General features: G+C 39.4%; 29 protein-coding genes, 1 long non-coding RNA gene and 2 other non-coding genes across 43 annotated transcripts in view; 11 read left to right on the top strand and 21 right to left on the bottom strand.

The window, feature by feature from the left end:
• The window catches only part of LOC116262786 (pyruvate decarboxylase 2-like), a 3,684-nt gene extending 2,725 nt beyond the window's left edge, over positions 1–959 (top strand). The window contains exons 5-7 of the mRNA XM_031642280.2: positions 1–45; positions 173–361; positions 589–959. The exon at positions 1–45 is cut by the window's left edge and continues 73 nt beyond it. Coding sequence (XP_031498140.1) covers positions 1–45; positions 173–361; positions 589–759 — 405 coding nt within the window. The 3' untranslated portion in view covers positions 760–959. The remainder of the gene's footprint in view (positions 46–172; positions 362–588) is intronic.
• Positions 960–5,134: 4,175 nt separating this feature from the next.
• On the top strand, positions 5,135–8,672 carry LOC116261998 (protein CHUP1, chloroplastic). Its single transcript, XM_031640978.2, has 5 exons — positions 5,135–6,582; positions 7,413–7,732; positions 7,835–7,946; positions 8,101–8,232; positions 8,326–8,672. Exons 1-5 carry the CDS (start codon positions 5,950–5,952, stop codon positions 8,437–8,439), a joined length of 1,311 nt encoding a protein of 436 aa, XP_031496838.1. The 5' UTR covers positions 5,135–5,949; the 3' UTR covers positions 8,440–8,672.
• Positions 8,673–13,230: 4,558 nt separating this feature from the next.
• LOC116263325 (ammonium transporter 2-like) lies at positions 13,231–15,830 on the top strand. The gene is made up of 3 exons (XM_031643016.2): positions 13,231–14,081; positions 14,452–14,737; positions 15,118–15,830. Exons 1-3 carry the CDS (start codon positions 13,434–13,436, stop codon positions 15,657–15,659), a joined length of 1,476 nt encoding a protein of 491 aa, XP_031498876.1. The 5' UTR covers positions 13,231–13,433; the 3' UTR covers positions 15,660–15,830.
• A 3,563-nt stretch (positions 15,831–19,393) lies between these two features.
• LOC116262449 (BAG family molecular chaperone regulator 4) lies at positions 19,394–25,360 on the bottom strand. Of its 3 annotated transcripts, none has more exons than XR_004174475.2 (5): positions 24,754–25,067; positions 23,983–24,239; positions 23,668–23,814; positions 20,033–20,280; positions 19,394–19,780 (listed from the first exon to the last, which is right to left on the bottom strand). XR_004174475.2 is itself a non-coding variant. In XM_050080123.1 (5 exons), exons 2-5 carry the CDS (start codon positions 24,866–24,868, stop codon positions 20,083–20,085), a joined length of 717 nt encoding a protein of 238 aa, XP_049936080.1. In that variant the 5' UTR covers positions 24,869–24,935; positions 25,120–25,360; the 3' UTR covers positions 19,803–20,082. The 3 variants fall into 3 exon arrangements, 2 of the variants coding, with proteins under 2 accessions (XP_049936080.1, XP_031497710.1); XM_050080123.1 differs by lacking the exon at positions 19,394–19,780 and adding an exon at positions 25,120–25,360 and having other exon boundaries at positions 19,803–20,280; positions 24,754–24,935; XM_031641850.2 differs by lacking the exon at positions 19,394–19,780 and having other exon boundaries at positions 19,803–20,280.
• Positions 25,361–33,879: 8,519 nt separating this feature from the next.
• Positions 33,880–35,523, bottom strand: LOC116261996 (probable N-acetyltransferase HLS1). The gene is made up of 2 exons (XM_031640976.2): positions 35,185–35,523; positions 33,880–35,021 (listed from the first exon to the last, which is right to left on the bottom strand). The coding sequence occupies exons 1-2, from the start codon at positions 35,353–35,355 to the stop codon at positions 34,035–34,037; spliced, it is 1,158 nt and encodes a 385-aa protein (XP_031496836.1). The 5' UTR covers positions 35,356–35,523; the 3' UTR covers positions 33,880–34,034.
• Positions 35,524–45,131: 9,608 nt separating this feature from the next.
• On the bottom strand, positions 45,132–46,197 carry LOC116263376 (uncharacterized). The gene is made up of 3 exons (XR_004174644.2): positions 45,899–46,197; positions 45,514–45,601; positions 45,132–45,320 (listed from the first exon to the last, which is right to left on the bottom strand). It is a non-coding gene; the product is annotated as an uncharacterized LOC116263376 (long non-coding RNA).
• An 86-nt stretch (positions 46,198–46,283) lies between these two features.
• Positions 46,284–46,357, top strand: TRNAI-UAU (transfer RNA isoleucine (anticodon UAU)). The gene has a single exon. It is a non-coding gene; the product is annotated as a tRNA-Ile (tRNA).
• Positions 46,358–50,805: 4,448 nt separating this feature from the next.
• On the top strand, positions 50,806–51,608 carry LOC116262942 (RING-H2 finger protein ATL66). The gene has a single exon (XM_031642486.2). It carries the CDS (start codon positions 50,877–50,879, stop codon positions 51,396–51,398), a length of 522 nt encoding a protein of 173 aa, XP_031498346.1. The 5' UTR covers positions 50,806–50,876; the 3' UTR covers positions 51,399–51,608.
• Positions 51,609–58,510: 6,902 nt separating this feature from the next.
• Positions 58,511–59,641, bottom strand: LOC116262900 (RING-H2 finger protein ATL2-like). Its single transcript, XM_031642438.2, has one exon. It carries the CDS (start codon positions 59,404–59,406, stop codon positions 58,588–58,590), a length of 819 nt encoding a protein of 272 aa, XP_031498298.1. The 5' UTR covers positions 59,407–59,641; the 3' UTR covers positions 58,511–58,587.
• Positions 59,642–65,637: 5,996 nt separating this feature from the next.
• On the top strand, positions 65,638–80,141 carry LOC116262493 (probable histone-arginine methyltransferase CARM1). 3 transcript variants are annotated; one of them, XM_031641928.2, is made up of 15 exons: positions 65,638–66,106; positions 68,101–68,163; positions 70,735–70,843; positions 71,178–71,321; positions 71,498–71,601; positions 72,171–72,269; positions 72,349–72,418; positions 73,218–73,314; positions 75,168–75,222; positions 76,774–76,857; positions 77,801–77,878; positions 78,546–78,649; positions 79,280–79,452; positions 79,531–79,682; positions 79,791–80,141. In XM_031641928.2, the coding sequence occupies exons 1-15, from the start codon at positions 65,813–65,815 to the stop codon at positions 79,857–79,859; spliced, it is 1,695 nt and encodes a 564-aa protein (XP_031497788.1). In that variant the 5' UTR covers positions 65,638–65,812; the 3' UTR covers positions 79,860–80,141. The 3 variants fall into 3 exon arrangements, with proteins under 3 accessions (XP_031497788.1, XP_031497789.1, XP_031497787.1); XM_031641927.2 differs by having other exon boundaries at positions 65,639–66,106; positions 79,782–80,141; XM_031641929.2 differs by lacking the exon at positions 71,178–71,321 and having other exon boundaries at positions 79,782–80,141.
• A 2,198-nt stretch (positions 80,142–82,339) lies between these two features.
• On the top strand, positions 82,340–85,044 carry LOC116263094 (phosphoserine phosphatase, chloroplastic-like). Its single transcript, XM_031642685.2, has 7 exons — positions 82,340–82,688; positions 82,803–82,935; positions 83,029–83,136; positions 83,369–83,462; positions 84,244–84,393; positions 84,478–84,531; positions 84,627–85,044. The coding sequence occupies exons 1-7, from the start codon at positions 82,409–82,411 to the stop codon at positions 84,759–84,761; spliced, it is 954 nt and encodes a 317-aa protein (XP_031498545.1). The 5' UTR covers positions 82,340–82,408; the 3' UTR covers positions 84,762–85,044.
• A 1,965-nt stretch (positions 85,045–87,009) lies between these two features.
• Positions 87,010–88,572, bottom strand: LOC116261745 (zinc transporter 6, chloroplastic). Its single transcript, XM_031640590.2, has 2 exons — positions 87,747–88,572; positions 87,010–87,664 (listed from the first exon to the last, which is right to left on the bottom strand). Exons 1-2 carry the CDS (start codon positions 88,536–88,538, stop codon positions 87,350–87,352), a joined length of 1,107 nt encoding a protein of 368 aa, XP_031496450.1. The 5' UTR covers positions 88,539–88,572; the 3' UTR covers positions 87,010–87,349.
• A 6,948-nt stretch (positions 88,573–95,520) lies between these two features.
• Positions 95,521–96,630, bottom strand: LOC116262684 (ethylene-responsive transcription factor ABI4). Its single transcript, XM_031642166.1, has one exon. It carries the CDS (start codon positions 96,628–96,630, stop codon positions 95,521–95,523), a length of 1,110 nt encoding a protein of 369 aa, XP_031498026.1.
• An 8,423-nt stretch (positions 96,631–105,053) lies between these two features.
• On the top strand, positions 105,054–110,398 carry LOC116262156 (receptor-like protein 7). 4 transcript variants are annotated; one of them, XM_031641284.2, is made up of 4 exons: positions 105,054–109,066; positions 109,157–109,246; positions 109,544–109,662; positions 109,768–110,398. In XM_031641284.2, exon 1 carries the CDS (start codon positions 105,281–105,283, stop codon positions 108,638–108,640), a length of 3,360 nt encoding a protein of 1,119 aa, XP_031497144.1. In that variant the 5' UTR covers positions 105,054–105,280; the 3' UTR covers positions 108,641–109,066; positions 109,157–109,246; positions 109,544–109,662; positions 109,768–110,398. The 4 variants fall into 4 exon arrangements, with proteins under 4 accessions (XP_031497144.1, XP_031497143.1, XP_031497142.1 ...); XM_031641283.2 differs by having other exon boundaries at positions 109,537–109,662; XM_031641282.2 differs by having other exon boundaries at positions 105,054–109,246.
• Positions 110,399–114,234: 3,836 nt separating this feature from the next.
• On the bottom strand, positions 114,235–117,206 carry LOC116261796 (uncharacterized). Its single transcript, XM_031640658.2, has 3 exons — positions 117,047–117,206; positions 114,661–114,774; positions 114,235–114,532 (listed from the first exon to the last, which is right to left on the bottom strand). Exons 1-3 carry the CDS (start codon positions 117,059–117,061, stop codon positions 114,398–114,400), a joined length of 264 nt encoding a protein of 87 aa, XP_031496518.1. The 5' UTR covers positions 117,062–117,206; the 3' UTR covers positions 114,235–114,397.
• A 59-nt stretch (positions 117,207–117,265) lies between these two features.
• On the bottom strand, positions 117,266–117,338 carry TRNAE-CUC (transfer RNA glutamic acid (anticodon CUC)). Its single transcript has one exon. It is a non-coding gene; the product is annotated as a tRNA-Glu (tRNA).
• A 736-nt stretch (positions 117,339–118,074) lies between these two features.
• LOC116263171 (uncharacterized) lies at positions 118,075–125,359 on the bottom strand. The gene is made up of 8 exons (XM_031642793.2): positions 125,199–125,359; positions 124,904–125,069; positions 124,678–124,768; positions 124,519–124,577; positions 123,922–123,982; positions 119,444–119,534; positions 119,252–119,328; positions 118,075–118,476 (listed from the first exon to the last, which is right to left on the bottom strand). The coding sequence occupies exons 1-8, from the start codon at positions 125,224–125,226 to the stop codon at positions 118,360–118,362; spliced, it is 690 nt and encodes a 229-aa protein (XP_031498653.1). The 5' UTR covers positions 125,227–125,359; the 3' UTR covers positions 118,075–118,359.
• A 1,292-nt stretch (positions 125,360–126,651) lies between these two features.
• Positions 126,652–133,850, bottom strand: LOC116263074 (transcription factor TFIIIB component B''). The gene is made up of 14 exons (XM_031642658.2): positions 133,614–133,850; positions 133,200–133,268; positions 132,933–133,115; positions 132,379–132,585; positions 132,124–132,240; positions 131,850–132,038; positions 131,504–131,700; positions 130,970–131,381; positions 130,751–130,851; positions 130,494–130,534; positions 129,566–129,755; positions 129,255–129,399; positions 128,554–128,654; positions 126,652–128,432 (listed from the first exon to the last, which is right to left on the bottom strand). The coding sequence occupies exons 2-14, from the start codon at positions 133,246–133,248 to the stop codon at positions 128,292–128,294; spliced, it is 2,073 nt and encodes a 690-aa protein (XP_031498518.1). The 5' UTR covers positions 133,249–133,268; positions 133,614–133,850; the 3' UTR covers positions 126,652–128,291.
• A 724-nt stretch (positions 133,851–134,574) lies between these two features.
• LOC116262372 (UTP--glucose-1-phosphate uridylyltransferase 3, chloroplastic) lies at positions 134,575–145,730 on the bottom strand. Its single transcript, XM_031641677.2, has 17 exons — positions 144,820–145,730; positions 143,171–143,345; positions 142,918–143,067; positions 142,440–142,601; positions 142,157–142,329; positions 141,962–142,028; positions 141,268–141,434; positions 140,294–140,452; positions 139,691–139,782; positions 139,487–139,581; positions 138,281–138,358; positions 137,890–137,985; positions 136,698–136,772; positions 136,502–136,593; positions 136,259–136,421; positions 136,060–136,120; positions 134,575–135,043 (listed from the first exon to the last, which is right to left on the bottom strand). The coding sequence occupies exons 1-17, from the start codon at positions 145,512–145,514 to the stop codon at positions 134,931–134,933; spliced, it is 2,613 nt and encodes an 870-aa protein (XP_031497537.1). The 5' UTR covers positions 145,515–145,730; the 3' UTR covers positions 134,575–134,930.
• A 3,389-nt stretch (positions 145,731–149,119) lies between these two features.
• On the bottom strand, positions 149,120–154,159 carry LOC116262083 (probable phytol kinase 2, chloroplastic). Of its 5 annotated transcripts, none has more exons than XM_031641146.2 (6): positions 152,644–154,159; positions 151,049–151,116; positions 150,834–150,965; positions 150,544–150,659; positions 149,647–149,812; positions 149,120–149,573 (listed from the first exon to the last, which is right to left on the bottom strand). In XM_031641146.2, exons 1-6 carry the CDS (start codon positions 152,770–152,772, stop codon positions 149,396–149,398), a joined length of 789 nt encoding a protein of 262 aa, XP_031497006.1. In that variant the 5' UTR covers positions 152,773–154,159; the 3' UTR covers positions 149,120–149,395. The 5 variants fall into 5 exon arrangements, with proteins under 5 accessions (XP_031497006.1, XP_031497008.1, XP_031497010.1 ...); XM_031641148.2 differs by having other exon boundaries at positions 149,698–149,812; XM_031641150.2 differs by having other exon boundaries at positions 151,049–151,112; positions 152,644–152,784.
• A 1,826-nt stretch (positions 154,160–155,985) lies between these two features.
• On the bottom strand, positions 155,986–160,380 carry LOC116262082 (probable phytol kinase 2, chloroplastic). The gene is made up of 6 exons (XM_031641145.2): positions 159,990–160,380; positions 157,752–157,819; positions 157,540–157,671; positions 157,257–157,372; positions 156,565–156,679; positions 155,986–156,443 (listed from the first exon to the last, which is right to left on the bottom strand). Exons 1-6 carry the CDS (start codon positions 160,359–160,361, stop codon positions 156,266–156,268), a joined length of 981 nt encoding a protein of 326 aa, XP_031497005.1. The 5' UTR covers positions 160,362–160,380; the 3' UTR covers positions 155,986–156,265.
• Positions 160,381–162,971: 2,591 nt separating this feature from the next.
• LOC116263364 (uncharacterized protein At5g01610-like) lies at positions 162,972–167,251 on the top strand. The gene is made up of 3 exons (XM_031643073.2): positions 162,972–163,216; positions 165,247–165,301; positions 166,517–167,251. Exons 1-3 carry the CDS (start codon positions 163,130–163,132, stop codon positions 166,885–166,887), a joined length of 513 nt encoding a protein of 170 aa, XP_031498933.1. The 5' UTR covers positions 162,972–163,129; the 3' UTR covers positions 166,888–167,251.
• Positions 167,252–169,677: 2,426 nt separating this feature from the next.
• LOC116262852 (uncharacterized) lies at positions 169,678–170,653 on the bottom strand. Its single transcript, XM_031642373.2, has 2 exons — positions 170,483–170,653; positions 169,678–170,364 (listed from the first exon to the last, which is right to left on the bottom strand). Exons 1-2 carry the CDS (start codon positions 170,511–170,513, stop codon positions 169,829–169,831), a joined length of 567 nt encoding a protein of 188 aa, XP_031498233.1. The 5' UTR covers positions 170,514–170,653; the 3' UTR covers positions 169,678–169,828.
• A 4,033-nt stretch (positions 170,654–174,686) lies between these two features.
• LOC116261848 (probably inactive leucine-rich repeat receptor-like protein kinase IMK2) lies at positions 174,687–177,830 on the top strand. Its single transcript, XM_031640742.2, has 2 exons — positions 174,687–176,811; positions 176,952–177,830. The coding sequence occupies exons 1-2, from the start codon at positions 174,858–174,860 to the stop codon at positions 177,581–177,583; spliced, it is 2,586 nt and encodes an 861-aa protein (XP_031496602.1). The 5' UTR covers positions 174,687–174,857; the 3' UTR covers positions 177,584–177,830.
• A 3,419-nt stretch (positions 177,831–181,249) lies between these two features.
• LOC116261744 (PRA1 family protein B4) lies at positions 181,250–182,581 on the top strand. The gene has a single exon (XM_031640589.2). It carries the CDS (start codon positions 181,474–181,476, stop codon positions 182,086–182,088), a length of 615 nt encoding a protein of 204 aa, XP_031496449.1. The 5' UTR covers positions 181,250–181,473; the 3' UTR covers positions 182,089–182,581.
• Positions 182,582–187,557: 4,976 nt separating this feature from the next.
• Positions 187,558–190,295, bottom strand: LOC116263091 (receptor-like protein 20). The gene has a single exon (XM_031642682.2). It carries the CDS (start codon positions 190,271–190,273, stop codon positions 187,616–187,618), a length of 2,658 nt encoding a protein of 885 aa, XP_031498542.1. The 5' UTR covers positions 190,274–190,295; the 3' UTR covers positions 187,558–187,615.
• Positions 190,296–193,374: 3,079 nt separating this feature from the next.
• Positions 193,375–196,093, bottom strand: LOC116262053 (receptor like protein 22-like). Its single transcript, XM_050080171.1, has 2 exons — positions 194,443–196,093; positions 193,375–194,289 (listed from the first exon to the last, which is right to left on the bottom strand). Exons 1-2 carry the CDS (start codon positions 196,091–196,093, stop codon positions 193,490–193,492), a joined length of 2,451 nt encoding a protein of 816 aa, XP_049936128.1. The 3' UTR covers positions 193,375–193,489.
• A 3,998-nt stretch (positions 196,094–200,091) lies between these two features.
• Positions 200,092–205,178, bottom strand: LOC116263117 (uncharacterized). Its single transcript, XM_031642721.2, has 3 exons — positions 204,871–205,178; positions 201,160–201,329; positions 200,092–201,038 (listed from the first exon to the last, which is right to left on the bottom strand). Exons 1-3 carry the CDS (start codon positions 204,964–204,966, stop codon positions 200,930–200,932), a joined length of 375 nt encoding a protein of 124 aa, XP_031498581.1. The 5' UTR covers positions 204,967–205,178; the 3' UTR covers positions 200,092–200,929.
• A 4,781-nt stretch (positions 205,179–209,959) lies between these two features.
• LOC116262683 (receptor-like protein 19) lies at positions 209,960–212,353 on the bottom strand. Its single transcript, XM_031642165.1, has one exon. The coding sequence runs from the start codon at positions 212,351–212,353 to the stop codon at positions 209,960–209,962; it is 2,394 nt and encodes a 797-aa protein (XP_031498025.1).
• Positions 212,354–223,657: 11,304 nt separating this feature from the next.
• Positions 223,658–226,114, bottom strand: LOC116262682 (receptor-like protein 9DC3). The gene has a single exon (XM_031642164.1). It carries the CDS (start codon positions 226,112–226,114, stop codon positions 223,658–223,660), a length of 2,457 nt encoding a protein of 818 aa, XP_031498024.1.
• Positions 226,115–234,272: 8,158 nt separating this feature from the next.
• On the bottom strand, positions 234,273–236,281 carry LOC116262681 (receptor-like protein 9DC3). Its single transcript, XM_031642163.2, has one exon. The coding sequence runs from the start codon at positions 236,271–236,273 to the stop codon at positions 234,273–234,275; it is 2,001 nt and encodes a 666-aa protein (XP_031498023.1). The 5' UTR covers positions 236,274–236,281.
• Positions 236,282–243,758: 7,477 nt separating this feature from the next.
• On the bottom strand, positions 243,759–246,674 carry LOC116262042 (receptor-like protein 19). The gene has a single exon (XM_031641054.2). The coding sequence runs from the start codon at positions 246,413–246,415 to the stop codon at positions 243,914–243,916; it is 2,502 nt and encodes an 833-aa protein (XP_031496914.1). The 5' UTR covers positions 246,416–246,674; the 3' UTR covers positions 243,759–243,913.
• Between the last annotated feature and the right edge of the window lie 1,601 nt (positions 246,675–248,275).

The raw sequence follows: 248,275 nt of genomic DNA, 5'->3' as shown, positions 1-248,275 counted from the left end.
ACTAATAAACGTGTGATTGCTTGCATTGGTGATGGAAGCTTTCAGGTAATACTTTGGTCCATTGGAGCACAGAATCCGTTTGGAGGAATATTCACAAATGGGGAGAGATTTGTGCTAAACGGGATTTTTATACCACATCCTAACATTTAACTGTTTGTTTTCTGCAATGCAGGTGACAGCACAAGACGTGTCAACCATGCTGCGGTGCGGGCAGAAGTCCATCATATTCCTCATCAACAATGGGGGTTACACCATTGAAGTTGAGATCCATGATGGACCATACAATGTCATCAAGAACTGGAACTACACAGCTTTTATTGATGCCATTCATAATGGTGAAGGGGATTGCTGGACATCTAAGGTTCTTTTCTTCTTCATCTGTTGGCTTTCATTTTGCAAAATTTTGGTACTTTTTCAATAACCATATTGACAAAATGTTCTTTATTATAAAATGAGAAAACTCAGAATTTTCATAGTCTCATCCAACTTTTACTGTCGTTGATTCGTTGTCACATCGTTTTTCTTTTCATGTTTTCTTGCTACATGCGCGTGGAGTCTTCCCCTGATCTTTTTCGGCATTGTGAGCAGGTTCTAACCGAGGAACAACTGATAGAGGCAATAGCGACTGCTACAGGGGAGAAGAAAGATTGCTTCTGTTTCATTGAGGTGATATGTCACAAAGATGACACCAGCAAGGAGCTCTTGGAGTGGGGATCTCGAGTTTGTTCTGCAAACAGCCGACCACCGAACCCTCAATAAATTTTGGGACCTTAGCGTCTCCAGTGGTCTTCTTCCACTTCTTTTCAGTCAATAGGCGTTATGCCAGGAAATAGAGAAGAGTCTTGAATTTTGATTCTTGAATTTTGATTTCTGTTTTGTGCTTTCATCTGTCCAATCAGAGACAGTTACCTTGTTCCTTAATCTTTCTAATCAAATACTTGGTGACATTTTGAGACGAAGTAGTGGTGTGTTTTTTTCTCTATCTAGTGCACGGAGGTGGCGCGCGTTCACGTGCCCTGCACTGCTTTGCCTTAAACCATTTACTTTCGTGCTGGCCTTGGAACCCTATCGACTGCATCAAAGGACATTTGTGGTGACACGTACTGCCGCTTCTGCATATTTTGTGGGAACGGTTCCCTCTTCACGTGCTTCACAATTGATTGCCTTTTATTTTAGAAAAGTAGTTCTTCCTTCTCCTTATGCTTGGATTCTTACTTCTGCTCGCCCCCACCGTTACCTTAGTTTTTCCATTGACTGAAGAAAGGAGATGTTGATTTCTGATCTGCATTCATGGACAAGGTGAAGCTGGTTACAGGGCGTGCAAGGTTTCAACAAGGCCCATCTAGATGCAAATAACCGGCAACCTTGATGATTTCCTAGTTTAATTCTTTTGTTTTTAATTTGTTCCCCCATTTTCAGTAGTGCCATCAAGATCAACTGTTCCAGTATCCACATATTCCTAACTGATTGCAGAGTTCAAAGTTTGGCTGGCCAAGTGACAATTAAAGCTGCAGTAGTAGCAAAATAGTGATTGTCAAGTATTATTGCATGCCGTAGTGGATTAGCACCCAGGCTGCCCCATGTGTGGGGTATATCATCCAAGTTAAGTGGCTAGTGTGTGTTTACCTGTGAAAGATCAAATTTGGTTCTACGTTTCTTCGTCGACTCTACCTACTGTCTTCGCATCTTGCTGGTATAGTATATACATTTATGACAGGATGAACCCATTTGAGAAATTGTTAGGGACGTGCAAGACCAATAAAGAATATAGGCAGGTATGTCGTTGTCTTTGACTTCTGCTGTTAGTCTGTTAGTGAAGATTTTACTATGATGGTATGTCACATTGTGTATTATGTTATATAATACAAGCTTATGGAATCTGGAGTGTCCTAAATATACCGACAAACTTCTGCTTGGAAATGGTTAATTGCAATAAAATAGTCATACAGTTCCAGTGCGCGGCACAGCTGGGAGATGGGGGCCATTGTTGGTAGCATGCTGGCAGAGTTTTAGGAAGAAAGCCACCGAAGTTAGATCTGTGGATTGGTTAAAAAATCAAACCGCCTTACGCTTTTCAAGGCATAAAACTCCGGTAACTCTTCTGGCCAGAATTTTGGGTGAGCAGCGAAACGGCGATCCATCATCCTCCCACTTTTGAAGATGTCGCCTTCGTCTCTATATCAACAAATGCTGAGATGAACTGCACTTCCCTACCGCAAATGACCACTGTTCATGGCTTCCAGTTTCATAGATGATTTGAAAAGAAACATTCAAGAGATTCCCCATCATAGATCTAACTATTTAGCAGTAGTGTAGCAAATGGACCCAATCTAGTATGAGACAAAGCTAGTAGGAAGATTTTTGTCATTCTTCTGTAGTACTGAGTCGTCATAAGGATTTCTATCATATCCTTAGTTCTGTGTGGACAAGAATGCTGAAAATAAAATATTTTGTGACGGCCCAAGTAAACGACTACTATATATAACTTTTCATAACCGCACTCGAGTTGAGAGGCGTCGCTGCTCACTGCCTTCATGCAACTTGGAGGCTGGTACCTCCAATTTTTGTCGCTTGAATTTGTGCAAGAGATTGACGCTTACTTGAATTGAATAAATAAATAGCTTCCCACCATACCAACTGCTAGCCGGACCCAACAATATAGCATACTTGGTCAAACTAATTGACATGTAAACAGCAGATTGGGCCTAGTGAACGGGGTGCCGGCAAGGGCCTTGGCTTCTCCAACATCGCATGCTTTCCGAGCTTGCCGGCTGGCTAGATCCCGCGTCTCCGTCATTCTTGCGGCGATCACGTTTCTCTTTCTTCACTCCTCCTGTAATATTAGCGTTTGTCCTTTGTTAGATCTTCTTCTTTTGAGTAGAATGATTATAGCTGTTTCTATTATTAATTACATTATTGGTGGCAGCAGCGGCGGCTGCAAGTATATATCATTGATAAGCTAAAAGTAAATACGTTTATGGTTTTTGTAGTTTCTTCCGCTATTTTTTCTATTAAGATGTCATTATTGTGGTAATACTATTGTTACTACGTTATCATTTTGACCACCTTAATTTGTGTAAAATGCCCGCGCCTTTTACTTATTTTTCAGATTTTGAAAAAAAAAATTGAAAACAAATTTTTTAATCAATCCAGTTCACAAAATATTCCTATTCCAATTCGATTCAGCTGACTGGGCCATAGCTTTACGACCTACGGCTTGTTTCTTTTTTTTTTAAAAAAAAAAGCAAAAGAAAAAGAAAACGAAACGGTTGGGGTACCGTTTTACAATTCAGTTTTCTAGGTAGTACCGGACCGGATTCCACAGAATCGGACTCAAAGTGTACGATCAGGTACCTTTTTCGACAACCTAACAGTATCACTTGTAGATATGATGATAAAGGTGACTTCGGTGAGAAACATATAATAAATTAGTTTCTTTTCTTAATTTTAATAAAGTTTTTTAATAATAAAAAAATAAATGGCTCTTATAACAACAAAATTTTGATAATAAAAAAGATTATTTTTTATTAAATAACTTACATTAAATCATAATTTATATAAAATTAGTGTTTACAAATACATTAAGAGGTTCACATTTTGTTTAAACCATTTTCTAATAAAAATTTAAACAGTTTGATTTTTATTCGTTACCCAAGTGATCCAGTATACGAAAATTAAATGATAACTATGGCTTTTCAAAGTCATCTAACTATCTAACTATGAAGAATGGTAAGAAAAAAACAAAAAGAAAGTGTGATGCATATTTTTGTTATCTAATATTTGTTATTTAATATTAGTTCATACATTTTTGCACATCCATTTTCTTGACATCAACGACCATACTTAAATGGGCCAGAATGATCATTCCTCTTATATATATCTATAATGTCAAATCAGATTTTTTGACCAATCGTGACCAAACGATGCTTGCTGTAGGAGGTAAGAAGAAAGGAGGTAAGAAGATTTCTTCTGGACCAATAAGTACATAAATCCTTTATATAAGGGGAAGAGAGATATAGGGCATTTCCATGCAAGTAGGTGTGTATGAATTAATAACTTGGGAGGAGCTTTCAATGTGGATGTGGGGCTGAGGTTCAGGGAATTGGATGGGACTCTCTGTTGTCCATGTTGATGCCACAGTCCCCCAGCTCCCCAAGTCTTCTTCTTGCTCTTCTCCTTCGATGGGCAAGACTGAAAAGACAGATTTGGCACATCATGGGTTCCCTGGCCGCAAGGTAATAGGGCGATGACTTATTATAAACGCATTAAATGGGAGGCCCTGCCGAAAGCCGTCGGTGAGCAGCCATGCCAGGACGAGCAATTTCTTCCCTTCCTCGTCATCGATCCGTTTCGATCTTCCATGGAGTAAAACCATGGTTTACCAATCATTTACCAAATGAAACCAGAGGCTAAACAGAAAGAGTTTTGGAAACGATGACAACAGAGAAGGTGAATCAGAAAGTAAAGAATCAAACAAGGACTGGACCTCTGTTAACTGCATACATTTAAGTGTTCAGTACGAGAGCGAGAGAGGGAGAACAATCAATTATTTGCTTTACCAGTTGCTGCCACCTGCCATGATAGGGAAATAAAGACATTTTATTTCTTTAAAGAACCAGTCGGTGGAATTTGGGCCGCTTTTCATCTTTCTCATAAGAGAAAAAGTCGGAGTTTTAACGTAGATCTGGGGAAACAGTGGGATAACAAAACTGACAATTTGGCTTACTTGATTATCAACCCCACCAAACTTCTGCTTTCTACCGTAACTAGGAGCAGAAAGGAATGCATTAACAAATTATGGTTCTTTAGAGTATAGATTTACCAAAGTAAAAATAAAACCAATTCTAAACCGATAGGTATAAAAGGGAAAGAACTTGTACTGTCTTTGATTTAAAGGCACAGATACACTTGTCGCTAAGCCCACTACTAAGTGACAAGCTTGCTAGCCACACAAACATAAAGGGCAAAAAGCAAATGCTTACTTTCTGTGCAAGCTGGAAGTGTTGGACTTGCACAGGAAGAAAAGAATAACACAAAAAAAGATGACCAATTCTGGATCTTGCCCTACTTTACCAAGCAGCATGAGCCAGACGGTGAGCTAGACCCAGTCTCAGCACATCAGTTACAAATTTATGATGCACTGTCATTCTTTGCGCATGTCTTTGGTGGAACCTTTTCTGACTGACAGGAGTTTCTGTGGGTTCTTCTTTCCTCCTTTAATATTAAGCTACTCACATGAATGGCAAAGTTTCTACAAACTAGTAGATGAAGAATGAAATCTTCTCGGCTGCTTGGACGCACCTTGGATGTAAAAACATGGAGAGTCAAACTCTTGGCGAGATTGCAGGACGTTGCAGATTGGCCAAATAGACCACTGACGGCATGTGCAAAGAAAAAGGTACCTGCTGGTCTTCCTTTAGATAAGTCCGGCCACCTTGCAAGCCATTAAGATGGCTCATAATGACCCGAGCTACCAACCATCCGACTATTTCTTTAACCAACCTCATGTCACTGTCTTCTCATGCTTAAGACAAAAGGTTTAAGTTCCTCACTCACAAATCTCTGATTGATCCACATGAAAGCAGCAACACTGGATCGACTTTATAAATAGGAGACCAGTTTCAGAACAGACTTTACGAAGCGAGACATGAAGTTCAGAAGTTCAGTCAGCCTTTTCCGCATTTGCTGCTAAGTTGGCTCCGCTTTTCCTTTTGTCCACTTTAGAGGAAGGATTCGAGTTCTCGGATCGCAGTAAAGAATTCGCAATTAGCTGTACCATCTGCTTTCTTCAACTTCTGCTGTAAACATTTTCATATTTCCTCTTGTTCACTGGGAAAGTCCTGAGTTTGCAATGGGAAACCAGCCACAATTGAGTTGGCTCCTCTGTTAGCCCACCTGCATGCTGTAAATTGCAGGTTCGAGTGCTTGGTAGAGGGTGATTGTCTCAGAATGAGTTCAGTGAAGTCGCCATGGCACGCTTCTCTGAATGGATACCCTTGCAGGGAGCCGTCCAACACTGAGCTGACAGAACGGTGCCAGATGTTGGAAAAGCAGAATGAGCACCTGCGGCAGGAGGTGGTCCGCCTGAAATCACAGATCTCCGGCCTCCTTAAGGACAGGAAAGGCAATCTCCTAGCTACCAAACAGGATATTCCGGCGGAGTTTCCAACCGCAAGCCGTAACGGTTTGCGTCAAAAGGGAGACTGCAATTTAGTCACAGGACACGCGTCAGTGTTAATGCCGGTGCCCGCGCCCGTGCCCCCACCGCCACCAACCAAGCCAAGGACGCCGGAGTCTTCCATTCCAACGCTTGGCTCACTAATGGCAGCGGCTGTGGCCTCGGCCAAGAGCAGCAAGGTAGAACAACCATCACCATCACCCTCGCCCCCACCGCCACCGCCTCCGCCGTCAATGAAATCATCAGCGGCCGGAGACGCTGAAATACGGCGGCTGCCGGAGGTGGTACAGCTGTACCACTGGATGACTAAGAAGGAGGCAAGGAGGGGCGTCGGAGGCGCCGGCAATGTGAACGCGCGAGACATGATTGGAGAAATTGAGAACCGTTCTGCTCACTTGTTAGCCGTGAGTAGATCTCACCTAACCTTCGCCCTGTCCTTATCTCTCTCTCTCTCCGTTACTTCTTCCCTCTCGTAGAAATGCTTAAGAACGCATACTTCCAATTGAGAAAACTGAATCGACATTCATGGTGGCAATTCTAGTCCTCCGTCACCACGGCCGCCGGAGCATTTTTTTCAAGGGTCAAATAGCAATTAAATTGTTTAAAAATGCAAACAAATGTGTTTAACAGATTTTATTGAAATTTTACGCCTACCTGTCCCTTCATTGATATAAGAGTAAGATTTTTACTCTAAACTCATCTAAATTTCGAAAACACACTTAAAACTATTCGAAACGATAGACAACACCACCTATGGCTTTTATATTCTAATCCATATGCTTAACTCACCATGGTAACACAGGCTAATCAGGCAGAAAGGCTGATCTGATTAACAGTAGAAATTCTGATGATGATTTCAATCGTCATAGATCACAGACATTGCTAAGAAGCAATAGCAATTGCAGCATATATATTATAGTTGGGCTATGTGTATCAAGTCCTCTAATGCTGAAAAAGCTGTGTAGATGGCAAGCTTCATGTTACTTGATGAGACTGGTGTATGCAGACGTACTGCTGTTGATGGAGAGGCTAGAGATCGAGTTTTCTCATTCTTATTAGCGTAACATTTGTTATTATTTACTTAAATTAGAGTTAGAGACTAATGCACCCTTGCGCGCACGACAGAAAAGCTACATACAGGATATATATCGCTCCCAAAATTATTGCACTATACCAACACAAAAACTGGCTTTCCATGGCTATTGCACGATACCAACATCGAAACTATTTGCAGATAAAAACAGATGTTGAAACGAAGGGAGACTTTGTCAATTCACTCATAAGGAAAGTGGAGAAAGCAAGGTTCAGTAGAATAGAGGAGGTGGAAGATTTTATCAGATGGCTTGACAAAGAGCTTTCCCAACTCGTTGACGAGAGGGCCGTGCTCAAACATTTTCAGTGGCCAGAGAACAAAACCGATGCAATGAGAGAAGTTGCCTTCAACTACCGAGAACTTATAAACATTGCTGAGTCCCAGTCTTGCTCTACTTATAACCAGGAGGCCCGCCAGCCGATTGCTACATTCCTGAAGCAAATGCAAGCTTCTCAAGAGAAGTATGATCATTAGCACACATTTCTTCTGCTTCCTGATTCTGAATTTGGTTTTGAATAGAAATGGTTCTCATTAGTAACCTTCTTGGGATCTTTGGCTTGTAGAGTCGAGCAAGGTGTCTACAACATTCAAAAGGTGCGGGATGGTGCAATTAAGAGATGCAAGGAATTTGGGATCCCGTGGGAGTGGATGCTTGATACTGGAATTGTTTCCCAGGTATATAAGGTCCAACCTTCATTTACACAGAGAGCAATTGGTGGAAAATTTTCTTGTTATTCCCCAATCAGTAAAGGCTTGGTTGTCTAGCAGACTGGCTCTTCCTTAATAAGCATTTCTTTCTGAGAAAAGTAACAACAATTTCATTCGACAGTTGAAGATGAGTTCAGTAAAGATTGCCAAGGGATGTATGAAGCGGGTGACGGCTGAACTGAAGTCAATGTCCTGTACAGAGGGAGAAGACCTCATGCTCCAAGCTGTTCGCTTTGCTTTTCGTGTGCATCAGGTCCTTTCTCATTCTCTTTTAACTCTGCCTCCATTGCGTTGTGCCTCTCTCTCTGTCTCTTCTAACTCTGCCTCAATTCCATTGTATCTGCAGTTTGTGGGAGGTTTTGATGGGGAGTGTGCGTGCGCGTTCCAGGAGATGAGGAATATGGCCTTGAATGAATGCCAACTACACCAACATTCTCTTCCCCAATCAAGAAGTTCCTGAGACCAGATCTCATCTCTTGTAACATCAACATCCTCTTCTCAATCAAGAAGCTGCCAAGACATGATCTCTCTCTCTCTCTCTCTCTCTCTCTCTCTCTCTCTCTCTCAATTCATACATATATAGATAGTATAAAAACTTGTATGAGTAGTAAATTTTACAGGAGTTGCTTGAGCCAATACAAAATGTAACCGGATTTTGAACCAACTAACAACGATTTTCATGCATTCACGGTAGGCCCTTTTTCTCTCTCCCTCTTCCGCTCTTTCTCATTTGGATCGATGGGAAAATGTGCCTGACATCACAGAGCGCAGTTTGCCTTTTTTTTCACAAGTTGGGGATCAAATAGTACATCCGCCTAAACATCAGAAGGTTCAGACCCAACCGTGGCAAACTGAACCTAAAGAACTGTTTGCAGCAGAGGACATCATGAATATGTGTCAAAATTGAGGCAGATCAACAAAACAATAGAATTATTGTTCCAAGAACTTGCCTTAATCTTTAGGCAAATACATGAGACATTCACAAAATGTCTCTCCTGCCAAAACATTTTGTAACGAGGGGTCGTTTGGCAGTACAAATAGAAACACTTCGTGAGTATTCCATAAATTTGACCTAAAGATCAGGGCAGATTTATGGAACACATGTTTTAGTGATCTTTGAATATGCGAGTCTTTGAGGTAAATTTATGGAATATTCACATACTACTTCTCAGCGATACAGTAAGATCAACCTCAGCATAAACTCAGTCATAAATTCTGGTGAAGACTGCCAATAGAGTTGGTTGCAGAGGCATGTCAAGGGTGTCTATAAGTTGAAGATGCTGTGTTTAAAGTCTCTATCCTGCAATATGGCATTAATTAAGTCTCTATCCTATCATTATATTTCACGGTGGTGTCGTTATAGGGCTTGGCTGTTGAGGCCCACTCTAAAATCAAAAGCTTAAAGAAGAAGAAGAAGAAGGTCAACTGGATTGCAAGCACTTCATGGTTCATGCTGTTCTCATAGCATCGAAGTTCGGGTTCAAAAAAAAAAAAAAAGATATTGACATGCAGTGTAGTGTACTGTGTGTTGGGAATTACTCTTTGTCCCTAAGTTGGGGAACAAGAGACTCATGTAAGCGTTCATTATTATAATTAGTGGTAGAAGCTAGAGAGAGTCATGCGCACTTAGGGGAAGCAAATCAATGGCCGAATGATTGGCTGACGAGCAGCAGAAGGCGGAGCGAGAAGGCTTGGAAACCCCAACAGGAAGCACCGGAGGGCCGGGCTGTCGCTGCCCTTTTCCGCTTCCATACGTCCTCATCCAAACGAGGCATCTTCCCTTCCCCTTCCAAGCAATCGACATCTTGGAAGTCTGCCGCCGGTGCATATTCGACCCGCTTTCCCATAACTCACCCTTTCTTAATTTTCATTGTGAAGTTTTGAGACCTTCTCCCTTCTTTTCTCTCTCTCAGTGCAACCTTTTTTCCTATAAAATAAGGAGTTGCCACCTTTTACACTCCAATCATATAATATATTGGCCGTCCACATACTCCAATCAAAACCATTGCACCAACCTTCCTCAGGAAGATCACCTTTCTCTTGATTTACTTACTTCAGGTTGTGTATGTGACCCTAAAGATTGCACATTACTATCCTTTCACACACACACAATATATATATATATATATATATATATATATATATATATATATATATATATGCAGGTTATGCACCAAAAACTATTTTGTGTATGAAAATATGGTTGGCATTCTTCCTATAACCAATTGCGGATGCAATTTCATTGGACAATCCCAGCTGTTTCAGCCCAATCTGATGATGTGAACGTGCTCTCTCAGTCACAGCCACAATAAACCTCTTTTTTCCCCTTTTATTAGAAAAATTCTGTTCAGCTTACAATTTTTTCTGCACATAGAACATGCGGTTGTGAACACAAAGGAGAAGAGATTTTGCAACCACATTTTCATGTTTGCCTTCATGTTCGTAACTTCAGGACTTAGGTGAAAACCACTACACCTATCACGACGAAAAGCAAAATTAGAGAATGGGCGATTACTTCTAAGGAGACGAGAGGTTATGGAGTATGGACACGACGCCCAGTTCCAAGCACATGGGACGTCTATCGGTGAACCTTTAATTTCTTGGGCCAAGGCCAAGCGGCCAGCATCTCCTCTTATGTATCACTCCTAACCATTGTCACATATATGTGTATGGGTATTGTAGGGTGAAAAATTTCTTGAGTATAATACAGGAAAGTTGCATATCTCAGGAAAATCTTGGTAATTTTTTTTAATTTAAAACATTTAATAAATCCTAAAAATTAATAAAAACCTATACAATACGTGTTTTTTTTTACTTTTTTTATTATTATTTAAAAAAAAAGACACGTCTAATTGCTGTTTTATATAGCTGACTTATTTCTCGAGTATTATACACATTTTTTTTGAATATTAATAATATGCGTTTTATGTGACAATACTTTAACAAGTTACTAATTAAGTGAAAAGAAAAAGGGCAAAAAAAGTTGGACTAAAGTAATTCGCTGTCAATTTTAAAATGACATTAGAAATTTCTACCAATTGTTGTTAATTAACAATATCATGCTCATGTACAACGTGCAGGTGGTATAGGGAAATGCGAAGGATGTAAGTTAAATGGGCACTAGGTCAACGTCTAATTCTCCTATTTTGTGAGGAAAAAATATTAAAAAAAAGGTAACTAGCATTTGAGCAAATAATAAATTACCATTCTATTTTTTAAAATTAACAAATAGTTAGTCAACTTCGAGCAGAATTCAAAAAAAAGTACCTAGCATTTGAGCAAATAATAAAGTACCGTTCCATTTTTTAAAATTAACAGATAGTTAGTCAACTTGGAGGTGCAGATTGTTGAGGAATATGTTGTCCATCTCAATACAGATAGTTACTGACAATGGCCGACATGCACAACGCTACAATTGAAAAGTGTATCATAAAACGCTACAATTGAAAAGTGTATCATAATACCACCCACCTAAGTCCCAACAAAACTCTAAACTAAGCGGCCCCCTCACTCAAACAGTAGGATTAAATGTCACTCATAGACATCATTTCACCATGGTTTTTTTTTTTTATTTTTTTAATTCAAGCAGCTGAATTTAAAATATTTATAGGGTGCCCAAAAGTAAAAAAGAGATTTTATTTAAGAAAAAAAAATAAAAAGGTTTTTTGTTTTTTAATTGAAGGCGCCATTGCTTACAAAGGAAGTGGAAGCAGTGGCTTTAGCCCTCAATCCGCAGCAAACCAACGTGCCTCCTCATGTGAAGCAGGATCGCATGCTTCGAGAAGGAAGGACAAAGGGGTGTGGATCGGGAACCACACTCTTACGGGATTCGAACCATAAAATGCCATGGATGAGAGTCAACGGGTTTGATATTGGCACATCAGATCCAAATCCCTAGGCAATCGTATTGCCTTTGGGAAGATCTTTATCTTATTACATGTGGCTTGCCCGAGACTTGAGTTCCACGGCATATACGGGTCGGGTTTGGTTTGGTTGCATGGGCGTTATTGAACGTGGCGACACTAAAAGTCACAAAGCCATACGTTCAACTATTTAATGCTATATAAAAACTGAACCTGTTGTCGAGAACTGAATTATGATATGTTGATTACTGACTTTGAAAATGCATGGGCTAATTGGACATACAACATGTATTTCAATTGAATCTGAGATACTTGTTTAGAAGATGTCATTTTTTGAATCCAATATGATTTCCCAATAATAGATAAGGTGATGACCTTAAAGAAGCCAACTTCAACTCCTTAACCAAGTGGTCGGCTCGTTGCAAGTTTTCGAAAACCTATTGTTGAGTCAGCGGAATTCTAACGCATTAAAGATCCAATTTCCTAACCTCACATGCTTTGAATTATATGGAAAAGTATGCCGAATAGAAAATAATAGCAAAAAATCAAGCAGTAAAAAGTTAATTGGATAACGGCCCTGGATCGGTGAAACAACCGATGGGTAAGTTCGATTTTCACAGCTCTTGATAGAATACCTTTTTTTTTTGGAAAGAAATCTCAGGTGCAAAAATCACCCAGTAAAAAGTTAATTTTCACATCTCAAACTCTTGTTTTGAATTTTCATGCACCCCCCACTACATTCCTTTATTTTCTCCCTTACGATAGAAGAATAAAAGAAAATTTAATTTTTCAACCCAAGACTATAAAAAAAAAAAAAAAAAATTGAGATCATACGATATCATCTGGCAAGGTATTGTTTTCAAAGTCAATCAACTTCTTCAATTGAATATGGAATCTGACAGGAGATTCATTGTCCAACCCTACAAACTGAATCAAAGTGTCAATAATGTTTCAAACTCCTGCCCCAACGTTGTCTATTAAAATTTGATGCTATCAACTTACATCTTCCTTAGTTTAAAAATTTTGTCCAGCCATTAAAGATTCTCTCATGGATGAATTAAATTCAAATAGGAAAATTTTCTTGTTTTCCCGGTTAACACTTTCATTTTTCTCTTTCTCAAATAGAGGTGAATCGGTGCCGTGGCTATTTTGGCGACCCGTCTGATCACTTGAGCCCTTCGTCGCAACGAGAAGATCGGAGGAGGAAACCATGCCGTCGGCGCTCACTTGCCGACGACTTCGTTCGCTTCGTTTCTCGGTTCCCAAAGTGAATCGAAGCTTCGACCTCTCTCTCTCTCTTTCCCCCGAATGGTGGGGCCACCTAAATGCGGAATCTTCTATCTCTCCCTGCCCTTTCAACACTCGTTCAAACTCCCCCATCTTCCTCTTGCTTTCCTTCGATTCTTTCTTCCCCGGCTCGTCTCATTGACCTCAAAACGACCACCATGTGAACCGACCAATCATGGCCGCCCTATTTCCTCCGTTATATACGCTACCACCAAACTCCAACTCAACTCCTCTTTCTCTTCGACAAGAGGCAGAGAGAGGTGAGAGGAAGATAGACACAGGAAAAAGAGAGAGGTAGAGAGCCATGGCGTCCACCGTGCCGCTTGGATACATGGAGAACACGCCGGCGGTGCCCTCCTGGCTCAACAAGGGGGACAACGCCTGGCAGATGACGGCGGCCACGCTGGTAGGTCTGCAGAGCGTGCCCGGCCTGGTGATTCTATATGCCAGCATCGTCAAGAAGAAGTGGGCCGTGAACGCCGCCTTCATGGCGCTCTACGCCTTCGCGGCTGCGCTCATCTGCTGGGTGGTGCTTTGCTACCGCATGGCGTTCGGAGAAAAGCTCTTTCCTTTCTGGGGAAAGGCCGGCCCGGCGCTCGGGCAGAAGTACCTCATCGGCCGGGCCAAGCTGCCGGAGAGCGGACGCGTCCACAAGGATGGCACGGTGGAAGCCCCAATGGTCGAACCTTTCTTTCCCATGGTCTCGCTGGTGTGGTTTCAATTCATGTTTGCCGCCATAACCATCATTCTGCTGGCGGGGTCGGTGCTCGGGAGGATGAACATCAGGGCGTGGATGGCGTTCGTGCCCCTCTGGTTGATCTTCTCCTACACTGTTGGAGCGTTCAGCCTCTGGGGTGGCGGCTTCCTCTTCCAGTGGGGAGTCGTAGATTACTCGGGGGGTTATGTGATTCATCTGTCTTCTGGCACTGCTGGATTTGTAGCAGCCTATTGGGTAAAGACTCTCTCTCTCTCTTTTGCGTCTCGGTAGTTGGATGAGTTGGGATTTTCAATTATGTTCCATGACGCAAATTCTCTAGTTACCTCTGTATTCAGGACAAGTGAATGAAATTTACACAGGAAAAAATGTCTTTAACATTTTAAGTTTCAGTTTGATGAAATTTTTGGCTTTTGATTATAATTGAACTCTTGAATGATAGAGAGACAATTGCCAGCGTCGTTTCAGACGCCTGTGTGCTTGTGAGTTGCGTCAAATATGAATAGGATCTGGGAAGTGACCCTGCCAAAATTGTTGTTATTATATTGCAAATGATGGTTTGTACTGATCTGCAAAACTTTTGGTTGTTCGGTCTTTTCCGGTGAAGGTTGGACCAAGATTGAGAGGCGACAAAGAGAGGTTTCCACCCAACAACGTGTTGCTTATGCTTGCTGGAGCAGGACTGCTATGGCTGGGCTGGTCTGGGTTTAATGGCGGAGCACCTTATGCGGCTAATCTTGTTTCCTCCATGGCTGTGCTGAACACAAATATATGTGCTGCTACAAGTCTTCTAGTTTGGACGACTCTTGATGTCCTCTTCTTTGGAAAACCTTCGGTCATTGGTGCTGTACAAGGAATGATGACAGGCTTGGTGTGCATCACCCCTGGTGCAGGTAAGCGAAGAAAAAAACAACCATCAAAATTTGGTCATGGATTCTTTTTGCATTAGTGTAAAGCAATACCCAATCTAGTCCGGTGGGCTGCCTTGCTGAGTAGACTCAGAAGAGAGCCTGAGTTTTCAATGGATGCCATGGACGCCTTTGACTTTCAAAGATTAACAAAACCTCGTTGGGCATCTACGTGTTCCATCATTCGCAGTTCAAACAGTTGTTTTGCTTGGCGGTAGAATCTAAATTCTCTGTTCCTTGATCTCTCCACCTCTATTATGGTTGCAAACCTTGTGAACTTCTTTGTTTAAACGCATGTTCATGTCTCATGAGAATTTGACATTGCAGTCCTGCTTATGTTTGTTTCACTGGCAATATTGATGCAGGAGTAGTCCAAGCTTGGGCAGCCATTCTTATGGGGATATTAGCAGGAAGTGTGCCTTGGGTCACCATGATGATTCTGCACAAGAGGTCTGCTTTGCTGCAGAACGTGGACGATACGTTGGGCGTGTTCCACACCCATGCTGTTGCAGGTCTGTTGGGAGGTGTTTTAACCGGGCTGTTCGCTGAACCGGTGCTTTGCCGGATGCTCTTGCCTTTCACCAACACAAGGGGTGCCTTCTATGGGGGCGAAGGCGGAATCCAATTATTGAAGCAATTGGCTGCTGCTGCTTTTGTCATCGTTTGGAACATTGTATCCACTACTCTGATCCTCCTCTTTATAAGACTTTTCATGCCATTGCGCATGCCAGAGGAGCAGCTAATTATTGGAGACGATGCAGTTCATGGTGAAGAAGCTTATGCTCTCTGGGGAGATGGAGATAGGTATGATGTAACCAGGCCGGAAGTCTACCCAGATGGAGAAATGCGGTCAGGGACTCGTTTTAGTCCAGTTAATGGTGCTAGAGGTGTAACCATCCAATTGTAAGCTATGTTCATAGTGATGAAAGGTGATGGAGTCGTTTCCGCGTCCAGTTCTTGTATTAAGTTGTACGCTTCTCTTTGAAAGGCATGCGGTGTCCATATGGTGCCTTAAAGAGAACGCACAGTATGTACACAGACCCAGAGCTTTCGAGTTTTTGCGAAATTTGATTTCTTAGCTCTTGTTTTCTGTGGTAATTTGATGCCCTTTTAGGATTAAGACACAAACGTGCAGTTACTGCAATTCACTTCCTAAACTGATTTCTTCCGGCTGAAAGAACAAAGGTAAAAGAAAACACTGTTTCCGATGCAGGGTCTCATTTCTGATAAGTCCATGGAATAGCTCTCATCAAAGAGACCCTGCTCTTTTATGTTGGTACTCAAACGCATTCCCAAACCCCTGCAACTCTTCAGAAAATCAATTTGCAAAAGCAGATTCCGTCATCCATCAAATCACATTTTCAAAGGGATCTCATATCCTCACCCTCAATCAGTTTCGTCCAACTGATCTCAATGCCTGCGAGATTCAACAAAAAAACACACGACTGATGCTTGTAAATTTAACCATCGATCATGAAAATGGTTGGTGAAGATCGTAAATTTCTCTCCAGAATAGGGCTTTGTAAATCACATACCCCCCACTAAGTTTTTATTCCAGCGAAAGAATATTCAATACTTTGCAGATTCTCTGAAGCTCCAAACCTAGCCCGATGTGAGGCATTTTTTAAACCCCTTGTACGTTTACAGATAGATATAAAAAATTGTTACTTGCAGAATACAAAAATGTTATGAAAGATTCACAGTAAGGGGCGGATTTTTAAAGCATCCAAGATGCGGATTGAATCATGAATTGCCTGCCATATTGCTTCTAGATGTTCAATAAGAACATACTCTTTCGGAAACCAGTGTTGCGCAATCTGAAACATCCGTAAAAGTCAAAAGAGGATGCTACCTGCTCCTGGAAGCAATAGATGGCTGCTCATCATTTAATCACCAATACATTCTTATCAGGCCATAAACAAATCCAGGTTGTGCCTCTTAACGTCAACTTCTCAGCTATTTTATTCACCGGAATATATAACTGGATCTATATGGCTTTCAGTTTCATTTTTTTAATCTATTTTGGGTGTTGAAGACTTGAATCTGATACGCCAATCTTCTGATCAATGATGTGGATTGACATAGAAAGACTGACCGTCGGAGTTGAAATATGTATAGTATCCTATTTTCTTATTTCAGTTCCCTCATATAATTTCTTTGTCAGATGCATGTTCTCTCTCTGGCATTGTTCTTCCCTTTCTCGTGCCGACCACACATGTAAGGTGCATTCTCTTCTTCCTTCCCTTCTCATATGTGGAAGGTCGTCAACATATTTTATAAGCAACTCCATCTCCAAAATCGATTTCCGAATTCAATAGAAAGTTGGAGTTAGGCAGATTCCCATCCGTTCGCTCTTGTCAGGAAAAGTTGCGTAACATCAAAAGAGGCCTCCGATATCCGGAGAATGTTTTTTCTGATCGTGCGCTTCTGTACAGGATTGCAAAATTGACCAAGTTTCGGCTTAATTTGTTGTCCAGAAACTACTAAATTGAATTGAATCGAGGAGGAGGAGGAACTTGGTGAGGGTTGATGCTTCTGGAAATCTAACAAGAGACTAGCTCTCTACCAACTATGCCAAACCCTCATTGAATCCAGAGACTTCGTGGTTTGTTCATCTCTAAGAAGAACCGGTTGGCCTCTTGTCTCCATTCAATTTGCCTTCTTCTTTGGGGAAGGAAACCGCTCCTCCTGATGGGCCTGAGCCATTGTTTCTCAATGTCAGCATTCTAAGAAGTGGGTGCTACTTTTCCCCGCAAGCCAGCCAGGCCAGGCCAGGTCCTGTTGATGTGGACCCAAACTAACGGTAGGTCAAAGTCAAGTTGGGGTCGTGGGGGCGTCGATCCAGCCGTCTCCAAAGTCCGCATGCCTTGGGCGCAGCCATAGCTGACCGACTTGAGGTATTATATCCAGGAAATTACAAAAAGGACCCTAACTTCTGGTTAAATAACAAGCTACTGCTTAACTATGGTCAAAATTCTGTGCCGACCAAAAATTCTCTCTCTCTCTCTCTCTCCAAAATAGCCAAACTCATTTATAAGAGATATGAGATCCATTGCCATGAACAATTATCAGAAAAATAGAGAAAAAATGAGATGTATTACTATTAAATGACAAAACACATCACTTTTTTTCTTGGTTTTTTCTCAATTGTTTGATTTTTCAACCTTAATATATATATATATATATATATATATATATATAGTGAGTAAAGTATTGAAAAAAGAAAAAAAAAAATATGTAAAGTAATACTAGATGATAAATACTTTGTTTTTTTTTTTGTCCGTCCATCAAATAGCCTTGGACGATTCTAAATAAGTAATTATATACATATATATATTGGACTATTCATATGAAGGGTAGGAGGGACCAATATTACGTGCTAGACGCGTCAAGTCAGGTGGTGCTGTTTCAAATTAGATAACATTTTCATTGCCTATTAAATGGAAGGACCCTCCCGTCCCGCTAATGAAGGCCGTCCATCTCGCAGATGGCGAGAGCCCGAGTCTTGCTCAGCGCCAGTCGATGAGCTTTTCCAAAACAAATTATCGGACCTTGAACCGACGTGGACCCGAATGAGTGACGCCATAAAAGACTTCGAAGTGGACCCGTTATCCACGATTCATGCATATTCAAGGGCCATCTTCGTGTTTGAGTTCGTTGAATTTCCACAGATGATGGACTCGTACTCAACACGTCTCCATTATCCAATCCATCCCCAGATCATGCTTTTGTCGAATTGCTCTATTATTATTGTTATCAATTCTCCTAACTCTGTTTGTTTGTAAAATAGCTAAGAGAAGATCTAGTAGGAGTGGCATGCACCTGCTCAAGGGGATCCGACACAAATATAAAATGGAGGTTAACTGCAGCTGGTAGCTACAAATGAAGAAAAAGAGAAAAATACTGTTTCGTAAATCTGTTTGAAAGATTGGCTGGTTCACGAAATACTATAACAAAGTGTTTTAAGAATATGCGCTAATATTTCATGTGACAGTAGCAAACTATTTCCATTATAACAGTCCTAAAGGGGTGTTTGGCATTAGGAATACCATGTAACCATGAATGTATCCAAAAGATTGGTGCAGATTTAGAAGAATCTGCTTAATCTTTGAAATAAATTCGTCAAACACTCACAAGTTGTTCATAACACCAAACGTCCTTGGAATATTTGGTAACATGAAAACTGCATTGAATGTCATGAATTTACGAAAGTTCATGAAAAAGGCAGATGCAGTGTTCCTATTTTCGAGTGCCCCAAAAGAACAATTTAATTGGTCTCACATGGGCGGCTGCAGAAGCATGGTACCAATTAAGGGTTTCCTTACGCAGAACTGGAGACAACCGCCCGTCCTTGACAAGCAGCAAGGAGATGGCACACGAAATAGAAAACTGCCAAAATATTTTGTGACGGTCACTCGAAAATCATTGTCGCAAAAATAAGAAGTCAAGTTTGGCTTACTGTAACAGTGGAAATTAAACATCTTATCATGTTTATTTTCTCTCTCTATTTTTTTTTTTTCTTGAAGGGCAAGATGGTAGTAGACATTTCTTGTAGGACAAGTAAGAAAAACTTCTCATCTCAGAATTTCGAAAACTGGGCAATACCTACAAAAAAAAAAAAAAAACTTCAAAAGCAAGAAATAACTGCAATATATCTACAAGATTTTGAATTTTCCTAGTCAAATGGGGTTCTGGGTGGTTCCAATTCCAATTCATGACTTCAAATTTGAATCAAATGTCTACTTGAAACCGACCGATTACATATAAACAGATACTTAGTCAAATCTGAATTCTGTTTTTAAAAAAATAAAATTTAAATCAGAATGCGACTAGAACCAGATGTTCATTCCGACTGTGCATCCACAGTCCACGGCATCTTCATTGTCCGTAATTCTGTCCTGAGGGCCTGCATCCCTTTCTTGGATTCTCTTACTGGCTATTGGCACTCAGAAATGTAAAGAGGAAGAAATCATGTGGAGATGATGTAGCCCATGAAGACATGCAGAAGAGACGCGGCGCCAACAAATTCTGATCAGGGAACAACCATGCATTAAAGATTGAAGAAAGGATTCATTGACAAATTAACTGTAAACACTTTCTGAACATGAGTATAATGCATTTCAGAATATTGATATATTCTCAAAGCTAGAACAACGGGCTCAAAAGTATGGAAGTCCACATATGAACAAGAGTTATGTTTCTTGAACACAGACTAATGCAGGGCACGGCCACAGAGTCAATGGCATCAATTAGCAACAGTGTTCAAATTGAGTGCCTCACCGAAATGGTATAATGCTGAATAAACAGGATTTATATAAGTCCAAGGATTTCTATTCAAACTGTTCCCAGTCTTGGGTTATCTTTGTTGAGGATGACATTGGACGTGGAGCACTCAAGCTTCCAACACCAGAGCCAAATGTCTCCCACTTGGTTGTGACGGAGACAGTGTTGCTACTGCAGCTGAATGGGTTAGCATTTCTTGCCTTGAGCATATCGAGTGTGTCCACAAAGTTCTGGACTCTGCGCACCTGAGTGAACATAACAAGTGAAGATTCAGGAATTAGGAAGTAAATTAGCTAATACAGATCATACCTCTCAAGCAGAGCCCCATACTATGAATCATTCATCATAAATAACAACTGAGTAACTGTTCCAGTCATAACTGACCCAATGAAATCACTCTCATTTACTGATGTTTTGCAGGTTAAGCTTCTATCAGTAAATTACATATCGTGAATGCTCCTGCCTCAAGAAATGCTCCTCACCAACATTAATTCAGGTTACCAACATAAGGTTCTTAGATTAAGCGTAGTAGTTAAAAGAATTTTGCTTTTGATGAGCAAGGCAACAGGGTAATCCAGAAAGAACTGCTCTTACAAATGCTTAATAGAATAAATCTTACATTTGAGTTTAAAATTTAAACTTTCTATTGAATTTTAAAGTTTATAATTTTGAACTCATCCTATAGATTAGGTACAAAATATACCATGCCACATGGACACCCCTGGAAGGGCACAAAACATGTGTTGGCCCGGCTGGACATGACTGCCACTATGGTTAGGGCTTGGACATGGCACACTCACATTTTTATATAAAGAATGAACATATGTATTTGTTTGGTGAAAATTTTATTGTTATTATATACATACATACATACATATACATATATATATATATATATATATATATATATATATTGTAAATGCTTCGCACACATGTTTGGCACCCACGCCCATACCTGCACTGTACTCACACCCATGTGAAATGGGGTAAGGGTATATAAGAGATAAAAACTTCAAGTATATACATACATGATAAGCACAGTCAATAAGAATAACGCCACATAAGGACAGAGAAGGCACAGGGTCGACAACGAACACTTGCTCAGGGACAAGACCAAACCAAACAATTTACAAGACAGGAACTGGAACTCATTTCAAAAACCGTTGAATTGAATGCATTGATGTAGGCAAGTCATTTTCCACAAATGAAAGTCTTCATTCACGGATTTTTATCACATCATATATCTCCAGAAAAACTAATATCTACATTAGTAAGAAGAACATTTAAATATATGGCTTATTCATCGTAACACCAAGAGTTCTCCATCTCTCTCTCCACAGGAGAAAAACACAGAAATATCACGAAAACATATATTATTTCATACATCAAGAGTTTTTTCCATTTCTGAAAAGGTCGAAGCCCAACAAAATATCTCTACGGTAATATCATGAACGCATATTAAATTATTAATACATGCTCATTTATCATAACACCTGAAGTCCCTTCCTATCTCTGAAAAGGTCTAAAGCACAAACTAAGAGAACACCAGAATAGCTTCATTTTGTAAGCAAGGAGATAACTTCGCTGTAACTCTTTCGTTAACAATTAAAAACTTTAGTATACTTGCATGAACATCAGGAACACCTTGAAAACTATGGCATTTATCATAAAATCTGAAGTCTTTTCCTTTTCTTAAAAAAATGCTGAAAGCATAAACAAAGGGAATATCATTAGCAGTTATAATGTCCTTGCGTGCGACTCTACTTTGTCTATCCAAATGGATACTACTAGGGCTATGAAGAAACCGAAACATAAGAAGCCTACGGGGGGAATATTTGATATCAATTGTTAGGACTATCAGACATTTCTTGGTTCTGATAGGCTGCTTGACAAAAATTACGAGATAATGCATGCAGAAGCACATGTATGTGTTTAATTGTTTATGCACGTGCCATACATGCATACATGCATGCAGTGGCGTAGCCACCAGTCTCTTAAAAGTTTTTATTTTTAAATGGAAATCTTAAATATTTATTCTTATATATATATAAGTGCCGCACCATATTTGAGTAGTTTTAAATCCTGCGAATTTTTCTGGCTCCGCTACTGCATGCATGTATGTGCACAGCAACAGGCCAAAGGGAACCATGGGTATCATTTCCAAGGAAGGACAAATCGAAGACAAATTGGTGCCTCTAGGGCAAATAATGCACAGGAACAATTTTGTATTTTATTAGCTTATAAAGTTAGTCAATTTTTAACTTACAGATCAACAGGAGGGAACATGACAATTTTCCGTGCAATTATAGGAAACAGCATGAATTTTTTTTGCCAACCATGGCATGCAGGGACTGTGAACTATTATAGAAAAGTAATAGTAGTTTTTCCAGAATTTCCAATCATATGCATTAACTGCAAGAAATGACAACAACCATCATTTCTCTTATCACCAACTTTAGAAATCTCAAAGAAGCAAAATCATTCAAGTGCATTCTCCAACTACAGTCACCGAAGAAAGAACAAATAAGGAAAGTTCATCTGCTACAAATCCATTACAAAAACACTTCTAATTTTCTCCACATACGCCTACTATGCTGTCTTACCATCAGTGAGTCTCGGTAGCTTCTACAAAATTGATGATACTGATGGACTTTGAAGACACCATATGCAAGCAATTGCAGTGGTGCTACTATAGCACATTCTTAGACCTTCATATGATAATATGGCTAGACATATTGCAGGACAGACAAATCATATCTCACAAAATAGACATTTGCAAAAAACAAAGCAAAGATAGAAATAGAAATAACAGTTACATTACACAGCGTGTCAGTTTCAGAAACAAAGTCATAAAAATCCAATTAATTCAATTAATTATAACTACACCAAGAGAACTAGAAAGAATGCAGGTAAAACGCAGGATCCAGAGAAAATGTGAGCTTAAATCGTATAAAATTCCTTATTCATCGTATCATAAATTAAATAAATAATGGGAGAGAATACCAATCTTCCTGCTTTCAGTAATTATAATAAAAACATCAAGTAGCAAGTTTGACCATCTAGCACAAAGAGTTCTGTTTTTCAAAATTCAAAGTCCCCAAAATGTGATCTAGGAAGCAACCTGGTAAAAATACACACACCTTGGCTGATTCATCTCACAGAAAGGGAAAATTGTGCTGCATGTGATGCCAAGTAATAAGTCGAACCTTTCCCAAAAAAGGCCTAACCAAAGTCGTAATTTTCAACCTTATAATGATCTTCCTCAGAAAAGGCCACATAAAATGCGAATGATGATTATAGGATGCATCCCAAGTAGATTTATGAGGTCAAGATATCGTTTATAAAGCTGATCTAGGCAAGAGTCAAAAGCCAGATGCCTCATTCCAGCAACTTTTTGAAGCTATAGACCATGTCCAGCTTGTCAGGCCTTCTACGGTGAACAAAAACAAGCATAGAAAAGCTCAATATCAAGGACACAAAAGAGGAAAAAATAAGCAGTGAGAATATCAATTGTTGTTGTTGTTATTATTTCTACTACCACCTGACAGAAAGAAGCCCAACTTATCATCCAAGGTGTTGTTAGTAACAGAGTAGCAAAGAACTAAATATTGCTACAATTTTCAGAAAATTACCTCTATTCTTCTTTGCACTTTGGCTTCTCCTTCAGCCTCAATGCTGTCCAACTTCAGTAGCTGGACCATGAACATTTCCGTCAACACCACAAATTCCTTATCGGCCACCTTCGAGCCACCGCGCACTGCCCCCTCCAAGGCTGCGACCTGGAACGAACGATTTTAACAGTTTTTTGAGAAAATATTCACCAGTAGAAGCTGTCAAGCACACCTTGGCGCTATATGCAACAAAAAAAACACCAACCGCAGCAGTAGCCCTCTCTTAACCTCAGAAACAGGGAGGAAATTCCAGGACTAGAGATAAACAATGGCTACCTTTTCCGAGAGCTTATCAACCTGTCCTCTAACTTGTCCAACAGCCTCACAGGCACTGGAAATCCCCTGATCCTTCCTCATTTGCTCCAATTTCCTTTCTTTGCTTGCAGGGTCCTCCAAAAGAATCACCTTCGACATGTCCTTGACCCCAACCATGTGCAAACACTCATGATTATCCTTTTCTTTGCCTCTGAATAAAAGCCTCTGTTCTTGAGGTTCTAATCCCGTCTCCTGGGCAACCACCTTCTTCAGATCCCCTGACATTTAATTAAAAATAAAATGATACAGTAAATAACCAAAAAACATCCCAGAAATTGAAAACCAACAAAAATGATTTATTCAGCATATACGCATCTATCTTCCAGATAATAAAACAAAAGAAACAATAGGGCCAAATTTGCCTTCCTCTGCAATTCAGATGGGGAAAATGACAAAACACCAAGATGCTATAACTTCAAACACAAACAAGAAAAGCGTACTCACCGACTGACGCAAATTGAAAAGGAAAATGAAAGTAAAATAACAACACCCTCACTTGGTTGGAAAGAAAAGCCCCAAAAAGGGAAAACTTCATCCATCACTCCAAAAGAGAAACCTCACAACGCCAGACAGGAAGAAGAAAAAGGAAGAAAACAGAAATGAATTAACTAAAAACTACCCACAGATTGAATATATATACCACTCCCTATCACCTATCAAAAAAAAAAAACTACGCCCATTAATCAGCTTACAGAGAAAAGAAAACAAAAAAAAACAAGTGGAAAATAATACCAAAAGTAGCCTGAGCAGGTATACTAATCTCATGTTGGTAATTGCCATGAGAGACCTTGATCCTTATCAGAGGCCCAGAGGACAGCACCCCATCATCCCTCTTCTGAACAAGCATTCCTCCTGGCCTCAATTCCCAGTCTATGTCTTCACCAGCTTTCTGAGAAACCCTTATGGCGTTCGACCTGTGCATACTGAGTAGTTGTTCAGAATCACCAAAGACAACTTCCCCAACTAAAAACTTGGTGGACAGAGAAAACGAACACTACTGAAGGCGTCTGATGATCAGGTAGATTTGTGGGTATTGAGCGCCTGATCACATATATGGTGTGAAAAAAAGATACTGGAGAAAAACCAAGGGAACATTACCTTTTCTTTTCCTTTTAATGGTGGCCCCACTCTAGAACAGGAAAACCTTGCAAAGAGATGTTTTTTCACTGCCGCTGCAGATGCTATATAGGGGTGGACGGCTGAATATTTATAGCAGGGCCATTAGTCTCTTCTCGTTGGTTCTGCTGAAAAAACTATTCAAAAGAAGAAGGTGGTAAGAAGGCGGACCCGTGAATAAAGTATAGGGAAGGCAGAAGCATCAATGTGGGGGTTGGATATACGTGTTGAGCTGTTGGAGATGTCTAAATAAACTATTCACCTTTCTCACTCTCTCACCCCCTCTCTCTCTCTCACAAAGATGCAAGCAAAGTTTACAGGGCACTGGATTGTGACACGGATTCGCAACATATCACATGAACTATTGGCTTCTTTATTCGACATACTTATGGAGATGTAAAGTATGATGTGAACCGCCTGTTTTCCCCCAGAGGTGTATCATACAAACATGTTAAGCAGTATCTATACTTTACCAAATGATTCCTGATATAGAAAATTGACGGGTATCCCTTCTCATTGTGATTGACGAATCCATCCTTGACATTTAAGCCGACGTTCTTCGTTATTTTAACCATAACTAGTAGTTTGCGTTGACAGAAAAATGAGCTCATTCTTTAATCAAATTACTGTATGCCTTTTTTGCAAGTACTCGCCCCTTTTCTTGCCATGGATAATAATATCATTTTATCCGAACAAACAGTTTGCATTGGCAAAATTAACTCCAATGGTATCTGAGACCACTAATGTAAACATAGAAATAGATTCGTTGAGTCTGGAACGAGTAATGCCAATTCTCATAAAATAGGGACTAATTTGAAAATAGCATGTGGCCGAAAATTACAGAAGGCTATCCACTTTCAAGTGTCATGTCATTTCCAATGACAGCTATAAGAGAATTTCACGTTTAATTCATGTCGAGAAAACAAATATACTAACTACAGTTACTGGTGAGGAAAATTTATTTGGCGCAGGTAACATGGGACTTGTCCAAGCAGATTCTTGCTTCTGTATTGAGTTTTGGCAAAAAAATATAGATGCAATCGTATTGGATAACTAAAAATCGACTGAAATATCTTTCAATGAATGTAGAGACTGAATTCAATAAGCAAATGGTTAGCAAAATCCAATATCTACATGTTCCAAAGAGTCACCTTTCATGAACTAAGACATATATCACAATTGAACATCTCCAGTACCAGTCTGGATCTACTGTCCGATCTGTAGGTTAAAAACAGCACAATTTTCGTCCTGCATCTTGATCAACTGAAAGGTTAAACATCTGATCTATAGGTCAGATAGAGCAAAACTTCCGTCCTGCATCCTGCCCATTTGCTTTCTCCTGTATTTTCCAATGTTCACAAGTCCATCCTCTGTATATATAGCACCAGCATGTGTTGACTGGTAACCTACTCTCTCAACTTCACTTGTTCTTGAGTTTTTGTGGTCAAATTCCTTGGGCAAGATTATAAATGAATATATTGATGAGTGTAATGACATCCTCTATTGAACAAAGTTACAGGAAACTCAAGTCTTAATGGTTAAGACTTTTGAGGTTCACCTTCTTTTTTCAAAATCGAATTGAGTATTGGGTACACCTTGCTTCAGTTTTCCAAACGTCGACATCCATAATAGTCGAACCCGTGACAGACTGATCATCTTGGTCCATTACGAGCACTTGTCGTCTGTACAGTGAAATTTGAGATAAAACGTTATTATGTGCGTATACTTTTCTTTGTTCTTTTTTCCAATTTTTCAGGTAAGACTAGATATTCCATCATGTGGTCAAATATTGAGAGATCTCCAGTTGGTATGCACATATTCAAGCCATGAATTCAGCTGGCACCAGATTGGACCTCAACTGAGATCTAGTGGACAAATAACTTTGGCATGGGCCAAATCCTTGGTTGAATTTCTTCCATCAGGCATGCAAGAGTGTGAATGAAATCTATAAATGATCTGGATCCAGAAGAAGGCCCACATGTTTATAAGAATAATTTCTTATGCACATGGGGACATAAGCCAAATTTACACATTATTGATGCTCACAATGGCACCTCTATCACAAAAGATATCTTCAAATTAATAGACATCTTTCCAAGAGTTATTTCGGAGATTATGTGATCTCTTCTTGGTTGGTTTTTGGGGATGGTATGTGGTCTCTTCTTTGTTGGTTTTTGGGGATGGAATCGAGACTCTTCAACATGGCAGGTTTGAAGATTTCTAAAATGATATGATACATTCGAATTGATACACAAAGTGTTTCCACTTAGAATACTTCAATTAAGGTTCCACTTAAGAAAGTCAAACAAGTTTCACTTGCTTAATTGTTGGCTTGGGCTCCATCTCGGTTTGACCTACCTTACGCTCGGACCAGACCATCTGCTTCAAGATTTTAGTTTTTAAAGGACCAACAAGAATCTAACTTATAAGCTTACAGTCATTTCGTCAATTGCATACTTTGTATGGGCAAGTTCCCTAAATTAGTTCAAGTTCTTTAGCAGAATTTTAATGAGTCCATGTCCTTTCTACTCCAAATGTGTTGAGAATTAGGTTGTCCAAAAGATGTACGTTTACCATGCCCTATGCCAGTTGTCTATATTTATAACATCTGCAAGTCTGCTTTTTCTTGCTTCTACTGCGAGTAGTTTTGTTGTAATTCTCTTCAATCTCAACTTACTTTTGGAGTCAGTAAGAGCAGGTCGAGTTCAATACTCAGGGAGTACCCATGGTGTGCCTTTTGTCATAATCTGATCTGGTTTTGCCTTCTGCTTACCTCCCTAAGAGTAAAATAATGAATTGAATCATGTCATCTTTAAGTCTGCAGCTGGAAGGAGCCCCACTAATTTAATATCTCTTTCTGGCTAAAATACTAAGCTTCAATTATGAAACCATATACTGGTACCGATGCATTCACCTTACCCAGTCAAGCCTGACATAAAGTCCAGTTTGAGAACCAGGCAGACATGCCATTCTGCCCATACCACAAAGCAGTGAAGCAATATTATTAACTGCAGAATCCCCACAAAGGTCATGCATTTAAAGTGAAATTAAAGATCCCAGCCATATAGACTTTTCAAGATCCCAAGGATTCTTTAGATGCTGGACATTTGCACTGTTGTAAGTTTGTAACAGTGAGGAGAAGATAAACGACTTCAGAAAAGTCGGTCCTTCCAGTCAGGGGCGGAGATACATGAGGTCTCATATGGCCCATGGAGCCCTATCTGAAACCTTAAATTCACAGGTTGAACTTAGATGAACCTGGGTCCAGTTATATGGGGCAGCCCCACTAAACCCAGCTTATTAACCAAGGCCAATTGAAAATATGAAAAATTGAAAATTCGTTAACTACCTTCTTCCAGTTGTTGGAAGCTAAGAAGTAAGTTCATAAATACTAAAATATGTTGATTAAACTCCAGTTTCTCCATTATTTTTCTTGAGAAAACTGATCATTGGCTAGTCAGAGGGCCTTGAATCATCTAGCGAGGTAACTTCGATTTCAAGTATTCAATTCTTAGAAATGAATGTCGCGTAATTTTCGCCTTTGTTGACATGGGTATGCATGGTTCCCGAAGAACGCGGAACATATGATTCGATTTTGTCAATTAAGAGGCATACCAACATGAGATCTTGGTGGGGGGCTTCTCCTGTTGGCTTTTGTTCAATTAAATAAATAATTTGCTTAATTAATTAGAAACATATTCAAATAACTGATCATGTTCCCGTATACACGACAATCACCCATCTCAAGTCAAGATCCAATTATATCCCATAGCTTTCAACGAACAAAAGCCTAATCTTTGGTAGCTAAATCTTATCGTCTAAATCATGGCAGCAAGTGATGATGGTCGAGTTAGGACTGTTAATGAGTTTAATACTGTAAGATCTCCAGTTCTAATGAAAGATCTACTGTTCCCCACATTTATTTATGCGATCTCCAGGTCAAATTTTACAAAAATGATTGGAAACCGAATCTGGATTCTGTTATGAATCTTATATCAAATTTCGTTAGTTATCTAAATAAGGTTGTGTTCACAAACGAATTTGATTTTCTATTTGTGCATTCAACTTGGAACCAGACTATTAAGCAAAACCGGTCTGATTGCACTAAAATGACAACCCAGTCGTGCCTCAAGGCCGGATTTGGTGTGGCCTATGCGCGTAAAATCTACGAGAAAATTGGACGAGAATACGTGCTGAAGGTTGCCAAAATGAAACCCAATTGCCACACCTTTATCCCGTGTATTTAGCGTTTCAATTATCCAATATTTTTCCAACTAGCCACTTGGTTTTTCTACTTCCATGTTTTACAAAAATGCAGTTTTCATTTTCCTAGTCTTCTGAAAACCCAGTTTATTTCTAAATATTTGGTCTAACCAAACAAAGTCCAATTAGGGTGTTTCGAAAAGCATTAGCCTACTTTCTTAGAGAGATTCAAACTCTTGCGGAATTTGTCGTGGCTTCTCAGCTTATACAATTGCTGTAAGTGCTGCTTTTAACAAATCGTTTGACGGTCTAACAAAACCACTGAGCTTTTGGTTGCATTAAGAAACCAAAAGGTTAACTACTTCTGAGCTTCTATTTCCAGAAGCTGCTAATTGCATGCAATTTAGGTTATCCTGCATATTTTCAAGAGTTAAGAATGTAACCACTGGTATATATGTTGATATGTTTTCTTCTTGAAGCATACTGAATATGCAAATTAGGGTATTAAAGATGACAAGAAACTTCTGGGGGAGCTCTGTAATATCTAGCTATATAGGTGATACAACTTAGAAAGCTTTAGGCCAAGTTGGTAGAAAAAATAGATTGCTACAATGTAAAGATTGAGGGCGACTGGAACATAACTATTTGTGCCACTTCCACATCATCCTGCGAGTACTTCAGTCATCATCAAGATAAGACTGGACTGTGGATTATCATGTACGATCTGCTGAGAGTGTTCTCAAGTCAGATTGGATTTGGATCGGTATGCTTAGTTGGGCCAGATCTGGAAGATAGAAATGTAAATGTTTCCAAGACCTTGTGGACTCATTATTGGCAGATATTTGGCGTGAGTATCACAAATGCCATGTGAACAACAGTGATAGGTGAGCCTTGCCACCTAATAAACACATGGAACTGTCAGCTTAGAGTAGTACTGCAAAAAATCACAAGCCACGGGAGCATGTAAAGGATAACTTGGAGCTCTTTACTGGCACTCACAGTTAGGGTTGTACTTGAGCCGAGTTGAGTTGATAGGACAGCAAGGTCGACGCGCTCAACTAAGTGAATTCGGGGACTCACAGTCTATACTAAATTTTGCCATTCACACTGTACAAGCGAGGATGTAGATCCCGAATAATCACAATCTTGGCGTCCTTCAGTTCACGCTCCTAACTACGTCAACTTGTCTAGTCGAACATCCTGGAACCATCTGCTAACCATTTACATTTTAGCATTTGTGCAGCTATATGGTACATGGCCTACAGATTGGATAGGAGAGTTAATAATCAAGCGGTGCTATAACAGTATCGAATGACAATAATATGATAATGACTATGATTGTGATACGATCATAATGACCAAAACATTAATTGAGCGCGGACAAGCCAAAAGTGTCTTTCGAACTGTGCCATGGTCATGCCTAGTTGTAAAGCAGAAGGGGATTGAGCGGAGAAATTCAGTAAATAACAGACCCTTCAAAATTTTTCTGTTAAACAGGCCCTCATTGCTTTCTGCAATATTACTGGTGCATTGATTTGATTTCATCAGCCATTGATGAGAATAACAATGTTTTTCTTTTCCTCCTTTATGAAAGCTCAGTTTGGTTGTGACAATCAAACCTCACGTATTCAGACCTTGATTTGCTGATTAGCACTTACAATGAATGGATTAGTATTCGGTTGAACATATCCCTGACGCCTACTACAACATTATCTTGGAGAAGCCCAATCAATGGAAGTTTATATGCTCTTCCATTTTTTCCTTGCCTTTTATGATGTTGAGAGAAACCCACTAAATATCTAAACCATTGGGTAGAATACATGCTCATGGCCCCTCTCTTCCACAGCCAGGTCATGAGCTTGGCCTGTAGTAGTGGCCGTATCACTATGTTTGCAACAGTATTCTGTGGTTCTCCTCCCGAAGTTTCATCAACTTGATGTCGTTCACAACTCTCTGCCACCAAATTTGAGCAGAGCACTTATTGGCATGGTAATAACAAGAAGGCCAGATTTTTTTAGTTTGCTTGTTAAAGTATAGTGTCAAATCAAGCCTGCACCACCTTCTTGATTGATGATATATCCTACATCAGACCATCGTCAATGCTTTTGGCCCATTCCTTTCGATGGCAAACACAGAAAGCACCAAATTTAGCCTATGTTGAAGCCTGGTTTCTGAGTTGGACAAATTTTAGGAAACTGAAAATGTTTCCAGGAAGAAAAATTCGGTAAGATGTGAAATGAACAAAGAAAAAACAAAGCTACAAAGAGTGCTAGGTTTTACCCTTCTAAAATCACAGTGCAGTCCATTCTTTTGTATGTTTTTGAAGGTGGAATCTTTTCGATTCGGCAAAAAATGGATTGAAAGGAATTTGGTCAGTGCTACTCTATAGCATAAAGTTTACAATCAAATTTCATCACGGTATTGTATGACGTAAGAACCAAAGGTTGCTCGTAGGATTTCAATAATTTCCATGCACTTTGACTGAGCTCCATTATTACAATTCAATTTGCTTGAGCACCTTGTTTCATGAGCAACAGATCTTCCAACAAACCTAAAAAGAACGGTCTGCGCTTTATGTTTCTGTTTTCTTGCATAAATGTGTCGCTATGTCATCAGATGGTTTTGTTCAAGGGCTTCCTATCTGCACTGGCAGGATATTTTAATTGGCACCGTTAATTCTTCTGCCGATTGTAGATGATTGTCCTGTCCTCTCCTTCAAAGAGAACATAATTCAGGTTGCACTGAACTGTTAAATAATAATGAGCAGTGCCACTTCTCTTACACCAATCAATATGAACCTTGGAGGAATCATCCATACCAGCACCCATTTTTGCTCAAGTGGTCCACTTTGTATGTCTCCACTCTTTGTCCGAGCTGCCTATTAGTAGTAATAATATTGGTTGAGCTGAGTCACCCTATTAGACAACGGTGACCTGATAATCTCTGAGCTCACATTGGCCGCATGTTGCACAAGAAAGAAAGTGTACCAAAAGGCGGAATTTTATTTATAGAAGCCACACATGGTGGAAAAAAGAATCTCCAATTATTAAATGGGAGACATAATGGACTATGCTTGTGGGGAACGTTTATTGTATTTTCTGCTGATTACATTAATAGTTCATGATGTATCGAGTAGGCAGGTGCTAGTTTCTTCTTTCTCTTTTCTTTTATTTTTCTGTTTTTGTCTTTGTTAAGGCTGTAGTAGGTCGCAGCTATCAGTGTCAAAATCTCTCTCACCAGACATGAGCCTCACTGATCTTCACTAACAGACACAGGTGTAAGCATCTTTCAGAAATCTCATGCAAGCACTTTTAATCTACATTGTGCCTAATTTCTGTGAGATAGAATGTAGTGCCTGCCCCTGTCAACTTTTTGGTTTTTTTTTTTTTTTTGCGTAATGAAATGGACACTTTTTCTTTTCATCATCATCATCAAGTTCCTTGATATGAACGGCTCTTTTATATGCACCGCATGTTGGTTTTTGGAATGAAATGCAGTACATTGGAGAGTCTGTGATATTAACAAAGGGAAATGGATTCCCTCTTTGGTGAATTGAGATTTGATGCTCGGCCGTTGCCAGCCTTACAAAAATCGGCAAGTGGAGGAAACAACCAAGACAGAGTGGGGAGAGAGCCATGGGTGAGAGCCAAAAGCATCAGCCATTGCTAAAAGCAGTGCCTGCACAAGAAACCAAATCACACTCCAGTGAGCTTTCACTCTCAAACAGACCCACTTAGACTCTTGGATCGGGCCCTTCTCTGCTGGGGGTCAGACGAAACTGCCATTGAAGTTGACAACTCTCTGTATGTGAGAAAACAGAAGTGGCTGCAGTTGCAGAGCATATAAGATAAACTTGTCTGCGTCCGGGCCCAGTGGTTGGGTCTGCGGCGAGCCCTTCCAATTTGCCAACATTCAAGGACTTCCAGCTATGTGCTACTTATATTGCCAGCCTTTTGAAACTCCAACTTTGAATACATTATGTGTTTCAGATGTTCGAAGATCTTATCATCACGCTGCGTTTTCTTTTTCCTTTTCTTTTTCTTTTAGCCTGTTGCTGTATTTTTTAGAATATTCTTAACGTACTTAATTCCCTGATATTTTAAAGATAAATATAAAAAGGTGCCCCCAAAGAACCTCCAGTTTATCTCTAAAATTTGCTTAGTTGATTGTTCTTTTAACGTACGTTCTAAACTTTTGCCACTGACCCTTCTCACAACTGGTTTAGCAGCTTCCAGTAATGTGCCCAACCAGTAATGAACAATCTAGTCATCAGCACTAAAAAAAATGGCAGCACGAAGATTGGATTGTGGACTAATCCGTGCATGTCCTTTCCTGTTCTGTTAACATCTGGGACTGCTTAGCTGCCCAGGATTGAACCAAATCTAGTCCTATCCAGCTTCCATATCATGCATGTTGGTGGATCCAACATGAGTCCACTCCACGCCATCATCAATTACAATGATTCATATCAATCATCATTTGATTTGCTCTGATTCTACTAGTTTCACCAAGTGCAGAGGTAAAAGATGGAGAGAGTACTTAGGCAGGCACAAAAATTAGCAATAACAGAGGCAAGATTTAAGAAGAACAGGAGAGAGGGAAAAAAAATGCAAAAACAAACGGAAGAAAGTGAAGAACAAGATGATAGTGAAGGATTGTGTTTTCAGTGGGACAAAGTGGTCGCCACTTGCAGTTCAAACTTCTCGTGGATCTACGAAAAGGGAGCGAGGTGGCGGGCTCTTGGTCCAGTCCTTCCCCTCCTTTGCACAGCAGGAGCTCTCACCACCCAACCTCTTGATGCACCATAAATCCTCTGAACAAGAGAGCTTCTTCCAGTGTGGGATGTGATGCCTCAGCTCATCCTGCCCACCCACCTCAGTCACAATTACTCTGCAATCTTCACTCTTTCTAGCAGCCATGTTATGTACAAATTTGCAGAGTGCCCTGATAAGGGACCCTGACTTGGGCCCCTGGCCATGCAAACCATACAAGAAGTAGAACCCAAATGGGCTGAATAGATCAGGAAATGCAGGGAGCCTGAAACAAGGGAACGCTCGGTCTATGGCCCCACAGCTCCTAGCATACAGAGCACAGGCCATTGATGCACCTTCCACCCTCAGCTTGAACAGCTCACTGCTGTTCCACACACTCAAGACTGCCCAACTCTGCGGCGGCTTCCCCATGTTATCCCAAGTCTCGCCTCTCGGGAAGGCCACCCAGGTCCCCAAGCTCAGTGGGTTCGCAAGAACACGGTTGATGTCAGCGGGGAAGAATTCGGTCGAGCCCATCTGCTTCCTGTAAAGGAACTCTGCCTGGTCTGTGCTGAGCTTCACGATCCTGAAGCTGGAAGGGATTCTCTTAGTGTGGTAGCTCACTGGGTTCACTAGGATCGAGGGTGTCCTGAACTTGGAGTAGTGGCACTTCTCGGTGAAGAGCTTAACCGAGGCAAGGTTGTCTTTCTCCGTGGCCATGTAGACGTACTCTGCGCCATTGGAGACGAACCACTTCTCCAAGCTGATGACCAGCTGGTGGGCTATGCCCTTCCGGCGGTGCTGCGGCGAGACTCGCAGGCCGAGGACGTAGCCCACCTTGGCCAGGTGAGTCGGGGAGTGAGCGCAGGTCACCACTGTCTTTATGGAGCCCCGGACCACGCCAACCAACTCGTCATTCAAGTCAGCAACCTGTGCAGAGTCGAGATGGATCAGTAAAATCAGCAGCAGATACAGATACGATTGAGTAGTAACTAGTAAGTAGAATTAAGAGAAAGAAGACTCCTTCTCTCTCTCTCTCTCTCTCTCTCTCTTTCTGTGTGTTTGTAGGAGTGAGGTAGAGGAGGACTTGTACCAGCATGGTGTACAAAGGGCAGTAGCGGATCCTGGCGATGGGGTCGCCCATCAAGTCAGAGAGAAGGAACGAGCTGCCACTCGGGCCTACTTCACATCTACTCTCTAACTCCTCTACCATAAGGGCATCTCTTTGGCTGTCGAAGGCTCGAATACTTGCCTTCTCTGCCATTCTGAAGGTAGTTTTTGGAAAAGAAAAATGTACAAAAGAACGCGCTCTCCACTGCCATGGGGTGAACGCCGGAAGTGCGATACATATATATACTGCTGATAACGAGGCTAATGTGCGTATAAAGACAAGAGGAACAAAAATCCAGACGCCCCACCATGCTTCATATCATAGCTTATTTTATGGTAAGTTCCTTTTCTTGTTGTCTTTGTTGTCGAGAAAAAGAGAGAGCTATCTGTGTGATTGCAATTAATGCTGGCTAAGACGTTAAATAACAAAATTGAGGATGACCCGCTCTCTCTCTCTCTTTCTCAAAAGCCATCTAACGCACACAGGAAGCACAAAAACAGAGCGTCACTCTAGCCACCTTCCTTCATTAAAGTTAAGTGAAAAACAAAAGGCTAATGGTCTGTAGATTGTCACCTGATTTTAGAGGATTGGATTGAAAGGTGGGCCGGGCCTTCTTCTTCACTATCAGAGAGAGGAAGGAGGGTAGTAAAATGTGAATGCGATTAGCTTGCTTCAGAAGGGTCAATGATTCAATTACCATGGGATATATAAGCTGCCAGTATGAGAAGAAAAAGAAAAGGATCAATTTTTTGCGGTGGGTTTTGATGGCGCGATTGGGATGTTTGTTTTGAGATTAAAGAAAGTCAGCCCAAGAGAGCGTCCGGCCCCTCATCCGACCCCTTTCGACATGGAGTTGTTTCTGGAATGCGTAAAGTGGGGAGTGAGGTAGCTATCCAACGCAGACAGAAAGGGCCCTCCTCTTCCTTTCTTCCTTGCTTTTTTCCCTTCCTTCTGCTCCGTTATATATATGAATATACTCCTTCGCTGTGTGAGCTTCGTCCATGTGGTCCTCCCCCAAACGGTGCCCTCTGATCACCGTGCCCACCACCATCAGGATCCGCTTGTCTTGTTTGGATCCCCTGTGTCTAAAATATTTGCTGATTTTAGCTGCAAGTTTTTTCCTGTTACTGTTTGTGAGGTAAAAAATGAATGGTGCGCATATATAGTAGATATTATTTAAGTAACCACTGTTTAATTTCCGAACACGCGAGTTCAGTGGTTAAAATGTCTAAAACTATAAAATTAAGAAACGTGAAAAATCGATGGTCTAGCTCGATCCGATTTAATCTGTGCGAATTCTAAAACTGATTGTCTTAAATTTCTTAGCTCATGTTGAATTAGCCTTTCTTGATTTTCACATTCATTTTGCGTGGTTAAACATATACTTAATCAAGCTACTTATATATAAGAAAACTAGATTGCCTTAATTCATTAGAATCTTTATAATGCAAGCGACTCTATGTTATTTCTCTCCTCTCCTCATTGAGTGAGCAGAGAGTCAAGGAGTATAAAGGGAATATTTCGGATCTTGTGCATCTGTGTGCGTGTGTTTGTATGTCTGTGTCTAGATCCTTTAGCTAGATATCATCTTTCTATTGACATGTTTCTTGAAAATTATGTACATAATTGTTTAAATTTTGGGTAAGTGGGAGCCGTCTTAAGAAAGAGTGGTAGCCAGATTAAGGACTGCTTTAGAACTTAGTGAATAACGCTATACCCATCAGTTTAAGGGTCAATCTTTTATGAGAGTTAATCAATGCCTAAGAACTAACTATGTTTTAGGTTTTCTTCTTCTGGGCGATCTTATTTAAATTCATTCTGTTAAAATGTATTCGAAGTTCTCATTGGGATTTGAACAAAAATGTGTTAGTTTGTACATCAAATTTATGATTGATCATCCAACTGTTCGATTGTTAAAAAGGAAAAGAAAAAAATAAAGTTGACGAAGCCATGGCCGCACTACGCCGCCAGCTTCCGGTGGGGAGCTGCACGCCCGCAATCAAAAGCGGCCCACTCCCTTTGTCCAGAATCTCTGCCCCGTCCCTTTCACCTTTCCTTCCTCTTTTTCCCTTGCCCTTTCCGTCGTCTATACCTTTCTCACCCACCCATCTGCAGGATATACCTTACCCATCAGGCCATCTTCTTATCGTCTTCATCCCCATCTTCTTCATCATCGCCCGCCATTCTCGCTCTCTCTTGCATCTCTCGTTTGTGTTATTTTCCTCATAATGGAGAAGGAAAAGAGGAACTGCTGATGAACAAGTTTCACGAACCCCTTAGCTACGGATCCTGTAATTAGCATTTGATGCAGGGGAAGCGATGGCAATGGCCAAATCTTCCTGAACAGTGGCCATTAAACAAGCAACAGAACTATGCCGCCCCTCTCAGGTATGTTCTGAGAATGGTGGGGACGCCATAATAAGTTGAATATATATATTTAAGAGTATATAAGTAGTTGCAAAGGACATGATCGGATCAGGCCCTTCTTTGTCATGACTCGTGATCATATAAAATAAGGAATATTTGCTGGACCATTGATCTCAGAAAATGAATCGACCGAGCAAGAGAACATCGCCAATCGTTTTCATCTTCCGCTCCCGTATCTTCTTCTATATTGTTTTCTGATCTCCTTGGGTCCTGTTAATGCCACGAGAGGAAAACGAAAGAAAAGAAAAGAAAATCGTCTGCAGAAAGAAGAAAAAGAACAAGAGAGAAACAACAAAACACGAACGGATCGGAACACTAAAAATGGTGATGCTTCCGTTTCTTGCTCAAATTAAAGTAATGTGAAAAAAAAAACAGTGAAAAATGAATTAAATGAAACTCATCTTAGTAAACTTAAATGGTTTAGAATATATAAAGAATTATTATTTTAATTGTTTAATTCTGCCTAAACACAAATTTTTATAAACGTGGGTTTACATATGTACCAAGAATATTTATGTATATCATCGATGCGGACTGCGTTGTCTTATCAGCCTATATTTCGCAATTACTATTTTTGAAGCTTAATGAAATAATATTTTAATTAAAATAGAAGAACTTATTCTCCCAACCCATGTGTTCGTAATTTTCTTTTGAATCCAATCTGAATCAATGAAAGAGTCGAGATTGAGCTTGCCTTGATAAACCAGTCCGAGTAGATTCGTTTAAGCTCTGTGACTTGATTCATATAATTTTTTTAAAATGAAAATGGAAAGCACAAAAAAATATTAAAATTCATAAAAAAAAAACTGACATACCCTAAAGATTAACAAACATGGAAGACAAGAGCAAAGCCTGAGTTTCAAAAAGTCCAGTTTATGTAAGTTGAGTGTTAATTGAAGCTCGAGTTGAACTCATTTATTAAACAAATAAATGAGTCGAGCTTACAGGAGCGAGTTCGAGGCAAGTCTGAATTGATTCGACTCATTATAAATCCCTAAGTAGGATGGATTTTGTGACTGCTAAGCTTCGGATTGTGATAACAAATGCTAGAAGAACATACATTTTTTTAAATGAATAAATTTTTACAATGCAATTTCAAAAAGAGAACATACTAAAGGAAAATTTTATCGTGCTTGGCTTCTCATCTTTGATGCTTGGCTTCTCACCTTTGATGACAAATGACAAAAAGGTCCTCCACTTTGACCGTGCATGACATGCTCCAAAACGTATGAAGGCTTGCAGTTTCGGACAGAGTCTTTTCAATTAGAAAAATAGTCATTATATTTCAGTAAAAAGAAAAGCACATGAAAGATACTTTTTAATCCTAAATCATATTTTAACAAATGTTAAAAAAGCAATAGTAAAGGTGAACCATCATTTGACAATTGTTACTGAAACTCAAACCCAGTTTAACCAAAGGAAAAGGTGAGGCTCATATTTGAAAATTACAGCAAAAAATCATCTGCTAAATGAAAATTTTCTTAGTTTCCATGCACATTAAGATGATCAAATGACTCACTATCAATCTACATGGCCTTTTATATTTAATTTGTTCACATAAAAAGCTCAATATAGGAGTAATATCACTAACAATTAAACTTTATGATATGATCACTAACCATATATTTAACTCATGAACATGCTGCATTTCATTTAATTAGTTCCTACAAAAAGTTCAATGATTGAGCGATATCACTAACACTCAAACTTTATGTCCACTAACTATATGTCTAACTCTTCGATCCTAATAAATTAGTTTAATATGTAATTCGAGAGTATAAATCATCCATTTCTTTGTACACATGCAGTAAGAGCTCTTAGTTTGACACAACTATATCAAGATCAACTGTGTGCAGTCAAGTTTCTAAGCAGAAACAAGTAATAACTCGAACTCAACTCATATATTGCACATGCCCCAGGCATCTCATTACTTCAATTATCCATACGATTTGCAAGTTGCGACATAAACAATTATATATTTAACTCAATTCCTAACTTGCCATTTGCTTTCCTGAGAAAAACAATTTACATACGATGATCTATGAGTCAGCCACAGTGATAGTGTGCTTATATTCTCCATATTTTATGGCCAGCATATTTCATAAGCTCACCAACCGATACACGCGGATCATGAATAACAAATATATATATATATATATATATATATATATATATATATATATATATATATATATATATATATATATATATATATATATATATATATATATATGTGAGAGCTTTAGAGGCATAGGGTCCCGCAATCCGGCAGAACCAAAACCGACCACTAAAGGGAGGGTCGTCTAGAGGGTGATACGGACAGGAACTCGTTTTTGTCGTCTTTTTCTCATGGGATGCTCTTTCATATTGATGGATGGATACACGGATTGTGGACAAGATTGGGAAAGGAAGGGCGGTTTTGGGGCCCTCTTGATCCCAACCTGTTCCTTCCTTTACCTTTTGGTTTTTCCTCATTCCTATGATTTCATTGGATAGATATGCCATTGTTAGTGACCCTTCATAATCATACTTTTCCTTTTTCTCTTTAATATATATGTGTGTGCATGTGTGTATATTATACTCATCAACAATGATCCTGTCATTTAATTTTGAAAGAAGGAGAAAAAGTTAATCAGATTATGAAAATGGCCTATCTACTTTTAAATCTGGCATCTCTCTTTCTCTCTCTCTCTCTCTTCATATATTTATATACATGCAAGTTGAAATTCTGATCTTTTAGTTAAATATGGAGCAATACGTCTAATTAAGTGCAAAATCAAGTCATCTCGCGTTTACATTGATTTGTTTTTGGTCAATGCACCATAATTTGTGAAGAATCGAGGTGGTTTCGGGAGTAAAATGTAATAGACAACATGTAGTGACCTTATTTTAAGGAAGGCCACTTGTGTGTTAAGGCATTCTCATCCTCCATGATTTCAAGTCCTAGATATCAAATTTTAATACTTTCAGCTGTGACTTAAACAAACTATATTTTCCTTCTTCAACTAACTTTTTTGTAGTTGGAAATCTTCTAAAGATGCTTAAGGTTTGGCAATAATAAAAGAACACATAGCTTTTTGCTATTGTTAAATATACACGGCCTGATCAGTTTGGCAATTGTTAATCAAAACATAACTTTATGTCGGTTAGACTTTAGGATATCACTGATTTAAGTTGGCTAAATGACCAAAATGTCTTTAATGTTGATTAGTTTGTGTGGAATGATGCTATAAGGGTCATGTTCGATTATATATGAAGTAATTGTTTGATACTTATAGCAAAATTAGTAAAGTATCGGATGTTTTTTACTATCAGCGATACAAAGTCGTGCAAGAAAAAGTTGGTGTATTTGCAAAAGTCGATATATTTCTTATGACTTTTAGAAGGTAAAATACTAATTTTTACTTAATAGTTGGCCTCACAGAAATAAATTTCTATCCATGTTTCATTAGCAATATTAAAAAGTTTAACGTGCCCTTTTAACATTAACGTTGAAAAACTTAGGCGTGGTTTTTAAGTATTGCATGTTGTTAGACTGTCAAGGAAACCGAATTTTTCCTTTGACCGTATATAACAGCAGGAGGTGTGAACGAAATGGGTTTCCATGTTATATGAAAAACCTGTGGGTTCTGTAAATCAAAAAAGAGATTTTTTTAAAGAAAAAGACATATTTTTTTTTTTTTGGGAAAACACCAAAAGATACAAAGTTGAGTTATATCTAAAAGAAAATGGTATGTGTTAAGAGACTTAGATGTTACACGAATAACAAACACTTTCAGTCCATGATCTTTTTCAGATCAGCAGTTGAGAGAAAAAACAATGAGAAAATGGTTTTTATCCATATTTTTCTCTCAACTACCTTTTAAAAGATCAAAGGTTGATCTTGTTTTTTATCCATTTAGCATCTAAATGTCTAGCAGCTACCAATTTCTCCAAGATATAAATACAAGTTAATATAACTCGGCCAATATTCAAAAGGCCCTACTTCGTTGCGTAGAGGAGCCGACATAAAGCATACTTGGTGGTACCAGCTGTTACGCAATGATATAGAATGTGGACATAGCTGGCTGGTTCTAGCGCAGAAACTCCATGAGTGCAACAGCCGTGCTGCTCTTTATTCCTGCCATCGTAATTTCAAACTACTCGAATGGAAGAACACATAAACTGCACTTTCCCCAACTCCATGAGATAAAGATCTTGCTTTGGCTTTCGTGAGAGTCATTCGCACTACTGCACCTCTTTTATTTCTTCAACCCTTCTCTTCTCGACGCTATGTTCTTCTTCTTTCTGATTTGGCAACAAGAAGAACTTAGATGGGCAACAGCTAGTTTGATGAAGTAGAATTGAGAACACCATCCTGCTGCTCTGTCTCTCTGGTCTGCCTTATGAGGACCGTGCTGTAATTGTCGTCCTGCTGCATTGCCTTCATTCTAATCCTTCTCTGTTAGCCTTACTCTTTGTTTATTTATCTCTTTGAGACGCAATTATAGTGGCCCTAATGCATCGAATCACATCTAAGCTTCGAAGTTAAGCTCATTTGAACAAGAGTGGTACTAAGGAAGCCCTTGTATTGCATTCTTTCATTCAAGCACAAGTATTAGGTGACCTGCAGCTCTGCAATTTTTGTTGAACTCTTAGCAGCATGAACTTGCCTTATTTGGAAAGAAATTGATAATTTATGATTTTTTGGAAATGTTGTTTATGCATTTATCTAAAAGTAAAATTTAAAGCGCCAAGAAATAAGAAAACGTTTAGCGATTGACAATGCTGGCCGACACGATCTGTCATTCAGAACTACGATATGATATAGTGTCTCTCACAGCATAATTGATTTCTTTGTTGAGACTGAAATTTCCAGTTACTCTATGTTGACAACTCTCGTTACACAGTTTGATAGCACAGTTGACATCATGTCTCTCCTCAATGAATACTCAACTATTGTGTTTATTTTTCTTATTGAATGTTCGACTTTTGAAAATATATTGGATGATGAAGAGAGAAATAAATTTAATCGTTTGAATGAAAAGATGGAAAACTTATTTACCATTTTGGAGGTTACTTATTTATACCCGGGGTAGAAGGCAATGGGTGTTGATTTTTCTACTAAAGGCATGTTTGAAAACTAAAGATTTACTTTTCTGTTACGGCATGCCTTTACTGATGTGACGGATATTCACAATCAAAGTTTATGGATCAACATATTAAGTCAAAGCTCAGATCTACACTTTTCATCGTTGACAAAGGGGAAACTCAATGGGACTCAAAATCTCAAGGCCTTTTTAGTAAGGCTTGAATGGTAGAGAAGAAGGTTTGACTTGGACATCCCCATTCAAACACGAGACCATGGCACCTACATGCTCAAGTATGCAGCAAGACAAGAAGACAAGGTCCGGTAATGGTGCGTCGCCTCACCTCCAACAAGGGTCGAATGAAAAAAAGTAAACAGTGGCGTGGGACATCTATGTTCATAGATGTAAGTCAGCACTTTAAAGATGTAAAAGTATAGCATTGAAAGTTTTATATCGAAAGCAGTTTCTCTTAAATAAACATTAAGAAGCAAATCTAATGGAACTAGACATCGCTAAATATGCATATGTTAGCTAAATTGACGTCGAATCTTTATTATGAAGCAGAGATTAGAAGCTTGGTTGAATTTTTCATCAGGATATTACCGAAGAAGAAGATTCATCTTTCAAAGTCTTGAAGAATGCCGCCTAACTTTTAGTCATTGGACCAATGTAAAACTTGCTTTTAACCACCTCTTTTTTAATGTTTGCTAAGATGCCAAATATAAAATATTCAAACGCCTCAGACGTTAATAATGTTTTCATGAACTTTTTGTTGGAGAGTCAAGCCTTCTAACAAAGGCCTAAGGACTAAAACTCTCTCTCTCTCCCCCCCCCCCCCCCCAAAAAAAAAAAAAAAAAAAAAACAGAGTATTTACATTTGAAAACCAGAAGTGAAACAAAAAGAAAAAAGAAGTGCTCCTCCAATTTACAAAGTAGATTCTGTAAGTTCGTAAAACTTGAGCTATTGAAATTCATAGAATTATGTATATGTATAATCCACAGATTATGCATTTTCTAGATACGTTTCTTATGCAGTTGTTTTTCGTAAATTTAACTAGGTAGATAAATACATGGATAGAAACAAAATGTATGAATAGAAACAAAAAAAATCATAAAAAATAATTTCTAGATATTAGGTTTTACGAACCCATGGAAGCTAAGATCATCATATATGCCAATAGACACATACAACATATATATATATATATACGCTAAATTTTTCTCAAACCTCTAGAGTTCTGCTATAAATTCTCTGGTTGGACTCCTATTTGTAAGCGTCCCCATATATTTTGGAGGTTTGCACCACTTGATTTCTAAACAGATCCAATATACCAGAACCGAAGCAGACTTCGTATATTCGTAACCCTAGCTGATCGCAATTCCACTTTAGGGCTGCAGTGAACTCACAGTCATGCAATCAATCATGCATCTTTCACCAGCTTCACAGAGCAGTCGCCTTCCAACTTTTATCTTTCTAGCTCTCAAGCATAAAAGAAAAGGAAATCATTATCCCGTGATTATTGTCAAAAGATACTGTTTGACTCTAAACTGCCACAAGCATGTGGATTTTTTCTTGATTCTTGTGAAAAGACACCCGTGTTTGATGGAGAAACCATTACTCAGGCATCCTGTTGATAGGAGACATGGGCTTGATGGTGCAAGGTTATCAGTCACTTCACTTGTGGATCAAAACAAGCTTGTTCAAGAAGTTTGTACATAAAGGCGATCATCCAACTTAGTACCACTGAATTATCCCCAAATGGGTAAAAGTGAACCAGTTCCGTGCCGAAAATATGAATATTAAATATGACCGATGTATTTAGATTATTGTATTTGGTTACCAACTTGATTCCAACACCGCGAGAACTTGCCCGCACCTGTGATTAATTCCAATCCAGATTCTTCTGCATCTAATTTCAATCTTTTTAAAGAAAATGCACTATCTGGATCCAATAGCGAGTCAGATCTTACATAGAATATGAGAATTTATAATATTCTTGAAGAAAGATGTATTTGCTATGAGTTTGCCTACGAAAAAAAAAAATCTGTGAATTCCTTAGACGGTTAGATTAACATAATGGCAAAGTTCTTCGCATTCGCTTGTTTGATGAGTACTGAGTGTAGATCCGACTATTACAATGTTCATATTTGGATCAACTGGCTTACATTTGGATTTAGATACCCAAGTTTAATGTCAATCGGATGCTTACTGATGCCCCTCCAATATGGTGAACTGAATCCACACCCGACAGAACGTCCTACCAATATCATAGTTCTGATCTTTTTTTCTCAAGAGAGTTAATTAGAATCAGATTAACATTTCATGCTTTTAGAGTTCGGGAAGGAACATCAGTCAATAATGGTCGTCCTTACAACTTAATCAGTAGTTCAAAGAAAGAGCGTAGCAGCAACACAAAAGAATTGTGAAGGATCCTGTTTGGAATTGCTGCTTCTGATTCACAAAGAATACATTACAGGAGTGTTATGGTTCTCTTTTGACTATGTTCATCATGAGCTATTCTGTAGTGATAAACTCTATCGTGCAATTAAATTTTGCAGTTGATTGCTGCTCCCCAAACGCGATCCCTTCCCCATCTACTTCACATTCTTAAGTTCGTCATGCTGATGCAAAAATAAACAAATAAATCTAAAAAATATTAGCACAAAATTGACAGGCTTTGGATGATTCTGGAGCACTTTCTAACATTGTGTCAGATTGGTACATGCTGCTTTCAACATCATTCTCATGAACCCAAGGGGAAAAAGGAAAAGGAGGAAAAGAGAACACAATGATGGCAAGCATTACTGAAAATACCTTTCGAACTTTAGAGATAAGTTTCGATAGATGACAAGATCAAGAGGATGGGTGATTAGGTATGGCAACATAGATACTCAGCAGCAACCTGTGGAGATTAAATCACTTCCATCACTTTATGAGGTATGAAAAACTGCATAGAATGATAAGATGAGCAAGCAGACAACTATGAACAGTACTGTATGGACTGACTAGACTCTAGTGCAATCAAATTCATGGAAACAAACTTGAGCAATATAGAGAGGAAAAAACCAATGAGAAGTATATCCGGCTGTAGAACCAGGGACAACGTTAAGATCAAATAGCTGCAGAGAGTAGACTGTATAAACTAACGATTAACAGTTCAATGAGCTGAAGTTTCAAGAACCTCAGGGATCCCTCGCACCTGCTAGGAGAGGATGAGCACCTTGTGTCATCAGCAGTCAGTGGAAAAGAAGGGCATGGTCTCAGCATCATGTACTGCATCCTGTCATGAGCGATCAGTGGAAAAAATGGCGTGCTCCCAACATCATCTACTGCGTCCTGCTATGAGCAATTGATGTGACCCCTGCCAAAAAGGAGACGGTAAACAAAAAGCTTTACACCAAATTGGTCGAAAGAAAGAAGCTTGAAGGAGAAGTTCTGAAAAGAGATTCAATCTATCGATTGTCTGGCGTTTCTTTTGGAGAAGTGGAGAGATGGAAAACAGAAGGGACAGCTTTTTGAGTGGGAGGCGAGGTTTCTATGAATTTAACGAACGAGTAAAACGTTAACGAGTGCATTAACAGATCGGTCCCGTAGCTCAGTTGGTTAGAGCGTTGGTCTTATGAGCCGAAGGTCGCGGGTTCGAGCCCCGCCGGGACCACCTTTTTGCTTGATTACGGCCTCAAGCAAGTTAAATCTAAAAACTCAAGTTAGCCAGCAAAAGTTGGTAGCCCACATTTTTCTCAGGGATGGTAACCAAAATACTGAGAGCATCAGAACAAAGAACCCCAAGAAAAAGCCTTATACCATCATTTATTAGCATATGATTCACCAAAGAGAAAATATTGAAACTGACTGGACTATGTAAGTTTGATCAGTGTTTAGCCTTATAAAAAGTCTTTTAGATATTGTTTTGGATGAACTATGAGATCGATCGCTCTCACGTCTTTTTAGGTATAGGGTCGGTTTTCAGGGTCTCATGGTCATTCTTCAACTTATACACTTGTCTTCCTTTTGCAACATAAATAGTTGACATTTAAGGATTCGAAAAGAAAAGTGGCATAAAAAATTCTTAGGAAACATTGTAATGGAGAATTTTGGAAAACCTTTCAACATGTTAGCTCCAAAGGGTTCGGCATAGTTTTTTAATTTTTTTTGGGTTTTCAATTAACACATAGGAAATAAATATTGAAAGCAAACGAATTTGCCCTCAGAGAAAATCTATAAAGTCCGTGAGGAAGAAAATGGCGTTCGAACGTATAAAGAGTTTAAAGCGTAATTGAAGTACTTTCTGAATGATATTTGCAACAGTCATTGTAGTTGGGATATGCATATTGGCAAAACAAGAGTTGTCATGTCAACTGTGTAGAAAGGATTTTTTATCTCCTGTATGTTCATCAAACGGTGGGTACCGAGTCAATTTTTGTCGCCATCTGTTAAATAAATCGATCAATGTTGACTGCTTTCTCATTAGGTGGGGTACTAATTACCACGGTCAACGGATCCGTTGTCCGTGGACGGAAAGACTTTGACAAATAAATCTTGGCATTTCCCTTTCAAACAGGAAACGGGAAAACCTTTAATCAATAATGCATCTTGGGCAACACGGGCCAAACAAAATTTTACGAGCAGCAATGAAAAAGCCGGCGAGAAAATGATCCCTGAAATTTGATAAGCAGAAAAGGACCGCTTCACTTTTCTCAGCAGTAAGTGGTGCGGAGTCTTGCGTTTGTCCTGTGTGAGAAAATTTGATTTTTCAGGCTAAAGCCGGCAACTGTTGCTCAATCCAGGCCACTTCTTCTTACATGTACGCCCTATGTGCTGACCTTTGCAGATACGTTTCTTACACTTCCCAACCTTCTGTTTGTGCAATTACTGTGACATGGAAAATTAAACACCAGAATCAAGACTGGGATCCCATCGAAGTCAGGTCATGTTATGCAACTATCTTTGTGCAGATTAGAAGAAAGTGTTCATCGAAGTATGAGCTTTTTTTTTTTTCTTTTTCTTTCAGAACCAAAGAAAAAACCAAGAAGTTTATTGAATACTTTAAATTTGCTAGGATCTGAATTACATGGGGTCGTGTGATCTACGCGCGCGAGTACCATGCAGGTATGGCGACACGGGTTTGTTGGTATGGCTGTATTTTAAAACTTAATAGTTTGTAGTTTTAAACTTAATTTTTTTCTTTAATTTTGATTTTTTTTCTTCCTTTTTCTATCTCTTCATCCAAGATTCTATATTTTCCTCCCATTTTGAAAATTTTCGTGGGTTATCGTTTATATATAATGTACACATTTGCATAAACTGTAATTGCTACTAAAATGGGTTAAGAAGATCATTATAAGCCCGACATTGAAATTGGTAATTCACGTATCTTAAAGACAAATATGAGGTAAAACCTACTTGAGCAAAATGAAAGAGAATAAGTAATTCAACCAAGTACATCCTTCCGGTGGCATAGCCACAGATAATTTTTTTTTGGTTGAGTAGCAGAATACATAATAACTCAAATTTCAGAGCCTTCGAAAAATCTTACACCCTTCAAACACATAATAAACAAATGTGTGGGCAGAAAAATCTTGGACACCTCACTCGGATAATGCTTCCCTGGTCCCTTTATAAAATGTCCGGTCTCTGCTGTATTTGATGGAAACCATCTACATCTTATTATATTCTTAAGAGAGAATATAACTAGTACTATATTTAGTCCGATTAGTGTAATATCCCTAAAGTTAAGACAGGAGGATGGAGAAGGTTCGATAGTTAATGAGTTTATCAATTCAAATTAAACAGTCATATACAACTTAGGGTGAGCAACTGCATCCAAAAGTTCTAACATTATTATTCTTCAAAAGAAGTTGCGGGTCCAGCCAAGGATCCTTCGGTCTAGTTTGGAAAAAGGCAAACACGCGAGATTTTTCTTGTAAAACAAGGCCTAGATCTACGGCTGGAATGAACCGAAAGGACCAGATGAATCACTAGGAGCCGCTCATCGAGTCGCGATGAACGCGATAGTATTGTCTGGGGGAATGTTTGAGCAAATAAATTGGAGATAAGGACGAAGATGAGTAGGAAACCATGAAAGGTGCTAGTGAAGTTGAACCACAGAGAAAGAACCTAGAGAAAACTGCTTCAAGTGAAAAGGAAACCTACCATTCACCAACCTTTCATTAAAAAACCCTTGAGTTCGTGTTTGGTAGAAGAACGCGGGCCCATTTCATTGCCCTTGTTTTGATGGCATTGCAAATGGGAGCACCAACCCTAGGATTTGGGTTAGATCTACCGTTTATCATATACAATTTAACTGGATCTTCCATAATGGGAGTTGGTCTTGGGTTCAGATTGGTCAGCCATAAAATTTTGAAGCTAAATTCAGATCCTTATCCAAATCTTACTTAAATTCAGTTTTGGAAACTGAAACATATCTTAACAGTCTGATTATAATTCAAATCCTTTTCATCTTTTTGGATTTGACTAAAGACATCTGGTATTTGAGATTGGTGGTCGGACCTCACCAACCTATTCGTGTTCGTACCTATCCAAGCCAATAAAGTAGCTCTCCTTTTTCTTTTTTTCTTCGTTCAATCATTTTTTCCCTACTTTCAAGCCTAGTTGAGGGACGCTGCTGTGAGATTGAACACTTTGGTCATGATTGACGCTAGTCCCGAATCTCACGCCGACCCACATGAACAGCTCTTCCCTGCTGGATTATATACTAGTGAGGAATTCAAAGATATTCCTTTCCGCTGCAACCCAAAATTTCAAAGATATTCCTTTCGTATCAAAGAATTCAAAGATGTTCTCCAGAGAGATTGGGCAATAAGTTCATTTTGCACTTTTCTGACTTATGTTACATATTTCTCTTACAGTTTGATTTTTATCATAACTGTAGTTTTCCCGTGTTTTGCAGCTTCTAGTGAACTTTCGTTTACAAGATCGATTTTGGAATCCGATCGTCGGTTCCTCTTTCAATCAGTGTTAAAATCCTAGAATCAAGCTGACAGACCAAGATCTGACTCAAAAACCTGCAAAAAATTATAAAAAAAGAACAGCAACTCTTAGCATGACAGATCAAACGGACGCTCAATCTGGAGCTAATTCTGGTGAACAAAAACGTGTTAACGAAAAGAAAAAGAAAATTAAGGAAAGTATAATCAAAGATCCCTTGATTACAGCAATAAGAAAAGAAAAACGGTCAAACCGGCAAAGGAAATTTAATCCCAACGCAGCGATCAAACAATTTGTAAACCAAAAGAAAGATATCTTTCCAAGAGTAGCTTATGTAACATTTCCTATATATATTAGTGAAACCTCATCTAACGAAATTAAGGTAAGAGAGGATGGTCGTTGATGTAGGAGAACAATACTCGAACCACGTTAAATCGTGTGACTTATAATTTTGAGTATGCTTGAATTTTAACAGCAACAACAACAAAAAGATGGTTTTTATGCAATAAGCATCTACAAAGCGTCCAAGACCAAAAAGTAAGATAAAATCCAACCCAATTGAACATAATCTAAATGTGATCCGGAAAGAAACCACAGAGTGGGTTTATCTTACATCATTTTCAACTAATTGTGATTGGGCTTCCATGTCTCACAATTATGCAGATCACAAGATATTAAAGTCGTGGTTTCCTGTCCCATTCACTTATATGACAGCGAAGTTCACCACAGAAAGTTAAACAAGATGTCTATCAACTAGAATTCTTAAAGTGAAGTAGATCTTTTTTGTTTGCTTTTATATTAGGAAACCAAACGAAGTGAATCATTGGTGGTCCTCTTGACTCCCCTCAAAATATCTTCTCCTCCACGTTCCCTCAAATTCCATTTGAACAATTTTTTTCCAGCTTTCTAAGTCTGCAACTCGCCCACAGGTCAACTTCACTGCCAACAAAGACTAACTAGACATTTCGGTAACTAAGATTTAGAGAGAAAGAGAGAATGGTAGGCAGCGTGGCCAACTGAACATGCATTAAATATATAAATTTGTAGAGAGAGAAAGCCATGGCCATGACCAGTTAAACGCGAATTAAATAAAGGTTTAAACTGAGGGAAAAGAGTGGCTAGGTTCGTTCTTATCTATTTGATTGGTGGTGGTACGGGGCGAAGACCATATAGACACTTGCCCACCATTATCCGGATTGTTCATTCACACACCCTTAAAAAGATCTAGAATGGCCTCCCGAACAGCTACTTCCATGGCTGCCAACAACGCCGAGAGCTCTCACCCCTTCCATTGGCACTACGGGGATCTCGAAGACAAGAACTTCCAGGTCCATGGTAGAAGCCTCCTCCTTGTCCTGATCATCTTCTCCGTCATTCTCATCTGCACTCTTCTCTGCCTGTACGCCCGCTGGGCCTGGCGCTACCGGCAATTGGCAGAGAGCAGCCGCCAGCAATTCAGCATCTCATCGGATGCATTAGCGGTCCAGCACGGTAAACTGGGGCTAGACTCGGTGGCGCTCAGCCTCCTACCGGTCTTCCTCTACAAGTCGCCGGCGTCCATCCGGCCGGGATGCGAAGATCCTCAATGTGCCATATGCTTGAGCGTGTTTCGTGAAGATCAAAAGGTGAAGGTCTTGCCAGGATGCGACCACTCTTTCCATCCAGACTGCATCGATAAATGGCTAAGCGAACAGCCCAGTTGCCCGTTGTGTAGATCATCTCTTGCTACGATCCTGGCCACCGCGGTATGAATTCGACTTCAACCCCGTCGAGATTCATTTACTTGCTCGGCTTCTGATTCCTGTTCAAGTTTTGGTTTTAGGAGACCAACTAGTTTGTTTTTTGTGTATACAAAGCAGAGGCCCCGAATGCTCCCGGCTCTAGGGACTCTTCGCCAAAATCAAAGTTGTAAATCTGTATTCACACTTATCAAACTAATTAGCAGACAACCATCTTTTTCATTTGTCAGAATCCTTACGCGACCCATGGGGTTAATTAACTTGATTAAGATCTAAGCAAGCCAGCACATAAATTTTCGTGTTTTTTTGTTTTCCTCAATCAGAGCAATTCGAGTTGCTCTCTTTATCCTAGGGAATATGAGTCAATGCCGCCAATCTCCCGGGCTTTGCCTGATCTTGAAACGCTTTACAAACAATGAAATTCCGAGAAGTTCTAGATTTTCTTTGACATGATGCAAGAGTTTGATGTTCTGTACATACATCGAGTGCTTCTGCAGTAATATACATTCTGCTATAATCGTTACGAGGGATCGTGTTGGTCAGCATATAGTATTAGTATCATAGAAGGGAACATCACTTTCCCTTTCTGGTGATTAAGCATTGGAAACAAAGGGTACTGCCTTTTTTCTGTTAATACCATTGTGGACTGGCTCCCCACAACATGCTTTTGCATATGATCGAGAGCTACCATACAAGTAAAGACGAAGGAACCGTCCCTTTTTCGGAGGAAGCAGGACCAATTAGTGGGTGGGAAGGAATCCGCTGCACTCCAATTGGCTGCATTGTCTTGTTCTATTGTTGAAGTTGGATGAAGTACACTGTCCCTTTGGTTCTCACCGTCCAAATATAAAATTTTAAAGGAAAAAGTTGTGCCATTTGTTTACTCAAGTAGGGAAATTTCCTTGTTTATATATCACCAAGTGTCACGGACGCCGGCGGGACCTACCACGTGCTTCGGCTGTACACGGCTGTGTTCTGTGAACGGGAGGCCATTGTTGGTTCCTGCTCTGATCGGTGGAACTCTTCTTCTCTATTGGGGTTGTGTTTGAAGGACTCCCCATGAAGCAGCTGCCCGGAACCAACCTAAGCTTCTTCGTTTCTTCTTTCCAAAGCAGTCAAGTCCAGAGATCAGGACGGTCTGCTGGCGGCAATGCAGGCGTTTCAGTTGTTGAAGCAAGTCCTACTTGGGGATGTGAGGAGGGTGTTTGCTACGCGTTCGGAACGCATGGAAAGAACACGCCTGCACCAGTGCACCCTCACAACGGCTTTCTTTTGGCCTTGAGGAAAGAACTTTGGTATTCCGGCCGAGGCGTTTTAAAACCACATATGCTGAAGATTTGGAAATAGGGTGTTGTTGCTCTGGTCCTTCCAAATTCCACCGAATCATATTCCCAGTCTTTGGATCTCTGGATCAAATGCCATTCCCTGCAGTAGATCATATTGTTTTTTTTTTTTTTTGACATTGTTCTGAATTTTCCTCCTGAAGCATCCCGAATGTGGTCGAAGAGTAGATCGTGATCAAAATTTGTTCATAACAAATTAATTGAGTGGAACTCCATATTTCCTACCAACTGAAAAGTTAAAGGCTTGGTAAGACCTGGAAAGATTCGGCAAGGTACTGAGAACCAAGTCATGACTGTTGGAATTCCCTTTTAATAATTTCAAATCGTTTTCATTCCTTTTTGAGGCAAGGTTGCTGGGGCTCATAAAGAAAACTTAAAATAGAAGACAAGCAATGAAACGCTTGGCTTCTCAATTAAAAGATCAAATCTAGAGATATGTTAGTAAATTCTCAGTCTTATCTTGTCTTACTTTTGGTTTAAATATCGTCCTCGTCTTGGCTAATCTTATCTTATCTTAAGTAACCTTTTCTCAAAGTAGATGAAGCTGATGCCAACAGCTTAGCGTCTAGTGTCTCGGTCATGCTTCTAGGAGCTTTCTCTACCGGAAAAGGGGAGAAAAGCTTGCTTCTATGGAAGCCTACTGGCTTGCACATTTCAGGAAAAAGGAAGAAAGAAAACGACCGATATCATCTTGTAGCTATCTTGTCAGGGTGATCGGCCTCGATAACTTCCGTGGCCGAGCCATTGTTGTTAATTAGTCTGAGCTTTGAGAATTGCAGGAAGAGATTAATTAGAAGCGCCGCAGGTGAAAGTGGCATGAATCAAGTAAGAGGACGACGTTAGCTCTGGAGTCGATGCCATCGTTCTGTTGGTGAGAAATGAGAATCTTCTTGGTGTCCATATAAGAATGAAGCTGTGCCTTGAAATTAACAATTTTCGGTGGGCTCGTTAACAACGGATCATAAACAATGTGCTTTCGTTCGCCAAATGTATATAATAGGAGTGATAAGGATCTGCGCGCCTTGGTTGCATGGTCATTTCCTTACTTTATAATTGCGTTTCTGGTTCCTTGTATCTTGCTTTTGACCAAATAATCTAACTTCTGCGCTAGGTTTTCTTCTAAATGTTTAAAGTGATGTATATATGGTTGGTTCATATATAAATATATAAAAGATTCATCAGGCAAAGTGCAACCAATAAAAATAAAGCCACAAAACCTTGTACCGCAAATCGGATTTAATATATTACTTTGCTTCATCGCTCATTAGTTTGATTTAAGATATGATATAGCTTGAATTCTTTTCATTCAAATATTTAAAGGTGATCATCGAAGAGGATGAATAAATATTGTCAAGGATTGCACCTATTCAATGAATCCATTCCTCTCGTAAAAGGGGGAGATATCTGGTACCCTCATCTCCACCACCAGTTCCATGGCAAAGCCATTATTTGGAGGGAAGGCTTTTCAGGCTCCTTTCACATTCCTCGTCACCCGGTGCATAACTCTCAAACTATATACTATATGAATGTGCCTAAGTACATATACACATAAAATATACACATATAAAAAGAGAGAATAACTCTCATACTGTATGAATGTGCCTAAGTACATATACACATATAATATACACATATAAAAAGAGAGAATAACTCTCATACTATATGAATGTGCCTAAGTACATATGCACATATAATATACACATATAAAAAGAGAGAGACCCTCCCCCCCTCCCCTGTCCTGAGAGGGAGTTACGAGTATGTTGTGCATGGTGCACATCCTTGTATAGCATACGCCAATTGTACTCCTGACACTTGTATTGGGTCTTAGTTACTAACTTTTATGAATGCATAACATGCACAAGAACGTGCACAGTAAAAATATGTACAGGTTTGTACATATAACCAAGTTTGCTATTTTACCTAGACCCTCCAACCCTAACCTCCCTTAGAAAAAAAACTCAAACAAACCCAATTCAACAAACCTCTTTTCTTTCCCTTTTTTTTTTGTTTTTTTATAAATGTGTGACCTTTGTACATATACACGCATGCACAGAGAAAGAAACAAAGATATAAAGAGAGAACCCTTCCTCCCACCAAAACCTATTTCTCCCTTTTCTTTTTCTGTTTCTCTTTTTTTCTTTGTACAAAATTGATAGAAAAAAATCTAATTCAATATTTAAAAAACTGATGTTGTTCAAGGAAAACAGCTCAGGCCACCGTCTTTTGTGAGGGATTATAATATATTAAGAGTGTTCGGCTGTAGATCAACTAGAGTGTTCCGACTATAGATCAACTAGGGTGTTCCGACTATAGATCAACTAGACTCGCGATAGCAAGTGAGAACTGGCGTGTTCCACGGTCAACTAGAAAGGGAGAGCATCTATTTGGAGAAACATGACGAGACAGAACGGCATCAATTTGTCGCCTTACACTCACAGTTTGTCAAATAAAAAAGTCTGTGTTGATACATTAAAATATTGTTTTCCAAGAAACTACTAGCCAAATGGGAACGCCTGTGCCATCAACATTTCATAATAAGCACAATTAGTGAGATATGATTAGTACATTGATCACATCCCTCCTAAACTTCAGAAAAGAAACCCTACACTCCATCCCCATACTCCAAAGTTAGACCTCCTTCTGAAATACTTGTATCCATCGATCCAAGCAATTTTTGCATTGCGCCGATAAATTCATGATCGTCAATTTTCCTATCATCATACTTTTTTTTTTTTTGAATGACCTTCTTAATCTTAAAAAAATGTCTGCAGCTACCACTTTTTTTTTTTCTCTCTTTTTTGTAGGTCTCGGCCGACGATCTGTATGCACAGATCGGATTTCGTTGGCCTGAGCACCGACGTTCACCAAACTACTTAAAACAAAATAAGTTACAGGTTAAAGTAATATATGCTATGCATGTAACAATATAAGTCTCAAAGTGGGTGGGAATCGGGGAGAATTGAGGGATGAGGAATAAGGAAATCCTTCTCTCCCTGAACTTCTGCTGGTTGGTCTACCAGAATCGGACCTTCTAATCAAAAGCAACAACGCGCCTTGAGAGCCGAGAGCTTTGCACTCTCCGGCCCGCCTGTTAAGTTGCCAATTTTTTTTTGCACAGATTGTTTATTCGAAAAAGGGGGGATGCGCATTAATGCATTGCCGACATGATTCAGGCAGCGATGCTGATTTTCCGGCGGAGCAATCGAGTCAATGGGGGGCTGGTGGGAGGCGAGAGGTGGGACCTTAAAGATAAAAGAGCTTCTGCCCATGTCACTTTGTGGTGTGCCGGACGTGGGCGCTGACACTGCTCCTCCAAGTAGACAGGTTCCATTATTAGAGTCAGTGCCCACTTTCACCAGCTTCCTTGGTCGCTCACTTCTTCAAGTTTGGCCATATGCGCTCCTATTCAGGGTTGACATACAGAGACACCAAAGTACTTATCTTCCCCTCTCTCTCCCCTTTAATTTTTTTAAAAACTGATCATGAATTTACATATTGATGTTCTTTCCATTAAAAAAATTTATTTTAATGCTCCTCTCACTGAAATCTTTTAGGCTTCAGTACCGTCTTAATTTATGTATCTCTTATTAAGTTTAGTCGTGTGTTGGCGATCAGGCCCACCAAGTCGAAGCAAGACTTGCTCCACCTGATGTGTTCGGGACGCTAATGAGGTCATGGACAAGAGAAGTGTGTGCCGTGTCGGAGAAGTCTTCTCCAACGCTTTCGCAATAAAGAGGGAGAAAGTGAAACCAATTGTGCCGGCGCATGGTGGTGCTACTAAATGATGGTACAGTAACGCTTCCATTGTTTGAGAACTGGTCTGGCACAGAGAGAGAGAGAGGGGGTAAGAACACGAGCCAGGCTTAGATATCAAGCCGACGATTCCTACTGCCAAAGTATCAAAACTAGCCATCAAGAATCAATATTTTACTTTGCATCTTTCTTTGCTCAATAGTTTGAGGAAAAGCTCTCTCTCTCTCTCTCTCTCTCTCTCTCTCTCTCTATATATATATATATATATATATATAAAAGTTTTGATATAGGTTGAATTTTTTGGTTTAAATATTTAAAGGTGATCATGGAAGACGATGACTACTGTGAAGGATCGTACCCATTCAAAAAGTCTGTATTGATACATTAAAGTATTTAACCAAATGCGGACGCCTGTGCCACAAACATTTCATAATAATAAGCACGATTAGTGAGATCAGTATCAGTACATTGAGCACATGCCTCCTAAACTTCAGGGTTGCCCCTCCTCGCCCATCCCCATACTCCAAAGTCCCCCCTCATTCAGAAACACTTGTTATGCATCGATCCAAGCAAATTTTGTATTGCGCCGATAAATTCATCATAGTCAATTTTCCTATAAACTTAAATCATGCTTTTTTTTTTAAATAAGTTTTTAAAAATTTCTGCAGCCACCTTTTCTTTTTTTCTCGAGTGTCGCGGCCCATAATTTATATGCACAGATAGATTTCATTGGCGTGAGCACCGACCTTCACCAAACTATGGACAACAAAAAAAAGTTACCGATGATTAAAATAATGTATGCATGTAACATTATGAATCTCAAAGTGGGTGGGAAGTGGGGAGTCTTGAGGGATAAGGAATAAGGAAATCCTTCCCTTCCTGAACTTCTGCTCGCCGGTCTACCAGAATCGGACCTTCTAATTAAACGCAACATGCGCCTTGAGAGCAGAGTGCTTTGCACTCTCCGGCCCGCCTGCTGAGTTCCCATTTTTTTTTTCACAGATTGTTTATTTGAGAAAAGGAGGATGCGCATTAATGCATCGCCGACCTGATTCAGGCAGCGGTGCTGATTTTCCGGCAGACCAATCCAGTCAATGGCGATCAGGTGGGATCTTAAAAAGATAAAAGGGCTTATGCAATGTTCTTTGTGGACCGTGGTGTACTGAAAGTGGGCTGACATAGCTCCTTCAAGGTCCATTATTAAAGTCAGTGCCCATTTTCACCAGCTTCTTTAGTTGCTCACTTCTTCGAGTTTGGCCATATGCTTCCTTGGAGTGCTCGCTCCTCTTTAGAGTTGATAGTATACTCTCATCGGACAATGGGGCACATCTCCCCTCCACTTTAGTTTTTTAAAAACTTAATAATAAATTTACATATTTATATATTGATGTTCGTTCAATAAAAAAATTATATTAATGCTCATCTCACTAAAATCTTTTAGGCTCCAGTACTGTCTTAATCTATGCATCTCTTGTTATGGTTAGTCGTGCTGAAAATTAGGCCCACCAAGTGGAAGTAAGACCTGCTCCCCCTGATGTGTTTGGTGCATTAATGAGGTCATGGAATAGAGAAGTCCATGGCAGAAGTCTCCTCCAACGCTTTCGCAATAATGAGGGAGAAAGTGAAACAGGGACCCGTCCAGTGTTTGAGAACTAGTCTGGCGGAAAGAGGGGTAAGAACACGAGCCAGGCTTAGCCCCTAGCTGCCCTTCGTCGAGGCCAATGGTCCTTGGATCCTCATGAGTTTAGCCTGGAGGCAGGTTCGAAGAAAGGGAAGAGGTTGCTGCTGTCCCGCATGCAGCACGTCGATATGTCAAACAATTAAATAATTGCAAGAATCCTGTTAGGCCACTGCCCGAATAATGAACTTCGGCATGCCCCGGGATCTGGGCTGCCAAATCCTGAAAATACGACGCTCATTTCTCAAACTTTGTCGCTCGCCACAACAATCCATAGAAAGAAGAAGAAGAGGTGTGGTTTATCTTGAATCAAGCCAATTTTTAAATATTCCTTGATAAAATTTCGCATGTACAAAGAAAGAACCATAATCTCATGTTTGTATGAAAACTTCTATACAGAGGAGAAAATAATCATACCCTGCCCAATTCAAACCTTCTCTACTTCTTCCACACAACTGGCTCGATTCGAACTCAAGACCTTCTTCTCCACTCTGTTCTTACTAAGCATCCTCTTCAACGACCCAAATGAGCAACCGGTGCCAGCCTGCACCACAGAGGACCCCTCTTCCGGCCGCGAACCGGTTTCAATATCCACCCTTACTTCCGACGGTCCGGCGAGACCTGAAACCTCGCCGGACTCACCCACCTCCGCCCGCACTTCCCCTGCTTCGCCGCTTCTCGACCCCGCGCCGGCCTCGGTCTCCGCCGTCCGCGCTTCCTCCTCCCCGACATTCCCGGAGCCAATCTGCGACTCTAGTCCAATCTTCACCTCATCAGCAACATCGACAATGGCTCTGCAGACCGGGCAGTTGGAGTGCAAATGCAGCCAAGAATCGATGCACTGGACGTGGAAACAGTGCCGACATGGTGGCAGCTCCCTTCCTTTCTCTTCGTCCTCAAACGGACTGAGACAAACCGCACACTCCAACCCTTCTTGGTGGTCGTCGGATTTGTACGAGAACACGGGAATCAAATCCAGGACTGCGGAATCCAGACCAGCTTTGGCCATGTTGGTACCGGCGAAGGCGCCATGGACGACGTCCGGCGGACCCAGCGTGTGCCAGAGTGCAAGAATATCGCGCTCTCTTCTCCTCCTCCTCCTCACGAGCCACTTCGCGTAGAGATGCAAAAAGATGAGCAGGAAGATGACGGTGAAGAGGCACACCACTGCTGCGAGCATCATCTTGCTGGTGTAGCCATAGTCGGCAGCGTCGGGTTCGTGGAGGCCTGAGGCTGAGGTCGCCATGATGGGGAGGCGAGCTAATGCTGAAGCTCCGGCCTGCGAGCGGTGAGTGGCTGGGCTTCTTTAAGAGCGATTGTGTTTGCGGAAACGTCCAAGAGAAAACGAGTAAAAGTCGCGTCGGGATTCATTCCGGGGTCCTCGTCGTGACTTCTGTAACAAGAAAGGGGTGCCCATTTCGTGAGCTTCGTAGTCGGATCTGTGTTTGACTTCTTGGACCCCGGAGACGTCCCGTGAAGGACACGGCAAGGCGGCCATTTTTATTCCCTCGCCCTTTTCTCACTTGGGGAGCTTGTCGTCTCCCCCATCCATATGTATTTGCTGCTAAATTACAGGGCAGCAGGAACTCTTGCCTCATTAGTTTTACATCTTTCATACTTCCTAAATCGCTATTCGGAACTCTTGCTCGTCTCTCTTTATCTGAAATCAAAATTTTGTTTAAAAGTGAAAAGAGCAACTACTTTTACTGTGAAACTTATCTGTATAAAAGCAACTTTCTTTAAAATATTTCTAAGATGCACTCGAATAAAGTATAAGATTTCCTTTGCATTGAGATCAGTTCTAAAAGCACTAATTTGCTAATGTTAGATTTCTTACATGATTGTATCCTTTACCTAGAAAATCAAGGTGCTTTAGTCGTATTTTAATCGGACCCCTTTCTAGATTTTTTTTTTTTTCCTTTTTATTCATAGCTGGGTAAGGTTTAGCCGGGTAACGTTAAAAACAAAGGAAAATATCATGTGACGAAGTTGGTGCACTTTTTTTTAAAAAAAATTATTTTCCACCAAGAAGCTTCGCGTATTTTAATATTGCAATTTACAGGAGTACGACGCACGGAAAAGGTGATCCGGGCAGCGCATTTAGTGAAGCGACAGCAGATCTCGATATCATCGAATGGTCCACGGTAGTCCCGTGATTCGCTCGCGGGTGCACGTCTCTCCCGTGGTACTATTTACCACCGTCCATCTTTGCCGATAGACGGTGATCAATAAGCACTTTTACGTGGATCGGAATTACCGATCGGTCGAACACCGTCCATCTGTGCAGATATACGGTGTTCAACAAACCTTCTTTCACGGCGGGGGCTTTACGACAGTTCAGAAGCAACATTTTTCGTTTAAGTCAATTGGGATTTTTAAATAATATTATTTTAGGGCGTATTAGTTTGAACGCACTGAGTGTCTCTGACAAAGTTTTGTAGATACTTTGTCTCATTTTTTGTTTGAACATGGTGTATGAAACTATGTAGATCGGCTCAAATGTCCTGATTTTTAAGTTGAGCATGTTGACTCCCGCCAATGGATATATATATATATAAATATATAAATATATATATATATATATATATATATATATATAGAGAGAGAGAGAGAGAGAGAGATGGAGGGGGAGAGAGAGAGAGAACCAACAAGTTCAGCTTCCTCCTCACTTGTTAAGTTATTTCATATTGATTGAAGGAAAAAAAGGGATCAAAATCAGTTTTTATGGGTAAAATTTAGTTTATTCTGCACTGAGTCATGGTGTGTATCGCTTGCGAACTAACCCATGACCTAGTAACTATAAACGATCCCGATCTAACTTGGTGATTTCCGAGTCGGATCACCAAGTGATTTATGGACATTGGGGATTTTTAAGAAATAATGTTTCTTAAGCTGTGTTTGCTCAGAATGTCTGTTAATGTCTCTAAAGACACTTTGTCTCGCCTTTTCATTTCCATACTCATGCGCAAGCAACGAAAAATACGAGCTACCAGTCCACGTCTTCATTTTTTTCACTATTCCTCTTCAAAGGTGACAGGAACAAGATAAGACTCGTTCACATGCCTCTTAGACATGTGCATGTGTGTGTGTCCTCATCTATATACAAAAACTTGATCATGTTAAATGAGATTCTAGATAAGGGTTTAAAATGCAGGGTTTCCTGCTTTACTTTTATTAGTTTTTCAATAAACATGAGTTTATGGAACATATAAAAATATCTGCAGGCCTAAGTTGTTCAGCTCATAAGTTGATATAATTCGCCAAAGAGAAAACATGATTGAAGAGTTTATTTCTTTATTTTCAAGTGAGGGAATCACATCTCAGTGACAAGCTACCTTTCCAAACAAATCAGTATGAAACTGAATTAGCCAGTTTAGAAGAATGTGGATACGGAAAGAACTTATAGAAGACATAGCTGAAAAATGCAAACGAGACATTGATTAATGATGGCTCTTTAGGAAAAGGAGCCTTCTCAGAATCTTGGTGAACACTAGAACATGTGAGAGCAGGAACTAACGCTGGGTCCACTGGATTCCAGACTTTCTTCCATTTCCATCACCTTTCAACATCATGTACCAAACTCTATCCGTCCCTTTCCTCCTTATTGTTCCATTTTGGTTGGTCAGCCACTCACTAAATGGCGAGAAGACAATGAGCACGGCGAATCCACGAAGCCTCCTAATTGACTTCGATCAGCATCTATATGAATGCTTCATATTTCTTCTTCTTTAGGAGAATTACACAGTTTAAGTACTATTTTTTTCTTTAAAATTCTATAGATAGACCAATTCTTCCTGAGTCTTAATGATCGACTATGCATTTGGCTGGCGCCGGTGAACCAGTGATCCCACACCAATTTGAATGAAAGAAAGAGAGCACCATCTTATTGCAGAAGCCTTGACTTGAGAAAATGCTTCTTCTTACCCAGAGTGTTCTCTCTCTCTCTTTAAACCGTCGATTATAAGGAGATCATATGGTAGAGATTAAGTCGACTATAAAGAGGCCAGATGGTGGAAATTAGATTGCAAATATGAATGTCTAAGTTGTTTTTTCAAGAGTTTGAAGTATGGTTTTCTTAAATGAAACGCTTTGGCTCCTTTGAAAAGGTATTCAAAATCTTTAATAAAACAATTTGGCCTCTGCCTTTGCAGCTTAATTTCATACATCTAATTTCAAAACATAAACCGGAATTTTATGACTGCAAGAAAGGTGGCACTCTCTAACTTGTTATATATTAGTGGTAGCGTATGCTTTTCTTGCGTCTTTCCATTTGGTGGGACATATTAACTGAAATAATTCAACAATAGCATACATGTTACGAGGAATAAAATCATAACGAAGATGCAATACATTGTCCTTGATGTATAGCCAAAGGGCAATGATTTTTAACGAGACAACTTTATCAGAAGCCGCTCGTATTCTTGCTTCAAAAGATGATCTCTTGAAGTATACATGCCGAATATTATGGTGGAAGATACACACGAAACCTGCTCGGTAAACTAGGCAAAGCATCAGCGGCCAGCAAAATAAAATATTTAAAATGAAATGTTTTGGATTTGATTGGAAGTCGGGTCGGATCTCAAATTGGAATATATTCCCCAAATCCTGACGGCCTGCCAAGCTTGCTATTTATCAATTGAATCTGTTCATGCTTTCGTGTATTTTGGGTATTGGATCTAGAGCAGCAAACTGATTCGATCCGGGAGAGGAAAAATGCATTAGAGGCTGGATGAGAATCGAATTCCCACCAGTTTCAGCCCGAATCGGGTCACATTATGTACAGCCATGGCCCATGCATGGAAGTGGACAACGAAATCGCTTCCTTTTTTACTACTTGGGATTGGGGTGAAGACCATCGTATTCAGACAATATTTTTCTATATCCAAATCTGAATCCAGAAAATACTACAAACCTGATTCCACTTCCCATGGGTGAAATCGATGAGTTACGAAGGAATCCAATCGGAAAAGCCCGAACCATCATCATCTTCATGATCAGGCTTCAACCCAGATAACCGTATGGTCATGCATGGAAAATTTTAGTTCAACCTATCAATTGGGGAATGAGAGGGATTGCCAAGAATATTTATCATAGTCTGGAGTAAACAAATCAATTAGGGGATGTTTGATTACTTCATATTTAAGATCCATGGATCTGACGTGACATACTTTTGATATACCAAAAGATCTACATCAAAAGCCATATAGTTCATCAAACCAAGGAAAAATGTCGTATTGAAAATTAAAAGGGATAAGGTATGATCCTAAATCCCTGCAACTCAAATCCTAAGGATTTAAAATCAAGGGTAATCAAATGCCCTCTTTAATTCACATATGAACAAGAATGAAGATGCACCAGGGTAAGTTAATTCTCTATCTTTTTGGTGTCAAACTAAAAATACATTAAGAGTGAAAACATATGAAGTACAAAAAGCATTTCTCTTGCCTAAGGTGTCCGGGAAACCATGGTGCACATCCCCAATTGCAGCTTTTGTTGAATCCCGGTTTCTATGTGAGCAGAACGGGCTGCTAATCTTTCTTAATTTCTTTTTTAAGCATAAGAAAAGGTTGCAAGAATGTGGCCTTACATGTAACATGGATATATGGAGTATGAGGGGATAAGCATTGATAACTGCACAAAAAGTCAGAGACATTGCATGTAGTTGGTAGGTTTGCAAGATGAACTTGCGCTTCGACTTAATAAAACTTATCGTGGATGATAAACTTTTTATTAATAAAACCTTTAGAGGATAACAACTCTTAAACTATGCAACATGAATAAGTATGGGTGCCTTTGTATATTTTAAACCAGACACCATAACGAGCTAAAGATTTAAGACTTGAAAAATCGTTGTTTCATATCCAAATCGCATTGTGACTCTGATACGCTGCATGCACCACTTGAATTGAATGCCTATCTAAGGTGCAATGCTAGTGCCTCTATATATATAGTTGGCACATATGCCTGTAACAAAAGATATAAATTTTTATTTCATTTTAGAAGGCAATGATACAGGCTGTACGGGACCTACATATCAAGCTCTTCCTATTGTACATATTAGTTGACCACTTCTTGGGTGTGCATATCAGACTCAACTCAGTCAGTGAAAAATTGATTGGAGAAGCAATTGTTTAAAAATACTTAAATTTGGTGCACACACACACACACATATATATATATATGATTTCCATTTAAAAACAAAAAACTTTTAAGAGACTTGTATACTGGACCCAGTGTTAAACCAAATAAATGCTTCCTGCTCCCTCCCCTAATGGCCAATTGCTCACTGATGTCCAATTTGGCTGCACTCATAAAGAGGGCAGGTTGAAGCAATTAACTATCTCAAATGGCAAAACGACTTTTCCTTATTGCACCATTTTCAAAGTCTGTTTAACCTGCTAATAAGATCTCTGTCCACATCCTCCTAGAGATTTGAACTTAAGATCTCCAAATTTAAAGAAGTCAAGAGTTCAGCACGCGAAATGAAAAATTTAATGTGTGTTAGAACTTCATTCCCAGAAACTGGTAGGGGTTTGCCTAATCCCACCTACTTGTAAAAATAATCAGATAACTGCGTAAATAAACAAACTTCGGACAATGGACCGGTTTAAAAAGTTAATTTACTTTTTACGTTGCAACATTAAATCAATAAAAATAATATTCTTTTGGTCAATATGGTTCAAAATTATCATGTTATTTGAGCATAAAATGCATGTATAAGTTACAAACTCATTCCAATTTTGTATACGTCGCTAGCGTGTGGATCATGCGAGTCTGATCCGAATCTTGATGGGAAAAACTACATCCAGATCTTAAACATTAAATATCGTTATCGTTACTTCCGATCGCGACGCAGATTTAATATATAAAAGCAGTAGGCATTTATTAATTGACAGGTAGCCTCTTTTTGTCCAGAACAAATCTAGATGAAGTTAGAAAACGGTAGCGGCACATATTCGATCCATTAATGCTCGCATGACCGCCCAATTCAATAACATGCGTATTTCGGATCAAGGACCCGACTCGTTTTATAGTCCTATTCTTCGGGTTGGATATGTGGAGTTCCATTATTAACTGGATCCCATATGATTTAGGAAAGTTTGTATAAGATTCTATTTTGCTTGGATCGTGCTGTTGCTTTTGGTAGGAGGAAAACACATATAAATGTTATGTAGCTTTTGCTTTGAACACTACTTAAGGATAATCCAATACCCAATTCGAATTCGGTTAATTATCTGATTTAAATAGTCTTTCAATCTGATAATTTTCGGTTTGGATTCCAATCGAATATTGAATTCTTATCCAAATCGTTGTCATCCCTAACTACATGAACATCCAAGCTGTTCGAATTCGGATAAAGCCGTTGCATCCCGGGTGGGTCGGGTAGAGGCCAGCCAGGATCCAAGCAAAATAGAATCTGATCCACTTGCAGCCGCAAAAGTAAAACTAGAGTTCAGAAGGGGAAGAGTGGGGAGGGAGAGCCGAGAGGGAGTGGCGGAGAGCGAGAGTGTGTATATATATATATATATATATACACACTCAGACTTCAGAGGGTTGAGAAAAGGGCGCCGTTTGCCTTTCCCCTCCCCCTGCGGGCGCGCGAGAGAGTGATACGGAGAGCGAAAAACCCTAGCCTTGGGAGAGAGAGAAGGATGGCCTCCGTCGTCGACGCCGAGAGGAGGTTCGAGTTTCCCAATATATTAATCTCCGTGCATTCTCCTTCATCTTCCGCTTCTTGCCCGCCTCCTCCACCGTCTTCTTCTTCGTCGTCTTCGCCGCCGTCTTTTTCACCATCAACTGCTTCGGCTTCGTCTTCGTCTTCTTCGTCGCCGTCTGGGAAGTCCGAGGTGGTTGCCCGTTTTAGTGCGGATGGAGACGCCATCCGGCTACGGTTCCATCAGGGGAATGATGACGTGGTCGTGGAGTTTGACCTTGGGAGTTCTCAGGTGAGCGCGGACTTTCTTTTTTTTTTTTTTTCATTTCTGTGATCATTCGATTGGGTGGAGAGGGATATCGTGCTTGCTTTCTTCCAAGGCAAGTCGGGTGCTTGATTTCGTTGATGTTGAACACTGAAATGGCCCCCATGGCTTTTTTAGTATCTTGTTTATTTTCGATTTGGGTTTTCGTTTGGTGCTATTAGTTGTTGGTAGAAAGTCGACAATGCCTTTTTCTTTGCTTTTAAATATTATTTTTTTGGCATTTATTTCGGATGGAGCAAACACAAAAATGAGAATCTTGATTAGTTCGCCTGTATGACTTGGGAGGATAACAATCCTTTTCGCTAATCTTAGAAGCTAATAGGGCATCGAGCTCGATTGGGAGCTTTAAGTGGTTATTTCTTTTATTGCACGCATGAATGGCGGGATGAATTTGTCATATACGGTGTTTCTATGGTCTAAGGGATGAATTTGACATATACGGTGTATCTATGGGCTAAGACTCTGCTTCAGAGGGCTGACCATGCGCATTGTGCTCCGTAACTTGTAAAAGTGGTGGAACTATCTATCTATAGCAGAAAATGGAGTGCGTCCAATACTGTCACCTACCTAAATATGGATGCTATAACTAGGTTGCTGCAGTTATGTGCACCCCCACACGTATGGACTTGATAAGGCTATCATTCCATGCGAATATTCCCTCATTGAAGAAGAGTAAACCCATTAATTGTCAATTTTCTGACTGCTCTTATATTTGCTATAAATGGATATAAAACCTGGGCATGTAATCTAGTCTGTGACTGCAGCATTTTTTAAGAAAATATGACGTGCGAGGGCATGGCTCAGAGTTTCAGCACTAGCTGTCTATTTGGTATTAGTTCCTAATGGAAAGAATATGCTCAGGTTCCTAATGGAAAGAATATGCTCACTTTTCTTTGAAACGTAGAATAGTGCATGTACATGCCAGACGTATGTCACCTTGAGAATGTAATATGTCCGTAACCAAGTTATTTGACAAATGGTATGTCTAATTAAAACGTGATTTCACCCACATGTTTCAGAAAAGAAATAAGAAAATGGGTGCAAGACCTTAGACCAATCAGCATGTAGGTCGATTTCGTTCAAAACCTGATTTTGACATAGAGAACAACTAACTGCACCTTAACTAATGTTCCCGTTGAAGAACAAAGTACATAATTGCCTTGATGATAAATTATAAATTAGTTGGTGTTGTATCCTAAAGATAATATCAGAAGCTTTAAGTTTTTTTCCACTGGCCGGGCATATCCCATTTTTGTCATATTCTCTTACCAGATTGCATGGTTGCTTCATGTCTAGTAGGTTATCTCTGGCACCAAGTCACTGAGAGCCTGGAAGGTAATAATAAAGCTGCCGGTGTCTTTTCTTACCTTTATTTATTCACACCAAGCCACTGGTGCAGTCTTTGTTATCACTTAAATCTATGTTATTGCTGCTTGTTGCTTCAAGCCTGTCTAGATTGATTTTCCTATATCTAGAACACTGAAAATTAAATGTGAAGGCAAAATATTTATGTGCAATGCCTAAATAGAATTATGGGACTGCGTCAATGAACTGAGAGTCCTTCTATGAAGTTGATGCATAGCTTCATGATAATACTGGTAGGATTGCGTTCTTTATGAGGCTGTCTTTCTCTTTCTCCCTCTTTTTTTAATAATGCTATGGAAATTATGAGTGCTTTCTCCAGTGATCTCCAATCCATTGTATGATGTATATATATATATATATATATATATATATATATATATATATATATATATATATATATATATATATATATATATATATATATATATATATATATATATATATATATATATATATATATATATATATACTATTGGAAGGAGTTGCTTTTGCAGGTTCAGGTAAATACCGTTAGTATGAAACTGGAATGTTACTTATAGTGCTGTGAATATAGGAAATAATTTAACTTGAACCTTTTTCTCTGTCTCCTCTTTCAGATTCTCGCCCTAAGTCCTACAGAATCAATATGCATTGACAATTTTCACTCAAATAAGTTGAAGGTATGTATTTTGCATTACTAAATCTTTTATTTCATTTTTCTCGTTTGTAGTGTTCAATTCACCGCAAAAAAAAAAGCATTCCATGATTTATCAAATTATGTGCTATCTAGATATTGTTATAGTCATCAAATACCATGGTAAACGGCATGGTCGTAAAGAAGAAAAATTTGCAGTGAAAGACTATTCATGTTGTCTGTTATACTGAAGTTTAACAGGAGTACTGGACCAGATGTGCATGTTTGCCTGTGTGTCTGTGTGGCCTCATTTCCATAAATAGAGTTTCCAGAATATCTGTAGCATTTCCCTCTGTTCTTGCATCTGTCTTCATGTAACCTGGTCTGCAAGTCAGAATTTGTAAGAATGCAATTTGAGTTGTAGAGGAAAAATGTCAAGCATGGTCAGATCAAGAATGATTATCTGTAAGGTCATCTTGCCAAAACAAGGTGGTTTTAGGCACAAGAATGAAGTTGTAGCTACCTTATTCTTTCTTCTTCTATCTTATGGCTTCATTTCCCAAGTAGCTACCACTTTAGCAGCAGTTTATACAAATGTTGAACCAAAATACTTGCTCCAAGTACCTGCTTGCAAGTGGAACCTTTAGCTATGTTGTGAAGACATTTGCTCTTTTACAAGGCTATTGTGTCAAAATTGAGAAGACAATATGGCTTTTTAATTTTGTGGTGTCTGAAAGATGATCCAGAATCCTTTTACCATGCCATAAGGATGGGCAGTATGTTCCCAACTTCCCATATCTGCAAGAATGTGACCACAAGACGCAATGGGACAGGATATCAGAGTTCTACGAAATTGTCAGCTACCTTAAGTGGATCCGTTAGAAAAGTGAGAAGTTTGATCTCCAGAGAGCAGTGTAAGACTTAAACTGAAGAATCAGTTCAGTTTTGTTTGTTTCACCGTAGATTTGAGATCCTCGGTGATTGGAAATCCCTAGGATCTTAGATCCATGGATTTAAGGTCGGAACCATAGTCACAGAAAACATGTTTTTCTTAAAAAAAAAAACGCGAAAAAAACATGATAAATTAAATTGCCTTTTAAAACTAAAAAAAAGTGTTTTTTTGAAAAAAAAAACGTTAAAAACTAAAAAACTCGTTTTCACTTTTTTTTTTTTCACTTTTTTCATTTTTTCCCTTTTTTTAATGCCAAACAGTTTTTTTTTTCATTTTCTATTTTTTATTTGTTGCAAATCTACTTATCTTTTGGTGTTTGCGTTATTAGTTTCTCACTTAATTTATGTTCCTCCCATTTTTAGCTTTTTTTTTTTTAATTTTTAAAAATTTACCATATTTTTCCCATTTATTTCGAGCTCACTGTATTATACTCGAGAAAAACCTTACCATTTAAAACTCCGAAACGTTATTTGTGACTATGGTCGGAACCTCCCTCCCCCCGCCAATCCAACTTTAAATTCATGGTTTTTAACATATAACATGGATTTAAAATCCATGTTATTGAGATCCTTAACTTGTTTAAAGTTTAAACTGAGGATCTCCCAAAATTCACCTTTTAATGCTTCTCAGATTTAAGACTCGAGGCTATCAAATGCCATCTACATATGTGTGTGCATCTATATATGTCATTGTTAAGTGACTGTCCATAATGTGCAATCCACAAGTTCCCTTTATTTTTGTTTCTATTTCATGGCTTTTGTGCACTTCTCTGCCATTCTATTTGTGAAGAAGACATCTGCCACATTTATTAGATACAGTGATATATGATCAGACTTGCCTTCCATTGTTGATGAATGCCTCATAGAACTGATCCCTTCTTTGGGGGTTTTCATATATGTTGTAGAAAGAAGAATCATGCATCTGCTTTTTTATGTGGTGCATTGTTGTTCTCAGTGGTGTTTGCTGTTTTGGTATCCAGAACTATGTGCTTTTATGTGCATGTGGATGTCCGGGATATATTTATTTTGCACCAAGCTTATATGTTGGACTCCTTACCATCATGCCTATTATGGTACTGTAGCCTATGTTTACCAGCACAACTCTATTTAATGATTGTTGCAGCAATTGTTCAAATCTGGGTTGTGACTTTGATTCGGTGATTCGGTGATTCGGTCTACTTCCCTACTTTGTTTCTGTTGCCTGCATATGGCATTATGAAATTTGCTTGATTCTTCTTTGTCCCTGTTCATGTAGACTGTGTTATAGCTGCTCCCACGGCTTTCAAGAAAAAAGACGTTGCTAGCATATCACAAACTATTTGTGGTGAATGTTCATTTTTTGCAATTTCTGAGGGGTGTGTCACAGAGTAATTTTTGTAAACGACCATTTTTGCTACCATTTTCTCTGCTAAAATGCTCTGAGCGCATTGCATAACTGTTCATGCATGTGAAGACTCAGTAACAGTCATTGATACTTTGGCTGAAACTGCCTGAGTATTCTAGTGCTTAATGCAATAAGGATGTTTCTCCTCTTGTATTTCATTGTTCTGTGTTGTCACTTTGTAGGTGGTTTTAGAATGACTTGGTTTTTTGGTTTTCATTTGATCTTGTATCAGAATTATCTTTTAAGTTTGATTATTATTCTAATATTCTCTAAAATTTGCAGAGATCTTATTCTAGGGCAGTTACTATGACATTTAGAACAGAAGAAGAAAGCCAATCCTTCCACCAAGCATTTGAACAGTGGAAATGTGCAGGTGGTGAATCAGGGGCTGGTAAGCTAATCTGTTGGAATTTTGAATTGTTTTAGTCTATCAAGGATGCACTTTTAGAAGTGCATGAAATATGGACATTTGAAATTTTGGAATGTGGTAGACTGCTAGTCATGCCATGGTATGGTCTTTTGTCATATCATATAAAAGATTTCATATATTTTTGCCTAGTATGACTGAATAAAAATATATTCCTGTAAAATGATTTGCGTTTTGTGGTTCTTGAGGCATTTCAGTTTTATTTTTTTGTGCAAGATAAAATTGAATTTTAATTTTTGCTTTTTAATTTGACCTTGAATGAGCCACATCGGTCGTGCTTACATGCTTCCTGGTTCAGTATCACAGCTGGAGAAGGGATTTGTATCTACTAATAGAAGCAAGTTTGATGAAAAAATCGAGTCAGCATCTGCTAAAATGTACTTTCATTACTATGGACAGCTGCTGCACCAGCAAAACATGTTGCAAGATTATGTGAGGACAGGTTGTTACAATTTAATGCACATTGCTTTACAACTTCTTGCATAGCAGATGTCAATTTTCCATTTTATGCCACTATATTTTATAAAATACTGATAGTTCTTTTTATGTCTGTCATGTCTCTATCTCTTGCGTTTATGGCTGTTTTTTATTTTCCTTACCTTCTCCCCCCCGTTTTAGGTACATATTATGCTGCAGTGATTGAGAACCGTGTAGATTTTCAGGATCGTATAGTGGTTGATGTTGGTGCTGGCAGTGGTATCCTTTCCTTGTTTGCAGCTCAGGCATGTCGCTTGCTTTGTTGTCCAAATGTAGATACTTTTCTGTTTGTGTGGAATATGTATATGTGTGTGCGTGTGTACGTGTATGTGCATGTAATATAACATAGACCATATTCACAAAAAACACATTTCAAAAAAAACATGGAAAAAACACGATAAATTAATCAGCCGTTTAAAACTTAAAATAATGCCTTTTCTTTTAAAAAACATGATAAATTAATCAGCCGTTTAAAACTTTAAAAATGCCTTTTTTTTTAAATGCCAAAATGAAAAAATGTGTTTTTCCCTTTTTTTCTTTTCATTTTTTCCCACGTTTTTCATGCCAGACTGTTTGTTTTTATTTTCTACTTTTTATTTGTTGTAAGTCTACTTATTTTTTGATGTTTTTTTGTTAGTTTCTCAGTTGTTTTATTTTCCACTCTTTTTTAGTTTTTTAAAATAAAAGTTTACCATATTCTCCCCCCTCCTCTTTTTTTAAAGCTTGCCATGTTATACCCGAGAAAAATCTCGCCGTTTAAAACTGAAGAAAGTTTTATGTGATTATGATATAAACTAATTGCCATTTGCTTTAGGCTGGAGCAAAGCATGTTTACGCCATTGAGGCATCTGATATGGTAGACTATGCACGCCAACTGATTTCAGGCAACCCACTGCTGGAGCAGCGAATAACGGTACTTTAAGTGTTTTATTCTATGCTGATTTGTTCAATGAGTAACTGGCTGCTTAAGCTTTCGGTTATTTTAACCACAGGTTGTCAAGGGAAAAGTTGAAGAGGTGGAGTTGCCTGAGAAAGCTGATATCCTAATCTCTGAACCCATGGGTATGCTTCACTTAGCCTGATTTTGATGGATCTTCTGAAAGTGGTTGCAGTTTCAACTTTTCTGAAATTGATGCAGCATTGTTTTGGTTTGTGCTACATAAAATAGACAAAATACATGCAAAAATAAGTGTGGTAGGTCAAAACCCTAAGGGGATTTTCACAGCTGAGTTGGGATTTGATTGTTATGTGGACAGCCTTGTTCAAACTCTACACGTGTCAACCTTTGGCCAAGACTAGCATGTATAGCTTCCTGGAGTGGGAGGTACTAGCCACAGGGTTTATGAACTTAGGGAGGCAACTAACTCTCTCAATCCAGGTGCAGTTTCCCATGTAATCAGTGGACAGAAAATGCAGCCCACATTTTATAGATTTAAATTGTGAGATATAAATGTAACATATATTTATCTTGCAATTTTATATCTCGGTGTCACGTAGCCTAAGGAATTTGTTGGTTTTAGGATAAACCTCTGGAAACTGTTGACATTGAACTTCAGAAGATATGTAAGGAAGAGAATGCAGTAGACGTACTTCTGATGTGAATAAAATTATGAACATTGCTAAACTATTGCGTAATGCTTATTTCTTCTGGCAATGTAGAAGTAAAACCCAATCCTGAACCGTCTTATGGCATTGATGAATCAATGCTTCTTTAATTCCAGCATGTAGGACATCATATTTTGTTCCTTGTTTTTGAGTTTGTTAGGTGCTATTATTTTAGTAGAGTGGTGTTTTTTTATTATGGGTTAATTACTTTTTTGGACTTCAGATTTGTTTGGATAACTGAAAGAATGTAAAACAGGCACCTTGTTAGTCAATGAAAGGATGTTGGAGTCATATGTGATAGCGAGAGATCGTTTTCTTACATCAGACGGCAAAATGTTTCCAACACTTGGCAGGTGAGTGTTTGTTATATATAGAAAATGTCTTCAAAATAGTTGCAATTAATTGAAAACAATTCATATTATGGTTTGAAAACTGGGGACTTGGTATTCTATGAAGTTTGAACAATAGTCCACTTGACTGATCTTAGATGGTTAACTTTGTTGACTTATTTGAGCCGTAGTTTTTCATCTATTTTAATAAAAATGTCAGTGCATATTTAAAAATCAGCATATAAATGCTTCCTTCTGCAATAATACTTAAACTGCATATGTGTTTGTATATATGTATAAGAACATTGAAGCTACCCAATATATATATATATATATATATATATATATATATATATATATATATATATATATATATATATCAGCATATAAATGACTTGGTTGACTTGGCTGAGCCACTGGTAAAGCTCAGTGGACTTGACCTGGTCTTTTGCTCACTAATCAGTTTTGTCTTTTTATGTTGCTTCATTTTGTCTATTGACGAGTTTTTGTATATTATGCTGTTCATGATTTTCTGTCTTACATTATGCAAGTGTGGAAACTGCAGCGATTCTGTCGAGGAGCACAATCATAGTTTCTTTCTTCTGTTTTCAAGATTTATGTTAGTCATTTTTATTTTTCGGACAGCAATTACTATTTGGAGCTTGCTGGTGGAGGAGAGATATGGATAATGCAGGATAAATAGTTTGGATCTTTATTTTTTCCTTTCTGATGCCTACTGTAAAGTAAGCATTGACTGGACATGGAATGCCACCTACTTATAATTTACTTTTGTTCATGTTAAACTTTCAGCTTTATAAGTGGTCATAATTCTTTAACCCTTTTTCATAATCTGTAGCTGATAGAGTTGGGTGTGCAATTTGGTAATTCTCGTATATTTATTGCATATGGCAGAAATTATTGCTGATGCAACAATTTTGGTGTTTTATCTGGTAAATGTATATTGAGCCATTGCTTTCTTTACTTTCTTTTTATTAGGGGAATAATAGCTTTGGGAGGCAACATAGGAGAATTTCTTAAGTTAATAATGATAATATGCCACATGGAAGAGGTGCTCTGTGGATCTTGGCTATATATCAATAAAAAGTATACCGTACATGAAAGCAATGACAGGAAAAGGGATTTAAGAGAAAAAAATTACAACACCATCTATCAAATTGAAAATATTAAAAAAACTTTTAAAAGCTTTGAAAATGATTGGAGTTCATCAAAATTGACGAAGTCCAAAAATTTAATAGTAAAATTATATAGGCTGTGCTGGCAACAAGAGAATGACGTTGCCCCGTGTCTGAGTGTCTGAGGTATGTCGTGGGTCTGAACTGGCATCCTGAAATGTTGACATGGATGCGGCTGTCTCTTAGCCATGTCTATGTGACAGTTATTTTTGGATTTGAAACAAGTCCAAACTCAATATGACACTTCTTGAACATCTAGACTGCACTACTTTATTTTGAAAAGAAAATAAGAAGCAGGAAAAATGTGACCGATAGGTCTTTGCAGTACGGCTTCCGAAGAGTATGGGGAAGAGGTTCAAACTGGTCCAGTGATGCATTCTCTCGTGAAAGTTGGTTTCCATTCTTCAATTTTATAACATGGATGGACGGATTTGGCTTTTTGTCTCTTGCAAGTTGCATCTATCTCCCTCTCAAGAAAATGTTTGATATCTATTACATTTTTCATCTATATTGATGATAGTTCTAAATTTTCTTTGCGCTCTGACATGGATGAGTCTGTGCTGAACAACATGGTTTTGTATGTTTCATTTAATTGTTGGAATTGTTAAAAGCGTTGAATAAATTCAGCTTAACTTCACCTGCATGTGGTCATCACGTGATGCATTATGTTGCTTCATCTTGTAGGATACACATGGCACCATTTAGCGATGAATATCTTTATGTTGAAATTGCAAATAAGGTATGCTTGAAGCAGTGGCTTAAGTGTCTGAGCTTGATATATAAACTGATTCTCTTGCAGTAGTGTGTATGCGATACTTCAGAGGGCTTTCTGTTGAAGTCTTTATCTTTAGCAGAAGGTGCTACTGTAGCTTGTAAAATTGAAGGTTGTTCATATGAAAGTTTTGTGGTTTTCATTTGTTTTAACTGATGCATTGGGTTGCTCGCATATATGCGATCCAGGTCAAACATGAATCCAATAAAACAACATTCTTTCACATATTACATACTTACCTTTTGAAGTGTGTAGTGGCGTTGTTCTTGGATTCATGCATTTTTATAGTGTAGGATCCACACTATTTTTCTTTGGTTCCTTGCTTATATATCATGTAAATTCTACATTTCTGTTATGATATGGTGTGACCGACATATTTAATTACAATTCCCTTCATTATGTTAAGTATATATATTTTTTTTCACTTTTATGCTCAAGTCTTTGCAATTGGGATGGTAGTAATCTTTTACTGGATTAGTTTAAGACAGAACAAACACACATGCATACATGCAGAATGGGAGAAAGCAATTGTTTTGAACTGGTGATACGCTCGAGAAATACTCAGTCAGTATGAATGCCAAATTATGTGTAGTGTAGATAAAAAATGATGTCTTTTGGTCGTCTAATTGTAGCTTTTAACATCATTTTGGTCCTTATTGGGAAAAAAAGGAAAAAAGCAGCAAACATTGTGTAAATTGCTATAGAGACTGTTCAAATCATCTCAACTGCTTCTTATTCGCTGTGCATATCATCCTCTTTGCCGTCATAATTTCTTGTTCCTTCTTCTATTTGAATAATTCTATTTACATCTTTTAATTTTATTTACACTGATTTCTTGTGTTAAAGACGCTGATTTTGATGGTTTGACAAGCCCGCGTAATGACCAACCTGATATGTTTTAGAGGACAGATTAGATCAGCTGAATCCTTGGTGGCCTGAAGAAGGAACGCCTGCCTATTCAACCAAAACTTTTAGATGGGGTAGGCACAGGCAAGTCGTAAGTCTGCTTCCACTGAAATTTATCAGTAAACTGCAAACCAGCTCGAAGTTTGTTCATGGACCCATGCCCCAGAACTTCAGTGTCCAGTAATCCTGTCATCAGGCGTCTGCCTGTGGCAAAAGAAACAAAACTAGGTGTAGTAATGTTGTACATGTGGTGGGACATTATTAATCAGTTGATAAGGTCTATTTCTAAGTTCTATTGCTGAAAATTCTTTTTATCGTGTTATTCTTTCTGTTTACTGAGTGTTGTTGTTATCAAGCTTCCACATTCCAGGAGAAGGTTAAATATTTGTAAATTGTAACTGTTGAAATGTCCAGATGCACGTGGATTAGTTTGGATCTATTGTTGTTGCTGCTTTCTCATATGGTCATATTCTTTGGTTAGGAAACACTAATGTTATACAGTTTCTTTTCTTCAAGGGCAGTGTTTTTATGAGGCTAAATGATTTATATGCAAGTCGCATACTTTTCTCCTTGGTCTTTATTAATGTTCATGCTATGTTTTCTTTTTGTCAGGCTCTTTTTTGGCAGCAGAATAATTACTACGGTGTTGACCTTACTCCCTTGTATGGTTCTGCATTCAAGGGATATTTTGCTCAGGTTGCTACTATTGCTTGCTTTAATTATTCTTTTCTAACACGTGGATAAGTTTTTGTATTCATTTGACAATGTAAAACAGTGAAGCAAGTTCAAACTTTTATGCTGTTTGAATTAGCTGATGCAATTTTTTCTTTTGATGATGATGTCTGAAAAATTGCATTCTTCAATAATTAAATTCATCAGCAGTGTTTCTGCCACCATTTGCATGATTTTCCATATGCTGCTACTTGAAATGAGAACATAGGCAACAGAGAGGTGGGTGAGACAGCATCAGACACACCATATGTAACTACCATAATGTTCCATGTAGTAAACTGTTGATTTTGTCATTTAAGAACAGTAGATGATTAAACATTATCCGTTTTTTTGCAGACATGCAATTTCCATGGAGATACTGCCTAAGGCTAGTCTCTGTGTTACCAGCTTTCTCAGAATGATAATGAAAAGTAACTTTAAAATACAAAGTAGGTACAACAATCATGTGCGTTAGTGTGAACCAGTGCACACTTGCACACACACACACACTCACATATTTTCTGCTTGTGTAAGGTTCCAAATGGACTGGACATTTGATGGAGAGTTTGCAACTGTGCTTGTTCTGTATCTGATCTGAATCTGATCCTTGATTTGCTTAGCTGATCTGTGTCTATATGGCAGTTCAGGACCTGTGTCCTGAGTTGTTTTGTTGTTTCTGCTTCTTGACATACCCATGGCAATCTGGATGTCAATGATGCAAGAAATTTTAAACTTTGCATATGCATATTGCAGTTATTAAACTTTGCATATGCATAATACAGTTATTCTTTCTCTGTCTGTTAACCTGCTGTTCCTTTATTTTCCTGACCTTCATTCATGCTAAGTTTTGGTGCTATCGTTACTGCTGCATTTCAGCTTTCCAATAATTCATATTGACATGGGGACCATTCCGTTTCTTGTTTCTCAGCCTGTGGTTGACGCATTTGATCCAAGATTATTGGTTGCTCCAGCTGTATTTCATACTCTGGATTTCTCTAGGATGAAGGTATGCAATTTGTATGGTCAAATTTGTCTGCATGTAACTGCCTCTTTTGTACGTGAGTGTTTTTTTTCCAGTTGTGCTGCATGCTGATCATCCTGCTCCTTCTTTACATCTGTCTGGACGCTTCTTCCTCGAAATGCTTTATTTCAACTGGCTCATCTGGTTGCTTCTTTATGTCGAGAAGAAAATCTATGCAATGATAAAAGAAAATTTAACTAAGGGGTCAGCCTTTCTTAATCCAATTTTGAGCAGCTGTCTTTCTGTATGTCCTAGAGATTGCTAATGGTAGATGAGAAGACACACATTGAGCGGTAAATATGCGTAACACATTAAGTTGGATGAATCCCTAGTTTAGAATTACAAAAAATGAACGTTATAAGCTGCATAAGAAATGAAAAGCCTTGCTTTGGGCCTCCCTCAAGCCAATGTAGCAACTCAAGAACTCTCGAAGGAAAAAAAAAAAGCTACATGTACGTGAACCTTGGATATCATTTGCACACAATGCTACCTGGTGTATATGAGTGTGTTAGAGAAAGATAAATAGATAGATGGATGGATAGAGAGCATATCTTTTTCTAGACGTAGTTTAAGTGATTTGGAATTCTTAGTTTTGTAAGGGTGCTTAGAAATTGTTCTATCTTAACTTTGTGACATTTCTGCCTTTGTTTAGGAGGAGGATCTCTACGAAATTGACATCCCACTTCATTTTGTAGCTTCTGTTGGCACTAGAGTCCATGGTCTCGCATGCTGGTTTGATGTGCTATTTGATGGAAGGTAAGTTTCAACCTTTCAGTTTTAAGTTGTCTTTAACAATTCTTTTGCAATTTTTCCGATGAACTATTTTAAGTTTGCTTATGGCTTCTATATTTGTTTTCTTTTTTCTTGTGACCTGTTTTGGCTCAAGTACAAGTCCCTTGTTGATTAGATTGTCGTTTGGAATGCTTTTGTTTAGCAGGTGATGAGCTTGAAATGATGTTTTCCAGCATGCAAGCTTGCATGTGGTTTCTGATGTATAATTCGAAATCTTTTATCTGCCAAAATTTCAATAATGTTAATTTTTTAGGAAAACTATATTTCAAAAACATTCAGATCAGAATCATCACATGTGGTGGTGCTGTTATATCTAAAACTAAGGTCGTTGATTCTTTTTGAATTTGTGGGGAAGCCTTCATGATTCTGTTTTGTGATTCTGTCCTCGTTTTCTTGTCAACTGCTTATTACAATCATTATCCATTCTAATAGTATTTGCATTGCAGTCTTTTCTGAACTCTCATGTATATTCTCATGCTTGCATAATTTTACTCGTCAAGTTTGGGCCACTTGTTAGTCAATTGTAAATTATCTAGTAACGCTCAATCTTATGTTATATGTTTTTGTGTGTGTTTTTCTTTTTCTGTCTACTAGTTCGGTGCAGCGGTGGCTGACCACGGCTCCTGGTGCTCCAACAACCCATTGGTATCAATTGCGATGTGTGCTTTCCCAGCCTCTCTATGTCATGGCTGGGCAAGAGATTACAGGGCAGCTTCATTTGGTTGCTCACAATGCACAGAGCTACACGATGCACCTTACCATGACAAGTATGCCTCTTATGATGTTTCTGTTTTCTCATTGCTAAAAATTTCCGTATCCTTATCTGTTGTGCATTGTTCGTGAAGCAAAAATGTGGGGTGCTGGTGCTGAACAAGGAGGGGTAATCCAAATGTCAAGTGGGAAAATGGACTTGAAGGAACCCTATTATCGGATGTCACAACCACAGCCCTATGCATGGGTTCAAGATCAACAGCCTCATCAACTCATGCAGTCGCAGGTGAGCTTGATGTGCATTAAAATTGTTTGCTGGTGCTTTTCCAAAACATCCTTTTGTATCCACACTTAGTCATTTGTTTTTCCTTGATCATCTTTTTAGTGTGAACAGGAAACGGCTCTTCTGTCTCAGGATGTTAGCAGCTCTGGTGTAATATCAACCCAGGGTTCAGGTCCTTGACTTCTAATGTAATAGAAAATGACCTAGTTGATCAACTTTTCCTTCGGGAAAAATTCATACCACAAGCTTGTTGCAGGTCTGCTCCCTTCACCTTGTTTGGGGTCCTGAAATTTATTGTAAGCCTATAACTAATCATTGATTAGGCAGAAAGGTTGGTTGTTGTAACCTAGTGTTATGTGGTACTGCCAAATTTCTATGTTTTTCTGAATGGGGATTTGGCTCATGGATGGTATGTGTTTCTGAAATGGTCAAATAAATGTGAAATTATATTCTGACAAATAAGACCCACTTCTCTATGCCACCGTGATTTTTTTCATAATTCTATTTTCTATGAAAGCCATGGAATGTTGTGTAGGTCACAGGCCCATTAGCTTTGCACTTCTAGGGAAAGACTGAAAAAATAATTGACCTGCTAATTTTGTCATCTGGGCCGTGTTGATGACGTCTTAAACATATTCAGAAACTTGCACGGAGAGCTCTCCGATTAAGGTTGCAGTCTGGAGGTGGGTGGGTAGTACTAGTCTTAGCCTTCCGAGTCACTTTGCGGGCCTGATCCAGGTCAAGCGAACATGATGCTGGATACGAAGCAATTTAAATGCCTTGGGCACATGCTTATGGTTTTAATGTGAGAATTCAAGAAGGGAACAAGAGGAACTTGAAAAAAAAAAAAAGTCTCTTTTCCGTGGGTTTGCCTTAAAATATTGTTTGCGTTCGGTGGTAATGCCGGTTATACCTACGACCCTAGAACAAAACATGGGTGGTGTAGCTATTGTTGATGAGGCGGCCTAGCAATTTCCTACGAACGACCACTCTTGAGCAGCCGTTATTGTAGGCTGAGATGGAGAATTTGGGCAAGCTCTGTTCTTTTTTGGTGTCAAGCCCACTCCTTTTCTGCTACATATTGGGTGTGATTTTTTATTAGTAATTTTTTAGTGGATTTACCTCTGATCCCAGGTTATATTGTTGAGGTGGCTTACTTCTAGTCCTACGTTGAGGTTGTTGGGCACATTTACTTCTGCATGGTCGACATTAGATGCATAAACTCTTCCTCAGGTGGCTTTGAGGCGGTCTTTTGTTTTGTCTGGGTCCTGTTTCTTCGTTAAATCTGTTTTTGGGATCTCCTATCTCCTAGTCTTCTGATTTTAATGCATTTATTTCAGTGTGCGTTATGTTTTACTTATCGAAATTTTCTGGAAGGTCGGGGGCCCACCCCCGGCCGCCGTTTAGCGGAACTGCTTTATGCTGATTTCTTTCGTCGATACATCTGCCAATCTTTTTGTTTGTCGTCATTATTGCGTTATTAGGAAGCGCCACAATAGCTTCTGCCCACAGTTGTCATCAAGGATCAGCAATTTGCTACCGTGGCCTCATTTTTGGGTTAAGGTCGCTTTGAAACAAATTGCACTTCAGTAAAACAATAAGTTTTACTTTAAAACAAACGCAACTCTAGCTCGAAGTTTTAAGGTTTCCAAACTCCAGGTTGATCGACTCAGGTTAGTTCGCAATCTGTCCTATTCTTTGAAACGCCAAAACATTTTTAAACTTCAAAAGTAGCGTATCTTCCTCATGAGTGAACCGGTTAGTAAGGCCGGCCCACCAGCTTATCATACTACAAAAAGTGCGCGTTTGTGATGCTTAATTTAACACATTAAGATACCAAGCATCCGAATGGTTCATGCCATACCATCTTCTGCCAAGTCCCCACTACTCTGTGGACTGCACAAAACAGGCCTCTTTCTGGAGGAATAGCAATAGTTTATTTGTTGATGGTGGAACCAATATACAGTGGTGGAATAGGCCCATTAGTATAAAATTGAAAAGCGCGACGTGAAATAGACTAATGACGCTCTACGTGACAATTAACAAAGCTCCTTTTGTTGCTTGTGGATTCTGGAGAGAATATCCTTCCTCAAGATACAAGAGCAGACGCTGGTTTTCTCAAGTGACAACAGTGTCACGGTGATGAAAATTTGTAATTAAGTGGTAGTGGGCCTTTCGGCGATCTGTGGGGAGCCCCCGGTTATTTCGGGTCGATAGCTTACTGATGGACATGGTTGGGAAGCCACCTCCTGGATCCGTTCGACGTAATCAATGACATAATGGGAGCATTTGGTAGAAGAGAAACTCGATCATGAAGCGTACATATACTGTGTATTATGTTTCTGTGTACCAAATTTTACACGATTTGGCCACGGCTGAAAAGCGTTTCCCCGGTTCTCAGCTCTTATTAAAAACTGTAGTGTGCTTACAACTATGATTTTCCCTGTTCAAACATCTATCAGTTTATGCCAAAAAAGAATGCTTTTTCAGTTTTCAAGTTTAGTTACATAGAGTCGGAGCTCCTTTTGGCCTTTAGAGCTAATTCTTAAAATTAGAAAATCAACATGCTTTCATGGGGCCGAGCCACAGGTTCCTCTGGAAGGCTTCCTTTCAAGCCAAGCCAAGCCCAGCCCCTCCCTCCCTCCCTCCCTCAACCGCCTTTCCACTATAAATTGGAGGAGCGCCTTCCCCTATGCACGCGTTCTTTCTGTGTCTGTTCTCGATCTGTCATGGCTGAATTACGGGTGCAATGCTCTCGTCTCCCATCGCGACTCTCTCCTCTCTTCCTCTCCCCATCTTTTTCCTCCACCTCCCCGTCTCTCCCCCTCCATCGGCGGAGTTCCTCCGACCCTTTACTTCCGCCGGAATCCTCCATCTCTTTGTCCTTCACAACCGAGCTTGGCGTTGGTAGCCCCATAAGTCGTCCTCATGTCGTAACAGAGGCGATCGCCCACGATTCCCGTCGGCTCTGCGTTCCTTACATCTCCGACAATACTCTCCCTTATCAAGGTATCCTTCTTTTTATTGTATAACTCGTTTTCGTTCCACTTTTGTCGTCATCGTCTTCCCCGCATTAGCGCTTTGACTGCAGATTCGGGAATTTCTGTTGCCCTGGTTTTGCAGAGGTGTTAAAAATTGTGCGGAGCGCGGATGCTGTGTGCTTCGACGTCGACAGCACCGTTTGCATCGACGAAGGAATCGATGAGTTGGCGAACTTCTGTGGGGCGGGAGAAGCCGTTGCCGAGTTGACGAAGAGGTGGTTTGATCTTATTGTATAGTTAGAAGTTTTATAAAGTTCACATTATTTAACCTTCCTCTCCCCTTCTCTTTGCTTCTGTCACAAATGCAGGGCAATGGGTGGATCTGTTTCGCTCCAGGAGGCTTTGTCTGCAAGGCTTAACATCTTCAAACCTTCCCTGGCACAGTTGAATGATTTCCTCAGCAAGAGGCCACCAAGGTGAGCAATGCCTCACTGTCTCAATCCCTCGCTGTCACAATTTCTTTAAGCTGATCTAGACGATTCAATTTGTTCAATGAGTGTCACAGTTGGTGATCTTTTTTAATCTAATGTTCTTATGGATTATTATGTGTAGTATTCGACTTGTTAAACTTCCCTTATACTGCATACAGTTCTTCTTATAGTAGTGAAGTATCTACATGCTAAATACAGCTCTGCGTTTATTTTCCAGGCTCTCCCCCGGCATACCTGAGGTGGTGAAAAAGCTAAAGGATATGAAAGTCGACGTCTATTTAGTTTCCGGAGGGTTCCGTCAAATGATCAAAGTATGCTCATCTTGTGACTCAAAGGGTTGACCTTTTTTCGCTTCAATTATCATACATTGGGAAACTTGTATTTACTATATTTACTGTTTCACGTGGATATGAACACTTTTTGCAAGTCATCAGTCACTGTCGTATTTCGTGGTGCTCCACTTGCTCGTGGCCGGTGGCTCTTCTGCGCGTATTATCAAGGAGAAACTTCTTTTAACTCAACCATTAGAGTGCCAATTTTCTTCATATGAATGTTTTAAAAGAATATTAACCTCGGAGGATGCATCGCGAAGTGCTAGTGCACATACCTTGAAAAGGGAAACGTTCGCTAACTCCATGGGTTCTCGACTTCTTGCGGGGGACATTCGTGTGTAGAATTATGAAATCCTCCCTTGTTGAATGTGAAGGAGGAATATTTCATCTTGTCACTCATCAAGAGGATCTGTCACTCATCAAGAGGATCGAAACCCCTCATCCTTTAAGACATAGGTTTGCTTTGGGTGAAAGCGCCATGCTTCAACTTGCACATCGTCACTTCTCTTTTTTAGCTTAGGAGGTTGATGTTTTAAGAATTTGAAATGAAAACTAACCACTTACCAGCTCCCACCCCACCTATTGCACCAACCTCCTCGGAGACATAAAACCGTCCTTTAGATCACATAACATATAAATAACATATAAAAGGGAAAAAGCTTCAAAATTTTAATTCTAAATCCTTATATATTCAATACATGCATTGCAAAAAACATGAAAATCGACTCTAATCTAGTGGCTGGAAAAAAATTTCTTGTAGCCCGTCGCAGCATTTCTTGGCATTCCACCGGAGAACATATATGCTAATCAACTATTATTTGGAAGCGCCGGTGAGTTTGCCGGGTTTGACCCAGAAGAGCCAACATCTAAAACTGGAGGAAAAGCTGTTGCTGTGGAGATGATAAAGAAGGTACTCCATCTTTCTTTCTTTGTTAAAGGCTATAAAATTGAGACAGTCTAGTTGTTTTACCATGTTTATGAATTTTGGATACAGATACAGGGATATAAAGTGGTGGTCATGGTCGGAGATGGGGCAACGGACTTGGAGGTACACGTTGGCGGTTCCATCAGCACCATTGTTAAAGCTTTGGCTGCCATTAACCTGTTTCAATTTTTTCCTTTTTTTCATATCCATTTGTTCAGGCCCGAAGAGAAGGCTCAGCTGACCTGTTCATCTGTTATGGAGGAGCTCAACTGCGTCAGAACGTCGCCGGTAGAGCTGATTGGCTGATCTTCAATTTCGATGACTTGTTGGAAGCATTGCGCTTCTCCAATTAGGGGTAATTCTTTGACACATCGCAGCTTATTGGTCTTTTATGGTCGTGTTGCGCGGTGGGCTTCGCCTTGAGCCACCTCGTCAGGGCTGTTGGTCCCATGTGCGGCAGATCACTTAGCCGATACGCTGAACAAGTGAAATATTCATCGTCTGGCTATCCAGGTGTTTTGGTTGTTGAGTTGTTGTTCCCTTGCTTTATTGAAAGGCTTTCACCCTCCGATTGTGCTGAAAGCTCATGCTGTTAACACTTGTCGAATTAAAGAAAACATATGCTTTTGCGTTGTCTACGATTTCTAGAAAATTATTGAATCATCTCCATACTTGATTTTCACTGATGCTGCATATATTCAAGCGTATGCCAAACTTGGGTTCTGAACACCACCAATTCGATCTTCCCCTTTTTACTCTCTTTTGGGCCTCTGGCGGCGAGTGTATGTGGCCACCGTAGAGCCAGTCAAGCCACGAAAATCTAGTAGAAAGCATTGTTCAGCTGGGGCCCAGATCTGTCTTTCTGTTCCCTCACCAGACACGGAGGTTTTGGACCAGGAAGTTCGATGGGGACATTTTCCCAAGGAAGCTTCAGAGAAGCAACTCATGAGATAGGTTGGAATGTTGACTCGTGTCCAGGTTAAATAGATCATCAGCACTCAGCTTCTGTTTTAAGGATACCTGGTTTTCTACAAACTCGTCCAATTAAAATTTTTCCTTGGGGTTGTTTAATGAGATAATTTTCAATCTAAAATCTTATGAGCATATTGTTGTTTCAACGTTAGTTGCGCACAGCGTTAATTGATAACCTTTTCATAGTTTTGCTCTAGCAGTAATGCAACAAATACGGATAAAATAAACCTAAAAGTTACATAAATACAGGCGAAAAAGATGTGCAAGTTACATACAAACGGTTTTGATAACGGACAGGACCACCTTTTAGTTCATCATGTCAAAATTTGAGTTCCTAAAATTTTCCTGCATGTTCCTCAATTATTTCTTATTAAGTTGCGCCATGCTTCAGATTCAAATTTCGTTCTCGAGGTGGGCATGATGCAAATGCAGCATGCCAATATAGGCAGATTACAACGTGGAACATCCATAACCACATTGATCACGCAAAAGGGCACTAAATAAAGAAACAATGGGCAGTTATAAATGGCCTAGGTTCGGAAACCACAAAAAGAAGGAACCTCGCCAGTAAACTTACATGGAAATGACAGAAAGAAAATGCAAAGACGAAGCACTCAGGTTGCAAAACGTATAAAAGCTTTAATTCCTTTTAGCGAAGTTCCTGCGTCACATGTGATGAAGCTCCGTTCTGATAATTGAACAAAGAAACTGTGCAGCAATGTGTCACAGACCCCAGGATCCATAGAACAAGAATAAATCAAATGTAGTTGCGCCGATCTTCAATTATTTGCCACTAACAATTAACGCAAGCATGCTTGTGATCATGCCAACGAGTTGCTCTGCTCATCTGATCATAGGGATAGGTTTAAGTCCTTAAAGTTCAAGAAGGTCGAGTTCAATGTTATGATACGTGATGTCAGCATAATCTGGCAAGATTCTGCCTCATCTTAGTCTTAAAGAGATCCTAACCACCTATTGAAATTAGCTACTGATCATATTCATGTCCTGCTGCGATCTTACGCTCTTATGATTAAGATGGCCACCAAATACTAATACAGGGAAAGGTGGAAGAACTTAACCATAGATATCCAAAGCAACAAAGCAAAACAAAATATCTGTATGTGAAGACTAATCAAGCAGGCTCCTCTTTTCATAAATAAAACATCGAAAATTCAACCCCTAAAAAATGAGCATTAGAAAATCATAGCCATTTTTCGAGGACAGAACAATGAAACTAAAATCTCTGCTCATTTTGTTGTCAAGTAGATGTGATTAGACCATGCCACAGGAAAGAACACGGCTATAAAACTGGCTGCTTTGTTTGATTGCTAATGAAGAAAATCATCAGATATATGACTGATCATGGCATGGTAGGAAATTGTGAATTTCCTCAGCTTAACAGAAGCCATCCACCACTAAATTGATGTTCATTCCATTAAATAGAAATATTTCCTGCTTGGTGTCCGATTAAGGTCCAGAAAACTAATTAGGAGATTCACTCTCCGGTAAGGTAGAGATGTCCAGAGGGGAAGGCGAGTATTTACTCTTCTCCTTCACCGTTCTATCATCAACAAACTTTAGATACATGAAAATGCGTTACCAATAGCAACAAACAGATCACAAAACACAGAAAAAAGGAGAAAACATCATTTCTCTGGTACTACCGACATTGTCCAATAACATATCCATGACTACTACTACTTATCTTACAAACGATTTAATGCAGGTAAAGTGAGAACCTTCGGCGTTGGAAAGAACTCAGTTTGTGGATTCTTTAGCTTGTGGAACAATCTCTATACTCGCCTTTGCTCTTCAATACTTCCAACCGACTCTCCGAACATACGAATTCATCAAAAGGGAGCCACTAGAGCAAGAGTAGGAATACAGAAAAAGGAACACTTAGAGGAGAAAGAATATGCCCTATCAAGGGTCGACAATGGTAGAATACCGATCTATGCTACTTTCTTGTTCATGCCCACAGAGCCAAGAGAGACATAGTGGCAGAGCCAAGCACCAAAGCAACGTAAGCTGCCTTGCTCATCCAAGGAGTAGATGACATGCTCTTGTTATGAAAGAAATCAACAGCTACCAGATCAACCAACGCCATATAGATGAGAATCCCGGATGAAAAGGACCCCAAGAGCCCTTCCATAATCAAAGCTTTGGGGCTACTATCATCGTATCCTGTCAACCAGAATATGATCATCCCCACCACTATTCCCATTGGAGTCGTGACAGAGAACAACATAGACATGTAAGTAGTTGTCCCAACTCCAAAGCCAGCCTGCCATCGAATCAAAGCAAATAAAGTTCTTGCCATTGATCACTAGTCATACTATGTGTTATTTGTTTATTGATCTTATTACCTGCGCGATGCAGCCGCCGAGACCCATTCCTTCAAAAATTTGATGAAAAGCCAAAGCGGCCACCAGAGGCTTGATCGTGCACCGGTTTTGGGACATCCCCATGGTCACACCAATAATAACAGAATGAAAAATTATACCAATTTCCAACACCTGAGATACCAACCTCTGTTTCAGCTGGGTGAACTCATCGGCCTGCTGATGCTGCTGATGCTGCTGCTGTTCATGGCAGCAGGGACCAACAGAACCGCCCAATTCCAACTCGGGAAGCTTCTGCGGCGGCGACCGCGTCTCCTCCTTGAGCGGTATATACTGATTGCTTGGCCTGTGAGAATGCGCAGTGGCCATGATATCCACCAGCAAGGTGATGAGGGCACCAATCACGGTGACCAAACCTGCAAAGGGGAAATCCTTCCATGGATGATGGGTCGAGACGCTGCAGTCAGCAAGCGCGTCGAAAGCGTCGGGGAGCACGTGGACCAGAGAAGTGGAAAGGATCACGCCTGCGGCGAAGCACTTGATGAGGAGGAGGATCTTGGAGTAGGTGGGCTTGCCATTGAAGCGGCGGGCGAGGAGAACAGGGGAGGAGATGCCGATGACACTGGTGATGAAGATGACCGTGATGGCTGCCAACTTCAGGTCGAAGACGCCATGGCTGTCCCTGCACTGCTCCCTTGGAGAGGTCTCCCCAGGGCAGCTCATGTCTCCGGCCGCCGCTCCGATCGATTTGGAGACCAAAAGAAAATGAAAGAGCCCTCCGGCAAAGATAAGACAGACGGGTAGGCCACGCCTCATGAGTCATGACAAAGAGCTGTGGACTCCGAGTCCGCATGTCACTCGGAAAAGTCTCCTCATTAAAACAAAACGGGACTATAATTGGTCACTTAGATCCAGTACATTTCTAAGGCCCGCATATTCTTTTATGAATGTAAATTGAACGGAACAAAAAAGTCTTGTTCTCTGTGAAAGAATGAACGACATTTACGTGTGAAGCCGGCTCAAAGTTTTGATCTCTAAAGTCTTAAAAGTAGGTTTTAAACATAAAGACAAAGCGTGATTATATAGATTTTCAAACACGAAGATCATAGTCCTGCGCTTATTTTTGTCAAAAACGCATTTTGAATCGAGTTATTTAGGTAGAGTCTGGAACATGACATCTCACATCTCAGTTAAGCAGGCGGAACTTCTTTTGATAGTCGATTACAGGAAAATGCTTCGTAAAGAACTCTCCCATTACGGGGGGAAGAAATTTGTCGCCTTATATCATTAAAGAATTTGAACGATCCACCATCCATGTTATTGTTGCAGTGAAGAGTCGTCTTTATGTGCATTAAAGAAAAGGAAAAAAACCGCACCACCATTTCACAAACCGTACAAAAGTGCTCTTCCTGGGAGCGGTGCATCCGAATGGCGAGTGGATTTCCTTGTTCTATTTGTATATTCGTGGGATCTGACATTCCCCCCACTCAAGGGCCGGTGGATTATTTTTTTATTTATCATAAGACTTTTAAGATTTGGAATCATCCCTGTGAAAACTTAACGGTAAACCATAATAAGTTGCTTGATGTCCTTAATAATATTTTTAAAATATATTTAAGTGGCAGTTGAAACTGGTTTGTGGAAAAAACAAAACTATATTTCAAAATAGCGTAACTGTGGATGGTTATTGGTTTTTCACAAAAAAAAAAAAAAAACATCATTTTAGTCTTTGCCATTTTCAAAAACTGGTTAAAAAAACTTCGTTTCTGTAAAACCCGATTTTCACAAGACAACATATTATGAGGATGTCGTCCACACAAAACCTCAAATTTAACAAATAACTTTGAATTTACCTTATTTTTTCCTTAATGAACTATAAATTTGTAGTGGATCTTTTGTTACATCAACAAAAACTCACAAACCATAATTTAAATTGGAAGCCACTTATGGTGGAATGCTCTAACAATTTTTAGGTAAACTTTCAGCGACGACGTTGGTTAAAAAATAAAAAATAAAAAGGAGATTCATAATGGAGTTGTTGACACCATGACGACATAAATGTTCCAGGTTCAAGTTGAGGAAGATATAGCAACTTGGGTTAAGGGTGGGAGTACTTTTTGTGTCCTTTTATGAAATATAACAATGTGTCCCAAAAACCCATTTTTTTGTTTTTAACTTTTGATATTGGTTCAAGAAATTTCGATAATTTTTATGTACAATTTCTGAAGAAACTAAAAACAAAGAAGGGCTGAACCCCAAAACTATATATATATATACCTCAATTGTTGATTTATTTATATATGGTGTCACTCAATTATTTTACTTAATAAGTGAGGGGTCCCATTTTTTTTTTTTTCAATTAGCACATTCAATAAAAATTTTCTAGCTGGTCCACTGATTTCGCCTTCTTCACGGACGGAACTCAAATGGCTTGTCCGTTGTAACTTGAGATCGGACCATCGAATCAGAGATCCGAAGCCTGCGAAACCCCCTTGAGGTTTTGTGATGTTGACACACTAACCATAGGTGGGATTGAGAATGGCAGAAAAAAGAAGATGGCGAGTTGTTTTATTGGCCCTTTTAAACGTCAGGAAAGTTGTTTTTGGTTTCTCAAAAGAATTGTTAATTATATTTGAACAAATGCTTAATCCTTTTCGACTATGGTGAGCAGCGTGTTGAAAGGCCCTTTATGAAGCCATGGTTATGGAAGATCGAATCTCTTGCTTGGATAGATTAACTACAAGCGCTCGACTAGATGAATGGTGACCAAGATTCCACCATCTTACTTAAATATCAGTTGCTTCCTTTCCCCCAAATCCTCCGAACATGGGAACGTTGGGCATGCAGAATATCCAATCAGATTATGCCAACACACTCTCAAAATGTCGTTTTATTAATTCTTCTTAATTTAAAATTTTCTAATCCAACACCCCCACTCAGGCGAATGGAGGTCAATTTAACAAACATCAATAATCATCAGAATATTTTGAATCGTGTAGCCGGAATCTGCTGATTCCGATCGGTGGCAGCGGGTTCATTTTCAATATATTTGTAAATCTTTTCAAATTCCTTTGTACCTTTTGATATATGCTTTCAGAAAATAAAACTTTAATATATTGACGATTCACAATTGATTCTTGTGAATCAGACAATTCGCGGAATCCCTGTGGCAGCTAGAAATAGCTCTCTCTCTCTCTCTCTCTCTCTTTATATATATATATATATATATATATATATATATATATATATATATATATATGGTTGACCCAGCCTAAAAACCTAGGTAGACTTATAGAGGGAGGGCAGGGTCAGGACCGCACCACCATGAATGGCCAATGTGAAGTCTGAGAGGCAAGCAAGCTTTAATTAACTCGATAGATAAACTCAGACCAGACCAAGCAGGCCTAAGCATGAGGCTGGGGCCTAGCACCTTCCCCCACAGTACTCTTATAAACTCATGGACTGGGCTTCTGTCAGCCCATAGCATGACACCATGTCCACTGACCAACAAGTGGCTGCATCCTCCTCCATATCCTCAACTGCAAAACAGAAGTTGGGGCAGACAGTATATGATAGAGCTGTCACTTTCATCTTGGCACCCAATCAGTTCATTAACTAAAGAACAGAAAAGATTGACGAAGGAAGTCAATCAATCACAAATACTCATAAAGATTCCATGCACCAAAACTTAAGTACTAATAGTAAAGGATTAACGTTAGCCTATCCTTTAAAAAAAACTATTCAAATATAATGCTACCCGATTTTTCTCTCAGAAGTTTAAGCCAATATTTTAACACTGTTTTAGATCTTCTAAAAAAAAAACGATTCTTGAATTCTTAGGAGCCAAACTAAACAAACTGGAAGGTAGCCAGGATCAAGAGTTCGTAGCACCGTTGCAGATGTCCCTGAATAGATGGAAACTCGGTGGAGGACATCAAATTAATCTGTTCATGGGATGGAGATTAATAAAACGGACAATTTTTTGAATATATATTACTTATTATACATACAGCATTGTTGTATGTACACCCTTCTCATCTCCTGTTCTGATGGCTCAATAGATTATGGCACTTATGATACAAAATTGTTGCATATGCACCCGTCTCTCTTGTATTGATGTCATTACCATTTGAACACTGTGTTGAGATGGATGCATGGGCAGACGCTGCATAATTGAATGGACGCTGCTTAACTTGTTTATCATGCAATAATAGATGCATACGTAGATTCACAAAAACGTATAATTTCAAATTGTTTGCTGTTCTTATTCTGTCCACTTTGTTCCAGTATCGGACCCAAAAGTAAGGACCTGGTTATGTGTGTCAAGAAAATGGTTCCTTAGTCAGAAATCAAATTTAAATCGTTGGATCTTACAATCTGAGTTATTACAGAGAACATGAAATTGGAAAAAAGTGGGGGAAACAAAAATGGGAAAACCAGACCGCAGCCACCTGTAATCTAATGAACATATTCTTCATGTATGAACAATTTTTTTTCCCTCCTTAATGTGAATACTCTATTTGATAATTCTTTGTTTGGAAGAAAGGAATTCGGCAATTATTTTCCTCCATCTCTCTTTTGCTTTCTCATGTTTTATCCACTTGAATCCCTCCTGGATGACAATTATTCCCATCTAGCCATATTCTGACCTTTCAAGATTCTTGTCCCCGAACAGAATTAAAATAATAAATGATGTTTAAAGGACATGAAATTCTTGACATGCATCTCGCGACTTGAACTCCCATTCACAGCAAAATCTCGATTGGAGCTCTCCATTTATTACCGTTTTCTTCGATTTCAGTGAAGGTCATCAAAGCGTGGAGACATTGGTACCTGCAGATTGTGCTTTAGCGGGCGGCTGGTGATGGATGTTCTTTCTGGAGACCGAGCGTTTGTTTTGCATGCACAAACTAGTTATATTCATCTACTGCCAAGAAACATTGAGCACTACCTTTTGATTATATACCATCCTGTGGAAACGAAGCCCATATATAGCATGAAGGCGGCCGCAAAGAACAACGTCGTCAATTAATTTTTTCTCAGCAGAGCAAACACAATGCGGAAAAGGCGCCTTGATATGGTAATTAAATGGTATGAAAAATTGTCACTTGATCCAAGAAGATCTAAGGTTGAAGAATATATCGGAGTTCAATAATCAGAGAGAGAGACATGCGACATCAATTATGCATTATTTTAAATGGGGATCGATCCACTTGTGGTTTTTCTTTCCTCAAGTGCTATGACATCTCGGCCATCTCCAAGGAGCTAGCCCATGTTCCTTGGAAAACAAATCATGCAGCCAAATACCTCCGAAAATTTTCTTCCCCTTCAATGCACGTGCATTTCCTCTCGAAAAAAAAAACAATATTACAGACTAATGTTCTCCTGAAATGCAGAATCCCAAATTAGTTGCCTAGGCATTGCATCAATGATAATGGAATTCAGATTTTGCGAAGAAACTCGTCTTCTTAGCATAAATCAGGTGAAGAAACTTCTGACAAGTAGATTTTTTCTACGTCCTGTGGGATTTGGAAAAAGTACAAGATTTATAAGAACACAGAGCAGCAAAAGTAGGCCACAGAAATTTAACTGTTCAGTGGAAAGTACGAGGATTTTCGAGAAAAATGAAGAAGGTCCATATTCCTATGATATAGGAAGAAGAAAGAAACAGGCCATGCATGCCCAAAATACAGCGAAGGGACAATAAATACGATCAGATCAAGAAGCCAATATATGCAGTTCAAGAATCTCCAACTTCAGCATCAAAATTTCCACAAACTTGGTGGTTTCTGTTTGACGATGATTAAATCAACAAGATCTTTTTGGTAAAATAAAAGACCGTCACATGTACATAAATGAACATCTTTTCCTCAAGTAAACGCAAGTAAAGCGAATGCTGGCCGTTGTAAGCTGGAGAGGAGTGCTCGGCTCTTCACCAAGAATGCATCTCAAAGAAACAACCAGATGCTAGTGGTGAAGCAGAATCGAACTACCAGAATATTTCCATTCTATTTCTTGACGTCCGGGAGAAACTCGGGAGGTGATCTCTATAAAGCTAGGTCGTCTCTGGTTGCCTAGATGAATTTGAACCATCCTCTTGGATGGTGTATCATTACTGGCAGGTCTTTCTCTGAATTTCAGAAATCTACAAACCATGACGATTCTGACCCCTTTGCAGATGTCAGTGGGTTCTAACTTGCTCAGAGATACTAATAGCATAGAGAAGAAAATACGACAGAACATTGGGATAAGTTGTACTTGAGACATTTTGTTATGATGCGGGCTGTAGCAGATGTTGTTTGCCTGGACGTTGAAGATTGAGACAGCATTGTGTGTTCAAACTTGATAAAAGCAAGTTTGGAGACCTCTGGACATAATTTCACAACTGATGAATCCCATAACATGGGAAATTGGGAATGATACGTTAATTAACTTCACCAAATAGGTATCATGAACTGAGGAAGCATGTTTTAGTCTGTCCACAGTAGTAATAACTGTCCAATTGTTGGAAAAGAAGAAAAAAGCACATGAAGACAAAGAAGAAAGTCATCAAAAGAATCGGTTCATACTCTAATAATGTTAAATTGGGAAGGCACAAAGTATTGTTCGACCAACGTTTCATGAAGATAATCTTACGAGTCGCAAATTTGATAAGATGATTTTCCAATGAGATAAAATTACCAAATCCAACACTTGGCATTTGCTACCCTCCATTATGTGAACTCGTTCTTCCTTCCGCAACCACTGTTAGTTTATGCAAACTAGCCAATCGATCCTTCAGCATAGCCAGATAAATTGGTCTAATCACAGAAACCATATAAAAGTGAAGTTTCGAGAAAGCAAAAGAAGAAAGAAAATAGTAGGATAAATATTAAAAGAAGTCACAACGACCACTTTCGGGGAGGAATCCATGTAATCTTCAGAAGCAGTGCCAGGTTTTGATGCTTCACACAGATAGGACAGTGCAATAACTATATATTACATGGTTTTTGAAAAAAAAAACTACGATAACAGAACAATAAGCCAATGGGAACATGAAAAAACGCCATTTCATGGAAAATGATAATCTACTCAAACACCTGAAATCCCAATGTTGCTTGTCAATGAAACCTGCTTTGGCGCTTTCCCAACACTCTCCCTAGGTGGAGAAAAGAGAGAGAGAGAGAGAGAGAGAGAGAGAGAGGAGAATGAACGGTTCGTAGAACAACTTTAAAGCTAGTCTCCTCTTCGTTTCAAAATTGCGATAAGCATCTTCGAGGCCTATTTTGAGAACCGGGCCATTCAATAACCTTGAAGGGAAATCGAACAATCCCTTCTGTTTATAAAGTCCTACAGAAGCAATGTACGTCGGGGGCGTCTTGATTAGATTACTCGTCCCGAATGGATGCCACAATCACTGTCATACCCAACAAAGCAATCCAAACGGAAAAAAAAAACATGACCTTACTTGTCTTGTTAACCCTAAAAACGAAATGCCACAACATAAATGCTCTAGGAACAAAAAAGTTGCTGAGAATTATCTGCTGGAAAAGAAAAGGATACTAAAGACTAACGAGTCCCATCTCTCCATTTCTTTTATTCAAATTTCTTTTCAATCAGTCAGAGAATTAGATGTGACATCATGTTGGGTTAGGGTTTCCAAAGTTCTTAAACGCACTACACCAGAAACTTAGAAAGATAACGAAGAAAGAGAAAAGAAAAATAAAAAGGCAAGGGACAATGAGAAGAATGGCAAAGTACCTCCTCAAGGCGCTCACAGCAAAGGCAAGCACATTGCTGTTGCACCAACCAACTCAATTCACAGATCGAACATAAAATTTCCACTGTCATCCCACAGTGAATAGAGGTTGCTGTCCATCGGAGGTAATGCGTTCAGCACGCTGGCGTTATCATAGTCATGCCACAACAGGCTCGATGTTGGTGAATGAGGAATTGCACCTGCAGGAGAAGCAGGAGTGTTGGGCAGATCTGAAGCAAGACCACCACCTTCGATCTTTGGACTGTTGTCAGTAATGGCAGGGCTGGAAGAAGAAGAAAGAGATAGTCTTGAGTCAACCGATCCGGCAAGGGAGCCAATGATCTCCTCGTACATACTTGTAATCGAAGAAAAAGACGAATGAGGCAAGGGAATATGATGTTGAGACACATTAGCAGTGGCAGCAGCAGCAGCAGCAGCAGTATGAGTAGTAGTAGTAAGAGGAGGTGCAGGAGGCGGAGGAGGAGCAGGAAAAGGAGAGGAAAAGTTGGTACAAGAAGCTGTAGCCAAATTTGAGGGAGGAGGAATTGTATGAAGCAAAGGAATGTAAGGCTCAGTTGTGGAGGAAGCCATTGGATAATACTGGTTAACAGTACACTGCAAATGTGGCAACATGCAAGGAGAAGGGGAAGCATTGTGGTGGAAGTTGAAGGGATGGTGGTAAGGAGAAGGCTTAGGGAGGATGGGTCTGAGAGTGGTGGTGGTGGTGGAAGTGGAGGTGGACTCTGCGGCGGACCTCTGGCAAGGAGAAGGGCCGAGGTTGAGCTGAGCCCTAGGTCCGTACAGCACGGTGGCGGCTCGGTCGTAGGCTCGAGCGGCGTCCTCTGCGGTGGAGAAGGTCCCCAACCACTTCCTCGTCCTCTTCCTTGGCTCTCTTATCTCGGCGACCCATTTGCCCCAGCTGCGCTGCCTTACACCTCTGTATCTGAATTTGTTGTTGTCTGGGCCACCCTTGCCCTTGCACTTCCGAGTCCGGCCCTCGCTGCTGCTTTTGCTACTGTGGGCAGCGGCGGCGTTGGTCGGAGGGGTGGTGCAGCCGCCGCTTGAGTGGGAAGAGGAAGAAGGAGAGGGAACTTGGCTTTGGTATGGTGGTGGTTGTGGCGGTGCTGGTGTTATTATTGGATGTTTCTCCTTCTCTTGTCTGCCGTCCATGGCCAGGCAGAGGACAGCTCCTTTTGTGGGGTTGTTGTTGCTTTTGGAGGGGTCAAGCAAGCCACCTTTGTTCCTCCTTCTCTATGGATGAGGAAGGCGGTGGTCTTATTTATATACGCAGTATTTTAATGCTAGGAAGAAGGGGACGAGATGGGTGGTGGCCATGGCCTTGGATTGTGGCTGTGGATTTGTCAGCAGGGCGAGTTCCTTTCTCATCTACTCGTGGGGTATTTCTCTCTCTAGAATTTTATGATGGGTAGTAGAACAAAGGAAAAAAAAAGTTAAGGAAAGAGATATTGCTTCGTCGTAAAGGAAGCAGAGATCTCTCTGGTTATAATTTTTTTTTTTAACTTTCTTCTTTTTACTGCATTGCATTCAAAATGCCATAAGGGAAGAGAGAGGGCGGTGCATGGAAAGGGCAGGACGTGGACAGAGAGGACTAGAGGAAGAAAGAGATGAGGAGTGAAGGGGAGGTTCTTAAATTATTCGTTACACCCTGTCTTGGGAATACGCGATTGTTTTTCCTTTTTTTTTATCTGTTTCCATCTTTTTTGTTTGCTTTCTCCTCTTCTTTTTTTTTTTCACTTTCCAGTCTCCTTCGGCCTGCCCTGCAATTGCACCAGCTTTAATTTTCTCGGCGGGAAGGCAACAAACCAAAACATCATTCTCATGAGCTCATCCTGCCATCCATGCATAAGAGAGAGAGAGAGAGAGAGGGAGGGAGGTAATAAGCCAATTGGTAGGGGCGTCGGAAATAGGAGAGGATGAAGAGATGGATCGAACGGCCCCACGCGGTTCGGTTTTCCGACGACCAAATTCACCTGCAAATTCTTGCCCTTTTCCCACGACGACGGCGCGCCTTTCCGATGCATGCCTATGCTTCAGTACCCCGCTGATCTTATTTGACAACGTAGGCGAGAGAAAAATGGAGGCACTCCCACTAGCTGCTCCTCCCGTGAGGAAGAAGCGAATGTATTTATCTGATTGATGAAATTGAGGGGAGCATGCACCGTCTTCTCGCTTGCTATGCCATCAGATAAAGTAGACAGGCCACGCGCCATGGCACCTGTGAACTACCAATTATCATTGCAAACTTAAAGAGAAGCCAATACAGCGGCCATCTCTCTCTCTCTCTCTCTATATATATATATATATATACCTTGAAAATGGATCTGTTCTTATTTGTTCATCAGGCACGATGTGTTGAAGTCACCAAATAAGTAAGTAAGATGAAGCAAACCCATTGCAGCTACGAGTACTTACGAGGTGGGTGCATTGCCGCTTCCTATGATGGGAAAGCCGCCGAGATCAAGTCTCGTCTTGTAGCAGTTCCATTTAAGTATATGGGACTTGAACCTATGTTTTCAAACTAAACAGGTGCGGGTGCAACAAATGCACCCTGGCGTCACTAATGTACTAGAAGACATAAGTTGTGTCAACTTGATTTGACTACTTAGATATGTTTAGTGCACTTTGTTTCCTTATCTTACTTGATTCATATCTTAGAACCAGAAAGCAAGAATATAAATTTTTTTACAAAATTGTGGGTCCTCAATCTTTTTCTTTATCATTCACAAAACGACCTATGCATACCCTTAAGGAAGACCAAACCAATCACTTAGTTAATATATATATATTTCTTTAGAGATTGGTACTTCCTGAATCATCTTAGCCACCTTAAAGTGAATTTGGACTCTGGTTCATGTAACTTAGAAGCCAAAGTCAAACCATCCATAAGTTTTAACATGGCCATCGGCCGAATGATATTTCTTATCAACTTAAAATCATCTTCATGAATTTTAAGCTGTTGATCTTTAAAATCGCATAATCTGCTGTGCTAAAGATTATTAAATCTACAGACGTAACCAATTGTTCTCTAAGGACATTATATAGTTATTTCCAAAATTGGGTAGCCATATTCTAGCAGGCAAATATTAAATCTATTCACATGGCACCTAGTTCTGAACTATATATATATATATATATCAGAAAAACAATAGTTGTCATAGGCAGCTGACTGGCTGGGACCAGGTGGGGTATTGAATCGAAGTGAATGAGGCCAATTGAAGAAGAAACTGGACGGATTCATTCACTCATTCACGAGCTGTACTGTTCTTGCTGCTGCATGATTGAGGAGCTGTCTGCAAGTGCAAGTCCAGAGAGTCAACAACAGCCCCGCCTTCTGCTACTGCCCCACTTTCCTCCTATCACTTGTACGCCTTTCGTTTTCCTTTTAAATTATTATACGCTATGAACAGCAGAGGGAAAGTTGTGCGGTTCAAGGGCTTTGTCCCCATGACGTCTGTAAGGATAAATCTGATGGCCTCTCGGCTACTGCATTAATAATCTCAGCATCGTTCATAAACAAAGATGTTCTTCCCTTTCTCTGATCTTCCTTTCAGTGTCGAATAATGATCTCTTCCATGCATTGTTTCTGCCACTTTGCCAGACTTGGGTCATCATGCGCTCTGCATAAATATCTGTGCGCCATCTTCTTAAACACTTTAGCTTAATTCTGTCAGGTGATCAATGTAGTTAACCTAAAGAATTATCAACCAAAATTAGTCCCGAGGTGAGTGGTTGCGATTCAAGTTGGATGTCTGATGAACCATAATCTAATTAGTCAGGTTTGATAGAAGACTTGGGAACGGATTCCATTTTATGATCTGCTCATTTTGACTCATCAAAGGCATTACTTTGTAATCTGGATTAGAATTGTGGACCAAATTTGATTAGGAGAGCAGGTTGAATTTCCAGCCCAAACACTGTTTATCAGGGGCCTAACAACATCTCCATTTTCTATGTGGGTCTCACCCGTTGGGCACATGAAGGATGTCAATGGAGTGGATTTGGATCGTATACTCAACCGAGCTGTACAATAGGTCTGACATGAAAAAGATTAAGAGATCGGATCAAATTTGAATTTAACAAGATTGAATTAGGGTTTGGTTTTAAATAAATACGCAAACAGATATCCAACATCTCATATCCATGCATTTTAAAACTCAGTTTAACCTAACATAATGCAGTGGTGATTTGAAATATCGGATTCAGATTGTGAACTTAAAAATCAGATTTGGACATGCTAGAAAGTTTTTTCATTCATATTCAAATCAGAATATTTGAAAAAGGACATTCAATTCGAATCTAATCCCTTGGTCATGAGCCCAAACAGTACATGTAGCAAATACAGGGGTGTGCTCAAAAACGGCTATTCGTGTTTGGAACCGAAACATTTGATCAGCTTATGGTGCATGTAGACGGACTTGTACATTAGGCCGCGGTCCGATCAAATTATGTGAAAGCAGACTAGGTCGGATCTGGTAGCAGACTCGGTTGGCTGGAAAATCTTCTATCTGAACCCTCGGTCAGGTGCAAATAATTATATGAAGCCGTGGCAGAGCCACATATAGGCAGGTGTGGTCATCCCCACAAAATTCCTTTAGTTTCATATTGTTGCCTTAAACGATTTAGTTATTTATATATATATATAATGGTGCCCCTAAAACCATGAAAGTTTTTGAATTAGCTGCCTCAGCCCAAAATTCTTGGTTGCGCCACTGATATGAACGCAAACTAGGATCTGATACCGTTTTGATCGTCCATGAATTTTACCCATCTCTCTAGCCGCAAGCAGAGCTTTTCTCGCGAAGTTGCGAATCACTGAAATTCAAGGCAATGCCAAAAGATTAACCATAAGTTGTCCCCATATACAATTCAAATTATATTGGTAATAAGTCAGAGATGGAAACATATAGTTTTCCTTCTCTCTAAGGATTCTGATCTTAGATTTGAGGTGATACTTGTATCTCCCATGTTTTGTTCTTGTTTGCTTTTGTAAATGTCTCTGTTGATCAATAAGAAGGGATCTCCATCACCCGCAGTGTTGCATCGGAAAATAGACTTGCGTATGTTGATCACTGATAATTTTGAAACTAAAGCAGATAACCTTGTTATCAGCATGTATAGTTCGAACGATTGCCTAACGTTTTTTCTCTAGCTTTAAATATTTGCATTAAAAAAAAAAAAACACTTGCGTTTTATTTGCAGCAGCAAAATTTAATTTTCTGACAAGTTTCGAACATGCATGATATGCATTTAAAGTAAATATGACGCATACGAAAAAATATTTACAAAACTCGAAAAACTACACAACTTTGTGATGTTAAAGCTCTATTAATATTCAATAAGCTGCCATCGTTCTAATTTCGTTATTCAAAACTTAGAATAAAGCTGCCTAACTATGAGGACCACCTATTTGATTAAGTTGTATACGAATGCCATTCCCGTGAGACGTTTTACTTGAACTTAAATTTTGCATTCTCATGTTTGAACAGTGCATTTCGTTTCTCAACTTGCATAAGTTTTTCTTGAAGCTCGTTTACATTGCAACTATTTCGAACCTCAGACCGAAATACTGTAACACCCTCTTATGAGAAAGTTTATTCATGTATTGAAGATTCTTAGAAATTTTCAAGGGTTTATAAGGGAGTTGGCTAAAATGATATGTTGTTTTGGTTCTTAGCTTTTGTGATGTGAAAATTAAAGCTGTTGGGAGCAGGTTGGAGTATTCTGTCAAACTTGAAGCCTTAGCTCAATATGGGAGTGGACCAAGTCGATATAACGTAAACCGTAACTGGACCAACCATATATTCAATTTAAAACATGCTTCAATCACCAAAGAAATCAAGCATGTCATCAGCAACGGAGCTGTCATAAATCATTAATTTTTTGTGTACTGCAGACAATCAACAAAATCCAACTGTTGATGATGGCAAATGCTCGCTCAAGAAAAACTGGGTACCAACTCCTCACCGCCTTCATTCTGTTGTCCATTGCAAGCATGTAACTATGAAAGGGTAGATTTCACTCCAAACATGGCAAAGATGAATCTGGGTATTAGAAACTATTCTGATTCATATATGCACAAAGAATCTGGTTGCAGGATCTTGTATGACCCTTTATGAGCCGTTTGGCATTAGAAACAACATGTTGCTCTTTTATGAATCTGTCTCAAAATTGAGGCAGATTCATACGGTATTCTTATTGTCAAAAGGTCTCTTGTTTTAGAATTGTCCCAGTTCATCCAGGAGATAAGATCTGAAACATCAACAGAAGCTCATTCAGAGGGCCACAAGTGTCAAGTCTCTTATAAATTCACAGACACACATGCATGGACATATAACTAGTTAAGGTTGCATGCACTGTTATATATACGCACGCAGCTTACTTACTCAGTAAAAGAAGTGAGATGTTTTTGTAATAAAAAAAAAAGTCCTTCATAGTCATTTCAGTTTGTTTGATTTCAATTTTTATCCTACCAAAAACTTAGCTTTTTTTTTTTTTTATGTGAACGAGGGGTACTTATGTCGTGCTGCTGTAGCAGTATGACACATATAACCAGCTTTGCATATTAACGGGCTCGGAACGTTCTGAAACCGACCAACCACAAGGTCACAAACTTGCTTCAATGACATGCTGACCTGCGTTCGTAATAGTAGACAGTCTATGTTCCTCTCCTTGACCGATGCTGGTTTCCTGGTTAAGTATTCTGGTTGGTGGCTTGAAGTCTCGTTCCAAAGCACGAGGAGTTGCAATGGTCAAACTGGTCTGCCTAATCTGTTGCCTGTTTGAAATGAAATGAGAAAGGAATAGGAGACGTGCCCTTTCCAGAGAATGACACGTGCTGCTCAAATTGGGTTTGGAGACTATGAAATTGGAAATCTTCAGTCAAAACTGGTGTGAGACAGACGAAATTGAAGCTTGGTCCTCAATCAATTGCTAATCTTTGTGTTCGGTTTTGTCAAAGTTTGATAACTCAATCAAAAGCGAAAGGAATCCAAGCAGCGATTTCATCAACTATGTCCTTCCCATGGGCAGATTTTCTTGGCTGAGTGTGACGAACAACATGTGCAAATGCAACAAACGGGGACCAACATTAATGAAAGGCAACTCCTCCCCATATGAAACCTTTTTCTTATGAAAAATCAATCGCACGAATCTTTTTCCACATGCATGCTTTTAATTGAATGAAATACTGGGGCCAAAGCAACCTTTGATTATTATGTTACGTTTTTTTACTGCTTCGTTGAGAAGGTTTAACTGCATGACACGCTTCAATGGCGAACAGGTAATCGGGAGGAACCTTTCAAGGTAGAAGGAAAAGAGAAAGAAAAATAGAGGAAAGGTTTGAAAGGAATCACTGTTTTCCATCTGTCACCGAGTTCGTCGAAAGATCATGATTCTGTGCATTAATGTAGAGCACTTATGAAGTCCATACAAAACGATAAATATCGATATGCATTAACAATTTTAATTAGATATTGAAGAAGAAAAAATCATCCTCATACCGTGATCATCGTCTCTGTCCTAACATTCTAATGGACTTTCATATGCCTCAATAAAACCTCAGACCTCCATTTCTATCGTGGCGTTGATGCTTAAATGCTTGACCCAGCCAACGGTTGTTGGTTCCACTCAAACCTTTCCTCTTCATAAATATATTGAGATCGAAGTTGCTTCGTCAGATGGATGATAAGATCCGTTCCATTAAAAACGTCTCGATTGTAATTGCAGAAGTGTAATGAAGATAGAAATAAAACTAAATCAAGTTCTTGTGTTCTGATGGCAAGTTAGATTAGGAAAACTGGTAGAAGAAATTACAGCCGGAGGTGAACAAGAACTTCAGGTCCCGATTCAACTCTTAATTTTATTCTCAACTTGGAGCTGTCGACTCTCAATGACATAAGAATGAGAGCGAGGGTTGTTCAATCAATCAGCCCCAAGGGGTGTCACATATTCGGCGGTAAGATTGTCCATCTTAATGTGAAACATGCACTGTGAAACATGATGAAGGTTTTTTTTTCTTTGTTAGTTCGTTTTAGTTATAGAGAGAGCTGGGAATCCGTCCTACTTAATTATGATATTCACTTTCACCTTTCAGACAAATAGTTTTAAGAGTAAATTGAAGCGCAAAAATTCAAATCCAAAAGCCTTTTTTTTTTCAAATTAAAAATTGAAAAGATGGTTGGGTGTTTTGAATCTTATCCAAAGTTTTTTCTTTTTTTTTTTGGAAGGCAAAAACACGTTATCTTTATTGAAATTTAATATTATCACATCATGGAGCATGCCACGATTGTAAAGTTTTATGTTCAACTAAAATTATTGAGTTTGGGGAGTCAACGAAAGTTGCTTAATGGATCACACCAATACAGCTGAACTCTCAGGCAATTTGGCAGCATGGGTCACACTCAACTGGTCTATTAAAGAAGGACAGCTTTATATATATATATATATATTATTTGGCATATTAACTTAGACCGTTAACCTGTAGCTCCACTTTCTTATTAATATCTTTACTAATTAGGTCTCTTTTTTGTTGATGCCTGAAAGCTAACCAATAGAAAGTATGGGGAAGTTACATATTCTTTTCATGTAGTTTTCAAATGGTAGTCCTTTGCTTGAAATAATTTTATGAACTTTTTCATTAAGTATCATTGTAATTTTTATTATTCTCAATTTATGTATATTATTGAATATACGGAAATTAACATAGACCAGAAGAATTCGTGCTTGTTCTATACAACACGCGTCCGCAGTATTTATAGTTGAGGGATCATGGTTACAGCTGCGTCTTCGTGCCTTTCGGCGGCATGATGTGAACCGAAGAGTTGCGTATGATAGTTTCTGTTACCTTTGGAGGCTGGGTCAAAAAGAAAAGAATAATAAAAAAAAGAAGAAGTTGTCGCAAAAATATCGGATGCCGTTATTTTGCCGTAGCTATATTCTTCTACAACTAGGGGTCAATCGATGAACGTTTAAATTGAAAGAGATCGGCGATAAATTTGTCAACCGGTCGAATTATTCGTCTCATTAGACTTTATTGAACGAAGAAACCGACACCGCCCGACGACTGCAACGGAGCAATTGGTTCCATTTTGGTCCCACGTTGACTCGCTCGGCGGCGATGACTCTACCGTTTACAGATCTTGACCCATTTGTCCTTAGTCTTACCTAATTTTCCAAACCACCAAACTGGACAAAACCACAATCGGATCAGACCTCGCGGTTGCAAACCCTAACCAAAAACCATGGGCTCAGTTAAGTTGAGTTCTGATCAAAACCCGACGGACGGAAACATTGGAAGCTGGGTTGGCTTTTATTCTTAATTTTTATGGTATCGCATCTGCCATCAATCAGTTCAGAGAAGTAGGGACTTGGATCTAGTAAACAAATTTAGATCTAACTAATTCTAGTCTAGATCCGATTTGTTAAGCACTTTCAGTTTCGGGCATCGATCGAAAGCTTTGCTGGTCTCTGTTCCCAGGATCGGACCCATTGGGTGTAGATAAAGGGTAAAATGGTCATTGTGGATAAACGCCGGCAGCGGCGAGTGCGGCCCAGACCCCACCGGGGGAGAAAGAAGAAGCGATGGCCGCGAAGGTGCTCTCTTGGCTCCCGTAGCAGCAAAGCAACGGTCACCTGGGTCAGCCTTCTTCTCTCCCGTTGATTAGTAGGATGAATATCATTACGGCGAGGAGAGAGATCGAGAACAGAGAAGGAAGGAACGCGAGAGGTCGTGGCGTTGTGATTTCGGGAAGTCTTCCGTCGATTTGGCGTGAATATTGAGAAGGGGACTCTTGGAGATTCGATGCCACCATCGCTGTTATGGGCGCGCCGCTTACTTTCGGTGCTGGTCATCGTCTTCTTCCTTGCGCAAGCCGCCCAAGTCGCTGCACTGTGCCTCCCGAACCAGAGCTCGGCGTTGCTCGAGTTCAAGCAGGGCCTTGCGCTCCCTCAGTCCGATGCCCTCGGCTCTTGGAGAAACGGCACCGATTGCTGCTTCTGGTCTGGCGTCACCTGCAATTCATCCACCGGCTTCGTCATCTTTCTCCAGCTTAGCGGCGTTACGGCCTCCTCACCGTCTGCCCGGACTCGGCCGAACCCCAACAATTTCAGCGGTTCCCTGTTTGACCTTCGACACCTGCGCCTCCTAGACCTCAGCTATAACCAGTTCGATGGGTTGATTCCTTTCAGGTTGGTGGAGCTCAGGGAGCTCGCCCATCTCAACCTCTCCAACACCGGCTTCTCCGGCCAGGTCCCCTCACAGATTTCTCAGATGACGTGGTTGGTGTCCCTCGATCTCTCTGACTCCTACCTCAGTTCCCAATCGCTGAAGCTTGGGAAGGCTGGTTTCGTTGATCTCGTGACGAATCTCAGCCATTTGACAGATCTCAGACTGGATGGCATCAACATCTCCATGAGCGGCGACGAATGCATCTCTGTCCTTGCGTCTTCGCTGCCGAACCTCCGGAACCTCAGTCTCTCCAGTTGCTCGATCTCCGGACCTATGAACAGGTCGGTTCTGGGGATCAAGTCGCTCGCGCACCTCGATCTGAGTCGCAACAATATGTCGGAAGTCCCGGACTTCTTCATCAATCTCACGTCATTGCGCTATCTGGGGTTGAGTTCGTGCTCTCTGCGGGGGACCTTGCCTGACGGCATTTTCAAGCTGCCTTATTTGCAGCATCTTGACATCAGCAACAACCCGAATCTGCACGGCTCTTTTCCGCAAAAGCTTCCCGCGAATAGCGGCTTTCTGACTCTTAGTCTTTCATCCACGAATCTGAGCGGGACGATCCCAGAGTCGATAGAAAACCTCAGGGAGCTGAGGATATTGACGATGAGCAGCTGCAATTTCACGGGAGCGATTCCTTCGTCATTCTCCAAGCTCACCCGGTTGCGGATCATGGACATGTCGTTCAACGGTTTTACCGGCCCGCTTCCGTCACTCAATGCGAGCACAATCACGGAGATAGATCTCTCTATGAATCGTTTGTCAGAACCTATACCTGAGTCCTTTAGTGAGCTGCACGGCCTGACGACACTGAAGCTCGACAACAACCTCCTGACCGGTTCGATCCCCTCAGCCCTTCTTAATCTTCCTTCTCTGAAGACGGTGGACCTCAGCAACAATAACTTGACAGGTTCTATCTCTCAATTCACCAATGCGTCCTCTTTGTTGGAGACTCTTGACCTCAGCAACAATTCCCTGATTGGCGTGATACCATCTAGTATCAAATCCTTGTCTCAACTCAAGGTCATCGTGCTATCCTTCAACAAATTTAGTGGTACCGTCGACATCTCTCTGTTCATGGGAATGAAGAACCTTTCGAAGTTGGGTCTTTCTGAAAACAGGCTAACTTTAGCAGACGTTCCACGTAGTCCTTCGGATGCAGTGCCGCGACTCACTACTCTGCAGTTGAGTTCATGCAACATTCAGATATTTCCGGAATGGCTCCGTTACCAAGCCAATCTGACCATCCTTGACCTCGGCAACAACAAGATAACTGGCTCGATACCATCATGGCTCTGGAGCGTGCGGAATCTCCAACATCTGAATCTATCTCACAACATGCTAACCGGTTTGGAGAAGCCGATGGATATTGGTAACAGGAACTCCTTAGTCATGTTGGATCTACATTCCAACTTCTTAGGCCCGGATCTTCCTCCATTTCCCCCCAACGCAATCTTCCTGGATTTTTCATCCAACAAGTTCACATCATCTATCCCTTCGAGCATCAATTCTCCCTTCCTTTTATACCTGTCCATCTCCAACAATAGTATGGAAGGCACGATTCCGGAATCTCTGTGCAAGTCAGCCATACTCAATGTGCTTGACCTTTCCAATAATGGTCTGGTGGGTTCAATACCTTACTGTCTTACTAATTCGAGCGAGTTGTCCATACTGAACCTGCGCGAAAACCAACTGACGGGCACAATCCCTGATGGTTTCGTCGTTAATTGCAGCTTAAGGACCCTCAACTTGAGAGGCAACCGGCTAACAGGGGGATTGCCGGCAACACTATGCAACTGCAGCTCCTTGGAGGTTTGGGATTTAAGCAATAACAATTTGACTGGTGGATTTCCAACTCAACTAGGTTGCTTGAACAACTTGCGGGTGCTTGCCTTGCGTTCAAACAAATTAAATGGTCCAGTTGTCGCACCGGTATCTAACAAGAAGCCATTTCCCCAGCTGCAAATCATCGACATCTCTTGTAACAACTTCTCTGGGACTCTTGACCCTCGATTTTTTGAGCTTCTGACGGGTATGATGAAGAAAAGTCGAAATGGCACAGCAAAGCTTCTGGGTTTCCGATTTCTAATTAACATCTATTATCAAGACACAGTGGCGGCTACAATCAAAGGGGTGGATTTTCAGATGATAAAGATTATGAACATCCTGACCTCCATTGATCTGTCAAATAACCACTTCTCCGGTGAAATTCCAGAAGCGATAGGGAAATTTTCTGGCCTTGTTATTCTAAACATGTCTAGAAACTCTATAAATGGTTCCATTCCGAATTCCATGGGGAATTTGCTTCAACTAGAATCTTTAGATCTTTCTACTAACAGTTTATCAGGTAACATACCACAGGAGCTAGCAAAACTCACATTTCTTTCAGTGTTAAACCTGTCATTCAATGATCTTCAAGGAAAAATACCTGAAACTCATCAGTTTACTACGTTTGGTGCTGACTCATTCATGGGAAACCCTGGGCTTTGTGGGTTACAAATTAATAGGAGCTGCACAAATGGTAATAGAACTGGCGGACCTGTGGGCATTGCTAGCAAAGGAGTGAAAGTGGAATATATAGCTCCAGGGTTGGCTTTTGGAGCAGGAATGGGTATGTTTGCTATTCCTGTCTTATTTATGAAGGAACAGAGGAAATGGTACTTTGATCATGTGGACAGAGTGATTGTAGCATTGCTCTTCGTACCTGTCCACTGGTTTTGCAGAAAGTTCAAGGACGTGGGAGCGGTGGAGGATAATGACTTTGATGACAATGATGAAGATGACAATGGACGTGGAGAAATGGTGGAAAACATAAGTGATTTTAACCGCCATTTTTGTGTGTTCTGCACAAAATTGGAACGTGGTGCAACAACAGCAGTTCACAAAGAATGTTCTTGCCTTCCCAACGATAGCATTCTTCTCCACCCTCCTTGATGTACAAGCTGCTCTCTCATGGTTTGGACTCTGGATATGTCTGAAGGTATCCATGGGCCCCAAAGACAGTTTGGGAACACATAAGACTAGACGTGCCCCCAAGTTCTGGTGGACTCCATTTATTGAATATTAAGTGCCTGCAATTTTGGTGGGATTCCTTGTATTGAACAGCAAGTTATACGGAAGAAGTGGGAGTTTCGCTTCATGTGTTGAGCTGCATCATCATGACCTGAAAGATGGATTCTAATCTCAAAATCAGTTATGGTCTGGTTGTGGCAATGCTGAGTGATCCCATGCGTCTGGTCTTACTCCATCCCATGTCCACTTCACCTGTGCAAATCTTGCTTTGGACGTGCAATTACATCTGTCGTATATGGTGGATAGCCAACATCAGATCTGTGCATTAAGTCCTTGCAGGCCTGTCAGGTATCAAATTGCCACGAGCCATCTTCAGTTCATGAATTTTGTCCATACTTGCTTCTCCTGTCTAGGAGACGCTGCTATCATGTGATGCAGGTGTGCCTCTCTCTAAGAGATCCAAACGTAGCTGCTTTTGTATTGCACTGGTCCTTTTCAGCTTTAGCTTTGGGTGGTTGGCTGATGCAGGTGTGCACTCTCTCTTTGCATTGAATCTTTTAACGCTCTACTAAATCCATATAAACCACCAAAAGAAGAAAAGAAGCACATAACCCCTTGACTGACCTACAACATGCACCTGCATGTTATGCTTACATGTGTGTGTGTGTGTGTGTGTGTGAGAGAGAGAGAGAGAGAGGACACTTGTACACCGAGGAAAAAGTCAAGTGAACACTCCATTTTTCTGATTAGTTGGAGTAACTCAGATATCAGCTATTAAGAGATTCAGAGTATATGCTAATTCAAATTATGCATGTCAGCTTTCAGGTCCTTTGCTGCTGTGATGATCATAAAGCCTTTCCAAGAATAAGAGACTTGCTTCATGCATGTCAACTTCACCTAATGTTGTTCATTTTGATTTTTTTTTCCCCATATTTATCGCACAGGTTAGCATCTTTTATTGTTTTAGTATGTTAACCTAATGTCCCTCTGCAACTGATTGAAAATTCAATCAACACTAGGATTTCTGATGTTCTCAAATATTTGTGCAGGTCAGAAGCTGGTTTAGTATAATGCCAAATTTGCAGTTTTTAAAGCATCAGTTCTTTGAATGCTTTTATATATAAAGAAGATATGAAGTCAAATGTCACACCATAGTCCATTCTCTGGCAGTAATCCAATCTCTTTACTTTTATATCAAGCTAGGGTTGCTGGCTTTATTGAGCTATGGTCAGCTTGTGTTCTTCTCATGCAAATTAATAATGTCCAAGCGCATGACAAAACAGGTTTAGCAGATTACCAGCACAAGAAGCAATTGTTTGGCGTACATGGTCTTCTTTGGGGTCATTGGCTAAGAAAGGAAACATGTCATGCTTGAGCATTTTTGTTACAAGTGATAGACTTGGAATGGAAACCGTGAGGTGTAGTTTTGAAACATTGAAACTGTGCTCTAGATACTGCTCTCTGGGCCATGTCAAAATCTGTTTTAACACTGGAATAATGTATTTTTAGTGAATGGGCTACCTTGAGTTTCGCTGTTGCAGCTTGGGCTTTGATGAGCTTGATTTTTGTTAGTGTGCCGTTCTTCTTGGTTTGTTTAGTTCATCTACCTGCCTGCCTTTATGTGTATTCTGAATCTCTGATGCAAAGGTTCCGTACATTATTTATAGAAGTTTTAAAGAAGGTGGCCCGTGTCAATATAGGATCGCTGCTCGAAGCAGAAATCTGATAAATAATGCTTATGTGAATTAGATAACTCCAATCTGTTGCAAAGGGGAGCAGGGTGTGGAATGATGTTGATTTTCAGCTGCTTGTGAAAGCTTTTAAAGAAGGTTTGAGCCAGCCTGGGCGCGCAAGTCAAGATCCTTGCAGAAGGACTATGTCATTCGTGATTGCAATTAGTGGAGTTTCCTATTATCACCATATATGGTCGAATTAAGTGCCGACCAAATTCTCCAAACTATGGTGCTAAACGCAATTTCCATCGTTAGTTGATCCACCTGTGTATTGGACACCTGTTTATTCCGACGAAGATGAGAACCACCAAGTGATGAACCTTGGGATGCATCTGCAAATTGCAAGGAGATCCACATCCACCAAACTTGCATATGATAAAGAACCTTGCCGCTTTAGAGCAAGAGAGCAAGAGGAGAAGATGCTCCCTTTTTTCAGAGTTCCTTGCAGAAAATGGACAATTACTAGCAATGGCTATATCTCTTTTCTGCATTAGATTGCTTTTGGTCCTATACAGGGAAATGGCTAGTCCTACATAAAAAGCTTGTTAGTGCTTACATTTCTGCGTATTATTATTATTATCATCACTGTTAATATTGTTATTATTATTATTATAAATCTAAACGGATTTTGAATAGGTTAAGCAAAACATTGAAACACCGGTGCAGATGCATGCATACACTGATAGCAAATTCGCTAGCAGCACACCAGTTAATGTATATAAGAACTTAAACGACTAGTTGCACTGTTAATTGGGACAATGATAACTTTCTTCCCATTTGTCCAAGCGTTGCAATGACCTGGTAACTTGGTGGTATGGAACCATCCATCGAAACTGATGCATCACTATAATATTTCGGTGTCCAGATCAAAGGCCAGCCTTTTATTGGCCTTATTCCTTTTATTGGCCTTACTTAATACCGCAGGAAAACTGGTATCAAATCGGAAACACTGGAACATGTGATCAATCTTTGGAGAAGTATCACCATTACCGTATGGTTTTGGATTTGGTCCCTTAAGCTGTATCCGATTGGACCGAATCTGATCCCCATCATAGTCAGATTATCTGAATCCGAACCAATTACTTTCCTGCTAATATGTTGGACCGTCCTTCCTGAACCAATCTGGTTGTCTTTCATGCACCAATTCTCAGAGGATCCTAGTGATATATCATAACAGAAGGACCTTAGTTACAGCATTCATGTCCCAAGAAACCTTGAGTAGGACTTCAAGATGATGTCATATTATTGAGACTCAAACTCTATAAATAGGCAGGCAAAAGAGGACGCTTTTGTATACGTCCCTACCTATATCCGATCTAACTCCAAAGAAGTCTCCTCAGCCTCACAACCATCTCTCTCTCTCTCTCTCTCTCTCTCTCTCTCTCTCTCTCTTGTCTTCCTTCATCGCTCCTATTGCGGCCGTGGGTCTGGAAGAAGGGCCATATTTTGCCATTTCTGGCAGGACCATGATGATCGTCCTGGTTTCTCTCTTTGCCGTTTTCCTCTTTGTAGCCCTGCTTCTCTTCTGCGTTCGATCGGCAATAGCAGCAGATACATCAGAAGTCTCTCAGCATACACAACATCAGGCTACTTATTTGAGTCCAGTCGCCCAAGCAACTGATGTTAAGAGGCACCGTCTGTCTACACATACGCAATAGTAAAAGCGGCGTGGCTGCCACCGGACCAGTTCGATTTGGTTGTACAAGCTTGTAACCAACTAACCAAGAGAGGACTTGATTGAATGTTTGTGAGAATATTCCGACCACTAGAAAATTCGGATTGAACTCCCAGCCTCTGTCGGCAGGTTTGGTTAGTCAGTTAGTCTATGAGATCATGCAACTTAGAACAGATCTTGGTATAGTTCTTGTTGTGTAGACCTTGGTCTGGAAATTCAAATGACTTTCTTTTGGAAGAGCGCAGCGTTGAGCTCGTAGAACTCTTTTTTCTGTATCCTTATGGTCCAGGTGAGTCAAGCAGGTCGGTCAGGGCTCTGTTGGTGGCTAAGGCTTGCATCAAGGCTGAATTAGACACCAATAAAAGACCCATCTAGAGGATTGGCGATTATTGGTTTTTAATAGCCGAAGCACCATAAAACAATCCGAGCGAGGTTTCTACAATGGAACCGCAGATTGCGTTCAGTTGATGTGATACTGCTGGCTCAACATGATCTCGAGTTGCAATGATCACGAAACGAATAATTTTTAATGGAGAAAGAACCCCTTATGGGCCAAGGTACAGCTGAAGTTGTAACGCTTAATCAGAATGCTGTCTTTGGCGACACTGTGACTGAATGTAGTTGGTAACTAGCCTGCATTCCTGTAAAATGTGTAAATCTTTTGGAATATGATGAGAACATGATTGATTTGTTGTTGTACTGGTACGTCATGCATCATGAAGAGTACACAGCCAAAAATTAAGATACGAGATAGAGTATTCTGGATACTGTTCGCTTTTGTTTGCTTCACTGGCTAATGCGGAAAAACTGGCACCTCGATACTGAAATGTTGGACACATTTGACAGAATTTTCAAGCTTAATGGGAGTGGGGCCCTTTACAGACCATGCCAGAATCTAACGTGGTACCATAAGATCTTGGATGATTGAAGCAATTGGACCATCTTCCTTTGTACGTATTCTGATGAGTGGCATGTGACTCCACCGGATTCCAAGTGCCGCCTCCTCTCTCACCGGAAGGAACCTAGATCCTTTACACGCCTCTCTTCAACTGATGTAATCAAGTTAACCTCAATATGCAGATCAGTCACCAGGTTCTAGGTTGATATATAAAGCAATCAAATGACCATCTATCAAAAAGAGACCGTAAAATCAATGCTATGCCATATGATGCTGCTGAAGGTATATAACCAACAGAAATTTCTGACAGTCATGTAGCTTGTAAAACTAAGAGCTCAAAATGATGGCGATGAACGGATAATATTCACTAATACCTTCGTTCTTACTAGAGAATCAACGCTAAAAGACCAAGGCAAAGCAGATTCCTGCAAGCTGCTAAATCGTGCATTCATCCACTACTGCCTTTCCACTTCTACGTGGCTAGACAATTTTCTTAACAACTGGAAGATTTTGGACGCTTCTTGGACTAGCTCCCCATGATTCAGCACTTCAGAATTTAAAACATTAATTTGAACATCTAGGAAACTTCCTAACCAGGTTCATAGTCCAGGAACTACACAAGGCGCTCTTAGAGCTGCTTGTTTGCATGACAAACGTTACAACAGCACCAGGACCAGCGAAGGCCAGGAGAATCATGTCTATAAGCAGAGGTTATTACCGCCGGCACATCAGTACTGATTAAGGTTAGAATTTTAATACAAATTTCTCCATATCTGCCTCTAACAAAAAAAGAAGAAGAAGCTTCCAGCATGGTGCGATAGTTCGGGTTCATGCAGGAGTCTGACACGTGCCTGAAAGAAAGTGGTACAAGAACACTTCGGAACACTGGGAACATGGTAATCTTTCTTCACTAGACAAATCATCGGAAACCAAGCAGGTCCGTTCTATGTCAGCAAATATTACTCGGGCACTTAAGATGAATCCATCAGATGCCTGTTCGGATCAGCCCATCCTTGGGCAGTCCTCGTATACTCGTCAAGTTTTTCATACCTATGCTGCAAAAGCATATTTGGCTTCCGGTAGAAAAAGTCCACGAAATTCAACCCGCCCTGTTCATTGTGCCATTTGAACGATCAAGCGAATGCGTTGCAGACTACTAAAAAAGTCTTGAGTTAGAACGGAGAAAAAACATATTAACAACTAATCAATAGGTGGAGGAAAATCCAGGGCTGACATATACTGTGCACTGTTCAAGTGTCAGATTTTTATGTAAATATAAAGAAGATTACAACCTCAAGCAGCAGAAGCTGAGCTTGGTCAAAATGATTGTCTACGCAGTGTGACATTCACGTGTCCAAGAACAGCTAGTTACATTATATAGCATTGGAGCTTAAGCTGTCGGTTTTATCTCCTTCCACCCTCCCAGAAGAAGATGGTTCACCTGCTTTAACTTGCGATGTAGACTGAGGTGAGTCCTTCTTCAGACAAGATGGGATGCCTGAAACCTCCTAAAAAGTACAAAAGAGCAAACAAAAAAAAGGACATGGGTACAATCTTATTGCAATTTCACATGATGCACCACCATCTAACTCATGACTGGTAACAAAACTGAGCAGCTTTAATCACTGACGTTTACCTTCATCAGATGAAGCCTTAATTTACTAGGTCTTACACCCTCTCCAATGCATGCCATCACAAACTGTGAATACAGATATAATGCATCAGCCGCAGCCTGCTTTCTTTCCTCTGTCTACATTTTGATCGACCTTTGTTAAAAAGAGAAATTTCATATACTAACAGGACGGAAAAGGAACATCAGCAGGAAAGAGAGTAAGTCTTAAATCGAACAGAACAAGAAGAATCCACAGAAGTCCTCCTCCAAAGGACAGCATACTGCATTGTTAGAGCCTCATAATATCATTACATTTCAGAATGTCAATATTTACATAAAAATCTCGCGGATTAACTAAGATGTCTAAATTATCACCATGCATGGATTCATCAAATTGCAGTTTGGTCCATCATGAAAGCATGGATTGCTTCAAACGCTGTCACATGGGTGAGTCACATAGGCTGCTAGGTCCAAGTCTAGGGTGCAGCAGCTAAGGACGCAGCTGTCATGTTTGATGATCATTGTACTTCACACTCTAATATAAATGCATTTTCTTTTAAATTTGTAGACACAGGGCACACTTGTTATCTTCAAAAACAGTGCATCCGCATCTGCAGCTTCTTCAAAAATATACTCATTCTGCACTGAAAAATAAACATGATGAAAGGTCATCCTCCAAGTTCTGGATACGAGCAACCTATCCACCTTCAAGGCAAGATACTTTTAAGACAAGACATCTTTCAAATATATACTGTTCCACCTTCGACGATACACAGTACTGATGAAAAGGAACCACAATTGACAGACTCTGAAGCTTCAAGAAGGCACAGTCATCCACCAGTAGTTTGTTAGGTTATCCAGTGAAAATAGTCCCCAATATAAAGTTCAAGTCAAATCCAAGTTCGACATCCACCCATCAACCATCGTTATAACATAAAGTCATTACCCAAATTCACACGAAAACACTCCTCAACAGTTAATTGCAACATGGGTTGCTTTTGACTGCTGCTAGCCCCTGCTTATCGTGTCCAGTGAATGCTCAGGGTTCTCTAAGTCTAAAATAAGCTCTTTCTTGTACAATCATCATTGTTCCGTCCTGGAAGCCGTAGAAATTAGAGTTGGTTGCAGACTAACCTTCTTATCTATGACTGAGGCCCGATACCAAGAAATTCATCTTCCGTGCTTTCAAGACATGTTTCCTGTACTCATCAGGTTTCTACTTTCCATCATTTAAGGGTAATTTTTTATTGAAATCTCATTCCTACATCGTTAATCCTCCAACCACAATGAGCAGATCATAACTCAATATATAAACTTGCTCTACCCTGTGCTTGATGTGCTGTACTCAACTAAGACGGACCCCTACCCATGTCAACTGATCTTTTTCTTCATGTTAGGGATAACACAATATAATGGAGAAAGTACTGCAAGAAATATTCTTTCACCTCCGATATAAAATAAAAATTTAGAATCTGCAAATGAACGAGGTCCTTGTCTCCCGTTTGTGTGCTTTATCTATATGAGGGTCTCAGATAACTAGTTGTTCAATAAGATGCAAACTACGCTGAATATTTGCACTTGTGAAGACAATTACCAAGAATATGGTTACTTCTTTGACATTCATTGGAGAAACACAATTTTTGCCAAGTTTCGGTTCCATGTCAACCTTGGCCTTCATGCTAACCAACAGTGCTGCCCTTAAACATGGTCACGGAATTTGTTTATAACTTCGATACACAGACATCAAAGCAGGTAAAAGAGTTACAGCTCGCTAGGCAAAAAGGGAAGAAAAGAAAAGAAAGGATAAGAAAATAAAAACCTGCCATGGACAATGGACGAAAGGAATACATGGAGAAAGATAAATCAATGCGACCTCCCCCCATCCTAATTTCTGGATAATCGACTTGTCTGGATAAATAAGGCCACAAAATACAACCTAAGGTATCTAGTCAAATTCCTTCACCCAAAATTTCGTAGGTTACTTATTCCTCAACCACGTCTGTCCTGAACGCCTGGAAAACGTGATTGTTAGAAAATACACCAAACTTATCTGTGAACTAACTAAACCATTATCGTCCACGACAGACTTCAAAGTCTACATTTCATTCATTAATAAAGAAAAAAAACGAAACAACCTTGAGACCAATAATGACAATGTTTGGAGAAAACTCCCAATTTTGCCGAAATCTGTGAGGAGAATTTTTTTAATGGCGTTTCAAGAACCATTTAATGGGTAACCTCCCTCCATGGAATATGAATTCGTGATGCAAAGAAATGGGCAATCCAAAAATACGGCGGACGGGAAAATTTTGCAGACACAGAAAAACCAAAATGAAGGGAGTAGGTGATCTAAGAATTTGCCAAAGGCCACAACCAAACATGAGGGGGAGGGGGAGAGAGAGAGAGAGACCTCGTAGTCGTCCATGGCGCCGTCTAAAAAGAAAGGAGAGTCGGCCTCCAGTACTCGCCGCCTCGATATCTCGAGTTGTTGGATCCACCTGCTTGGCGGGATTCGCAAAGAACTAGAACAAGAACTTGGAGGAGAGGATCGGCCGCCAAAAATAAATAAAGGAAAATTATAAAGTATTCTCCACAAAATGAATAAAAGTTACGCCAAGAATTAAAAAAGTTCCGTTGCCGGGACTCGAACCCGGGTCTCTCGGGTGAGAGCCGAGTATCCTAACCAACTAGACTACAACGGATTGTTGAACACACAGAGAACCATTTTGTATATACTATAAGATCATTTTTTTTCCTTGTTCGTTCACCCATACGCCGACCGTTCAAGCAGGATCCTAAAATTTTACTCTCGAGGGGTGCAATCGAAATCTAAATTTTTCCCTTCTTGTGTGCTCTCTATCTCTCTCCGTTTCATGTCTTCACGAGGCCTGCTTTCTCCGTCTTCTTCAAACCATGGGTAAGCCTAATCACACAACCAAATAAACCACCATCACCTGATTCCAGAATTAAAATCCGGCAATTTTCATCTCAAGATTTCAATCCTGATGCTGCCAAATACCACCTAATATTCACACCCTTTTCCTTTCCTTGTTAACTTGTGTTCGTTTGTGCGCGCTCTACATAGCGAGAGGATCTAACGACTCGAAATGAGGCGCCTGAAATCATAGGCATCAATCTTCCTAGAGCCACAAAAAAAGAAGAAATGGATTAACAACCAAGATAAATTAGTGGCACAATTCGTTCCGTTTCTAATTCCACTATCCCGCAACACTTGCAGTTTACTTAATCTACCCGGTCTCAGCTTACTCTGCTATAATGTACTCAGTAATTCATACCTTCCTCCTATTGCCCTTTCAATCATATTGGTGATTACGATTATTTAGGATGACCTCTAATTTGGAATTCTCTGACATAATGACACAACTATGGCTCACGACCGGCCACATAATATAACGAGTAAATGACAACGAAAGCAAATTTCCACAAAGTTAATTTTTTTCTTATATATGCATAAACTGAGTCCCGGAAACTGAATAGAACACTAACGCCGAATGTTTTCCTCTCAATAGACATCGTAAATAATGGAGGACCAAACCAGCAACGAGTAGTTTGATCAGAACAAAAAGGAAAGAATCAGAAACCATAGTCACTAGTTCTCTCCACCAACATTTGATACAATACCCAAGACAAAACTTGTGACTTGACTTGCGTTCAACAAACAAGTCATTGGACTTTGGTACAAACGGATGCAAAAAGTAAGCCTTAAGAAGATTCAATATCGGAGACATTTAGTCCGTCCCTGTAAACTTCAAAATCCCCTGCGGTCCACCGACACAAGAGGCGCAGGCGAAATGTAGCCATCTCAACACCGAGCAGACGCTGCAATTTCCCCGCACATAAATTTCAGATAGCATGAATAAGTTTCAGGTAGATCAAGATGAGGCTTTAAGACAGTTTGTTCGTTTTCTGCAAGTGCACATGAGTGAGTGAGTGGGTGAGTGTGTGTGTGCGTGCGTGCACAGAAAAAAAAGGGAGAGCGAGAGATCACATGATGTGATTAACTCAACCCCAAAAAAATATAAAAAGAATTTTCATTTCAACTTTCAAAAGAGGAATACAGACAAAAGCCATTGACATGCTATGAATGTTTCAAGAGACAAAAGATAGCCACCGAAGATACTTCAAAAGTTGTAACATATGTCGTGAATGATCTCAGCATCTTGTTCAAACTTCAAACTCAGTTACAGTCAATATGCATCCTTTCGCCAAATGTCTGACATATACAATGCAAGGATATAAACCTTTTCTAACAAAAGGCTATTTTCAAGGAGAGCAACCATTTTTTTTCAAAGACTTGAACTCTCCAAAAATAACTGCCCACATCTCTCTCTCTCTCTCTCGCCACACCCACACTCATAAAAATGTATTAAGAAACTGTTTTTTAAATATACATAAACAAGATTTGCATGTATTATTCAATTAAAAAGGAACTATATCACCATTCACTTCAGACTCCCAACGTCAGTAATTTTTCTATGTTTTCAATTGTTATTGTCTTTGATTTTCCTAAAATGCTGATTTTTAAAAGAAGATATATGTCAATTTATGTGTACATCACAAAAAAGCAAACCTATTGACATTATATTAGACTAACCAGAATGCGAGCTGATTCGGGTGACAATGACACTCCTTCTTCACATACTACAAAATCTGCTACCAATTCCACCACACCTGCACCACATTAATGCCGTATTCCGCTTGGATGTTCAGAAATTCAGAGCACTCAAAATAATAGAAAATAAAACAGCATATATCTTCGTGAGGAAACAACTGAAAGATGAATAACCTTTGTTCAAACGAACAGGCATCCCCTGCTTCCGCAGGAAAGGTTCCATCTCGTGGGTAAACTGATCAAGGGGTCCTTCTTTTAATTCAACCTGACAAGAGAAATTATTATCAAGACCGACACAGCATCACAGCCCAAGAATTTCTCTAGCAAATACTACGCATGGCAGAACTTGATGAAATAGAAAACTGCAACTATCCATGCGAGACCATCCCTATCTCCATGGGAAGAAGTATGAACACTTTAGACACTGAACAATAAAAGAATCATCCTTCATTTTTTTGCATCACAGCAGTCATTCATTTTCTTACGTCATATAACCTTCAGAATACAGTCAACGAAGACATATGGATAAATGTCACAATTGTCCAGCTTTCAAACTTTCGTACCACATAAGCGAGTCTCAGCATCCCATTAGGTAGGCCTTCTCTTGGAAAGCAAAAGTAACATGCTAATGAACAGTATAGGACTATTATAAACTGTGAGACTAGGAGAGGTTTTTTTACTATTCAGAACCAATGTAGAAATCAACAACCGTGTGAAATCTTAGCAAATCATATTTATCATAAAAATAAAAAAAAAACGAAAAAGAAAAAAGGAATCTAACAAATCACAAAAACAACCCACAGATTTATCTTCACTTGCCAGACTGACCAATGTCATAATTGTACATCACAATTGTCCAAACTCATTAACTTCACAAAGCCGAACTCATTGACTTTGCAGTTTGAACTACACTGATGATCCTATGGATATTGTGTTACTGTTACATCAAACTCCTAATTAATGGAGATTAATAAGTGTGCAGACGCGTTCCACAGTAGTGGAGCAGCCACACTAAACTGAGTGAATCAAGCAATCCAAGACAAGTTAATATCAGGATCTACCTACCTACTTGACACAAGTCTACCTTAAAGTGAAATATGGGTGTAAACATGCTAAAATTCCCAAGAATATTTTTCTGGTTATCAATTACTCCTTTAGGAAGCTTATTAGGTGATAATGGATGTTGATTGAAAAGAGGTCAAGCTACTTTCATGGGTGCAGTAGCAGATGAGGATTCAGCAATCCGTTAGGGGGCGTTTGATGCAATGGAAATCAAGAATTGGAGGCATTTAGCTGGAAATAAGTTTCTTGGAAAAAAGGAATTGGAAAAAAGTTTCTACTTCCCATTTGGATGTGTGTTTGATGACTGAGAAATAAATCTCTAGAAATTTATTTCTCAGTTTGATTAAAAAGAAATATGTTTCTGGTTAAGATGAAGAAGGAAGGAAGAAGGGTGATCATGTTTCTGGTTAAGATGAAGAGGACGGAAGAAGGGTGATCGGTGAATTGTCGCAAGACCTTCTCTCTCCCCTCACCGGCTAAGCTGTGAAGGGGTTGCTGCCTCTCTCAATTTGCCGCCGTCATAGGTGAGAGCTCTCTCCCTCTTTCTCAAGATTGAGCGCCACCGGCTCTTCTCTCTACCCATCCGGCAGCCCTCGCCCCTCTTTCTTTCTCTGTCACTGCCCTGTGTGTGCTGCAAACGGGGCCCAGACATTCGTCAATGGGCTCTGGTTATCCGCCGGGAAGCTTTGGTCATCCACGGGTGAGCTTTTACTCCATCGCTCTTTCCTCTTTCCTTTCCTTTTGTCCTCTTCCCCTTCTTCCCCTCTTCCCCTCTTCTCCTTCCCTCCTCGCCGTGCCCTCCTCCCCTTCTTCCCCTCTTCTCCTTCCCTCTTCGCCGTGCCCTCCTCCCCTTCTTCCCCTCTTCTCCTTCCCTCTTCGCCGTGCCCTCCTCCCCTTCTTCCCCTCTTCCCCTTCCCTCCTCGTCGTGCCCTCCTCCCCTTCTTCCCCTCTTCTCCTTCCCTCCTCGCCGTGCCCTCTTCCCCTTCTTCCCCTCTTCTCCTTCCCTTCTAGTCGTGCCCTCTTCCCCTCTTCTCCTTCCCTTCTTCCTCCTTCCTCCTTCCTTCCTCCTCCCTTCTTCTCCTTCCCTTCTTCCCTTCTTCTTCCTTCCCTTCCCTTCCTCCTCCCTTCTTCTCCTTCCCTTCTTCTTCCTTCCCTTCCTTCCTTCCTCCAACGGTAAAAAAAAAAATTTCCAGAAAAATTTTTCCACCACTCTGGCTGGAAAAAAATTTCTGGAAATATTTTTTGGTTTCCACCTCCAACGGTAAAAAAAATATCTCTCCGTTTGATGAAATCAGAAAAATTTCAAATATCCTCTGCTACAGGAGATTTCCGGCGTATCAAACGCCCCCTTATGGAATTACAAAATGTTAGTTCTACTTCTACATACAGGTGAAAATTTTATCAGACTCAAACTAACTGCTTAATCTAAGGAACTATTGGTGCAATCCTGCTCAAATTCCCAAGGAATTCGTTCCTGATTCTCAGTTGCCTCCTCAATTGTCAAAATCAAAAGTTGGCACAAGTAATTCGTGACCCTGAAAAGACCAATCGGAACTAGACAGGATTAGCCAGTTCGACTCTGTCCAAGTCAACTGACTGTAAATAACTAAATGCATATAATTATGAGTCAAGGATTAGTCAACTGAACAACAAGCTAACTAATTGACTAGTCTGACCAGCTACTTGATAGTTTGAAACACCTGTGAGTCGATAACCAACCACTCAAACAAAGGGACTAGACAACTGACTAGTTGGAATTTTGACAACAAAGGTTGCTCCTCCTAAAGAAGTTCATTCGAAGCTGATTCCAAGGATTACCTTGATTTGTTTAATGCAGCTGTACCTAATTTCTTAGACAAAATTCCAACAGATAATCGATTATCAGTTAGCAATTACTTCCATGGAAAGAGCTGGAGATATGGAGATTCAACAATTTTTATGGAATTACAAATTTCACTCCACAAATACAGACAAGAAGCTGGAGTCAACATGGAAAATCCATGTGACAGAAATATGCTATGCAAAATCTAGGTGCAGTTTTTCATGTTCATCTTCTTATATTTTTATGTCATGTATTTTCATTTACATCCAAGCAATGAGCATAAGACATGTGATCACTAGATTAGAAAGCTGAGTCCACTGTAGCCATCAACATAACAACAAACTGTCTAATTTCAGCAAAAAACTTCTTACTCCCCTGTGTTATCAAAGTCGCTAGAGCCCAGGCATGCCTAGGCGACTATCAGATTAATTATGATTGCATGTGTTACATACAGTCAATATTATATAAGTTATATAACATAATATATCAGATTGTCATATACAACTTAATATATGTGTTAAAAAGTGTGAAAAACAACTATTATATAAAATATATATGTGTGTGTGGAAGGGCTTTCTATAATATAAATGATAATATATATATATATATATATATATATATGTGTGTGTGTGTGTGTATATATATATATGCATATATATTATCATTTATATTATAGAAAGTCATTTAGGGGAAAAAAGATGAAGTTGTAATGAAAAGGAAATCATATGATGACATCAGACTTTTCCCCAAAAAACCAAAATATTAAAAAAAATAATGCTAACAGCAACAACTTAGCTGCAAAATAAACCATAATATTACACGTCAAAGATTTTTGAAAGCTACCATAGGATATCAAATTATCAAATTAAATCTTTAAAATAGGATGTGTATTTCATAGGAAAAATGAAAATTTCATGGTATATAAGTCAATATAGAACAAACCTATAATTCAAATGAGAATCATGCATGTTAAATAAGCAAATACCAAACTCTTGAACATACATTTTTCTGCAAACCAGGTTTTCATATTTAAAAAAAAGAAAACAATTTCAATGTTGCTAGTATCAAAAAGCAGTTAAAGAAGGAAGGCTATCTCTTTTGTGGCTTCTACAACTTAAAAGTGTGCACCAATCAGTTTTCAGCACTATTTAATGATTTAATCCTTGTTAAACAGTCTTTAAGAACCCCGTTGAGTCTCTTCAACTTCCATGGACAAGGCACAGGCATGCCTAGTTTCACCTAGGTACGACTAGGTGTGAGCCTAGGCACACCGCCACTTTGCATCACCTAAGTGCTGGGTGGAGTAGCCTACGCATTTTCCTACCTGACACCTCAACCACATAGTTGCACCCTGATTTACAGTCCCAAAGTGTGAGTCCTCCAATGTATCCATAGTAGATTAGGCACCAACCATCAACAACACTACCTAATGGGATGCATCATCTAAAGGCCTTAAGGAGTGTGCTTTTATTTCTATGAAGATTAATTCTTAGGTGTCAAAGATGGACCGCCATTACAGGTTCTTAGCAACGTTCCAGCAGTTTCACTCAACTACAACATTTTGTCGCTTTGACTGTATTCTTAGGCAATGATTCCCGAGTTGGAAGCCAGTATGTAAAAGATATGCAGTAAACTACTTCAGCATGCACCAAAATTACCAGAGTCTAATGAAATATCTTTCCTGAAAATTGTTCCTCTAGAAGATTCAAAGAAAAGGTTTCTTGAATCAGACTATCTAAAACTAAATATATGGACCAAAGCCCCAAACCTTCTCAGTTGCAATAGTTCCAGTCCTCGCAAAATCATGTTCTTCATATTCTTCAAATAACCTACGTATAAAAGTCAAAGAAACAGTAAGCAAATAGTTATGGAAACGATGTTATGTGTGCATGAAATTACATGACAGTGACAGTGTAAAAGAAAAAAATAGTCAGAGGAAAATCCTGCAAGCAGCCAAAAGAAGTTTCTAAAACTTCATAAATGCATTTTTTACAATTTTTCCATAGAAAAATTGAACATAACCAACATGATTATGGGAGATAAGCATGCAATGCACTTCTATAAGTTAAGAACTGAAAATGTACAACAAGCCCCAGAAAGTTCAGGAAGTAGGCGTTCATGCTTCCTCAAGATAGATAAATAAATAAATCACTCACAAATAAATCAAACCTGACCAAACCCAGTCATTTTCTTTCAGAGGGTGCATGAAGGAGCCCACTCAAATAAGATATGCCCCATCTTTAGATCGAGATGTCAAAGAGAAACATGCTTCTTATATAACCCATGTTATACAAGACGTTCCAACGTGGTGCATTAGATCAGAAGCAAGTAAATATTCCCGCAGCCAAAAGAAAGCAATAATAACCTTTCGACCTCCTCCTTTGGCAAGTTGGTAAACAAAAGCCCAGTATTTCCGCGAAGTATCTGATAAGAAGAAAAACGAGAATAATCTTCCATTAGCACAAACAGAGGAAGGAGAAATTGATTATAGTTCCATAACACCACGAAAGTGAAGGTCCACTACCTTGGAGACCTTGTGAATTCCTTCCTTGATTTCATCTGCAGGCGTTCTGCCAAGGGAGATTTGCATGACTTTGTTTGAACCAAGGAAAAATCTGCCATGAAACAAAACCACGTCCACTTCCGAAAGTTAGCTTCACGGATAACAAACGTCAATGGCTCCAGTCCGAAATACAAATGAATAAAAAATAAAAATAAAATGGTGGTAACGAGAGACGAAGGAGAAGAACCTGCTGGTGGTCTTCAGTTGATCTCTGAACTCCTTGAACTTGAGATTCCTCATATTCTCGAAGGTGAAAACATAGGCGGAGCTGTAGCTCTCCGCGGCTTCCCTAATTGCACTTACTATAGACTCCTTATGATCCCTCCCCTTTTTCTTCGTCTTCGACAGCGTCACTGCAACCCATAACCGAAAACAAGTCTCAAGTCCTTTGTTTCCACCGCAGAATCAAACGCCATAACAAAACCCCTACTGAACGAAGAAACCTGACAGAGAGAGAGAAGGAGGAAAAGCGAGAGACTCACCAACTTTGTTTCGCTTGGATTTAGGCATGGTGGTCGGCAAGAGGAGGAGGAACCGTGCTGCAGATACGCCCCTCCCCTTCTTCGGCGGAGAGAGAGAGAGAGAGAGAACCCGCGCTTTTGGTTTCTTGAAAGGGGTTTAGGGTTGCAACTTCACCGAGACGGCGCGGGTTATTGTTTTTGAGCTCCGTCGAGGACCTCCGAGCCAACCGGACCAACCCGAGCCAGGCTAGTGGCATATTCGCGAATGAAGAAGGCTGGTTGAATATCCGATACTTTTTAATTTTCCAAACCTCCAATACATACATCGCAAACAGCCAAAAAAAATTTGTGCACGTACCATATACACATTAAAGGTTCTTGAAATCCTCGTTTGGTCTATCATTTACCAATTCCAGATGAACTAAACTAGTGGGCTCCCACTAAGTTGGTTTAGATATCAAACGAGATCATTGCTCAAACTTGACTACTAGGACATACCAACGGTATCAATAACCACCCAGCGGAGGTTGACTTAGAAAGCCTTGAAGCATGCCATCAGTTCAAGATATAGGCTGCAATCTCATGGTCTCTGATCAATGTCAAGCCCACCAAAATGCTCATTGGGTCGTATAACTAAGCATCTTTTAAACCACTCTGCTTGAGCCAGACCAAATACGAAAACTCATGGAGCCGATTCTTTACATGACATTAATTGGAGACCGCAATGTAAAGTCGACCTGCTTAATACCAAAATATTGGCAGCCAAGGATTCCTACTTTCGCAATAAATGTGGGGGAGAAATCACATGTTCCCAAAATGTTGCAACTCGACAGGGAATCGAACTTATGTGCTTAGATTGTTGGATTTCATACAATCCAAGGTCAGCAGGAATATCTCGCCGTCTGATATCAGTGTTCATTTGCCTTGAACTTCGAAGCAGCCCATGTCACACAGAAAATGACCGTCACCCATGTTAAACGTAAATTTGGAAGGGTGTGTCATTTTCTTAAACCAAATCTGAAAGCTAAACTTCAACTGGTAGGGCCTGTCAACGAAACAGATTAAGCTTAACCGTGGTTTATCAGAATATACATTTTTCTTTTGGGTGGATTAACAAGCCGGGATTTTCCAGTCCGTACAGAGATACTTCCCGATTGTCGGATCCAGTCCGGCCACTCAACCAGGTTAATGAAGCACTTGTTCACAAGCTTCACAAATTTGCTAAACAAGGCGTGCTCCAAATCCATTTAGCCAAGCGTACGCAGGGGGAACTTGGTAGCCATCAGGACATGCTTACAGTCACTTTCTGGTGGGTCCACGCTAAAATCCTTAGCAGACTTAGGGTGAGCTGGAAGCTGCTTCTTGAGCAAACAAACTTCATGCAAGAGATATATTACGCTCATATACACCTTGATATACCAATATCTAACAAAACCAATGAGAAAACGGCAACAAAGGACATTGCAACTTTAACTGTGGATCCAGAAACAAAAATAAGATTTCTATAGACCGAGAATCCAAAATTCAGCAAGAGTAGCATCTAATAGCAAACATAGATGAAAAATCTATCTCAGAAAGTGGACAGCTATGATCTCAAGACTTTACATGTATCTTCCCTGGATCAGTAACAGCTGATCGTATCATTTGTGTATCTTAAACCGCTTATAGGTTATCTAACATCCATTCACAAAATACAGTTCATTCCGGTACAAATTCGGTGATAAATACATTCCCCACTTATCTTTTCAAGACTTGACACTAAAATCTACCGGTTAAAACTTAAAACACCAATAGTAATTAACATGTAGGCGTCAATGCCTTTGGGATGGAAGTCAGTGCAGCATGTTGTGTCTGACATTAAATAGCATAAATATGAAAGGGTCAAAATGAACAGGATGCACGATACATGCTTCTGCCTGAGACTCCCTATGCATCTGCTGAGCATCTGAGAAGACCGCAGTCGAGCATGAACAGTCAATCCACCATTAAAGCACAATCACATTGTCGGTTCATGGAAAGTTTACTAGATCCAAACTTTCCCATGAGAAACCCTTGATCCTATCTCAAGCCAACAGAGAGCTCTTTCTAGAAACTCAAGCCCTCTATCTTTGTGTTCTGAACTAGAAAATCACACTCCACCTGGCACCTGAGAAACCAAAAATTGCCCCTTGTCTGAACCTACAGTTTAGCTCACCCAAAACAAGAGAACCTGCTGAATTAACCCCTCATCACCCCTCTAACATGAACCAGAAATTACAGCTTATGATGCTCACTGCTTGTTGACAATCCTTATCATCCTCATTGTCGCACCCCAAATTTCCAGTAAGCATAAAGCCAAAAGCCTCTCCTTCACCTGCATGTTTTCAGCACTCACATATCCATAGACCAATTTAGAATAGCATAACATGGCATATTAATTCTGGAGCAGTACCCTGTACTCCTGTAGCAAACGGAGCTGTGCTTCAACCAGAAGATTTCAACCCTAACATCACTCCACTGTGGATGGAAGGAGCAGCCAGGAAACTGTGTTTCTGCTCACATTATTGCTGATCATTATATGGACCATGAGTTCACCTTCTAACAAGGGTGGCGGTTGCAGATATATATCACAAGGCAGTCAAGGATACCATCCTGGCATTGGTGGCACATGGAAGTCTTTATTGCCTTTTCTCAACACTTTGTTTCGTAATTAAGTGGAGGAGGCAAGGACTTCCTCACCAAGTTTAGTAGTGACAATGTGGCCAGTGTATTGGTAGAGGAGGAAGAAGAAGAAGAAGAAGAAGAAGAAAGTTCAGTAAGTGACAAAGGTGTGAAATCAAGAAAACAAAGGGGGGATGTTTGATGAATAGGAGAACCACCAGTTTAGGGAACTCCATAAACAGAGCTTGGAAGTTCCAATTTTCTCCAGTATCTGAAGATCTCAACCCAGACACGTAGGTAATAGCCCCAGCACAACCGATCCGGCTCTGTAGCTTAGTTGGCCACAATCCGGTCAGATCACCCAGTGATTGGGCTCTACAAGGCCAGTTTTACTAACTTCCAGGTTATACTTCGTATAGCTTTGTGCTTCAACTTGGAAACCTGCACCCTGAGAAGCTTTATTCAAATGTTGATTCATTGATAGTAGTCACTGTAATCATCTTTTCCTACATAATCAGGTGAAGTGTTGTCAAAAACTTCATGGCTCCATTCATCAATATCACGAGTTTCATGAGAACCAAGATTATTGTAATCCTTGAAGTGATTATCAGCTTCCTGGAAATAAAAAATTTGTCAGTCTTGCCAAATATCACTTGCCCAAATTATGGGTGGTTCCATGCAGGGATGAAGATGAAAGCACAGAGAGAGAGAGAGAGAGAGAGAGAGAGAGAGAGACCCCTGTTTGTCCATCTATATCTGGTGATCCAGTACTTTTGCAGGACACAGATTCTGCCTGAGATTGCAATTGATCAATCACCAGCTGAAAATGGGTATGATCTGACAAGAACAGACCAATTCTCTTAGCTGAGGAACATTTCCAAATACAATCAGATAAAACACGAAATTGAAAGAAATGCACCAGAAAAATTATCCCCATGCCATATGCAAACATAGAAGAAGTAATTGAAGATCTCCAAGTCATATACAAGCTCCAGTAACAGTAATAGGAGACCACCAAAAATTAATAGTATGCCTAGAGGTTATGGTCCTGCTTAGCATTAACCTGCTCAGGACAAACCAAACTAAATGAGAATCCAGTTTTTACCAGTCTGGTCTTAAAGACCTGAATCTGAGCCAAGTATCACGATATCCAATTTGTGTTTGAACTTTGAACCTCAATGAGGTCCCATCAACCCCTAAGCAAACTCATCAAGGGGTTCAAAAACATACAAATTTATTCACAATGGCTCACTACTATATGATCAGCTCTATAAAAAGTACAAACCGCAACACAAAAAGAACAATTCTGTATAATAAACAGATCTATCATCCATTATCCAAACCAATTTGAGGTCCCATATAACAAACAGCACTTTCCATGCATATAAACATGATAATTTCCATCCATAACGGAATGAGAATATCCAGAGTTGAAACCTTTTGATCTGTTAACCAAAGCATCAGCAAGCTGCAAAGGATGTTTCCTTTCTTCCTTCTTGTACTTTAATTTCACTTGATGTCTTGTACGGCCTGGAAAAAGTTTCCGGATCATTTCAAAATCAGTTCCAAACTGTCGAAGTGCCTGGTGGTAAAAATCAATACAAGAGTGTCATTCTCACACAAACACATTATATTTATGCAGACTGCAAAGAATGAGCAGGACAATTAGACAATTGCACTTTTTTCTTTCAAGTGATAGGCAATGAAAGATCACAAAGTGACAAAATGACTAATGTACTTGCAGGTACCTTGTAAAACAATTCAGTATCTGCATTTGACCATCTCTGAGATGGTGTTCTTTTCATGTATGAGTGGTAGTTGAGTTTAGGACGTGTTGATTCATCTGTTTGATTAATTTCGTCACCATCTCCATTTAGACTTGGTGAGTGACGTTGAAATGTCCCATCCCCAGCAACTCCTTCAAAGCCAGCTGCATCTCTACAAATATGAAGCAAATTAACTTTCATCAGGGAAGAAAAGAAGAGGAATGTTAAGGTCATACAGTATCACACTAGAAGATTGTTAGTTCAAATATACACAGTTCAGGTTTCAAGAAGATTGCATATGAACAGCATGATGTGACTGACACATTGACAAGTACAGGACCCAACTAGCATGGGCACATCGACCATATTACATTATACCTTTTCCAAGCATGACATGGATAGAGCTTTAATCTCTAAATTGGACTTTTAATTCAGAAGCTTTAAAGAATGGTCTAGGTACTAGGACCTAATGTACATCTTGGTCCAATTTGAGGTTTCTCATTTTCAATCCAATTTTTACTGTGAAATACTAATAAGTGTGCTAATTTTCTCCCTAAGCAGAAACACCATAACCTCCAAAATCGAAGGAAGGCAGTCCGCACAAGTAGCAGAATACATTTAATGCTCAATATGATGCAATTCGGGCCCAAACTGCATCCAAATTCTAATTAAGTTGGTTGGAACCTCACAATGAAGGCCTAACAGGAGCTGGATTGCATATTGCAGGAATTTATCATTATTATCATGAAAAGAATTGAAAGATAGCAAGTAAATATTGATATCACAAATGTAGCTTGACCATGAGCACACAATGTAGTAATAAATGTAATATACAAACACAAATTAATAGTGATTGTTTTTTGTTAGTTATTAAAGCCATTAACTTTAGTTGCCATAAACACGATCATACCCTTCAGGAGTGACAGAGCTACCAACTGCTGCTGCTTTGTTCTGCATGGAACAGCAAATACACAATTATTGACAACTCATAGTCCAACAATCTCACCAACTTATCAAACTCTGCCTAATTCTTGGATCAGAAACGAAGGCGTGAACCATCTAACAGATCATCCAAAATTCTGAATGTGTACATCTAAAGTACAAAACTGCAGAGCAGACAAGTTTGGCAATTTAACTCAACCAAGTCAGTAAATATGAAAAATCTACCAATTTCTTCTCCTTCATCTCAGCAAGCAAGATAAGATCTTTCAAGATGAGTGTTCGGGGGTTGATTTCATCTTCAGGGGTTTCCAGTAAGGTTTCATCCACTGCAGAAATTTCAGAATCAACCAAAGAAAATGGCAACATAATCAATTTTTGCAAGCAAGAAGACCGATAGGGCACCGATTGGTTATGTAACTATTCCAGGTGTGACAGAGAACATACTCAGCTTCCTGGTTCGTCTGGTGGAGTGAGAAAACTTCTTCTTGGGTTCTTTTTTGCTTGAATTAGGACCTTCATTAGCCTCTGCCTTTCGCTTTGAATTAGGGTGATTTTTTTGCTTTTGCTTTGGTTCCTCAGGAAGTTGCCTCTTGCCTTTAGCCACCCTTTTCCGCTTGACGACATTACCCTCAGAGAAATCTTCATCACTGCCACTCTCATCCACTCCAGCACTGTCTGAGGGTTCATAAGCAGTTCCAGTAAGTTCATCTTTACTTTCAGCACTTGCTTCATCTATATGGCTAAGAGGAGTATCTTTTCTCTTCCTTGTTTTTCTTATGGATTTTGATTCTCTGCTAGTTTCACCATCCAGATCAGGTGCGTGAAATATTTCATCCTTGTCAACATCTCCCAAAAGCTAGAGAGCACAAGAACACACTATGATTATTAGAACATATCACAAAACGAATATACAGAGATTTTATAAAATGGTTATTCAATGATTCAATCAGATACTATCAAAAGGGATGCACAGTAAACCTCATCATTCATGCTAGATCCAACTGCTTGCTCTCGTTCATCTGCCTCTCCCATCTCAAGGTTCGTATCATATGCATTCTGAGGAAATGGATAGCTCGAAAATGGTGGTTCTTCTATAGCATTACAAGCATTGGAAATTAACTGATCTTGTTGAAGGGGAGTGAATGATTGGCCACGTTGGTTGTCCAGCAGTGAGCCTGTGTAAAAAGTACGACACTTTCAGCAGCTACAGAATAGCATTATTAAAATAGTAATAAGAAGAAAAACATGAATAGCAGCAAAGTAATGATAAAAAGAATAGAAAAGGAGATGACAATCTTTGGTTGTCTACTGATTCTAAGCCTACCAGTAGACACAGAATCTGCGAGCACATCATTGGGATCATCAAGGTCAGAGCGTACATACTGAGAATCAAACATCATGGAGTTTCTCCCAACATTCCCAACTTGATTGGAATATGTGTCAGAATGCACATTACAAACGACAGCAGAAGATGTAAAGTGTTCATTTTCTTCCTGAATTGCAGTCATTGAACCTGTTCAAAATATATCACTTAAACCACATGGAACAAAAATGTTATATGCCGATAAAAGGCACTAATTCACCATCTGCAGGCTTACCATTGTTTGCAGATTCAGTATGAGTGATACCAATGTGATCTAAATCATAACAGACATCTTCGGAAGATGCAACCAGAGGATTCTCCATAGAATTAGAAGCTTCCTCTGTTCCAGCATCTGGAACAAAAGAGGCAACCTTAATAGCATCCTCTTTGAAAAAATTGCTGATATTTGGCTTAACATCAAAACAATGTGGAATAGAAGAAGTAAGAAAATATACAACTAGGTACTCGCAGTTAGTCTATCAAGTCCTACCATTAGTTGGGCGCCCTAAAATGTCGCCAGCAACAGCATCCACATCAGGAACAGTTCCATGCAGAATAGAGAAAAACGAACTCTCCCCAGCATTCTCTATGCCAACAGATGCCTCAGCTCCCATATACGCAGCTTCAAAAGAAGATCCAAGCATCTGCTTGCCTTGAAGATTTTCCTCGTTGGATTGGTACGTGGTGACCATAGCACCTATAACAAGTGGGTAGTTACCAACCAAATGCTAGAAGACAACGGAAGTTCGCTCCTATAAATGCTAGAGAGTGGACCAATCCTCAACGAACCATGGAAAAGGACGCATAAGAACCAATCTTACAATTCTCAACTTTAGTATGAGAAAGTAGGAAGCGAAGCATCTACATGATACAAAAGGGATGCATGTTTGCCTACTTTCTCACCATGCAAACTGCTAACTTCGGCAGCGACACATCTAAGTCTTGGCCTATCAAAATTCATGCATGAATACCGGAAAAAAATGAAGACTAAAAACTGAAAAGAGAAACATTAATAACCATAACTAAACTGCAACCCAAGCTCACCATTGGTTAGGACACCATGTGTAGCATCAACTTGGGAAGTAGGCAACTGAGAATCGGTTTGTGGGACTGAAGCCGACTCCTTAGGCATCCGAGCGTCAACATTGCGGGCTGCAGCAGATGGTTTACCCGCTTTCTTCTCGAGCAACTTGCCTACCTTCGGGCGGAATTTACTGGCATTCCGAGCTATCAAGAAAACAGACGCTTGAAAGATCAGAAATATAACTGGAAAAAAAAAGGACCATCTCTCCGAACAGGAAGAATGCTCACCACCGGCATTAGCCAGGGCATCATCAATCGCGTCCAGATCCGAAAGCATGTCTGCGCTAGATTAATCCTCTGCATCCAAACAACAAGAGGAGAAAAAGAGAAAGAGATTCTCTAACAAGATTAGGTTCCGCAAGTGATTTCCCCATGCGCAAGAAGATAACATAATAAAAGGAAGGGCTCCAATTGATAGCAGCGGTAGCCGAAGCGCGATTTAGCATAGAGAGCTACAGCCCAACAGGATTAGGGTCCGCGATTCTGACAAATGTGTGGCATAAAAAAAACTACGCCAACATTAAGTAGGAAAAATGGATGATACAAGTTCAAAGATCAGCCAAAGGCTGGAGGCATCGGACTCAAAAGAAAGAAGCCACCCTATCTATACAAACAAACCAGAACTTGGGGAGAAGGGGTTACCTCGCTTACAGAACCAGGCGGCAGGCAGCAAGAGGGCGAGGGAGAGCGGGAAGAAGGAGAGAGAGGGCAACTACTTCATGTTTCCAGCATGACGCCGTCTCGGCAAGAAACCGACGACAAGCCTGCACTCCCCTTATCGCTCAAACCCACCAGGAATCCCCGAGAAAAAAGCCGGTAATCTGTCGTTATTTTAAAGGTAGCGGGGTGCAGAAAAGGGCCGTGCGGGATCTTCCCCGTCGACTGCCTCAAAATTTTAGCGCCAAACTTTGGTGTGAAGGCTCGTCCCGGGTCGTCAAAGGGTCTGCCTCACTCTATAGATACATAATGAAACATAAAATTTAAGGTCCGTACGATTTTCAATGGCCCAAAAGAGTTGTTTCTGATGTCGATAATGCATTTTGGTATCATGATTTAAATGGTTGGCAAACCTCTGACTCAGACTTGGATTTGGATCGGCAGATGGTCAGGTTGTTGGGCCAACAAATTGACTCTTAAGTCAGGTAGGAATTTTAAATTTTTATTTTACCCGGTTCGATGCAACTGGTTTATATGCAAACCCGGGTTGATGACCACTTCCTTTTTGAGAAATGCATTGTATTGCCAAAAATCAATTGGTTCCTGGTTCCCAAAATCCTGATCCGAGTCAGCGATCGAGCGAGTCAGACTATTCAATCCTTATTCCTTCGGAGTTTGGTGCTCAATCACCTAGCCTGGGATCACAACCAAGTATATGAATGAATTCGATCGGTCAACAAGTTTGCCAACTATATGATTCAACCCTTTTTATTTAAAAATAAGAAGTGTTCTATTTAATAAAACATAACAAACGTCTACATAACCGTAACTGGTTCGTGAGGGTTAAATCCAACTGAATTCAATTTTATGTGAAATTTAGGCTCGGACTTTGGTTCGAACTTTTTATTTAAAGTTTCCTTTGTATCTCATCAGTAAGATGTAATATTTATATGTAACCAGATATGATCTTTATCATATTTTAATTGAAGATGGTAAAGATTTAACGACATTGCAGATTTTACATAACCACCCAACATCTCAGGCTTACATATCAGAGAGCTTGAGAAACAAATGTAGACGTGAAAACTCTACATACACATGCACACCGAAGTGCACGGAATTGAACCACCTGCAAATTTACATCTCGAATGGCATTTATTTCATTCGACTGAAGATGCCCATTGCTGCACATGCACGCAAACTTGACAGAAGACCACTTGTTTCCTCTGTACTAAACAGTTTGCCATAACAGATACCGGGATATTTCGATCGGAGGTGAAGGGAAGAAGCGGGCAGTTGAGGCTACAATTCCACCATTTCCAGGGTGATGTGCGACTCGTTTCGATTGTATTTCCAGAACCAGCTTCCACAATCCATCATTTCTTTTTGTATTGGAACTAGTCTAGTTGACACCCCTGCATTGAGAATAGGAAAGCCTGTCAGGACAAACATTTGAACCAGAATATAGAGGCACAAGTAGCAGTGTCTAGGGTCATTAAGAACTTAAGAGTAGTATTCTGATCACGCAGATTAAAAGAAAACAAAGGCCAAAAACGAGTACTACAGAAGGGTGAGAAAAAAGATTGTACAAGTTGTGAAGGGAAACAAATCAATATGTATAAGACCCAAAGAAAGCCAAAGCGTGACAGCTTAAAAAGCATTACATGCTGTTGTTGCATTTTCAACTTGAAAGTTATTTTATTTGCTATCTTTGTCCTTACATGTTTTGCTAAGATTGCAGTTATAACTTGTAGATATTCTGTTGTTATAACAGTTATATTAATTTGAGTCACTCCCCAAAAGATCGACCAGAACCAGCAGGTTGACCAGCCATACTTGGCTGATACTAACTAGTTGAGTTCTGCAATCATGTTTTGATTTGTGTCGTCCAAACAGTCTTGATATTTGTGCATCATAGTTGAAGCAAGTCTTATAACTAATCCCACATTTACATGGTTTCCACAGTCTGTATACACTAAAGGTCGCCCGAGGTGAGCATGGCTCATGTATGAGGGTTCCACTTTTCACAGAAACCTAAAAAGAATTCCTAAACTTATCTAACGCATGGCCAGATTTAGGTCATGCTTGCATTGGTTTAATTAATGCTTTGCATAGTCTTCTGTCTACATCACGGTTTCCTTCTGACTTACCATGTTCCCTGTTCAATTTGTTCTTTGCTGTGTATTAGCATCAAACATAATTTCCTACCCTATTTTTCTCAAAACAAGAATCAGTTGTCGCCCTTTACACCAAACATGGTACCATGATGTTACTGTAAGGACAGGTCGGAAATAAAGAGCTCACCACATTGGCCAAAAAGTGACCACAAAGGAGGAAATCAGATCACCAGAGAAAATATATGATACTATATAAAGTAAGAGGAAAAAAAAGAAAATATGATTCAAGCCTTCAAGGTACTGGATTCTGAAACCTGAATTTCCATTGGTGACTAGCAGCTTGTAGCCACTGGGAACTTCATAAACATGGTTGCCCTGAAAGAAAAACAGTGACATTAACTAAAAAGTTAATGGGAGGAAACACATCATGCTGGTTAAGAAGTTTCTATCTCATTTCCCTTAAGGTGACAGAAAGTATAGTTTGCGGTTTATATCACTAAAATGAAAACGCACCTCAAGTACTACATCCACGGCCTCAAATTCTGCATTTCCTAGCAGTGTCACTCTCATTGTTTCAAACCGCTTGACATCATGCCTCCAAAAGGAGTTATCAGCATTGTTCCAATCAATTCCTCTGTTCACAATCTTTACATTCTGTAGTTTGCACCGCCCACATCTTGTTGAATAAACAAAAAAAAGGTTAGCATGGGAAAAAATGTGACGATCATTGGTAAAAAAATTTGTGTCCCAAATTACCTATAACCATAACGTATCAGTGAACTGCCACTCTCTGCTGATGAAGTAGAGCCCATAATGTTTTCAGCAACAATGGTGAGACTTCCATCAAGCTGTCATTAACATTGCAGCAATATTTGTTACACAAAGTACAATCAAGTGAACCCTTATTTGATATATCACAACAGCAGCAAGCCAGCAATATCAGTTGTCATACCTCAACATTCTTCCAAAGAAACTCAGCAACTTCTATTTGTAATTCTGAACCTTGTGCAATTGAACCACCTTGGAACTGTCAAAAGCAGAAGAGGTCTCATGCAACAACTAAAATTTGAGCAATAATAGATCAAACCAGGAGAGACCAGTAACTACCATCTAGATTTGTAGAAATATTAATATGCTACAGAACTGAATTAGAGCAAATAATCAGAGAGATGGTTTAGCGAATCCGACTAACTGAGACTTCTGTTTTCATGAAGTGATGTCATCAACACGGGTCATAGAAATAGCAACCAGATTTAACAATCCACCATGCTGGAAGAGTCTCAGATGAAAAATAATAAAATACAATAGCATTCTATTCCAAGGAATATCAGATTTACAGTTTAATCTAAATTATGCATTTAACTTCAGACTTCAGAGACATCAAATCACACTTATTGATTTGCACATGCAAATATTTGCAACTGCAATATACTTGGGATAGACAATCGAGCCAGTTTTTAGAAAAAAAGGAAATTGCAAGGGCTACCTGAACATTTTCTTTAACATCAAGCACCGATTGACAATTGCAAGAGAAGAAAGAAAACTGTAAAGAGAAAGATGAATTTGACTAGGAGAAAAACCCCTAAAAATGTGCACAAATGTGCTCGTCACTTTGTCTCCCTTGCCGAAAGCAGAGCTTGACAAAATTCGAAGAATATCTGCTGCTCAAACTGCCGTAGTAGAAAGTCAGCTGGTAAGATGCCCAAAACACAAGATGAGGTAACAATATGTTTCCATATATGAGGGAAGATTGAAACTTGTAGTTTTATCCAGTGAAGTAAAAGACTCATCAATACTCACTAATGATAAATCAAAGTTTCTTCTGAAAAGTTTAATATTCCTGTAAAGTGTAAACAAGTCCATATCTGAAAGAACAGACAGATTTAAAATTAAATTTTCTAGCTCACTTGAGCTAATCCTGCATATGGTTTTTTCAGCAAAGTAGTGCTTGCACATGGTATGCATGTCCGGAACTCAAAAATTTCCCATACAGTAAATGTTTCATGTTTATGTCCTTCATTGACAACCGGAAACTGCAGTACTATGCATGAGCACATGATGAACTCTCTGTGTTTCCATCACAAAGTAAATGAAATAAAAACACCATTCCTTCAATGAACAAATAACAGGAAAAGAGACTGTACCTTTTGTCTGGTCACCTCCCAAAGTGGCCCTAAAGCAGGATGGAGAAGAATGAGAAATGGAGGCACCGAGTGCAAATAGTGAACATTATCAGCAACCTATTCAACATAAAGGAGCAGTAATTATAAACCCATAATAAACAGCATGTGCCTCTTTTTGAGTGCCATTACAATTAAAACTAAGAAAATGCTCTTAAGAATTTTTTCTGAAACGTCAAAAGTAAACTGGGAAACAGCTTCACCAATTTCAAATTGAAGAACAAACATGATACAAACTTGTAAGAAGTAACATCAAACATGAGCGAACATGTAAAAAGTACACTTGCTGAAGTCATTTCAAACTAATTATTTAAAAAACAAACACTTCACATGGTAAAACTAGAAACATATATACCTCTGGCATTTTGATATTGCAAGAAGAAAGAATGTCATAGGCATTCCTCATTATATCAAGGAGTGCACCATCTGGAGTCTGCAGAAGCAAACACTTAATGGTTAAAGAACAAAGCACCGAACATATTTAACATACTACATTAAATATGCATTTCAAGAAGAAAAGAAACTCCCCAGTTATTATTTTGTGGGAGTTATTGGTCCTATCTACATACAGAGTTTGCAAAGTGCCATTGGTTTGGACTTTGGAGGGACATCTAATGACCCTTAAACTCTTCTTGCTTATCCTCCCTCTGACTTGGTCATTCTCTCACTACTTCGAGACAGAGATGGTCACCATGGCGAGGTAACTGCAGCTCTCTTTCTCTCTCCCTCCCCCCCAAGCCAATAGACTATGCTTGCACATGGAACTCAAGAACTGGAGATGCCAGAACATGGCATAACTGGAGGCAACCTGAATCTCGGTTCCCATTGCCAAACTTTTTTGTGGAGTAGGGTATTCTAGACTGAAAAAGACAAAGAAGAAACAATAGGAAATTTAAACAAAAAAAGAAAAGAAAAATCTCCCCAAATCAGGCAGAACAGGATGCACTCTGTGTTTGTGCTTTTCCCACTTTGTTCAGAGGTCCGCTATCTTGTCAGATAAGATATATAATTGTGTTTGTGTTTTTCCCACTTTGTTCAGATGTCTGCTATCTTACTAGATGGAAGAAAAAAGCTGTGTCCTATCCAGTGAAAGCATCCTTTCTTTCTAGAGAAAGTAACAATTTGCCTATCATAAAGGTTGTTACATGGAAAATGGGATTTGATGAGAGATGGATACCACTTGGATCAGTCATGATAAATATAAAAGGAATCAATCAATCTACTTTTTTCCATAGAAGAGACAGGTGAATTCTGCCAAAATCCTCTCAAGGTAATCCTATGTCTTCTGACTGTCTTCGCTATAATAACGAAGTAGCACATTGATGACCACCTGCAGGAAGTTTATTATAAAATAAGTCCAATACTAGCTTCCTTGATACAATAGGTGGTAATGCAGCATCTTTTGTGTATCACCATATAGTACAAGTCCTCTCTCTCTCTCTCTCTCTCTGTCTTTCTCTTTCTTACATACACCTGATAAAAATTTCAACTTAGTCTATTATGAATTATAATATATTATGAGAAAGAAAAAATTTTGTGTGTGTGTGTGAAGTACACAAACCTGATGCAAGGTTTTGTCGGAGACTTTTCTTTTTCTCTTAGCAGAAGATGTCACCCTTTTTCTCTCATTGTGTACAATAAAAGTATCAAGGCGTTCTGTGAAAACAGATAACTATAATGAAGAATATAACTACCAGGAAAACAATAGACAGAATATCGTCCAAAAATCCCCAAAATAGATAAACTAAAAGAAGATGAAGCTTGCCTTTCGTCACGCCAAGGTTTTGTGATGGAAATCTATTTGAACAATAATCTGCTATATTTTGCATCGTACACTCCAGTCTCCCACCTTGAACACTGAATTATAAGTCATTTTCACCATAAGTTTCATATAAACATTAAAGAGAAGAAGAGAAGATTCAACTTGGGAAGTTTATTTATTTGAATGAGTTCCAAGAAGAGACTAAACTGAACCCTTCTTCCAAGAAAACCCTTAGACACATTTTCTAAGTTCAGGGCATGCGCCTACAATTTCAGTTTGTGCGAGGAGTGATATAACCGTGTACATGACAACAGCCAATGCCTTCTCCACTATCCAGAAATTTCCCAGCTGCTTGCTGAAAAATTGTTAGGATCTCCTCCACTTTTAGAACTTTTTATGCTGATGTCATTTTCTTATGCAGCAATACTGCATGTCATTCATGCCTTTCTATTCATTCATCATGTAGTTTGGATCTACAAATTTTGAGTATATGCCACGTTTAACATTAATATGTCCAGAGACTGCATTACGTATGTGGTGCAAATGAAGCAAATCAAAGGGAGGATTGCAGATCAATTGCGGAAAGCCAGAAGGATATTGGATTACCTGTGCAAGAATCCAAGGTGATCCCTGAAAGAGATACGCTTCTTTAGATTCAAAACCAAACCAGGCAAACATGCTGATCTTTCACTTGACACGATCTTCTCAACAGAGGTTAAATCAATATAAAGAATGTTTGTGTTTGCTGGGAAGTTAGCCTGCAATCTTAGGTCCAATTCACAAGTTAACAAACAAGGAAATATATTTTACTATTGTGGAATAAACAAGGAGAAGGAAACACAAGGGCGTGTAATAGCAGCATGAGAAGACCCACCATTAATAAAGTACGATCCAAGCTAATAATATAGCCTCAAAAAGGAACATAACTAAAGGTAAGGTATTATGGGGTTGAAAATTCTCGCATGAACATTAAGAAGGCCACAACAAACTTGAATGACATCAACTGGGTGCATGCATATATGGAAAGAGACTGATACTTGTTAGGTAGAAAATAGAAAGGTGAGTCGTTGTGTGTCATAAACAAATCTTAGCAAGCAATGTGATCAGGAATTTAATTTCCTTCTTATACATGCAAGCAACAGAAGTTAATTATATGGATGGCTATTATTTGTTAATGAAGAACACCTATTTCTCTCCTCTACCTTATCGCTTCTGTGCTTCATGTTAAAAATAAATTCTTGGAATTTCTTAGGAGTTGAGGATTATCGTACACATGTTTAGCCTTGTCGTTTGTTTTGATTCTCACAAAAAGGTTTCAATCATTGTCAATAATATACATTAGTGACATTGTGATGGCTGTTGAAGGACATTTACTGCTACTGCTGTAGTTGTCAAGCAGTGCAGCATGACTGCATGGCAAATGTTTAAAGACAAATTGCCTTAAAAAATAGGCAAAATAAAATCTAATGACAAGCCACATTATGCATAATAATTTGAAAGATACATAAGAACAGCAAAGATTTGAAAAGTAGATGCAAAAAGTTAAACTACCAAAAACGAGAGAAGCTAGATGAATTTACCCACTGGGTGATAGAGGTGAATCTGTGATTCCCAACTTGTCAAACTCTGTGTATTCGATGCACGTAATGCAATAAGACCAAGAACTGTCAGCTTCTTTTTGTTCGATAAGAACATTAATCCCTTCTGTGGCAGCAGAACTACGCTCACATGATGCAAACCCAAGTTTCTGCATCATCTTTAATGTCAATAATTGTACAGGTCCAAGGCATGCATGCCATGAACAATGGTATTTCACTAGTCCCAGAACTATAAAATATGAATCACTTAATGAATAAAGTTTAGCCCCTTTGACTTCTTAGGCGTGTGTGCAGAGCTTGGATGCAGAATGACCTATCCAATAGAAAGTACCAATCAAAGGAGTTAAAGTACTCAGTCAACGTGATTGCTTTGCACTTGGAATAAAAATTTTTCCCCCCTGTGCATGTGACAAACAAAATATTCATATCCAACATCATCTCACATACATGCAAAATTTGAAATAAGAACATTGTTCTTTGATGCATATGGTACTTGAAAACCTCAGAGATCAGATGGTCCAGATGCCTAAGAAGATTCTTTAATATGGAATGCTTTTCCATTACTAGAAACATGGGGAAAAAGACTTTTATCCACTTGGGTGAGTAAATATGCACACAATACGGTCATTACTTGCTTATACAAGTGTTGTCAAGTTGAAACCAAGCTTATTTGTACCTTCTTGTGGCGATGACCTATCCCCGCCAGTGCCAGCAGAGTGACATCGGTAGCAGCAACCACATTACTGCAAGATTATCATTGAAAACATCATCACAATTTGTTCACATGAATTGGTCACAACTCACAACTTTCCTATACACAGCAGAACGGAAATCCAAGAACAGTTATAGATGCAAAAATGAGAAATCAAACCTGACTTGTCGTATGGTTGCACCCTTTCTATCATGAGAATAAAACCAGTCAAATACACCTTTTTGCCATGCTAGCTTCCAGATAACACCATGACCACCAGGTTTAAGCACAGGTGAGAATGGACCATGAACCAACCATTGTGCATCTTCAGCATCCACAACTGGCACTTGAGGCTGCAAAAGGCCAAGCAACTGAACAATATAAATTTTGTAGGATTATGCAATCTAAAGCGTGTGATATCACACATGGCATTTTAAACTGCAACGTGATTTCAAAACCTTACCTGTTCAAAAAGAAAAAAGCTATTTTCTCCCCGTCCAAACCATCCTTTTTCCTTGCAAAGTGCCTTGATGCGTTCATGGTTGTTCTTTGCTGAACTTGTCATTATTGCTACAGGAGTGATGCACTGTCTCCCAAACTTCTTGAAATAAAGAAATTCTCTCGCCTAGGATTGGAGAATAAAAGAAAAAAGTGTGAAAAAGCTGATATGAACCTAATTCTACTAGCAAAACAAGACAAACTTGGAACTCAGGTAATATATACAGTTGACAAGGAAAAGAAGTAAAGAATACCAAAAAAAAAAAAAAAACCAAAAAGTAATTTTAATTGAGAAAATGATCAAGCAGGATTGGACAAATAATCAAAACAGAACATAAGTGATAAATAAATAAATAAAATGATGCCCAAAAATTTCTTAATTGTTGCCACTGTCAATTGTAAAGTTGCTAAAATTGGGCAGTAACTTCTGAAAGCTACTATACCTGCAGATCTCGAATAAGGCCTTCCAAGAGTGTCCGTCCACAATAAGGTAGCATTGCAGCAGGAAGACATTCACCTGTTTCAGGATCAGTTAAACCAAGGCGATCTCCTGAACCTCCTAGGGGATATATTTCTCCTAGCTCTGGCAAAGCCTGGATAGTTTGTTGCTTAGCGACAATCTTTATAAAACTGTACAAAATAACATGTTTTGATATGAGTAGTTTTTATACAAAATCACAATTGGATAATGCTTACCTCAATCCCCCAGAGTGCTGCTTGTGAGGCGTATTCTGCATCTTTCAAGAGGTCCACCCCAGCAGGAACATAATATTTTCTATTACCAGAATTTGCATCTTCTTTGCAAGTGAGTGAGGAAATCCTTGCCGATGAATTGGAGGCCAGTAGAAGCTGCAGCACAACAATCTGGTACCTGTACAACAACGTACCTTTGGAATTATAAATAACTCTGTAAAGTTCACAGCAAACTGCCGTTCTGCTTTAATAAAATTGAAAAATGAATCCTTTAATATCAGAGAGAGTTAACTTATTCAAGATTTATAAATTTCATTTGTTTCAAGGATGCTGCGAATTAAAAACTATATGTTTGTGCCTAAATGTGCATGCAAAAGAGAACCCTGTATACAGAAGGCCCTTTCATGCAGGCATCATATTCTAGAGCACTAGATGCAACAAATTCAAGTAGAGAACGGGCATGCGTAGGATAAGCTCAAATTTCTGTTACATGTGCAAGATTAAACAGGCTATCCAGTGATCCCGCATAATTTCCAGAACACAGCTATTGTCCCACCAATGGTTTTGCAACCTCTAGAAGGTCAATGCCATATAAACTCATTCATCTGAAAGGTTGCATATCTTAGAGTAAACCTGTCCACTTTTTCCTTTGATAATGATCCAGAAGACCTGCACATGCTTCCGTTAATGTTCATTTTAATCTATACTAGTTATAAACTTCTCATCTTGCTCACCTACCGGTGACAACTGGCAGTTTACTACTGTTGTAACTTGGAACCTTGTTTAAGCTCCAACTGTTGAGAGCAGGTAAAATTTAATTTAGCTTTCTATGATCCGCTTGATGTCCTGTTTCATCTGAACCAGCATTTTGTCTGAACTGTTCAAGATTAAGGCCATCAATCATGGATCAGATGGTTAAAAGAGTGCAATGAAGCATGATAGTTTTCCATTCATACTTTTACCAGGTGTAAGACAAGCAGAATGGCGAAGATAAAATTCCTACGTTTATCATGGATGAGATGTAACAAAGGATCTGCCAAGACATGGACTGTCTCTGGCAGTTAAAAGTGCCATTCATTTCACTTTACAGCGTTGAAATATAACAGAAAACAGAAAGAATGCTGTCTATGAAGGTTTTACATGATTCCTCATAAGTCAACAGAACAAAACGATGAGATATGAGTAATATTATAGGAGAAGCCAACGAAAACGACACGAGGTCTGTTTCAGAATTATTTCAATTCAGGGGAGTAAGAAAAAACTCGTGTAGAAGCTCAAAGCGTTATAATTCTAAGCTTCTTCATATCGTAATACCTCCCAGAGATCAGTCCCGAGAAACAGCAATCAACCAATCTCGTACTAAGCCTCTTGCAATAGTAATTAGAACGTTTGATTCTAGGCCTGTTACTTAGATGCCCTAAACCACAAAATTTGATTACGTGCTGTTATTTATGTGAGCTCCAAGAGAAAAAAATAAGTGTCAACACCGGATTTTCACAGTTACAGCGATGAAAATAAAAACCAATTCAAGTTGCATCGGATAAAATACAAGCGAAAAGTCAACAACCACTTCAAAGTTCAGATCATGAGTTATTAAGGGCAATCATCAAGTACCGGTAGAAAACAGTTGACAAAAGTAAATGAAAAATTACCCAATAATTCCTCCTATACAATCATAGAAGCTTTCAACTTCTTCAAGTGTGCTCAGGAGCTTCTTCATTAAAGCAACCGTCGCATCCATCCGAACTCTGCTCCCATGGCCACCACTGACCTCTCCTTTCTCAATCATTTCCAACAATGTAAAAAATGCAGCTTTGAGGGCACTCATTTCCGAATTTGAGCCACCTCCGTAACTCGAATTCAGTTGCCCAACATGTTCGTGATATAAAACGTGCTCTTGACGAGCAGCAACAACACATTTGAGGAGGTAAACCTCTGAAGGCTTCAAATTAAACGAGCGAAGCGCCTCACCAGTACTACTATTAAAGAAATCCTGCACCAAACGATCGCCATCGAGCACACTAAGCTTATCCTTCAAAGTCCCCGCCTGCGAGAGCCTCGTCCGCAAGGTCTCCAACCGAGAAATCTCGTCTCCGACATCAAATGCAGATGGGTGTGGTACTGAAACGGTCGAAGAGCTGGAAGCAACGAAACTGGAAGAAATTCGAGTGGACAAGAGAAGTTGATTGCTGGAAGCGGGAACATGTAGTGTCTTGGAGGAGTACGAAGAAAATGATGGCCTTCTGAAGTGAAAAGAAAGAGACCCACTTCTTGTTCCCCCATTTCGTCCATGGTTGGCTCCCTGAGCAAAGACGGCAGTGTTGGTGGTGGTTATGGAGGAAGCCATTGATGGGGATTGACAGTTAAAGGACTTGAAAGTTCTCAGCTGTCTGAACGAAGTCCATAATAAGAAGAAGAAGGAGAGAGGGGGGAGAGAGAGAATAGAGGACGAATATGCCGAGTCTTATTCCATTCTTTTTTCCCCTCCAAGAATCCGAAACAGGGAGGAGAGACGAGCTCCCGCCTATCCATCTCATCTCCATGTTGCAGTTTCTCTGTCCTCTTGTGATCCTCCCTCTGACCGTGGGCCAACGCCTAAGCTTCAACTATGGTCGGTAGCCGGACATCAATGGATGGACGGCCTGGTGGGCAAGAAATAACGATAACGTATTTTCCTGCTTGCCCCGTCGTCACGATGAGAGGAAGGGCCCGAGAAATACAAGACGGTGCGGGCCGTTGGATTCACCATAATGAGGTGACAGGAAGGGCCTTGATGGAAGGGTCGCTTGCGTGCAACGTATCACATAAATCACTGAGAGCTCATCCAGTGAGGGCGTCGCCCATGTAGCACGCGTGCATTCATCGCAACGGTAGGAGGACGAGCGACGGAAGTTCACACTCAAATACGGATTATTTTTTATAATGCAAATTTTCCAATTAAAGTTAACCGCGACGATTTTAATGGTTTCTTGAAGTTTCTTTTTCCAAGTGAATTACTTTATTAACATAAATACTTTTTAAGTTACCCTGCCCGCTTATTAGAAAATATTGAAGAATTAACCCGAAATTTGTAGTCATAACGTGTGAAGCATTAAAAATATGTGCATTGCAGAGGGTACACACACTTCACGAAAAAACTTAGCCACAAAATAATATCATTTTGCCAACGGAAGCCCCATTAGATGGAACTTCGCTTTTTCAGTAACAATTGTTATTTATATGTAAACGGTAAAGAATCTCAAACAATAGGAAGAAAGCAAAACATAACCACATGGTGCCAGCACAAGACTTCATTTAATCTTGTAATATTAAGTGATTAGACTTGAGAACTTCAAGCACCCAAACACAGAAATGATGTTTCAAAAACTGGTTAAAAAACCATGTTATCACAAAATCTGGATTTCACAAAGCATCATTTGTTGACGATGTCATCCAAGCATAACCTAAGAGTTTAACACAAGAAATGCGGCTTTGTTGCTTGTCGAAGAGTGCTCCGATACAAATCCATTGCAGCCTGTTGAAGTGGCTTTCAGTGGCCCATAAACATCGATGCCATCATTAGAACTTTTTTTTTCTACTTCAAATCTCCCTGGCTCTCTATTTTGAGAAATTTTAATAGAACGCGAAGAAAGTACGATGTTAGAAATCCTAATTTCGTCTTTGCCAATACAGTATTTTCTTTATCTTGATGTTAGTTCACCTGGCAAGGACAGTTTTCGTGGTTCCATGTATTACTAATCATACTCATATATTCCACATATAATAATGAAAAACATTTTCTCACAAAATGTCTGTGTGTGAGAAAAACTCTCATGATTCGTTCGTTTGCATCTGACGTAAGAATGGCAAGATAAAAATTACTGCGGTTTTAGTTCGTCGGTGGTGTGTCCCTTTGAGACGAGTCTGTGCACATTGAGATGCCTTTTATTAAAAGCAGTCGAGAACTATGACACACCATGAGTAGAACGTTGGAGCTGTTTCCTCTATGTATTTACAGAGTAACAGAGATCAATGTTATCGTCCTTACTTCAGTGCATTTTTAGCTTTTGAAATTTATAAAAATGAAGGTAGATCAATCATACATGCATGGAGCAGATATTCCATAAAGTCGAAAGCTCTTCATTTTTTCTCATGCTCGTGGGGTAAAACACTGCTTTTGAATGGGAAGAGATACATATGTCAATTAGAGTCTCGTGCATCCACCATTAACAATTTAAGAAAATATTGCAACGGAAATCAAACTGACAACTAGACTTTCATTGGCATGCCAATCGGACCACCTACACTACGCTCCTCGTAGCAATCTTACATACAAGGGAAAAGAGAAAATTGGTTTTTTCTTAGAGACTTCTACCGTTTACAGCAACATGATTGAAGAACGGTGGACTGCTCCAGGAAGTTGCAAGCTTAAGGAGTAAGCTGGGTATGTTTGAATTTAAGCAGGCGACTACATTTGATTTGAGTGCTTCGAAATTACAATTGGAGTAAGCTCATACTTTCAAGGCTTTCAGCATCTAAACTCTCCCAAGCTAGGGAGGCGTCACAAATGAACGCTGATCTCAAAGTTTATAAGCTGATCGAACTGAAATTCCACCAGTTTTATTTACTGTCAAATGGACGAAAGGGTTGAGGATCTTACCAAATGTTGTTCGATTTTTTTATTTTTTCAGGTGAATTATTTGCACCATGATGCAAGAATCTCGCCAATATCTTGGTTAATATCGAAACAGGGCATGTGTCTGTAAAAAAAAAGAAAAGTTTAACATAACTCAAAATTTCACGAACCTGTGGAAAAATAAAAAATTGGTTATATCGATTCGGTGTGTGGTGTTTATAAATTTAAAAAACTAATTGAAATCAATTAAAAGTTTCAAGGACCTGTCCAAAAAACAAAAGTTGTATTTGATCTGCCTTGTTTAGGTGAGTGATGGACACGCAATGTATTGGCTATTCAAGGCAGTGGCAGTCTGAACTTTCATATGGTGAGTTTTATCTCCGCTCATATTGGCAAGCAATCTTCTTAGACAGTTAGACCCAATAACACTAGAAAAAGACGGCCATGTGGGGTTGGAAACATTGCAGTCTTTCATACAATTAGGTAAAGGTCCAACCCCCATGGGCAGCACTGGGAAGTTCCAAAATTTTCCCTCCTATCAATCATGACCCCAACGAGGAGATTGAAAATCTTTAATCTGATCTTAGCTCTTAGAATTTGAAAGCCATATATTTAACATTAAACCATCCTCTTCAATTAAAACGTTTTGACCGTAAAACAACAAAATCAAAATCTTAGGTATGGACCCTTGGTGCAACCTGAGACCTTTAGTTTGATGAACCATGAATTTTGGTGTCAATCAATACTAATAGAATCAGGAAGAATTGCCCAATTCCAATTGAATTGGTGGTAAACAGATCTGGTTTTCTGGCCGATAGAAACAAATTGGAGACACTTGAAGACCTGCTTTAACTTGAACCCGATTGATCTCTACACATACTGAATACCTCTGTATGGTTCCTTGTGAAAGAAATGTACTGCCTGTATGGTAGTTCACATACATAGACGGAGTTCATCCCCTCATGGCTACGAACGCATTGAAGAAAAGATCGTCAGAAATGGCCGCACTGTTAGATTCTTGACTGGAAAGGAGTGATATCGTTCTCCATTCAGCGGTGAAAGACCGGGGCATCAGGAACTCTCTAGAATGCTCAGATGCTCTGTACGTAGTAGGGAATCTTCTGTCAATGGCCTTTAAAAAGAAAAAGGCTTTGCATATTTAAAAATATAATTGTCAGATTCATATCAGTGCAACTTTTCTTCGAGTATTTTTCACCAAAGTTTCTTCATTGTCAAATCCAGTATTCAACACGAGTAGTGGAACTCCAACCGCTCATGTGTCAAACCTTATCTCATGGTGTAACAATGTTATTCTCTGTTCAAGCAGATACAGTATAGGAAAACTAAGTTCACAGCTTGGGTCCATTTTATTCAGTAATAAGTTGGTAAAAAGTACATATATATTTTTACAGTAGGCTAAGAATGTTGAAAATTAAAGACCAAGAAAGGGACGACGCCGAAAGCGTCAGGCCAAGAGGATTATTTCAATTTCACTTTTCCCAACTCTAATGAATGATGAAGATATATTGTCCCGCAGGAAAATACAGGTAGGTCTTTGAGAGTGGGTAGCTCCAATTACTTGCCGACATTTGAAGCAAGACAATGAAAATTGCCTAAAATATGAAACCGCCAACTAGCATTGAACTTAACGGAGCAGTCAAATTGTCATCAAGCTCTGTGCTTATGGGAAGGGATTCCACCACTGATGCTGTCAAAGAAACGACAAGTAAACCAGCTATTGTCCGCCAACTGTAGTCGCAAAGGCCAAAGATTGAGTAGTAGTACAAGTACCTGCAACACAAGTGCATGGGTTCACTATTTCATAAGATTTCAATATAAGAACCAACAGTGAAGGAGAGCAAACTGAAGTGCGCAAGTGTGATTGTTTCTGAAATCGTTATCTGTGAACGCATACACCACAGATGAAAGGAAACCGGCAATGGCCATTGACATGGTGCCAGCATAAGACTTCATTTTATTGTAAGGAAGCTTCACTGCTCCAAATCGCCTTCCTACTATGTCAGCAACACCTAAATAAGAGAAAAAAAAAAAGTCCTATTAAAATGAAAAGGTTACATAGCCAATGCAGATCAAGTTGCTCACCTGGTGACCAGGTGAAGGTGCAACACCATAGGAGCCCTATACCTCCTGGTTGCTGTTCTATCAATAGAATTGCTAACGACACATGGTTGCCTGTAAGAGGTGTTTGGTAATAGGAACACTGCGTTAGCATTCCATAAATCAGTTTCAAAGGTTGGGGCAAATTCAAGAAACACTAGAACGGTGTTTTATGGGACTGTCCCAACATATTTCATGAATTTGCCCCAATCTTTAGGATAGATTTATGGAAAGGTGACACAGGGTTCTTGTTGCCAAATTCTCCTTAGTGTTGCGCATGCAAAATATTGGGTTACGTGATCCCAATTGTAACAGACTAGTGACATAGAGGAACATGAAACAGGAAAAAATGCAGCAATCTAAAATCATGGATTTGAGGATATAAATTTCTCTTCAAGTAGGACTAAGCAAATAGAGCCCTAGAAAGGTCAAATCAGGCCTAGGTGTTGTCAGAGTGAAAGTAGAAAAGCAAAGAAAGGATATCAAAGGATAGATAACCAGCCTAAGCACCTGATGATTACACGTGATGTAGGGAAAGAGCAGAAACTCAAGCACATGACAGTTGTTGCTTCTGGATGTTCGTTAATGATAATATTCGCTAAAGCAAATACTAATGGAACAGAAATTCAAAGAGGCAGAATACCATCTCCAGCACATAGGTTGCAAATTGCGGCAACAGCAATCGGGGATGCTCTCCAGAAAACTGCAGTGCTTGTTGTTATAATGCAAGCATAGTACAGTGGTCCCTTTAAAAGTTCCCTACAGAATATAAACGCACAATGACAAGTTCAATAAAATTGTAGAACATAAACGTCAAACAAAGTAATAGAGAACAAGATGTTTCAGTATCTTTGAAATTGCAATCATATGCAAGCAGTGAATAATTGAATAATGCCAAAGGAAGATACTGGGGCTAACTGAACCAGAAAACACCTGTAATCTCCGTGTCTACTCATGGCCTTAACCATAGCATCATTCTTCAATATGCCCGCACCCACAAGTATCATTCTCACAGCATTAATTCCAGGAACAAATGCTGCAAGATAAGGTGCCCAAGAAGCATCACTGCAATACCCATACAAAAAAAACCATCAGCAAAATGACGCAAGTCAGTTAAAATGATATTGGAATTCTAGCCACAAGGTTACCTGAAAAGAGGCCAGAAAAGCATGAAGACCAGCCCAACACTAATATGAACAAGCTTTCGGTTCACTTTCTAGAAGAAAGAAACAATCATCAAAATCACAAGGACAGCAGACATTCATGTATCGGTACTGAAACGTTCTTCTACTTAACACTGCATAACTGTTGCAGCGTTATTGAGCCGTACATTATAAGAGCAAGACGTATAGATGGAGGATCAGATCGACATTTTACCTCCAAACACAAACATTGGAAATAGTAGGAAGCAAATTGGTTTCGAAGACAAACCAGATATGTAGCATGCAGAGTAGTACGAACTAAATACTAATAAAAATTTTCAAAGAGAACAGTATGCTGTTGTCAAATTGATGAAGATACTGAGGATAACTAAGGAAGATCCAATGCCTTTATATCAAGCAAAGAGCTCCTCCAAAAGCTCAATAAACTCGCTTACCGTGTCAACAATATCTCTCACAAAAATAGAATTGCGTTGATTAGGTTAACTTTCAAATGGACTCGAACTCAATTATAAGTCAGCTTTCAAAGACCCAAAAGGAAGAAAAAAGGACCTACGCTAAGAAGGTATCAAGAATCATGGGAGAGGCAGCGAAATGAAAAGGAATGTCCATGGACAGATGACTATACTAACTGAAATTAGATCTTATTACAACAAAATGCCCATCATCGCGGAATCACTCACAGTATGAAACAGATTTGATAAAGCAAAAGCAGGAAGTTAGTCTTTCATAGATTCATTGCATACAAAAGAAAATCAGACTTTTAAGCTCCTGTAGAAGTCCAGGCCGTAAGGTCAATAGCATTATAATTTTGTTTAAGATTTTATTTCCATTCCTGTAAGTTCCAGCCTTCTCGAGTTTACAAATATCGAAATACAATTATTAAACGCGTGAAAATCATTCTCCCACCAGTTACCAACACAGTAATCGGAAAGCTAAATACCCAAATAACTCAAATGTAAGACCTATGAACACCAATACGTGATTAACATTTCATCCTAACTATCATCTTAAGATGTTCTTTTTCCTTCGAAAGCTTTCTTTCTACTTTTTCCTTACCTGTTAAAGATCATAATCGATTAATAAATATTCGAGAGAACCGAAATAGAGAAGGGCAAGGAGAATTAGATTCGCTCAACAGATTTTCCAAGCCATTAGTCGAGTTCAGAATGCTATAAACCACAAAAACTTGATACCCTGAACTCACTCGCCCATCGTCAAACTTCAGAAACCCGGAGATCCCCTTTTCCAGTCACGTGAATGCTTTCTCTACTAATAAGAAGATCTTTGATGTCAACCTTCAAATACAAGGAAGTTCTCAACGCTTCTCTGAAGAAATAGACCACAAACCTTGACAACCTGAACTAACTCCGGCCATCGTCAAGCTTCCGAAACGCAGTAGGTCTCTTGCGTACAAGTAACTTGTAAATTCACCAATTAATAATACGAAGCGAACTTCCAGCTACGGGATTTCGCATCCTCATCTCATGCCCAACAGCTTAACCACGTACAGGAGATAGCAAGAAGGAAAGCAAAACCATGAAAAACAATGGTCGGGGAGGAGGAGGGAAGACAGCAAGCACCTGGTCGAAAACACCACGCTTCGCAATCTCATCCCAGAAACGTAGAAGCGCAAGCACCGCCGCGGCCGTCAAAACGGCAACAGCGACATCGTAACCAATCTCGTTACCTGGAGACAAAATCGTCGGCATTTTTCTTCGGGCTTCGACGGTCCAAAACCAAGAATCAGCACTACAACCAATTCTTCTCCAGACGACGGAGGAAGACCGTTCTCCCTGCTTGATACGAACACAGTCGCCGAGAAGTGGCCGGGATCGTCGCCGGAAAAGCAGTACACCTTAATTTTGTCTAAGGTAATCAAACGCCTAAGGAATCCAAAGCCATGAAGATTACTGCTGACATTTCAGTCTTCAGATGATTTTCGCAGTGGGAACCTCATAGTTTTTCTTCTGTTAGCCTGAAATTTCAAGCTTTATGTCTGAAGTTTTCTCAATAAAATTGTCAGCGTCGGATGGTGGCGGGTTGCTCATTTTTAGTCGTCAAAATTTGTCAACAATTTTTTTTTTTAAATTTGATCGCAGGATTTGACTTGATTCCTTTGCCCGTTTGACGGGTGTAGCAGGAATTTATTTTAATTTTTTCAAATTTTTTTTAATTCATCAAACATGAAAAAAAAATTTAGACAGTTGAAAGTGATTCCGATTCAGAAAATATATTTCTGAAAGGAGGAAGGAAGGAGGGATGAGGAAGAAGGGAGGAGGAAGAATGGAAGGGGAGGAAGAAGAAGGGATGAAGGGAATGAGAAGAGGGGAAGAAGGGAAGGAGAAGAGGGGAAGAAGGGAAGGGGAAGAGGGGTAGAGGGGACGAAGGGGAAGAGGGCACGGCGAGGAAGGAGAAGAGGGGAAGAGGGGAAGGAGAAGGGAAGAAGGGAAGGAGAAGAGGGGAAGGAGAAGAGGGGAAGAGGGCACGGCGAGGAGGGAAGGAGAAGAGGGGAAGAGGGCACGGCGAGGAGGGAAGGAGAAGAGGGGAAGAAGGCACGGCAAGGAAGGAGAAGGGAAGAAGGGAAGGAGAAGAGGGGAAGAGGGCACGGCGAGCAAGGAAGGAGAAGAGGGGAAGAGGGCACTGCGAGGAGGGAAGGAGAAGAGGGCACGGCGAGGAGGGAAGGAGAAGAGGGGAAGAGGGCACCGCGAGGAGGGAAGGAGAAGAGGGGAAGAGGGGAAGGAGAAGGGAAGGAGAAGAGAGGAAGAGGGGAAGAAGGGGAAGAGGTCACGGCTACGAGGGAGGGAGAAGAGGGGAAGAGGAGAAGAAGGGAAGGGGAAGAGGGGTAGAGGGGAAGAAGGGGAAGAGGGCACGGCGAGGAAGGAGAAGGGAAGGAGAAGAGGGGAAGAAGGGAAGAAGCGGAAGAGGGCACGGCTAGGAAGGAATGAGAAGAGGGGAAAAGGGCACGGCGAGGAGGGAATGAGAAGAGGGGAAGAAGGGGAAGAGTGCACGGCGAGGAAGGAAAAGAGGGGAAGAAGGGAAGGAGAAGAGGGCACGGCGAAGAGGGAAGGAGAAGAGGGGAAGACCGTTTGAGTGAGGGTTTCAGCCGACGGTTTTTCTTCCTCCTCCTTCTTCCTCCCTCCTTCTCTCTTCCCTTCCCTTTTTCCTCCTCCTTCCTTCCCCTTCCTCCTCCTCCCTCCCTTTTCTTCCCTTCCTCCTCCTCCTCCTCCCTTCCCTTCCTCCCTCGCCCCTTCTTCCTCGTTCTTCCTCATTTTCACTAAGAATTTTTTTCTGGAAAAATATTTCCTTTATAACAAACAAAAGTTGGTTTTAAAAAAAGGAAAAAATATTTCTCATTCTTTGATTCCAAAAATATATTTCTAAAATTTTTTTTCTAGAAATATTTTTCTGGCCATCAAACGGCCCCTTAATATGAAATGGGCATTGTTATGCATTTTAAAAAATTTAAGAACATTTCCCAATTCAATTTTAAATTTTAAATCTAAAACCCCTAATAATTTTTCATGGTAATGACTTACTTTGCCTCTTATGTGAACCCAGCCCAACCATGATGCCCTTTACCAGAATAATAGAATCGAAAGTTGAGGAAGTAGAACTGGATTGTATGTAAAGATTTAGGTATGTTTCTGTATCTTTAACATACAAATCAGAAGCCGATTTGGAGTCAAAATAAGTAAATCTGGATAGTGCAAGAATGCAAGATAGACAATTGCCTTCTGTGATATATGAAGCTACATTGCTCCTACGTCTGGATGGTTTATTAACTATATGCTTAAATGTTGTTGAGCACTTGGCACAATGGATGGGGTAGATGCTGCTAGGTGGCAAGTTTCTGTTTTGAATTCTAAGACTAGCAAGTTTATGTTTTGAATTCTAAGGCGTCAAGTCTCTATGTTGAAAAAGAAAGGTCATTGATGTGCAAGTTGAAGTGTGATAGGGATGACATATTTAGACACCAAAAGCATACTGAGAGACGAGGGATTGGTTCATGGGTGAGGGTTGTAACCGAGTGGTTAATCTCTCCCACTTCCCTACTTCCCTAAACTGGATACTTAAATTTTCATTTTTTCAGTTTCAGACACGTAAATGAAGCGTTATCCTTTCAAAGTAAGAAAGACAACTTGGGGTACTCAAACTTTTGATTCCTTCCAGCTTGAAGCTTTGAGGTCTATTTTCAAGCCATGTAGACAAAAGTTGCTGTTAGCTTGATAATTAAAATAAAACAAATAGGAGTCACTCCCTGCTTGAACTTGAATCGACTAATAACAAAAGCAATTATAAAATTAAAGTTTTCTATTAACTTTCTTATGGGCGTATTAATCTAGAATTGACGTAACCTTTGATAATTGAAACACAAACTACATTACAATGTCTGCCATCCGTGATTGGCCGCTGCCCGAAAAGTAACAAAGTTCCTGTGTAAGCCATTTTTATGGACACCTAAAGGTTCTTTTGTCTTCGTGGCTGATTCTGCTAGTTTTGTCTCTTTCGGACTAGTCTTTATTTGTCTTTAGCCCCGTCTTTATTGGTGGGCCTCCCTTGAACTTGATTTTTCAAGATGCTATATTTGTTTCAATAATTGGAGCTCACTGCAGCAGATTCCACCATTTGTACTCCCAAATTAACAAAAAACCTACATTTTTTACTCAATACTGCTCATTATCGAATTTTGGAAGTCAACTGTGGTGAAATTATAAAAAGATAAAGCCAAATTGGCTAATTCAACAATTCAAAGTCTGAAAAGCTTATCAACACTAATGAAACTTCGGTTAGTCATATGTCAAATCTTATCTTATGTCAATCATCTGTTCAAGCAGATATGCAGCAAGGGCCACAGCTGGGCTTGTGGCATCCGCTGCCAGGAAAGGAAAACTAAGTCCACAGCTTAAGTCCATAGTCGCAGATAACCCGAAAAATAAATGGGATTTAATTGATAGAAAGTACATCTATATTTCTACGATAGGTCAAGTGATAGCTAAAGACAAAGAATGAGACGACACCAGAAGCATCGGGAAAAAGGCATAATCTCAATTTCATGTCATGGACACCAGTATTACCTACTTTTTCTGATGGTACTTGAATCTTTTCCAACTCCAATGAATTATGAAGATACATGGTCCCCGCAGTAGAAATGCATAGTTAGAATTACTTGGTAGACAATTGATGCAAGAAAATGGAACTTCTCTAAAAAATGAGACCACCAACTAGCATAGAAGTTAATGGAACGGTTAGATTGTCATCAAGCTCCGTACTTATGGGAAGAGATTCAACCACTGATGCAGACAAAGAAACGACAAGAAAACCAGCTATCGTCCGCCAACTATAATCGCAAAGGCCAAACATTGAGTAGTAGTACAAGTACCTGCAAAAATATGTGCATGGATTCACTATTTATTAGATTTCAATAAAAGAAAATAACCATGAAGAAAGAGCAAACTGAATTAGTGACATTCTTTCTGGAGTCATTATCTGTAAGCACGTACACGACAGATGTAATGAAACCAGCAATGGCCATTGACATGGTGCCCGCAAAAGACTTCATTTTATTGTAAGGAAGCTTCACTGTTCCAAATCTCCTTCCTACTATGTCAGCAATACCTAAATAAGATGAAAGAAAGTCCAATCAAAATGAAGATATAACATAGTAAATGCAGATCAAGTTGCTCACCTGGTGACCAGGTGACGATGCAACACCACAGGAACAATATACTTCCCTTTTGCTGAATTATCAGTAGGAGACCAACGAGCCTGCCAAGGGCACATAATTGCCTGTGGTGTTGCCCTTGCAAACACTGGTTTATCTGATCTCAATTCTAATGTACTAGCAACATACAACTGAAATATGACGAGAAATACAGAAAGATGAATAACTATGTTGTGGTTAATACTGAATATAAGCATGAAACAGGGAAGCATGCAGCAACCTAAACTAATGAATTTGAGAATATGGATTTCTTTTCAGTTAGTTTTTAGTTCAAAAATGCCATATGAGGACTAGGAAAAGAGAGCCCTAGAAAGGTCTAATCAGGCGTAGGTGTTGCATGGGTGAAGAGTGATAAAGAAAAGAAGAGTAAAAACCTGAACATGACACATCATTTAAAGAACAGTACTCTCATGATCATAACATTTACTAAAGCAAAAGCTAATGAAAGAGAATTCTAAAGATGAAGAATACCATCTCCAGCACATAGGTTGCAAATTGCAGCAATAGCAATAGGAGAAGTTCTCCAGAAAAATGCAGTGGCTATTGTTATCGTACAAGCATAGTACAGTGGCCCCTTTAGAAGCTCCCTACAGGACATAAAAGGACAATGACAAATTCAATAAAATTGCAGAAAAATATATGTCAAAAGAAGTAACGCAAAAGATGTTAAGTATATTTTTTAAATTGTAACTGTATGCAAGAAGTGATTTTAATGCAGAAGGAAGATACTGGGGTTAACATAACCATAAAACACCTGTAATCTCCGTGTCTGCTTATGGACTTAACCATAGCATCATTCTTCAATATGCCCTTACCCATAAGTATCATCCTTACAACATTAATTCCAGGAGCAAGTGCTGCAAAAAAAGATGCCCAAGAAGCATCACTGCAATACCCATACAAAAAACCATCAGCCAAATGAGGCAAGTCAGATAAAAAGAAAGTCAAGTTCTGCCACATGGCTACCTGAAAAGAGGCCAGAACAGCATGAAGACTAGCCCAACGGTAATATGAACAAGCTTTCGGTTCGTTTTCTAGAAGAAAAAACAATCATCAAAATCACAGGAACAGCAGAAATTCATAACTGCCAAAGAGTGACCTTAAATTCCTGTGTCAGTGCCGAAACATTCTTCTACTTAAAATTGCATAACTGTTGAAGCATTATAGAGCCGTATATTCTAAGCACAGGAACTATAGATGGTGGATCAGATCGACATTTTTACCCCCAAAACAAAAGTAGTAGGAAGCTTGGTTTTGAGGACAAGACAGATCTGTAGCGTACAGAGTACTAAAATCTAATAAAAAATTCAAACAAGGCAGTACACTGTTGCCAAATTGGTGAAGATACTAAGCGTAACTAAGGACAATCTAATGCCGTTCCAAATTCTATCAAGGAAAGAGTGCCTCCAAATCACTATATACAAAACTTATGACATTAAAGTGCGAATTTAACACCACCAGCCAGATGGAACCAGCCTTCTAGTTACCTTTTATCCAAAAACTCAATTGAACTTCTGCACCATTTCAACAATATCTCCCACAAAAAGGGGGTGGCTAGCTTTCAAACAGGCTTGACCTTAAATTACAAGTCAACTTCAAAAACGCAAAAGAAATAAAAAAGGATCTACACTACGAAGCTACTAAAGATCATGGGCAGCGGCAGTGAAGTGAAAAGGCATGTTTCAAGGGGAAAAGGAAATCCCAATTCTTTTTCCTTCAAAAACTTACTGAGGTTAGGTCAAATCCTACTTTTATATATATATATATATAGTAGGATGGCCTCACCACCTAACTCTCAATAAGTTTTTTCGTGCTGCATAGATGAGAGCGTGTTTCAGAAATGCATGCGTGCTACCTCAACAACATGCTACAGAGGCACAATGGAATTCGCTCTACGAGGTATCAAGTTGATCGTCATCTGGTCTTGTTACCATACTCTATGTTCAGATGTTGTTCATATGTTCAAATCACAAGCTCTAGCCTTATTTGAGAGGACGCATTCTTAACGTTCAGTTCACTGAAAGGAAATTATTTTCATGGAGCAATTTGTATAGTCAAGGTCCTCTTTCTAAAACTTGAATATTTCATTTGGTTTGGGGTTGCCCAATAGCTCTTTTGCTGTTAACAACTTTTTTTCACTTCTAACACCTACTAAATAAGAATGATCTTGACAATCTATCTCATATCAGAGAAGGATCAATTAAGCAACTCCCATTGTGCACGCAGATGCTATCGCTCTCAAAACAATTTATCCATGTAGGAACAACTATCTTCCTATACTGACCAGACTTTGTACCATGAAGATATTTTACCGATCTCAGATGAAAAAAGAGAATCTACTCCTGCTTTCTTCGACCTTCACTCTTGCTCACAATTAAGGCATTTACAAAGCCTAGTTAATATCAGAGCATCTACTCCTGCGCTTTTGGACCTTCAATCGTGTAATTTCCTACACTTTTCAGACCAAGTATAAAAGCATCCCTTCTTATCATATCTTCGTCCTCACCACCAATCAGCCTTAATAAGTTTTCCGCAATGACTAAAATAGCAGCAGCATACACATGAAACTACAATAAAAATATGAACCTTTTATTTTACTCCTTACCTGACAAAGATCATACTCGGGAAATAAATATCCCACGAACAGATTTTTTTCCGGAACTAAAGGAGGACAAGAAGAATTAGATTCGCTCAACACATCTAGAATAATTAGATTCGCTTAACAAAAATCTTCATGCCGTTACTCGAGTTCAGCAAGTAAAAATTCTAACTCAATGCTATAAAATACAAAAACTTGACACCCTGAACTGACTCGGCCATCATCAAACTTCCGAGACACAGAAAACCCCCCTTTTCAGTTACTTTACTGATTGAAGAATTTCACTTCTTTACTTACTGATCTGCCCACTAAGAAGATCTATTGGTGCAAGCCTTCAACTAAAAGCAAAATTCTCAGTGCTTCTCCGAAGAAATGAACCCCAAATATTGACACCCTGAATCCGGCGATCATCAGGCTACCCGAAATGCAAGAGACGGCATTTTCTAGCTACTTATAGGTTCATCAATTAAGAGATGAGCGACTTCTAGCTACGGGATCGCATTCCCATCTCATGTCTGTAACATCTTAAGTTCTTAAAAACGTATTCTACTCGCCAAAACCATAAAAAGAAAATGGGTGGGCGGGGTGGGGAAGACGGTAAGCACCTGGTCGAACACACCACGCTTTGCAATCTCATCCCAGAAACGCAGAAGTGCAAGCGCCACTCCGGCCGTGAAAGCAGCGACTGCGATGTCGTAATTGAGCCCGTCGGCAGGAGGCAGGATCGACGGCATGGAGACTCTGGGTGTCACGCTGTTCGCTCCTCGGCCTCCAACCGTCGAAGACCAAGGATCCGGCCCACCACCAATCCTTCTCCTCAAGACAAAGGAAGGCTCTTCCTTTTCCTTCCTTCGAAGATGGTCGTCGAGAGGTAGCCGCGACCGTCGCCGGAAAAGCTTCGGGCGCGGCAAGAGAAGGACAGCCAGAGGGGTTGCCGCCAGTGCTTTGGACATGGCACGTACCACCCGAAACCACATGTGCTTATGAAGCGGAGCAGCATAATTTTATATTTGGGGCTTTCACCTCTCCCCTTTCTCTCTCATTGGTTGATTGGAGTTCCTGAGCGGGAAAGCGCAGACCTGTCACTGCGTGATATGTGTCAGGTTTTTGAAAAATTCACTACATAATTTTCAACTTTTAAAAGGAAGAAAAATTTCCATTAGAAAAAACAAAATATGTTTGATATTCAAACATCAAGGCAATTAAACTTAATATTCTTATATGAAACACGAAGTGCGATTACCTAGCTGTTTGGATTGGAAATGATATCATTATGTTATAGATTTAAAAGGACGTTTGAATACTGTCCCAGATCTGCAGGTGATCTATTAATTATATTGCTACATCTTCATACGCTTCGGTTTCAAACGCATTTATTTTGCGCCTTCTTTTCCTTTTTTGAAAAAGCTATTAACAAACAAAAATATTCCCATTCCAATCACGAAATTTCGATTGAAATTCCTTTCTCCTCGGAAAACTGTTCACAAATGTAGTCTTCTTTCACAAACTGTTCTCATTGTCCTCTCTTTTCAAAAGGGAAATTGGCATAGCATAGCATGGGCGACAAATGGAAGACTTTTCCTAACTTTCCAAAGAATGCGTAAAAATGTGAATTACGCTGGCATGGTGTCAGGGAGATCACAGACTAATCAAGTAATTTAACAAGTCGGCCTCCGGAAGTAATTTTTTACTGACAGTAAATTTGATCGCAGCCAATGGCTTGCAATGGAGACAGACCGTTGTCCCTAAAGAAAGGGACGGCCATTAATTACTGTTCATAATGGTGGTCGTCCATATTGGAAGAACTGGACTGGAAGGTCCGCACGGCTCAGTTAAATCGGAACGGCACATGGGCAGTGGCAGAGCGGCACAGCTTCATAAAATATATTTAGTTGGAAATGTTTAATAATATATAACCTATCAAAGATTTTGAATTAGTGCCTCTCTAGCTATTTTTTTTCGTTGGTGCACATATGAACAAAAATTTGTATGTTCATCAACACATATGCCACATTTTACTTGCAGGTTCCCATTCACAGTGTCAACTTCAAATTTCTTCATCTGTTAAGTGCCTCAGTGGCACATGTAATGAGCTTTGCCTCTTAAAATAAATAAAGTTGTCTCTTGTTCATATCTCAAAGCAGCTGTGAACCTTACAAATAATGAGCAAATGTCTCAAAGCACTTCTGAACCTCAAAAATAATGAGAAAGGAAGGAGACTTGGAGAAAAGCAGACATGACCTTTTTATGTTTTTATGAATCGCTATCGAATCTTCAATAGAAAATCATTGTGGAATGAAACGTTAGTTGCGATGATGCTCATAGTTTGGCACCATTGGTATAAAAAGTTTTCATAGAATTTTATGCGAACTTAAAGTTTCATAAGTCAAAACAGTTTAGATTGATTAATAACTTTCAAGTTCTTACGAGAGAGACATTGATGTTTCATTAGACTGCGTTTGCTTACCGAAGATTTCAGGTCAGCTAAGTAAGATCTATCTTCTCGTGGATTTGAAATTCAATCATCCTTTCGCTCCCCCAAACCTCAAATCCACAAAGTTCTAACGAGCATATCTTGAATCCATGCTGCTGATACTCGCTTTCTTTAAATAATAAATTTCGTGCAGCACTTAAATTATATTTAATGGTTTCTAAACTTCGTGATCACGTCTATGGAATTAATGCCGCAAAAGATGCGCATGATATTGTTTAACAATATTTTTTCTAACATTTTTATTTTTTATTTTTATTTTTTGAAGATATTGTATATTATTATATTTATATACCCATATTTTTGGTCGACAAAAAAATTTTGGTTTTTCCATTCAGCTGATGTATAAATATGAGGTACCAGTTGCAAATTAGAATGCTAGATATTTTAATTAAGAAGGTACATTACAGTTCACCCGTGGTTCATCATACATTTTATTGGAGTATTTCAACTTAGTACTTGAAGTTACAAAATAAGGAAATAATAGCTTAATAAAATGAAATCATATGATTTTTTTCACAACGGAAATCATATTTCACTAAAATTCTGAAAAAAAAATCCACTTCAAACTAGAATTAGAATGAGAATTCTAGTTTTAATTTCTATTTAGTTTGACAGTTTGACATTTTGATTGTAGAAATGATATACTTGATAAAAATAATTAAAATTTTGGAATTGATAAATTAAAACCATCGTGGCATGTGCCCTAAAGAGATATTAAGAGAGTATTTGATAAGGCTGGAATTTGTGAAATTTTAAAATTAAAATTCTCATTTTTTATGAAATGAGAATTTCTTTATCAAACAAAGAATTTTGATTCGGAAATTGTAAGCTCATTCTCAAATCCAAATTTTAGAATTGTGATTTTATTCTAAAGGTGAAATTATAATTCCAGAATTTTATAATTTTTTCATCTCATGAACTTACACCAAATGTTGGAATATCTGTCAGCAACATTTTTATTGCATTTTACGGAATACGTGGTGTCGTTGTAGCTCTGTCTCTGAGTCTGGCTAACCGTATGAGGCTTGGCTGTCGGGACGGAGGACCGTCGAACAGTCATTTTCAAGGAGGAAAGAACAGGTCAAAAATGAACAACGAAAACGAGAAATAGGAAAGGAAAATTAAGAAAAAAGAGGACCCTGTAAGAGCTAGGAAACCTTCCGGAGGTGAAGTCCTTCATCCCCAATTTGTTCCCGGAGGATCAATCAGCTTTCCACTTGGGGTGAATTTGGGGTTGAAGGGAAGTTGATCATGGATCAGATTCTGAACAAGGTTGGGTCGTACTGGTTCTCTCAGAAGGCTAACAAGGAGATCTCCTCTGTCGGGGATGACCTCAATGTAAGGAATAATCAGTCCGTCTCCTTTCATATTGTTTCCTCCTCTTTTTTCGCCTTCTGATGAATGGAATTCATGTTAAGATTATGAATTTGGACGCCCACCTTTTGTTTTTCCCTTAATCTATTTGATTCTGTGCCGTTTGATGATTTAGGACATATTGAGCTGTAGTTATCTGGTTGGTGTTTGATAGTTTCCATGGTTATCAGAAAATTATGGATCTTTTCTTGAACTTCGTCTTCCTTTCCTTTTCTTTTCTAGATTGGTGCCCCTTTTTTCTCTCTCTCTCTCTCTTTGGCACTTTCCGTTATGTTCTCCTGTTCCGCCCTTATGAATCCCCAATTGTTTCTGCTGGAATCAACGGTAGAACTTTTCCAAGGTAGGGAATGTAGGAAAACTGCATTGAATCTCGTCATACCGTTTCCGTTACTCATCGTGGTTGTTGGACAACTGAATTGATTCTGGATTGGAGGACATGTCATCCCCTTCCCCAGCTCCCCCCTTCGATGGCGGCTCCTTTTCCCGGTAGCTTCAGTCTCCACCTTCGACTCTTTAAAGAACGCAATACTTCTTTAGGTAACGGGATAAATGGGAAAACTTCATTATGTTCAGATGCTAATCCCGTCTTTCAGCTTAGTTTTTTAGACAAATCAAAAGCTCAAGAGGGAGAAGGCTGTTTCTTCTCGACACCACCAACCACGACAACCCCCAACACAAACACACACATCCCACCATTCCCACCCCCCGCCAAACGGGCATGATGGTTACAAAATAGGTTAAAGCGGTGTTATTAATATCATATTGGACTGTATCGTAAACTGGAAAAGAACCACACACTTTAATTTCTCTTGATCCAGGTACATTAAGTTTAAATTTCTTTGTATGTGAATGGCATCTCTAGTTTCAATTGCCCATCTAAATGTCACCTGTACTACCCCTGGACTTGCTTGTTTTAAAGTTAATTGTCTTCAGTTATATATGGTCTTTGATGCCATTGTTCTTGATTTTTTATCTCTAATATCCCCGATCAATGTTGTACGTCTCTGTTGCCTATGTCTCTACTAGTCTACATTAAACAGCACCTTGTTTCTTCCTTTATTCACATAATGAAGCTTGTGAAGTGCATTTGCATTAAATGCAGTTCACAACTTTTGCCAGAAGGGTCTGTTTAATGCTTTGATATGCTTTCTCATGCACAAACTAGCTCATTTTTTCATCTCTTATGCTTGGTACGTAGATTTGCTAAATGGATTTATATGCTACCTATTCAGCCTTGGGGTCAGTAATTGCTTACTGTTTTACAGTATTGTTGGTGCACTTCCCATGACAATTTTGAGGAATAAGATAGTGCATGACTGTCATGATGTCATCCATTATGTCTGCCTCATTCTGATGGTCTCTAACTCTTGTTTTATATACACTGTCGGCATGGATTATTTTGGGGGCATTCAGGATAGCTCACTGCAATCCTCATGTTGCTGCTAACTTAGCAATATTAATGGTCAAACCTATCTCTACAAAGAAAGGGCCAAATGTCCATAAACAAGGGTGGTTCCTTGTCTGTGCATGATTCCATAAACTACGTTAAATGGTCTAGAAATCACCTTTTCCATGTTTTATGTCTTCCTGCTGGTTATTTAAGATTTTTTCCAATCATATACATGGTAGCTATTTTGTGTATTGCAATTGTGCACTTTTTTTTGGCTGATATCCAAGTTTTTAGTTCTTGTAAACTACGTTAAATGGTCTAGAAATCAGCTTTTCCATGTTTTATGTCTTCCTGCTGGTTATTTAAGATTTCTTCCAATCATATACATGGTAGCTATTTTGTGTATTGCAATTGTGCACTTTTTTTTTGCTGATATCCAAGTTTTTAGTTCTTGTTCGTAAAATGTAAACTTTCATCCTTTACAAAGTGCTCATGTTATGTTAATGTTTTGATGCTCTTTTACATGATTATGTTATATTATTCTTCAAACTTCTGTTTTTCTTTTATCGTGCTGATAGCACCTTTTTCTTTTTGGTTAATATAGTCATTGTCCACCAGCATCGAAGGAGGCACAAAGTGGCTGGTTAACAAGATAAAAGGTAATTTCCTTTAACGTTTGCTTTGTTGCTTGATTTATTTAGCTCCTGCTGCTTATCAGTGCAGAAATACCAAGTTCTGTTTTTTCCGTAAGACATAATGATCTTTGCAATGCTAACGTTAATGTGATCTCCATCAATTGAATAATGGTAATTCCCTCCGTGCAGCCTGAAGTTCCCACCTACAGTTGCTGTTTGTCTTCATTTTTAAAATCATGGCTACTTCAGAATTTTCAACATGTTGAAGTAGCATAAAGTAGAGTTTTCAACATGTTGAAGTGGCATAAAGTAACCATGGATATGTTAACTTCAATTCGAGATGACTGCCCTGGATAATGTAAGATACACTCATTAAATGTGTTGCATCACTGAAAAGCTAAGACCACGTAAATCCATCTCAGTGCCAAGTTCACAGAAAAAGAAAAATAAATAAACAACTTGCACATCTGCTCAGAATTATCAACTCTGAAGCATGTGTCATGTCCACATTTTCCAAGACATGAGTACTTTATGTTGAAAATGCTCTCTAGTCTGTGGTGGATGTCGTGCTTGGTCTTCTGCATAGATCTTTATGAACTTGTCACTTTTAGCCTCAACATGTTCAGAATGTCATATCTTTCTCTGATTGAGCTAATTTCTATAAATTTTATCTTGTGCTTTCTACCTAAAGACTGCCATCCGCTTAGTGGACATTTTTGGTTGCTATTTTATTTCTTTTTGGCTCTTCTACTGGATTGCCTTCTATTGATTGCATACTGCAATGTTCATTACACCATATTGCAGCCATATCCATGCGATGTGCAGTGCCTTTGGTAGGAAATTTCAAGGACAAATCCCATATGAAAGAACATAAAACTGTGGTGGAAACTTGACTTTAGCTGAATGTTGGCCATGAGTCCGTGCTATTTGGTCGAGTTTATTATGTATTATGTAGCCTTAAGCTGTCTATGTTTTATTGAAAAATTGGCTTGACTGCTAGTCCCAGAAAAGGAGAAAAAAATAAGATAGTGAAACTGCTGAAGGATAACGTATATACAATCGAAGCTCCTTGTACATAACTATATATTGAAGTGTGGAAATGCTATTATTTCTTTCCCTTTAGTCCTAGCATATGCCAATTTGTTTTTTAGCCATTTCTGGAAAAGAAAAATGAGTTCCTCTCAAAAGAATTTGGATAGCAATTTGACATGGGCTGTTCAAATCAACGGTTTGTTGCAGGAAAGATGCAGACGCCACTACCAGAACTTCTGAAACAATATGATCTGGCAGTAGGCATTTTCCCCAGGGATGCCACCCATTATGAATTTAATGAGGAGACGGGAAAGCTAACTGTGTTTATGCCGGCCATCTGTGAGGTTGGCTACAAGGACTCATCTGTTCTACGTTTTTCCACCACTGTTGTTGGATATCTTGAAAAAGGGAAACTTGCTGATATCGAAGGTATAAAGACAAAGATGGTAATTTGGACAAAAGTAACTGCCATTTCATCAGAAGGTTCAAAGCTATATTTCACGGCTGGTGTTAAGAAATCAAGAAGCCGCGAAGCTTATGAAGTCCTTAGAGATGGCATAACAATCGAAAAGTTTTAAGTTTGTAAGCAATCAAGTGAAGTAAAAAGCTTTCGAGTTCTCCATCGTGACATAGTTTGCCATACATATGTAAACTTTGTATCAACAGTGAGACGGATGCTATTTACCTTTCCCACCTGATTATGTTTCTATAGTGAGATGGATGACATTACTTTTCCTGTTTCTCCCTGATTGTGTTCTTATGTGGGAAAGTTTCGCACTTAATGTCAGCCTGCAAAATTTTAGTGACAATTCTGGCTTTTGATTTTCTTGGTGCTGATGTGGCTTACTCATAGCCTTGACATGAACGCTACTGAGCAGGATTATGTAAACGGGAAATCATGTACGTCAGTAATGGTGCAATGAAGAAAGTTTATTTGCTGCAGTTTTATTTGTTGGCTTCTTCTCTCCAATTTGAGCTTGAATGTTGTCCCATTATTGAGTATGGTCAGCTCACGAATAATATCATTAACACCACGGGTAACAAGTAGACTGGTTCTTCAGATGTTATAGCTTGGAAACGCCTGCTTCTTCATGGCCAAACCATCTTCGTAATTGCAGTTCTCTCTCTCTGTCTCTCCTCCTCATAGGCGAATGGTGTTTGTTCTTTCTCTAGCGCTGCACACTGATGCTACTACGGCCGTCCTCTGAGCTTTACCCTGTGGCCTTGGCTAAACTTGGCTTATCTTGAAAAAGGAAAATCTAATATGCAGTAAGGTTTTTTGAACCCTGCCATCTCTTTTTTTGGTGTGTGTTTAGTTTCTTCGACTCTCGTATGGGACGTATGTTGAATACCGTAGAAACGCAATGTCTTGGACACAAAAGGGCGGACATTAGGCTGGGTACCCTGCCTGTGATGAACTGTGCTTGGGTTGGTTATATGACCCTTGAGTCTGCCCTCTTTGGGCTGGCTTGACCTGATTGAGTATTGAGGGTTCGACTCGACCTAATATACATATTTAAACCCGTCCAAACTCTTCCTCAGCATGATGCCAGCAGCCCAGCTTCCACAGAAATTTTTGCGATGCCGACCTTAGCAACAGCCGCTTTTATACCTTTTCTGATATAAGAGCTGATTCTTACCGTAGAGCTAACGCATATGACCATCTTTTTCCCTTTTTAGCTCTTAACAAACCCCTCCCAAAAGATCATGATTATAGCGAAGTGGAGTGCCAAAGGGCAGAGTATATTTTTCGTCTTGCCCTCATACAAGGACCCGTAGCACGACCTTCTAATTTGAATGTTATATCTAAAACTGCAAAGTGTAAGCAGCAGGAACTAGGAAGAAGTGAAACCAGCTTAAAAGTTAAAACTGGTATCTGTTCTAGTTGCTTATTTCCCAAGGTATTCGACCATCAACTATTATTAATGTGTTGACCACTCGTTCAGGTTTACTGTAGATTTCAGAATGTTACCAGTATAGTGACATGTAGAATTTAATGTTCGTGTAAAGTAGGTAAGCTTAATCACCACACAGGGATAGTAACAGTCAAGGCCTTACAATTGAAGACATTGGGGACCGAATCCGAGTCAGAAGAGAGCCAGACTCGTGGAGATGTTGAACCAATGGGGAGGTGGTAATGGTGTGGCTACTTGGAACTCTTACATTCCATGCAACAACAGGTTAGCCACCGATTCCAAGATGCAGAGTCGGTAAAAGTTTTGCCTCTCGATATCTTTTTTGCAGGAATATCACTAAAGGCCAGGTCCAGAGGAACACGGATGAAGTGGCATAGAACAAATCTTGTTCTTCCTTGTTGAAGAAATGTTGGAATATCACTTTTAATATAGTCATCTGGTTGGTTTGGCAACAGAGAAACATGCTTGTTCATGAAGATCGAAAACTGTCACTAACAAGTTCTAAGAACAATTTCTAAGTTTGCCGTGTGCTTCAGATATCCTATTATGTACTAATGTTTGGGCACATACTGGAATTATCACTGGAGGCTGGGAATGGGAGTTCAATTCCAATGTGCAGATCCAGCTTGCGTCAATATTGAAGATTTGTGGTGGGAGGACTGCTGTTGTTGCCAGAGAAAAGAAAGGACGCTGTCCAGCTGCTTTTGCATCATCGATAAATGTTAGTTTTCTACTTCCTGAAACTATGTATGTAGAGCGGATGCTTAGCATGCTTAGTGTGGATATATTCTGACAGAATTATGATCATTGCGAATTAAAAGCTTGGAAAGTCTGGTCGAGGACGTTCACAAGCTTCATGCCTCAATGCTCAACCTTCTCTTGAATTGAAACTTCTCTCTTTCTTGGTTTTCTCTGAAAAGCTCCATGTAAGAGAATGGAGACCTCAACCATTGAGTTGTACAAGGGCTTATGAGCGTAGCTTTGTTGTGGCTCCTTTTTTTTTTTCAGTGGGGGATGTACATAAAGTTGAAAAGAACCATGCTTATGAGGAATTACGATGGGTTTATTTCCACAATTGTCTGTTGGATATTGTCGCGTTGGGGGTTTAACAGCAGCACAATGACAAAACTGGTGCTTTCCGTCAAAGAGAAAACCGGAAGAATAAACCGAGCTTTCTTAGCAAAGCTAACTGCATCATCAGTATCAATTGTTTCATATCTCAGTGCACAACAAGAGAATTGAAGTGCAAAATCAAATTTCATCCCTAAAGATTGGAGTCCTTTGTGATTGACAAGTCATGCTTCAACATAAACTGGAACTCAACAGACTTAATAGATGTATGATCGGAGATTGAGAAACCATTCTGGGTATCAAAAAAGGCCTTTGTTACTGCTATTGCAAGTACCCAATTTGTCCAACATAACGCAAAGGAAACATCAAGACAAAACAATCTGAACCAAATAGCATCTGCGAAATCTCATAATTTGAAATAAATCCTTGAAATACAAAAATGGGTTCAGAATTACTGTAACAAGCATAACAAGCATGAGTAGCAACAAGGGTGACAAGATTTGGTAACTGCAAAATCAAGCAAAAATTACTATCAGCTCTGATTCGCAAATTGCCCCCGCATCTGCCTAAGCCGATCGATCCACTGGTCATCCGGGATCTGATCCGCCCAAGAAGGTTGCAACCCATCAAACCGAATATTCCTCATCGCGTTGACGACCGCCGAGCTCCTCTCAGGAGACAATGGGGCGCTCCTCCTGCTCTCATCTTCTCTAAAGGCCGTCAATATCGCCGTCTCCGAAGCTGCCCTCAATCTCTCCTCCTCTTCTTCCCGATCGTCTTGATCTACCTCCCCCCGCCCACGAACAGGGTTTTCGCGAACCAGATCGATCGTCGAGATTCCGTCTCTTACTGATTCTATCGAGGAAACGCCGTTGTCGAAACCATTAGGGTTCTCATGGGCGTTCCCGCCATGACCATTTGCATGATGATAAGAAATGCCATGATGGTCTTCTCCGCCACGATTGTAGCCGTCATCGTTAAGGACCAAGCAATCCTCTCCTCCTTCCTCTGTGGAGATTGGCTCGTAGTAATCGGCCTGGAATTCGTCTGAGTCGCTAGCGGAATCGTCTTAGTTGATCACCAAAAAAGAAAGTAGAAAACCGCCTTGTGAGAAATCTTAGGCAAAATTTCGGAACAGGAGAGGCATGACAGAGAGAGAGAGAGAGAGAGAGAGAGAGAGATATACCGTCGGCGGGACCAGCCCGAGGAATAGACATTTTCCGGTGACCGAAAGAGAGATTTCCGTCCGAGAGTCTTGAACCAGGATGGTAGCAATTGGCAGCTGGGTCTCTCGTCAGGGTGGGTCGGCCATAAAGGGTACCAAGCTCTTCAAATTCTCGCAGTATTATGAGGGCGCCTTCTTGTGAATGATCATTTTATTAAATGCAATGTTAACGTCCTCCATTTTTGTTTCTTCTCAGAAAAGCTTTATTTTTCACATACTTTATATGTTTATGTTAAACTGTTCCAATCCACTTTTAAAAACAAATATAGTTATGTAATTAATCATGCATTTTAAGCATGGACGTTATTAGTTGCTCATGTATTATAAACATTCATTTTTCATGTTATGTTTAAAAAACATAAACCACTTATATAATAGAATAAAGTGATAAATAATAAACCTTTCTTGTAAAATTGTACCAGCCGGATCTAAACCCAATCCCAGGTGATGACGCGTATGTTTGCATCTAAAAAAATGTAGTAGGATACTTGTATTTACGAACCCTTCAAATTTTCTTTGAACAAGTTATAATTCACCTTTTGAGATGTTCCAATCTATTCTTTTGAATACATGTATTTGATGACTTTAGGTTTGAAATTCATGGATATAATGTAGATCTAATGTAGCATGATTTTTTGTTGATGTGGAAAAAAATCCATATTCAATTCTACATTAATAAATTAGTTCATATATAAATTGGAGTAAATACATGAAACTCCGTGTTTCATAAATGTACTCTAAAAATTAGACAAATAAATGGGCCAAGTAAACAAAAAAAACCGTTTGTTACTGTTCTTATTATCAAACAGCCACATGAAAAGCTACTAAAAATACAAGATATTTTGCATCTTAGAAGCCATTGCCCAATAGTTAAAGATATGGTATCAAACTCATTTGATCAAGCATATTCTTCCTGCATAAGACAAAATGCGTGCTTTCCAAGGACCAAATTTTCTAGAAATTTTGTCCACAAGGCTTGTATAGTGCTCCTTCTTCCGTGGTAGGCCAAGGTAATTCAAAGGTAGAGAGATAATGTTCCATCCCAAGTATCCAAAAATATCATCTAATTTCTCAAAGAGAACCTTAGAAAAGAGGGATCGGGACTTATTAAGGCCAAGTTTCATCCATGCATTATGTTCAAACTCCTCTAACTTTTGTTTCAACGGCTGAATTATCCCGTGTTTGGCTTTGCGTGCTAAAATATGGTGATCATATGCCAAAAATAAAGCAAGAGGAAATCATTCTTTTACCTTGCACAAGAGCATCTCCAAGGAGAAGTGGAGAAATGGCAACTCCTTGTGATCTCAATAGGTGTTTGATGCTCTTGATAAATTCACCAGCTTACAACTTTGTTGGGTTCATTCAAGGGTACGAAATATGAAAGCTTTTTCTCTGCCACAAAGTCGTAGGAAAAGTTTACTGCGGAGAATTTCACCAATATTTGGTCTGATATCTCCGAATCAGACCTGATCCAAATCCAAACGAACTTAAATAATCTGCTCCAATGCCCAATATATTTATAAAAGGGAACTTGCTTTTGCAAAAAGCACATTCTCGACGGGGATTTGATAAAGATCCGATCCACGTTGCTTGTCGGCAGGATATCTGATCATGCTGGAACCTGAGTCCGGACTTTGGACCACCGAGCCACTAGCTTTAGGTCTAACTCACCTCAGATCCAAAATCACTGTCATGAAAAGATAGATGACGGTTGCTCATTCCACTAACTGGCACGATGTTCACTTGTCCCATTTGTTGTTTTAACCGACTTGGATTTAGTGGTTCAGATCTAGAGGATCCAGATCCAGACACAGGAAGTCCTTGTCCTGAGCCCCACGGACGGATGAACCTACTCGGTCCATCCTAGATCCTGAACTTTGAACGTATACCGCATTTTATCTTAGATGTTTGCAAGGAAAACATTTTGCCTGAATAAAAAGGACGTTTTTGCACTTAAATGAATATTTTATTTTCTTGTTTCTATGCTATTTTACATTTTTTTCCAAGAATGAAAAAGCAAAACTTGGGAAGAGAATCCTCACTGGCCTATAACCTAATGTTGCTCTCTCACAGTATCAAACAAGGGACGCTTAGAACGCTTATAGAACATTCTTTACATGCTCAAGTACTCTCACCAACTTGCCAGCTTAACTAGCTACATCGCATTTCTTAGGTTGTGTTTGATAGCCTTGGATCTTAGATCCGAGACTGCATAAAAGGATGTGTTTTGAGATTTAGTGTAGATTTAAATTCAAAAACCATGGATTTAAGGTTGGATGAAGGAAGTCTGATCACCGCATATCTTAGATTTGCACTGAAACGAATGCAACTTTAAAATGACATGCAACAACCTTGTGTCAACCCAACTAAGGAATCAAATTGCAATATATTTGTTTTATTTGTAATAGATAAAATGGTTCCAATGAAATTGACTCTTGACAATGTTTCAAAGGCTATATTACGTAAATAATCATAAGAAAATGATACTTAAATTTATCTTTTTATTTTTGTTGAACGGCTAAAAATCAATTCACAAAACATGCATTTGTTCCTCATATATAAATAACCTTTATCTCTCTCTAAAACCCCAAGGTTTTATCGAGAATGAGACGGTGCTCCATTCAAAAATGTCTCTGAAAACCCTGATGGCTCAAATGCTAAAAATACGAAAACGATTCAGATTTATTGAAACACTCAGCATTCCAGCCCCCAAACGCTGCGGCTCCAAAACCTAGAACCGTTGTAGATTCCTCAACAATTTCTATACAGAAATAAGACCGACTTTTATTCTCTGAATCTAAAGAAAAACTTCATATCCATTTAATTTATTAAATTCGTTTCTTAATGATGAAATTCCACAATAAAGTGACGCTACGAAAGAGGAGAATTTAAACCCTTCTATAAATGCGCGCCGAGTAAAACCTCACCCTTTACTTTCTTCTTGGCTCCCATAAAAGCTCCTTTCTGGTTTTGAATCCCCACATTTACATTTACATGCAGAATGAATGATTGAGATCTGGATCCCTTCCAACATTCGGATGCAAGGATCTGGTCAATCCAGTCGTTGGAACAGTGGATGCAGTTATTTCGGGTCCGGGAGAATAAAGTAACCGTGTGAAAAAAGGTGGACCAGTTATAAAAAACCTTCCGAACCCTTTTCAAATTTTGCTTTTCAAGAGCGAAGCTCCAAAAAGGCAGCAACAGTGATCAGATCACACATTAAAGGCCATTACGTAAAGATCCTGCGAACATTTGTTGTGATTCTGTTCTATCAACATCACATATGTTGTTAGGCTATGTCACATTCATACTCAATTCTGTTGCGCTCCGTTTCCTTATTATAATGCATAAGAATTTATGGAATGTCACATTCTTAAAAGCATGTATGTAGCGTTAGATACAATGCTAAACGATTTCATGCAATAACATACTAAGACTGGAGCATTACTTTTGTTTACGAAAATCTCAAAATGATCACAACATATGCAAATGAATTCGAAAGGAAGAGTTGGTATTTAACAATCAGTTCTATTCCCTCGATTACACTACAAACTGGACATGATCGTTGCACCAAGGACAACTTGTTCCTATTACCACCAATCACTTCTTTCACATCACCCAAATCTTAGACCGAGTCCACCAGGCCAAGGACCCACCCCGAGTGTCCGAACCATATCAGAACTCAACGACGAACATTGTAACAGTCACTAATCGATCTATCAAGTGTCAGAACGTCACCTAGGGTTCCGGTGGGTCCAAAATGATTTGGACCCACCCCAAGTATCCAACGTCACAATCTATGGGGTCCTTCCTTGACCGAGTAAACCAGATCCAACATGGTCGTTCTTCTGATAAATAAGAGTGCCGACTAGATGTTGACACGTGTACTTGGCGAGAATCCAACGTCATCGGATCCCCGTACGAGGTGAAATCCGACGGTCACGATGGCTCGTGTGGAAGAGCACATGGGCAGTACTCCCGGTGAAGGGAACACTGGGGACCAATCAGGTGCGTGGGGTTCTGAATAACGAACCGAGAAAAATAGCCGTTGCGGATGGAGCGCAGATGGGGAGCACTTCCCAACTCCAATCAAAAACTAGCCGTTGGCACCGATGTAAAAGCTCTCCCCTTTCTGAGCACCCCCCACTGACTGCTCTGCTCCCTCCCCCCACCGTCTCTTGAATCACTCGGGCACTTCCGATTTTGTCTCCCCCATTAAGATTCCCTTCGTCCAATTTCTTTTAACGAGTCACCCGCCTCCCCCCCACCTCCTCTGCATCATCACCATCATCATCTTTCTCTCTCTCTCTCTCTCTCCCTCTCCCTCTTTCTCTCTATGTGTGTGTGCAAAGATATGAACAGCAATATCTTTCCGAATCAGGGAGAGTTTCCACTCTTGGCGATGGAAAAGAAGAAAAAAAAGAAAATGATGAGTACCAACAGCTATTTCTTAAGTGGTTTTCTGGTTCTGCAATTTTTTCTGCTTCAAATGCTCGCTACCCCTGTTTCCGGCCAGTCTTACGATGGAATAGTCGTTACCCAGTCTGATTTTCAGGCTCTGCAAGCGTTCAAGCATGCTTTCGATGATCCTAAAGGTGTTCTCCGCAGCTGGAACGATTCGGGAGCAAGTGCTTGCTCCGGTGGATGGGTTGGGATCAAATGCGTCCGCGGACAGGTGATCTCAATCCAGCTGCCATGGAAAGGCCTAGGCGGTCGGATCAGCGAGAAGATTGGGCAGCTTTCGGCTTTGCGGAAGCTGAGCCTCCACGACAATCTCATTCAGGGCTTTGTTCCCACCTCTCTGGGGTGGCTCCGGGACCTCCGTGGCGTTTATCTCTTCAATAACCGGCTTTCTGGACAGATACCTCCCTCTATCGTCCAGTGCAGCATCCTTCAGGCTCTGGATCTTAGCAATAATGCTCTTACTGGAGTCATACCCACGGGATTTGGGAACTCTTCCAAACTCTATAGGCTCAATCTCAGTTTTAACTCTCTCTCTGGTCCTATTCCCGCCGATTTATCCCGCATCCCCTCCCTCACTTTCATTGCTCTTCAACATAACAATCTCTCCGGTTCTATTCCTGATAACTGGGGAAGCAGTAACAGCAAAAAGGGAGCTGCAGAGAGGAACTACTACCAACTCCAGATTTTGAACCTGGATTACAATTCATTCTCCGGACCCTTTCCGGCTTCGATCAGCCGAATGGGCAGGCTTGAAGAGATCACTCTGAGTCACAACCAAATTAATGGAAGCATTCCTGCAGAACTAGGGGAGCTGCCGAGGTTGCAGACCCTCGACATTTCATACAACAACATCAACGGAAGCTTTCCGCAGAGCTTAAGCAACCTCTCATCTCTGGCTCGATTGAATATTGCGAACAACCGCATCCAAGGCAACCTGCCAGACACCATGAATGGCCTGAAAAACCTAAAGACTTTAGTGCTCAGAAGAAACCATTTAAGCGGGTCTATTCCAGAAACGCTGGGCAACATTTCAGGGCTGTTGCAGCTTGATTTAGCTGAGAACAGCTTCAATGGAAGCATCCCTGCATCGATTGGTGAGCTGTCCGACCTAAATGCACTAAATGTTTCTTACAATAACCTCTCAGGTGCTGTTCCCACTCAACTCTGGATGAGATTCAACTCGAGCTCGTTCGTGGGCAATTTGCAGCTCTGTGGCTACAGTAGCTCAGTCCCCTGTCCTTCTCCTCCTCCTCCTCCCCCTGCTTCAAATGTCACAGAACCGTCCTCTTTTCCTTCTTCTCAACGTCAAAAGTTGAGTAAGAAAGACATTATCCTTATAGCCGCGGGGGTACTCTTAGCTATTCTCCTATTATTGTGCTGCATTTTGCTCTGCTGTTTGATGTTGAAGAAAACCACTACCAGTGGAAAGGGCGGCGAGGCTGCTCCGAGGAAGGAAAAGGCTGTCCCAACAGCAGCTGCTGACATCGAAGGTGGTGGCGAGGCTGGTGGGAAGCTGGTGCACTTTGATGGCCCATTCGTTTTCACTGCAGACGATCTCTTGTGTGCAACTGCTGAGGTGATGGGGAAGAGCACATATGGAACAGTATATAAAGCTACCCTTGAGGATGGAAACCAGGTTGCAGTTAAACGACTTCGTGAAAAGATTGCCAAGAACCAGAGGGAGTTCGAGACAGAGGTGAATATGCTCGGCAAGATCCGACACCCCAACCTCTTGGCACTCCGGGCCTACTACCTGGGTCCCAAGGGAGAGAAACTTCTTGTCTTTGATTTCATGCCCAGAGGAAGTCTAGCTGCTTTTCTCCATGGCAAGTATCCACCCCCATCATCTTAGCCTGAATGCTGTTACTTAATTTACTAAAGAATGCTCTCCTTTTCTTATGCTTTGTGCTTCAGTTTTATGGCGTTTGCCACTAATTAAAGTTTGTTTATGCTGTTTGTTCTGCAGCTAGAGGACCAGAGACCCCCATAAACTGGAGAACCAGGATGAACATAGCAATTGGCGCTGCTCGTGGGCTTTCTTATCTGCACAACCAGGAGAACATAGTTCACGGCAACCTTACATCTGGCAACATCTTGCTAGATGAACAAATTAATGCAAAGATTGCAGACTTTGGGCTATCCAGGTTGATGACAGCAGCTGCAAATTCAAATGTGGTGGCAACTGCCGGTGCTTTAGGCTACCGAGCACCTGAGCTGTCGAAGCTAAAGAAAGCAAGCACAAAGACTGATATTTACAGTCTCGGAGTGATCCTCTTAGAACTTTTGACAGGAAAAGCACCAGGAGAGTCAATGAATGGTGTGGACTTGCCACAATGGGTGGCTTCCATTGTCAAAGAGGAATGGACGAATGAGGTGTTCGATCTTGAGTTGATGAGAGATGATGCAGCAACCACTGGTGATGAACTGTTGAACACCCTGAAGCTAGCTCTGCATTGTGTTGATCCATCTCCAACTTCCAGGCCAGATATACAGCAAGTGTTGCAGCAGTTGGAAGAGATCAAACCTGAACTGGCCATGGCTCCAGCTGCCCCATCCACGACTACTGTTCCTGCAGCTGGCACAACTACAGATTCTTAAGGAATTAGTTGGACATGAATTTAAGCTTAGCTAGTACTACTAGGTTATTCTTTCATTCTTGTTGTTGTAGCCTCTTTAAAGTTTTGGGTATATGTAAATAAGCCCCCTTTATAGGCTTTAATGCTCGGTACTGTTAGCTGCAGTTTGAAAATTTCAACTGGACGTAGAACCAATAGATGATTGGTTAGTAGTTCATTATTCTTTCATTCTTGTTGTTCTTATCTACTATTGAAGTAGCTTATTTAGACTCCTGGTGTCGCCATCTGCTATCTTTGGTGCATAGATTTGCCGATGTTTGATTTATCCCTTGTTATTATTCAGTAAAATGTCTGTCAAAAAGAAGAAGAAACGTATATAACAAAGAGAGTAGGAAGACATATTATTGTTTGTCATCAGGTGATAATGTTGGAATATGATTAGAAAATAAACAGCTCACGCATGAAAGGACATGTTCGCAAGCTGTGCTTTCCATTACAGCTTTAGCTTGATCAATGCCGTTAGTTTGTACAGTGAAATTACACAACACAATGTAATGGTGTTGTGTCTTGTACTGTAATTTTAACTGATCAACGCGGGTTAGCTTGGGCAGTGCAAGACGGATGGATTTACTCTACAGAAGCATAATTCATCCTCTTCCAAGAAAAAATAAATGGTCGTTCCATTTTTTCTGGAAGCAGTTCAATAAGTTTTTGTTTTGAATACAATGGTTTTTGCCGCTTCATTTCTTCAGAAAATAGTTGAATCTGTTCTCCCTTTGAATATGATACTAGTGATAGTGGACAACAAAGCATGTGATAATACAAACATTGCTGAAGAAGAATATCAATGTAGTAATTTTCTGCATTCTTGGAGATCTCACAAGGCATTGTATTGGCGTTGGCAACTTTTTACTAATGTAAACTACTTTGTACCACATATATTGATCAAGACAGTGACTAAGTAGTCCACTAATTTCTTTGAATATTACTCCCAGTAAGAAATGGTAAACGAAAGATCAAACGGTTGCATTAAAGAAGAAGTATGGTTTCTTGCCATTTTCAAATGGAAAACCAAATAAAGATAATATCAAGCAGTGCTGTAAAAATGGGCCTCTTTTTATTTGCAACCAGTTCATCTGAATCATGAAATTAGCCGTTACACTGAATTTGGCAGTCTGGCTGTTCTGTTGAGTTTCTGATTTTCACTGACTTTTGCGATAATCACATATCAATAACTAAAGACATCTTTGGTACGACATATCAGCTGATACGCGCTGGTCCATATGTCAGGCTATTTTCTTTCTTTATCTTAATTTTAAAAATAATTTAAAATATTTTTCAATTAATTTAGTATCTTATTTAATACAACGGAACCCCTGCCCCCTTCGAGAGGTAAACCTTGACCCAATCCTCGACCCCCGTGCCTGATGAGAACACCATTAATTTACTGAAGAATGGCAGTCCAGGGTCTTCACCTCAACGGCCTTTTACAACCCTTTGACAATATTATATTATTCCCGTCATCTATCTTATTCTAAAGTAAGAATCTTGGAAGTCCTTTATGTTGGGGTAAAAATTTAATACAACTAATGATATATGGGTAGAGATAAAGCAGCATATTTTCTAACGCAAATTGTCACAATAAATAGGCTGCAGCCTTTACAGAAAATACTGGCAAAAAATATAAAACATGTTTTTAACTACTAAGCGACCTAAATATATGTTTTTTTCTGATTAAGAAGAACTTGGTGAGTCGTTTGCATGATCTTTATTGATGTCTTGGTGTAATGGAATCGTAGGAAAGGGAGGGGCATTTAATTGCTTTGGATTTGAATCCATGAATTTGATATGAATCTTATGTGACATGTTTTTGGCGATACGACAAAAAATCAGTGGTAACATTTGTGTTTCAACAAACTAAGGATCTTAAGTCAGTTTATATATATATATATATATATATAAAATTCAAATATACATTTGAAATTAGAAAATGTTGGGGCTCGACAAATGGATATAAATATCAAAAGGAGAGAGAAGTATGAATACTTGAATAAAATATGATTGCATATTTTTCTCAAATTAAGTAGGATCATTTTGTTAAGTAACCATATCATGATTAATTTGACTTGAAACCGCAGCTTGTGTGAGATGAATTCGTGAATAACAACCAAGTAGCTGTATATTAGTTAAGTGCCTTTAACTTAAAAAAGAATTCCATATTTGGAGTATTATCCACACCATTCAAAATAGCAACATATGTCTTATAAATATGGAACGGCGGGTAATACAAATAAATAAATAATGTATCATATAATATTATATAATGATACATTAATATTATAATGTATTACCTCCTGGTTAAGATTTTGGGAGGTTTCCTTCATGGTTCCTATTGAGTTGTACGCGTAAGCAAGCAGAAACTTCGACACGCGGATAAATTCCTCAGCGTTTGAGTGGTCAAACCTCAAAAAGCTCTGTTAGGCGTTAACGCGCAGAAACCATGCGGGTTAGTGGACAAGTTTGTTCACATCCTCGGAAAAATATTTAATTAAGTTTTAATCACAATCGGCATTCGAAAATCCACAGATGCTTCGAGAGAAACACATCTCAACTTATAATTCGTCTTTAATGTACTTAAATCTATTTATTTTAGTTGTTTTTTGTCCATATTTTCGTAAATTTTAAAAAATTATTTCAAGTGTTATTGACTGATTGACAATTAATTCGGCTCAATCCGTAAATTGGCCGATTCATCATAAGGTTAAAGTGGATCCGCAAAATATTTTGTGAATTTTAATTTTTGAGACAGGTTTTTGAAATACTTAACTAAACAACCTCGCAAGCATCAGAAATAATAGTGAAAGTATTGGAACCAAACAGTTGGTGAGTCGTGAGATCTGAATATGGCTGTGTTTCAAAGCCAAGTAATTCAACTCCCGTTTGTAACAGTTCTTGCGTCGCATAGCCGGAGTTCTGGACAAGTATCTTAAGGCGACAGCTCCATGAAAACAGAAGGACCTCCAAATATTTCCCGAAAATAGTTGGAGAATTACAATGCCCTGAACATTATATGGTTTTAATCTTTTATCTAATTCTAATCCTAAAGTATCCAAGATAATCCCGCTGTGTGGAGTTAGCAGAATTCCAGTTTATTATATACTCAATGAACATGAGTTCATGCTGCAGTTTTATTTCAAGGGCAATCAGGAATGGACTTGGACCGGGTCTATACCTGCCCCGAATCGACAATTTAAAAGATTTAGAGTTTTAGACCGTGTTTTAAGAATCATTTTGAGAAAGTGATTCATCAACAGCTCAGGTTCACGACCACCCACCTAAAATTTAGATCTATAAGCCAAGTTGGTAAGTCGGCTCCTTAATCGCAAAATCAGTAATTAAACATTACTGGATGGTCGGATACCTTGAGCAAACACTCCTTTTTCTCACGCAAATAAACATAGGTTTTGTTGCGGTTTTTTTTTATTAGACTTACTTGGCTTAATCAACTATGGTTCCGCGCCCACTCAGCGCACTTGGATTAGCCTGGGCTCGGTGCGACCCGTGATTGGATCGTCGGGCCGAAAACAATAAAAATGTGATCCAGTATGATCAAACTGTAGCGCCGTTCCGTTTCTCTCCCGCTTCCCCCACGTTCTTCCTTTCCTCCTCCTTATAAGTGACGACGGCAAGTCGGCAACCATTCGTCGATCGGGAAACGCTCTCTCTCCTCTCTTTTCTCTGGGATCCCTCCTTTCAAGGCCAGCAAGAGAATCGCAGGGAGAAGAAAGGAGGAGGGAGAAAGAGGGGAGAGGAAAGGGCAAGGGAGGAGAGCGGGGAAGGAAGAAGCAGCGCGAGAAAGGGAAATAATAGAAGGGGGAAGGGAAAAGGAAATTAGGGCATAATCCTGCACCGATGGCCGGGAGCGTACCCCCGCCGGTGTCGGCAACCCTGCCGACGCAGAGCCCCATCACGGCCACCCCCGCGGCCCGCGCCTTCTTCGGTCGGCTATACGACGGCGTCCGCTCCGGCCTCTCGCAGCGCCGGCCCTGGCTGGAGCTCGTCGATCGCAACCAGCTCGCCAAGCCAGATTCCCTCGCTGAAGCAACCGCCCGTGTCCGCAAGAACTGGACCTACTTCCGCGTCAACTACCTCATCCTCTTGTCCACCGTGCTTACCATTTCCCTCGTTTCTCATCCCGTCTCCCTCTTCGTCCTCATCCTCCTCCTCTCCGGCTGGTTGTTCCTCTACCTGTTTAGATCTGAGCCCCTTGTCCTCTTTAACCGCACCTTCTCCGATCGCGAGGTCCTCGGCATCATGATCCTTCTCACGATCATCGTCGTCTTCCTCACCTCTGTTGGATCCCTCATCATTTCCGCCCTCATGTTCGGTCTCGCCATTGTCTGCGCCCATGCTGCCTTCAGAGTACCGGAGGATCTCTTCCTGGACGAGCAGGAGTCTGCCGGAGGGTTCCTCTCCTTCCTCGGTGGCGTTCCAAACCCAGCCTCCGTCGTTGCTGCACGTGTTTGATCTGACGACTCGTAGTTCACGTATTTCCGATAGAAAAAGAAGAAGATGATTCAGAACGCGGGACTAGTAATCTGCAGGGACTGAGTTTCGATTCTTCCATTGTAGATCACGAATACTTCCCTTTAGCTTTTGTGCGTTTCCAGATGGATCCATTTTGTTCATTGGTAGATCTGATCGGTGATTCCTGTTTGACGATCCTAGCTTTTAAGATTCGGTTTGGAGGGGAAAAGTGTAGGCTGTTTTGCTTCAGCGTTTGAGTTTCTCCTTCAGTGTATAAGAATACTTCAGATCTTGATCATCTGACATGTTTTTTTCCTTTTCCAAGCTTTCTAATGGATAAAAATGTGTTCATGTATCCGGATCTGGAACAATGTATCTTGATCTCCACCTGCAACGTCTCTTTATCATCCTTCATTGCTAGACATTGGATGAAAGTTGTGTTTAATGGATTCGTAGTATATGTTTATTGATCCTGAGATGGATCCGTGATTCATTTGTGTTGTGTTGTGAGTTATTTTCCTGATACAAAGGATTAGACATGCATACAAGGTGGAATCGATTGTACTATTTGGAATAGCTCTTGTTGTTAAATTGGTCATTCTCATATTCGTGTGATCTATCCATTCTGCATGTTCCTCTCCGATGGTCTTTTTGCGTTTACCGTGTTTAGTCGTGACAGGTAAGTTCTTAACATGGTTTGGATTTTTGCTGTTGGCATGAAGCACTTGGTGGTGGTGTTTGCAATCTTATAATGCCTGCTACCTGCAGTTTTCACATGGTTGTGTCCTTGTATTTTCTTATTATCTCATTAGGGTGGTTTTAGGTTTCTAAATGTGCTGTTGTAGGTGGAAAATGTTGTCCAATAATAGCCCTACCCCCATGGAACAATCCATGTAGCTGGGCCTCACTTTCTGAATGACCTAATAACTAAGAAATCAGATTACTTAGTCTCTGTGATTTGTTGTAGGTGCCATCCGAGTTTCACGATTCTAGTTTGTGTAAGGATGACAAATTGAAATCCCATAAGTTTTCTAGTCTGTGAAGGGAAGCCATTTTGTTTTCCGAGACCTCAAGCCACTCCTGTTGGGGTCTCTGGATGTCCTGTGAGAAGATACAATCTTGAACACGTAAAACATGAATCAGATACAGGTTTTCAACTTGTCTGGTAATACAGTTGCACTTTTATTTTAGGGACAAAGATATCGATTTTGTCATGTCCGCAGTCTGTTTGTTCGCTGTACCATAATATTTATACCCTTAACTTGGTGTAATGAATGTTTGCTCATTTAAGGTTATAATCTCGCTCATGGGATGTGTCCATTTGACAGAAGTAACCAAAATATTCAACTCCCTCTCTTTCTCTCTCTCACACACACTCTTGCACGCATACACAGAGACACACTTCACATGCCAAAAGTGTTCAGTAACTGGTCACATGCATTTTGTTCGAAGGGAAAGTGCAATTTTGCCTGCAGAAGAAACTGAGGAAAAGGAGATGTTGAAGGTGCCTGTAAAGTAAAGTAATTTTCTGATATATAAACATACTTTCCAGGAGATGCTAAGGGAAGTTTGCTCATCGAGAAACCTGCTTCATAAGTGGGAAACTCCATGCTTCATTGACGTGGAGGAAGCTTGAGAAACTTCTCATTTTCAGAAAGCTTGTTTTTTGGGTATTGGGAATCTCATTCCTCTGGTTAATTTCTTCCCACCTCCTGATTCACTGATTCTTTTCACTGCTTTTTCTTGCCATCAATTCTTTGAAATTTTCTGTACATTAATATATCCATGCTTTAGAATCGTAATTGCTATCCTTGTTATTCCTGTCTTTGCTTTTCACTCTTTAGCATGCTGTTTTTATTTTTAATTTTTGTTTCTAAAGCAATTTTCACTTATTTTCTGTTTGTAGCCTTTTCTGACAGTTGGTTTTATCTGCATTTACTGTTTACTGTTTCTTGCTTTACAAAGATATTTAGTACTAGTTTATATATTTTCACTTCTCATAAGCATTCATTTGTGGCTATAATAGTGTATTATGTCTGGGCGAAATGCTGCTTTAATTTTGGTCACAATTTCTTGAGGATGGAATAAGCAGAAATTTCTAGGTTATACATACTCTCTTTCTCACACACACAACGTGCCTGCATATGTAAAAGTATTCAAGCCAACAAGGAAGAAGAGAAGACATGCGTGACCTAGCTAATTGAATCATACATTTGGACTCCGTGAATTATAACCTAGCTAACATTACAACGTTTCTTGCTAGGATTGTTTATAATGATGGGAAGGAAAGAAAAGGGAAGACGTCATTATGGCAGTTTATTTATATAAGAAGGGTAGGAAAAAGAATCAATTGTCAAATATCATATATGTTTAATTATATAAATGGAAGAAAAAAAAATTAAGTGTTTAGAATATTGCCCCAACATTCTTGATTTTAACTGCGCATATCTCTCTTTCTCCCTTACCCTCCTCTTCTTCTCTCTCTCACAAATAAGTTTTTCATTAATTGCAAAATTTTCCCACTTGAATAATTTAATTTTTACATCTATCTCCCTCTCACAACTATACCTTATTAATTATAAACTAAGTTTCGTAACTTGAGACATCGTGATCGAGATATTACCAGGGAAAGGGAAAACATGATTGTTAATTACAAAAATCGAATGCAGGAGCAGGAAGGTTACTTAGATTTGGCCGCATACATTCTGAAGTTAATTTGGCAAGAAAGTTGCATATATAATGTAATGTCATCGATAATTAAGTTGCTGAAAGAAAAATTTATAAATCACCGCTCAACAAATGAGCGGATAACAATTCACCGGTAAACAAATTACGATATTATTTTTTTCATCAAAACTGACCGCCATTGTATTCGTGAGAAGTTTCAGAACGAAGTGACCGAAACGCCAATACATTCACAAAAAGTAGGAATCAACTGATCATGTTTGCAATAAATTAAGAAGAGCTTCTCCCACGCAGATGCCTTTCATTGGAACTTGCTAATCATGCCTTAACTAAGAGTCCTCCCAAGATCGTTACATTTCATCTATATCCGACACACAATATGTTAAATTGTCAAGTGGCAATTAAAGTTTGGCGTTATGCAACCAGGAAATTTTACGGAGATCGTATACCCTGGATGAACATAAAAGAAGAATTATAGAGGTGGCACGGTGTGAACTTGGGCCAGAAATGGTGTCCCAAAAATTGCTGAGACGATACTGGGAGATAGTGTTCCATGGAAGTTATGGGGAACGAGAAACAAGTTGCTTCACTGGGAGGTCCTAAGCTAGATGGGATAGGTGCGCCGAATCAAATCTGGCAATCGTGTAAGGAGGTTTTTATGGCGATGAAATGAAATGATGCTCAGAAGCAAATGGAGAAGATTTGGCTGCAGTCGGGGATTGTGTGCAAGGAGAGAGAGGTTGATATCACCAGAGGGGACGACATATATAAAGTCTCTCAAAGATGGAGAGGCAAGTTGGTTTTAGATGTTGTTCTATGTAAAGAGGAAGGAGGTCAGATGATAACTCAGAGAGCAAATCCTGAAGTGGGTGGCGACAGAGCAGAAATGACTCTCTTGCAATGCATGCAGAATAGAGGGCGTTTAGTATACTCAGAATCATATAATTTTAGAATCGAAATGCTCATTTTTTAAGTAATTGGAATCATTAAACAAATGGAGCATTTTGTTTTTGAACTTAAAAAACTGAAACCTGGAATTTTGATCTCATTCCAGTTTGAGGAGGAATTGTGATGCTGAATTTTCATTCTTGAATCAATACAATCAGGTTATTGACATCTGCAGTGAATTGATATCTCTGCAGGTCGGCTGTCTGCTGAACAGAGAGAGAGAGCAGGGAATGGTTATAGATGGCAGCAGGAAGTGACGGGGCTTTTCTTTGTTAATGTCAATGGTTTTCACAGTGTCAGGGACGTTTGGTGATGGTGTATGGGGTTCAACCGCTTTTTTGCTGAATGTCCCCTATTATACAGGTTCCTTGTGGTGTGGTTCTGATTTGAATTTTTGTGGTGAGCTGAGAATGCAGCTTCCTGTACATATCTATTTTTGGGCAATGAGAATGAGATCGGAAGACTCTGTAGTCCCTGCAAAACCTCAAGCTCAAACTCTTGCCATGTTTATTCCGACAGATTGACTGATTGAAACCCTCTCCTTAGCACTCATGAATCTCTTTACTTTTTGTTCCTAAACCGAAACAGATGAAATATTTTCAGATGCACTTCTCTTCATGTAATGTGCATATTTGGGAACCGATATGTAATACCGTGAAATTCCAGTTCCATTCACCATGCAAGTTAGAATCTTGATCGAAATATTTGCATCCAATCTGCCTCGGAAAATCATGGTTACATGCTGGTGGCCATGTGCAAGTCACACACTTGTAAATCTGAATCAGACTAGCTGGTTGTCTGAATCTTAACCTGATAGTTGGTCGTTGGAGATGTCAGATCTTCGGTGACTATTTTCCTTAGGCTGCTATTACGTTGGTAATTTTTCGCTCATGTTATTATTTGAAACATATATATAGTACTTCTTCTTGTCTTATAAGGGGCCTGAGAAATTCCCTTTTGGGTGTGGCAAGATTCGAACCTTTCAAATATAAGCAAACACAAGGGTGCTGATTTTCAAGTAATGATTGTGAAAGTTTGGAGTACTGTGAAATGGACTCTGGATCTGAATAAAGAAGTATTTGGTTACTTGTCCAAATGCAGGACTATCACGAAGTACAAATCCAAAACATTCATACCATGCAGTAGATCAGGTATGCAACAAAAAAACATTATTTCGTATAATTATACAACCCAAACTTGATTTTTTCATTGACAAATTAATGTTTAGAAACAGACGTAGCTGCAGAAGTGATTGGATCCCGGAACTAAAATTCTTGCTATGGCTCATCCAGTACTTTTGGACGATCTCAATCCCAACTAATCTGTACGCAACCATTTGTGTTGATGGCGTGGATAACTTAATTGCTTCTAGGAATATTTTGGCGGGCTATCTCCATGCATATGAGGTCTAAATTAATTGCCAATTTGTATTGAGAAACTATATGGAGTGCATGCACGAAAAGATTAATAGGGAAAATTTACATGCAACTTACTTCTGCCAAAAATATTTGCAAATCACAGCTTATGTCAAGATTATAAGAAACATACACATTTTTTGATTGGAAAAATAAACAAAAGCCCCACAACTTAATTAGTACCTTCACTTTAGGCCACTTGCATTGTACTGATCAGAAAAGCATACTCAATGTATACGAGGGTATAGAGGTTCAATCACCAACAAGGCATGCAGCTTGCACAAGCTCACAATATCAACAAGCACTCTGCTTATCTCCCAAACCACTTACAGCTATATAATTGATGCATTTCACAGACGTAAACTTAAAATTGAAAGGCGCACATGAGACAACATCCAGGAAACTATTCCATCACCTCTCTTACAAGTAGCTTGACGAATAAAAATTACAACAGACAAAAGTACCGTGAGTGCAATATGCTAAACCTTGCATAAAATCGATGATAAAGTAAGAATCCTAATGCATGCTTCAAATGCCCTGTCCACGTGAACACAAAACCAGCTTCCCACTTTTTCAATAAACAAGATGGGCAATATGATTGTCAAGAAACCCATCGAGTAGCCAATCCCTGCTGCAAAATATCCCCAGTGCGGATCTCGAGCTATTTCTCTAACATGATTGATGGGGTCTTGAACACCAAGGTTGGTGATTGGGCATGAGATTGGCAGTGGTGGCCCACAAAGCCCAGGATTGCCATCAAATGAAGTAGCATCGAATGTGCCAAACTGCTTGCCTTGAGGGATTCTCCCTTGCAAGTTGTTGCATGACAAGTCTAACACAGAGAGAAATGTGTCTCTTGTTAGTTCTTCTGGTATGCTTCCTGATAAATAGTTGTGAGAAAGGTCCAGCGACTCCATTTGCTGCAAGTGTCCTAGGGACCTTGGGATAGGTCCATCTAAGTTGTTCCAGGATAAGTTCAATGAACAAAGCCCATCCAAAGCACCAATCTCATCTGGAACTCGCCCAATAAATAGATTATTGGACAAATCAATGGACGCCAGCATATGTATTATCCTCCGTGCTTGGTTCTGCCCCTTGATGGTTAGTGGGAGCTCTTCATCACGTACGATAAATTCCGGCAAAAACTTCTTTACTCTGAAATGCCCTTTGATGGTTAACAACATGACTTCATAGAACCTAGAAAATGATATATATTGACCTTCAACCTTTGATTGGCCAGCCATCATAGAACTAAAACCTTGAAATAGACTTGGGGGGAGAGGTCCAGTCAATTGGTTACCAGAAATGTCAAGGATTTGTAACGAAGAAAACACATTCTTGGAGAAGGGGGAGCAAACGGAGCCATACAGTTTATTGGAAGATAGCATCAAGATGCGCAAGAACTGCAAATGGCCAAGCCAGAAGGGAAAAACATCACTCAACTCATTCATACTCAAATTTATAACCTCTAATTGGCTGCAGTTAGCAAGAAATCTAGGAATACTACCGACCAATTTATTGTGGTTCAGGTTGATCACACGTAAGGATGCGATAGACCTACTATCAAGTTCATTAGGAATTGGCCCATGTAGTTGGTTGTTGCTCAAGTCCAACACCTGTAGCCAACGAAAACTGGTGAGCCAGTTACTTGGCAAACTACCCATGAGTCTATTATGCGACAAGTCGATGGCCCATATTTCACTGCTACAGTTATAGAGAAATCTAGCTAATTCATCCGTTAATTGGTTACCCTTCACTCTAATCAGTCCCAGACTGCTTAGATCACAAATAAGCTCTCTTGGAATTAGTCCCTGAAGTTGGTTCCCACCTAGGTCCAATAAATCTAACCTTGTCAGGTTGGCTATGCAATTTGGTATGGTACCTGTGAGGTTATTTCCAGATAGGTATAAAACTTCCAATTTAAGCAGATTGCAAAAGAGAGTTGGCGGGATCGCTCCTCTGATGATATTGTTTGACAGGTCCAAGTTTGACATCAATGAAATAATCTTGAAGGGTTTTTTAGATGGAAACTTGGTTTGGGAACCCAAGTCAAGGTCCAAGTTCATTGAACTACTAATATTGACCGCTTCCTCAAAGCCACAGAGAATGTTATCAGATAAATACAAGCGTTCAAGCTGTGGTAGTTCCCACACCCATGTCTGCATCTTCCCACTTATCTTATTATGTGAAAGGTCTAGAAGTACGAGTTCCTTTGTGTTTTGGAGGAACTGAGGAAACTCCCCTTCTATGTTGCAAGAGCTCAGGAACAAATCCTGAAGATGCAGAAAAATTGCAGCATGGTGGTCAAGGTCAGGGACTTTGACAGTCAATTCATTATCAGAAAGGGACAGATATGAAAGATTTTTTAAGTTTTGAAATGAGGAGAGATGGATGGTACCACTAAATCTATTTGCTCCAAGTTCTAACAGTTCTAGATGGGGTGAGTTGCTTATAGAAGAGGGAATCTCCCCTTCCAACATGTTATCAGAGAGATCAACTGAGTTTAGTATCGAAAATCCAGTTCCAAAATCAGGGAGTGGACCACTTAACTCGTTTGCATGGAGGCTTAGATATTGTAGGGTGGGAAGGTTTAACAGGCCTGGAGGAATTTCTCCACTTAAATTGTTGTTGCTAAGGTCCAGAAGGGTCAGGTTAGAAAGTTGTTTGAAGGATTCAGGAATGGAACCAGTGAAGTTGCAATGTGAGAGTGAAAGCTCAGTAAGGTCGGTGAGCTCCGACAATCTGGACGGGATGGTGCCACTAATCAAATTGAAGCTGAGCTCAAGATGGCGGAGGCGACCAAGCTCGAATAAGGAAGGGTGTAGCTCACTTGCCTGTGCACTGAGATCATAAATGTTAAGGCTGGTGACGAAGCCGGTGCCATCGCAGGAGACTCCTTTCCACGTACAGCAATCCGACCCATTCCTCCATGAACTAAAGAATTTCTGTGGCCTCAGGGATAGGCTTTCCTTGAACCGCAAAAGGGCCACGCTTTGGTTCGAGAAGCACGGTAATCCAGCACCTGTTGTCACACCCTCTCCTATACAGAGCAACGTGAAAAGGGTGAAGACGATGCAAAGCTTCCATGACAGTAGCGGTGCGCGGTCAAAGAGGAAAAGAGCGGTAAGATAACCCATGAGGCTGGAACTCGCATATGAGGGTGAGCTCATAGGGTCTTTCGGCTGTTTTGATTGAACAAGGGATCTTATAATGAGGAGCACGAAGGGGTTTACGCCGTGCCGTAAGTGCAACGAGGGTCGATGTAACTACGTGGCATTTGGAGCGTACTCATCCTTGAGACTGACCGGAAACTTAGGTTTCGAGTAGCCTTTCTTTTTCAACTTTTTTTTTTGTCATATTTAGAAGACCAAATTCTTTCTTCCTTCATTTGCTATTGCCTCTCCCTTTTTCCTTCTTACCGGACCACTCTCCTTCTTTCTTCCTTGCCGAAACCTCCCCTTCGTTCCTTCTTACCGGACCCCAAGGTTTAGGCCAGTTAAGGATTGTATCCTCAGCAAATGCTCTATCAAAATTAATTAGATTTTTCAAGTCAAGACCAACTCGACTAATGAATCCATAGGTATATATGACTATTGGGTTTACTTCTGCACTAAATCCAACTTTAATTGACAAAAAACTCATGGCACAAATCATCCGGTTGACACAAATGATAGAAAAGATTTTTTTTTTAAAGGGTTATGCGTGGGGTTATATTTGACAATCTTCACAATCAATTTGACAATTCTTAAATTTCATTTTTTTTTTGGGTTTGTTTGTTTGTACTCAGTTTAAGAGAAGAAGGAGAAATAAAAGGAGCAACCAAAACTACGAGCAAGAAAAAAAATTAAGATGTTAACCGGTTAGGCATGATGGAGTAAACCAAGGGCGGGGTCTGAGAGGGCCATGACCTTTCTCATATTTTCAGATTAATAAAATTCTACTTGTAATTTAAAAAAATTAATTAAACCTATATAAGAATTTTGAAAACTTATAATTTAATTCTTATATAAATTTTGAAAATATTGTTCGACCCCTCTTCCGTTTGGTACCTCCATTCCTGGAGTTAACATGAACCAAAAGTTTATTGATTCTCAACATTGGCATTAGGAATTGCCTAGCGTGAACAATGGGACAACCAACACGTCTTAGACGTTCTCCGGATCAAACACATCTTAGACAATGATGTTACTTGCAGTGGAAAGCATATCCTAACCGCGCCTACCGTGAATAATGGGGCAACCAACAGTAGGTTTTAGACAATGATGTGAATATGTTAGTTGACTCGATGTCGGGCATCGGGTTAAGGGTGGGTGTGGATTGCTCCAACACCTGAAAATTGAGTTTGGACTCGACTTGATACCTGTCTTTTGAGTCTAGGTTCGACCCGGTTACAATAAAAATATTTTGTAATTGTAAAATAAAAAAATTTAAATATACAATATATTTTAAATAATAAAATATATATCATTATTAAATAAAAATAATATAAAAAATAAATCAGGAATGGAGACCTATCATAGCTACTTGGGCCGGCCCGATACTTTATCAGGCAGCCCAAACTGATTTTTTTTAGCCTGGGCCTGATCGGGGCGGGCACCCGGTACCCATTGAGCCGATGCCAAAACTTAGACATAGTCAATAAACGTACCAATCTTACTGGGGTTCACTCAAAGTCTTCCATGGAAAAGATAGTATAAGATAAATAATATTATGGGGTTTATCATGGATGCATCATAGTCTAACCGCTGTTAACATCAGGTGCGGGCGCTGATCATAGGTGGCGGGTTGGCACAATAACAAGTTGGTAGGCAGTCAGTTTTAGTTCTAACATCGGTTGGTCTTCATGCATGGTACCAGATTCAATGTTAACAAAAAATTGGCAAAATACACCGGGTGATAAAGAATGGCAAAATCACAAGAACCTTATTACGTCAAGATGAATTTGAACAGAACTGCATCACCTTAGAAATGCTTAACTATATGAGCGGAGCAATTTATCAAATCCAATTCTGATTGAAAATTATTTTCATATAGCGATCCAAACTGACGCAGAAATGAAGGTTCCGCTTCAGATCAATCGGACAGAATGGCGCTGACTGATTCCTCATGACCCCATGGGTCCGTACCGCCCGTGTTAAAAAAAAGAGAGGAAAATAAACAAACAAAAGCTTATGCACCATCAACTCGACATTAATAACATTCAAAACATTTCAACCAAAACAGAAAAAGAAAAAGAAAAAAACAAGCTCGATGTAGCCCTCATTACACCATACGCACGAACGCTCAGCTAGGGGGAGAGCAATACGTGGGCATGTGAGGGCAGTTGCCCACAGGGCGCTAGATATTTGTGTATTTTATATACTAGTGCTTTTTAATCATTTACTGTATATGTGATACTGTATATGTGATGCCTGTGTAAGGGTCTAAAATCATTTGAATTATAATCGCCCCTCAGCCAAGAACTTCCGCCTCTATTTCTGCGTTCATTAATTATATGCTTTTCAGTAATAGTTCTACCCAATCCCTGGTGTGTCAAAAAGGCCCTTTCAATTTCTTCAATTCGAATGCAAAAAATGCATAATCCTGATGGAGAGTCTAAATTGATAAAAGTCATTCTAAGTTTGAGCCACCTAATAACAGTATGAACTAAATAATATGATCAAGTTCGAGGCGTGAGTGCGCTCTATATCCCAATCTGGGTTTGATCCAAATTTGCTATTAAAAAAGAAAGAAAATGTTCGTTTGAAACCTACTTTGTTGTGGCTTCAAATTTAGGTGGTCAATTTCTATTGTTATGAACATGACCCCACGCGAGCCGATACACATCATACGGGTGTAGAACCCATATAAGTTTATTATTTAATTTTAAAAATTTTCCAAATACATCTAAAGTAGTTTTTTTGTTTTTAATTCAGTCAAACAAAAATAAGGTAAGACGCACCGATATGCATGCAACATTGGCCTGTCCTCGGATATGTTCTCGTTGGTGGTCAAAACGACATGGCGCTGATATCGACATTTAGCACATATATATATATCTAATTTTTCTGATGCAGAAGCCATATTTGAAAAATATATCCAATTAACTTATGATACGTTGAAAGATATTAATGTTTGCGTTCTTTAACACAATGCTCTTTAACCCAAGCTCGCCATTAATAAGAAGCTCGATTTTCTTCCAAACAACACATATGCATTGGGAGAAACGGAACACAACACACAAATGGAAAGGCAATCGGAAAACAACAAGAGGGCAACAGTCTCTCACTTCTTAGGAGTAGCGTTGCAGGTAAAGCATTATAATCAAGGTAAGGGTAGTGAAAGCAAAAGCATGGTGGGATGCTTGGACAACATCAACAATGTGGTAAAAAGAGTAGAAATGCGTGGAGCGCTCTGTCCACGCAAATCCAGTACCAGCTCCCTACTGTTTCCACAAACAATACGGGTATTATGATTGTCAACAAACCCACCGCGAAGCCAATCCCTGCTGCTAAATACTCCCAGTGCGGATCTTGATCAGCCTTTTCCTCAACGCCATTGATGGATCCTCGAGAGCCGCTGTTGCTGCTTGGGCACGAGATTGGAAGTGGTGACCCACAAAGCCCTTCATTCCCAACAAATGAAGCATCACCGAATGTGCTAAGTTGGTTGCCTTGAGGAATTCTCCCTTGAAGGTTATTGTATGACAGGTCCAATACAGAGAGAAATGTGTCCTTTGTCAGCTCTTCTGGTTTGCTTCCTGATAAGTGGTTGTGAGAAAGATCTAGTGACTCCATCCGCAGGAAGTTTCCAAACGACCTAGGGATGGGGCCGTCCAGATTGTTCCTAGATAAGTTCAATGAACAAAGCAGCTTCAATGCACCCATCTCTTCAGGAATTCTTCCAGTGAATCGATTGTCAGAGAAATCAATGGATGCCAAAGTGGATGTGAAAATGGCCAGTGCCGTCCGTGGTTGGGTTTGCCCTTTTATGGTTAATGGCAACTCTCCATCAAAGAAAAAATTACCATGTGGCAACCCATCGTCTCCATATCTCTCCCTGATCATGGAACTGAAACTTAAAAAAAGTCTAGTGGGGAGGCATCCAGTCAACTGGTTCCCAGAAATGTCAATGACGTGCAATGAAGGAAATGCATCCTCAGAGAAGTTGGACCCTAAGGGTCCAAACTATTTATTGGAACTCAACAGCAACACACGCAAGCGGCCCAATTGGGCAAGCCAAAAGGGAAAAACATCAGTTAACCTATTTCGTGCAAAATTTACAGCCCTCAAATTGTAGCAGTTTAAAAGAAATCTTGGAATCCTACCAACAAATTGATTGTCACTTAGCTCGAGTAAGAAAAAAGATGGCGTGAAGCTAACATTGGGCTCTCCTGGAATTGGGCCATGTAATTGGTTATTGCTCAAGTCCAACCTGTATAGTTCAGGGAAATTCGTAAGCCAATTTTCTGGCAAGCTACCAGTGAGTCTATTATACGATAGGTCAAGATCCCATATCTCACTGCTACAGTTGTATATGAATATGATTCTGGTTATTTCACCGCCTAATCGATTTTTGTTCAGTGCAACATGTCTCAAATTATTGGAACCACAGATTATTCCTCTTGGAACATCTCCATCAAGTTGGTTGTCACTGAGTGACAACAAAAATAAAGTGGTCAAGTTGGTTATGCAGTCAGGTATGGTACCTATGAGGTTGTTTCCTGATAGGTCTAGTCTATACAATTCGAACATATTGCAGAAGGCTGCTGGCGGAATTGCTCCTCCAATGTTATTGTTCGATAGGTCCAGGTCAACCATTTTCATGGGGCTCTTAGATGGAAACTTATGATTGACACTCAAGTTAAGGCCCAAATTCACCGAGCCACTGATGTCGACCACATCCTCGAAACCTTGGAGCATGTTATGAGATAAATCCAAACCTACAAGGTTCGATAGACCCCACAGCCATTTCGGTATTATCCCGCTTATATTATTGTGTGAAAGATCTAGGTCGGCCAGACTCTTTACATTTCGAAGGAACCAAGGGAACTCTCCCTTGATGCTACAATTCCTTAAACTCAAGCTTCTTAGACGTGGAAAAATTGTAGCTTGGTGGTGAAAATCAACAACTTTGGGCATCTCAACACTCAGTTTATTATCAGAAAGGTACAAATAAGAAAGGTTCTTCAAGTTTTCAAACAAGGAGAGATGGAGAGTACCACTAAATCTATTGCTTTCAAGATCCAACCATTCAAGATGAGGCAAGTTTCTTATGGAAGAAGGAATCGGCCCATCCAACATATTGGTGTCGAGTTTCGCTTCCCTTAATGCAGAAGGTCCATTTCCAAATTCAGGGAGACGACCAATTAAGTTATTGGAACGAAGGTTTAGGTAGCGCAGGGTGGGGTGGGTTAGCAGACCTGGGGGAATTTCTCCACTCAGCCTATTGCCACTGAGGTACAACTCAATCAAGTTGGGAAGTTGCTTGAAGAATTCAGGAATGGGACCAGTGATGTTGCAACCTGAGAGATCAAGATAGGTGAGGTCGGTGAGCTCCGACAATTTGGATGGAATCGTGCTGCCGAGAAGATTGCTTTGGCTGAGATCAAGACGGCGGAGTCGAGGAAGCTCAAGCAAGGAAGGGATGAGCTCACCTGCCTGCACTTGAAAACCATGAAGATTGAGGTCGGTGACGAAGCCCGTGGTGCGATCGCAAGACACTCCTTCCCAATCGCAACAGTCAGATCCGTGCTGCCATGTATCAAAGGAAGTCAGTGGCTCCAAGGATAGACCCTGCTTGAATCGTAGAAGGGCCAAGCTTTGGTTAAGGAGGCAGGGTGCTGCTCCATCTGCTCCTGTTGTCACACCTCCTTCTACAGGGAGCAACATGAAAAGCGTGAAGATGCTGCAAAATTTCCCTGACACCAACGATGCAAGGCCAAAAACAAGAAGAGAGGGAGAGCCAAGGAATCCCATGAAGCTTGCGCTGCCGAAAGCGTGGATGTTCACAAGAGTATCTATTGGTTGATTTGGTTGGACAAGTGAGTTCCGATTTCCTTTTGAAGTTGGGGCAAACAAAGAGGAGAATAATTGACAGATATATGGAGGGTCAGATCAAATGGGGACTACAATGAGAGATTGTGCTGGCACCCGGCGAACAAACACGTCTCAGGCAACGACATCCAACACGGCGTTGACCCAAAGTCTTGCACGAAATGACAATATGACCTCATGCGTCAATCCTACGCCGGGTTTATTTGAAGTCTGCCATAAAAATGATCGTATGTTCATTTATTAGAAGTGTATACATTCGTGTAACATTAATTCTGGGACGGGCGAACAACGAGAATTTATTAACCTCACACAATTTTCATTAATGAAGCATGTAAATCCATTGAAAAATAAAAAAATATGCATCTCCGATAAAATGGTTGTTGCTATATGGTTCAATACGAATTAAGTTTTATTGGGAGAGAGGAAGACATAAATTGAGGTTTATCAGGACCAATGTTAGGAACTTCTAGAATCCAATGGGATTTTGATAAAGTCGTAAGTTTTATTGGGAGAGAGCTCAGAGAGGAAGACATAAATTGAGGTTTGTCAGGACCAATGTTAGGAACTTCTAGAATCCAATGGGATTTTGATAAAGTCGATCAGTATGAGTGGTATGATAATTCGATTGGGAAGTTTCATAAGTATGCATTCATTACATACATCAGGTTAGAGTACAGAATCCATATTTTGAGATTTTAGGACCAATATTTCGAATCAATACATTACATTACATTATATATAGGTGAAGATAATATGGATCATACCCAGAAAATTATCCCTCTTTTGTCACCTTTTTTTTTTATTCATCTTTGTTGATGCTTGTTTCTTGATGACCAAACAATTGGAATCTGGATTTGACTCGTTTTCACATGCATTTTTCTGCACTTAAATTCATGATGATGTCATTATAGATACTGGTTACTGTTAAATACTTTATTGTTTGTGTGCGTAACTAATACTGAATGCATGCATTAGAGCTCTTGATTTTGTGCGATGATATGATAAACCACATGTTGGATTGCTAAGCATGCATGTTAGATTAGATTGTAGTTACACATGATTGATTGTTATATCACTTTGCATTTTTCATGAAATTATGATGTTGATTGCCTTCACTTCATGAATTGAAATGAGTTGAATTATTGATTTCATTTGTATGTTAAAATAAAGGAGGATAGATGCCAAAATGAGAACTTGAAAAGGTCTCATCCCTATTTACTATTTTTTTAGGTGATTGTGAATAAAAGGGATATTGATAAGGCTGCTGCATTGTGCGAGGATCAGATGCTGCAGACTTGTCTATGTCACATTTCCAATTGTGTGATTTAGAGATTTTAGTTTACCTTCATATTTTTTTTTTTTAAATTTTTGTGAAAGATTCATTTGATGGTTTAGTTTATTTTTTTTTATTTTTGTCTCACGCCGTTTAATTATAATTTGAAATTATTTAAATTCTTTGAAAAAAATTAGGTAGTTAAAAATTGGATCGTCAAAGTTTATTTGTCTTTAAAAATTATGTGGATGGACCTTCGGTTTCATTGAGAGAAGCCTTGAAGTCTTGAGTCACGTGAACGGCTCGACTACGTGCCAGCCACGGGCTCCCAGTGTTGAGAATCGATCGCAATCTGGGTTTGATCCAAATGGCTAAATATTCTCAAAATCGAAGGAAAGGGCTCCTGAGGTCGTCTCGTCGTGAACAATGGGGGTGACCAACAATGATGTCATTGGCTTGCACTCCTTCTTGCATGACAATGATCAAATATATGTGGTGTTTATTATCTGGGGTTTACATGGACTCTACATTCAAATGATAACATTGGTATGACTATTTTATTATTACAAAAGAAGAAAATTTCGTTTGAAGTCTACTTTGTTATAACTTCAAATTTAGGTGGTCACATTTCTACTGTTATTAATATCATATGGTTGTACAGCTCACACAAGTTTTTATCCTACCAGGTTATATGTTTCAAGTCTTGGACGACAAAGTTCCAGAAACTGAAACGACTACATATTATGGCACCAAAAAATTTTACCAAAAAAAAAACAAAAGGTAGAACCAATGTTCTTAAAATTTCCCTGAATCAGTCTGAATCGGTCGATTCAAATTGAATCGGCTCGTCTCTGATTTGCAGTAAGTAGGGCTGAACACGAGCCGAGTCGAGCCCGAGCTCGGTCAGCTCGAACTCGGCTCGTCTAAATAACACACGAGCTCGACTCGACTCGAACTCGATTATAGCTCGACTATCCTGGCTCGAACTCGACTCGATAGTCAATGGTCGAGCTCGAGCTCGGCTCGATTAAGCTCGATTAAGCTCGTTTACTTGCATCCTAACTTGTTGAGCTCGAGCTCGACTACGGCTCGACTATGTGAAGCTCGATAAGGCTTGATAAGGCTCGAACTCATTAACTACTCGATTAATATTACTCATTTCTGTAGTTTTTCAAGAATAGTTTCTTTTTAATGGTAGGCAGCCACGGCGAATGGACTAAGAAAATAATGACAGAGACCAAGACAGAAAAATGTCGGAAATAGAACACAGATATCTCGCTGTAATTGCAGTGAATACAAAGCTCATAGCAAGATAGATGAAAGCATTCAAATTATTGCATAAACTAATAAAAAGGTGCACTTTTAAAAGCCCACCAACACCAAGATTGCATTCAAGCATTCAAGCACCAGATTGCAAGATTGAACAATCACATCAGGTGACTCCACATCCTGGGCTGTAATTGCTTAACTTGTAGCCAAAACATGAAATCAGCAATTATGCCAACTTACCAAATCATGCAATGAGATTCAAAAAAAGCACAAGGAGTATGAGACAAAAATGGAACAATAACATGAAACGCCTAAAACATCCAAGTGCTGTTACCAGTTACTACATAGCTGAAACATTCATTTCATGGAGCATCGTGATAAATGCTAGTTGGGGTACATTACAAACCCTGTAAATCAGGCCCAACAGATCATAAAATCAACAGGCCGACTGCCTTAACAAGTGCAAAACAGTAATTTTGGACAACCAATCCAAAACTAGAATTCTCACACTTCAAGGAAACAGAATTACATTGAAGAAGGGCACGAGCAAAGGCACCCATGCCATAGAACTTACAAACATTAAGTAAGATGAAAGCATCTCGTTGTTGGAACTAGCCAATGGCTAGTCGGCTGATACAAAGGCAGCACAAAATCTTCCATGACATAATCTTCCTGCTATTAACATGTTTGTTCAGCCCTTAAGAAACGAGAGAAACTCCGTACCTGCAGGAGAAAAAGAAAAATTGCTTACTGATTGTTTTGGCTGATGAATTTTGCATTAGAAGCCAATCCAAGAGGTACTTAAAACACTAAATCCGACCAACATGTTGACAAGTTGTCGTCTTACAGTAGAAATCTAATACTGGAATTGCTGGAAACCTAATAATAGCAGGAATGATCTGTAGAATTAGAGATTCTCATCTAGCAAGATATAAAAGATGGTTCAAGAGTTAAAGCTTTATAAGCTTTCAACAAGAAAGAATGCAACAATAATAACTCACCCCACTGCGAACTTTCTTTAATAGCTTAACTTCACCATCAAGAAGTTTTCCATCTGAAACAGACAGTAGAAAAATAAGCAAAATGAATAAAACCAGTATACAGAAAAAGATCAAGAAAAACTACAAGTGGCAACTAAAACAGACACTAGAATCACATTAGATCAAGAAAAAGAAGAAAACAAAACAAAAAAAAAAAAGCATTACCAAGAGGCAGCTTGAATCATTCTAATGATATATATTCACTTGATTCATCCTCAACCTGAAAGAAATACATATAATCAATTAACAAATGATTCACAGTATATTTAATGAATAGAATTCATTCAAAATATACTTACTTGTGTTACAACCTGAAAGCCCTTTACTAGTTTCTGCAAAGAATGAAAAATATCATAGGCTCATAAATATTGAGTTTATGATATAAAAAGATAGCCATTTATGTGCCCACTGCAACGAAATGTGCCCTCAAAAGATTGGCCCGAGTCCCTTAAAACATGTGAACGTCATGTTTGCTCAATCCAAAATTATGTATAAATATATATTTTAGAATTTCATTTTCTGGAAAAAAAACTCAGAAAAATATCAGCATCAAAATGCATGAACATTTTTAACTATGAGTTTAACGTGTTCAGGATAGGGCTATACACCAGCCGAGGTCAACTTAAGATCGACTCAACTCAAAAAACTCAAGTTCTATCGAATAGGGTCGAGCTCAAATCGAAGACAAAGGAATGATACATCAAACCACTACTTAAAAGAACGCGTATATCTCTGTTTTATATGTACTTAAAGACAAAGGAATGATACATCAAACTACTACTGGAACTCGAAAAGGAAATGAAAAATGGAGAAGTCATTGTTAAAAGGAAATGAAAAAATTGGCAGTTAGCAACGAAGAAATTAACTGTCGTTGTTTGGGACCAGCGACTTAGCATGGATGAAACATAAAAAGATGAACTATGCAAACAAGCCCCCTCCCCATAAGCCTAATATTGGCAGCACATGACAGAAACCTCAAACTAAACATCATATAAGACAAGCAAAAAGAAAGAAAGAAAAAAGCACAGAAACAGTCAAACAGTCGATAGTTTCTCATTCTTACAACGGAAAAAATGGGAAGCAGAACTTTAGTGACGAAACAGAAAACCCAAAAACAAGAGCAGAGGACTAGCATATTGAGGTAGCAACCGGAGAGAGAGAGAGAGCCCTACCGATTCACGGAATCAACCGGAGGAGCAAAGACCCGCTCGCTGCCGGACTGTCGGATCCATCAAAGAGAACCGGAGAGGAAGATCGAGGGACGCCCTCTAAACTTGAATCTGCACTGGAGACGATGTGTTAACATTCAAATCAGTTGTTATACACTTAGATCACAATTGTGTTAGGAATCCAACAAGAAATCGGGTAAAAAACAGATGAAATCGAAGGCGGAGCAGCCGGCTGACCTTGAAGGCTGAAGTGGCCCACGGACGCGGCCCGCGGACGATTGGTTCGGTGGTTCCTCCTGCAGACGTCGGAGAATCCCGGACGGGAGAACTAGAGAAGAGAAGAGTTGATGAAGTCGGAGAGATCGAGAGGCGACTGGCGAGAGAGGGAGAGTCGGAGAGAGCGAAAACTTCAAAAGAGAGGGAGAAGTGAGATTCGAGAACGAAAATGAAATGAGGAAACCCTAAACCTCGTCCCGCTTTGACGCTTTTTCATCTGAACCGGTTTTAAAAAAACCGGTTCACTAAATAATCGAGCCGATTCGAGCTTTAACGAGTTCACTTACATGAACTCGAACTCGACTCGATTAATTAAACGAGTCGGCTCATCAACTCGAGCTCGACTCGTTTAACTAAATAAGCGGCTCGTTTAAACATACGAGTCGAGTTAAACGAGTCGAGTTCGAGTAGCTCGACTCGTTGAACAGCCCTAGCAGTAAGAGACGATAAAGGGGCGGCTCAAAATCCCCCAATTTATGTCTTTATGGGCTAAATCGGGCGATTATGAAAGAGGGAGAGAGAAAGGGTCCTAGATCAGTAGATATGCCAATATATAGAGAGAAATTATGCATTTCAAACTAGTTTTGAATCAGCAATGCTACCTACCTATGTTGGTCTAAAGAACGTGAAGTGTACGTCTTGGATAACTATTTTTATTAAAAACTACAAAAAAAAAAACAGATCAGAAGATTGAATCAAGCAATCTGGATGCCATTGGAATAGCTTGTGTATCTGAGAGTGATGATTTTCTAAATCGCCACTAACGAATTGAAAAAAAAAATTGCATTGAAAAAATTGAAAATTTGTTGTTGCTTCCATATATTGTTTGGATTTGGGTTCAGTTTGATACCATTTGTATCCAACCTATAAAACCAATCCCTTTCATTACAATTAGTTGGATCGTTTGACCCGCTTCTGAAAAAATCCTGGCTCTTCTCCTGACCATTATGACCTATTCAAGAAACTCACTTACTGACATTAGTTGCAATGGATACCAACATGAAGATATTGCTTGAACCTTTTTTTTTTTTTTTTGAACGAGACATGAGAGAACGGAATGTAGATTTCTAGAAACGGTCGGTTTGGTTACGAGAATTTAATTTTTCTAGTTCAGGTACCACTGTGTGAATGGAGTGGATTCAATCAAATTCACATGTATTAACCTTATCAGGAACAAACACATCATAGACAAAAATGTGACTTGCGGTGAAAGCATAGCCGGACCGTGCCTACCATGAACAATGGGGCAAACAACAGTAGGTCTTCGACAATTATATGACTTACAATGAAAGCATATCCATATGGTGCCTACCGTGAACAATAGGGCATCCAAGAGTATGAATTGGACAACGATGTGACTTGCGGTGAAAGCATATCCAAACCATGCCTAACGTGAACAATGGGGCAACCAACGTCTTGGACAATAAAGTGACTTGCGGTGAAAGCATATCAGACCGTGCCTACCGTGAACAATGGGGCAACCAACAGTGCATCTTAGACAATGATGTGAACATGGTTGACTCGAGGTAATGACATATTCATTTATGTATCAATCATACTCTAAGTCTTGCATGAAAATGATAATATGAGATAAATAACAAACGGTGTTCTTTATGCATGCATCACTGTGTGACTGCTGTTAACATCAGGTGTAGGTGATGATCATCGGTGAGGGTTTGGCACAATGGATGAAGTAGAGGTTGGTAGGTGAGGGTTTGGCACAATGGATAAATTAGAGGTTGGTAGGCAGTTAGTTTTCGTTTAACATCCGGTCAGTCTTTGTGCATGATTATCAGATTCAATTTTAACAAAAAAAAAAAAAGGTAAAATATACCTGCTGATAAAGAATGACAAAGTCAACTTGAAAGAAGAATTTTACTACGTTAAAATGAATTTGTAACTTGGATATAAACTCGATCCCATTTGAGTGAGTGGTGCAATTTATCAAATCCAGTTCTGATTCAAAATTATTTTCATATAGCGATCCAAACTCATGCAGAAATGAAGGTTCCGCTTCAGATCAAACGGACAGAATGGCGCTGGTTTAATCCTAGATGGCTTAATTTTCGGTCCCATGAAAAGGCTGTGCTCAATCTCGTGAACTAACTAGTAGCTGATCAAATTAGAGCAGCCAATGTGACCTATATTTAACGGGTTCCGTGATTGGAGAGAATAAATTAATAAGGTGAGGAAGCAGCTGATTATATCTATGTGTGTATTTTATATACGAGTGCTCTTTAGTCATTTGCTTTATATGTGGTGCCTTTTTAGGGGTCTAAAATAATTTGAATTATAATCGACCCTCAGCCAATTAAATTACGATACGTTACGTTGAAAGATATTAACGTTAACAGTATGCTTTTAAATTAAAAAGTGGTCCTATATATATATATATATATATTTAAAGGAATGCTTAAAGTATGACTTGATTAGACAGGTGAACAGGTGATAATAAAATGTTGGCGTGTATTCCATGTACAAACAGAATAGGAAATTTAAATTTTGGAAAAAACAGTGTAAGTAAACCTGTAAGGCAAGTCGGCTAATACTTAGTCCATTTTTTATTTTATTGCCCACAGTGATTGAGATCAAGTTCTTCCTTGCTTCAAAAACATTGCTTTTTATCCAAACAGGTTATGTTTTTAGTCTTGGAAGATAACGATGTTATCTTATCAATATACATATGCGAGTAAACAGAAGTGATTTAAAGCCATTTCATTCTCCTAACTTTTGGGATCAGCACCTGTTTTGGAATATAGATGGATACGTCTTATACCCAGAGTGTCGTGCTATCAGTTCGAAAAAAAAAAATCATAAAAAACAAATAATTAGACTCACTCCAACCCACCAGTACACCCTTGGTTGCTATATATATCATATTACAATCACAAAGAAGCAGCCATGTGTCAGCTAGGTGGTAATATTCTCATAATTGAAATTGAAAGAAAAAGGAGAAAGTCTTTTAAGACCGTGCCTACCACGAACACGATAAGGCTTAAGCAACGAGTCTTAGACAATGGCATCAATCCTACAAGTGGTTGACTTGAAGTCGTTGCATGAAATACTTATTTGCAATAACAATATGTTAATGGTTTGCATAGTGTCAGGGATGGATGCTGGGTGAAGGTATCCAGGATTCAGCTACTTTATTTCTGATGTCCCTACCCTATATAGGTTCCTTTTGGTGCGGCTCTGGTTTTGATTGTTGCGGTGAGCTGAAAATGCAGTTCCCTGTACAAATCTATTCAGTTGAATGTCCAGCACTTCAAGATGAGACAACTTTCTAATTATGGAAGGTGGAATCTCCCCATCCAACATGTTATCTGAAAGATCGACATCAACTAATGGGGAAAACTCATTACCAAAATCAGGAAATGAACCAATTAACTTGTTGCCACAAAGGATCAGTGTCTGCAGGTTGGGGTGTTTTACTATACCTCGAGGAATTTCTCCACTCAATCTATTTCGGCTAAGGTCTAAATAGGTTAGGTTTGAAAGTTGTTTGAAGGATTCAGGAATGGGACCGATTAAGCTGCAATCTGAGAGTGAAAGTTTGGTGAGGTCAGTGAGTTCCGACAATCTCGATAAGATCGCACCAATGACCAAATTGCCGCTGAGATCAAGATTTTGGAGGTGAGAAAGTTGAAATAAGGAAGAGTTTGGATCACTGACTTGCACTCGGAGATTCCAGATTTCGACGCCGGTGACAAAGCCGGTGGTATGGTCGGTCGCAAGAGATTCCCTCCCACTCGCAACAATCTGATTCATTCTTCCACGTGCTTAACAATGGCCGCGACCCTTGGGATAGACTTTGCTTGAATTGTAAAAGGGCCAAGCTTTGGTTGGGGAGGCAGGATGCTGCTTCGCCTTTCATCACCCCCTCTCCTCTTATATGGAGCAATAGAAAAAGGGTGGAGATACTGTAAACTCCCCATGACAGCATTTCTACAAGCCCAAAAAGAAGGAAAGGAGAAAGAGCGCGAAATGCCATTGGCTTGGTTGATCAAATGAGTTGGAAATGAGGAGAAGGGGGTTTAAATAAAGGACTGGCTAGAGTTGCAAATTTTTTGAGTTTGTCCCAAAAAAGATGTGCGTCTGACGTTGCTGCAAATTACGATTTTCATTCATAGCATTGGACCAACTATGCAACCATATAATAAGGCCGGGTTGGCGAACTGCTAGCTCGTCCATGTTGAGTTAAGATTTTCATAATTAATCCCATTCTACCAAGCGGCTAAGCTTTTCTTTCCGCCAATATTCATTGAGGCTACTGGCTCTCAATACACAATGCCTTCATCATATATATGCCCATGGAGCAACCCAACTTTATTGGTGAACATGAAGGGAGGGACTGGCTTTGAAGTTGTGCGTAAAGATGGGCACCCAACGTCGATCAAATCGATCGCAATCGGCAGATGCTAATTGTATCAAAAATTGGTAATAAAAGGCCTGACCATTACTCCCGGCAAATCTTGGTTAATGGAATCCACTGATAGTTCATTATTTTATTTTTCTGTTTTTCAGTTGAAGTTCTACCCATATAATATTGCTTGTCCTAAATCGAATCATGATTTAGAGCCTAAACTAATATGTATTAAATTGAGAAAGTTCGGTCGATGTTTGAATCCTCCACAACATCTTATTAAATTAATAAGGTAATCAAGCAGCTGATTATACAAATTAAGGTACTCCAAGATTGAGAATATCAAACTTAAACAGTACTACTGATAAATGTCGGCGGTTTTTAACCACTTATAAATTCCTCATTCCCTTTAGAAGATGGGCATCGCTCAACATCCAAGTCATTGCCTTAAAAGGTTCGGATCATCTTCTGAATTGACCCGATTAAATGCATGCTGGATCTCGATCTGGGAACCTTGCAAAATGTTGGTTGATGCCTGGATTCCTTGCAAATTTACATGCAACAAGCATATTTTGTGGGAGAAAATTGGTTAGCCAAATTGAAATTGGATTTTTCATTCAAACCAGAATATAACCTAGGGAAACTTAATCCAAGCGAATTGGAAACATTGAATATGTTGGATCTGCGTTTTGCTTTTTACTGAACAAAGAGGCCTCTCGTAGTGCCGTGGAACAAAAATCCGCAGCCTATACAAATAATCACTTAACGCCCTCGCATTTTTTTCTTGTTTCTTGATGTAAGTTCTGTTCTATACACTGCCCCGGATTAATTTTGGTATTGCTTCGGATTTATGAAAGGTTTCACCGCAGCTGCAGATTTTTGTTCCACGCCATTACGAGAGGCCTTTTTCTTCAGCAAAAGCAAAACGCAAATCCAACATATTCAATGTTTCCAATTCACTTGGATTAGATTTCCATAGGTTCCTACAGTTGGTCATGAATTGGTGAACAGCCACGAGATTGGGTTGCGTCTTTGAAAGCTAAATCCAGAACCCACAACATGAGATCCGATATTTTCTGCGACCTGGTCGGATATTTGTTGGATTATTGTTGGGTCTCGTACTCAGGTTTGGACTCGGTTGCAAACGGATATTAAATCCAAATACGACTAGTTGATGATATAAGTCTTAATGTGACTAGTTGGTCACAGGATATATCCGACCTTTGGCAACTTTATGTGGGTATGTAGATTTATGTGAGGTGATGAATAGGTGGATGATGAGTTCAGAAAACTTGAAAAGATCAGAAGCAGAAATCTGGCAGGAAACGCTAATGGAAGTGATTTACATCATAAAAGGTCATCTCTTGGGTACCGATATTCTACGACTTTCTTTTGCCAATAAGTATTAATGCCGCAGCTCGTATCAAAAAACGAACACATGCTATGAAAACACTAGTTTTGGAAAAATAAATGAACGCACCAATACTACGTTATTTGCATATCATCAGAATCTAGTTCATATTCGCTGTGCAAAGATTGAAGTTCATTCATCAAGAAGAATTGGACACTCATGCATCGCTTTGTCAGCAGGCGCATTAATTTTCTCCCAAACAACATTCATTCCAAAAAAATGACGCATCAGAAAAGCATAATAGCTGAAATTGACAGGTCAAGTGACTGCATTCATTGCAAGTGCCCTAGGCATATATGACTATGAATTTAGGTTATTCAATAAGTTCAAAGAATAAAGCCCCTTTAATCCAGCCATCCAATACTGGTCGGAAAATTCTGAAGCACCTTTTCCTTTTTAAGCCTTTACTGTAGGAAACTTGCATATGATTGAGCATTGATTGTACCATCAGTTAAAAGCGTAAAGGTTCATTCATCAACGAACGCTTCTTGCACAAGCTTGTTACTACCAGGTACCCTGATTTTCTTCTCTCCAACGAGGGAAACGAAATATATTCTTGTACAAGTGATGCGTTAGGATAGAGCTCACCCTTCTCACTCACAAGTAGCTAAACAAGTAAATCTGCAATGAAAACAAAACGTGTTATGCTCCGGACGAGATCGAACAAGATAAGCGCTTCATTTGTACACTGGAGAAACCAAAACTGATGGTATTAAAGAAAGTGTTTAGGGTCGTAATGTTTGAGATCAAATGTCAGTTGATCTGATTAACTTTTGGGACACTAAACCAAAACAGAAGACTGATTGTTCTCAAAATTAAAAGAGGGGCATCAGGTCCGTATCAATCCAAGGCAGCTGTAAAATCTTGCCAGCGAGGAATCCTAGCTAGCTTGGCCTTCCGTGCTTAGCATTTATTTCGCAAGGAGATGCAACGCCTTCACCATTTCATTCCAATTTATTACTAGTTAAGCGTCCAACTTGTCTTGAATGTTTCGATCCATCTGGTCGACCCACTCGCTTCCAACTTCAAAAATTAGAAGTTCCCCCTTTCCCTATTCAAAAGCATAAGGAAATGGAAATGGGTACTCATACTATGATTTTGAATTTAATTTTTCAAATTTATGTACGACTGTTATTCGAATTGAATTGTAATTAATTATCCTCACATATAAATAACTTAAGCACGGCAACATCATGATAGCCCAGTATGATGACAATGCTGCAGTTGCCATTGAACAAGAAGGACATCAGAAAGTCAGGATTCATTCATTTTGAAGTTTTATATTACCCCGCCCATAATGTAATATGTTTTCGACGCCAATAGAAAGCAACCCTCCCAATCCCAATTTATTGGAATTTATTCCCAATGGCGAAGCCAAAAAGGAAAAACATGAGTCAAGTCATGCCCACCCAAATTTATTACCTCCACCTACCACCACTTTAGAATGAGTTGTGTGCGCCGTTAGGTTAGGTGCATGTGACCTACGTACACAATAAGAGCAGAGCAGAGGACATTTTAATAGTTTTTTTTTTTTTTTTTTTAAGTATAATCTTTTTACTTTTTGGTTTCCATTTTTATCTTCCCAAAAGGTTTTCCTTTCCTGCCGTCATATCTGAATATGAATATGACCAATTTTTACGTTCTAGTCTGAATCCTTTCCACTTAAACTGTTGTTGTGAAGGTCAAAATCTAAATCCATAAACTGATTTAACAAAACGGGTCTAGTCTGAATCCAATTTTTACGTTCATATCTGAATATGAATATGACCAATTTTTAAAATATTAGAGCATTGGATGTAGAATATTTATTTAAAACTAAAATGTGATCGAATCTGAACCCATCTGGATGTCATTTCCTAAATATAAATCTAATTTATTTTCTCAATTGGATATAAACAACTGTTCAGTTGATATCAGATTCAAATCCGGAATCCCCAATTTTCCCTTCATCGTCAACAGGAGCGGCACACATTAGGTCTGAGTTAGTGACTCGACTGCTTCAAAACTTGCAACTCCACCACTGGCTAGCTGTGGAGATGGTTCCAACGTGAAGAATGGCAGTGCTCATCATGAAGAATGGGGCGACCAACACGTCCTATTCATTGATGTCAATATTTCGTGGGGTTTACCCAAAAGACGTGTGAACTCTACTGCTCTCTCACAGTTTTAACTTCATTCAGCTTTTACATTTATTTCTGTTGTCATTGTTAAATATCAAACCCTATCTGCTCAAATATCTCCTACCAGTGTGAAACCGATACAACTTTATATATAAATGCAAAACTGGACCAAGTATGAATCCTAGACAATCATATCCCCGTAGGAGAGCAGGTATGAAACAAAAAACATTATTATATATACGTATATAATACCCATATCATTTTTTCATCGACAAATTAGTCATTAGAAATAGACACAATTGCACAAATGATTGGATGCAGAAATCAAAATTCTTTTTAAATTCTGCAAAAGGCATATTTGATACTTTGGACGATCTATATCCAATCAATTTGCACGAGAGTGTGAATAACTTAATTGCTTCTTAGAATAGCTTGTTACGTTGTCACATATGCCGTCTAAATTAACTAACCCCTTTGTATTGATGAAACGTATGGAGGGCATTCACATAAGGATTAATGGGGATACTTTAGATGCAACTTACTTCAGCCATCAGGAAAAAATATAATTATAACAAAATACCATTTTTTTTAGAAAAAATAAACAAAACCCCCACTACTTAATTAGTACCTTTACATTAGGCCACTCGCATGACACTAATCAAAATATGATACTCAATGTACATACGGGAACTATAGAAGGTCAAACAGCAACAAGGCCTCAAGCTCGTTATCAACATTCAATCTAATTTTCTCCCAAACCACATACAGTCCATGAAATTTATGTATTCGAAAAACGTAGAACTTGAAATTGAAAGGCGAACATGAAACAAATATTACAACAAACAAAAGTCCGATGGGTATAATATGTTATGCTTTGCAGAAACTCCATGATAAAGGAGGAATATTAATGCAGGTCTCAAATGCCCTGTCCACATGAACACAAAACCAAGTCCCCACTTTTCGAATAAACAAGATGGGCAGTATGGTTGTCAAGAAACCCACAGCGTAGCCAATCCCTGCTGCTAAATACTCCCAGTGTGGCTCTCGGGCCATTTCATTGACATGATTAATGGAGCCTTGAGGCTCACTGTTGGCACTTGGGCATGAGATTGGCAGTGGTGGTCCACAAAGTCCTGGATTGCCTTCAAATGAAGTAGCATTGAATGTGTCAAACTGGTTGTCTTGAGGGATTCTCCCTTGAAGATTGTTATATGACAAGTCCAAGGTAGAGAGAAATGTATCGTGTGCAAGCTCCTTAGGTATACTTCCTGATAACTTGTTATGAGAAAGGTCCAGCGACTCTATGCTTTGCAATTGTCCGAATGACGTCGGGATGGGACCGTTCAGGTTGTTCCGTGACAAGTTCAACGAATAGAGCATGTCTAGTGCACCTATATCTTCAGGAATTGTTCCAGTGAATAGATTGTTGGACAAATCAATGCATGTCAAAATGGTAATCAGCCTCCATTTTTGGCTCTGTCCTTTGATGGTTAATAACAATCTTTCCCAATTTGTGGTGTATGGTAGAGCTGATGGGTCCTCAAAGCTAACATTTGTTTGCTTCCTCTTCATGGAACTAAAATTTTGAAAAAGGGCAGAGGGAATATGTCCCTTCAATTGGTTCCCAGCAATGTCAAGGATTAACAATGAAGAAAATAGATGCATGGAGAAGAGAGAGCTAATGGAGCCATGCAATTTATTGGAACTTAACACCAACACACTCAACTTGTCCAAATGCCCAAGCCAAAAGGGGAAAACATCACTCAGCTCATTGTTGCTCAAATTTATAACCGTCAATTCGCTGCACGTAGAAAGATTCCTGGGTATCCTGCCAACCAATTTATTGTCATTGAGGTTGAACACTTGTAAAGCTGGTGTGGAGGAATTGCTAAACTCTTCTGGAATTGGGCCTTGTAGTTGGTTGCTGCTCAAGTCCAACACCACAAGTTCATCAAAAGCTGTGGGCCAATTGTCTGGCAAACTACCTGTGAGTCTGTTGTTTGACAGGTCAAGTACCACCAAGTAATTATTGCTACAATTATAGAGCAATCTTGTCATTTCACCTGTGAATTGGTTGTCGCTCAAGTCAATGGATATTAAAAACTGGGAACCACAAATGAGTTTTCTGGGAATCTGACCCTGTAGTTGGTTCTTGCTGAGGTCTAACTCATTTAACCCGGTCAAGTTGGTTAAACAATCTGGTATGGCACCTGTCAGGTTATTTTCGGATAGGTGTAGACGCCATAATGTGGACAAATTGCAGAAGAGTGAGGACGGGATCGTTCCCTTGATGTTATTGTTCGACATATACAACGACAAGCTTGTGTTGAATATCGATGGAAGATCGAAGGTCCTTGAGCCATTAATATTGACCGCTTCCTCAAAACCATCGAGCTTGTTATGTGACAGATCCAAATACTGAAGTTCTGGTAGTCTCCACACCCATGTTGGCACCTTCCCTTTGATGTTGCAAGACATCAAGTATAATATTTCTAGATGCGGAAAAATTGGAACCAAATGGTTGACATAAACAGTTTTGGGAAACTCAACTGTCAAATTGTTCCAAGAAAGGTCCAAAATTGAAAGATTCCCCATATTTTGGAATAAGGAGAAGTCGATGGTACCATTAAATCCATTCCATTGAATGGCTAACACTTCAAGGTGAGGCACCTTTCTAATTATGGAAGGAGGAATCTCCCCATCCAACATGTTATATGAAAGATCGACATCAACTAATGGAGAAAACTCATTACCAAATTCAGGAAAGGAACCATTTAACTTGTTGTTACCAAGGCGCAGTGTCTGCAGGTTGGGGAGTTTTACTATACCTAGGGGAATTTCTCCACTCAATCCGTTTCGGCTAAGGTCTAGATAGGTTAGGCTTGAAAGTTGTTTGAAGGATTCAGGAATGGGACCGCTTAAGTTGCAGTCTGAAAGCCGAATATCGGTGAGGTCAGTGAGTTCCGACAATCTCGATAAGATCGCACCAATGACCAAATTGCCGCTGAGATCAAGATTTTGGAGGTGAGAAAGTTGAAATAAGGAAGAGTTTGGATCACTGACTTGCACTCGGAGATTCCAGATTTCGACGCCGGTGACAAAGCCGGTGGTATGGTCGCATGAGATTCCCTCCCACTTGCAACAATCTGATTCATTCTTCCACGTGCTTAACAATGGCAGCGACCCTTGGGATAGACTTTGCTTGAATTGTAAAAGGGCCAAGCTTTGGTTGGGGAGGCAGGATGCTGCGTCGCCTTTCATCACCCCCTCTCCTCTTATATGGAGCAATAGAAAAAGGGTGGAGATACTGTAAACTCCCCATGAAAGTATTTCTACGAGCCCAAAAAGAAGAAAAGGAGAAAGAACACGAAATGCCATTGGCTTGAGTAGCGCAATGCCTAGAGTGATATTGTCTTGGTTGATCAAATGAGTTGGAAATGCAGAGGTTGAGAAGAAGGGGTTTAAATAAAGTCCTATGAGAAGAAGGGGTTTAAATAAAGTACTGGCTAGAGTTACAAATGAAGGAGTTTGTCCCAAAGAAAGATGTGCGTCCGACATTGCTGCAATTTACAATCTTCATTAATAGCATTGTCCCAACATCGATAAAATCGATTGCAATCGGCCGATGTTGATTGATACGTATCAAAAGTTGAATACTGATGCTGATTTTAAATGGCACAGGTACGCATAGGCCGATATACTTTTGAACAAAAGAGCAAATGAATAACCAAAAGTTTTAAAAAAAAAAGAAAAAAAAAAAGAAAACCTGATGTTGAGAATCGATCCCGATCTGGGTTTGATCCATTTTGTTATTAAAAAAGAAAAAAAATATTGTTTGGAACGTACTTTGTTATTACTTCAAATTTAAGCGGGCACATTTCCATTATTGTTGTTAACATCGGCCCACATGAGCCGACACACATCATATGGGTGTAGAACCCACATAAGTTTATTGTTTAAAGTTTTTAATTTTCCAAAAATATTTAAAATCAATTAAATTTTTAATTACCAAGAAAACAACAAAGGTAAGGCACACGGATATGCAGCAGTGGCCTATCGGCCTGTGTGTCCTATTGCTTGTGAAAATGACACGGCATTAATATCGATGTCTGATTTTTCTGAAATCCAATTAAATTTTGATACGTTGAAAGATATTAATGTTAACAATATGCTTTTAAATTAAAAAGTGGTCCTTTTTTTTTTTTTTTTTTTTACCTAAAGAGACTTAAGAGAATGTTTAAAGTATGACTATGACTTGATTGGACGGGTGTTAATAAAATATGGTCATGTATTCCATGTACGAACAGAAAGGAAATTTAAATTTTGCTTCTGTCAATGCATCGTATCTATCGGTTTGGAGCTCAAACAAATTTACATTCTTTTCAATTTTTTAGTTTCTGACATCAAGTTAAAATTGTAACTTTTTTTTTAAATTGAAAAAAACGAAAATATGCTAAGAGATTGCCACGACAATAATGGCGCAAGGCGGAACGTTAGAAGAGGAAGAGGAACCCAATTTTGCATGGGACTCCTTCGCTCGACTGTTGGTGGATGGAGTTGGCTGCTAAGTAAAAGGGGGAAGGAGTAGAAAGATCACGTTATAGATGTTGTTGGTAAAGAAAAAGAGGGGCATCAGGTCCCTTTCAATCCAAAGCAGCTTTAGCTTGGTCTTCCGTGTTCAGCATTAAGGAGATGCAAGGCATTGCACTATTGCAGCATCCAACTGTGGGGAGGCCAATTCAAGTTGAAAAATAAACTTGATGAAACAAGATAATTGAGCTTAGCTAGGGAAAGCTCGACTCAGTTGAACTCGTTTAAACCTTGGTATATGTGGAAAATGGTCCACCATACGAGTGGAAATAAAAGACCACTGGCTCTCAGGCGGCCGGAAAAGCCAACACAGCCTTTCGTTTATTAGTCTCTAATGGGGTACAAGTTGCAAAGATCACTCCTAATGTCGGTCTCAAAAAATTTGAAAGTCGTGGGTGTCTGTGCATGTTTGAATACCAATAGGATCAGTGTTCATATTGTTATGTGCAACGATATCAATTCGAAGGAAAAAATCATAGAGAAACCATCGCCACAATAAAGAAGGAGGCGACCCACGCCCACCGTGAGCAACGGGACCTTCGACAATGATATCAACCATGCCTTCCGTGAGCGACGGGGCAACAAAAGACACCTTAGACAATGATGCCCGTGACTCTCAGTCTCAGTCTTGCATGATGTAAAGATAATATGCGATTCCGATGCGCTGAGGGTTCTATTCGAAGTCTTCCTTGAAAATGATAGCACGATATAATAACATATATATATATTTATCACGTGGTGTTTAGATGAAGTCTTGCATGAGTGTTGATAATGTGGCGTTCTGATGGAGCCTTGCAAGAAAATTGGTAATGTGATAGAACTATCTTTTTATACCAAGAAAAAAAAAGATATGGATCTCACATTTTCACTATTCTTAATGTTACATTATATCAGTCTACATCAGTATACATGGAGGTCAATACAAGTTTGTATTCTTTTTATTTATATTTTATAAATGTATTTTAAAATTAAAAATCAAAACACACTAAATTTAAAAAGATAAGCGCTTCAAAAATTGGAAAAGCCAAAACTGAAGCCAATAATATAAAAAAGTGTTGGGTGCTAATGTTTGAAATCAAATGTCATAAACCAAAACAAAAGTCTGATTATTCTCAAAATTGAAAGAGGAACATGATGTCCGTCTCTATCCAAGGCAGCTGTAAATTCTTGGCAGCCAGGAACCCTAACTAGCTGCCTGGCACCTTCCTGTCTGCGCCTTGACCATTTCATGCCAGTTAAGTGTCCAACTTGTCATGAATGGTGCGATCCTTCTGGTCGACCCACTCGCTTCCAACATCAAAAGCATATGGAAATGGAAATGGAAATGGGTACTCATACACAATAACAGCAGGAGTACGTTTTAATAATTTTCATGGGTGAATCAATTTTCATTTTCATGGGTAGAATGAGTTGTGTGCGCCGTTAGGTTAGGTGCATGTAACCTACATACACAATAAGAGCAGGAGGACGTTTTAATAACTTTTTAAAAAGATATAAATCTTTTTACTTTCTCGATTTTGATTTTTATCTTTCCAAAAGGTTTTCCTTTTCTGTCGTCATATCCATACTTGAGCTTAAAAATGTCATGCACCAGTAGTACGACATTTAACTTCTCGAATTCCACCGACGCTAAGATATTGTTGACTGGGGTGTTTCAGTAGGAATTTGTCCACTTAAACGGTTGTTGTCAAGATCCAAATCTGAATCCGTAATCCAATTTGACAATCCGAATCTAGTCTGAGTCCGATTTTTACAATCATATCCAAATATGAATACGACCAAATTTTCAAAATGTTAGAGCATTGGATGTAGGATATTTATTTAAAAGTAAATCTGATCGAATCCAAATCCAAGCGGATGTCATTTCCTAAATATGAATCTAATTTGATTTCTTAATCGGATTTTAAACTTTTAAACTATCCTATTTTTTCATAACTGTTCAGTTGATATCAGATTCAAATCAGGCTTTCCTCATTGTGCACATGCCTTTTAAATAAGAAGAAAAACAAAAAAAAAAAAATCATAATTGGCAAGTGGCTCATGTTTGAAATGGTTGCTCTAAAGGATGTGATCAGACTGACCTTTTAGATGACTATTTTTACTAATTAAAATGACGAAGGAAGATTACGATAGAAGAAAAAGATGCCGGATCAGCAGCCAATATAGAGAGAGAGCACAAGGTATGCGTGAGTTTGAAACCACTTTTGATAATAAAATTTATGTATGGGAGATGGTTACATGTCTAGTGAAAATTCTTGCTTTCCTTTCCTGGCAATCCAAACGATATAAATCACTTGATACGAAACAACAGACCTGTATTGGCTGCATAGAACCGAATGAACGTAGGGAGACGGGTCCGATATTTTGAAGACCAATTTGAACTTGCATCCAAGCTTTAGATGTTGGACTCAGTAAAACAAATTGGATTTTGATTACTGATCGGATTGGGGTGCGTTGTAATGTTTTGTAACTGAATCCAAGTCAATAACTGAGAGATTCGATGGACATTACACAAGATTACATACAAATCTTAAAGAGTCGATCAATGGTCGTGTTTTATATAGTTCAAAAACTAGAGATGCATATCTACATCAGTTTATTTCTTGGTAAAATGTTATCATTGACGATCATCGAGTCTTCGTTCCTTATAAAATATTGCTATTTACGTCTTGGTAATTTTCCTCCACTAAATTACCTTTCCACCTTGACTTTACTTTTTTGTCTTTAAGTTTCCATTATTCATAAGGTTAGGTCATTATCTTTTACCATGCGAGCTATAGATATGCACCGGTTATCTTATTTTCCCATCTGGTGATCAAATTAACGTAAAAAATTGAATACCAGCATAGAATGGCATAAAAAATTGAATACCAGCATAGAATGGCATAAAAAATTAAATATCTCTCTTGGCATAGAATGGCATGGCCAGGGCTAACTCTGATCCACATAAAAACAAAAAAGGAAAAGAAAAAAGCAAGCTATTAATTAGCTAGCACGTCCAATGGCCAGCAGGATAGACGATCGAGCATATTATGACTTTCAAATTAGTTATGTAAAAAATGCAGATTATTTCATAAATTAGGTTTCTTATGTTAAAAACTTTAAGTGATGTTCGGGTTACACCCAAAACCATGTTTTGGACGCTGAACCTGGTTTTACTAGGCACAATTAAGTTTTGTCGCCATTAAAACCCAATTTTGACAAAATCTGGTTTGTGTAAAAGGGACTACAGGAAAGCATGAACCTTTTTATTATCAATTCTTTCAAAATCAGGTTTTGGGTGCATCACCCAAAAAGAAACCCAATCTTTCAAAACTCATTAATTGGAGAGGTTATTGCAGAGGGATCATATTGATTGGACATTTTGAACTCTAGGTGGAGTATGATAATCAATTTACAAGTCCTTGCAAATTTTCCGAGTTTTTTTCTAGATAAACTGCAGAAAATTTGGGAAGACGCACCTCAGCCATGGCTGCAGAATCGTGTATTTTTTCACTTGCCTCTATGAAAAATCTTATTAAGATCATAATTGTCATTTATTTTGGCTTTCCTTGATCTGATAGTTCCATGCGGGCTTCTTTCATGGTGCTAAACGTTTTGGAAGTCCATATGATAGGTTGAGGAACTTATGCATCTATTTGATTGATCATTTGGTTTTTCTCGGTCGGCTCTCTGTTTTAAGAGGATTAACGCCCTGGCATTTTTTCTTGTTTCTTGAAGTGATTTCTGCTTTATACACTGCCATGCATTGATTTTGGTATTGCAGTTGGTCATGAATTGTTGAACAGCCAAGTGATTGGGTTGGATCTTTAAAAGGTAAATCCAGAACCCACAACATAAGATCCGATATTTTCTGCGACCTGGTCGGATATTTGTTGGATTATTGTTGGGTCTCGTACTCAGGTTTGGACTCTGTTGCAAAACGGATTATTTAATCCAAATACGACTAGTTGGTGATATAAATCTTAATGTGACTAGTTGGTCACCGGACATATCCGACCTTGGGCAACTTTATGTTGGTGTATTTGAGGTGATGAATAGGTGGATGATGAGTTGAGAGAACTTGAAAAGATCAGAAGCAGAAATCCGGCAGGAAACGCTAATGGAAGTGATTTACATCATAAAAGGTCATCTCTTGGGTAGCGATATTCTACGACTTTCTTTTGCCAATGAGTATTAATGCGGCAGCTTGTATCAAAAAATGAACACATACTATGAAAACACTAGTTTTAGAAAAATAAATGAACGCACCAATACTACGTTATTTGCATATCATCAGAATCAAGTTCATATTCACTGTGCAAAGATTGAGGTTCATTCATCAAGAAGAATTGGACACTCATGCATCGCTTTGTCAGCAGGCGCATTAATTTTCTCCCAAACAACATTCGTTCCAAAAAAATGACGCATCAGAAAAGCATAATAGCTGAAATTGACAGGTCAAGTGACTGCATTCACTGCAAGTGTCCTAGGCATATATGACTATGAATTTTGGTTATTCAATAAGTTCAAAGAATAAATCCCCTTTAATCCATCCATCCAATACTGGTCGGAACATTCTAAAGCACCTTTGCCTTTTTAAGCCTTTACTGTAGGAAACTTGCATATCATTCAGCATTTGTTGTACCATCAGTTGAATATATTCGTGCACACGCTTGTTACGACCAGGTACCCTGATTTTCTCTACAACGAGGGAAGCGAAATATATTCTTGTACAAAGTGATGCGTTAGGAAAACATGACACGTAAAATATATATTTGAAAAGCAAACATGAAATAGCAGGATAGAGCTCACCCTTCTCACTCACTCACACGTAGCTTGACAAGTAAATCTGCAATGAAAACAAAGCGTGCTATGCCCCAGACGTGATCGAACAAGATAAGCGCTTCATTTGTACACTGGAAAAACCAAAACTGAAGGCACTAAAGAAAGTGTTTTGGGTGGTAATGTTTTCTATCAAAGGTCAATTGATCTGATTTACTTTTGGAATACTAAACCAAAACAGAAGACTGATTTATTCTTAAAATTGAAAGAGGGGCATCATGTCCGTATCAGAATTCATATTGTTGTTCGCAGTTTCATAATCTATTTGAATTTTAAACCCATACTCTCTTGGGATCCAGTAACAAAACAATTTTGAGGATCCGGCGCTTGTACTTCGAATAAAAACAGGGGAAAAGAAAGAGAAGGAGATCATGATAACCCATGAGGCTCATGCTCTAATATTCGGACCACATGGTTGTTTTTGTTTAAAATATGCTCACACCATATGCGTTTTCAGTACCACTTAGACACTGATAAAATATGCTGATATACATGGCTGAGACTTGATCCAAGGTCATCCATTTCACATTTCCAGTTCGTTTTTTTTTTCCCCCACTTTGCTTAAGAGAAAAAGACAAATATTAATTTGTTTTCGTTCCAATTTGTTGCTAGTTAAACGTCCAACTTGTTTTCAATGGACCATCAAGACTTGGATGTAATTCATTAAAGTATTGCACGTATAAAATTGCATGAGACAAACATATATGCCATCCCAATGCGCGGCGTCTCTTTGAAGTCTTCCTTGAAATGATAGTATCATGTAATAATCTACTTATTTTTTAATTATGTGATGTTTAGGTGGAGTCTTGCATGAAAATTGGTCAAAGTAATGAGGCTTGTGCTCTGATCAATTGTAAACCTAAGGTTTGAGTTATAGCTGAAGTTCTCTTTTCCCCTAGAGTGTATAGCTGGATTGATGCCTGTACTCCTATTATATCTCAGTTATTGAGAATCTTATATAAACCTAACAGAAAACCTCTTAAATAGAAAATTTTCAATGTTGGAAATGACTCTTATTGGCTCATACCACCAGATTTTTTAATTTATGAATTAAAAAGTAATATAAATTATATTAAATTGACAGAAAAAAATACAAAACAAAAAAAACTTGTAACGTATTCTCATCGTGCTACTATCGAGCGACAGCCGATTGGACAAATTGAAGGAGGATAAACAACTAGGGACTTCATCTCGCAGAAAATGATGCATCCTAGCATAGCACTGGATCTTGGGTCATGAACGACTACTGGATTCAATACTAACAAAAGCAGGTAAAAGGAGCCCAAGTAGTGTATCTGATGAAGAATGGCAAAACCAAATTCAGAGGAAAACATTAATATTGGATAAGGATCAAATTATAACGTGGGTCCAAATCGGATTGGGGTGCGTTGTAATGTATTGTAACTGAATCCATACAAATCTTAAACAGTCGATCAATGGTCGTGATTTGTATAGTTTAAAAATTAGAGATGTATATCCACATCAGTTTATTTATTGGTAAAATGTTTATCATTGACGTTCTTCGAGTCTTCATTCCTCATAAAATATTGCTATTTACGTCTGAAAATAGACGATTCCGTGAATCAGTTCTTCTGGCTCGGGATCATGCAAATTAGACTGATACCATTAAAAGTAAAAACACACACACACACACACGCTGATAACATTTTCACTTTGAAAGGTAAACGCAATTTCCTAATTGGATTGGTAATTTGGTATAATTAATGTGCTGTTAAGAGAACGGGAGAGGTGAAGTTTACCCATTTGGATAAAGAGTAAGTTAATATAATAAAAAAAGTCACAACATGGAATCATGTTGCACCTGCCTTTTAATTTGCGTAAAAAAGTTAAAAATAGAAAAGAAAACTTGGTTCATGTTCGAAAATGTTGATCTGAAGAACGTGAGACTTATGTACGTTTTAGATCATTATTTTTATTAAAAAATAAGAAATGTAAGGTTTCTGGCTCCGCCAATACAGGGAGAGAAAATATTAATTTCAGACTATTTTTTGACTAAAAACATTAAATATTATATGGGAGATTATAATTGGTCTGGAGAAAATTAAAATTGGCACTTGGCTCCCGTTTTAAAATGGCGATCTGAAGAACGTGAGACTTGCGTACGTTTTGGATAATTATTTTTTATTAAAAAATAAGGAATGTAAGATATGAGAGCCAAAAAAAGGGATTCTGGATCTGTTCTGCCAATACAAAGAGAGAGAAAGAAAGAGAGAGAGAGAGAGAGCTGAAAATGTATATCAAAATTAGGGACAAGACGTTCCCTAGATACAAAAATTGGGGACAAGATGTCCCCTACATACAAAAATTGGGGACAACAAGTTCCCTACTTACAGTAACAAACCGCAAGACAAAAGCAAAAGATGAAGTATAAATACAACGTACAGAAAAACAAAAAAGGGTAGAAAAAGAGTGGAAAGACGAACCGACATCATCTCCCAGTCGTAGAAAGAGGACGACGCCGCAGCTGAATGACAAAATGAACATCTCCTTGCACAAGCCGAGCCACAGACTCTTGCGAAGAAAAGGTGCCCCTGAAGACCATGTTGTTGCGCTCATTCCAAATACGCCACCAAGCTGAAATGAGTCACAACCTTCAAACACGGCCCCAGGAAAAAGACAAATTGGGGAATGATAGAAAAAAAAAGAAGACGAATAGAATGTGAGTCTGTAAGGTTACCAACAAGAAAAGGTCAGACAAAGGCAAAGACACTAAAGAAGAAATGACAAGATGTAAAAATGTGGACCTGAAACTCAGCCGCGGTGAGACAGAGGGGACACTAGTTAGCTAAACTGATTCTAAAGCGTTGTAAGTGGTCAAAAGTATTAATGTGGCCAACAAGAAGAAGGCAAGCAAAAGCAATGGCACGAGGAGAGGGGCCAAGGGACCAAAGGGATCGGGGTGGAAGCGACGCCACGGAAGAACCGAAGGAAGCCAGGTAACAAGAAGAAAAGGTAAAACTCCGGGTATGTGAAAGAGGCCAGGCAAGGGGTGCAAACGATGAGAGGTCAACAAGGCGGAAAAAAAGAGAAAGGGCGGAAAGCAAGTCACACCAAAAGTGAGAGGGGGAGATGGACTCACTCCAAACACTAGGGAAAGGCAGATCAAATTTAGAGCAAATGAAAAGGGTGATGGGAGAGTGCTAAGTTGCCAGACGCCACCACCAAGAACACATAGAAGACTCACAAGCCCGACTAAGGTTGGTTACCCCAGCACCTCCAAGAAGACGCAGAAAGACAACCATATCCCAGTGCGCAAGGCGATTTGAAGACCGACCACCATCCCAGATGAAATTACGAATGATTCTGTCAAACCTATTCAGAACATCTTCAAGAGGTCGAAAGACCGCTAGAGCATGGAGGGGGATAGACGCGAGACAGTGTTTAGCAAGAGTAATGCGGTATGGGTGAGAAAGCAGTTTTCCTTGCCAACACTGAAGGCGATTAACAAGCTTCATTTCAGACTACCTTTTTATTAAAAAAGATTATATATTATCTAAGAGATTATAAATAGTTTCGTGAAAATTCTTACATCCAAGATCTATCCATGCTACATAAATCATTTGGCACAAAACACACTTGTTTAGGATTCGTTTCACCAATTGAGCGAAGGGGAATGGATCGCATATACTCGATAACAATGTCAATTTGAATCGGTTTGGTTGGATTTATGAAATTGGATTTGAGCATTCATCGGATTCGTGTAGATATGCTTTGTAGAAAAACTGAATCCAAGTCTAATAACTGACAGAGATCCAATGAAGATGGGATAGATTGAATACAAATTAATACTGGACCTGATGCTCGTCACTGGTCAAACAGAGAATTTACTAAGAATTTCTTTTCTTATGGAGCTGAATTATATATTTTAAAATATTTAATGAGGACAAATTGTATTTTTGAAAATTCTTAAACGGGAGAAAATTCTCGGTGATTGCCGACGACTGTGATCTGCAAATTTAGTGTTAATTTTTTTCCAACCTGCTTCTTGCAGGTGCAAGATTCCTCAAGGCACGGGTCAGAATTGGACTGAGTTGCAAAATCACACACTAGTAAATCTGAATTTGACTCGCCGGTGATCTGAATCTTAACCTGACTAGTTGGCTCTTGGATATATCAGATCTTCGACAATTATTTTTGTTACACCGACATTTATGTTGGTAACTTTTCACTCACGTCATTATTCGAAGTATATGTATACTTCAACTACGACTTCTTGTCTATTACGGAACCTGAGAATTTTCCCTTGGGTGTTGTAAGATCCAAACTCTTAACTTCGAAATATAAGCAATGGGCAGGAGTGTGTTGATTTTTCGGTTATGATTGTGAAGATTTGGAGTCTTGTGAAATGGACTTCTGGATCAAAACAAAGAAATATATATTTGATTACTTGACCAAATGAAGAACGATGACCAAGTATGAATCCTAAACATTCATATCCCCGTAGGACAGCAGGTATGAAACAAAAAAAAACATTACTATATATAAGTATATAATCCACATGATTTTTTTTTTCATCGACAAATTTATCATTGGAAACAGACACAATTGCACAAATGATTGGATGCAGAAATTAAAATTCTTTTTAAATTCTGAAAAAGGCATGACAGTGTGAATCACTTAATTGCTTCTAAGAATAGCTTGGTAGGTTGTCTCCATACGCAGTATAAATTAATTAACCACTTTGTATTGATAAAGCATTTGGAGGGCATCCACAAAAGGATTAATGGGAATACTTTAGATGCAACTTACTTCAGCCATCGGAAAAAAAATATAGTTAAAACCAGATACCATTTTTTTTGGAAAAAATAAACAAAACCTCCAGTACATAATTAGTACCATTACATTAGGCCACAGGCATGTCACTAATCAAAAAATCATACTCAATTTATATACGAGAACTATGGAGGGTCAATCACCAACAAGGCCTGAAGCTCGTTATCAACATGCACTTTGATTTTCTCCCAAACCACATACAGTCCATGAAATTTATGTATTTGAAAAACGTAGAACCTGAAATTGAAAGGCCAACATGAAACAACAGCCCGACAACTCTCTCATCACCCTTCTTACAAGTAGCTTGACAAACAAATATTACAACAAACAAAAGTCCGGTGAGTGCAATACAATCTGTTATGCTCTGCAGGAAATCGAATATAAAGTAGGAATATTAATGCAGGTCTCAAATGCCCTGTCCACATGAAAACAAAACCAAGTCCCCACTTTCTGAATAAACAAGATGGGCAGTATGGTTGTCAAGAATCCCACAGCATAGCCAATCCCTGCTGCTAAGTACTCCCAGTGCGGATCTCGGGTCATTTCTTCGACAAGATAAATGGAGTCTTGAGGGCCACGGTTGGTATTTGGGCATGAGATTGACAGTGGTGGCCCACAAAGCCCTGGATTGCCATCAAATAAAGTAGCATTGAATGTGCCAAACTGATTGCCTTGAGGGATTCTTCCTTCAAGGCTGTTATATGACAAGTCCAAGGTAGAGAGAAATGTGTCTCTCGTTAGTTCTTCCGGTATGCTTCCTGATAAGTGGTTGTGAGAAAGGTCTAGTGACTCCATGCTTTGTAACTGTCCGAACGACGTCGGGATGGCACCTTCCAAGTTGTTCCTCGACAAGTTCAATGAATAAAGCCGGTCTAGTGAACCTATATCATCAGGAATTGTTCCAGTGAATAGATTGTTGGACAAATCAATGCATGTCAAAATGGTAATCAGCCTCCATTTTTGGCTGTGTCCTTTGATGGTTAATAACAATGGCAGCTGATATGATAGAGCTGATGGGTCCTTGGAGCTAACATTTGTTTGCTTCCTCATCATTGAACTAAAATTTTGAAAAAGGGCAGGGGGAAGATGTCCCTTCAATTGGTTCCCAGAAATGTCAAGGATTAACAATGAAGAAAACATATGCATGGAGAAGGGGGAGCTAATAGAGCCATGCAATTTGTTGGCATGTAATGCTAACACACGTAAGTAGTCCAAATGGCCAAGCCAAAAGGGAAAAACATCACTTAACTCATTGTTGCCCAAATTTATAACCATCAATTTGCTGCACTTAGAAAGATTCCTGGGAATCCTGCCAACCAATTTATTGTCATTGAGGTTGAACACTCGTAAAGCTGGTGTGGAGGAATTGCTAAAATCTTCTGGAATTGGACCTTGTAGTTGGTTGTTGCTCAAGTCCAACACCTCTAGTCGATCAAAAGCTGCGGGCCAATTGACTGGCAAGCTACCTGTGATTCTATTGCTTGACAGGTCAAGTACCCACATGTAATTATTGCTACAATTATAGAGCAATCTTGTGATTTCACCTGTGAATTGGTTGTCGCTCAATTCAACTACAGGCAAAAACTGGGAACCACAAATAAGCCTTCTTGGAATCTGACCTTGTAGTAGGTTCTTGTTGAGGTTTAACTCATATAACCCGGTCAAGTTGGCTAGACAATCTGGTATGGTACCTGTGAGGTTATTCTCATATAGGTGTAGACGTCCTAATGTAAACATATTGCAGAAGAGTGTGGACGGGATTTTTCCCTTGATGTTATTGTTCGACACAAACAATGACAAGCTTGTGCCGAACATCAACGGAAGATCCAAGTTCCTCGAACCATTAATATTGACCACTTCCTCAAAACCATCGAGCTTGTTATGTGACAGATCCAAATGCCAAAGTTCTGGTATTCTCCACACCCATGTCGGCACCTTCCCACTTATGTTATTATGTGAAAGGTATAGTAAGTGAAGGGTCATTATGTTTTGGAGGAACTGAGGAAACTCCCCTCTGATGTTGCAAGACATCAAGTCTAATATTACTAGATTGGGAAAAATTGTAGCTTGATGCTTGACATAAACGGTTTTGGGAAACTCAACTGTCAAATTGTTCCAAGAAAGGTCTAAATGTGAAAGATTCCTCAGGTTTTGGAATAAGGAGAAGTGGATGGTACCAGTAAATCTATTCCATTGAATGTTCAACAATTCAAGATGAGACAACTTTCTAATTATTGAAGGAGGAATCTCCCCGTCCAACATGTTATATGAAATATCGACATCAATTAATGGGGAAACCTCATTACCGAAATCAGGAAACCAACCGTTTAACATGTTGTTAGCAACGCGCAGTGTCTGCAGGTTGGGGTGTTTTACTATACCTAGGGGAATTTCTCCACTCAATCCATTTTGGCTAAGGTCTAAATAGGTTAGGCTTGAAAGTAGTTTGAATGATTCTGGAATGGGACCGATTAAGTGGCAATCTGAGAGCGAAAGTTTGGTGAGGTCAATGAGTTCCGACAATCTTGAGAAGATCATACCAGTGACCAAATTGCGGCTGAGATCAAGACTTTGGAGGTGAGAAAGTTGAAATAAAGAAGAGTTGGGATCACTGACTTGCACTCCGAGATCCCTGATGTCGAGGCCGGTGACAAAGCCGGTGGTATGGTCGCAAGAGACTCCCTGCCACTCGCAACAATCTGATTCATTCTTCCATGTGCTTAACAATGGCTGCGACCCTTGGGATAGACTTTGCTTGAATTGTAAAAGGGCCAAGCTTTGGTTGGGGAGGCACGATGCTGTTTGACCTTTCATCACCCCCTCTTCTATATGGAGCAATAGAAAAAGGGTGGAGATATTGTAAACTCCCCATGACAGTATTTCTACAAGCCCGAAAAGAAGAAAAGGAGAAAGAGCATGATATGCCATTAGCTTGACTCGAGCAATGCCCAAAGTGCTATTGTATTGGTTGATCAAATGAGTTGGAAATGAGGAGGATGAGGAGAAGGGTGTTTAAATAAAGAACTGGCTAGAGTGAACAATGGAAGACAGTGATTGAGATCAAGCTCTTCCTTGCTTCAAAATCATTGCTTTTTATCAAGCAGGTTTATGTTTTTCTGTTTTGGAAGACAACGATATTATCTTATCAGTATATAAATGCGGGTGAAGAGAAGAAGCCATTTAAAGCCATTTCATTCTCCTTACTTTTGGGGTCAACAGCTGTTTTGGAATATGGATGGATCCGTGTTATACCCAGAGTGTCGTGCTATCAGTTCAAAAATATAGTTCATAAACATCAAATAATTAAACTCACTCCAGCCCACCAGTACACCCTTCGTTGCTATATATATCATATTACGATCACAAAGAAGTAGGCATGTGTCAGCTAGGTGGTAACATTCTCATAATTGAAAGAAAAAGGAGAAAGTTATTTATGACAGTGAGTTGCAGATGAGGGGGAGGGCGTAAAGAAAAAGAGGGGCATCAGGTCCCTTTCAATCCAAAGCAGCTCTGGTTTGGCTTCCGTGTTCAGCATTAAGGAGATGCAAGGCATTGCACAATTGCAGCATCCAACTGTGGGGAGGCCAATTCAAGTTGAAAAATAAACTTGATGAAACAAGATAATTGAGCTTAGCTAGGGAAAGCTCGACTCAGTTTAAACCCCCGCAGTAATGGTACATGTGGAAAATGGTCCACCATACGAGTGGAAATAAAAGACCACTGACTCTTAGGCGGCCGGAAAAGCCAACACAGCCTTTCGTTTGTTAGTCTCTAATGGGGTACAAGTTGCGAAGATCACTTCTAATGTCGTTCTATCTAAAATTTGAATGTCGTGGGTGTCTGAATGCCGACAGGATCAGAGTTCATATTGTTGTGCGCAACAATATCAACTTGAAGGAAAGAATCATTGAGACCGTCCGTCGCTACCATAAAGAATGAGGCGACATATGCCCACCGTGACCGGCGGGGCAGCCAAGACACCTTCGACAATGATGTCAACCATGCCTTCCGTGAGCGACGGGGCAACAAAAGACACCTTAGACAATGATCTCAACACTTGGCCCATGCATACCGGACGGGCGGGGCAACGAAGACACCTTAGATAATGATGTCAACAGTGCGCCGGTGGGTTGACTCGAAGTCTTTCATGGTATAAGGATATATGCGATTTCATACGCAATAGGCGGTCCGGAAGATAGGAAAGGGAATGAATCATGGACGACATGAAATTAATGCGTATGCAATATATAATAATGATGGATGTCAAATCTCAATAAGTCTCTAGGGCCTGTTTGCGGTGGAACTTTTGCTCAAATGTCATAAATTATAAATGAGGTATCATCAACAAAAAAACCCGAAACATTTCTTTCAAGAGTTATTAAGGCCATTTTGGAAATTTGGCCTGTTTAGGTGAAACGTTAAAGACCGGGTAAAATTTTTACCTGGCTTTCACCGGTTAAGGCTCATGTTCTCTCCCTTTACGTTTTTCTTCCTCTCAACCACGCCATAGTTTTTAGAGGCACCTTTTCATCGTTAGGGTGCTGTCTAATTTGTTATTTAGTTAGAGCACCGTTTTTTGTTTGTTGCTGTGTACTCTATTGTTTCGTCTATCCACTCCCTCCCCCTATCTTACTCTGCTTTATTGTTACATCCCTCGAAAACAAATTGTTGGGAAAAATTCAGCTCAAGTTTGAAATTATGACCAAAATGAAGGCAATAAAGGATTTTTTTTTCTTTTTTTTTTACCTATTATATGTTTCATTTTCTGTTAAAACATAAAATGCAAGATTAAATTTTGTCCTCGCAACTTCAGATAAATTATCGTCATCTCCCAAGACCTAAGATATTCCGGATTTGAAATGGAAGGTTTGAAGATTGAGAATGTCACACTTAAAACAGTAGAGCGGATAGACGTTTGGCGGTTTTTTTTTTTGTACTTTTAAATTTCTCTTGTTCTTCTTAGGAGATGGGCATCGCTTAGCACCCAGGTCAATCCATGCCTTATAAAAGGTTCGGACCATCTCCATATTCTTGTTGGTTCGTTCTATGCAAAGCAAGACAATTCGAGTTCAATTTGAATAATCTTCTGAATGGACCAGATTAGCTACGTGCTTGATCTGAATACCTTGCGAAATGTAGCTCGATGCCTGGATTCCCTTAAATTATTTACACAAGAAGAATATTGTCTGGAGAAAATTGATTAACCAAATTAAACTTGAATTTTTCATGATAAGCGGTCGTGGGAAAGGTCCAGTGACTCCATTTGCCTTGTTCGGAGATAAGCTCAAAGAATGATGCCCCTCCTATGCACCGACATGCTCAGAAATTTTTCCCGTGAATAGATTGTTGAACAAATTGGTGGATGTCAAAATGATGCCTATAGTCCATTCTTGCACCTGCCCTTTGATGGTCGAAGGTAAGTCTCTTCATTAATTACTACAGAAAGTTGATTCCCTCCTTGTTTTGAACATTCAATGATAAATAACGGTAGATATAATTTGTATCCACCATAACGTTCATATCCCCCATAATTAAATATTTTGATTCCCTCTTTTTTTGAACATTCGATGGTAATTAACGGTATATATAATTTGTATCCACCATAACGTAGCCTTGAATCCCATCCTCACCACTTAATTGGTTGTCACTCAATTTAACTACTAAAATGTGGGAACCACAAATGAGCCCTCTTGGAACCAGTCCTTGAAATCGGTTCTAAGCCAATATAAAATATCTTAACTACTTTGATTGCCAGCACGAAGTGCTAGGAGTTTTCTTTATCAATATGTTAATGGTTTGCATAGTGTCAGAGATGGATGCTGGGTGAGGGTATCCAAGATTCAACTACTTTTATTTCTGATGTCCCTGCCCTATATAGGTTCCTTTTGGTGCGGCTCTGGTTTTGATTGTTGTGGTGAGCTGAAAATGCAGTTCCCTGTACATATCAATTTTTTGACAGTGAGAATGTGACCAGAAGGCTCTGCAGGCCCTACAAAATCTCAAGCTCAAAATCCTACCATGTTTATTCCAACAACTCGACTGAATAAAACGCTCTCCTTGGCATTCATTTCATGCGATGTACTTCTTTCCATGCGATGTGCCTATCTGGGAACCGAAATGAAGCGCCATGAAATTCCGCTTCCATTCACCATGCAAGTTAGAGATCTTGATCGAAATATTTGCACCCAATCAGCCATGGAAAATCATGGTTACATGCATCCAATATGCAGATGCATAAGCCTTCAACTAAACCAGGTGAATGATGTGAAATTTACAGGTAACTTGAAGAAAATATGGCGAGAAGAACAAATTCATGATTATGAGAAAAGCACGGAGTAGTCAAGCCAAGTATGTATTAGCACTCAGCATTTCATTGCGAAAACTTTTGTGCCTTACAGATCAGACACAATTTGCCGAAGTAGTTGTCGACGACTGAGATCTGTAGATTAATGTCAGCTTTTACCAAGATGCTTGTGGCAGTTGCTTTACCAAAATCAGGGAGCGAACCATACAACTTGTTCCAACCAAGGTCTAGATGCTGTAGGGTGAGGTGGTTTAGTAGACTTGAAGGGATTTCTCTACTCCTCAGATCATTTTCGCTGAGGTTCAAAAAAGTTAAGTTGGAAAGGAAATCAGAAATGGGACCGGTGAAGTTGCAATCTGAAAGCCAAATTTTGGTGAGGTCAGTGAGTTCCACAATCTCGATGGGGATCGTGCCACTGATGAAATTGGAGCTGAGATCAAGGCTTTGGAGGTGATGAAGTTCAAGTAAGGAAGAGTTTGGATCACTGACTCGCATTCTGCCTAATTTATGTACAACTGTGATTCGAATTGAATTGTAATCAATTACGTGCACATGTAAATAAAACTTAAGCAATGCAACAGCATGTGTAGCCAGTATGATGACAATGCTGCAGTTGGATGTAATGTACCTTCGCTGGATGTAATATGCTTTCGATACCAGCAGAAGGCAACCTCCCCATCCCAATTTATTGGAATTTATTGCCGAGCGCTCTCAATGGCGAAGCCAAAAAGGAAAATGATGAGTCAAGTCATGCCCACCCAAATTCATGACCTCCACCCACCAATTTATTGTAAGGAGAGATCGATGGTACCACAAAATCTAAATCTATTGCATGTAACATCCAACTCTTTTTTAGTTGAGGGAAATTGCTTATGGAAGACGGAATCTTCCCATCCAGCATGTTCCCCCATTTCCGGGTAGAATGAGTTGTGGGTCGTTTCGTTAGGTTGCGTGCACGTAACCTACACACACAAGAAGAGTGGGAGGATATTTTAATAGTTTTTTAAAAAAGGTATAACATTTTTATCTTTTCAAAAGCCTTTCCTTTTCTGCCGTCATAACCTTGCCCACAAAAATTTGTAGCGTGGGCTGTTTCAGTAGACTGGAGGGTTTTCTCCACTTAAACTGCCGTTGTCAAGGTCCAAATCTGAATCCATGATCTTATTTGACAATTCGAATCTAGTCTGAATCCGATTTTACTTTCATATCCGAATGTGAATACGACCAATTTTAAAAAAGTTAGAGCACTGGATGTAGGATATTTATTTAAAACTAAATCTGATCAAATTCGAATCCAAACGGATGTCATTTCCTAAATATGAATCTAATTTGATTTCTTAATCGAATGTTAAACTTTTAAACTATGCAATTTTCTCCAAACAGTTCAGTTTATATCAGATACAAATCAGGCATCTCTAATTGTGCACGCCTTTTAAATAATAAGAAAAACAAAAAATAAATATCATAATTGGCACTTGGCTCGTGTTTTAAATGGTTGGTCTAAAGAATGTGATCAGACTGACCTTTTAGATGACTATTTTTATTAGTTAAAATGACGAAGGAAGATTACGATAGAAGAAAGAGATGCTGGATCTGCAGCCAATATAGAGAGCACAAGGCATGCATGAGTTTGAAACCAATAAAATTTATTTATGGGAGATTGTTACATGTCTCTTGAAAACTCTTACTTTCGTGGCAATCCAACAACATAAATCACTTGATACGAAACAACAGACCCGTATTGGCTGCATAGCACCGAATGGACGTAGGGAGATGGGTCGGATACTTTGAAGACCAATTTGAACTTGAATCCAGGCTTTAGATGTTGGAATCAGTAAAACAAATTGGATTTGATTACAGATCGGATTGGGGTGCTTTGTAATGTTTTGTAACTGAATCCAAGTCAATAAATGAGAGATTCAATGGACATTAGACAAGATTACATACAAAACTTAAACAGTCGATCAATGTTGGTGATTTATATAGTTTAAAAATTAGAGATGCATATCTACATCAGTTTATTTCTTGTTAATATGTTTTATCATTGACGATCTTGGGGTCTTCATTCCTCATAAAATATTTGCTATTTACGTCTGAAAATAGACGATCCCGTGAATCAGTTCCTCCGGCTCGGGATCGCGCAAATTAGACCGATACCATTAAAAGTAAAAACAAACACACATACACACGCTGATGACATTTTCACTTTACATTTCACTTTGAAAGGTAAATGCAATTTCCTATTGGGATAGGTAATTTGCTATAATTAATGTGCTGTTAAGAGAAAGGGAGAGGTGAGATTTATCCATTTGGATAAAAAGTGAGTTAATATAATTAAAAAAAGTCGCAACATCGAATGATATTTCACCTGCCTTTTAATTTGGGTAAAAAATAGTTCAAAATAGAAAACGAAAATTATAGTGGGCACTTGATCCATGTTCGAAAATGTTGATCCGAAGAACATGAAACATAAGTACGTTTTAAATAATTGCTTTTATTAAAAAAATAAGAACTATAAGGTTTCTGGATCCGCCAATACAGAGAGAGAAAGTATTCATATCAGACTATTTTTTGATAATTATTTTTTTATTAAAAAATAAGAAACGTAAGATATGAGAGCCAAAAAAAGGATTCTGGATCTGCAAATACAAAGACAGAGAGAGAGAGAGTCTTCATTTCAGACTGCCAATACAAAATCATTTTGTACAAAACACACTTGTTTTGGCTTCATTTCACCAATTGAGGGAAGGGGAATGGATCGCATATACTCGATAACAATGTCAATTTGAATCGCTTTAGTTGGATTTACGAAATTGGACAGATATGTTCTGCAGTTTTAAAACTGAATCCAAGTCTAATAACTGACAGAGATTCTATGAAGATGTGACTAGATTAAATACAATTTAATACTGGACCTGATGCTGGTCACAGGTCAGACAGAGAATTTAATAGGAATTTTTTTCTTATGAAGTTGAATTGTATCTTTTAAAATATCTATTGAGGACAAATTGTACTTTTGAAAATTCTTAGACGGGTGAAAATTCTCGGTGATTGCCGGCGACTGAGATCTGCAAATTAGTGTTAAGTTTAACCAACCTGCTTCTTGCGGGTGCTTGATTCCTCAAGGGACGGGTCAGAATTGGACTCCGTTGCAAAATCACACACTAGTAAATCAGAATTTGACTAGCTGGTGATCTGAATCTTAACCTGACTAGTTGGCACTTGGATATATCAGATCTTCTACGATTATTTTCGCTACACTGACATTTATGTTGGTAACTTTTCACTCACATCATTACTCGAAACATATGTATAGTTCAATTACGTCTTCTTGTCTAATATGGAACCTGAGAATTTTCCCTTGGGTGTTGCAAGATCTCAACTCTTAACTTTGAAATATAAACAATTAGCACGAGTGTGGTGATCCTTCAGTTATGATTGTGAAGGTCTGGAGTACTGTGAAATGGACTTCTGGATCAAAATAAAGAAATATATATTTGATTACTTGCCCAAATGCAAAACTGTGACCAAGTATGTATCATAGACATTCATATCCCCGCAGGAGAGCGGGTATGAAACAAAAAACCATTATTATATATAACCATACAATCCACATTTGGTTTTCTTGCATCCACAAATTAATCATTAGAAACAGGCACAATTGCACAAATGATTGGATGCAGAAATTAAAATTCTTTTTAAATTCTGGAAAAGGCTTATCAGATACCTTTGGACGATCTAAATCCAATCAATTTGCATGACAGTGCGAATAACTTAATTCCCTCTAATAATAGATTCGTAGCTTGTCTCCATATGCCCCCTTTGTATTGGTAAAGCATATGGAGGGCATCCACAGAAGGATTAATGGGGATACTTTAGATGCAACTTACTTCAGCCATCGGAAAAAACATATAATTTAAAACAAACTACCATTTTTTTGGGAAAAAATAAACAAAACCCCCACTACTTAATTAGTACCTTTACATTAGGCCTCTCACATGTCACTAATCAAAATATCATACTCAAGGCATAAACGGGAACTATAGAAGGTCAATCACCACCAAGGCCTCAAGATCGTTATCAACGTGCACTTTGATAACGTAGAACTTGAAATTGAAAGGTGAACATGAAACAAACAGACCGACAACTCTCTCATCACCCTTCTTACAGGTAGCTTGACAAACAAATATTACAACAAACAAAAGTCCGGTGAGTGCAATATAATATGTTATGCTCTGTAGAAAATCGATGATAAAGTAGGAATACTAATGCAGGTCTCGAATGCCCGGTCCACATGAACACAAAACCAAGTCCCCACTTTTCGAATAAACAAGATGGGTAGTATGGTTGTCAAGAAACCCATGGCGTAGCCAATCCCTGCTGCTAAATACTCCCAGTGCGGATCTCGGGCTATTTCTTTGACATGATTAATGGATCCTTGTGGGCCACGGTTGGTACTTGGACATGAGATTGGCAGTGGTGGCCCACAAAGCCCTGGGTTGCCATCAAATAAAGTAGCATTGAATGTGCCAAACTGGTTGCCTTGAGGGATTCTCCCTTGCAAGTTGTTGTATGATAAGTCCAAGGTAGAGAGAAATGTGTCATGTGTTAGCTCCTCAGGTATACTTCTGATAAATGGTTATAAGAAAGGTCCAGTGACTCCATGCTTTACAACTGTCTGAATGACCTCGGGATGGGACCTTCCAGGTTGTTCCTTGACAAGTTCAACGAATAAAGCTCTTCCAGTGCACCTATCTCTTCAGGAATTCTTTCGGTGAATAAATTGTTGGACAAATCAATGGATGTCAAAATGGTAATCATCTTCCATACTCGGCTTTGCCCTTTGATAGTTAATAACAGTGGTTGCTGGTATGTGCTGTATGATCGATATGATGGGTCCTTGGAACCAACATTTGTTTCCTTCCTCATCAAGGAACTAAAATTTTGAAAAAGGATAGAGAGAAGATGTCCCTTCAATTGGTTCCTGGAAATGTCAAGGATTAACAACGAAGGAAACATCTTTATGGAGAAGGAAGAGCTAACAGTGCCATGAAATTTATTGGAATGTAATGCCAACACACGTAAGTAGTCCAAGTGGCCAAGCCAAAAGGGAAAAACATCACTTAACTCATTGTTGCCCAAATTTATAACCGTCAATTCGCTGCACATAGAAAGATTCCTGGGAATCCTGCCAACCAATTTATTGTCATTGAGGTTCAACACTTGTAAGGCAGGTGTGGAGGAATTGCAATACACTTCTGGAATTGGGCCTTGTAGTTGGTTGTTGCTCAAGTCCAACACCGCTAGTTCATCAAAAGCTGTGGGCCAATTGTCTGGGAACCTGCCTGTTAGTCTATTGTTTGACAGGTCAAGTACCCGCATGTTATTACTGCTACAATTATAGAGCAATCTTGTCATTTCCCCTGTGAACTGGTTGCCGCTCAATTCAATTAGAGATAAAGATTGAGAACCACAAATAAGCCTTTGACCCTGTAGTTTGTTCTTGCTGAGGTCTAACTCATCTAATCCGGTCAAGTTAGCTAAACAATCTGGTATGGTACCTGTGAGGTTATTTTTAGATAGGTGTAGATGTTTTAAGAATAACAAATTGCAGAAGAGTGCGGACGGGATTGTTCCCTTGATGTTATTGTTCGACACATACAATGACAAGCTTGTGTTGAACATCAACGGAAGATCGAAGTTCCTCGAACCATTAATATTGACCGCTTCCTCAAAACCATCGAGCTTGTTATGTGATAGATCCAAATACCGAAGTTCTGGTAGTCTCCACACCCATGTCGGCACCTTCCCACTTATGTTATTATGTGAAAGGTTGAGTTCCCCAACGGCCTTTGTGTTTTGGAGGAACCAAGGAAACTCCCCTTTGATGTTGCAAGACACCAAGTATAATATTTCTAGATGCAAAAAAATTGTAGCTTGATGGTTGACATAAACAGTTTTGGGAAACTCAACTGTCAAATAGTTCCAAGAAAGGTCCAAATATGAAAGATTCCTCAGGTTTTGGAATAAGGAGAAACCGTTGGTACCAGTAATTATGTTCCATTGAATGTCCAATAACTCAATATGAGGCAACTTTCTAATTATGGAAAGAGGAATCTCCCCATCCAACATGTTATATGAGAGATCGACATCAACTAATGGGGAAAACTCATTACCAAAATCAGGAAAGCAACCATTTAACTTGTTGTGATCAAGGTGCAGTTTCTGCACTATACCTTGGGGAATTTCTCCACTCAATCTATATCGACTAAGGTCTAAATAGGTTAGGTTTGAAAGTTGTTTGAAGGATTCAGGAATGGGACCAATTAAGTTGCAATCTGAGAGCGAAAGTTCGGTGAGGTGAGTGAATTCCGACAATCTCGATAAGATCTCGCCAGCGACCAAATTGCGGCTGAGATCAAGACTTTGGAGGTGAGAAAGTTGAAATAAGGAAGAGTTTGGATCACTGACTTGCACTCGGAGATTCCAGATTTCGACGCCGGTGACAAAGCCGGTGGTATGGTCGCAAGAGATTCCCTCCCACTCGCAACAATCTGATTCATTCTTCCACGTGCTTAACAATGGCCGCGACCCTTGGGATAGACTTTGCTTGAATTGTAAAAGGGCCAAGCTTTGGTTGGGGAGGCAGGATGCTGCTTCGCCTTTCATCACCCCCTCTCCTCCTATATGGAGCAATAGAAAAAGGGTGGAGATACTGTAAATGTCTTATTTCAAATTTTGTAAAGGATAAGAAATATTTGGTTCATCTATATCTGATTACTGATGGGATTAAAATTTTGTAGTTTGGCTTGCGATTCCCCTATTGACACCGTCGCTTCCTAAAGAGTGAGGCGACTATGTCCACCGTGACCGACGGGGCAATGAAGACACAGACAGTGCGCCCATGCCTACCGTGGCAGACGGGGCATTAAGACAATGATGTCAGCAGTATACCGGTGGGCTGACTCAGAAGTCTCGCATGATATAAGTAAAGATATACGCCATTCCAATGCGCGGGGTCTATTCGTAGTCTTCCTTGGAAATGATAGCATGATATAATAATATATATTTTTATTACGTGTTGTTTAGAGGAAAGTCTTGCAAGAAGAAATTGACAATGTAACAGATTTGACTAATATCTTTTTTATTAAAGGGAAGTTACTTTAAAGCTTACCTTATGAAGTACCCAGCAACTGTATGAACTAAATAATCTAGATGAAGATGAATGAGGACAAAAAAAGAAAAAACTACCAAGAGTTTGACCGATGTGATCCTTCTTGCAAAAGAGAGAGAGGTGTTGGGTTTACCAGTTGGAGAAAAGTAGGGATTAATATAATAAAATAGTCCTAATGGAATGACTAAAATTGCTAAAAAACTAAAATTATTTTCGAAACATGGTTCATGTTTGAGATTGAAATTAGTTTAAGGAACGTTAGGCTTACGTTTTAGATTGTCATATTTGTTAAAAAGAACAAAAAAAATAAAATGGAGGATTATATATATATATATATATATAGAGAGAGAGAGAGAGAGAGAGAGAAATAATGCATTTCAAACCACTTTTGAATCATCCAAGCTGCCTATGTTGGTCTAAAGAACGTTAAGTGTACGTCCTAAATAACTATTTTCAATAAAAGACTACCAAAAGAAATAAAAAAAAAAAAAAAACAGAAACAGATTAGAAGAGAGAATAAAGCAATCTGGATGCCATTGGAATTGCTTGCGTACCTGTGAGGTTGTTTTGTTTCCTGTAGGTTTAGAATTTGCAGTTTAAACATATTGCAATGTACAAATTAATGAATGCCATTGGAATTGCTTCTCTGGTGTTATGCTTCCTAAAGAAAGGAAGCGTGCTTCGAACCACTGCTATGGACTCTTTCCTCGAAACCATGGAGCACCTTATAACTAGACAAACACAAACTTTGAATGTTATTGGATTTGATTAGTAATCCTCATCCTCATTGGGATATGTTCTGTAGTACTATAAACTGACTGATATCTAATCAGGAGGATCTAAACTATATTTCATACAAATCTCGGATCATATGCTATTCAAATTCAAACATGTTAGTTAAAAATGGAGACCCAATCCAAGTCCAAATCTGAATACAATCACATAAAATATAATCAACACCAATTCTGTAGCGGCTCGATTCAACGCGAACCTGAACCTTTTACATTTCAAGCCCAAATTTAGAAAAATGTAAGGTGTAGGCAACATGTGTGTTTCATTTGTTGGACTATCATTCATTCCTCATTCAAAAAATCTTAGGCCCTTCAAAACTCTACTACATCATGAAATAATTTTGGGTCACCATTGTAAGATAAGTAAAGGACTATTAATAGCGCAGTATTACTAATAGTTGGTTTCCACTAATAACAAAGTTAAAAAATAGCATTTGGTTTCCACTAATAACAAAGTTAAAAAATAGCATTTTCATGAAAAGGCTTATAGAACGAGGCTCTAAATCAAGCAGGCATAGCGCATGGGTGAATGAAACAGCCAGCCGGCAGTCAAATCCGCCTCGATCTGCGGCCTTTGTCAGACGGCCTTCTTTGGAGTCGGATAACTGCACTATAACACGAACTAGATACAGGTTTTCAACTAGTCTAGTAACGCAGTTGGACTTTTATTTTATTGATAAAGATACAGATTATATACTATCCGCAGCCTGTTTGTTCTGTGTGCTATAGTCTTTATATCCTGAACTTGGTGTTCTTAATGCAGGTGCGTATGTGGTTGCATAGTTTACATGGCCTTGCATATTTTCCATGCTTTTTCCTTGAACCCTGTTGTAAGATCGGAAGATTTGAGAACATTCACCTCATTTTAGTTGCATAGTTGGGTATTTTGAATTTGTCCTAAAAAAAGAATCGGGGATTATAATTTTAACTTGTTTAGTTTCCAACCGATTGCATGCATTTTAGCCCCAACACTCTTGATTTTAATTGCACGCATTTTCCTTTATCCCTTCTCTCTCTCTCTCTCTCTCTATAAAAAGCAAGTTTTTCTATTACTCACAAATGATTTCCCTCTTGAATAATTCAATTTTTACATCTAACTTCTGTAAGGGAAAATGTGAGGCCTAGTTATAACTTATGTGGAGGAAAATTGAAAATTTGATGTCCAAAATAATTCTCAATAAAAAACTTGACAAAGTTTATTTAAAGAACTTGATAACCAACCAATTGAAGCTGACAAAGTGAACTTAACCAAACAACAATATAAGATATGCACCAACAGTAAACCATGAACAACTATCATTAACAATAATAAGCTTACATGAACACAAGAAGAGTCTAAAAAAGACTCACCTCACTAGATCAAGTAATGGGCTACCTCACTTGCACAGAAGGCACCCTAATGGGGAATATTTTCTCTTTTACAAGCAACCACCATCTTAAGGCCTAGCCTTAAGAATCATACCAAAGGAGGCTCATAGCCTTTTGAGTCTTGTCCACTCTTCCAATTGAGTTGGTGATAACTCTCTACAATCTTCCTCTCATTACTGACTCTTAACTAATGATAACTCTCTACAATCTCCCTCTCATTACTGACTCTTAACTAATGACACCTAACATCCTTCTAAACTTGGTAAATGTCTGCACCGACAAGCCTTTGGTAAAAATGTTAGTGACTTGATCTTATGAAACAATTGGTTGCAACTGTATCTCTTTTTTGAGCATTTTCTCTCTAATAAAATGATGTTCCACTTCTATATGTTTCGTTCGAGCATGAAAGATGAGATTCTTTGCAAGTTTAATAATGATATGATTATCACAATAGAGTCTCACTCCATAATCCAATGAGCGGGGTCTATTCGAAGTCTTTTTTTTAAAATGATAGCATGATATAATAATATATATTTTTATGACGTGTCGTTCAGATGAAGTTTTGCATGAAAATTGACAATGTGACAGATATGATTAACATCTTTTTATTAGAAAGAAGTGACTTTAAAGCCAACTTTTCGGTTTACAATGTCAAATACAGATCTCACAATTTCACTATGGTTAGTGCCAGGTTATATCAGCCTGCACACCCTAAATCAGTATGGAGTCCATACAAGTCTTCATTCCCTTTATTTTTTATTTTACAAATGAAGTTAAAATAATATATTTTAAAATTTTTTAAAAATGATGCAAAATAGGCCGATATGCAACAATACGCGAACAACCCATCAGCCTGTGCATAGTTTTGTGATAAATTCAATATGGGCCGGTGGGGCTGCACATGAGCTCGACTGATGTCCTACTTAGCCCGATCTGATGGGTGATATATCACACAAAACCAGATTAGATCCTTGTCAACTGATCCAAGATGAAGATTAGGGATATATATATATATATATATATATATATATATATATATATATATATATATATATAGAGAGAGAGAGAGAGAGAGAGAGAGAGATATTTCAAACCACTTTTAAATTAGCGAGGCTACATATGTTGGTCTAAAGAACGCGAAGTGTCCGTCTTAGATAACAATTTTTATTAAAAGACTACCAAAAAAACAAAAAAGCAAAAAAAGATTAGAAGAGAGAATAAAGCAATCCAAATCCTATAAACTGACAGACAATCTCTAACCATGAGGATCTAAATTAGATTACATCAAACTTGATAGTTAAAAATAGAGACCCAATCCAAGTCCAAATCTAAAAACTCGGACCACATTCTTTCTTGTTGCATTTGATTGGGATCCAACAAAGATGGCGATGGTAAATATATGGTTGAATTTGAAGAGCAAGCACTGGGGTCTGAGTATGAGGTGGTTGTTTTTTGTTGAAAGTAAGATCTTACTACCAAGTCCTAACAAAATATTTTGTTTGTTGTTTCTCAATAATCAAATCTCAGTTGATCAGTTGATCTGATTTAGTTTTGGAATACTAAACCAAAACAGAAGACTGATTGTTCTCAAAATTGAAAGAGGGGCATCAGGTCCGTATCAGAATTCATATTGTTGTTCGCAGTTTCATAATCTATTTGAATTTTAAACCCATACTCTCTTGGGATCCAATAACAAAACAATTTTAAAGATCCGGCGCTTGTACTTCGAATAAAAAAAGGGGGAAAAGAAAGAGAAGGAGATCATGATAACCCATGAGGCTCATGCTCTAATATTCGGACCACATGGTTGTCTTTGTTTAAAATATGCTCGCACCATGGTAGTCATCAATTTCACATTTCCAGTTCTTTTTTTTTTTCCCACTTTGCTTAAGAGAAAGAGAGAAATATTAATTTGTTTTAAGCACTAGAAAAATCAAAATTGGAACTGTAAAATAGAAGCGTTATGAGCGATAACATTTGAATCCAAATGTCTATTGATAGATTTACCTTAGGAGACATAAGCCCAACGGCTAATTATTCTCGAACTTGAAAGAAGGAACTAAGGCTACCCCTAAAGAATGAGGCGATCCATGATATAATAATAATTTTTTTATTACGTGGCGTTCAGATGGAGCCTTGCATGAAAATTGGTAATGTGATCTAACCGTCTTTCTATACAAAAAAGTAGACTTAGAACTCTACCTCTCGATTTACAATCTCAGACACGGATCTCACATTTTCACTGTTCTTAAAGTTACATTATATCAGACTACACACACTAAATCAGTATATATAGAGGTCAATACAAGTTTGGATTCCTTTAATTTTTTAATTTATAAATGAATTTTAAATTTTAAAAGTAAAACACAGTAAATTTAAAAAGATAAGCGCTTCAGAAATTGAAAAAACCAATTTAAATGTGTACCGAAATAGTAGTGTATCCAACGAAGAATGGCAAAACCAACTTGAGAGGAAAACATTAATATTGGATTAGGATCAAATTATATTATAACGTGGATCCAAATCGGACGCCATTTTAAATGCAGATCTGAAGCGCAATGGGAATCGGGCGATATAGCAAATCCAGTTCTGATTCGAGAAAATTACTTAATTTAAGTACCCGTGGCCCAAATCAATGTGGAAACCAGGGGGGCAGATCACTCGCACGAACTCATTCACCTGAGTGTGCATTCTGATGGTTAACCCACAACCCTTCTTAGTTCTTTGTATCCAAAAGAAAAGATGTAAACGTTTGATGAATTCTTCATCATGAAACTGAAATTTAGAAAAAGCTCAGGGGCGGAGACTTCCGGTCAACTGGTTCCCAGAAATTTAGAGAACACATCCTTTGAGCAGGGGAATCCCAATGGCGCTGAAAATCCGTTCCCCATTTCCCGGTAGAATGAGTTGAGTGCGCCGTCACGTTAGGTGCATGAAACCTAAATAAGGCCAGGAGGACATTTTAATGGTTTTTTAAAAAAAAGTATAATATTTTCACTTTTCCTATTTCCATTTTTTTCTTCCCAAAAGGTTTTCCTTTTCTGCCGTCATGAGTCATGACCATACTTAACCTGTCCCCATCGAAGCTAAGATATTGTAGCGTGGGGTGTTTCGTTAGACTGGAAGAATTTCTCAACTTAAACTGTTTTTGTCAAGCTCAAAATCTGAATCCGTAATCTGATTTGACAATTCGGATCTAGTCTCAATTTGATTTTTACATTCACATCCTACGACCAATTTTCAAAACGTTAGAGCATTGGATGTAGGATATTTATCTAATACTAAAGCTGATTGAATCTGAATCCAATCGGACTCATTTTCTTGAATATGAATCTAATTTGATTTCTTAATTAGATATTAAACCTTTAAACTATCGGATTTTTTTAATTTTTCCTTCATCGTGATCAGGAGTGGCCACATATACATCATCATGAAGAATGGGGCGACCAACACGTCCTACGCATCGGCATTGATGTCAATATTTCGTGGAAAGACGTGTGAAGTCTACTGCTCTATTTACAGTTTTAACTTCATTCAGCCTTTACATTTATTTCTCTTGGCGTTGTTAAATATCTGACCCCATCTGCTCGGATGCCTAGTAGCGCCACCAGTGTGAAACCGATACAACTTTATATATATTACTTTTGTTTTATTTTCTGAATCAACATAAAATATCTTAAGTTTTTAATTTTAAAATAGAAAATATGCCAATGCAAGTCCAACATACAGCGATTTAATCTGTCGGTCAAGGCAACCACAGGGTTAGGAATCTCTTTCTTATGGAGCTGAATTATATCTTTTAAAATCTTTATTGAGGACAAATTGTGTTTTTGAAAATTCTCAAACGGGTTAAAATTCCTGGTGATTGCTGACGACTGAGATCACTGATAAGCTTTACCGACCGGCTTGTTGCAGTTTCTCGATTCCTCAAGGGACGGGTCAGAATTAGACTCAGCTGCAAAATCACACACTGGTGATCTGAATCTTAACCAGACTAGTTGGATCTTGGATATATCAGATCTTCGACAATTATTTTCATTACACCGACATTTATGTTGGTAACTTTCACTCACGTCATTACTAGTCGACACATATGTATAGTTCAACTACTTCGTCTTGTCTAATACCGAACCTGAGAATTTTCCCTTGGCAGTTGCAAGATCTCAACTCTTAACTTTAAAATATAAACAATTAGAACGAGTGTGGTGATCTTTCAGTTATGATTGTGAAGGTCTGGAGTATTGTGAAATGGACTTCTGGATCAAAATAAAGAAATATATATTTGATTACTTGCCCAAATGCAAAACTGTGACCAAGTATGAATCATAAACATTCATATGCCGTAGGAGAGCAGGTATGAAACAAGAAACACTATTATATATAAGTATATAATCCACATATGATTGGAAACGGCATATTCGATACCTTTGCACAAATGATTGGATGCAGAAATTAAAGTTCTTTTTAAATTCTGGAAAAGGCATATTCGATACCTTTGGACGATCTAAATCCAATCAATTTGCATGACAGTGTGAATAACTTAATATTTTCGGTGCTTCTAAGAATAGCTGGGTAGGTTGTCGCCATATGCAGTTTAAATTAATTAACCCCTTTGTATTGATAAAGCATATCGAGGGCATCGGATTAATGGGGATACTTTAGATGCAACTTAGTTCAGCGATCGGAAAATACCATTTTTGTTTTTTTGAGAAAAATAAACAAAACCACCACTACTTAATTAGTACCTTTACATTAGGCCACTCGCATGTCACTAATCAAAAAATCATACTTAATGTATATACGGGAACAATAGAGGGTCAATCACCAACGAGGCCTCAAGCTTGTTATCAACTTGCACTCTGATTTTCTCCCAAACCACATACAGTCCACAAAATTTATCTCACCCTTCTTACTTCAAGTAGCTTGACAAACAAACATTACAACAAACAAAAGTCCAGTGATTGCAATATAATATGTCATGCTCTTCTGAACATCGATGATAGAGTAGGAATATTAATGCAGGCCTCAAATGCCCTTTCCACATGAACACAAAACCAAGTCCCCACTTTTTGAATAAACAAGATGGGCAGAATGGTTGTCAAGAAACCCAATGCGTAGCCAATCCCTGTTGCTAAATACTCCCAGTGCAAATCTCGGGCCATTTCCATGACATGATTAACGGAGTCTTGAGGTCCACTATTGATACCTAGGCATGAGATTGGCAGTGGTGGCCCACAAAGCCGTGGATTGCCATCAAATGAACTAGCACTGAATGTGTCAAACTGATTGCCTTGAGGGATTCTTCCTTGAAGGTTGTTATATGACAAGTCCAAGGTAGAGAGAAATGTATCATGTGCGAGCTCCTCAGGTATATTTCCCGATAAGTGGTTATGAGAAAGGTCCAGTGACTCCATGTTTTGCAACTGTCCGAATGACCTCGGGATGAGACCGTCCAGGTTGTTCCTTGACAAGTTCAACGAATAGAGCATGTCAAGTGCACCTATATCATCGGGAATTCTTCCAGTGAAAAGATTGTTGGAGAAATCAATGCATGTCAAAATGGTAATCAGCCTCCATGTTTGGATATGTCCTTTGATGATTAATACCAATGTTCGCCCGTCTGTGGTGTATGATAGGCCCTCGGAGCTAACATTTGTTTGCTTCTTCATCATGGAACTAAAATTTTGAAAAAAGACAGAGGGAAGATGTCCCTTCAATTGGTTCCCAGAAATGTCAAGGATTAACAATGAAGAAAACACATGCATGGAGAAGGGAGAGCTAAGAGAGCCCTGCAATTTATTGGAACGTAATGCCAACACACGCAATTGATGCAAATGGCCAAGCCAAAAGGGAAAAACATCACTCAGCTCATTGTTGCTCAAATTTATAACCGTCAACTTGCTGCACGTAGAAAGATTCCTTGGAATCCTGCCAACCAATTTATTGTCATTGAGGTTCAACACTTGTAAAGCTGGTGTGGAGGAATTGCTAAACTCTTCTGGAATTGGGCCTTGTAGTTGGTTGCTGCTCAAGTCCAACACCACAAGTTGATCAAAAGCTGTGGGCCAATTGTCTGGCAAACTACCTGTGAGTCTATTGTTTGACAGGTCAAGTACCACCAAGTAATTATTGCTACAATTATAGAGCAATCTTGTCATTTCACCTGTGAATTGGTTGTCGCTCAAGTCAATGGATATTAAAAACTGGGAACCACAAATGAGTTTTCTTGGAATCTGACCCTGTAGTTGGTTCTTGCTGAGGCGTAAGTACTCTAACATGGTCGTGTTGGCTAAACAATCTGGTATGGTACCTGTGAGGTTATTTTCGGATAGGTCTAGATATGCTAATGTAAACATGTCACAGAGGAGTGCGGACGGAATTTTTCCCTTGATGTTATTGTTCGACATATACAATGCCATCAGAGAAAGAAAAGCCAAGTTCTTTGAACCATTAATATTGACCGGTTCCTCAAAACCGTCGAGCTTGTTATGTGACAGATCCAAAGACGAAAGTTCTGATAGTTTCCACACCCATGTCGGCAGCTTCCCACTTATACTGTTCTGTGAAAGGTCGAGTACCCAAACGGCCTTTGTGTTTTGGAGAAACCAAGGAAACTCCCCTTTGATGTTGCAAGACACCAATTCTAATTCTATGAGATTGGGAAAAATTGTGGTTTGATTGTTGACATAAACAGTTTTGGGAAACTCAACTGTCAAATTGTTCCTAGAAAGGTCCAAATGTGAAAGATTCCTCAAGTTTTGGAATAAGGAGAAGTCGATGGTACCACTAAATCTATTCCCTTCAATGCTCAACACTTCAAGATGCGGCAACTTTGTAACTATGGAAGGAGGAATCTCCCCATCCAACATGTTATCTGAAAGATCGACATCAACTAATGGGGAAAACTCATTGCCAAAATCAGGAAACGAACCACTAAAATTGTTGCCATAAAGGTACAGTTTCCGTAGGTTGGGGAGTTTTACTATACCTGGGGGAATTTTTCCACTCAAACTATTGAAGCTAAGGTCTAAATTGGTTAGGCTTGACAATCGTTTCAAGGATTCAGGAATGGGATCAGGGAGCGAACCATACAACTTCTTGTTCTCACTAAGGTCTAGAACCTGTAGGGTGGGGTGGTTTAGTAGACTTGGAGGGATTTCTCCACTCAATCCATTTTGGCTAAGGTCTAAATAGGTTAGGCTTGAAAGTTGTTTGAAGGATTCAGGAATGGGACCGCTTAAGTCGCAAACTGAAAGCCGAATGTCGGCGAGGTCAGTGAGCTCCGACAATCTCGATAAGTTCAAACCAGTGACCAAATTGTAACTGAGATCAAGACTTTGGAGGTGAGAAAGTTGAAATAAGGAAGAGTTTGGATCACTGACTTGCACTCGGAGATTCCAGATTTCGACGCCGGTGACAAAGCCGGTGGTATGGTCGGTCGCAAGAGATTCCCTCCCACTCGCAACAATCTGATTCATTCTTCCACGTGCTTAACAATGGCCGCGACCCTTGGGATAGACTTTGCTTGAATTGTAAAAGGGCCAAGCTTTGGTTGGGGAGGCACAATGCTGCTTCGCCTTTCATCACCCCCTCTCCTCCTATATGGAGCAATAGAAAAAGGGTGGAGATACTGTAAACTCCCCATGACAGCATTTCTACAAGCCCAAAAAGAATAAAAGGAGAAAGGGCACGATATGCCATTGGCTTGACTCGCGCAATGCCTAGAGTGATATTTATTGTCTTGGTTGATCAAATGAGTTGGAAATGAGGAGGATGAGGACAAGGGGGTTTAAATAAAGGACTGGATAGAGTTGCAAATTTTGGAGTTTGTCCCAAAAATTATGTGCGTCTGACGTTGCTGCCAATTACGATTTTCATTAATAGCATTGGACCAACTATGCAACTATAAACCTTGACTCTATTAAATGTAAGACATTATTTTGAAGATAAGGAGGGGTTGGGGAACAGCTAGGGCGTCCATGTTACGGTGCTGAAAAGTCTGCTAAGCCCAACCACCGAGGATAGTGAGTTAAGATTTTCATAGTTAATAGCATTCAACCAAACAGCTAACCTTTTTTTCCGCCAATATTGGTTGAGGCTACAGGCTCTCGATCCACAATGCTTTGATCACATATATGCACGTATAGCAACCCAACTGTGTTTGTGAACAGGAAGGGAGGGAGGGACTCGCCTTGAAGTCTTGCGTAAAGATGGGCACCCAACAATATGATCTCAATTTGTGTTTAATTCTCCAAGTCCAAGCAAAATGACTGTACTTGCAAACACCTAAGGTGCATAATCCTGATGGAGAGTCTAAATTGATATACATTAAATTGATAAAAGTCAATCTAAATTTGTGCCACCCAACAGTATGAATTAAATAATCTGAACGCATCGGCCGCCGATATACGTTTCAACAAAAGAGCAAAATGAATAAACAAAAAAAAAGGATTAGGAATATAAAGGCGAAAGTTCAATCCAACTCGCCCATAAGAACGGTATGAAATGAAGGTGGAGATGAATATCAACCCGATGTTGAGAATCGATCCCAATCTGGGTTTGATCCAATTTTGTTATTAAAAAAGAAAGAACAATATCGTTTAGAACGTACTTTGTTTTAACTTCAAATTTAAGCGGTCGCACTTCTATTTTTGTTGTTAACATCGGCCCACATGAGCCGATACACATCATATGGGTGTAAAACCCGCATAAGTTTATTGTTCAATTTTTTTAAATTTTCGAATATATTTAAAATAATTTGAAAATTTTTTAATTGAAAAAAAAAAGGTAGGCATAAGGATATGCAACAGTGGCCTGTACGCCAGTGTGTTTTATTGGTGGTGAAAACGACATGGCACTACTATCGATATTTTGCACATCTATGTCTGATTTTTCAGAAATCCAATTAAATTATGATGCGTTGAAAGATATTAATGTTAACAGTATGTTGGCGTGAGATCCCTTGAAGCTATTGTTTGATACATCGAGATGTTAAAATTGGCTGAAACTATAAATGGGTGATATTTCGTTGTTCACCATTCAAAGTAAATCTCTTTTTCTGTTTTTTTTTTCGAACAATATGTTTGATTTTCTGTTAAAATATGAAACGCAAGATTAAATTTTGTCCTCACCACTACAGACAAATATCATCACCTCCCAAAACCAGAGATAATCCGGATTTGAAATGGAAGGTTTAAACTCCAAGATTGAGAATATCAAACTTAAACAGTATTGCTGGTAAATGTCGGCGGCACTTTTTAATTTCTCATTCCCTTTAGAAGATGGGCGTCACTTAACATCCAGGTCATTGTCTTAAAAGCTTCGGATAGATTCACTCC

The sequence above is a fragment of the Nymphaea colorata genome, chromosome 10 (genome assembly GCF_008831285.2).
Source record: "Nymphaea colorata isolate Beijing-Zhang1983 chromosome 10, ASM883128v2, whole genome shotgun sequence".
Classification (NCBI taxonomy): domain Eukaryota; kingdom Viridiplantae; phylum Streptophyta; class Magnoliopsida; order Nymphaeales; family Nymphaeaceae; genus Nymphaea; species Nymphaea colorata.
The sequence above is the reverse complement of the archived record's forward strand: the minus strand, read 5'-3'. Positions and strand labels throughout refer to the sequence as shown.

Excerpts from the sequence above, each read along its gene's own strand:
- LOC116263117 (XM_031642721.2), bottom strand. The coding sequence starts at position 204,966 with ATGAATCAGATTGTTGCGAGTGGGAGGGAATCTCTTGCGACCGACCAT. Across the intron at positions 201,330-204,870 it reads TCTGGAATCTCCGAGTGCAA|TTTTCGCTCTCTCCGACTCT; the intron begins GTCAGTGATCCA and ends TCTCTTTTGAAG. Across the intron at positions 201,039-201,159 it reads GGGCCACTTCAGCCTTCAAG|TGCAGATTCAAGTTTAGAGG; the intron begins GTCAGCCGGCTG and ends CATCGTCTCCAG.
- LOC116262082 (XM_031641145.2), bottom strand. The coding sequence starts at position 160,361 with ATGTGGTTTCGGGTGGTACGTGCCATGTCCAAAGCACTGGCGGCAACC. Across the intron at positions 157,820-159,989 it reads AGCGTGGTGTGTTCGACCAG|AAAACGAACCGAAAGCTTGT; the intron begins GTGCTTACCGTC and ends TTTTTCTTCTAG. Across the intron at positions 157,672-157,751 it reads CTGTTCTGGCCTCTTTTCAG|TGATGCTTCTTGGGCATCTT; the intron begins GTAGCCATGTGG and ends TGGGTATTGCAG.
- LOC116262684 (XM_031642166.1), bottom strand. The coding sequence starts at position 96,630 with ATGGACGGCAGACAAGAGAAGGAGAAACATCCAATAATAACACCAGCA.
- LOC116262942 (XM_031642486.2), top strand. The coding sequence starts at position 50,877 with ATGGCCTCCCGAACAGCTACTTCCATGGCTGCCAACAACGCCGAGAGC.
- LOC116262682 (XM_031642164.1), bottom strand. The coding sequence starts at position 226,114 with ATGAAAGGTCAAACAGCATCGTGCCTCCCCAACCAAAGCTTGGCCCTT.
- LOC116261848 (XM_031640742.2), top strand. The coding sequence starts at position 174,858 with ATGTGTGTGTGCAAAGATATGAACAGCAATATCTTTCCGAATCAGGGA. Across the intron at positions 176,812-176,951 it reads TCTAGCTGCTTTTCTCCATG|CTAGAGGACCAGAGACCCCC; the intron begins GCAAGTATCCAC and ends TTTGTTCTGCAG.
- LOC116263074 (XM_031642658.2), bottom strand. The coding sequence starts at position 133,248 with ATGCTTTCGGATCTGGACGCGATTGATGATGCCCTGGCTAATGCCGGT. Across the intron at positions 132,241-132,378 it reads TTTAGGGCGCCCAACTAATG|ATGCTGGAACAGAGGAAGCT; the intron begins GTAGGACTTGAT and ends CTTTTGTTCCAG. Across the intron at positions 132,039-132,123 it reads TACTGAATCTGCAAACAATG|GTTCAATGACTGCAATTCAG; the intron begins GTAAGCCTGCAG and ends TATTTTGAACAG.
- LOC116263171 (XM_031642793.2), bottom strand. The coding sequence starts at position 125,226 with ATGCCTAAATCCAAGCGAAACAAAGTTG. Across the intron at positions 124,769-124,903 it reads CAACTGAAGACCACCAGCAG|ATTTTTCCTTGGTTCAAACA; the intron begins GTTCTTCTCCTT and ends GTTTCATGGCAG. Across the intron at positions 119,535-123,921 it reads GAACTATTGCAACTGAGAAG|GTTGAATTAAAAGAAGGACC; the intron begins GTTTGGGGCTTT and ends TTCTCTTGTCAG.
- LOC116262681 (XM_031642163.2), bottom strand. The coding sequence starts at position 236,273 with ATGAAAGGCGAAGCAGCATCCTGCCTCCCCAACCAAAGCTTGGCCCTT.
- LOC116261996 (XM_031640976.2), bottom strand. The coding sequence starts at position 35,355 with ATGGCAGAGAAGGCAAGTATTCGAGCCTTCGACAGCCAAAGAGATGCC. Across the intron at positions 35,022-35,184 it reads GCCCTTTGTACACCATGCTG|GTTGCTGACTTGAATGACGA; the intron begins GTACAAGTCCTC and ends GACTCTGCACAG.
- LOC116261745 (XM_031640590.2), bottom strand. The coding sequence starts at position 88,538 with ATGAGGCGTGGCCTACCCGTCTGTCTTATCTTTGCCGGAGGGCTCTTT. Across the intron at positions 87,665-87,746 it reads TCGGCGGCTGCATCGCGCAG|GCTGGCTTTGGAGTTGGGAC; the intron begins GTAATAAGATCA and ends ATTCGATGGCAG.
- LOC116261796 (XM_031640658.2), bottom strand. Across the intron at positions 114,533-114,660 it reads TAAGGCTTCATCTGATGAAG|GAGGTTTCAGGCATCCCATC; the intron begins GTAAACGTCAGT and ends TGTACTTTTTAG.
- LOC116262156 (XM_031641284.2), top strand. The coding sequence starts at position 105,281 with ATGCCACCATCGCTGTTATGGGCGCGCCGCTTACTTTCGGTGCTGGTC.
- LOC116263364 (XM_031643073.2), top strand. The coding sequence starts at position 163,130 with ATGGATCAGATTCTGAACAAGGTTGGGTCGTACTGGTTCTCTCAGAAG. Across the intron at positions 163,217-165,246 it reads CTGTCGGGGATGACCTCAAT|TCATTGTCCACCAGCATCGA; the intron begins GTAAGGAATAAT and ends TGGTTAATATAG. Across the intron at positions 165,302-166,516 it reads GCTGGTTAACAAGATAAAAG|GAAAGATGCAGACGCCACTA; the intron begins GTAATTTCCTTT and ends GGTTTGTTGCAG.
- LOC116263091 (XM_031642682.2), bottom strand. The coding sequence starts at position 190,273 with ATGGGTTATCTTACCGCTCTTTTCCTCTTTGACCGCGCACCGCTACTG.
- LOC116262449 (XM_031641850.2), bottom strand. The coding sequence starts at position 24,943 with ATGCACAGGTCGAACGCCATAAGGGTTTCTCAGAAAGCTGGTGAAGAC. Across the intron at positions 23,815-23,982 it reads TTGATAAGCTCTCGGAAAAG|GTCGCAGCCTTGGAGGGGGC; the intron begins GTAGCCATTGTT and ends CGTTCGTTCCAG. Across the intron at positions 20,281-23,667 it reads AAGTGCAAAGAAGAATAGAG|GTGCGCAGAGTCCAGAACTT; the intron begins GTAATTTTCTGA and ends ATGTTCACTCAG.
- LOC116262900 (XM_031642438.2), bottom strand. The coding sequence starts at position 59,406 with ATGGCGACCTCAGCCTCAGGCCTCCACGAACCCGACGCTGCCGACTAT.
- LOC116262852 (XM_031642373.2), bottom strand. The coding sequence starts at position 170,513 with ATGTCTATTCCTCGGGCTGGTCCCGCCGACG. Across the intron at positions 170,365-170,482 it reads TCGGGCTGGTCCCGCCGACG|ACGATTCCGCTAGCGACTCA; the intron begins GTATATCTCTCT and ends TGATCAACTAAG.
- LOC116261998 (XM_031640978.2), top strand. The coding sequence starts at position 5,950 with ATGAGTTCAGTGAAGTCGCCATGGCACGCTTCTCTGAATGGATACCCT. Across the intron at positions 6,583-7,412 it reads GTTCTGCTCACTTGTTAGCC|ATAAAAACAGATGTTGAAAC; the intron begins GTGAGTAGATCT and ends AACTATTTGCAG. Across the intron at positions 7,947-8,100 it reads ATACTGGAATTGTTTCCCAG|TTGAAGATGAGTTCAGTAAA; the intron begins GTATATAAGGTC and ends TTCATTCGACAG.
- LOC116263325 (XM_031643016.2), top strand. The coding sequence starts at position 13,434 with ATGGCGTCCACCGTGCCGCTTGGATACATGGAGAACACGCCGGCGGTG. Across the intron at positions 14,082-14,451 it reads GATTTGTAGCAGCCTATTGG|GTTGGACCAAGATTGAGAGG; the intron begins GTAAAGACTCTC and ends TTTCCGGTGAAG. Across the intron at positions 14,738-15,117 it reads GTGCATCACCCCTGGTGCAG|GAGTAGTCCAAGCTTGGGCA; the intron begins GTAAGCGAAGAA and ends ATATTGATGCAG.
- LOC116262083 (XM_031641146.2), bottom strand. The coding sequence starts at position 152,772 with ATGCCGACGATTTTGTCTCCAGGTAACGAGATTGGTTACGATGTCGCT. Across the intron at positions 151,117-152,643 it reads AGCGTGGTGTTTTCGACCAG|AAAGTGAACCGAAAGCTTGT; the intron begins GTGCTTGCTGTC and ends TCTTTCTTCTAG. Across the intron at positions 150,660-150,833 it reads AGTAGACACGGAGATTACAG|GGAACTTTTAAAGGGACCAC; the intron begins GTGTTTTCTGGT and ends TATATTCTGTAG.
- LOC116261744 (XM_031640589.2), top strand. The coding sequence starts at position 181,474 with ATGGCCGGGAGCGTACCCCCGCCGGTGTCGGCAACCCTGCCGACGCAG.
- LOC116262372 (XM_031641677.2), bottom strand. The coding sequence starts at position 145,514 with ATGGCTTCCTCCATAACCACCACCAACACTGCCGTCTTTGCTCAGGGA. Across the intron at positions 136,594-136,697 it reads TTCTTTGGAAGAATGTTGAG|CTTGATGGAAGTCTCACCAT; the intron begins GTATGACAACTG and ends TGTTAATGACAG. Across the intron at positions 136,121-136,258 it reads CCGTGGATGTAGTACTTGAG|GGCAACCATGTTTATGAAGT; the intron begins GTGCGTTTTCAT and ends TTTTTCTTTCAG.
- LOC116262493 (XM_031641927.2), top strand. The coding sequence starts at position 65,813 with ATGGCCTCCGTCGTCGACGCCGAGAGGAGGTTCGAGTTTCCCAATATA. Across the intron at positions 68,164-70,734 it reads TTCACTCAAATAAGTTGAAG|AGATCTTATTCTAGGGCAGT; the intron begins GTATGTATTTTG and ends TAAAATTTGCAG. Across the intron at positions 79,453-79,530 it reads GATGCACCTTACCATGACAA|CAAAAATGTGGGGTGCTGGT; the intron begins GTATGCCTCTTA and ends TTGTTCGTGAAG.
- LOC116262683 (XM_031642165.1), bottom strand. The coding sequence starts at position 212,353 with ATGAAAGGCGACGCAGCATCCTGCCTCCCCAACCAAAGCTTGGCCCTT.
- LOC116263094 (XM_031642685.2), top strand. The coding sequence starts at position 82,409 with ATGGCTGAATTACGGGTGCAATGCTCTCGTCTCCCATCGCGACTCTCT. Across the intron at positions 82,689-82,802 it reads CAATACTCTCCCTTATCAAG|AGGTGTTAAAAATTGTGCGG; the intron begins GTATCCTTCTTT and ends CTGGTTTTGCAG. Across the intron at positions 83,137-83,368 it reads CTCAGCAAGAGGCCACCAAG|GCTCTCCCCCGGCATACCTG; the intron begins GTGAGCAATGCC and ends TTTATTTTCCAG.
- LOC116262042 (XM_031641054.2), bottom strand. The coding sequence starts at position 246,415 with ATGAATCAGATTGTTGCGAGTGGGAGGGAATCTCTTGCGACCGACCAT.
- LOC116262053 (XM_050080171.1), bottom strand. The coding sequence starts at position 196,093 with ATGGGATTCCTTGGCTCTCCCTCTCTTCTTGTTTTTGGCCTTGCATCG. Across the intron at positions 194,290-194,442 it reads AAGTGACAATCAATTTGTTG|GGTCCAACTTCTCTGAGGAT; the intron begins GTAGGATTCCAA and ends TTGGACCCTTAG.